General features: G+C 42.7%; 1 protein-coding gene and 1 non-coding gene across 5 annotated transcripts; both read right to left on the bottom strand.

Annotated features, from left to right (window-relative positions):
• Positions 1–73,145: 73,145 nt before the first annotated feature.
• Positions 73,146–234,768, bottom strand: LOC122550087 (cAMP-responsive element modulator-like). Of its 4 annotated transcripts, none has more exons than XM_087987531.1 (9): positions 234,616–234,768; positions 214,883–215,040; positions 211,059–211,185; positions 189,969–190,115; positions 149,773–149,873; positions 131,557–131,699; positions 128,427–128,615; positions 81,753–81,909; positions 73,146–74,021 (listed from the first exon to the last, which is right to left on the bottom strand). In XM_087987531.1, exons 3-9 carry the CDS (start codon positions 211,179–211,181, stop codon positions 73,877–73,879), a joined length of 1,005 nt encoding a protein of 334 aa, XP_087843657.1. In that variant the 5' UTR covers positions 211,182–211,185; positions 214,883–215,040; positions 234,616–234,768; the 3' UTR covers positions 73,146–73,876. The 4 variants fall into 4 exon arrangements, with proteins under 4 accessions (XP_087843657.1, XP_087843655.1, XP_087843656.1 ...); XM_087987529.1 differs by having other exon boundaries at positions 73,879–74,464; XM_087987530.1 differs by lacking the exon at positions 234,616–234,768 and adding an exon at positions 230,345–233,467 and having other exon boundaries at positions 73,879–74,464.
• Positions 234,769–244,849: 10,081 nt separating this feature from the next.
• trnai-aau (transfer RNA isoleucine (anticodon AAU)) lies at positions 244,850–244,923 on the bottom strand. The gene has a single exon. It is a non-coding gene; the product is annotated as a tRNA-Ile (tRNA).
• Positions 244,924–288,358: the final 43,435 nt, after the last annotated feature.

The following is a 288,358-nucleotide window of genomic DNA, read 5'->3' as shown; positions in this document are numbered from 1 at the left end:
GCAGTGTACATACGAACCTGTTAAAATGGCATGAATGGCTTTGAGATATAAACGTTAGTTAGGGCAGAGCTGTTTGGGTTGCTGAGTATAAGATCCTGATCTGAAGCAACTTTAACTAGCTTGCACTTTGGAAGAGTAAAAGAGAGTGAAAATTGATTGTTTCTCAAGTTATCAGGAAGGAATGCATGGATAGAGCACCACAATGGAACAGCGATGAGCACTGCAGACTCACAGCACCAGGAATCCAGGTCTGATTCCAGCCTCTGGTGGCTGTGTGTGTATTGTTTGCACGTTCTCCCCATGTCTCTGTGGATTTCCATCAGGTGCTCTGGTTTCCTCCCACAGTCCAAAGATGTGCAGGTTAGGGTGGATTGGCCATGTTAAATTGTCCTGTAGTGTCCAAGGATGTGCAGGCTAAGTGGATTAGCCATTGTAAATATGGGATTATGAGAAAGGGTAGGGGGCAGGTTCTGGTTGGAATGCCTTTCAGAGGGCTTGTGCAGACTCGATGGGCTGAAAGGCTCTTTCCACACTGTAGGGATTCTATGATAAGCAGTGTGTTGTTTTTCCTATCCTGGTAAATTTGTTGGATTTTCTTTCTGCTGATGTTGTGCAGTCACAAGGGGAAAGGGAGTTGGCAGCCATTGCTCGTGCTGTCAATTGAAATGAGTGATGCTCCTGATATTCCTGCTGCATGGATACCCAGGCCTTGGAGATAGGACAACAGTATCCTCCAGCGACACTGGAGATCTTCATTTGTCCCTGTGGAAATTCTCTGTTCTTCTATTTGACTGTCTTCTTTCTTGGTGTGTATTTCCCTGATGAGACTTACAATAAAGTTGCTTGTGAGTCCGGTGAGTAAGCCAAATGCCATTTCTTCCTTACCTGCTTGTTCCTCTTTTGATGCTGGAGATTGTAAGATGAATTCACACTTCAGTTTCGTGCTCCCCAGCAAATTACACTCATGTTAAATGGTTTAATATAGAAACACCGAGAATAGGTGCAGGAGTAGGCCATTTCTCTCTTTGAGCCTGCACACTATTCAACATGATCATGACTAACCATGCAATCTCAGTATCCCATTCCTGTCCTTTTCCCATATTCCTTGATCCCTTTAGCTGCGAGAGTCATGTCCAGCTCTCCCTTGAATATACTTAATGAATCAGCCTGAACAGCTTCCTGTGAGAGAGAATTCCATGGGTTCACAACTCTCTGAGTAAGGACATTCTTCCCCATCTCAGTCCTGAATGGCTCACCCCTTATTTTTAGACTGTTACCAAAGTCCTGGACTTCCCCAACATCAGGAACATTCTTCTCATGCCTAGCCCGTCCAGTCCCATAAGAATTTTATCTGTTTCTATGAGATCCCTCCTCATTCTTCTAAATTCCAACAAGTACAAGCCCAATCGATCCAGTCTTTCCTCATGTATCAGTCCCACCATCCTGGGAATCAGTCCGGTGATTCTTCGGTGGACTCCCTAAATAGCAAGAATATCCTTCCTCAGATTAGAAAACCAAAACTGTACACAATACAAAAGGTGTGGCCTCACCAGGGCCCTCTACAAGACATCCTTACTCCAATATTCAAATCCTCTCGCTATGACGGCCAGCATGCTGTTAGCTTTCCTCACTGCCTGCTGCACCTGCATGCCAATCTTCAGCGACTGTTCCACCATGACACCCAGGTCTCGTTGTACCTCACCTTTTCCTAAACTGGCACCATTCAGATAAAAATCAGCCTTCCTGTTTTTGTGACCAAAGTGGATAACCTCACATTTATCCACATTATATTGCATTTGCTAAGTATTTTCCCACTTCACCAGCCTGTTCAAGAAACCTTCCAGCCCCTTAGCATCCTCCTCACAGCATACATTGCCACCTAGGTTAGTGTCATCTGCAGATTCAGAGCTATTGCTTTCAATTCCTTCATCCAAATCATTAATGTATATAGTGAACAGATGGGGTCCTAGCACTGTACCCTGTGGCACCTCACGCATCGCAGCCTGCCACTCTGAAAAGGACTTATTTATTCCAATGCTCTACTTCCTGTCTGCTAACCAGTTCTCAATCCGTGTCAATACATTACCCCTGATACCATGAGCTTTAATTTTCTAATTAATTTCTTATGTGGAACCTTGTCAAAAGCCTTTTGAAATTCCAGATGCACAACATCACCATTGTCTATTATACTGGTCACATTCCCAAAATATTCCAGAAGATTTGTCAAGCTTGATTTCCCTTTAGTGAATCATGCTGACTTGAATCGATTCTGTCACCACATTCCAAATGCTCAGTTCTCATCCTTAATCATTACATCCAGCATTTTCCTCACCACTGATGTCGGGCTAACCAGCCTATAATTCCCCATTTTCTCTCTCCCAATTTTAAAGAGTGGCATTACATTAGCTACCCTCCAGTTCATTGGAACTCTTCCAGAGTCTACCAGAACTCTTCCAGAAAAATCACCAATGCATCTGCTATTTCTAATGCCACTTCCTGAAGTACTCTGGGATGCAGAGCACCAGGCCCTGGGGACTTATTGGGTTTTAATCCCATCAATTTCCCCAATATCATTTCCTGACTAATAAGGAGTTCCTTCTGTTCCTCCTTAATGCTTGACCCTATGTCCCCTAGCATAGGGAAGGGCTATTTGTGTCGTCCTTAGTAAAGACAAATCCAGATTATTTGTTCAGTTGGTCTGCTATCTCTTTGTTGTCCATTATGAATTCATCTGATTCTACCTGGTTACATAAAGGGCCTGTACGTTTATCTTCGTCAGTCTTTTTCTCTTCACGTATCAATAGAAGATTTGCGGTCAGTTTTTATGTTTTCCACAAGCTTGCTTTCATAATCTATTTTCCTTTTCTGAATTAAAATCTTTGTTCTTCTCTGCTAAATTTTATATTTCTCCCAGTCCTCAGGTTTGCTGCCTTTTCTGGCCAATTTATATGCCTCCTCTGTAGCTTTAAAACTAGCCCTGATTTCCCTTGTTAGCCATGGTTGTGCCACCTTCCCTGTTTTACACCAGGTAAGGCTGTACAATTATTGAAGTTCATCTTTGTCTACATTAATTACTATACAAATAAGTATGAAATAAGTACGAAAATAATTTGATCCAATAAATGTTTTTTGTTGGTCCCTTTCCATCAGTCAGCTGCCCAATAAACTTTTCATGAATATGTGAATAACTAAGTTGCTGCATATGCCTTCATTTGACTTTACCGAGCTACTCATGCTGTTAAAATGGGCAATTTAAAGACCATTCCTGTTACAGGAAATGGGTCTATACAGAGACTTGTCAGGAATTATGTCATTATAACAACATTATAGTGTAATTCATATGGGCTGGGGAAAGCTTCCATAGTGGTTTGAAATTGAATGTATTTAATGATTGTAACCATTTCATTATTCAGGTTATCTACTTGGATTTTCAGAATGCTACTCTGCTACTCAGTATCCTTTGGAGTTCTGAAGAAGAGTCAAACTAAACTAAATAGTTAAACTCTGAGTAAAGGTCACTCGACCTCAAACATCAACTCTGATTTCTCTCCACAAAAATGGGGCACGGATAGGGTAAATAGGCAAGGTCTTTTCCCTGGGGTGGGGGAGTCCAGAACTAGAGGGCATACATTTAAGGTGAGAAGGGAAAGATATAAAAGAGATCTAAGGGGCAACCTTTTCACGCAGAGGGTGGTACGTGTATGGAATAAGCTGCCAGAGGAAGTAGTGGAGGCTGGTACAATTGCAACATTTAAAAGGCATCTGGATGGGTATATGAATAGGAAGGGTTTTGAGGGATATGGGCCGGGTGCTGGCAGGTGGGACTAGATTGGGTTGGGATATCTGGTTGGCATGGATGAGTTGGACCGAAGGGTCTGTTTCTGTGCTGTACATCTCTATGACCCTAAATGCTACTAAATCTCTTGAGTTACTCCATCATTTCCTGTTTTTATGTCTTTTAGTCCATTCTGGCAAGTGTCTTTGTTCATGTAGTGAGGGTGGAAGCTTATAGTATTTACATAAAGCACTTAAAAATTGGGTGATCATTATGATACATTGAAATTTGGTTATTACAAGTCTTGTTTAAAAAAATGTACTGTTGCTAGTTCCTGGCTCATATTCCAACTATCAGCTTGGTTCAGGCAGAAGCATTTTCTAATTCAATAGTGGATTTCAGAGTATAATCTCGGTTCACAGTTCAGTGCAGTACTAAGAACATCAGGAAGAAGAACAGAGAGTTCTCTGGTGTTCCAGCTAACTACTGTCTCTGAACCAACATCACCAAAAATATATTATATAGTCACCCGCTTGCTTGTTTTGTGGGATTAAATTGGCTATTTGTTTTTGCTAATGTAGTGATTATGAGTGTAATATCCATCAGTTACAAAATGGTTTAAGATTGTCTTGATGGGATGAAAGTATGTATATAAATAACACTGCTTCTACTAGTGTGAACTGGATGCAAACTCAGGATCCAAAGGAAATAAATGTACCCACTTTTCTGTCATCATCTTGATGAAATATTAACATGATACCAACAAAATGTTTTGAGATAAACTGTTGTAATAAACTTTCCCAGTGCCACATTTTTCAACTCTGACCTCCAGCATCTGTAGTCCTCACTTCCTCCTGTTCTGATAAGCTGTTCACAGTTAAAAGACTTCCTTTCCTTTCCTTCTCTGTTGTTATAGTTTTATTGCAGATTTCGAAGAGATAGTAATTTTTGTACTCAGAGTTGAAATGACACTATCCTAATCTGTCACAGCATCCAACTATCTATGCTCAGTGGTGTGCATTCTTCACAGTCTCAATTCTGCTTCAATCAATTTTGACAGTAGTTCTGTTCTTTGTGCTTAATGCTCAGAAACTATTCTATTACAGGCAAATTCCTTTGGGACAGTATTTGAAATTTGTCCAGACTGAGTGAAGATCATGTTGCAAGTCATCATCAACCATTCACAAGTACACTCCTTTATGTTCTAACACAAATCAGATGTGAGTAAATGTGTGAGTGTCTCACATGATAGAATCCACAAGAGTACAACAGATGGCCTTCTATTTCTGTTGTGCTTAGTGATAATCTGATCCAGTTCTAGAACACGCTATTTGATCTGTGGCAAGTCCATTAGCTTTCCCTCAATACAGAAGTCGCAAAGTCAGTCCTGTCCCTCAAATCACTTGCAACACTTGTGAATTTTCACCTGTCTACAACTGATTATTTATTATTTTCCATCTGTATGACTGTCAACTGCTCCTGTTCATTTTGCTTCAATATCAAATTTACAGAATTGGTCAAAATTCGTTCCGTTTGCATTAATGACAAACCATTCTGCCTCATTCATTTTCTGAGCATTGTTTTAGTTTTTTCTAAAAATAGCACGTAAATTATTCCATTGAAAAAGGTTAGCAACTTTTATCAAAAAATTAATTTATGAATTTACATTTTAAAGAAAATATCATAGCTAGAAGTGTTTAAAAGTACACATATTGTACCTTGGCATGAGATAAATAAGAGATCTTAGAATCATCTATATTAACTGAGTCATTTAGACAAACAAATGATTCCATACATTTATGGGCAATTAACCTTTCCCACAGTTTGTGTCTGAGATTTATTTGGTTGGGTGTTTCCAGATGACTAATAAAAGTATAGCTATACTGACGATCACATGTGGTCTGAACAGATGTCAACAGATTTCCCAAGTGTCTGTAGTGCGTTCAAACATGTAGGGTGCACAGAAGAATGGCCAAGAAATTTGATTGTGCAATCTTATTTTACATGTGTAAAGTAAATAACTATGGGTCCAACATGAGGGCTGTTGTAAACATACTCATTTTGCACAGAGAGTTGATTACACCATATTGGATCGGTTGGAGCAGGTGTAAGAATAGATTAACTTTGAAGGGAGTTCCAAAGTTAGTTTATAAACATGTACATAGTAAAAGGGTGGTTAGGACTGACAAAGGAAATACTTATTAAATTGAACACATTGCATTTGGAGAATGCTAGTTAACTACTGTAAAGGACTGATATTAGATAAGGTAAAAATTGATAAAGAGGAGGTATTTGGCAGTCCTCAATGTACCAATGTCACTGAGTCTGAATGGAATGCCTTCTAGGTCCTTGGAGGAAGTAAGACTGCAACTTCCTGAGACTCTGCTTGGAACTTTTGTAAAATGTTATTCTCATCCATATTTTAAAAAGTGATTGATATGGCATTTCTTGGCCAATTAGAATAATGTCAGTGGTGGGGACACAATTAGAGATCTAGGCCAAAATTAGTTGGCATTTGGAAATGTATGAGCAAATAAACGAAATAAATAGAAGTCAACATTAATTTGTTGAAGGTAACTTTTGTTAGACTAACTTGATTGAGTTCCTTGATAAAGCAGAAACATTAGAACAGGGTGGTGCAGATAATGTTGTGTATATGGACCTTCAAAAGGTGTTTGACAAGTACAGCATATTCAGATTGTTAACGCAATTAAAGTCCATGTGATTAAAGGGAACAGGTAACATAAATTCAGTTTTGAGTAGAACATATAAAGCAGAGAGTATTGCTGAACAGCTATTTTCAGAAGGACGGAACATGGGATTTCTCTGAGATAAGTAGCAAGATAACTGCTTGTATTGATACAGATTAAAAATCTGCACTTGGTTAATTTTAAAGTTTACAGATGACACAAAACTTGGAAATATGTTAAACAATGAGGACAGTAGGACAGAATTCAAAAGCACGTAGTCGAGAGTATGGTGCTGGAAAAGCACAGCAGGTCAGGCAGCACCCAAGGAGCAGGAGAACTGACGTTTCAGGCAAGAGCCCTTCATCAGGAATGAGGCTGTGAGCCGAGGGGATAGGGAGATAAATGGGAGGGGGTGGGGCTAGAGGGGAAGGGAGATGAGAGTCTGCTAGGTGGATGGAGGTGGGGGTAATGGTGATACGTCAGAGAGGAGGGAGGAGAAGATAGGTGGGAAGGAAGATGGACAGGTCATGGGGGCAGTGCCGAGTTAGAAGGTTGGAACTGAGATAAAGTTGGGGGGAGGGGAAATGAGAAAACTGGTGAAATCCACATTGATGTTGTGCGATTCGAGGGTCCTAAAGTGGAAGATGAGGCATTCTTCCTCCAGGCGTCGGGTGGTTAGGGAGTGGCAATGGAGGAGGCCAGGACCTACATGTCCTTGGTGGAGTGGGAGGGGAAGTTGAAGCGTTCAGACACAGGGCAGTGGAGTTGGTTGGTGCAGGTGTCCCGGAGATGTTCTCTGAAGCGCTCTGCAAGTAGGCGTCCTGTCTCCCCAATATAGAGCAGACCACATCGGGAGCAAGAGATACAGTAAATGACGTGTGGAAGTGCAGGTAAAACTCTGATGGATGTGGAAGGCTCCTTTGGGGCCTTGAATGGAGGTGAGGGGGTAGGTGTGGGCATAAGTTTTGCAATTCCTGCAGTGGCTCAGTAAGGTGCTGGGAGGGGAGTGTGGGTTAGTTGGCCGGTGGGGGGAGGGGGGGGGGGGGGGGTGGACCTGACAAAGAAAGCATATAAGCTTATTGAATGGAGATAGAATTTGAGACCATGAAATTTATAATGTGTTAGCAAGAATGAAGAGAGACCTGTGAACCAAGTTGAAGTTATCATGAACAGAGAGACCTGGTGCATTGATACATTAGATCTTTCAAGGTGGCAGAACAAATTAATAAGCCAATTTAAAAAATAGTGCCTGGGAACCTTTCCTTTGGGGACAATAATGTACGACAGCAAGGCGGTTATGATCAATACTAAACAGACTCAGCTGGAGTTTTGTTCAATTTTGGGCACCACACTTTCAGATGGATGCAGAGCTGGAAAATGGTACAGAAGAAATTTGGTAAAATGTTACCCTGGTCAAAGGATTTTAATTGTGCAAAGAGACTGGAGAAGCTGGGATTGTTCTCCTTAGAGCAGAAAATATTAAGAGGAGATTTAATAGAGATTTTGAGCAAATAAGGATAAACAAGTTCTAGCATCAGAAGGGTCAGTAACCAAAGAAAATACATCCAACAGTGACACAACAACATATTTTTACATAATGAGCTGATTTTGGAAATCCATGCCTGAAAGTGTGGCAGGAACAAATTCACCTGTAGCTTTTAAAAGAGAATTGGTTAAATACTTGGATAGAAAAAATATTACACCGTGTATGGTCAACAGTGCAGTTGGGCAAATTGAATAATTCTACTAATGTACTGATATATGTAAGATGGACAGAATGGCTTTATCATTTCATGATTCTATAATTTAATCTTAACCATTGTTCCTTTTTTGTGTGTTGCATAAAACAATTATTCATGCATTAACCTTTGTGTCTAGAAAAGAAAAATAATGTGGAGCAAAGCCAGAAGTATTATGATTATATCTGATTGGGCAACAGGTCTATGTCAAATTAAAGATGGTATACACCCTCTACATTGGGGAGACAGGCCGCCTACTTATGGAACGTTTCAAGGAACACCTCTGGGACACCCACACCAACCAATCCAACAGCCCCATGGCTGAAACTTTAACTCCCCCTCCCACTCCGCCAAGGACATGCAGGTCCTTGGCCTCCTCCATCGCCAGACCCTGACCACACGACGCCTGGAGGAAGAGTGCCCCATCTTGCGCCTATGAACCCTCCAACCACACGGGATGAATGTAGATTTCTCCAGCTTCCTCATTTCCCCTCCCCCCCCACCTTATCTCAGTCCCAACCCTCGGATTCAGCACCGCCCTCTTGACCTGCAATCTTCTTCCCGACCTCTCCACCTCCCCCCCCTCCATCGGCCTATCACCCTCACCGTCACCTCCTTCCACCTATCGTACTCCCAGCGCCCCTCCCCCAAATTCCCTCCCCCCTACCTTTTATCTCAGCCCGCTTGGCACACCAGCCTCATCCCTGAAGAAGGGCTTATGCCCGAAACGTCGATTCTCCTGCTCCTCGGATGCTGCCTGGCCTGTTGTGTTTTTCCAGCAGCACACTTTTCAACACTACACAGGAGGCTAGTCTTGTTGCACAAATAAATGCCAGCTTCCAAATGGTGACACCATTTCACGATCCTAATTATTGAGTAAATGAGCATATGTTATGGCATTGGAAATGCTGGCCAATTATGTTTCATAATCAGGACAATTAAGTAGTCCTATTCCATATTGTAAATATAGTTTTTATACACAGACATTTTAAACTTGATGTTAAGATCTAAAGCATATACCACAAAAGAAGATTGACTGTAGACAAGCAAATAGCTATACTTTAACAGTATATACTATTTCTGCTGATCACCAGTATGAGGTGTGGTATCAAAGGGAGTATATCAATTGTAGCACTAGCTTATGAGTGTTTGTAACATTACCAGACACAGACCTTTCTTCAACAGTACTCTACTGATGTGGCTGTGGTTTGTTTACTTGTTAACTTGCCAGAGATTTCACCTGTGGTGTTGAGGTGCAACTGGACTCTCAGATTTCCACAAATGTTGATTCGGGTTTTTGAGTCCTCATGATTCCAACTTAGTGCCTTGCAGCTTTAGTTGTTGTGTTGTAGGATCTGCGATTCACTTCCTATTACACATGGAAGCATAGAAACAAAAAGCAGAAGTAGTCCATTCAGCCCTTTGAGCCTGCTCTGCCATCTATTTCAATACCATATTCCCACTTTCTCCCCATACCCACTGATGCCCTTAAAATTGAAGCATTTATCTATCTCTTCCTTGAATATTTTCAGAAAATTGGCCACCACAACCTTCTGCATTGGAGAATTGCACAGGTTCTTTGAGTGAAAAAAACTTTCTTCGTCACAGTCCTAAATGACCTCCATATCTTGAGACTGTGTCTCTGGTGGAGGCAAATGGGGTTAGTTTCAAATGGCATCATGGTCAGCACAGACATAATTGGCTGAAGGGCCTACTCCTGCGCTTTCCTGTTCTTTGTTCTATGTTTGAGACATCTGCATCGGGCTAGAGAGGAACTTGTAGTGGTGGGAGAGGGTCTACTGGTCATGGTCTCTCCAGGCACCAATTTGACAAGTAGAACAAGGAACGAGGTTCTGCTGAGAGAGTATGAGCAACTACAGACCAAATTAAAAAATAGAACCTCAAGGGTAATACTCTCTGCATTATTGCATGAGGGACAACCACATTAGTGAAGGTTTAATAAAACTTGAGTGATGCAAGTGTGCCATTTGGTGCGGGAGAAATGGGTTTAGGTTCCTGGAGTATTGACACCAGTGGCAAAGTGGGATCTGGACTGTTGGGATGACCTTCATCTGAAACATGTTGGAATCAGTGTCCTTGCGTGATTAGCTAAGGCAGTAGAGAGGCTCATACTGAATAACAGGGGCAGGGGATCAAATTTGGGAAGAAGTGGTCAGTCAAAGAGTAGAAACAAGACAAGAAAGAACGGTATTAATACCAGAATTCATAAACAAAGCAAGACAGGAAGGGATAGAAAATACAATCCTAAAAGTAATTTAACAGTAAAACTAAAGGCCACAAGAAAAAAAGTAGGACCAAACTGAAGTGTCTGTACCTGAAAGCACATGACTTTCTAAATAAAACACAAATAAATAAGCACGAGCTGTTACTCAATACAGAGACATGACTGCAGGGTAATCTGTCTACTTGTGACTTGCTTTTAAATACATTCTTTTTTCTGTACGTCCAGTAAAATTATGCAAGTGAAATGGAAAACAAAACCTCATTCTATGGAGAAGTGGGAATGATTCTGCCTTGAAATCTGCCCCAAATTGACTAGACTCCACCTGGTGGCCAAATAGGTATTGCTGCTTCTGGTTCAAGTCGGAGATACCTTTTGGTTTGTTTGGATAGTCAAACTCCAGTGTTTGTTTTTTCCTTGATGTGCTACTGTACAGAACCGAACTGTGACTATGTATATATGTTATAGATTTTTTATGAATAAAGTGCATTTTTGAAATTAAATAAAATAGACATCACGGCTTCAAATGTAAATACTCTATGCTGGCTGGGGTTTTGGTACTTAATTCCACAGAAGGCAACACATATACACACATTACCAAATGATTTTTACAACATATATGTACACACATCTGACTTACTGACAAGTTGTAACCTGTGTGTTTCTACGCAATAGGGAGATATTTGCGAATGACATAGAGCTGGGCATTGACAGTATGGAGCATCTACCAGAGAGAGTGATGTTAGGACTCCTTTAACATCAAGCTCATGACATAGAGAGGAGAGTCTGAGAGGTGTAAAGCCTAGAAAGTTCACAGGAATTGGATCTGCATGTTCAGGGCCTCACTAATTGAGTCGCACAGCATAGAAACAGGCCCTTCGGCCCACCTTGTCTATGTTGTCAAACAAACATCAAACTGGAGTAATCCCATCTACCTGCATTTACTCCATAACCTACTATGCCCTGTCATTTTAAGTGCTCACCCAGTTTCTTCTTAAATGCTGTCGGAGAATCAGCTTCCACCATCCTCTCAGGCACCACGTTCCATATTTTCTTTAAATACCCTCTGGATGAACAACATCCAGGGAGGGGGATGGGGAAGTATGGAGGGGAGAGGGGTGGGGGGAGAAAAAAATTGTGGGCAAGAGTCAGGATCGAGAGCATGGTGCTGGAAAAGCACAGCAGGTCAGGTAACATCCGAGGAGCAGGAAAATCAACGGCTCGGGCAAAAGCCCGTCATCAGGTATATTCCAGGATACAATTAGAGTCACAGAGATATATAGCATGGAAAGATTCCCTCCTCTGCATGAAAATGTTGTTGCCCCTTGGGTCCCTTTTAAATCTTTCCTCTCTCACCTTAAACCTTTGCCCTCTAATTCAGGACTCCTCCACCCCAGGGAAAAGACCTTGTCTATTTACAAAGTTAAAAATCTCACAACACCAGGTTATAGTCCAAACAGGGATTTATTTGGAAGCACTTGCTTTCGGAGCACTGTTCCTTCATCCACAACCACCTGATGAAGGAGCACCTGGTGTTGTGTGATTTTTAACTTTATACACCCCAACACTGGCACCTCCAAATCCTGTTTATTTACCCTATCCATTATGAGGGAGGCAGCTGTATTTGTCAGGGAGGGATATAGTACAGCACGGTTGAGAATAGTGTTATGTGGGCCTCAGGAGCACTTTGGCAGGGGACAGAGTATAACCACAACTGGTCACATCATATTCCTTGGCCTGGGGTTAAAGGAGGGTAGGCGCTGACTCATTTTGATGGTTTGAGTGGAGACAAAGCCTCGGAGATTCACAGGAATGGGATTTGCATGTTCAGGGCCTCACCAATGTAAATTCATACAGCAGAGAAACAGGCCCTTCAGCCTACCATCGCTATGCTCACCAACAAACAACAAACTATACAAATCCCATTTACCTGCATTTGGTCCGTTGTCTACTTCCCTGGAATTTTACGTGCTCATTCCAGAGGCTTCTTAAATGTTGTGAGAGTATCTGTCTCCACCACCCTGTCAGGCAGCACTGCCATATTTCTATCACTCTCTGGGAGGAAGCATTTTTCCTCAGATCTCCTCTAAACCATTTATCCTCACCTTAAACCTGCACCCTCTGGGCTTAAACACTCTGCCATAGGGAAGAGATTCTCATGATCTACTCTGTCCATGCCTCTCATAATTTGCACACCTCACTCAGAACACCCCTAAGCATCCTCTGCTCCAAGGAAAACAAACCCAGCCTATCCAGTCTCTCCTCACAACTGAGACTTGTCAATCCAGGCATCATCCCGGTGAATTTTCCCTGCACCCTCTCCAATGCGATCACGTCCTTCCAATAGTGTGGCAAATATGTAGAGGCAGAGGCTGGAAACCTCTGCCTGAAGTGAGCTCTCTGTCACTTTCCATCATGCTAGAAGTTGAAACAATGGAAGGAGAGTGATGATGACCACAGCCAGAGTGAGCAGTTGTAACCTGTGTGTTTCTACGCAACAGAGAGATATTTACTAATGACATAGAGCTGGGCATTGACAGTATGGAGCATCTACCAGAGAGAGTGACGCTAGGACTCCTTTAACATCAAGCTCATGATAGAGAGAGGAGAGCCTGAGAGGTGTAAAGCCTAGAAAGTTCACAGGAATGTGTCTCACCCTGTGAGGAAGGAGGCTGCAAGGCTCTTTAATGAGTAGTAAGAACATTACACACAGACATATGCACTGTACATGGCATAGTCCTGTGGGCTGTATAATTCCTGGTGATTCTGCCCCACACATTGCTGACCGCTACAGTTTTGCACAGATAGCCCATAGAGAGATGGCATTGTTTGACCAATGGTGCCAGCAGAACCCATTGTCCCATTTACATCTGGTTCATTTTGCTTCAGCAGTCTCTCAACTCTGACATCGATCCACGGTACATTTTGTGTGGATATGGCATTTGGCATGATGGTACAGTTACATTCAGGGCCAGACAGAGACGCAAACAAACAGATGTATTGTGAAACCATTCACTTTTATTAAAACATGAGCATTGATACTCAGTGCAATATTACCTGCATCACCAATATGCTCTCAGAGATTATTGTCTTTCTTCACCTATACATCTCAGTGTCATCCCAGATTCCACAGCTGGGTTGGGGGTCTGCTCAGCAGCAAACTGCCTAGACTTTGAAGGTTTGCATGGGTGCTCCCAGGGGCATTTTTATGTAGAACGCCCAGAGAATGATAGCAACTGCCCTTGGATGAGCTGTCAAATTGCTCACCATGTTTATAGCTGCATTTGCGAGATTTATCTTCAACAGACTGCCATTTGGGATCACATCAACTCCTGAAATTTTTCACAGCATCATCCAACATTTTAATACAAGCGAAGTATTGTGGATGCTGGAGATCTGTAATAAAAACTGAAAGTGTAACATGATTCTTCAGGGTCTGAAGAAGAGTCATACTAGACTTGAGAGATAAACTCTGTTTCTCTCTCCAAAGATGCTGCTCACCCGCTGAGTTTCGCCAACATGTTCTGTTTTTGTCCAACATTTACAATGTCTTCATGGAATGATATACCATATGGATGACATATTGATACACTGCGAATCAATGGAAGAGCCTGATCGGAAGGTGCATGCAATTTTAAAGCATTTACAAGAGCATTTGCAGCAGCACAGTGGCTCAATGGTTAGCACTGCTGCCTCACAGCACCAGGGTCCCAAGTTCGATTCCAGCCTTGGGTGACTGTCTGTGTGGAGTTTGCACATTCTCGCCATGTCTGTGCTCCGGTTTCCTCCCACAGTCCAAAGATGTGCAGGTCAGGTGAATTGGCCATGCTAAATTGCCCATAGTGTTAGCCGCATTAGCCAGAAGCAAATGGATCTGGGTGGGTTGCTTTTCGGAGGGTCAGTGTGGAATTGTTGGGCCGAAGGGCCTGTTTCCACGCTATAGGGAATCTAATCTAAGCTTACCCGTAACAATAATTGCAAATTTTTCAAGGAATCTGTTCACTTTTGGGGACTTTTGTCAGCAATCATGAGGTAATGCAGACCCATAGAAAAGGAAAGCCATTAACATAATTCTGTATTCAGGTCTCGACTTACAAAGATTTTTAGGGATTGTTAGCCAGTTGAAAAAATATTTGCATCACTTGAAGACTACAATAGGATCTTTGAGACAGCTTCTGAAGAAGATGCAAGGATGGTTGTAGAACCCACATGAAGAGAATGCTTTCTCAGAAGACCAAGGAAACATTGACCTCCCCAGATATCCTAACCCAAGAACCATAGCTGCTCAGGCCTTAGCTACAGCAGGTGCAACCAGCCCAATGTTGTCATAGAGATGATCAGACACAGAAACACACTACGCCATAATGGAGAAGGAAGCTCTCTTAGTTACATGCAATTGCAAGACATTTTCAGGATAGACACTTGACCTAAGTGTTGTCACACAGACAGACCACAAATCACTCCCTACCAGAACTAACAAGAATGCCACCAGAAATACAGAAATTTTGACTCTTTGATTTTGTCTAATAGTGTTCATCTATGGAACAGTATATCTGCAGGAAAAGCCATAGAGAATGATGGAAGATGTGACAGTTAACAGCTTGGACAGGGATGATATTATATTTGTTCAGGAAATAGTTACATACTCAGCACATTGGCCATCAAGCCATGATCAGCTCAACCAAACAGGACATGAGCAGATGAAAGGCTGGCACTCCCAGCTTTGCTTTGGAAGGATATCCTACACAAGATACACCAGGGTTACATGAGGATCATCACATTCATCACCAGACCAAAAGATTGTATGGCCACTGACCAGTTTGTATTTGATGGGATGTCTTATCTTTCTGCTATTGACTATTTCTCTCAATGAATAGGGGTGAGGAAGTTATGTGCTATGACTATGGATGTGATTGCCTGGGTATTGCAGAAATGCTTACTTTCATATAGCATTGCTAACTTTATCACCAACAGAGTTGCTGATTGGCAGAAAGCTGATGTCTCAGTTCCCTGTCCAACCAAAGATGCAGCTTATACCCTCAAGTCTATCAAGATGTATGAAGGAAGGAACAGTGCTACCACTGTGAAACTTGAAAGGGTTCACAAAAGATTTACAAGGATGTTGCCAGGGTTGGAGGATTTGAGCTACAGGGAGAGGCTGGACAGGCTGGGGCTGTTTTCCCTGGAGCGTCGGAGGCTGAGGGGTGACGTTATAGAGGTTTACAAAATTATGAGGGGCATGGATAGGATAAATAGACAAAGTATTTTCCTTGGGGACGGGAGAGTCCAGGACTAGAGGGCATATGTTTAGGGTGAGAGGGGAAAGATATAAAAGTGACCTAAGGGGCAACTTTTTCACACAGAGGGTGGTACGTGTATGGAATGAGCTGCCAGAGGAAGTGGTGGAGGCTGGTACAATTGCAACATTTAAGAGGCATTTGGATGGTATATGAATAGGAAGGGTTTGGAAGGATATGGCCAGGTGCTGGCAGGCGGGACTAGATTGGGTTGGGATATCTGGTCGGCATGGACAGGTTGGACCAAAGGGTCTGTTTCTATGCTGTACATCTCTATGACTCTATGACTCTATATGCAGGCCACTCCATATACAGTGATTGCCATTCAGCCAAAGGCAACATGAATGGACACAGGATTATAACAGGGAATGTATGGTCATTCAGGAAGCTGCAGACCACCAATGATCCTGTGTGGTTCAGCAGAATGAGTCACATAAAGGAATCCCAGGAACCTCATCCTATTATAGATCAGTTTCCATCACTGCTTTACTGAGATGAACCCAATGAGGAATGTTATAATGAAAGAGACTTTCAGACCTCATCCTGTTAAAAACAGAATTAAAGACGACAGTTTGATTTGAAGATTTATTGTCGTGTGTACTCAAGTACTGGAGTACAGTGAAAAGGGTACAATGCCACCACACACAACACCATCTAAGGTACAACGGTGTTTAGGTACAAAACTTAGGTACAGATAGTCACATCGAGAAACAAAGTAAAAAGTTAAGCATTACTGTTGTTAGTACAAGTAGAAAAATAAAGAAATAAAGTTAAAAGTTAGCATTATAATCCTTCTTAGGATTAAGTGGAAAAACACAAAAATAAAGGTAAAAGTTCAACAGTCTTTCTTAAGTGCACTCCTGTAAGGGCTCGATCTCCTCCGCTTTGGCCCACTCTCTGGGTATCCTGCTCTCGTTGGCACAGATGTCGTGGGCATCTTCCTCACTGACACTTCGGGCTTGGCCTAACCACATTGAGCTCAGGCCCACGGCTGCATCCCTGCACTGGACTCCAGCCGACACTGCTCCAGCCCACAGCTGCTTCCCTGCACTGGACTCCAGCCGACACTGCTCCAGCCCACAGCTGCTTCCCTGCACTGGACTCCAGCCGACACTGCTCCAGCCCACAGCTGCTTCCCTGCACTGGACTCCAGCCGACACTGCTCCAGGCCCACGGCTGCTTCCCTGCACTGGACTCCAGCCGACACTGCTCCAGCCCACGGCTGCTTCCCTGCACTGGACTCCAGCCGACACTGCTCCAGGCCCACGGCTGCTTCCCTGCACTGGACTCCAGCCGACAGTGCTGCAGGCCCACGGCTGCTTCCCTGCACTGGACTCCAGCCGACACTGCTCCAGGCCCACAGCTGCTTCCCTTCTCTGGACTCCAGCCGACACTGCTCCAGACCCACGGCTGCTTCCCTGCACTGGACTCCAGCCGACACTGCTCCAGGCCCACAGCTCCTTCCCTTCTCTGGACTCCAGCCGACACTGCTCCAGGCCCACGGCTGCTTCCCTGCACTGGACTCCAGCCGACACTGCTCCAGGCCCACGGCTGCTTCCCTGCACTGGACTCCAGCCGACACTGCTCCAGGCCCACGGCTGCTTCCCTGCACTGGACTCCAGCCGACACTGCTCCAGCCCACAGCTGCTTCCCTGCACTGGACTCCAGCCGACACTGCCTCAGCCCACAGCTGCTTCCCTGCACTGGACTCCAGCCGACACTGCCTCAGCCCACAGCTGCTTCCCTGCACTGGACTCCAGCCGACACTGCTCCAGCCCGCAGCTGCTTCCCTGCACTGGACCTCCAGCCGACACTGCTCCAGGCCCACGGCTGCTTCCCTGCACTGGACTCCAGCCGACACTGCTCCAGCCCACAGCTGCTTCCCTGCACTGGACTCCAGCCGACACTGCTCCAGCCCGCAGCTGCTTCCCTGCACTGGACCTCCAGCCGACACTGCTCCAGGCCCACGGCTGCTTCCCTGCACTGGACCTCCAGCCGACACTGCTCCAGCCCGCAGCTGCTTCCGTGCACTGGACTCCAGCCGACACTGCTCCAGCCCGCAGCTGGTTCCCTGCACTGGACTCCAGCCGACACTGCTCCAGGCCCACGGCTGCTTCCCTGCACTGGACTCCAGCCGACACTGCTCCAGGCCCACGGCTGCTTCCCTGCACTGGACCTCCAGCCGACACTGCTCCAGGCCCACGGCTGCTTCCCTGCACTGGACTCCAGCCGACACTGGTCCAGGCCCACGGCTGCTTCCCTGCACTGGACCTCCAGCCGACACTGCTCCAGGCCCACAGCTGCTTCCCTGCACTGGACTCCAGCCGACACTGCTGCAGGCCCACGGCTGCTTCCCTGCACTGGACCTCCAGCCGACACTGCTGCAGGCCAACGGCTGCTGCCACGCAACCGGCAATGCTATCACCGCTGCTGCACCTCTCTCCAGAATTCCCAGAAGATAAGTTAAAAATATGTGAGAAGGAGAGAGAAGAAGAAAAATAGTATGTGGCTGGCTTAGAGCAGATGGGCCTACTGTTCCGATGCTGCCATCTTGAATAGCTTCCTGGCTCTCTCCTCCATATTGCTGACCTGCTCTGTCCTGTTGCCACTGACTTGAAAAGAAAAGAGAAAGAACTAAGCAAACAAAAAGAAAAAAAGAAACAAAGAAAGCAGATGGAAGCGGACAACTGAGCCTTTCCGACTCAGTGATCTATTAATCTTCCAAGTATGAAGAGAACGCATTCTAGGAGATTAGTGAAACATCCAGACAGCCCGGATTTTGCGTATCCTTAGATACAGCCATTGTGCTGTAATGATACTATGTAGCTGTTATTTTAACCAGGGACCTGTATGGGAAGCTGATGTGGTCTTCCTGCCAGACAAACTTGCTGAGGAGAGGAGTCGGACTGAAAGAGAACCAGAAAGGTTAGGTCATTACATTTTTTTTATATAGCCCTAGGAGGAAGCAGGGGCCTCCTCTTTGCCTGCTGCCCTGGCATTGCCCTTCTGCCCATCAGACAGCTGCCTGTTTCTGTCTCCCAGATGTTACACTGCTGTGATGAAAATGTTTCACACCTGCCTCAGCCCATGCTCCAACAGATTCTGCCCTGAGTTAGAATGTGGATTTGTTCAAAAGAAAAGTGAGTTGTGCAGTATGAGTAGGAGCAATTTGTCATGTCTAACCTTGTGCGCTGAGTTCAGAGATTCTAATCCTAAATTCCAACCATGGTCTTAGTTTTATTAAGAAAGTGTGTAACAGGCAATGTCCTCTTGGAACATTGAAGAATCTCAGTTATCCGAACAACACGGGCAGGGTGTATTTTATCAGATAATCAAATGTTCGGATCATTGAATGCCGGATAACACAGTTTAGCCAAGCATGCGATCTTGCCGGATAATCCAAAATTCGGATAATCGAAAGCCAGATAATCAAGGTTCCTCTGTGCTTACTGTTTGGCTCCCCCTAAAGGTTGAATTGGTAAAGTCAGCCGGTGACTCGCCTGCAGCAATGAGCTCAGGTAAGTCACCAATGGATATAGGGCCGTGGTAATATTGGGTTTCCTAAGACTGAAGAAACTGCATTGTTCTCTGTATTCTCAGTTAATAGACCAGGCTCCAGCAAGTTATATTGATGAGTTGAGGAGTTACAAGACATGATAAAAGACAACATATGAGGCAATTTAGTGAATCTATTTGAACTGCAAGCTCAAGCATGCAGTTACCTGTAAATGGTGTGAATCATTGTGAAATACAAGTTTCATGACTCATGACACTATGTAATAAGTGTGAACTCTGTCTAAGGAATCAATGCTTTCCTTTCTTGTGAAAATTCATAACACTTTTTAATGTTATTTTCCAAATGATTTCACCTCATCTGAGAGTGATCAATCAGTGATGTACACTTCCAACAGTTAGAATCCAGGCATGTCACTTGTGCTGTATCTGAGGACACACTGAATACCTGACAGAGAACATAGAATATAGAACATAGAAAAGTACAGCACAGAGCAGGCCCTTTGGCCCACGATGTCGTGCCGAGGTTTAATCCTAACATGAAATATAGTAACTTAACCTATGCACCCCTCAACTCACTGCTATCCATGTGCATGTCCAGCAATCGCTTAAATGTCCCCAATGTCTCTGCTTCCACCACCACCGCTGGCAACGCATTCCATGCATTCACAACTCTCTGCGTAAAGAACCTACCTCTAATGTCTCTTTTATACTTTCCTCCTAAAATATTCAAACTGTGGCTTCTCGTACCAGTCAATCCTGCCCTGGAGAAAAGTCTCTTGCTATTGACTCTCTCATTATTTTGTACACCTTGAACAGAACATGTCTCCTTAATTCTGCACTGTTTAAGTTGCCCAGTAAAGTCTGCTGATCCTTCCATTCTGCTCTCCCCTATATCTATGTAGGGGCCTGTAGAGTTTCTGAGTAAACCCAAGAGTTGGAACATTAAGGCCTTTGTAAGCTTTTATGGATTTCCACATCCTGTCTTCACAGGTCAATGTGCATTTTGGGATTTGTCCCATAGCCTAAACAGTAGTCCTATTGGTATTCTTGGAAATAAGGTCCTAGCCATTTATTCACCCTGAAAGCTTGATACAGAAATGGGGCAGTAGTTATTCTGATCAGATCAATACTCACAGTGTATTGTGCAATCTCACAAAGGGGCCAAAGGTCATCTCACCTCAGCATTCTACCAGGATATACATAAGCATGGCAAAGTATCTCAACATTTGATCATCAGCTTAAACAAACTATTTCATGCTGCTATGTAAGTGGTATTTTCCACAAATGGGATGCTTCCATCAGCCACAAAGGTATTCTGCTTGCTACACAACTGACCAATGATATGCATGAATTCCAGGACCAGTGGGATGCTCGCTACGTAAGCCGAACGTCACAGTGATTCGTTAATGGAATCAAATACAATGCTCCTTCCATTGTTTGCAATAAGCAGAACACAGCTGAGACTGAACCTGCTCACTTTTGCATAACACAAAATTAAAAGCCTTCTACTGGACGTGCTTCAGTAATTGGGCAGCGCTGGCTAAACGATTCTGAGTGTACTGATAACTACACTAAAAATAAATTTAAGACAATCATTCAAGCTTCTAACATGGCTCAGTTCTGCTTGCTAAAAACAACATACATCCCCATGTATGGGACTCATTCTCTACAAACAAAAACAATATTTTCAAACCTCACAACTTAGTCACCTGGATGCTTGGAAAACCACTAATAGTTCCCTGTTACTCCATGGCAATGTTATGGTCAATTATTATCAGCCACCTTCCTCCTTCATTATGAATTTTTCAGATCTTTTGAAATTTGACATTGTTGCTTTTGTGCTGATAATGTAAAAGACAAAAATGTCTGGCAAGGTGTCCATCTTTCCAGTGATATTAATGTTAGTTATTACCATCGCCAGCTCTGAGATTGACTTCCCAATTAATCTGTTGACCATTAGAATGAAAGACAGGTTCAGGTTCTGTTTGTGAGTCATATTGACTAATGGATCATGGTCAGGCCTTAGTGGATGTTTGAGGTTTCAGGTCAGAAGCTTTCATCAGGACTGGGGGAGGGGAAAGGGGCCACAAAATAAATAGTGAGGAGGGTGGAGCTGGGAGAAAGGTTGGTGGGATGGTGATAGGTGGATGCAGGTCTGATTGGTCAGTGGGAAGGATAGAACATTAAGGTGGGAAGAAAGATGGATGAGTAGGGTCAGGTTAAGGGGTTGGGGGTGGAGAGGGAGGGCTGGGCCTGGAATGAGGTGGGGGCTGGGAACCTGAACCATCGATTCCCCTTCTCCTCTGACACTGCTTGATCTGCTGTGCTTTTTCCAGCTCCACTCTGACTCTCCAGCATCTGCAGTTCTCACTATCTCTGAGTGAATGTTTACAAAACCGTCAAATCAGTGTCAGATACCCAAGATTGAGTTTTACTACCAGTGCCTTAGTGCATCCATCTGGTTGAATTCCAGATTGGGAAAAGAGAGGAGCAGGACATTTAGGCATGTTGTAACTGATGAAGGGCTCCGGCCCGAAATGTCGATTTTCCTGGACTTTGGATGCTGCCTGACCTGCTGCGCTTTTCCAGCAACACACTCTCAACTCTGATCTCCAGCATCTGCAGACTTCACTGTCTCCACGTTGTAACTGGAGCCAGCTCATTGAGAATCTGTATCCAGGAACTCTGATAGGGAAGGGCTAGGCTGAGCAGACAAGAGCCAGGGTAATCAGTGAGCAGCCTAATGAAGACTGGTGTGCACTGCTCAGAGGAAGGAGAGAGTGCCACAAGATGGACTACAGCAGATCACCACGACCTCTCAAGGGCAAATAGACAGGGGTAGCAAGTGCTGCTCTTGCAGCACCTCCGTGTCCATTCAAACAATAAAATAAAAACAAACAGATGAATTCTAAAGCCCAGATCTAAATGGTGGATCTAGCTGCAGGGGAAATACCTCCCCTTGAGACAGTTTACCTGTGGATGTGCTTGATATTTGTTTCATGATGTTCTAGTCTCCCTCTGAGCTGTCACCTTCTGTGAGGATAGAAGCAGCAGGCACAGCAGGAACCTCAGCCAGGAAACTGTCACCACCCTGGGAAAATGCTGGTTGATTGGTGCAAAAATATCTTTAATTGACTTCCTGCAACTACTGCCGTAGGCTGCTGTCAGGCCAAGCAGCTCCCACCTTGCAAATGCTATCAAAGATACATTTTAGGGATCCGAATTAACACATGCTACAAAGTACTTCCTGGCTTCTCTCGCTGCAGACCTGCCTCCAATACCTTGGGAAATGACTCCCATCCCAGTATTCCAGAACAGATTCACTTGACTCCAATTTCCAATCCAGGCTTGTTCTCTTAAAGTTATTTTTCCTGTTTATCATTTGAACGGAGCGATTTGCAGAGACCGTTTTGAAAACTGGCTTGGAACCTGGAAATATCTCGTTTTCTTCCGCTTTAGCTACACGTCTCCATCTTCCTCTAAAACAATGGAGTGTTTTATTTATACCTAAAGAAAATACTGCAGATGCTGGAAATTTGAAAGTAAAATAGAAGGAGCTGGAGTCTGGCAGAATCCATGGCAAAAGAACCAGAGTTAATGTTTCAAATTCAAAGTGGTTTATTTGAATAAATTGAATTTTTAAATGAATATTTTTATTGAAGCTCTCAACTTATGCTGGAGCACAGTTCGACCAACACTTGGCATCCTCACATCCTTCTATCTAGATGACTACCCCTCCTGATGAAACTATGTTGTGGTTTGATCATTTGATTATATTGGGTGTCAAGTCAGATTTAATGCTGTCCACCCACTCACCCATGCCAATAATTCCTGAATAACTATCAGAAATGAAACCTTGGTTAATTGCTTCCTCAATAAAAATTGAAAGAACTGCGGATGCTGGAAATCAGAAATGAAAACAGAAGTTGCTGGAAAAGCTCAGCAGGTCTGGCAGCATCTGTAGAGAGAAATCAGAGTTCACGTTTCAGGTCTGGTGACCCTTCCTCAGAACTGATGGCATCTAGGAAATGGTGGGTTTTTTTTTATGCAGAAGATAGAGTGGAGGGAGGGAGTAAGGAGTAAATAATAGGTAGAGATTGATCCCAAATTGAGATAAGAACTGTTAGACAGACAAGGGGGTGGACAATGATCTGGCCAGGAGGGTGAACAACTATTAGGGCTGTTAGTGGCTAACCATAGGTTGTGTGTAATAGCAGACCATATGATAACAAGGTCTAGTGTGTGGAGTTCAGGGTAAGGACATGGGAGAGTTCAAGCTGGAAAAGTGCTGAACTCAATATTGAGTGCAGAAAGCTGTCAAGGCCCAAAGCAGAAAATGAGGTGTTTTTCTTCCAGCTTGCACTGAGCATCACTGGAGCACTGCAGCAAGCCTGAGACAGAGATTTTGGCCAGGGAACAGGGTGGTGTGTTGAAGTGGCACATGTTGAAGTGGGTTGAATTTCTTCCTTCCTGCTTGCCTGGGTGGATAATATTGAAATTATAGAGCATAGAACATAGAACATTACAGCGCAGTACAGGACCTTCGGCCCTCGATGTTGTGTGAATTGCACTTGTCTTTTGCTTTGCATTGGGTGACAGTAGCTCTCTCAAAATTGATCTCTGATTGAAAGTGATGCCTTAATCCTCAATGTCATTCAGTACCACATCAGGTGTCAATTGTTGAATGGAGTAATAATTTTGAAAGATGTAATGCTGAAGGTACATTGGTTCCACCCAACTTGATGATGTCACTGTCATTGGGCAGAAAAACAGCTGTTCTTGTATGAGATCCTGATGGAGACCAACATGACATACTGATATCTCTAATTATACTTAAATAGTTCATATGAATTGTACATATTGCTGTCATGTAATAAAGTGTGCCTTTTATGTAAGATACACGGGAGGGTGAGTGGTGTGCTGGTAATGTCACTGGCCTAGTAATCCAAGAACCCAAGGTTAATGCTCTCTAATCATTGTTTTGAATCCCACAATGGCAAATGGTTATAATTTGAATTCAATGGAAAAGTCTGGAATTAGAAGTGACCCAAATGGTGACCAAGTAACTATTGTTGTTTTAAAAACAAATCTGGTTCACTAATATGTTTTATGGCATTATTCCTGTTATCCTTTGACCTGCATGTGACTCCAGACACACAGCAATGTGATTGACTCTTAACTGCCCTCTGAAACGGTCCGAGCAAGCCATTCAGATGGAAGAGTAATTAGGGATGGGGAATAAATGCTGTCCCTGCCAGTGATTCCCATATCTAGTTAACACAATTTTTAAAAAGGCCTCTTCTTATTTAGACTCTACAGTCTGATAATTAAACAGGCTCAGTATAGATAGGAAGATCTGTGGCAGAAATCTACCCAATCCTCAAGCCATGGTGGTTGATAATCAGATGATATGACATGCTGGCAGCAGCAGCAGTATCTGAAAACACAAAACTAATAGATCCACATTGGAAGCTGCAATAAGACTAACAACTTATTGTGTAGCCTTCCCATATTGATTAGTTTGTAATCCTTAATCACTATCTTGTTATATACTAAAACGTCGTTACTCCAAACTCTTTGGAATTAATTGGTTCTTCTTAATTAATATTTTTTTTTCCTTAAGTGTCATTGCAATTATGATAGAATATGAAAAGATGTTTTATTATATAATTGAGATTCTACTTTGATGCATCCTGTCTGAAATTAAATCTGGTTTTATTTTAAAGGCTGAAATCATCAAAGTGTGTGACTGATAAAAAGTTAAGAGTCCCCATGAATATGTGTTTAAAAGCTGCAGAACAAATTGCATACCCTGCCACCAGGTGTCAGTGCAACACCACCACAAGGGCAGAGGCGTTTGTTTGATAAAGCATATATGTAGTTTTGTTCTGACAACCTGGTTAGTCAGGTCTGCTGGAGGCCCTGTGGTCACCTAAAAAAAACAACCACTGGATCTTGTGTGAATGGAGCAAGCAAATGGAAAATTCCATTCAGAGTGAGAACTGCTGTGTCTCTTACGGTCAATGTGTGTGGGTGGCAACATATCACAGGGAGACACAATTCTTCTGCCAAATGGTAAATGATTGTCGTGAGCTAACATGAATCAGTACTGCTTTTGTGGAAGTGTATTTGTGTGATGAGTATTTATTGTGTGAATCATGTTTTAGCAAAGTTCACAAGCTCTACAATAACAGACATAAGAGGAAGGAATCCTCCAGATTTAGCATTTTTTAAATGCTGTATTTGCAAAATGGCATTAACTGAGTAATGGTTCAGTCCTTTTTACAAATGAATTAAGGGAAAAAACGACATAAAGAACTGCCAATTGTGGTTGAATTGTGAAAAGTTTTCCACAAATCGTGACTCAGTTGGTAAGCATTGGGGCTGAAAATCTGAAAATACTCACTTTAAAAAAATAACAAAGTACATTTCTGATTACCACTTCCCCTTCACCATGGTAATGTTTCCATGTAATGAGCAACAATTGGATCTGTTCATGATCAGTAACCTTCATTTCTTAGATTACGTAATTTCTTTGCCTTTAGTTTCCATTGACATCAAGAGATTCTCAAAATTGGGCCTTTTTTGATAGTTTCTAGAATATTTTCTAGTTAGGGGAGAAAGTGAGGACTGCAGATGCTGGAGATCAGAGCTGAAAATGTGTTGCTGGAAAAGCGCAGCAGGTCAGGCAGCATCCAAGGAGCAGGAGAATCGACGTTTCGGGCATGAGCCCTTCTTCAGGAATGAGGAAAGTGTGTCCAGCAGGCTAAGATAAAAGGGAGGGAGGAGGGACTTGGGGGAGGGGCGTTGGAAATGCGATAGGTGGAAGGAGGTCAAGGTGAGGGTGATTGGCCGAAGTGGGGGTGGCGGCGGAGAGGTCAGGAAGAAGATTGCAGGTTAGGAAGGCGGTGCTGAGTTTGAGGGCTTTGACTGAGACAAGGTGGGGGGAGGGGAAATGAGGAAACTGGAGAAATCTGAGTTCATCCCTTGTGGTTGGAGGGTTCCTAGGCGGAAGATGAGGCGCTCTTCCTCCAACCGTCGTGTTGCTTTGGTCTGGCGATGGAGGAGTCCAAGGAACCTGCATGTCCTTGGTGGAGTGGGAGGGGGGGTTGAAGTGTTGAGCCACGGGTTGGTTGGGTTGGTTGGTCCGGGTGTCCCAGAGGTGTTCTCTGAAACGTTCTGCAAGTAGGTGGTCTGTCTCCCCAATATAGAGGAGGCCACATCGGGTGCAGCGGATGCAATAGATGATGTGTGTGGAGGTGCAGGTGAATTTGTGGTGGATATGGAAGGATCCCTTGGGGCCTTGGAGGGAAGTAAGGGGGGAGGTGTGGATGCAAGTTTTGCATTTCTTGCGGTTGCAGGGGAAGGTGCCGGGAGTGGAGGTTGGGTTGGTGGGGGGTGTGGACCTGACGAGGGAATCACGGAGGGAGTGGTCTTTTCGGAATGCTGATAGGGGAGGGGAGGGAAATATATCCCTGGTGGTGGGTGCGTTTGGAGGTGGCAGAAATGACAACGGATGATATGATGTATATGGAGGTTGGTGGGGTGGTAGGTGAGGACCAGTGGGGTTCTGTCCTGGTGGCGATTGAAAGGGCGGGGCTCAAGGGCGGAGGAGCGGGAAGTGGAGGAGATGCGGTGGAGGGCATCGTCGATCATGTCTGGGGGGAAATTGCAGTCTTTGGAGAAGGAGGCCATCTGGATTGTTCGGTATTGGAACTGGTCCTCCTGGGAGCAGATGTGGCGGAGACGAAGGAATTGGGAATATGGGATGGCGTTTTTACAGGGGGCAGGGTGGGAGGAGGTGTAGTCTAGGTAGCTGTGGGAGTCGGTTGGTTTATAGTAAATGTCCATGTTGATTCGGTCACCTGAGATACAAATGGGAAGGTCTAGGAAGGGGCGGGAGGAGTCTGAGACGGTCCAGGTGAATTTGAGATCGGGGTGGAAGGTGTTGGTAAAGTGGATGAACTGTTCAACCTCCTCGTGGGAGCACGAGGCGGCGTCGATACAGTCATCGATGTAGCGGAGGAAAATGTGGGTGGTGGTGCCAGTGTAGCTGTGGAAGATGGATTGTTCCACATATCCTACGAAGAGGCAGACATAGCTGGGGCCCATGCGGGTGCCCATGGCTACTCCTTTGGTTTGGAGGAAGTGGGAGGATTGGAAAGAGAAGTTGTTCAGGGTGAGGACCAGTTCAGTCAGTCGAAGGAGGGTGTCAGTGGAAGGGTACTGGTTGGTTTGGTGGGAAAGGAAGAAGCGGAGGGCTTTGAGTCCTTCGTGATGGGGGATGGAGGTGTACAGGGACTGGATGTCCATGGTGAAGATAAGGCGTTGGGGGCCGGGGAAGTGAAAATCATGGAGGAGGTGGAGGGCATGGGTGGTGTCCCGAACGTAGGTGGGGAGTTCTTGGACTAAGGGGAACAGAACAGTGTCGAGGTATGCAGAGATGAGTTCAGTGGGGCAGGAGCAGACTGAGATAATGGGTCGGCCGGGGCAGCCAGGTTTGTGGATTTTGGGTAGGTATTTTGGGCAGGAGGTGGCGGTGCGGGGTTGTGGGACTATGAGGTTGGAGGCGGTGGATGGGAGATCCCCTGAGGTGATGAGGTTATGGATGGTCTGGGAGATGATGGTTTGGTGGTGGGAGGTGGGGTCATGGTCAAGGGGACAGTAGGAGGAGGTATCTGCGAGCTGGCGTTTGGCCTCAGCGGTGTAAAGGTCAGTGCGCCAAACTACTACCACGCCTCCCTTGTCTGCCGGTTTGATAGCGAGGTTGGGGTTGGAACGGAGGGAGTGGAGGGCTGCACGTTCCGAGGGTGAGAGATTGGAGTGGATGAGGGGTGGAGAAGTTGAGGCGGTTAATGTCGCGGCGGCAGTTGGCTATGAAGTGTTCGAGGGCAGGTAAGAGGCCAGCACGGGGTGTCCAGGTGGATGGGGTGTGTTGGAGGCAGGAGAAAGGGTTGTCAGAGGGCGGGCGAGAATCCTGGTTGAAGAAGTGGGCACGGAGGCGAAGGCGATGTCACGCCACGTGTTGAACTCGTTAATTCGAGAGCGTAGGGGAATGAAGGTGAGGCCTCTGCTGAGGACTGATCTTTCATCCTCAGAGAGGGGTAGTTCTGGAGGGATGGTGAAAACACGGCAGGGCTGGGAGCTAGGACCTGGTGTAGGGCTGGAGCTGGGAGTGGGGGCGGGGTTGGGTGTGGGGGCGGGGACGGAGATCGGCGTGGAGGCGGTCTAGTTAGGGCATGGAGAGAGGCTAGATAGACTCCCAGGGCATCAATGTGGACTTCACCAGTTTCCTCATTTCCCCTGCCCCCACCTTACCCCAGTTCCAACCTTCCAACTCAGCACTGTCCCCATGACCTGTCCGACCTACCAATCTCCCTTCCCACCTTCCCACCTATCCACTCCACCCTCCCCCTGACCTATCACCTCCATCCCCACCCCCATTCACCTATTGTAATCTTTGCTACCTTCTCCCCAGCCCCATTCCTCCCCCCCACCACCATTTATCTCTCCACCCCGGAGGTTTCCTGCCTCTATTCCTGATGAAGGGCTTTTGCCCGAAATGTCGATTTTCCTGCTCCTTGGATGCTGCCTGACCTGCTGTGCTTTTCCAGCACCACTCTGATCTAAACTCTATTACAGGTGTGTATAAACATTAAATTAAAATTAAAATAAATGCTTTGCTGCCAGTTTTTGCTTGTATTAATGACACTAATACAATGATTCCAAATTCTACAGACGATGTAACAGGGTCTGCCGTTCAAACTAAATGTCGGATAAACATAGAATTTTCTGTTAATTTCCAAATTAATGGCTGAAGTATTAAGCTGCACAACACTCTTCATTAAGGCATGAACTGGCCTACCAAGTCTACAAAATATTAGAGAGGAAGCAGGTTTGTGTATTGCCTGCTGGAAAAACACCAGCACCATCAGTAAAGGAATGATAAAGGCATCCAGCATATACACTTGCAACATGCATTTGTTCCACTGTATATAAGAATCGACCACTTCAAGAATGGTCTTCCCCAATGCAGCTCATGATAGTAACACAAATGGAGAGTGCTGGAGAACTCATTAGTCTGGCAGCATCTGTGGAGAGAGAAACAGAGTTAATGTCTCGAGTCTGATGTGTCTTCAGAATAGCTGATGCCAGTGTTAACTGCACTCAGAAAGCAGGCCATGAAACTGACCACATACCTCAGTATGAGGTTTTAGGCTGCTGAATTGAAAATGAAGTTTGAAGGATCAGTTCTCCTCCGGATCCCACACATGATGGAATCTTAACAACCCTTTCAGTCATGTCGATCACAAACAATGTGGTTCTTGACTTGCCTTGTTTGCCACGAAACTGAAGCCTCACATTTCACCAGCTCATCCTACAATCCCAAACCCAGTTATCACATCTTGTCCCCATCTTTATCTTTCTATTGTCCTTCCATCTTAACTCTAACCCCAGCCCCAAACCCAATCCCATATTGGAGCCACAATATGGATTATTTAACAGAACCACAAGATAAACCTAATTAGAATGACAACATTTAACCTTGAAACAGTGTGTTAAGAAAATTTGTGATTTATTTAAATTATTTGTGAATCCATCATTTTTTCTAGGGATGAAAAGGGTTTTTAAGAGTCCATCAATTCTCAAAGGATTAATTATAATCCTTCGAATGATAAGGAGTATTGCTCCATGTGACTCAGTGATCCTTTGACCTGGAAGCCATAACAATATGAAGCAAGTTAACATGCAAAACCTGTGTGACTAGCAGACACAAAAGAGAGCTGAGAGAAAAAGGGAATTCCAGCATTGGAATGGACAGTGTCTTCACAATAAACGTTGTGCCTAATACAGTAAAACAGAACTGAAAGCTAACGACAGAAGATGGCAATAATTGTGACTTGGACAATTTTACTTCTTCAAGTTTTCCAGAGCTGACCAGAACTTATAGCAGAGTTTATTAAGGGGATTAGCTGAAATGATCTCTGCCATCAAGGCTGTTGTGAACCTAGCTAAGAAGGCTTGTAGAACTGTGGCATTTAGTTCATGGACCTTGAGTGGAGAACATCTGGCAGTGAACATCACTCAAGAGTGAACTCAATTGGTTTGAAAAGTGAGGGACCCTGTGTACCGGAGGCCATTTTAAAGAACCTTGAAACTGCTAATAGTGTCATGTGTCTAGGGCCAATGACATGGGTGACTATTGTGGTTGTGATGATCTTTGATCAAGAAGACCTAAGGGCATGGGAATGTGTAGTTTATTTAAAATTTGATTAATTGTAGCTTCCTCATCTAATACTAAGTACTACCCTGTATAACTTAACAACCTTTGACATGGAAGCAGTACCATCGGAAAGGAGCCTCAGCCTTTGCAGTTGTCCAACAGATTTGATGTTCTTACACATTGTGTGCATGGCAGTAAGGACTTAAGAGAGGATGAATGAACTGACATCAGTACCATTGTGCAGTGGCCATTCAAGTTTGGGAGCTAAAAGCAATATAATTGAGGAAGCAGACAATACAGTTAGGTAGATAGATAGTGCTTGCTATCATAGAGTCATAAAGCATAGAAACAGACCCTTTGGTCCAACTCATCCATGCCAACCAGATACCTCAGTGTGACCTAGCCCCATTTTCCATCATTTGGTCTGTGTCCCTCTAAACCCTTTCTCTGCATGTACCCATCCAGATGCCTTTTAAATGTTGTAATTGTACCAGCCTCCACCACTTCCTCTGGCAGCTTGTTCCATACACGCACCACCCTCTGTGTGAGAAAATTACCCCTCAAGTCCCTTTTAAATCTTACTCCTCTCATCTGAAACCTATGCCCTCTAATTTTGAACTTCCCCTGTCCCCTTGGACAAAGATCTTGCTTATTCAACCTATCCATGCCCCTCATAGTTTTATAAACCTCTATAAGATCTGACACTCCAGGGACACTCCAACCTCTTCAGCCTCTCCCTATATTTCAAATTCTCCAGTCACGGCAACATCATTGTAAATCTTTTCTGCACCCTCTGAAGTTTAACAACATCTTTGCTATTGAAGGGTGACCAGAATTGTACACAGTATTCTAAAAGTGGCCTCACCAATGTCCTGCAGAGGGCAACATGATATCTCACCTCCTAGATTTCGTGTTCTGACCAATGCAGGTAAGTGTTAGAATGCCTTCTTCACCACCCTGACTATGAGCGACTCCACTTTCAAGGAATTACCAGCCCACACACCTAGGTCTCTTTGTTTGGCAACATTCCCCAGGGCCCTACCATTAACTATATAGACCCTGCCCTAGTTAGCTTTACAAAAATGCAAAACCTCACATTTTTCTAACTTAAACTCCAACTGTCACTCCTTGACCCATTGGCCGATCGGATCCAGGTCCCATTGTACTCTTAGGTAACATTCTTCGCTGTCCGCTACACCGCCTATTTTGGTGTCAGCTGCAAACTTACTAACCATGCCTCCTATATTCACATCTAAATCATTTATATAAATGACAAAAAGCAGTGGACTCAGCACCCACCGTTGTGGCACGCCACTGGTCACATGCCTCCATTTCAAAGAGTAATCAGTTAAAGAGGCGGGGATTGCTTTCCCTGGAGTGTCAGAGGCTGAGGGGTGACCTTATAAAGGTTTATAAAATCATGAGGGGCATGGACAGGATAAATAGACAAAGTCTCTTCCCTCATGGGGGAGTCCAGAACTAGAGGCCATACATTTACGGTGAGAGGGGAAAGATATAAAAGAGACCTAAGGGAAAACTTTTTCACGCAGAGGATGATATGTGTCTGGAATGAGCTGCCAGAGGAAGTGCTGGAGGATGGTACAATTACAACATTTAAAAGGCATCTGGATGGGTACATGAATAGGAAGGTAAAAACAAGGACTGCAGATGCTGGAAACCAGAGTCTAGATTAGAGTGGTGCTGGAAAAGCACAGCAGCATCCAAGGAGCTGGAAAATCGACGTTTCGGGCAAAAGCCCTTCATCAGGAATAGAGGCAGAGTGCCTGCTGGGTGGAGATAAACGAGAGGGAAGTGGGGGTGTGGAGAAAGTAGCAGAGAGTACAATAGGTGAGTCGGGGAGGGGATGAAGATGATAGGTCAGAGGAGAGGGTGGGGTGGATAGGTGGAAAGGAAGATAGGCAGGTAGGACAGGTCATGAGGATGGTGCTGAGCTGAAAGGTTGGAGCTGGGGTGAGGTGGGAGAGGGGAAATGAGGAAACTGGTGAAATCCACATTGATGCCCTGGAGTTGAAGTGTTCCGAGGCGGAAGATGAGGCGTTCTTCCTCCAGGCGTCTGGTGGTGAGGGAGCGGCGGTGGAGGAGGCCCAGGACCTGCATGTCCTTGGCAGAGTGGGAGCAGGAGTTGAAATGTTGGACCACAGGGTGGTGGGGTTGATTGGTGCGGGTGTCCCAGATTGGTGCGGAGATGTTCCCTAAAGCGCTCTGCTAGGAGGCGCCCAGTCTCCCCAATGTAGACGAGACCGCATCGGGTGCAACGGATACAATAAATGATATTGGTGGATGTGCAGGTAAAACTTTGATGGATGTGGAAGGCTCCTTTAGGGCCTTGGATGGAGGTGAGGGAGGAGGTGCAGTTCCTGCGGTTGCAGGGGAAGGTGCCAGGATGGGAGGGTGGGTTGTTGGGGGGTGTGGACCTGACCAGGTAGTCACGGAGGGAACAGACTTTGCGGAAGGCAGAAAGGGGTGGGGAGGGAAATATATCCCTGGTGGTGGGGTCTGTCTGGAGGTGGCGGAAATGTCGGTGGATGATTTCGTTTATGCGAAGGTTGGTAGGGTGGAAGGTGAGCACCAGGGGTGTTCTGTCCTTGTTACGGTTGGAGGAGTGTAGTCTGAGGGCGGAGGTGCGGGATGTGGACGAGATGTGTTGGAGGGCATCTTTAACCATGTGGGAAGGGAAATTGCGGTCTCTAAAGAAGGAGGCCATCTGGTGTGTTCTGTGGTGGAACTGGTCCTCCTGAGAGCAGATACGGCAGAGACGGAGGAATTGGGAATACGGGATGGCATTTTTGCAGGAAGTAGGGTGGGAAGAGGTATAATCCACATAGCTGTGGGAGTCGGTGGGTTTGTAAAAAATGTCAGTGTCAAGGTGGTCGTCACTGATGGAGATGGAGAGGTCCAGGAAGGGGAGGGAGGCGTCAGAATGGTCCAGGTGAATTTAAGGTCGGGGTGGAATGTGTTGATGAAGTTGATGAATTGCTCAACCTCCTCGCGGGAGCACGAGGTGGCGCCAATACAGTCATCAATGTAGCGGAGAAAGAGGTGGGGAGTGGTGTTGGTGTAATTGCAGAAGATGGACTGTTCTACGTAGCCAACAAAGAGACAGGCATAGCTGGGGCCCATATGGGTGCCCATGGCTACCCCTTTGGTCTGGAGGAAGTGGGAGGATTCAAAGGAGAAATTGTTAGGGGTGAGGACCAGTTCAGTCAAACGAATGAGGGTGTCGGTGGAAGGGTACTGTTGGGGCGTCGGGAGAGGAAGAAACGGAGGGCTTGGAGGCCCTGGTCATGGTGGATGAAGGTGTAGAGGGATTGGATGTCCATGGTGAAGATGAGGTGTTGGGGGCTGGGGAAACGGACGTCTTGGAGGAGGTGGAGGGTGTGGGTGGTGTCTCGAACATATGTGGGGAGTTCCTGGAGTAGGGGGGATAGGACAGTGTCAAGATAGGTGGAGATGAGTTCGGTGGGGCAGGAGCAGGCTGAGACAATGGGTCGGCCAGGTTGGTCAGGCTTGTGGATCTTGGGACGGAGGTAGAACCGGGCAGTGCGGGGTTCCCAGACTATGAGGTTGGAAGCTGTGGGTGGGAGATCTCCTCAGGTGATGAGGTTCTGTATGGTCTGGGAGATGATGGTTTGGTGATGGGGGGTGGGGTCATGGTCGAGGGGGTGGTAGGAGGAGGTGTCTGCGAGTTGCCGTCTGGCTTCAGGAAGGGTTTGGAGGGATATGGATTGGGTGCTGGTAAGTGGCACTAGATTGTGTTGGGATATCTGGACGGCATGGACGAGTTGGACCGAAGGGTCTGTTTCCATGCTGTACATCTCTATGACTCTATGACTCTACAACCACCCTCTATCTCCTATCTTTCAGCCAATTTTGATGCTGAGGACATGAAAGTGAAAGGCTTTGTTGCCTGCCTGTAGCCACAGGTCGCATGGGGTGGGTGGAGGTGGGGAGGGGGGGTAGCTGGAGAGGAACTCAACACAACCACAGAATCACAGAAGTGTTGCAACACAGAAGGAGGCCATTTGGCCCATCATGTCAGCAGCAGCTCTCCAAATGAACGTCATGGCTTGGCGCCATCATCCTGCCTTTCTCCCAAATATTTGCAAATTGTTTCAGTTCAACAGTGGGATGGAACAAATTCTGTTGCTGTGAGCCATTTGGGCACCAATGACATAGTTAGGACCAGGCAAGGGATTCTTCTAAGGAAGTAAGCAGCTGGGAACTAAATTAAAGGGTAAAACAACAAGGTAACAATTTCTGGAATGCTACCTGAGTTGGGAAGAAAATTGGGATAGGATAAATAAAATCCAAAAACATTTTGTGGCTCAAAGATTAGAGTGAGAGAAATGGGTTTTGATTAATGATGCACTGACACCACTATCATAGAAAGGGGATGCTGAGCCACTAGGACAGTCTTCACCCGAACCACACTGAGGTCAGTACTTGGTAAATCTTAAAACTGAAGCTGCAGAGAGAACATTAAACTAAAAAATGTGGGTGAGAGTTCTCATGAAGGGAGACATTGAAAGTTAAATAAAAAGAGACAAGACAATAGTGTGAGGTTGCAATGCAGATGATAACTAGAAGGTACAGCACGTGCAATTTGAGTCAGAACAAGGAAAATGGTAAATGTAAAACCGAACTGAAAGCTGTTATTTTAATGCTCACAACTATTGTAACAATATGGTTAGTTTAATCACAAAAATATAAATAAATTAAAATGATATGATAGCCATTCTTAAGACCGAGTTATGAGGGTGAACAAGGCTGGGACTCAAACATTCAAGAGGATTGAGTAGTTTAGTAGGTCAGGAAGGGAGGAAATGGAGTGCATGTCCCTTTCTAATCCCACTTCTCCACGGCTCACAACATAAATTTACTTGTTTTATTCTGATGTGGCCAATTGTATGCTTTCTCTATATTAGACTTAAAATTTAAAAAAATTCTCAACTGGCTTTCTTTAATGAATGCAAAACCATTGATGCAAAAACATATACGCACATGCACACAGATAAAGGATGGAAAGATGTTTTTCACATTGTAGAGATTTGCTTTTGGAAAATAAACAATTTTCGACAGTGACTCTTAGTCCCTGAAGGCATAAAGGATAAGTTTTGAGATGTTAAGATGGCTGAGGGACTGGGTGACGGTCTAACTGGACATTTTAATTTAGTTTCTTTTTATTTTGTGTAGTAATTTGGTTTCTTATGAAAACCAACTCTACAGCCTTGTATGCTTATGTTTCAATGAAAGATCACCACATGAAATTTTGATCTATCATTCTGGGACTTGACTTGTCCTGTAGTAACAGCAGTTGGGATTATAACCATATGTATAAAACACATTAACTCATTATTGTTATTGGAACTGTCAAAGGCCTGCAAAAATTAACTTTCAAAACTGTGAAAAGCATCTATGAAAAGGACCTGGCAAAGGAAGCTTTCAGAGGATCTGCCAACTTTAAAGGCACCTATCCAAGAAAATTACTATTCTTTGAAGGAATTTAGGTATCCTCCCTTTTAAATCTTCGAAGACACACCTGAAGTTTAAAAAACAAGCTTGCACTTATAATGCTTGTTGAGTTAAACCTGAAGACTTCCACTGTTCAATTTGTGCAGCGTAACTGATTCCACTCCCATACATTGGCACAGAGGGAATCTTTTCATTGCACTCTTTGGTTGAGAGGCACAAGTGGTCATAGACTCTTTGAGGAGGACCTGTGGACCTGAATTCCAATGTTATAAGGAGTTGTACATTTTATTTAAATGTCTGTTGTTATGAGGCTTTAATTAACTGAAGGAACGGAAATGGATTTTTACAAATAAATGGATTTCTTTTCAATATCGTGAAGTCTGCAACAGACACAGAAATAACATTTCAAAACATGAAGTTCTATTTTAGGTGTGCCCTGAGTCAGCATTGCAATGATAATTGCCAAAGCAACCCAAGGTAAAGCGTTGAAGTGCACAAGTGTCTTGTAAGTGGATGTATCAACATTAGGGTTCTTAGAGGCTGACATACATCAGATGCAAATATCCATGGATGTGGATTGCATATGATTGGTGCTGATGGAGGGTGCCTGAGATGTTAGTGCCCAGTGTTCAACATAGAAGTTTTTTGCAACAAGCGGCAAGTTGAATCCACCCAGAACCCACTCTGGTTTCCATGTCACATTTGTATGTCAAGTTTGGTAACATTGCAACCCATGGCAAGAGGGGTTGTTAACAAGGTGTTTAACAAGTGGTAATGATTACTTTGCATCAGTGTTCACTGAGGAGAGGAACATGATGAATCTTGAGATTAGAGATAGAAGTTTGATTAGTCTGCATCACGTTGGCATAAGTAGGGAAGATGTGTTGGGTAGGCTAGAGGTTATTAAGGTGGACAAATCCCCAGGACTGAATGGGATCTATCCCAGGTTGCTGAGGGAGACGAGAGAGGAAATAGATAGCCCTGACAGATATCTTTGTGGCATCCTTAAATACAGGTGAGGTGCCGGAGGACTGGAAGGTTGCTCAGGTTGTCCCCCTGTACAAGAAGATTAGTAGGGATATTCTGGGTAACTACAGACCAGTGAGCCTGACGTCGGTGGTGGGAAGTTGCTGGAGAGGGTACTGAGGGACAGGATCTATTTATATTTAGAAAAGAATGGGCTTATCAGTGATAGGCAACATGGTTTTGTGCGGGGGAGATCATGCCTTACAAATTTAATAGAGTTTTTAGAGGAAGTGACCAACTTGATAGATGAAGGAAGGGCTGTTGATGTCATATACATGGACTTTAGTAAGGCGTTTGATAAGGTTCCCCATTGTAGACTAATGGAGAAAGTGAAGTCATATGGTGTGCAGGGTGTTCTAGCTAGGTGGATAAAGAACTGGTTGAGCAACAGGAAACAGAGAGTAGTAGTTGAAGGAAGTTTCTCAAAATGGAGAAAGGTGACCAGTGGTGCTCCACAGCGGGTCAGTATTGGGACCACTGTTGTTTGTGATATACATAAATGATCTGGAAGAGGGCACTGTTGGTATGATCAGCAAGTTTGCAGATGACACGAAGATTGGTGGAGTAGCAGAAAGAATAAGGGACTGTCAGAGAATACAGGAGGATATAGATAGACTGGAGAGTTGGGCAGAAAAGTGGCAGATGGGTTTCAGTCCAGACAAAGGTGAGGTGATGCACTTAGGCAAGTCTAATTCTAGAGCGAATTATACAATGAACAGAAGAGCCTTTGGAAAGGTTAATGGGCAGAGAGATCTGGGAGTGCAGGTCCATTGTACCCTGAAGGTTGCTGCACAGATGGATAGAGTGGTCAAGAAGGCATATAGTATGCTTGCCTTCATTGGACAGGGTATTGAGTATAAGAGCTGGCAAGTCATGTTAAAATTGTACAAGACATTGGTTTGACTACATTTAGAATACTGTGTACAGGTCTGGTCGCCACATTACCAAAAGGATGTGGACGCTTTGGAGAGGGTGCACAGAAGGTTTACGAGGACGTTGCCTGGTACGGAAGGTGCTAGCTATGAAGAGAGGTTGAGTAGGTTAGGTTTATTTTCATTAGAAAAAGGAGATGGGGGGGCGGGAACCTGATTGAGGTTTACAAAATCATGAAGGGTATAGACAGGGTGGATAGAGACAAGCATTTTCCCAGGGTGAAGGATTCAATAATGAGAGGTCACGCTTTCAAGGTGAGAGGTGGAAAGTTTAAGAGGGATACACTTTGTTCTTTTCTTTCTTTGTTCTTTGTTCTTTGAGTGTCAATTGGGAAGTTGCTGCTGTCGAGAAAGAATCTCACCAGGCTGCTTCAGTAATGGTGTGGGGAGATGATCTTGACATCAAGACGGATCTTGTCAAATATCTAATGTGATTCTGCCAAGCATCTCACTATATTTTTCAATTAGATGCCACCCATAAAAAACTAGAAAACAACAAGGGAAGGAAGAGGAAACAAGGACTCACAGCAAATCGGGCTGGGAGACAAGAATATGTAAAAATGTCAAAAAGACAAGTCTAAACCTACCATATCTGGGTTCATAGAGCATTCGCAATAAGATAGATGAATTAATGGCAACAAATAGTAGGACAGACACTGGGATGGCACTGTTAGTGAATGACGAAATCTGTACAGTCGTGAGAAAGGATGTTGATGCAGGAAATCCAGATGTGGAATCGGGTTTGGTGGAGTTCAGAAAAGAGAAAGGGTAGAAAACATCAGTGCAAGTCTTCTGTTGGCCTCCAAACAGTTAAGGAATGGTGATAAACAGGAAATTAGAGATGATGGAACAAGGATACTACTGTAATCATGGATTATTTTACTCTACATGGAGACTGGACAAACCAGATTTGCATGAGCACTGTGGTTGATGAATTGCTGGAGTATGTATAAGATAGATGCTTAATCCAGTCTGTTGAGGAACCAACTCGGCTGCAGTCTATATTAGATACAGTTATGTGCAATGAGAAGAGTTTAACCAATAATCTTGTTGTGAGAGGTCCTTCTGGAAGGAGTGACCATAACGTGATAGAATCCTTCATTGGGAACTGAATCTAAGCACAGAAAACTAAAAAGACAAGAGAAGTGCTTTGGTTGTGATGGACTGGATAACTTAATTAAATGGCCTGACAAGTGGATCAGCAACCAATAATATTTAAAGAAGTGCATTTATTGCAGCAGTTACACGTTCCCTTTGAGTGAAAGGGCACAACAGGAAATGTGGCCCACCCATAGTTAACAAAAAAATTAATGACAGTATTAGATCGAAAGAACAGCCAAATAAAGTTGCTCAAGAAATAGCAACCTTGACCATTGTAAGCAATTTAGAATTCGGCAGAGGAGGACTAAGAGTTCAATTAAGAGGAAAAAATACAGTATAAGAGTAAACTTCAAGAACGTGAAAATGTTGTGTAAGAGGATTAGTAATGGAGAACAAGGAACTGGCAGAGCAATTAAACAAGTGTTTGGTGGATTAAGGTGAAGATGCCCACTTTGATAGGAAAACCAGAATGACAGAATGTTGTTTAAACGGTGATAGATTGGGAAAGGTTAAAGTACAAAAGATAACTTTGTACATCAGTGACTGAAAGAGAGTGGGTATGCACAGGATGGGAGGCTTGTCGTATGCGGGTGATTGAGTCAATTGCACCTGTATTCATGAGAATTTAGAAAAATTAGAGGGGATCTCTTTGAAACGCATAAGATTCTCTCCGGCCTGGACAGAGTGGATGTTTCCCTTGACTGGGGGTATCCAGAATAAGGGGTCACATTCTCAAAAAACATGGTGGGCCATTTCATACTGAGAGGAGGAGAAATTTCTTTACGCTGTGGGTGGCAAGCATGTGGAATTCTCTACCACAGAAAGCTATGGAGGCAAAATCACAAAATATATTTCAGAAAGAAATAGATAGATTTCTAGAACTTAAACGTGTAAAAGGGTATGGAGAGAGCATGCGAGTATGACATTTAAGATGGGGAATCGCCCTTGATCATGCTGATTGTTAGATTGGACTTGATGGACCAAATGGCCTACATCTGTTCCTATTTTTATGTTTTCTATGTGCTCTATTTAAGACTGAGATAAAGCAGAATGTCCTCTCTTTGAGGATTGTGCATTTTTGGAATTTTCTTGCACAGAGAGCAATGATAAATGTCATTTATCTCAAGAGGGTTGGAATATAAAAGCACCGTTGTGCTACTGAGACTTTATAAAGCTCTGGTTATGCCCCATTTGGAGTACTGTGTCCAGTTTTGGTCCCCACACCTCAGGAAGGACATACTGGCACTGGAGCGTGTCCAGCGGAGATTCCCACGGATGATCCCTGGAATGGTAGGTCTAACATATGAGGAATGGCTGAGGATCCTGGGATTGTATTCATTGGAGTTTGGAAGATTAAGGGGAGATCTAATAGAAACTTACAAGATAATGCATGGCTTGGAAAAGGTGGATGCTAGGAAATTGTTTCCGTTAGGCGAGGAGACTAGGACCCGTGGACACAGCCTTAGAATTAGAGGGGGTAAATTCAGAACAGAAATGCGGAGACATTTCTTCAGCCAGAGAGTGGTGGGCCTGTGGAATTCATTGCCGCAGAGTGCAGTGGAGGCCGGGACGCTAAATGGCTTCAAGGCAGAGATTGATAAATTCTTGATGTCACAAGGAATTAAGGGCTATGGGGAGAATGCGAGTAAGTGGAGTTGAAATGCCCATCAGCCATGATTAAATGGCGGAGTGGGTCAAATGGCCTTACTTCCACTCCTATGTCTTATGGTCTTATGGTCTTATGGAAGTTGGGACACTTGAATATTTTCAAGGCTGGATTGATCAAAATGGGAATGGAGGCTGGGGGGAGTGAAAGGGGCTGTGATGGATAGACAAGATGGAGGGGTTAAGGCCAAAATCTGATCAACCATGAAGAGCAAAGCAAGTTCATTGGATTTATTTTCTAAAACCATTTTTGATTAGAATTTTCCAGAATATATGTCCAAACCTGCAAGAAAGGCATACATCTACGCTCCTAAACGCAGGATGTTAATGACAGGAAGTTCTGAGCAACAGTTGCATCTCTCTATTTCATTACACACATCTCCGTGGGTGTGGATAGATTGGAATGGAATGATCAGTTAGTCAAAGAACAGGATCTCACTATCGAGGTCTTCTTGTGAATGAAGTTTATGTGTAGGCCAGTCAGCCCCTCGGGCCTTTTCTCTCATTCAAAGCTGTTTTGTGTTTTAAGCCACCCACTTTTGCTTCATATCCCTTAATACATGTGGCGAGCAAACATCTATTAAGCTTGAATTTAACAAAGATTAATTGTGCTCACATTCATTACAATTCTGAGGACAGAGTTCCAACTTCAACTTGCTTGGAGTGAAGAACTGTTTCTGTGGCTTCTGTGATGCAGTGGTAGTGTCCTTGCCTTTGAGCCAGGAGACCTGAGTTCATGTCCCATCTGCTCCACACGTGTGTAACAACATCTCTGAATAGGTTGATTAGTAAATACAAGCAGACAATCTTTTATCTGAAACTCTTGGACCAGCTGTCTTTCAGATTTCGGAAATTTTCAGATAAAGGATTAAATTACATTTTCATAGTGAAATAAACAAAAAAATATTGAACAGCAGACCCACCTTTGATTTCCATGAGCACTGAGACAGAATTGATGTCTGTCCGTGCTGGGCTAAGCCACGATGTTACATCTGAGTGATGTGGGTCGAGTGGGTGTGGAGTTGAATTAATTGTTTGCACGTTGTGGAGCAGATAACAGAGGTCACTGACACTGATAGGAGATTCTGGAACCTATTTGTGGGGACTGGGGGCTGAAAACTGGGCGTAAAGGCAGGATACAATTTGGGTCGTAGAGATGTGCAGCACGGAAACAAACCCTTCGGTCCACTCATCCATGCCAACCAGATATCCGAACCTAATCTAGCCCCATTTGCCAGCACTTGGCCCATATCCCTCTAAACCCTTCCTATTCATCCAGATGCCTTTGAAATGCTACAATTGTACCAGCCTCTATCACTTCCTCTGGCAGTTCATTCCACGCAAGTACCACCATCTGCGTGAAAAAGTGCAGTACCCACAATACACACACAATTGGTCAAATCAGGGCTTTTTAATGATTTGTAACAAAACCTCCTCCTTTCATTGGATAACTCTCTGGTGAAAAAGGCTTTGATTACATTTGCCCTTTGATTATTTTTATACCTAGTGTTTTGCAATCTGTGTGCATGGATCTCTAAACCTTGTTTAGTTTCTACTGTGTCCACCTTTTCACAATTTAAAATATATATATTATATATATAGATATATGGATACATTCTTTTGATTGGTACAAAATATGTTCATGCCTATTTGTGCTGAAGTTTACCTGACACTATTTGCTTATTCACTGAAACTATCAATGTCTCTTTGTTATGCTCCCTTTTATAACGCTTACCACACCACCAATCTTTGAGTCAGATTTTTGTGACTGAGGTGGGAAGCTCGAAATTTTGAGACACAACAAATCTGCCTCGATTAGAAGACCCTTGTTTTACTCTTTGTGGGTGTGGCATCTTGCTGCGTGATGACATCAGGCCTGTGATCCTGGAGGTGGGCTCTGAAGACAAGAAAAGCAGACCACCCTTCAGGCCTGGTACAAAATGTGGCCCTGGACACTGTTTCTGCTCCAAGGAAGAATGGGTACATGGGAGGAGACACTGTCCATAGTAATGTATGATTTGTAGATGTTATCTATCAACTGGTTATAATAGAAGAGATGGCCCATCGTTGGGCAAAATAACCTGTCATTATCAGAGAGGATTTCAATAAAGGAACAGAACTTGCCTCTTTCCAATCTGTCAATCAGCCTCCTCAGATTAAGTGATAAGATTTCACATGAAAACTATACATTACTTCCCAGGTTCATGAGCAAACTTAATTCAAATACCAATACATTTTTCACACTTTGTTTAACCCATTTACACACACAAATCTCTCCTTTACCAACTTCCTCTTTCCTATTCAAACACTTGATTTTGCACAACCCAAGAAATAAAGCATATATGTTCTGCATCACAAAATGTCCATTTATTTTTTTCAATATAATACATTGGATTGGACTATGAGACTCTTCCACATCCTTGTTGCAAAGGTTAGGACATTGATTATGTTTGAATTTCATATTCTCTCTCTTTGGAAAATGCTGTGGATGTTGTTTCTGTCTTACATTTATATATGTGTGAAGGCTATGCAGAGATTGCCAAAGAGGTCAAAGAGAGTGATTCCAGGGATGAGGAATTTCAATTATAAAGAGAGCTTGGAAAAGTTGGGACTGTTTTTCTTGGAGAAAAAAATGTCAGAAAGGAGATTTGATTGAGGTATTCAAAATCATGAGAGGCCTGGACAGAGTAGATGGGAGAAATTGTTCCCACGAGAAAAGGATCAAGAAGGAGCGAGCACAGATTTGAAGTGATTAGTTAGGAAAACAAGAAGTGGCATCAGAAAAAACATTTTCTCACAGCATATGAATAAGGTCTGGAATGCACCGCCTGAGAGCGTAGAGGTTCAATTGAAAGTTTCAGAGGGGAATTAGGCAGTTATCTGAAAAAGGAAGAATGTGCAGGATTCTGAGGTGAAAATGGAAATGGAACTGATTGGATTGCTCACTGAGAGAGCTGGTGCAGCCAAGTGGGGTGAAGTGGCCTTCATCTGCACTGGAAGAATTCTTCATTCCATAAATCAAGAAAAAAGGCTCAGAAATAATTAGTAGCAATAGGAAAGACTAAAAGGTACTGTGAACTTATTTATTTTGTGAACAAATATCATTTTCACATTTGTTGATGAAGAACAATTTTTTAGAATTCTATCAAAATAAAGCAATGGTAACGCACGCCTATTTCTCTTTCTTGGTCTTTCTTTTCTGTCCAACTTAATGGCAAAAAATAATCAGTCGTTAAGTTGTGTACTGAGGAAACCCAAAACAATTCATTCAGTGTTCTCACATCAGCTGAAAAATACCGGGACTTCTTTTACATTATGACGGAAATGACTTCCGGATCCGGAGGGAATCCCAGTATTTGTTAGCACACAAGATTTTGTAGCATCTTTCAGTAGCTGAGGAAACGTTTTACAGAAAGTAGAGAGATTCTGTGTTTCCCGTGCTAAACTGGTCAACAGTAAGGAGGGCCCTTTAAAACGAGATGCGGCTAACAAAATAAGGAAGTGACAGACGTATGGCAGCTGCAGCAGTGGGGGTGAGGGCCCTTCAGAAACTACCACTTTTCTGATCAATGGCATCAGTTTGGGTCAGCATCTATTTCACTGTAGCATCCGTAAAAGTAAACTGTCAGCAACAATGCATCATAGTTCTGTTTCTGTGATGGGACATCAATCTCAATGAAATTTTATATCTCAATGAGATTAGCTCCTTAAGCTTGATCTGATCTGCTCAGGCTTTGTGCAGGAAGCTTTCACACATTTTGCAGATTGTGGCATTCTTGATGTCATTGCTTCAATTCCCCCATTGAATAATTACATTTTTCTTAAATATTTTAGTCAAAATAGCTTTTCTTAATTGAGTCGTTTGACCAAAACATACCCTTAAACCAAATATTACAATCAATACTTTGCATTGGAAGTTGAGAGTCTGATTTTATTTTGATATCTTTGTCAGTTACTAAATCATCATAAGCATCATAGGCAACAGTTGTAAAATAGTCATCGACTGGAGACAAAGGTGTTCAATGGATTAAGGATGGTACAGAATTATTATTAGCCAGGGTCAAGCTAAGCATCTGTTTCAATGCATTTGGTTGGCAGTTGACTGCAATGACACATCTAGGAGGCTCTACCTCCATCATAGGTTCCACAGTATACAAAGCCCTGCTGCGTCACACTCATCTGCAAGGATTATGTGCTGCTGGGAGGGTGATGCAGAAAGCACACTTAGGTGTCCACACCCTGATAGATGGGTGGTGTAAGAGTAAACAGAAGGCCAAAAGTTCCGCAAGTGGTGTCTAAAGGTTAGCTTCTGGAGCAGCATAATCATCTCAATTAATGCAAAGTACCAGGTTCTTGCTGAAGCTGGCAAGGCACAGCTATCTGCATAGCTTTGTTGGCATACGTTATTACATGTGCAGTCTTTCATTAAACAAGGTCAATAGTAGCATTTAAATCTATGGTTTCTTTTACGATTGGCCATCTCTTCTATTGTCACCCGTTGATGGGTAACAACTACAGTTCTTATGTTACTGCACTGACTGGCATTGCTGTCGCTGATGCTGTTTCACTCTCTCCCCTAGGTCTGGGTGGATCAGGTTTAACCTGGTGCCAAGTCTTTTCCCCATTAGCAACTCTGCTGTAGTTGCATGAGAGGTGGTCCAATAATCAAATAGGATCTGGGATAGTCTGCCATTGAATGAAGCTGTAGGCTATTTCTTTAAGCCTGCCTTGAAAATTTGGAATGCTCTTTCCCCACAACATTAGGATGATGGAGCTGTGCTCATATTCAGAATTCCATTTGACATTAGGAAATATGAGAATTCGCTGCTGTTAAAGGATGGCCTGCTATCTGAGATTAACACTTCCGGAAGCCATCACAGCTTTTCTATCATCGTCACTGTGTTGGATGAATGAACTCTCTGCATGTCCAACCACTTTGAGTGGGCGTCCATAATGAGTAAGAACTTTGAGCCCATGAAAGGGCTGGCAGAGTCAATGCGTAACTGAGTCCAGGGTTTACTCAGCCCTGAAAGTGGAGGAGCTGCTGGCAATAATTTTTGTCCTTGGTGGCACTCTGGGCACTGTCCCACCAATACAGCTATGTCTACATCCAATTCTGGCCAGCAGATATAACTTCTCACTAACATCCGGGTTTCCTCCGGGTGCTCCGGTTACCTCCCACAGTCCAAAAATGTGCATGTTAGGTGAATTGGCCATGCTAAATTGCCCGTAGTGTAAGGTGAAGGGGTAAATGTAGGGGAATGGGTCAGGGTGGGTTGCGCTTCGGCGGGTCGGTGTGGACTTGTTGGGCCGAAAGGCCTGTTTCCACACTGTTAGTAATCTAAAAGTAATCTAATCTTCATTTTGACACCCCTGGATGTCCCTACTGGAGTGTAGCCAGTAACTGGCAGTGACCTTTACTCGGGACAATCACTCTTGTTCCCCATACTAATATGCCGTTGTCTACAGTGATCTGGTCTCACCAGATCCAGAAAAGTTTCAGTCCTGGTTGCCATCACCCCCATCACCACCAGCTCTTTTAGTTTTGCCAGGACCACATCTTTTTGTGACCACAGTCTGATATTGTTGGCAGTGACCAGAAGGGTGTCCAGAACATACTCTTCCAGTGGCAACACCATCGGTCATGTATCTGTCAAAGGGAGGCAGCTCAAGCTATCCACATTTGCTACTTGGGCTCCCAAACGGTATTCCAACTTGTAATTGTACACACTTAGAATGCGAGCCCACTGCTGAATTTGACCTGAAGCTATAGGTGGCACAGCCTTGTCCTCTTTGAGCATCCCTAGCAAGGGTTTTTGGTCTGTTATTATTACAAATTTACATACGCATAGGTATTGATAGGACTTTCTCAAAACCAAGATGACTGCCAAACCTTCCTTCTCTATTCGTGTATATTTGCACTCTGGATCATCCAAAGTCTGTGAAGCATACACTATTTGATGTTCCTCTCCATTGGGCCATCTATGAGCCAATACTACCCACACCTCGCTTGGGATCATGGTCTGTCAACATATTAAACAATGATAGCTGCTTCTTCACTTCCCTAAAGGCTATATACGAGACCATTTCCAAAGCTGACACTTTTTCAGTAACAGATGTAAGAGTGCCAGAATAGAGGCCAGATTACATAGGAACTTTCCGTAATAATGACTCAATCCAAGCAAAGACCTCAGCTCCGGTACAAATGTGGCAGCTGGGGCATCTTTAATCGCTCTCATTTTATCTTCCAATAAGTGTAACCCAGTCTTGTCAACTCTGTAGCCCATGTAGGTGACTTGGGGGGCATGGAACACACATTTTTCCCTTCTCAGATGTACACCCACCTTGGAGAAATGTTTAAGGGCTATATCCAAATTCTCTAAGTACCCTTTATTAGTCTTACCTGTTATTAGCACATCATCTAGATGTATGGCAACCTGGCGGTAGACCTTATGGTTGTCCACTGAAAAATGGCACAGGTTGATGATAGCCCAAAAGGCAGTCTCATATATTGATACAAATCCTTATGGGTATGAATTATAGCAGACTTCTGGGAATGCTCATCTAACCACAATTGCAAATACACATGACTCATGTCCAGCTTCCTAAAGGATAGGTCCCCTGCCAGCTTTGCATACAAGTCCTCTATGCGAGGGATTGGGTACATATCCAGCTGTGAAAAGCAGTTTACCATTTGTTTAAAATCCCCACAAAGGTGAACTGATCCATCAGGGCTTCACAGTCGATATGACCGGTACTATCCATCCTGCAAACTGGACTGGTTTGATCTTTCCTTCACATTCCAGCCTCTTGATTTCTGCCTTCTGCTTCCTGGTCAACATGCAAAGTGGCCTTGGCTCCTTTTCATGGTCCCTATATCTTCCTGAAAACATCTGGGTATTTAATTAGGATTTCACTCAGGCAGCCATTTTCTTATTTAAAAATGTTGAGCCAATCAAGGTGAATCTTTCTCAACCAATTTTGTCCCATCAGGTTTGGGCTCAATCCTTTTACTACAATCACTGGTTACTGAAGCAGCTGCTTCTCAGACAAGACTGGGACCAAATTGAGACCCTCAATCTGTAAAAGTTCCCCTGTATAGCTGAGGTCTTGCGCAAACTTAAAGGTTGGAGTATTGGGCAAATTTTGTTAAAGACTGCCTCAGTAATAACTGACACATCTGTGCTGGTATCAACCTCCATTTGAACCAGGTGACCATTTAACCAGGCATTTATTTTGATTGGTTCTGATTTGGATGTTGCTAAGAAATTTTACTGCTCCAAGCCAGATCCAAGTGGGCTTTCCAGGTTATGCACTCTCCTGGATACCAGCTTATAGGTTCTCTTACTCAATTCAGGCTGAGTGGGACTCTTTTGCTGTCTCGAGTCCACATACTGGCAGCAGCTACACTGGCTTGCTAACCTGAATCCTGAAGGTAATGTTAACCGTTTGTCTGAGGCTTGGCTTTGTTTCACGGTTTTGCTGTGGGATGACCTGGAGTCCCTCTGTTCAGGATATCCCTTGAGTAAAGCTATGCAGTTGTCTGCACTCAAGTGGTGTCCCCCAAACTCAGTCGTCCTGGCCAGGAGTCCACTTCCATTGGAATACCCTGCAACTCATCTGCTGCACTCCACATTTTCTAATGGTAAAGCCAGTTGTAGTGTCCATTTGAAGTCCAGTTGAGCTTCAGCCAATAGGTGCTTTTGTATGGTTACATAATGAATCCCACACACCAAATGGTCTCTCAGCATTTCATTAAGAGTTAAACCAAAGTCACATGCCTCTGCCAGTCATTTTGATCTAGTCATAAATACGGACACAGATTCCTCTGGTTCTCGGATTGCCTCACCCGAAGTAAAAGACCTTGGCTATTCACCCGATCCATGTCCCTCAGCCTCTGACACTCTCGGGAGAAAAGCCACATCCTATTCATCCTCTTCCTATGACTCACACCTTCCAATCCTGGCAACACCATTATAAATCTGATCTGCGCTCTCTCAAGTTTAACAACATCCTTCCTATTGAAGGGTGACCAGAATTATACACAGTATTCTAAATGTGACCTCACCAATGTCCTACACAGCCAAAAATGATGTCCCAATTCATAGAGTCATAGAGATGTACAGCTCAGAAACAGAACCTTCAGTCCAACTCGTCCCATTTGCCAGCATTTGGCACATATCCCTCCAAAACTTTTCTATTCATATACCATCCAGATTCCTTTTAAATGTTGTAGCTGTACCTGCCTTCACCACTTCCTTCGGCAGCTCATTTCATACATGCACCATCCTCTGCATGAAAAGGTTGTCCCTTCAGACCTCTTCATATTTTTCCCTTCTCACCTTAAACCTATGCCGTCTAGTTTTTGACTACCCCATCCCGGAGAAAAGACCTTGTCTATTTACCTTATCCATGCCCTCATGATTTTATAAATCACTATAAGGTCACCCCGCAGCCTCCGATGCTCCAGAGGAAATAGTTCCAGCCTATTCAACCTCTGCCTATGGCTCAAACCTTCCGTCCCTGGCAACATTCTTGTAAATCTTTTCTGATCCCCTATACTGCATGTTCTGACCAATGAAGGTATGCTTGTCATACACCTTCTTTACCACCCTATCTACCTGCGACTTCATTTTCAAGAAACCATGAACCTGCACCACAAAGTCTCTTTGTTCAGCAACACTCCCCAGGGCCCTACCATTATAAGTCCGGCCTGGTTTGCATTCCCAAAATGCAACACCTCACATTTATCTGAATTAAACTCCATCCAGTTCTTTTGTTTCTTTTAAAACTGATGTGTTTGACTCTTTCCAAGTACACGATCAGTCAGGGTCTGTGAAATTTGTTGGCAAATAGATTAACAGTGAAGAAGTTACAAAAATAGATTTTCATTTTCATCGCTAAGGCAGCAATCTGGCGAAGCAGATTGTGTGCTCTTCATAGAACCCACATGATTTTCATTGCGTGAAAGTAGTGGAAAGAAAACTAGATTAGCTTTATAAAGGGGGGCTGTCATCCACTCCACAGTGGGGTTGTGGGCGGTCTCTGACCTAGCGGTGCTCTGCCCATCCTGAATGTTGGGAACATGCCAGTTTTGTTCAAGGGGAGAAACATTCCTCACATACGTTGTAGAAGCAGACAGACCAATCGTTCAGGATCCCTGCACTTCTTCAACAAATGTGAAATAGAACAGATTGATTGTGTCTGTCAACAAAAGCATTGCTGCTCCAACATGTGCAAGCTGCAGCAGCATTTCTTCCAGCTTTTCTGCCAGAATAATGGAGCAATGAAAGGAGATCAGATTACTGGTCATATAATTCCTTTCGTTTACTGCCAAAATGTGGGCTTACATGTTCCAGCAAGCACCACTGAGGTATCAGCGCAAATTCACCCAAAAACAATCCAACTTAAAGGTTTAATGTATGAGGGCGGGTTACAGAAATTCAGCTCATAGTTCATTAAGTTTAGAAAGTTGTGAGACAACTTAATTCAAATAAAATGGATTTAAAGGGTGATTCAGATTACTGTCTCCCTGACACAGGTATCCTCATTGAAAAGCCATAATCTTAATACTCTTCCCAATTTTTATCGACACACCTTAAAAAGCAACCTCCAGATGCATCACAGCTTGGTATGTCAACTGCTCTGCCCAAGAGCGCATGAAGTTAAAGAGTTGTGAATGTAGCCCAGTCCATCATTCAGCCTTCCATCCATTGACTTCATCTATGCTTCCCGTGGCTTCAGGAAAAACAAAGAAATATAGAAAATAAGTGGAGGTGTAGGCCATTCAGTCCTTCAAGCCTGCACCACTATGCAGTATGATCATGGCTGACCATGCAATCTCAGTATCCCATTTCTGCTTTCTCCCCATTCCCCATGATCCCTTCAACTGCAAGGGCCACATCCAGCTGCCTTTTGAATATATTTCATGAACTGACCCCAACGGCTACTTGTGGGAGAGAATTCCACAGGTTCACACTCTCTGAGTGAGGAAATTCTTCTTCATCTCAGTCCTGAATGGCTATCCCTTATTCTTAGACTGTAACCCTAAATTCTAGACTTCCCCAACATCGGGAATACTCTTCCCACATCTAGCCTGTCCAGTCCAATCAGAATTTTATATATTGCTATGAGATCCCTCCTCATTCTTCTAAATTCCAGTGAGTACAAGCCCAGTCGATCCAATCTTTCTTCATAAGTCAGTCCTGCCATCCCAGGAGTCAGTGTGGCGAACCTTTGCTGGACTCCCTCAATAGCAAGATTTTCCTTCCTCAGACTAGGAGACCAAACCAGATACCAGGAGACATGATACTCAAGGTGTGGCCTATAACTGCCACAACAAAGCAGCCAATATAATCCTTCCCACCTCGGTTCTACTCTCTTCCATCCTCAATCGGGCAGAAGATACAAAAATTTGAAAACACGTACCAACAGATTCAAGAACTGCTTCTTCCACCCTGTTATCAGACTTTTGACCGGACCTCTCATATATTAAAGTTGATCTTTTTCTGCACCTTCTCTGTAGCTGTGACACTGTATCCTGTATTCTGTTCCATTACACTGATGTACTTGTGTAAGGTATGATTTGTCTGGTTAGCACACAAAATGTTTCACTGTATCTCAGTACAGGGAACAATAATAAATCAAATAAACGAAAAACCTGTAGTGAAGTCAAGAAGTGTTTCTTTTCCAAACAAAGGATGATGGAAATCTGGAATTAAAATCACTCAAAAGGTTATTAATAAAGACATCATTGTAAGAACATAACAACAAGAGTAGATCCTGGGGTCCTGTGAATAATAAAGATAGTAAATGCAGGTCAGATTGCAGGCAGAAACTAGCTTCAGATTGATGACTCTTCAACAGAAGACTGGAAATCGGATGACTGAGCCAGCTCCACCATTCAAGATCATGTCTAATATGATCTCGGCCTCAACTCTAATCTCCTGCATGTTCCTTATGTCCTTTGAATTTCTCATCATTCAAGAATATATCAATCTCATCTCTAGATCTATTCAATTATTCAAAGCTCTCTGGGAGTCGGCAGTCTTCCCCATTTAAATAATCTTTCTGCCAAAATACACACTTGAAACTTTTTCAAATTATATGTCATCTCCCAAGATTTCACTCACGACCTCAATCTTTTTCTTATTCATTCATGGGATGTGAGTGTCGCTGGTTGGACCAGCATTTGTGCCCCATCCCTAATTGTTCTTGAACTGAATGGCCTGCTAGGCCATTTACAAGGTCTCTAACCTCTGCAGACTCCTTGTTTCATCCTCACCAGTTGCCTTCCCACTTAATTTTATGTCATTTACAAGAAGGTCATTGAAGGAACAGTGAAGATGGTGAGGGCCTAGGATGCATTCTCAAAGGAGCCATTTCACTTTTGTCAAATCTAAATGTTTCATGTGGGATTTGCAACAATGACAGAAACCCTTGATTACCAACAAACAGGGCACATGATAAAACTTGACATCCATGACTTTTCCTATTATTAAAGGGACCTGATCCATCTGCTGGCTTTAAGATACATATACAAACTTGGGGAATACTAACCTTGTGCCATTTGGACATACACAATGTCGGCCTGAATTCAGGACTAATTGCCAATCCTGAGCGAAGATAAGATTCGTCTTCTCAAAGATTTTGTGGTGGTCATTCATACCAATACTGTCATTGACAGATGCATGTGTGTCAGGCAGATTGATGAGGATAATTTTGTTTTTTTGTTGGGGTTCTCATCACATGCTGCAGACCAAATCTGGTCATTATATCCTGCAGGCCCCAGAGAGAGAGAGCAGTAGTGGTACTACCACGTCACCCTTGAGAAGGATATTGAAGTCCCACATCCAGAGTACATGTTGTACTCTAGATAGCTATAGTGCTTCTTGCCAACATTATTTAACAGTTGTGCTGATTTATTGGCTGAGGGAGAGTGGCTGGATTTGTTTCCTTTCCTGTATTTGACTATCTGCATGAGACCTCATGGGGTTAGAGTCAAATTTGAAGACTCCAGGCAATCTCTCCCAGTTGTTGTTGCATTTTTGTTGCCACTTCTGGTTTTATATGAGCCAAAACATACCAAATGTTAAAACCCACTGCAGTAGCATGCTGAAACCACTATTCCTGGAGAAAAAAATGTTAAGTTATTGGAGCCCTCACTGATTTTAACAATTATGGTTTGGTGCTTTGAAATTGACTAGGAGAGTTTGAAATGGCTTGTTGTAAGGGAAATAGACAGACCAAACAGACTTTGTTTACTTGTGAGACCAGGCCTGAAGGTTCATTGAAGACTGAGTCTCAATTAATTGGGTTCCTACAGACACAACGACCCGGAGAAGACCAATGTATTTAAACAGGTAGCAGAAGTAGGCTATTAATGAAGTCAGTGCCTGAGAATTGGTTCTGGCAAGTCTGGAAGAACCCCAGTATTCAAACAGATGGCAATTGAGGCCTCAGGAAAAGACAGTCGTTCTTTCAGGGTGAAACCAATTGTTGAAGATGATCTTTTTGAACTATGTTTTCTCGGGGAGATGGACTTGGCTGCTCGTGACAGCACATGAAGATTCAAAACTTACTTGACTAATCTCCCAATCAGCTTCCAAAAGCCCAAATAAAGCTGAGTCAGAAGTATTGTTGGAAGTATTGTTTTCTTTGGCTGGGTGAACTGAGAAAATGAACCTGATCAGCAGTTCCGGAAAAGGAACTGAGGAGTCCACACCTATGATTGAGAATTAACGCATTATGAAAAGCATTTAAATAGTCTGGCCAGTTTTGTTAGTCTCCTTTACTTATCCCATAGCAGTGTTTGTATGTCTGCCTGTCTTTTGTGTGGATAGGGGACTGAAAACAAATGTTTTGAGTTTAAAACATTTTAAACAGATTACCTTGTTTCATTGTTCTCCGCTAAAGTTATTGTGTATTTAGTAAATCATTAAGTGTTTTATTTAAGACATGAAACCGTTGGCTAGATTTAATTATTCATAAAATCAGGGATTGGTCATTCAAAAGTCTTGTGAGGAAAGATTGGAGTATTCATTGCGAACTTTGATGCTTTGATTTTACTGTGTTATGAATACTGAGGTAGAAAGACGGATTTAGTTCGGCTGTCTGTCTCCATGTTGTAAAATAATTCAGGGCTGAATCCCTCAGTCTTGAAACACAAACCATGTAGAGGTGGAATTTGATTTTGGTACTTAGAGTGGATATTCAAACACCAGGTTTGTACTTAGACTTAAAGTGACGATCGCAGATACCGGAGATCAGAGTCAAGACTGTGAGGCTAGAAAAGCACAGCAGGTCAGGCTGTATCCGAAGAGCAGGAGAATTGATGTTTCATGCTGTGCTTTTCCAGCACCACACTCTTCTACTTAGACTTAAGATGGCACTGGAAATTGTTAAAAAGTTTTTAAACCTGTTGGATGTTTGCAGGGTATAACTAAAGCTAAATTAACAGAGTTAGCCAGTGGTCTGCAAATAAAGTTGCCAGAGCAAGCTGAGAAAGCAGACATTATAGATTTAATAATGAAGCAGTTGGGTTTAGGTAGAAATAGAGAGATCAGGTGGTACAGGCAATACATCAGATTCAACTTTGAGTCGCAGTTCAGGTAAATAAAAATGAGAAAATTGGAACTGGTAATCCAGAGGGAGGATCAGAAAAAAAGAAATTCCAAAGGGAAGAAAGCAGGAAAGGGAGAAAAGAGTAAGAAATGGAAATTAAAAAACATTGCAACTTCGGCAATCTAAACTGGAGGTTCAGGAAATTCACACTTGCCTAAAACTCTAGTATAGCTCGCTGAAACTGCATTGTTTTACATTTTAATTTCTGTCTCTTTCCCATTTCTCCCTTTGGCCAAGGGAACACAAAAAGATAATACTACGATCAAGGGTATGGCTCTAACCATAACAAAAAGGTTGGACGTGATTTCTGTAAGTAGATGGGAGGCATGCAAGTTTTTTGTCAAAAAGAATAGTCACTCCTTTTTTTTTCCAAGAGGCTTGGATAAACCTATAACCATAGTAAGGGATGATGTGGAGGAGCCGGTGTTGGACTGGGATGAACAAAGTTAAAAATCACACAACGCCAGGTTATAGTCCACTAGCTATATGAAAAGCTTGTGCTTCCAAACAAACCTGTTGAACTATAACCTGGTATTGTGTGGTTTTTAACTTCATACTAAGGGATACAGGGGAAACAGAATCAATTCTACTGGAGAAAGAATTGATTTTCTCTCCAGAGAATTTGATGGGAGCCAATACATGGGATAAGAGTCACAGAGTCATAGAGATGTACAGCACGGAAACAGACCTTTCAGTCCAACCTGTCCATGCCGACCAGATATCCCAACCCAATCTAGTCCCACCTGCCAGCACCCGGTCCATATCCCTCCAAACCCTTCCTATTCATATACCCATCCCAATGCCTCTTAAATGTTGCAATTGTACCAGCGTCCACCACTTCCCCTGGCAGCTCATTCCATACACATACCACCCTCTGTGTGAAAAAGTTGCCCCGTAGGTCTCTTTAATATCTTTCCCCTCTCACCCTAAACCTATGCCCTCTAGTTCTGGACTCCCCAACCCCAGGGAAAAGACTTTGTTTATTTACCCTATCCATGCCCCTCATAATTTTGTAAACCTCTTTATAACACCACTGATTTATAATTCTAATCTTATAAACTCCCCTTTTCTCTCTCATACACACACCCACACACACAAATAAATGGGAAAAATTGATTACTAGCAGGGATAAACAAAAATGGAAAGCCAATTCAGTGGTCTTTGCTTCCCAATTCTGATATTGATCCTTCTTCAGCTAGCTAGGTCCTTGGTGTTTAGTTTCTTTCTCTGGAAGCTTCCACTAGTTTGTAAACAGTAGAGAACAACTGATTCACCTGGAAAATGTCTCTGATTTATCAATTAAACTATCAATGTTCCAGCAACTGATGGAGGAAAGGCACCTCATTTTCTTCAAGTTTAAACTGTTTTTTTTTAACGGCAGAGAACAGGCACCTTCTGCATGCCTTTCTGTTTCTTTCTCTCTCACTGTGTTTGTCCCTTTATAAATAGTTTCCAGTTCCATTTGCTCAGTTGGATGAGAACCAATCAGCTTCACTTGTGAACGATTCCTCAGCTCCTGATTGTCTGTAAATTGGAAGCGTCCCACTGCCACAAAAACAGTGTTCGCAATACGGATTAACTTGCTGGCTGTGAAGTTATGCAACCATCTTGGTAAATCCTCAATTTTAAAAACAGTTCTTTCTTGTGGAAGTCCACAGTTTTTCAAGATACAAAAATGAAAAGAAATGCTGTTTACTCTGTGTTGACTTAAATATTTCCTTACGGATTTCTTGCTCCATTTTTTTCAAACTCTTGATTGGAAAATTGCCAGTGATTCCAGTGCTGCATCCCCTTTGTAGTTTGAACCAAAATAGGACTTTCAGACCTTGTTTAGATGTCTGTTCTGATAACAATAGCAAAGACTGACTGCGGTAGATATCTGCAAAACTCATATTACTTACATGATAATGCAATTCACACTGCAAGGTAAGTGCATTACTTCACACTTTTCTGGGTCCCTCTGATCTTCACTACAAATGGTAGGACTTTCAGAAGTACTGAAGAACAGAGGGACCTAGGTGCACATAAACACAGATCCCTGAAGGTAGTGGGGTAAGTAGATAATGTGGTTAAGACAGAATATGTGATACTTGATTTTTATTAGTTGCAATATGGAATACAAGAGCTGGAAATGTAGAAGATGCTGATTGGGCCACAACAGGAATAAAGCCTGCAGTTCTGGTTACCACATGATAAAGATCAGATCATTTTATGTTCTATATTTTTGATTGTATTCTGAAATGGAAAGGGACTCTTTTAAAACCAAAGACTGCAGAAAGATGCACTTGTCAAAACAAGTGACTGAAATTTGTGTATGGTGTTTACACTGCTCTATGTTCAGGCAGTGGGGGGAATGATTTATAGACAGCACAACATCAGGGTATTTACATAGACTGAGATTTGGCTGGTAACAAGTAACTGATTGGTCTGTGCATTTGTGACGAGTAATGGATGCCAAAGATCATCCGCTTGACAACTCTTTGGTTCCTGGGCAGTTGAACAGCTTGTGGATGTGAACAATATTGCACAAAGCCTTCAGATCTCTTGAATGGCAGGTTGTATGTCTCCCACTCTGCAAAAAAGAAAAACAAAGTGTGAAGAAAGCCAGTTATTTTCTCCCACTGGTTGCTGTAAGTTTTTGTCTTTAACCAGTCCCCAAGAGATTTTGCAGTGTGTAAAATGTACCCTGTTCCTCCCATGAAGAAGTGAAGGAGCTGGAGAAATGAGAGACAGGACCAAAAGTCCTGGCAAGCTGAAAGGTTCATCTCAGCAAACCCTGTGGTCTGATGCTACCAATCTGTGGTTTTCAGGTCTTTTCCCCTCCACACATAAACCAGTGTTTTTATTTGTCTATATCCACCTGTACGTGTTTAGTGGTTTTAAAACAGGATTAAATTTTTATGTGTTTCTTTTGTGATAAAGAATTTACTTATTTTGTAATAAACAATAGTTCTTATTAAGTACAGGAAACTGGTCAGAGCTATTTAACTCCAACAGCCAGATAAATCAGGGATTTAACATGCTTTAATTAGATCATTAATAATCTTTGTGGTTATATGGGGAATAGTGGGGCTTGAGATGCAGCAAATGTTTCCAAATTAATTGTAGCAACATTTTAAGTAGGATATTGTGCACTAGTGAGGGTGCTGAGGAGATTTATATGAGGATGCCAAGAGCTGGAAAATGGGATTAGTGTAGTCAGATCTTTGTGGACTTCCATGGGCATAATGGGTCAAACAATGTCTTTGTGTTGGCTCATACCTGTACATGTCTTACCCGAGAATTCTTGACGGAAGCCATCTGCATGCAACGATTCAGATTGAAAGTTTCTTGCTTTAATGATTGAACTTTTTTTTCCCCTAGGGAAGCTTTTTCCAGTGAGGAATTATGTATACATATGTATGTGTATACTTGGACACAACTGGAACATCCAGTAAATGGAAACTCCAGAGTTCTGAAAGAAAACAGAAAATGCTGGAGAAGCTCAGCAGGAGTAGCAGCATCTGTGGAGAGAGACAGTTAACTTCTCAAGTACGACATAACACTTCTTTAGAACAGGCATTATGAAAGGTCTTGTATAATTTTTTTTGTTCATTCATGAGATACAAGTGTTGTTGGCTAAGCCAACATTTATCACCCAGACTTAACTGGCTAGACGGCAATTGAGGAACATTTGCCAAGCATCTGGAGTCACATGTAGGTCAAACCAGGTAATGCCAGTAGATTTCCTTCCTGAAAGGAATTGGTAAACCAGATGGATCTGTGACAATTGACAATTGTGACATGATCACCATTAGACAAGCTTTATAATCAAGATTTTAATGGATACAAATTTCAAGTGGGATTCAAAACCTTGTCCCCAGAAGTTTTGCATGGTGTTCTGGATGACTAACCCAGTAAGAAAGCACTATGCCATCATATTCCCCAGGCCTGTCAAGCATTTTGGGGGTAGTCCTGCAAGGAGTAGCAATACAAAGCAGAAACATTGCGGCTGGATGATATACGGAGTGATACTTTTTGAAGTTGTTGGGTCCCAGCATAGTACAGAATACAGAAATGGTACTCTTCCAACAAACCAACACTTGGAATTTGCATGCTGGAGACATCAATGAAGTCTTCGAGACTTTCTTGAAGGTAAGAGTACTCAGCTAGGTCTATACTGAACATTCCTCTGGTCGTTTGGTTGGTCTGAGTCCTCGGTGCTTCATTGACATTAGGCAGCATATTAGGGTTCAATGCTGTTTTGCACAAGCTGGATATGAGCAAGTGCTGGAGTTGCTTCAACCAATGCAAGAGTTTTCTGTGGAAAGAAACAGATGGCTGACAACTTGCATAAACATAAGAATTAGGAACAGAAGGTGATCATAGCTGAACCACTATCTCAACATCATATGCCTGCTTCCTCACCATATATCCTGATGCCACAGTATCTAAAAATGTATCAGTTTCTTTCTTGAACATATGGAATGACACAGCCTCCTGGCTTCTGTGGTAGCAAATTCAACAGTTTAACTAACCTCTGAGTTAAAAGTTTCCTCAACTCAGTCTTAAATAGTTCTGTCCCATATTCTGAGACTGTACAACCTGATAGTAGTCTCTCCAATTAGAAGAAACGTTCTCCCAGCACCAAGTCTATTGAGCCCAGTTAGAATTTAATACATCACAATCAGGTCCTCTCTCATTTTTCTAAACTCTGGTGAATGCAGGCCCAGTTGAACCAATCTCTCGTCCCCAGTATCAACCTATGCTTCAGTCCCTCTCTGGAAAGTATATCCTCTCTTAGATAGGGAGACAAACTGCACACAAATACTTCAGTCCAAGGCCCTGCCGTAAGACATTCTTACTTTTGAACTCAAAATCTCTTGCAATGAAGGCCATTTGCCTTTCTAATTGCTTGCTGCCCCTGCCTGTTGATTTTCATTGATAATGTACAAGAACACCCAGATTCCTTTGTACATCTATATTTTCCAACGCAAAACCATTTAAATCATACTCTACCTTGTTGCTTTACATATAATGTATAACTTCACATTTATCTACGCTAATATGCATTTGCCATTTGTTTGCTTGTACTTGTTTTGATCACCCTGAGGCCTCCTTGCGTCCTCCTCATAACTCTCAATCTCACCTAGATTTGTGACATCAACAAACTTTGAAATAATGCATTTGGTTCCATCATCTACATCTTTCATATATATTGTGATTAGCTGAGACCCATGCACTAATCCTTGTGGTATACCAACAATAGCCTACTATCCATTTATTCTCATTCTCAGTTTCTGGACTGTCAACTAATTCTCAGTCCATGGTAGCATATTACATCTAATCCTGCATACTTTAATAAGACCAGGAGTAGGGCATTTGACCTCTCAAGCCCTAGTGTCTTATGCAATGATCAGCCATGGTCATATTAAAAGGCGGAGCAGGCTTGGGAGGTCAGATGCCCTACTCCAGGTCTTATCTTCAACATTTCTATGTGGAACTTTATTAAAAGCCATCTTGAAATCCAAACATGCAATATCCACTGGTTTTCACTTAGCTATTCTACTAGTTAAATCCTCAAAAATCTCCAGCAGATTTAAGTATGATTTCCTTTTCATAAACTCATATAGACTTTGTCTAATCCTATTATTGCTTTTCAAGTGTTCTGTCATCACATCTTTGATATTTTTCTCGTATTCTCCTCTGACTGATTTCCTGTTTCTTCTCTCCCTCGCTTCTTTTTGCTAAATAATGGGGTTAAATTTCCAACCTTCCAATCTGAAGGAATCTATTCAATCTCCAGAGTCAAGAGTCTATTGGATTCTAAGGCAAAAGACACTAGTCAGCCTTTAATCTGTTAATTTCATGAGCACTTTTTTTATTACTAAGACTGATTTTCTTTAAATCCTCCTTTTCACAACCCTTGGTTCTCTAACATTTCTGAGAAATTGCTTATGTCTTTTTTGAAGACAGAACTAAAATATGTATTCAATTAGAGTCATAGAGATGTATAGCACAGAAACAGACCCTTCAGTCCAACTCGCCCATCTTATGCCATTTCTTTATTCCCCATTATAATTTCATCAATTCTGACTCTAAGGGACCTACATTTGTCATCACTAATACTTTTTCTTCCATATTTATAAAATCTTATTGTAAAAACTTGATTGTTCCTTGCAAGTTTACTCTGTTCCCCATCCTTGTTCAGACTTTTGCTGCATTTTAAATTGCCCCAGTCCTCAGGCTTGCTGCTTTTTCTGACAATATTTGCATGCCTTTGGCCCAAGCTGTCCATGCCGATCAAAATGTCCATCCATGCTAAGCCCATTTCCCTGCACTTGGCCCTTATCCTTCTAATCCTTTCCTATCCATGTATTTGTCCAAATGCCTTTTAAATGTTGTTAATATACTCACCTCAACCAGTTCCGCTAGCAGCTCATTCCATATGCATAACACCCTCTGTGTAAAGAAGGTTGCCCCTCAGGTTTCCTTTTATTCTTTCCCCTCTAACCTTAAACTGATGCCTCTAGTCCTCGATTCTTCAAATTTGGGAAAAAGACTGAGTGCATTCATCCTATCCATGCCTCTCATGATCTTATACGTTTCTGTAAGATTCCTGCTCAGTCTCTTACGCTCAAAGAAAAAAGTCCTTGCTTGTCCAACTTTTCCTTACAACTCAGACCATTGGGTCCTGGCAACATCCCTGTAAACTTCTTTTTAGATTAGATTAGATTACATTACAGCGTGGAAACAGGCCCTTCGGCCCAACAAGTTCACACCGCCCCGCCGAAGCGCAACCCACCCATGCCCCTACATTTACCCCTTACCTAACACTATGGGCAATTTAGCATGGCCAATTCACCTGACCTGCACATCTTTGAACTGTGGGAGGAAACCGGAGTACCCGGAGGAAACCCACGCAGACACGGGGAGAATGTGCAAACTCCACACAGTCAGTCACTCTTTGCAGTTTAATAATATCCTTCCAAAAGCAGGTGACCAAAACTGAACATAATACTCCAAGTGCGGTCTCACCAATGTCCTGTACAACTACAACATAACTTCCCAACGTCTATACTCAATGCCCTGACTGATGAAGGGCAGTGGGACAAAAGCCTTCTTCACTGCCCTGTCTTCCTGTGTCTCCACCTTCAGAGAACTGTGAACCTGAACAGTGTTGCACTACACTCCTTAAGGCCCTACCATTCATCATCAAACTCCTACCTTGATTTGACTTTCCAAAATGCAAGACTTCACACTTATCTATATTAAACACCAATTGCCATTTCTCGGCCCACTTCCCCAGCTGATCAAAGGCCTGCTGCAATTTCTGACAAGCTTCCTCACTGTCCACGATACTACCTATTTTAGTGTCATCAGCAAACTTACTAATCATGCCTTGTACATTCTCATCCAAATCACTGATATAGATAACAAACAGCAGTGGGGCCAGCACCCACCCGAGGTACACCATCAATCACAGGCCTCCAGTTCAACAAGCATCTTTCCACTATTACCCTCTACTTCATACCATCAAGCCAACTGTATATCAAATTCATCAGCTCCCCTGGATTCCAGAGTAGCCTACCATGCAGAACCTTATCAAAGGCCTTACTAAAATCCATATAGATTACATCTATTGCCCAGCCCTCATCAATTTTCCTGTACACTTCATCAAAGGAATTCTAATAAATTTGTGAGGCATGATCTCTCATGGACAAAGCCATGCTAACTACTCCTAATCAACCCTGTCTTTTCAAATGCATGTATATCTTATCCCTCAGAATCCTGAAGATTCCTGAAGAAGGGCTCATGCCCAAAACGTCGATTCTCCTGCTCCTTGGATGCTGCCTGACCTGCTGCGCTTTTCCAGCAACACATTTTCAGTTCCCTCAGATTCTTCTCAAGTAACTTACCTACCACAGATATTAAGCTAACTGGTCTATGGTTCACAGGGTTTTCTTTGCAGCCCTTCTTGAATAAGGGCACAATATTCGCATTGTCCAATCTTCTGGGCTCTCACCCATGGCTAGCGATGATGCAAAAATATCAGATGGGCCCTGCAGTTTCTTCTATAGCCTCTTGCAGGTTTATTGGATATATCTGGTCAGGACAAGGAGATTTATCCAACTTCATACATTCTAAAACGTCCAACACCTCCTTTACTGTGATATGGACTGTCCCCAAGACATCAACTTCCTCAAGTTCCCAAGTCTTCATGTCTTTCTTCATGGTAAAGACAGAGGAGAAATATTCATTGAGGACCTCGCCCATCTCCTGCATTCCACACATACATGTCCACTTTGGTCCTTCAGTTATTAGGAGCCTAACTTTCCCTGAGGCACCATATACTAAAACTTTTCCAAAGTTGATAGATTTAGTGAAGGAATATTACAACCCCAAATCTCCTCTCATTATGATCCTCTAACATCGCTTTTAAACGTGGCAATTCAAGAACAGGGGAATCTGTATCAGGACTTTTGACTAGGTTGAGACAACTGGCACTGGCATGTGACATTGGTTTAACCCATACTGAGTTGCTGAGAGACTGGTTGGTATGTGGGATTAATGGTGTGCAAAAGTGCCGACTAGATGAAGCCAACTAGACTTCGAACAGACAATACAACTGGCTTTCTCATTAGAAAATGTGGCAAGAGGAGCATTTGGTTGCAGGGTATTCTGATTGGAAGTGGACACCCTAACCAGCCTGATTGAGCTTGGGAAACAGCACCTTGAGTGAAGGCAATTGCATAGCCACACTCAGGATATATCCTGAACAGAGAGACTCTGGGTCAACCAATACCCCAAAACAAAGACAAGCCTCAGGCAAACCGTTAAAAATTTCTTCAGGAAATGGGCCTGCAAGCCAATGTAGTTGCTGCTGATATGTGGACTCGAGACAGTGAGGTGAGCCAGTAACCAGTAGAGTTCACACCCCAGAAAGTCTACCAATGCCTGGGTATGAACACTTAAATTGCTTAGTAACATCTAAATCAGAATCAATCAAAATAAACAATGGTCATCCGGTTCTAATGGAGGTCAATACCGGTGTGGCCATTTCAGTGATTGCAAATCCAGTCTTGAACAAAATTTGCTCTGGACTCCAACCCTTAAGTTTGATTTGAATTGAATTGAATTTATTGTCACGTGTACCGAGGCACAGTGAAAAGCCTTGTCGTGCAAGCAATACAGGCAGATCACAGAGTTAAATAGCATAGATAAGTAAATAATAGGTAAACAGCAGCAAACACAAAAACATAGGTACGGGCGAATGTTAAGAGTTTGAGAGTATATTCAGTGTTCTAACAACAGTAGGGTCGAAACTGTTTTGAAACCATTGGTGCGTGTGTTCAAGCAACTCCAGCTATATCGGAAAACCTTTACAGATTAAGGGTACAACGTTGGTTCCAGTCTCTTATGAGAAGTAGCCGGATCCCTTTTCAGGATCTTCAGGGGGAGGGGGAGCAGCCCCAAGTCGTGGTCCACATAGGCACTAAAGACATAGGTATGAAAAGAGATGGGGATTTAAGGCAGAATTTCAGGGAGCTAGGTTGGAAGCTGAGAGCTAGAACAAACAGATTTGTTATCTCTGGTTTGTTACACACGCCACGTGTTAGTGAGATGAGGAATATGGAGAGAGAGGAGTTGTACGTGTGGCTACAGGAATGGGGCAGGAAGGAGGATACCTGGATAATTGGGGCTCATTCTGGAGTAGGTGGGACCTCTACAAACAGGATGTTCTTTACCTGAACCAGAGGGGTGCCAATATCGTGGGGGGGGGGGGGGGACATTTGCTAATGCTCTTTGGAAGGGTTTAAACTAATTCAGCAGGGGGATGGGAACCCAAATTGAAGCTCCAGTGTCATAGAGTCATACAGATGTACAGCACGGAAACAGACCTTTCAGTCCAACCTGTCCATGCCGACCAAATATCCCAACCCAATCTAGTCCCACCTGCTAGCACCCGGCCCATACCTCTCCAAACCCTTCCTATTCATATACCCATTCAAATACCTTTTAAATGTTGCAATTGTACCAGCATCCACCACTTCCCCTAGCAGCTCATTCCATACATGTACCATCCTCTGTGTGAAACAGTTGCCCCTTAGGTCTCTTTTATATCTTTCCCCTCTCACCCTAAACCTATGCCCTCTAGTTCTGGACTCCCCGACCCCAGGGAAAAAAACTTTGTCTATTTATCCTATCCATGCCCCTCATGATTTTGTAAACCTCTATAAGGTCACCCCACAACCTCCGACACTCCATGGAAAACAGCCCCAGCCTGTTCAGCCTCTCCCTATAACTCAAAATCCTCCAACCCTGGCAACATCCTTGTAAATCTTTTCTGAACCCTTTCAAGTTTCACAACATCTTTTCAATAGGAAGGAGACCAGAACTGCACGCAATATTCCAACAGTGGCCTAACCAATGTCCTGTACAGCCGCAACATGACCTCCCAACTCCTGTACTCAATACTCTGACCAATAATGAAAGCATACCAAACGCCTTCTTCACTATCCTATCTACCTGGGACTCCACTTTCAAGGGGCTATGAACTGCACTCCAAGGTCTCTTTGTTCAGCAATACTCCCTAGGACCTTACCATTTGAGTGTATATGTCCTGCTAAGATTTGCTTTCCCAAAATGCAGCACCTCGCATTTATCTGAATTAAACTCCATCTACCACTTCTCAGCCCATTGGCCCAGCTGGTCAAGATCCTGTTGTAATCTGAGGTAACCTTCTTCGCTGTCCACTACACCTCCAATTTTAGGTGGCCAGAAGGTTGAGAAATAAGGTTTCAAGGTCGCAAGAGTGCACCGGCAAGCAGGAAGATGATTTGAAGTGTATCTACTTCAATGCCAGGAGCATCCGGAATAAGGTGGGTGAACTTGCAGCATGGGTTGGTAGCTGGGACTTCAATATTGTTGCCATTTTGCAGACATGGATTGAGAAAGGACAGGAATGGTTGTTATAGGTTCAGGGGTTTAGATGTTACAGTTAGATCAAGGAATTTGGTAAAAGAGGGGGTGGTGTGGCATTGTTGGTCAAGGACAGGAGTACAGTGGCAGAAGGGATGTTTGAGGACTCGTCTACTGAAGTAGCATGGGCTGAGGTTAGAAAGAGGAAAGGAGAGGTCACCCTGTTAGAAGTTTTCTATAGGCCTCCAAGTAGTTCCAGAGATGTAGAGGGAAGGATAGCAAAGATGATTCTGGATAGGAGCGAGAGTAACACGGTAGTTGTTATGGAAGCCTTAACTTTCCAAATATTGAATGGAAATACTATAGTTTGAGTACTTTAGATGGGTCAGTTTTTGTCCAATGTGTGCAGGAGGATTTCCTGACACAGTATGTTGGCAGGCCAACAAGGGACGAGGCTACATTAGATTTGGTACTGAGCAATGAACCCGGCCAGTAGTTAGATTTGGAGGCAGGTGAGCACTTTGGTGATAATGACCACAATCTGGTTATGTTTACTTTAGTGATGGAAAGGAATAGATATATACTGCAGGGCAAAGACTGTAGCTGGGGTAAATTCAATCATGATGCAAACAGGCAAGATTTAGGATGCACAGGGGATGGGCACAATTGAAATGTGGAGCTGTATCAAAGAACAGCTACTGCGTGTCCTTGATAAGTATGTACCTGTCAGGCAGGGAGGTAGTGGTTGAGCGAGGGAGCCGCGGTTTACTAAAGAAGTTGAATCTCGTTAAGAGGAAGAAGAAGGCTTATGCTAGGATGAGATGTGAAGGCTCAGTTAGGGCGTTTGAGAATTACTAGTTTGTCAGGAAAAACCTAAAGAGAAAGCTAAGAAGAGATAGGAGAGGACATGAGAAGTTGTTGGCAGATAGGATCAAGGAAAACCCTAAAGCTTTCTATAGGTATATCAGGAATAAAAGAATAACTACAGGTTATGGCCAATCAAGGACAGTAGTGGGAAGTTGTGCACGGAGTCCTAGGAGATAGAGGAAGCGCTAAATGAATATTTTTCGTCAGTATTCACACTGGAAAAAGACTATTCTGTTGAGGAGAATACTGAGATACAGGCTTCTAGACTAGAAGGGATTGAAGTTCACAAGTAGGAGGTGTTAGCAATTCTGGAAAATGTGAAAATAGTTAAGACCCCTGGGCCAGATGGGATTTATGCTATGATTCTCTGGGAAACCAGGGAGGAGAGTGCAAAGCCTTTGACTTTTATCTTTATGTCATCATTGTCTACAGGAATAGTGCCAGAGGACTGGAGGATACCAAATGTCCCCTTGTTCAAGAAGGGGAGTAGAGATAACCTTGGTAATTATAGATCAGTGAGCCTTATTTCGGTTGTGGGTAAAGTGTTGGAAAAGAGATAGGATTTATAATCATCTAGATACGTTGATTAGAGATAGTCAACATAGTTTTGTGAAGGGTAGGTCATACCTCATAAACCTTATTGAGTTTTTTGAGATGGTGACCAAACAGGTGGATGAGGGTTAAGCGGTTGATGTGGTGTACATGGATTTGAGTAAGGCACTTTTTAAGGTTCCCCACTGTAGGCTATTGCTGAAAATACGGAGGCATTTGGATTTGCCATTTGGATCAGAAATTGGCTACCTGAAAGAAGACAAAGGGTGGTGGTTCATGGGAAATGTTCATCCTGGCGTTCAGTTACTAGTAGTGTACCACAAGGATCTGTTTTGTGGGCCACTGCTGTTTGTCATTTTTATAAATGGCCTGAGGAGGGCACAGAAGAATGGGTTAGTAAATTTGCTGATGACACTAAGGTCAGTGGAGTTATGGAAGTGCCGAAGGATGTTGCAGGTTACAGAGGGACATAGATAAGCTGCAGAGCTGGGCTGAGAGGTAGCAGATGGAGTTTAATGCAGAAGAGTGTGAGGTGATTCACTTTGGAATGAGCAACAGAAGTGCAGAGTACTGGGGTAATGGTAAGTTTCTTGGTAGTGTAGATGAGCAGAGATATCGGTGTCCATGTACATAGATCTCTCATAGTTGCCACCCAGTTTGATAGGCGTACAGTGTGTTAGCTTTTATTAGTAAAGGGATTGAGTTTCAGAGCCATGAGGTCATGTTGCAGCTGTACAAAACTCTGGTGCAACTGCACTTGGAGTATTGTGTATAGTTCTGGTCACCGCATTAAAGGAATGATGTGGAAGCTTTGGAAGGTGTTCAGGGGAGATTTACTAGGATGTTGCCTGGTATGCAGGGAAGGTCTTATAAGGAAAGGCTGAGGGACTTGAGGCTGTTTTCATTAGAGAGAAGAAAATTGAGAGGTGAGTTAATTGAGACATATAAGATAATCAGAGGGTTAGATCGGGTGGACAGTGAGTCTTTTATCCTTGGATAGTGATGGCTAGCATGAGGTGATATAGATTTAAATTGAGGGGTGATAAATATAGGACAGATGTCAGAGGTAGTTTCTTTACGCAGAGAGTAGTAGGGGCATGGAACGCACTGCCTGCAACAGTAATAGACTCACCAATTTTAAGGGCATTTAAATGGTCATTGGATAGGCATATGGATGAAAATAGAATAGTGTAGATTAGGTGGGCTTCAGATTGGTTTCACACATTAGTGCAACATCAAGGGCTGAAGGGCCTGTACTGAGCTGTAATGTTCTATGTTTCAGTTACCAGTGATTGTAGTAAATGGCTCGGACCCAAGCTTGATGGAGTGAAATTGATTGAGAGAGAATCATCTGGATTGGCTTTACACTTTTTGATAGAAGATTAGAGTGGTGCTGAAAAAGCACAGCAGGTCAGGCAGCATCCGAGAAGCAGGAAAATTGATGTTTCGGGCAGGAGCCCATCATCAGGAATGAGGCTGTGAGCTGAGGGGGCGGTGAGATAAAACATCCTAGTGAGTGTCTGACTGAAGTCCTAATTAAATACCCACAAGTCTTTCGTGAAGGTCTAGAAACTATCAAAGGAGACAAGGTCATCTTGCATGCTGACCAGGAAGCAATTCCAGGATTCTGCAAGGTCTGCCCATTACTTTACAATCAGAAGTAGAGGCAGAAATCAGAAGGCTGGAAAGTGAAGGAATCATCAAACCAGAATAATTTACAAAATAGGTAGCACTGGTCTTAACAAATTTGAAGCCTCACGGTCAGTTTGCCTTTGTGGGATTTTAAACAAACAGTGAACAACTTATCACAGCTGGATAAATTCCCAATCCCTCACTTGGATGATTTATAAGCAAAACTGGCAGGGGGCTGTCCTTCATGAAGCTGGACATGTGCCATGTGTACCTGCAGTTACAGTTAGATGAAGATTCAAAAGTATGCTACAATTAATACCCAAAAGGATTTGTACCAATATACAAGTCTGCCATTTGGGGTATCGACATCCTATACAATTTTTCAGCAGACAATGGAGAACATTTTACAAGGTCTACCCCAGGTCACCATTTATTTAGATGACATGCTAATAACAAAGAAGGAGGACTAAAGAGACCCAGGCAGGCATATGCCTAAGTGGGAAAAATGTGTCACTTACTTGGGCTACAGGGTCGACAATACCGGGTTACACACATTGTAAGATAAAGTGAGGGTGGTCAAAGGTGCCCAAGGTCTCACATCTGTACCGGAGTTTAGGTATTTCCTAGGGTTGGTAAATTATTACAGAAAGTCCATACATAATCTGATCTGCATCCTGGCACCTTTGCATCAACTCATAAAAAACAGTCAGCCTTGGAAATGGTTGTGTAGCCAAGCCAAAGCTTTCAGGGAAGTGAAGAAACAGCTATCATCCTCTAAGGTGTTGCTTAAGCACCACACTATGATGACAAATGAGGTCTGATATTGGCATGTGATGCTGCCCCATAAGGCATCAGGGTAGTATTAGTTCTTAAGTGCCCCAATAGAGAGGAATGCCCAACAACATATAATTCCAGGACTTTGGCTAATGCAGAGAGTAAATGCATGCAGATCGAGAAGGGACCTTTGGTGGTTATATTTGGAGTCGCAAAGTTCCACCAATACTTTTATGAACATAAATTTGTCATAATAATGGACAACAAACCCCTACTAGGTCTCCTTAAAGAGGACAAGGCAGTGCCGCCCATAGCTTCAGGCCAAATTCAGCAGCAGTCTCTAATACTAAGTGCATATAATTACACTCTGAAACACTTGGCCTCCAGGAGGCCAAGTAGCTAATGCAGATACACTGAGCTGCCTCCACTGGCAGATACACCACTGGTGGTACCGCCACTGGAAGAGTCTGTCATGGTGTTACATTTTCTGGACAAACTTCCAGTCACAGCTGACAATATCAGAGTTTGGGCGCAGAAAAACCCAGTCCTGGCAAAACAGAAACATCTGGTGATGGTGGCGGGGGGGGGGGGGAATCAAAGGGCCATTACAACCAGGTCTGAAACCCCATTGGACCCAGACAGACTAGATCAGAGAAGGGAGCAGCATATTATTATGGGGAACAAGAGTAATTGTACCAAGCAGTAGTTTCCATAAAAAATCCACCAGGATCATTCTAGGGTCTCCAAAATGAAGATGTTGGTTATGTCTGGTGGCCAGAAATGGATGTAGACATAGGCACGTTGGTGGGGCAGTGCCCAGACTGCCAAAAAGAAAGAAATTACTATCACCCACATCTCCCCCACATTAATGGGAATGGTCAGGTAAACCATGGACTTGGTAACACGTTGACTGGGCACATCCTTTCACAGGCTCAATGTTCTTTGTCACTGTAGACACCCATTCAGTAATAGGACGTGCATAGGGTTCATTGTCAAACACAGGAAGGATGATAGAAAAACTAAACACATCCTTTGCAATACCCGGACTTCAAGTGTTGGTCACATTAAAGTGGCCATTTTTTTTTTACCAGCAGTGAATTTGAGTATTTCCTAAAGTTGAATGGGATTCAATCAATCAGGACAATTCCATGCCATTCATCATCTAATGGTCTGGAAGAAAGAGCAATCCAAAATTTGAAGGCAGCCTTGAAGAAACAGCCTGCAGCCTCGCTAGATAGCAAACTGTCCCAGTTCCTATTTGATTATAGGTCCACCCCAACAACCTCCACATACAAATCATCATCCTCTGCCACTTCTGACACCTCCAAACAGACTCCACCACCAGAGATATATTCCCCTCCCCACCCCTATCAAAATTTCAAAAAGACCATTCCCTCCACAACTCCCTTGTCAGGTCCACACACCCCACCCCTGGCACCTTAAGAAATGCAAAACCTGTGCCCACACCACTCCCCTCACCTTCATACAAGGCCGCAAGGTATCCTTCCACATCCATCAGAAATTAACCTGTACCTCTACCAATGTCATCTATTGCATCCGGTGTGGTCTCCTCTACATTGGGGAGGCAGGACATCTACTTGCTGATCATTTCTTAGAACATCCCTGGGACACCTGCACCCACCAACCCCACTGCCTGAACTGGCTGATCAGTTCAACTCCCCCTCCCACTCCATCAAGGACATGCAGGTCCTGGGCCTCCTCTACTGCCAAACTGTTACCACCCAATACCTGGAGGAGGAATGGCTCATATTCTGCCTTGGGAACCTACAACTACACGGGATAAATGTGGATTTCAACATCTACCTCATTTCCCTTCCCCCCACATTATCCCAGTTCCAAGCCTCTAACTTGGTACCACCCTCTGGATCCACCCATCACTGTTCCCTCTGACCAATCACCTTCTCCCTCACCTTCATCCATCTATCACTTTCCCAGCTACCTCCCCCCAACCCCACCCCCACCCCACCTCACCTCCTAATTATCCCTCAGCCCTGACCCACAAGCCTCATTCCCGAAGAAGGGCTTATGCCCGAAACATCGATTCTCCTCCTCCTCGGATGCTGCCTGACCTGCTGAATTTTCTAGCACCACACTCTCGACTCTGATCTCCAGCATCTGCAGTCCTCACTTTCTCCAAGGTTCCACATGGTAGACTAACTAGTAAGGTCAGGTGAAATGGGTTTCAGGGTGAGCTTACTAATTGGCTACATATTTGGCTTAACAGCAGGAGACAAAATGGTGGCAGAAGGTTGCTTTTTGAATTGGAGACCTGTCACCATGGTATTCCACAGGAATCGGTTCAGGGTACTCTTTGGTTTGTCATTTATACAAATGACTTGGATGTGAATACAGAAGGCATGATTAGTAAGTTTGCAGACAACACCAAAATTGGTGGCATAATAGACAGTGAAGAAGGTTTTTTAAGATTACAAGGTATCTTGATCAAATGGGTCAATGGGCTGCAAAACGGCAGATGGTGTTCAATCTGGATAAATGCAAGGTATTGCATTTTGGACCAACAAACAGAGGTAGGACTTATACAATTAATGGTTGGGCCTTGGGTAGTGTTGTAGTACAGATAATCCTAGGGGTTCAGGTACATAATTCTTTGAAGTTTGCATCACATATGGACAGGATGGTTAAAAAGACATTTGGCACACTTGCCTTCATTACCCAGTCATTTGAGTATAGGAGTTGGGAAGTCATGTTGAGGTTGTGCAGGACATTGGTAAGACTTCTCCTGGAGTACAGCATCCAGTTCCAGTTGGCCTGTTATAGGAAGGATATTATTAAGCTAGATAGGGTTCAGAAGAGCTGTACCAGGATGTTGCGACATATGGAAGGTTTGAGGTATTAAACAAAAGGATGGATAGGCAAGACTTTTTTCACTGGAGCATAGGAGATTGAGAGGTGACCTTCTAGACGTTTATCCAATCATGTGGGGTATAGATAATGGTGATAATAAGAGTCTTTTACCGAGAATAGAGGATTTCAAGACTCGAGGGGCATATTTTAAGGTGAGAAGAAAGAGATTTTAAAAACATGAGAGGCAATTTTTTTAATACAGAGGGTGGTTTGCATACATAATGAGGAAGAGGGCACAGTTACAACGTTTAAAAAACATTCAGATAAGTACATGAATAAGAAAGGTTTGGAGGGACATGGGCCAGGAGCAGCAGGTGGGACTAGTTTAATTTAGGATTATGTTCAGCATGTGCTAGTTAACCTGAAGGGTCTGTTTCTGTGCTGTATGACTATGACTATTGAAATGTAGGATTTTGAGGGGCTTGAGAGGATGGATGCTGAATGTTTACTCTCATGAGGGAATCTGGAAATACAATGACACATTCAAAAATAAGGCAGTTCCTATTTAAGGCAGAAGTCAGGAAGAAGTTCTTCTCTCAGAGAATTGTTAATCTTTGGATCAGTAGTTGATAGATCATTGAAATTAATCCAGGCTGAGCAGGAGAAATTTTTAAATTGACAAGGAAGTCAAGGATTATTGAGGTTACAATCAGATCATCTGTGAACTTATTGAATGGTGAAACAGGTATAAGGCTATGATTCTTATGATCTTAAGAATGTAACTGGATTTCAATTGAAATAAAATTTAAAGACACATTGTTAAGTCTCTTTTCCACAATGCAAAACACATTATTGTGAGGAATTTGCACGAAGAATTCACAAATAATTTTCTCCATGTAAGACAATTTTTTAAAAAAATATGAACATGGCTTTTTTGATCACGTAGGAAATTTGTGCTCAAAGCTCTGGAAATTTACTTTGAAATTTTTAAGCTTGCATCAAACAATACTGAAGGGTCCAGGCTCTAAAAACAAGTCAAGTAAAAGTCTGTAATAAATATCACATGTTTTGAAATTATTGCCACATTATCCAAAAGCAGAATCAGGAAAAAGCAGAAATAATAGTGAAGTGAAAATAATTAATTTTCTTTCTTGGTGACTGACCATTATGATTAACACTGTTTCCCCACAAGATAATAATTGATGAATCAAAGGAACAAAATTTGTACATAATGTGTGCATATTTTAACTCAAACAACAAACCAAAAAGTGTTTTGTAACCAATGTGGTTCTATTAAAACCTATTTCCAATCCTTGAACTACATAAGCATGGACTGAGAGCAGTACAGCTACATTTTACAAAATAACATATATAAATGAAAGTCAGAAATTAACTAGAAATTCCAATTTGCAAGCTACTGAATATAACACTCTCTTTACATATAATTAGCCAATGACACATTTTTTTCTTTTCTAATCCCCCCTACCACTCCTTTTTAAAGGTAGCTTTTTCTTATATAGGGCAAATTTCTTCTGAATTATTTTATTCAATTACCCTGCATAGCTTTTTAAATTTGTATTTATATAATAGGGCACTAAAAGAACAATAAACACCTATAAAAATATTACATTGTATTCTTCGGGACAGCATATAATGCACAACACATAAATCTTAAATGCAAATGTTTAACAAATAGAACAACTTCAGCAAGTACTGCAGTACATTGTAACAGGCACATTATATGTATATACACATTTAACTAATTGTTTTTACAAAAGTTTTTTTTGTTCATTTTTTCACAATTTTCGTTATACAACAAACACTTAACAAAATATATTACTGTGAATAACTTCTGAGAAATGTTACAGGTTAAAGTTTCTGATGTTGTCTACGTAGTTTTGCAAAGCAAAAAAATAAAAAGCAGTCTGAAGCTGCAGAAGCTTCATCTTCAAAGAAAGATGCTGTAGACATCAAATTGGTCAGAACTCAGATCACAAATACTACTCTGATTTATCACAATAAAGTTCTTTCAAAGTTTTGAGTTCCTCGATTAGCTGCTTGTTTTGGGTTTCCAGCACTGCAACACGACTTTCCAGACACTTTACATATTCCTTTTTTCGACGTCGACATTCTTTGGCAGCCTCCCTGCAAACAGCAGAAGCAAAAATGGAACGAGAAATACTTGATATGCTATGCAACATCAGGGCTTCTGGAACAATTCCAGTATTATAGGTCAACATGATTCAGCAACACAACCCCCCAACCCTCCCCAAGCTCCCAAACTTGCAAGTGAATTCATAGGCTAGATTAAAATACAAAGCAAAATGGAGTACATCATGCTCAAAAGTGTCCCTGTTCCAACTCCACCTGGTAGTCCATGGAACTGCAACATCTCATGCCTGGGTCAGAGTTCAAAAAGTATGAAAGTGGCAGTTTGAAGCTGTTAATCTGTTTTATGGCAGTACAAGTCTTTTAGGGCCTTGAGCTCCTCGATAAGAGTCTTGTTTTGATTTTCAAGCACAGCGACTCGATTTTCAAGACACTTGACATACTCCTTCTTCTTTTTGCGACATTCACGAGCAGCCTCCCTGGAATTAACAGAAGGCACATCATAGCGACAGCCGAAAAAGGGAAGAAACCGACTAATCTGTATACTTTGTCTTTGTAATGCCATCCTTAGAGCGCCACTTGAGGATCCCCAGTCCTTGAGCTACGACCTGTACCAACCAAAATCAGAAGCTGCTGGCTTTGCAACTTCCCTCGCAACACTCCAAAATCTAAATCCTATTTATGGAATTACTTGCAGCCAACCAGTATGAATGCCAGGACTGGGATGCAGTTGACTCATCCCCATCGAACGACTTTTGACAGGTGACACACCACATCAAATTGAAGTACTGTATTCAGATGTAAGGTTCTGTCTGGGTTGAAGTATATAGCCATAGCAATGAAACAAGTAATTTGATCACTTTCCAGGGATCACGTTTTTTGGTTTGCAAAACACAAGTCTGTGCAAAATTATTAAACAGAATAAAAATATTACCATTGTCTATTTTCATCAGTCTAAACATATTAACTAAGACCTTTGAAAAGCAACAAGAAATGCTCATCCTTCCAGTTATTTCTGAGGACACAATCAAATAGTGTCAAAAAATTCTATTGATCATAATACTAAAGGAATTATTAGCTCATTGTTCATTATTAGTTAGATTTTTCCTGAGTCATCCTTTTGCAAAGACATTTTAAAATTACATAAAATGTTAAAATACTGAAGTGAGCTGGGGCAGCACAGTGGCTCAGTGGTTAGCACTGCTGCCTCAAAGCACCAGTGTCCCAGGTTCAATTCCAGCCTTGGGCGACTGTTTGTATGGAGTTTGCACATTCTCCCTGTGTCTGCGTGGATTTCCTCCGAGTGCCCCAGTTTCCTCCCACAGTCCAAAGATGTGCAGGTCAGGTGAATTGGCCATGCTAAATTGCCCATAGTGTTAGGTACATTAGTCAGAGGGAAATGGATCTGAGTGGGTTGCTCTTCGGGGGTCAGTGTGGAGTTGTTGGGCCGAAGAGTCTGTTTCCACACTGTAGGAAATCTAATCAAAATAGCAAAATTAAGCATATTTGGATTTTCTTTGGTTTGCCAATTTCACCAAATAAAAATCACTGTCCCCAACCCTCTTAGGTAGTCCATGCAACAAAAATGTCTTATACCTTGGTCAGAGTTTAAAAAACCATTATTTGAAGCTACTTATGCATTTTTCTAAAATCTTGACAGAGATGTAAAATGCTCATGTAAACAATTTCTCCAAAATTAGCAAGAGGAAATTATAGAGCCCAATTAGCTACTGAAGCCTAAGTCCAAATGTTTACAAAATGTTTGTAAACTACCAGAACAATTACAAAACAATAAATTCAATGACTAAATTAAATTATAATGTAATTCTTAACAAGATAAGCATGTTATGTTTTATCTTGGGCTGCATGATATCACTTTCAACATCCATAATACATATATGCAACATACAGAGTTAAAGCTTAAGACTGTCATTTTATCAACAAAACACAGCATTATGGCAGACCTCCTAGTACAGTTAGTAAGTTGACAGCCAACAACATATAATTTTATGGAAAATATTGAAATTTAAAAAAAGAATTCTTTAATTTGTGAACTGTAATTTTTCCTTGCTGCTGAAAACATAATACTACCTTTAAATGCTTTTTTGAATGCCACATTCCTTAACTTAATACATGTGGAAATACTTCTGTAGTATTTCAGACTGGTGATAGTTATTTGTTGCAAATCTTTCAACAATGTATAAAAATTGGAACTTTCAATAAATTTTCATTCAAGCACTGCTTTTTTTTTTAAATTGTCAATTCTTGCTTACATGCTGCAATGGCAAGCCTGACTTTCTCAGCTTCCCTTTGTAATAGGCTTGCATGATGGAGCATCAGTGAAGAGTGTTCAAACAGCAACGTTAAAGTCAGGACTGAATGCAGCTGCACAGAATTTCCTTTGAAGAGAAGCTCAAGATTTGTTTGTTGTAAACTGAGTCAAAAGCTATGACTTAAGGACTTCAAAATATCTCTGTCAAAATAGAAACCCTAATATTACCACAACAAAAAAATCATGCAGGAGGATCGCAAGAGGAATAACCATTGGCAGGCCGTAGGATAATCTACTAATGCATGAGGATAAAGCAAAACCAGGGACATACCAGGAAGAGGGCATGCTATTAACCCACAGCTAGTTAGATTGCACATAGTTGGTGTATGGCATTACTAGGTCAATCAGACCTTGCTACATTACAATCAGAGACTACCAATCTCTGCACGTAAAACTCCCATTGATGTAACTCAACTTGCGTAAATTATTTTTCGAGAAGACACTGCATGCAAATAATACTGGTGGTTGTTGCAAAATATGCTTATAATAACAACAAATTATCAAAAGAAAGCAAAGATGCAAAATATCTTTATTTCATGAAATTAAGCACATTTGAATTTTCATCATAACATTGAAATAGTACACAAAGACAACCTTCAATTTATTGATGCCTAAAAGGAAAATAAACCCATATGCACTTCCCTATGTAGTTATAATATGACACATACACAGAATATACCACCCAGCAATGTCCTTTTTAAAAATGTTAGTATTTTCAAAATGCAGTCATAACTTTCAATAAGGATCACCATTACGATAAACCAGATTAGAATACAGAGTGAGGAGCCACATTTCTAAATTGTCACATTAGAAGGCTGGTTCAAATGGTGACCAAAGGATTGACACAATTTGAGAACTTTTATAAAAATATTTAAGTCATTCACAATTTATTTAAGATACAACACTTCGATTAGTGAATTAGAATGTTAGACTTTAAAGTAGGTCCCCAAGCCTGCTAAGTTACCAAGTATTTCCAATGGTGTTATTGGAAGTGTCAAAAAAAGGATACACATTTCTTTTTAAGAGGCATTGAAAAGTGTAGACCAGCATCATGTCATAAATAGCAAGTGCACAATGGAGAAATTAAAGAAACCTGTTTTGGCCTGGTTTCTTGGACTATGACAGTAATATTGTGAAACAAAGAATCTAGATCAAATGGAGTTGCAGTTTAAATGTCAAAATTTTAAAAATCAATTTTTTTTCAATGATATGACTTTGGATTATTTCAACACTTCCCTGCATCAATGGGCATGGATAAAACTGTTATTGCACTATTACTGGCAGTAATGCTGATGTAATGTTTCACAAAGCTTTAGGGTCTTAAGTAGAAATAGCAATTTTCTTGAGGGCAAATGACTATTGCCACCATTGAAGACACAGGCCTTTGAAGAAGATTTAAAATAAGCTAAGTTGTACCAAGATAAAGCCTCTTGACAGCCAGCTGGCCATTGGCTCTTCCTGCAATTGTAGATGTGTGCTGAGATGAGAGGGAGCAGAGCAGGCAAAATGCAGAAGACTAGCAATGCAAGAGTACAGAGTTTGAGCATCCCACTTTTTACTTTTATGTAAATTTCAGGCAAAAGTTTGAGGTAGCAAGGTAGAAATGAAAATGAAGGGAATGAGCAGAAATTTCACCTGTGTTCAGAGGCACATTTTAAAGCATGTATGGTCACACATCATAGTGTGCAAAACACAGCCACCCCTGCTGAAGTCGGGTTCCAAATTTAAATGGGGGCTGAAAATTGGATTTCCTTCTGCACACCAATTTCATCTGCTTGTTCAGGGTTTGGAAGCCTATTAACAGCATGCAAAGTCAGAGTTTGTAAAGAAAATGGAAAACCTTCTGAGAAGTCTGGAACATTCTGAAAGTTAACCGTAAGGTGTTTTCAAGATGGCTATGTGGCCTGTCATGCCCATATTGGCTCTCAGAAGGAAGAATTTACTGAGACAGAATCACAGATAGTTACCGAAGCTCCTGTGTTGTAATGTAGATGCACTTTCAATACATCCATTTGTTATAGGGATAAGTCCTTTAAAAATAAATTCACCCTTACAGTGACCAGTCCTAATGCATTTGTTTACATGCATTACAGTGATTTTTCATTGCAGAAAGCAACGTACTGGAATAATATTGTTACAAAATATTTTGCCTGTTTGTATTGTCCACTATAATTCAAGTAGTTCTGGCTGATAAAAATACATAGTATTGATAGATGAATAAAGGCTAGCTGTCTACTCCTCTACATTGATTGACAGGCACTCTGCTTTGAAATTAAAAATTAGTATCAGTTGTTCTGTTCTTCTCAGATAGCAGTCTATCTTTTGCATAGTTGTGGCCATTCAGAATACTGACCGTGTTTCACATGCTAATGCATCTTGGCACAAACAGTGTTACATTAATTTCAGAAATGAATGACAGTTTCAAAAAGTTGTAATAACAGAGTGGTTTGATGTGGTTACTGGTTTGCTGAGGCAAGCTAATATAAATATTACAAGGATTTTTCACATTGCAGAATACATCTTTTCTCAGACTCAATGAGATAGACACTTATTAGATGGCAAAATGTTCATTTTTCCATTGATGTTGCAGGCAAACTACAATAAGTAGACATGGAGGTTAGATAGGGACAGAGAGGTGGCATAAGTGATCTGAAGGGGCTTGGAGGATAGATGGGGTCATAGAATTAGCTCATGGTAATCTAAAGGGAATTAGAAGACACCTAGGTGCAAAAAGGTAGCAACAAGTGATCTGAGGGCATTGAGAACACTTGGGCTGGCATGGACATTGGATGCAGGGAGTAAAAGCTGAGGTTTAGGGGACATTTGTATGCTGTTGGGAACTAGGATGCTATGTTGGAGAACTAAGGTAAGCCTTTGAATTGGCCTGTCTCATACCTGCATTCCTCATATATTCCAGTGCAACATGGAAACTGCACTGCAAACTTGAAAATACAAATAGGAAAAAGTCGCATGTGGGCTGGGTTTGCAGTTTGCAAGACACAAAACCACACAGTTCAGGTTTTCCTGAGTCCATAAAAAGATTCAGTTCCAGGATGTTATGGTTGATGCACAGGGAATTCAATGCAGATTTTCATAAATTCACTGATGATACCCAACACTACTTCATCTCCACTTCCGTTGTCCATTCCAGCATCAGTAAATTGTGAGGTGGCCTATCTGACTTCAGGTGGGCAAGAAACTTTGTCCAACTAACTACTCAAAGACAGACGTTATTGCCTTTGGCCCTGTCATAAACTTTGTTTCCTTGCAATTAAATCCCCTCTCTCCAGACATTTGCAACCGTAGTGTTATACTTGACATTCAGGTTAACATCTTATCACACACCCACAGCATCTCGAAGACTCCCTAATTCCTTTTTCATTACATCACCAGACTCAACCTTTGCTGCTGAAATAAACACCCGTGACTTCATTATCTCCAGGTTGACTATTCTAATGCAGTTTTGAATAGCCTTCAAAAAATTTTAAGTCATTCAAAACTCACTTGTCCATGCCCTAACTTGCACCAACTTCCACACACTAATCTGCATTGACTGGAGGCTAAGAAATATCTTGATTTTAAGATTCCCCTCATGTTGAAATTCCTTCATTGTTTCAATGCTTGCATCTCCATGCCTTTAGTTGTCTAGATCCCAAGGTCTGGAATTCTATCCCTATATCTCACTGCCTCCCCATCTCCCTTTCTCCATTCAAGATTTTCCTTAAAATCATTCTCTTTGACCTAGGTTTTGATCATGTCACCAAACACCTCCTTATGTGGCTCAGCATCGCATTTGGTTCAATGACAGGCCTGTAAATTGCACTGGAACATTTTCTTACATTAAAGGTGCTATTCAACCCAAGCTGTTGTTGGAACAAAATGCCAAGGAGAGTCAGCAGGAACTGGAAAGTCAGCCAGGTAAGATTTTATACAGAAAGCATTGAAAATTTAACCTGAATTAACCAGTGCAAACTGAAACAATGGGATACGACAATAGTATCAATGAATGGCTAATAACAATATGCACTGGCTTTACGCTCTATTGGGAACTTGATACCCAATAGCAAATAAGCATGTAGGTCCAACAGGTGAAGAAGTAGGCAAATGTTATGCTGGTATTCATCGTAAAAAAATTTGAGTTCAGGAATGGGGTTGTCTTTCGGCAATTGTACAGTGCCTTGTTGAGACCATACCTGAAGCACGGTGTGCAATTTTGGTCACCTTAAGAGGAAGGATGTTCTACCTATGGAAGGTTTACCAGATTGAGTTACAGAGAAAAGTGGCATTGATTAATAGTATATTCATTGGAGGTTTGAAGAATAAGTGGGGTTGGGGTTGGGGTGGGGGGTGTGGCGGGGAGTGGGGGTTGTTGGATCTCACAGAAACCCATAAAATTCTAAAAGGACTAGACAGGATACATGTTTCCAATGACTGGAAAGTCCAGAACAAAGGATCATAACTTAAGGATAAGGGGTAGGCTATTTAGGACTGAGATGAGGATAAATTTCTTCACCCCGAGTGTGGTGAGCCTGCAAATTCTCTGCCTAGAAAGGGAAAAACATTGACTATTTTCAAGAAGGAAATATATATAGCTCATAGTGTTCAAAGCGTAATGGGAGAAGCCAGAACAGGGTACTGACTTAAATGATCAGCCAAGACCATATTGTCTCAAATGCCAAATGGCTTACTCCTGCTCTCATTTTGTATGTTTGTAAGTTACTGGCTATTTCTTGTACACAATCTGCACCAATTCATGGTAAAACGGATGTTTCACTGTCTGCAAAGTTTTCTCTTCAGCAATACAAGCATCATACACAGATTGAAAGAAATTGCTTGTCCCTCAAAACAGTCCCTCAGGTATGACTGTCTCTTTTCCTAACGGAGGGGCTGAAGCAGGAATGACTAAACTGGATTTAAAAGCCTTCCTCTCTCACGGCAACCGCTATTTCTAAATCACTTCACCTTGGACCTAACCAACAACTGGGAGTTGCTTTAGCAATACAATGCTGATCGGAGTCCATTCCAATGAAAATAAACTAAAAACCAAGAAAGAACTGTGGATGCTGTAATTCTGAAACAAAAACAGAAATTATAGTTATAATTAAATTATAATTATAATTTCTGTTTTTGATCCATTCCAATGATTTTGGAAATCTCCAAATTCTAGTGTTCAGGTCTGAACAGGTGTGATTTACAGAAATCATCACTGAAAAAAAATATAGGAAATGAAATCTAAGATAGTGGTTGGCTCTGAACAAACCTAAAACAGTGCACATTTATACCAATAACAAAGCTCCAAAATCAAGAATCAGCAAAACTGTTTAATTATTTTTGTGAATAAGATACCCATTTCTTCATTGCAGTACATTCTTTTCATTACAGATTCTTTTTTTAAGTGTGCAATACAGCGGATTACCTATTTTCTGATATCTTACCTGTTTTTCATTAGCCTGAGCTCCCGTTTACGTGTAGCTTCTTCTGCCAACTGTTGTGGACTATGCAATGTCCCTGGTGAGGTTGCCATTACCACTCCTTGAGGTAAAGTGGTAGTTGGGGTTCGGATTTGGTAAGTTGGCATATCTCCAGTGGCAGCTGCAAGACAGGAGTTTTATTATTAGTGAGATGTAAATCAGTGGCCACCTTAAAACTTTACTCTACACCTTTTTAGTTACACTTCTTTTAAAAGTAAATTGCTATATAAAGTTTCTTACCCAAATTTTTCTTCTCCCCACTATTTCAGAAACAACCGGTAATTCTATACATGTTTACTGAGATTAAACATCTGAGATTTTACAGAGAAGAAAATTTGAAAAGGTGAAGGCACAGTTGACAATTCGAAACATTTCAAAGACAAAAATGGAAGTAGCATGCCAAAGAGATTTAGAGGATGGACAGTTGGTGAGGTAGCTAAAAGTCACTGAAATGCAGGGAAGGCTACAGTCAAAGGACACATAACTTCACTGAGGTTATAAATGTTGAAAGGTTGAGAAATACTGATTTCTCTCCACAGATGCTGCCAGACTTGCTGAGATTGAAAACAACTAATTGGTGACAAGAATTTGGTATAGGTTACAAAATTATGAATTATAGTTTATATAGGATGACAAACTTTGAAGAAGGCAAGCACTGTGGAATAAAACAGTGGATAATGATTTTAGTAATAATGATGAACTAGGAGAAGATTTCTGGACAGGAAATCAATCTTAGTGATAGACAGGATATAATGTTTTCTACTCAGATGAAGATCAAATCTGATTATGTGGGATATACATCATCTGATTCTGTCTGGGGAGCTATTAAAATGGAAAATAGAGTTGAGATAATAATAAGAGTTCATAGTAAAGAAACTGTATTCTTTTGCTATGTGAAGAAAGTGCAGAATAAGGTGCAATCAACCTACATTCAGAAACTGAATACATGTACAGATGCACAATTAGTATTACTAAGAGTCAGTATGTCTATTGGAAAAAATATGGGAGCCAAAGATGAAGCCTTCAGATATTTTAGAGAGGTATAACACTGGCAAGGTAGTGATAAAATCAACTTTTTAATGTAGACATAAAGAATTATAACCAAATGAAAACAATTTATTGGAAGTGGCCATGGAAGATAGAGTGGCAGATTATATCTGCAAAGGGTTGGAGGAAGATGGAAAAGCTCACATTACCACACAGTTGTATTATAAAGAATGTAACTGACGATTGACTCAGATGATCCTGAAGTGTATAGAACAAAGGTGGCTCACAAATTCAAAAATTGAAATTACAGGTGCAGTAAGCAGAGCTTGACATTAACAATGAATGGAACTTGAAGAGGAAAAGCTTAGATGTGGAATTCTGATTCATTACTACCTGCTTAGAAATGTGAGTAGCTCAATATGGGTTGTATGACTAATAATAAATACCTTCACTATCTGTGGGAAAAAGCTTGGTTCTTTCTCAGTGTTACCAATACTAGAAAGTCAGTAAGGAAACGAAACTTGCATTACACCAGCATCTCAAGGCTTGCATCAATATTAACACATTGTGACAGTTGCATTGCTTATGAACGTCAGGATTAATAATTTCATTAATATAAAATAATCATGGTCAAATTCTCAATTAGTTTTTAAAATTTCAGTTTATCTTTGTTTTAATCACATTTAATTTATGGGACTGTTGAAAGGGTCTGATTTTATTGTCATAAACAATTAGAGCTGAAAATAACAATAATAAAAGGATAAAATACTGTTGACAGTAGTTGTATCTCAGAACTCTCAAAGCAAGCACCAAGCCCATTGCTTCGATCTATGGTGCACAGTAATTGATGTTACAAGGACCTCTTCACTTTCATATAAATTGCAAAGCTAAATAGCACTTTTTTAATACACATACATTCACTTGTGGGACATGGGCATTGCTGGTTGGGCCAACATTCATTGCCCTTCCTTAGTTGCCTTTGAGAAGGTAGTGCTGAGCTGCTGTCTTGAACCACTGCATGTGCTGTAGGTAGGCCCACAGTGCATTAGAGAGGGAATTCCAGGATTTTGAATCAGTGACACTGAAGAAATGGTGACATATTTCTAAATCAGAATAGCAAATGTCTTGGAAAACCCTTCATTTAATAACATGTAGAACATGCAGACAGTAGTGTTACAATGAATCTGCTTTCCTTGTCCTTCTGGGCAGTGGTCATGGATTTGGAAGATGTTTTTGGAGGACCAATCTCCTACTCTGTTCCTTTTTCTTATATTTTGTGTAGTACTCCACGTTGAGATGCCATCCTTATCTCTGACCTGCATCAGCAGTGCTCACTTCCCTTGCGAGGCTGGCATGGTTTCAGTGCAATCAGTTGAAAACTATTCTCTATCATGAGGTCAGGCAAAAGTCTATTTTAAGTACAAGCTCGCTGCCATTTCACTGCTATCTAATTATATATCCATGAATATGTTAGGACATCAATTGATACCAGTTAATTATTGGAAACATATAAAACATTAATTTTCAAAAATAAAAATGTAATAATCACAGGATAATTACAATAATTGACAGTCCTGCTCCAAATGTGAGTACTGTGCACTTGGTTTCTGAATCTAGATATTTAGTGTAAATTAGCATCAGTAATGGTCCTATTACAGAATCTGCAGCATTTAACTATATTTCTGAACTCAGCACAAATCCTGAGTGGTAGCTATATTCTACCCTTCAGTTGGTTTCTCATCTGTTTATGCTAAATTCCCAGTTTTCAATTTAAGTTACTCTAGAGTCTTGGTCTCACTAAATAATATTATTTTGATTTTAAATGTTATCATTGATGTACTTTATTCCATATATTACATTTATATAATATTTATATTAGCTTAATATGTGGGAAGGTAATGGCCTAGTGGTATTATCTCTGGACTGTTAATCCAGAGACCAAGGTCGTGTTCTGGGGATCCAGGTTCGAATCCTGCCACAGTAGATAGTGGAATTTGAATTCAACAAAAATCTGGAATTAAGAGTCTAATGATGACCATGAATCCATTGTTGATTGTTGGAAAAAAACCATCTGGTTCTCTGATGTCCTTTAGGGAAGGAAACTGCCATCTTTACCTCTTCTGGCCTACATGTGACTCCAGACCCACAGCAATGTGGTTGATGCTTAACTAGCCCCTGGGCAATTAGGGATGGGTAGTACATGCTGGTCTAGCCAGTGACATTATTATCCCATGAATGAATTTTTAAAAAGTTGTCTACTCCCATTTAAAGCAACATACATTGAAAAATTCTTAGCTTCTAATCTTGTTACTTTAAGTATGTAACAAAATACTGTCAATATTTTCCAGATGCATCCTTTTGAAAACACTTAAAATGAACTGATTTATAAACCCTACCATGGGTGCAGGTTAATATACAACAGAAGGTAATTTTTAATCTTGGAAATCAAAATTCTTTATTTTATCTCAAGATGTTCTAATTCGGGATCCTGATGCATTGTATTACTGAAGTTGATAATAGTACCTTTTTCTTCTAACTTTACCTCTTTATCCACAGTTTAAGTGCCCTGAAATTGCTTTCACCACACATTTCATGAGATCATTATGGTTGGAATAAAGTTTTTTCCAGTTTTACAATGCCAGTAAAATTTGCCTGTGAAGTTTGCTCTCCCTATCCACTGTCCCCTTTCTTAACTGTTAGAACAGGGCACTTGGAAAAGTGTTGCTCAGTGGCATAGTGTATATTTTTCCAAGACAAAAAAAGGGATGCAAGGGCAACCCACACCTGAAGGTCATCTTTAAAAAAAAAGCAACATGTATAGTAATGAATACAGTTCTGTCCAAACGCTGTGCAAGGTTTCACAAGTTATTACAATTTAAGCAGGCTTTGAGTTAACAAAACTGTGTGCTTAATTACTAAATGTAAGAAGATAATAATACAATACACAAATTAAAAACAAGTCCAAAAAAAGGGCAAATGTTGGAAGATATACTGGTCATTAGATAACAGATTCTTGATAGTTAAGTAGGCAATTTTGTGATTCTTGGCTTTGAGTGAATTTTTTTTGTCCTGACTACTTTCAACTGTGATTGGCCATACTCATGGGGAGGAGATTTTACTTCGCTGATTTCCTTTTGACTGGCTTGCTAGCAAGCTGGCTTTCGGTACTCAAAGTAAGGGACTCTTCTACTTCCAATGCAAAGGTGATTAGTGGGTGGTTTGTCAACTGTGACCTTTGAAGCACATTAGCACTTAAACCTAGGTTCAGGGACATAGATAACCGCAGACCATTGGCATATACAAGCACCGATATAATCCACCTTCCCCTACTAGCATTAACAGACCAAGATTGAGTCATGGAGGTATACAGCACAGAAACAAGCCCTTCAGCCCAACTCATCCATGCCAACCAGGTTTCCTGAACTAAGCTAGTCCTAGTTTCCTGCATTTTGACACAAATCCCTCTAAATCTTTCTTATTCATGTACCTGACAAAATGTCTTTTAAATGTTGTAATTGTACCCACCTCCACCACTTCCTCTGGCAGCTCGTTCCATCTATGCACCACCCTGTGTGAAAAAGTTGATCTTCAGGTCCCTTTTAAATCTTTCCCCTGTCACCTTAAACTCATGCCCCCTAGCTTTGGGTTCTGGGGAAAAGGCCTTAAATTTAACTCCTGTTCTTCTGTATTCTTGAAAAGGAAGACGAAAATTATATCTTTCGCCTCAACAGCTGTCTTTTCTTCTATCACAGTCAGAGACAACTCACAGGAGATAACATTTCAGTTTGTAGTGCATTTTTCTCTTTTAACTCCATCCCTTCCACACTTCATTGCCACTTCGTGTGTGACATCTGTGACACTTTAAGAAGTGTACCTCATCCTGGTTTCTTTTAAGATAGAGTTTGAACAAGAGGTGAACAGCAGTCTGTGGTAATGTAAAGAGCTTGAGGCGCCTTGGATATTTTAAATAAAAATTGGAATAATAGAAGCAGCCTAGATGGGTGTGGCCAGCTGTCACAGACCAGCATTTCTAGTTTTTAGCTTTTACGTTCATCAGTTGCTACTGGAGTCTCAACAAGGTTGGAAGCTGCAGTAAATGTCTTCTGTCTGCTACTCTCTGTGAACTTTCTCGATGTTTTTCTCCGAGGAGTCACCTGTGAGACAAATCTATTTTCTGAATTTTGCCAAGGGGTATGTTTCTAACAGATGCTACTATATTGGAACAGTTAATTAGTAATAGTTACTGTATGTATTATTCTGTTAAGTTTTCCAATAGTTAAATTAATCTTACTTCTTCTTTCTTTTGTTGTCTTTTAACCATAGTGTTTGTATTTTGCTTAATGTCGAGCAGTTTGACAAGTCAAATTATATCTGGAACACAGCACGTTACATTTGCCTTTAAAATAAGAAAACGTTAGGATCTAGGCTACCTCCTTAAAATATTTCGAGTGGGTTTGGCCAAGTCCATAACACATTCTAGTATCTTTCTCTCTCTCCTGACAGCCACTGAATTTACATCTGTAGTCATGCTTTTTGGCTGTAGCAGTTCCTTTTTAATGTTGGAATGTGAAGTTTGATATATCCGTACATGATGCAGTGTGGTCATCTGTGGTCATGACAATTTGACCTTGTCCTCCAAAATGCATCTATTGCAGAAGTGACTGCTTGCAGGAATGGCAATGACACAGTGGCGATCAAGTCCTGTCTTCACATTAAGGACACCCTAGAAAGTGTTGCGCATTTGCTAAATGAGACAGACTTTGAACATTTCTCACAACCCAATATTGGACAACCATGAGGGGCTGTGGGCAATCAGCAGCAGGAGAATTATATCCAACTACAATCTGTAACTTCATGATCCAGCAGAGCCTTCACTCCACAGTGATCATTTGCAGCAAGAGAGAATTTAACCATTGTCTCTTGACTTTCAGTTGTGTTACTATCCCTCAAATTAACATCCTGGGGTTTACCATAGACCAAAAACTGAATTGGACCAACGTTATAAAAACCGTGGCTAAAATAGGAGGCACGTGACTCCTAATTCTGTGGCAATTTACCTCCTGTGTCCTTATTTTCTGTTTACCATCCACAAAGCACAAAACAGGAGCATGATAGAATTTGCCTGGATCAGTTCAGCTCCAATAAGTCAAGAAGCATGTCACCTTCCAGGATAAACCAGCCTACAAATCCGTCCATCCCCTTGAATGTTCTTTTTAACTCCACACAAAGCAGCAGCAATGTGTACCACCACAAGTTCGCTGCATTTATTCATCAAGGCTCCTTCAAAAGCATTTTCCAAACTCACACCTCCACCACCTAGAAGGACAAGGGGAACATCTGCACCTTCTCCTCCTTAACTGGGACCTATATCTCAATCCTCTCCTGTTGTGGAGTCAAAATTCTGGAACTTCTGTCCTAACAGTGAGATTCCCAATACTCCAAATCCAATACAAGAAGACAGCTCATCAACCCTACCTCTTCCAGAATAGTTAGGGATAAGCAATAAATGTTGATCTTGCCAGCAACACCCTCAACTCATGAATTCTTAAAATGAAGCAAAAGTCTTATTGAAATGCTTTGTTATAACTGAGATAAGTCCAGTGCCAACTATATATTGTGAAAACATCAAAAAGTCAGGGCTGTCTATTGATTAGCTAATGCTCACAATTAACATGCTTTTAAAACTTAATCTCCAAAAAATGTCAATTGCAGCTAAATATTGTCTAAGGGCTCAAAGTCAGTTGTGACATATACTTCCACACACTACTATAAAGCATTTGATAATTGTTAGCCAATGATACCATATCTCAAACAGAAATAGCCAAAAGCTGCATATCCTACTAAAAAATGTTGGTTTGGCAATCCACTCAGAAGATATTTTGAAGGATTAAATTATAAATTTATAACCAAAACTGATCAGTTATTTTTTGTCAATGATTCTGACACAGAGGGCAAAATACAAAATTCAGGACAGAGCAGAAGAGAGCGAAGTGGTGCAACTCAGAAAATTGCTTCTTTACATAATTGGTATGAACATGATGATACTTAATAAGTAGTCAGTCAACCACAGGAAATGAAGTCTCTAGGAACAGATTTAACTACCATCAATATAGAACATAGAACATTACAGCTCAGCACAGGCCCTTTGGCTCTTGACGTTGCGCTGAGTTGTGAAACCAATCCGAAGCCCAACTAACCTACACTATTGCATTTTCGTACATATGTCTATCCAATGACCATTTGAATGCTCTCAAATTTGGCGAGTCTACTACTATTGCAGGCAGTGCGTTCCACGCCTCTACTACCCTCTAAGTAAAGAAACTACCTCTGACATCTGTTCTATATCTATCACCCCTCAATTTAAAGCTACGTCCCTTCATGCTAGCCGTCACCATCCGAGGAAAAACGGCTCTCACTGTCCACCTTATCTAATCCTTTGATTATCTTATATGTCTCAGTTAAGTCACCTCTCAACCTTCTTCTCTCTAACAAACATGACTGTAACTTAGCACATATGAAGAAATAAAATCATAGAATTCCCTTAGTACAGGAAGAGGCCACTCAGTCAATTGAGTCCATAACAACCTTCAGAAGAGCATCCCACTCAAACTCAGTCATCCATACTATCCCTGTAACTCTGCATTTACCATGGCAATTGCATTTAGCCTGCATAGCCCTGGACACTACAGGGCAATTTCGGGATGGCCAATCCAATTAACCTGCACATCTTTGGACTGTGGGAGGAAAAGGGAACATCCGGTGGAAACCCACACAGATATGGAGAGAAAGTGTCAATCCCACACAGACAAAAATAATTACACTGTGCGATAACTGATATTTTTGATCATTATATTCTTCAATCACAAAATGTTTCTTATTTCTTCCAGTAACAGTCATTGTCTAGTACTTCTCTGACTTCATTTTACATGTCTTACACCCTGTGATCTTTGTTATATAATTTAGTCCTGGCTTGTCTGTATTTCTTCCTTGGCACAGGATCAGCATAGTCATCCTTTGTTTTCTCTCCTCTTCAAGGGCTTGCCTCATCTTTGGAATGGGAGGAGTACTAGAAGTAGGTGGCTAACATCGTCTCTGGTTTGGATCTGGGAATGTCTTTCAGAAAATGTATTTACACACTGGCTAAACTGCTACTCATTAGTGCACGACAACAAATGTGCACTTCAAGCTGTTTATAAGCTGAGCTGAGGTTACAAGCCAATTTCATTTCCTTGAATCCTGATCAACATGCCAAAGAAAAGCAAGATTGACAAATCACACATTCATAGAAATTACTTTGCTAAAATTATAATGAGTTACACAAATTACTATAAATGAAATTGCAATACGAAATAAATGTTGTTTGCATGGACTATGAGGAGTTCAACAATGGAGTAGATTCCAATTACAGTATGATTACAAAAATCTACTACATTACCAAGATGATTGTATTTTGCCATGTAGTTGGACATTGCTCTACAAAAAAATTGCTATAATTTTTAAAAAATGTTTTGTTATTATTAAGAGTCAGCAGATGAAAGTCATCAGTCATTATTAAGGATGCCATGTCGGATTGTAAAAAGATGCATGCTAAGTTAATTATTTTCATAGACAATGCACATTTCAAGTCTTCTCAAATCTTCTCAAAACTCGCACACATCAAGTTTGGAGCTTATATATTTCTAGCTCGAGGCTGCAAAATAACAGCATAAAAATCATGGCCAGCTTTTCTCTTCCTACTTACCCTCTGCCAAGTGATTGCATATAGTTTGGCAATGTTCACTGCAAGAGAGTGGCCTCAACACAAGATTTGCACACAAATAAAAGACTGGCAGAATGTTCAGGGGTTTGCTCACAGTACCCACTTCAGTGCATACATGGATTAATGTTTAATCAATAAAAGACAAGCATAATTTCAGTGGAAGGATTTGGACAAACATGTAAAAGTCATCCTTCCAGAAATGACAGAATATCTTATCCTTCACTCCTGGAAAATAAACAAACTGATTTCCTCATAATATAAGCAAAATTGTGTTGATACTGGAAATTTGAAAATATACATGGAATGTGCTGAAAAACCTTAACTGATCTGACAGCATCTATGGAGAGAAATACAGAATTAACATTTCAAGTCCTCCCAAATGGCCAATCAAGCTTTGACAGTTCTGCCGACCATATCCACCCTTCAAGAACATTTACAATCTCTCTAAGCTTCTGTAGCACCCATATTCTTTGCTCTATCAGAAATCAGCATCAGTTCAAATGGTCCTCTGAACCTTGGGTTTCCCATATGTGGGATTCACATGTTCTCCAATATGCTAGCAAAAATAGGATTGTTGGGAATAAAATAAGACTTCTGGATCTGAGACGCAACTACCACTTTTGAAGGACCCTGGAGTCTTCACTACTTTGTGAAAATCTGGTCAATGTTTCAAAGTCTATAACATTCATCAGGACTGGGAAAAAGTAGAAATATGATACATTTTAAGCAAGTGAAGGATGGGGATGGAATGAGTTAATGGCAGCAAGATTGGAAAACAAAAAGGGAGGGTTGCTATAGAGTGAAAAGCAGAAGAGATTAAATAATGAATGTCTTTTTGTTCGCATTTTTGTAGAACTTATTAAAAAATAATCAGACCTGATGCATGGAGATATGAGATTTCTGGGAAATATTTAATAAGATCATAAGAAGTAAAAGTAGCTATTTAGCCCATTGAGTCATTCAAAATAATCATTACTGATCTGATTGTGAGCTTAACTGTACTTTTCTGCCTGCTCCCCATAACCTTGAAACACACTTATTAATCAAAAATCTATCCCAGCTTTTAATACGTTAAATGATCCAGCCTCCATTGCAGTCTATGGAGAAGAATTCTAAACAACTATTTTGTATCAGGAGAAACATCCTTTTAGAATCCATTCCATTAAGCTTATTCAAAATCTTATGGTGGCTTAGTGTTTAGCACTGCTGCCTCACAGCACCAGGGTCCCAGGTTCGATTCCAGTCTCGGGTGACTGTCTGTGTGGAGTTTGCACATTCTTGCCGTGCCTGCATGGGTTTCCTCTGGGTGCTCCGGTTTCCTCCCACAATCCAAAAATGTGCAGGTTAGGTGAATTGACCATGCTAAATTTCCCATTGTGTTAAATGTCTTAATCAGAAGGAAATGAGTCTGGGTGGGTTACTCTTCGGAGGGTCGGTGTGGACTGGTTGGGCCGAAAGGCCTGTTTCCGCACTGTAGTGAATCTAATCTAATGAATCCAATCTAAGTTCACCTCTCATATTATATAGACTTAACACCTTGACTTATAAGAAACCCCATCATCCCAGGAATCAGTCCACTGAACTGCTTCCAATCCAAGTATATCCTTCCTTAAACAAGGAGTTCAGAATTGTACACGATTCTTGACATAAAGTGTTAACAATGCCCTGTATAGGTCTAATAAGACTTGACACTTTTATACTTCCCCATAAGAAAGGACAACATTCAATTTGCCTTTCCAATTATTCATGTATCAGCATGTTAAATTTGAGTGTGGCATAAAAGGACACCAAGGCTGCAACATTTTGCAGTGTCTCTTCATTTAAATAGAGTCATAAGGCTGAAGCATTCAATTTTTTGGCAAAGTTTAAAGTGTTTTTATTTGGAGGGTTTCTCACTATGAAGTACAGTGAGGTTTCTTGCCATATCACTCACAAACTGCCTCATTAATGACTGATTGCATCACTATGGTGTCTCTCATGTCTAATTTCCAGAGCATCTTACCACGTACCATTCCCAGAACTCAGATGATATCTACCAAAACTCCAGCATCCCTTGCTGTAATCTTTGAAAGCCCATGGGCACCCACAGAGGCACAGGTAGTATGGAACTACCATGCGTGGTTCCTGACTTTTGCCCTGGTCTCCTCATGGCAGATAGGGTGAAATCTGTGCCCAATATTGCATTCAGAGTCCTGGATATCCTGTTAGACAGGGTGCTGCTGATGTGGGACTTTCTCGTCCCTCAGGACTTGAAGTACAAGCCATGACACCAGACCATTCCAGTTTGGTTCAAAATTGCTATTCAGGTTAAAGCAGTCTGGACAAATGGTTGATACGCATAGAAAGATCAATGTTGTCCACTCTGACAGCTAAGTGCCACTGTCTTCTCTCTGATACCACACACACTTTCTATGCCTGCAACTTTAACCCAAACTCATACTCTACTAGTCTTGCCACAGCATGCAATATTTTCCATTACTCTCTTTCACCACAACCTGCAACACCACTAACCCTGATACTCTTTCTGTAATAAGTGTTATGCTTGCGGTTTTAAAATCCTTTTCAGAAATTAGGGAAATTGGGAAGATATTAGCTAGCATATCTATCTCTGCAGTCTAGATTAGAGTGGTGCTGGAAAAGCACAGCAGGTCAGGCAGCATCCAAGGAGCAGGAAAATCAACATTTCGGGCAAAAGTCCTTCATCAGGACTATCTCTGCAGCCACTTCTTTTTTCAAAAAAAACCCTTGGATGGAGATCATTTCATCTTGGAAAATGATCAGCCTGTCGTCCCATTAATTTTCATTGTATGTTTGACTGATTGATCACTAACATGGGTAGTGACTGTTTAATTTCCTTCCTCTTGCTTTCCTTTGATCTTTGGATGTGTCTTCCATTGTGAAAACTACTTGTTCAAAGTCTCTGCTGTATCTTTGTTTCCTTAATTCCCCATTTCTTTAATTCCGCATTAATTATTAATTCCCCAGTTTTGTTCTTCAAGGTGTTATTCCTGCTTCAGCTATTCTTTATATATCATTGAAGCTACAGCTAACAGTTTCATTTGCCTTGTCATATCTCTCAAACTCAAATCACTCCTTGCTTAATATTCTTTTCGTCATCATTTGCTGGTTTCTAAATGTGAACAATGCACGGACTACTATTAATCTTTGCAGCATTATTTATATGTCTTTCCTTTCAATTTAATACATCCCCAACTTCCATAATTAGCCATGGATTGTGTATCCCTCTTCTAATTATGTGTGTTTTACTGTTATTGATGATCCGCAAAAGTGCTTAAATATGAGAAACTCCCACCTTTCGTAATTGTTTGTGGAATGAATTACTCAGACATCTTGATCTGGACCAGTAATGTTTGAGTAAAATCAATATACATCTGAACTTTATATGTTCAGATTAATTTTTTACAGATAAATTTATAAAATCACAATTTTTCATGAATTGAAATAAATTCATCCATTTTGAACAGTAGCATAGATTAAAAAATGGGAGAGCAGGATTTGAATTTCAAAACTTTAGTTATATTTTTAAGCATTACAAACACAAACAGTGTAAACCTTCAGACACATGGGAAGAACTGTGACCTGCTACCTTCCAGTGACTCAATGGAATTGTAGCTCAGTTTCTTGAATGTTTACTTCATATAATAGCCTAGAAATAGATCCAGCAAACAGTATTTTCTAGCATCCCACTATTATGATCTCAGGTGATGGTAATACTGGATGAGTCAGATCCCAGAATTAAACCTTTACTTGATAAATTATGTTTTTTTCAGTTGGTTAGGGTGGTAAGTCACTTAAACATATTTTAATCAGTAACCTTGTTATTGGTGTCCACCTGTCCATGGTGCCTTCAATATGCACAATCTACAGGAAGCACGAAAGCATCCCTTACAATATAAATTAAACAGCACTTCCTTCCCTGCAATCTCTGTCATTAAGAAGCAGGAGAACAGCTATGCAATAGAAAACCATTACCTCCAAGCATCAAGCATTCCAACATAGACATACATCACGGTTATATCATTTTCACTGGTATCCTGGAATCTATGGCATTGTGCAAGATTGCAATCCATTCCCACCTAACATTTGAGTAACTGAGGTAATAAACGTGGCCTTGCAAGTGTCACTCATCTCCAGAAAACAAATTTTAAAAATTCACCACAATAAAGTAGGAGCACCACATGGAAGATGTGGTTGGAAACAGAAACAAGTATCATGATTCCATAATAAATAACAATGGCACATCATAATATGCAGAGTGGAGCCTATAAGATCCTAATTATTGTGCATCTAGTGATGGTTAAATGCAAAATACTGCAGATTCTGCAAATCAATCACAAACTCAAAGTATTCAGAGAAACTCAGCAGGTCTGGCAGCTCCTATAGTGAGAGAAACAGAATTAATGTTTCAAGTCTGTAAGACCTGTCTCCAGAACCGAGGAGTAATTCCTGTTGGCAGACTAGAGCTCTCATCTTAACAGCCTTCTATCTATTCCAGAGGTATGTAATAATGTATTTGAACAGGTTGACTGGAAAATGGCTTTAAGAATTCTTATGGGCTGCTCGAAAATGCTCAAGTCTAGCCATGAAATCAGTAGCCCAGTACAAAGGAATGTAGAAGGTTGGTCAATGCTTTGAATGAAAAGCACTCAGCTCCAAAAATTACGTAAGAATATCAGCCCTGCAGGCAAAGAATAAAAATATCAGGCATCCAGCATGATATATCTCACTGGCCTGACAAATGTCAGTTGCACAGTGATTTGATCTGCTTCAATTAGGACCTGCAAACCTGCAAAAAAGTGAGGTGAATGTCAGGTCTACAGTCAAGAATACAAACTCCTGTTAAATTTTAATTCGACACTAACAAATTTGTTGAATATCTGTTGATAGTTTAGGCGTCATATTGTAAATTGATATTGCAGACTGCAATTTGAAGCATTAAAAGACAATAAATGATTTCACATTTACACTGAATACATGAAATAATGGTAAGGTCAATTTTGACAAATAAACTGCAAGAGATCATACTAATAATCTTAAACTTTGACATTTGCACAAATAGAAAGATAATTTATTTTCCTTACCCAGTGCACAAAGTCATCATACAATTCATAGTGCACTTGTAATTCACCCCGAGAAAACAAAGTGTCTCAGGCTACCATACTTTAAAAAAATTGAAGAACTCCCATGCAACTTACACAAACTTATACTCACAGACAGGGAATGGCTGAGGTATTGTTCTGACAATTGTTCTCTCTCACTCATGAGAGCAGTTGTTAAGAGACTGTTGTGTTACATTGACTCCCTCAGGTATAATTCAAAAAACAAAACCAAAACTATCAAAGTTCTAGAACCAGACATACTTGACAATCACAACAGCCTTTATTTTCAAACCTCCTGCCATTCCAAACTGAGATTTTATTGTTTCTGTATAACATCTTCTTTGTTACCACGTAGGATTTAACTTTTTGAATTGCATGTCTGGCACGCAGGCCTGATATTTACAGTGAAGGATATAGGAACTGGGGTGCTTGTTTGAGAAAGGGAAAACAGAGATCCTGCTGAGTTTAAACAGCAGAATTTCTTGATCATTAATTTTATTGTTTCCTCCTAAACAGTTAGTAGTTGAAAGCCCGGTCACATGCCAGCTAGAAATCCAGAGGCAAAAACCACAGATGGAACCTTCATTCAGAAAATATTTGGACCTACCGAGGTGGGTGCAGAATGCTTTGGCAAAGGAGAGAGAAAAAGATTGGTAAAAGTGATGGCAATCAGCAGATTTTGGGGAGGCCGTTTGAAGAAAGAGAGGCTATTCATAAGAATTGGGGTCAATAGTTCTTGCTGTAAGGTATGCATCAGGGATGAGGATAAATATTAACGCAACTCTGGGGCCATAAACAATTCCCTACACATAATTTATTATTTGCTCCATCTCCAGAACTCAGTGAAACCCAACCCTCAGTGGATACATTCAACAACTCCCAAAATCTAAAAACAGAGAATTCAATGGCCCAAAACTTCGGATGGCATGGTGGCACGGTGAAAAGCACTGCTGCCAGGGACCTGGGTTCAATTACAGCTTTGGGTGAGAGCATTGTGGAGTTTGCAGGTTCTCTCCTTGTCTGTGTGGATTTCCTCCAGGTTCCTCCCAAGTTCAAAGAAGTGCAGGTTAGGTGGTTTGGCTATGGTTAATGTAGGGTTACAGTGATACAGGGTGGAGGAGTAGATCTAGGTGGGATGCTCTCCGGAGGGTCAGTACAGACTCAATGGGCCAAATGACCTCTATCTGCAGTGTAAAGATTCTAAAAATCCAAGGGCAGAGCCCCACTGATGTAAAATGTTTATAGAATGCCTGCTGGAGAACAGATTACTCAGTTACCCACAGAACCTTTGCAGTCACTTTGAAAGTTGGCAGATTTGGAGCAGGTTGGAGTCGGTTTTCATATATTAATTTACTTAACAACCTAACATTCACCATTGATCCTCTATTATATGTGAGAAGAGTGGGTTAGAATATCCCCACCCAGTGTTGTAGGATGCCTACTAGCAGATTGAAAGAAAAATGGCAGAAAAACATAGTATCTTTGCATAGCACCTTTCATGACCTCTAATCATCCCTTAGTTTACTGCTTTACAACCAATGACTATCCTTCTGAAATACAGTTTACAGACAAAGGAAATATGACACCTAACTTGCAAGTTGCTGATCAACAAAATTAATTCACAGGAAATAATTTCTTGTTATTAATTGATTTTTAAATGCAGCAAGACATGTGTGATATTCAATTTTGGGCTGAAAAGTGGCAAGTAACACTCATGCCACACAAGTGCCAGGTATTAACTCAAAGGAAATTATGATGAATTTGTGTAAAACACTGCCTGACCCACTGACATACTGTGCCCAAAGATTCAGTGCTGAGGAAAATAAAGGATCAATACGCTAATTGACAGAGTCACAGAGTTAAACAGCATAGAAACAGACGCTTTGGTGCAACTCGTCTGCAGCAACCAGACATCTCAAGCTCATTTGGCCATAATCCTCTAAACCTTTCCTATTCATATACCCAACCAGATGCCTTTTAAATGTCGTAATTGTACCAGCCTCCATCACTTCCTGACAGATCATTCCATACACACACCACCCTCTGCATTAAAAAGTTACCAGTCAGTTTCCTTTTAAATCTTTCCTCTCTCACCTTAAACCTAGTCCCTTTAGTTTATACTCTGGGTGCCCTCATCATCAGTTCCCTTCACTCTCACTTGTCCCCTCTGTCTACAGTATAAAAACTAACATGTTCCAGCTCCTTTCGTTTCTGAATAACAGTTAAATCAGACTCTCGACATTAATTGTTTCTCTCTCCACACAACTTTCTTGAGTTTTTCAAAATATTTAGGAGATCTAGTCAAAGTAGATAGGGAGAACCAGGAAAAAGGCAAGGGAATGAGACTAGGTGAGTTTTCTTTCATAGACCCAGAATGGACTGAAAGGCTCCATTTTGCGCTATATATTTATTCAATGATCTCTCATCTCTTATTAGAGAAAACCTAAACAACTCCTCTTGACATTCAATAGAATTACCATCACTGAATCCCTCACCATTAATATCCTATGGCACAACTGACCAGAAACTTATCTGGATGAGTTATATAAATATGACAAAACAAAATCAGATTACAGATACCCAGGATTCTGTGTTAAGTATTTTATGTCTTCACTATTCAAAGCTCATCTTCCCTCTATGAAACACAAGTCAGAAGTGCACTGGAATACTGTCCACTTGCTGGGTGAGTTCAGCCTGAAGAATTCTTAAGTGCATCAGCCAAGCCAAAACCAGAGAACACTCATTTAAGATGACTCACAAGACATGAGAGAAAGTTTTGTTTCCACCATATATGCAAAACAGCAGCAGTGTATCTGTATCTTGGTGAATTGCTGCAGTGGATCTTATAAAATTTGCATCTATATAGTGCTTTTTGAGATGTCTCAAAAGTAATTTACATCAAATTGCCAAAAAAAACCACTTCATATTTAATATTTCTTTCAGGACTTAAGTTTTGATGGACAGAGGAAAAATTGAGTTATTTCAAGTTTTGTGAAATCTCCTGGAGTGATTTTGTTGAAAGTGCTTGGAAGGTCACTATGGAGGTTGGAATTTTTTTAAAAACAGGGTTTCTTAGAATTCACATGATTGGTGACACCTTCTGAGCTCTTTTGAACAGTGGCTAATGTAGAGTTCTTTTGTATTTACAATTAACTTTTGGACAAAAAGCCAATGGGAAAGTGATGCCGAGCTGATCTCCCTATTTTCAAAAAGAAAACCCTCGTGTTGAGTTTAGCATGAAACTTATTCGTTCTTCTGAAAGAGCGATTGGAAGAACTTCTCAATGTTCTATTACAGTATACAGTATGGTACAACCCTTGGAAGTAATGATAGGAATATTACATGCAATCCTGGTCTCCTTCCTATCAGAAGGATATTGTGAAACTTGAAAGGGTTCAGAAATGATTTACAAGGATGTTGCCAGGGTTGAAGGATGTACACAGGGAGAGGCTGAATAGGCTGGGGTTGTTTTCCCTGGAGCATCAGAAGCGGAGGGGTCACCTTATAGACGTTTATAAAATCATGAGGGGCATGGATAGGATAAATAAACAAGGTTTATCCCCTGGGGTGGGGGAGTCCAGAAGTAGAGGGTGAGAGGGGAAAGATATAAAAGGGACCTAATACACTTTTTCACACAGAGGATGGTGCATATATGGAATGAGCAGCCAGAGGAAGTAGTGGAGGCTGGTACAATTGCAGCATTTAAAAGGCATCTGGATGGGTATATGAATAGGAAGGGTTTAGAGGGATATGGGCCAAGTGCTGGCAAATGGGACTAGATTGGGTTGGGATAGCTGATCGGCATGGACTAGTTGGACCGAAGGGTCTATTTCCATGCTGTACATCTCTATGACTATACAGTCAGAACTTAGGGTGCACATCATAATTTCCTGAAAGTAGCAACACAAATGAATAAGGTGGTAAAGAAGGTGTACAGAATGCGTGCCTTCAATGGTTGGGCATTGCATAAAGAAGTTGGCAAGTCAAATTGTAGATGTACACAACTTTAGTTCGATCACATTTGGAGTAGTGTTGTAGTTCCAGTTGCCACACTATAGAAAGGATGTGGAAGTTTTGGAGAGGGTGCAAAAGAGATTTACCAGGATGCTGCCTGGATTGGAGTGTATTAGCAACAAAAAGAGGTTGGACAAGCTTAGATTTTTTTCATGAGCATGTCAGAGGCTAAGTGACATCCTGATAGAAGTACAACAAACTTTTTATTAACCAGCACCGATGGGACCAGAAATGTGCTGGTTGATCAAATTTTCTAGATAATCAAGAGATCCACATAATCAATGTAAAAACACACAGTCAGTAATAGAAACATAATGCAGGGTATATACACATCACTGTTACACTTCATTTACAGCATAAATCACTTAAGTAATAATACAACTTTGTCTTGAATGAAATTTAACAGCAGAGAGCTTTCTCACTGACACTTTCAATTGACTACTCATACTTTGTGGTAGATTGCGATATTTGAGGAAAAATTGACTCAAAATTGAATCAACTGTTGACATTTCATGTGGCTACTTGATTGAACAACAAGTATATGTACATTGAGGTAAATACATTTAAAAACTACAATAACTGGACAGAATAATACCTTAAACTTTGCAGTATTTAAGGTATATAATTTTTGCCCGTTTATCAAGAGTGGTGGTTCATAAAGGTGCCAATTAAAACAAAGTTTGAGCGATATGGATTGGGCAGATTGTTGGAGCCTTTTTCCCAAGGTGGAAATGTCATATATCAGGGAGCTTAGGTTTAAGGTAAGTTTAAAGGAGATGCATTGGATACCCCAGTGCATGCCCCTAGTCAGTCATCCCTTCTAACAGTAAACCGTTTTGGATACTGTTAGGGGGGAGCAACTTACCAGGGGCACGCACTAGGGTGCAGGTCTCTGGCACAGAATCTGTCCCTGTTGCACAGAAGGGGAGGGGGTAAAGGAGGAGAGTGTTAGTTACTGGGGACTCAATACTTAGAGAGGCAGATAGAAGGTTTGTTGGGAACGAAAGAGATTCACAGTTGATGTATTGCCTCCCAGGTGCCAGGGTCCATGACGTCTTGGATCGTGTCTTTGGGGTCCTGAAGGGAGAGGTGACCAGCCCCAAGTCGTGCTCCACATAGGTACCAACGACATAGGCATAAATAGGGATAGGGATGTAAGGCAGGATTTCAGGGAGCTCGGGTGGAAGTTGAGAGTGAGAACAAACAGAATTGTTATCTCTGGTTTGTTACCTGTGCCACGTGACAGTGGGACAAGGAATAGGGAGAGATATCAGCTGAACCTGTGGCTGCAGGGATGGTGAAGGAGGGAGGGTTTCAGGTTTATGGATAATTGGGATCATTCTTGGAAAGGACCTCTACAAACAGGACCGTCTTCACTCAAACCAGAGGGGTACTAATATCCTAGGTGGGAAATTTGCTCGCGCTATTCGGGTGGGTTTTAACTAGCTCAGCAGGGGGATGGGAAACTGTTATAGTTCCAGTACACAGGAGGATGAGAGTAGGGAGGACAGGGACGGGATTTCACGGTCACAGGTGTGTTTTGGCAGACAGGAAGCTGGTTTGAAGTGTGTCTACTTCAACACCAGGAGCATCTGGAATAAGATACGTGAGCTTGCAACATGGATAAGTACCAGGGACTTTGATGTTGTGGACATTTCTGATACATGGATAGAGTAAAGTCAAGAGTGGATGTTGCCGATTCCAGAATTTAGATCTTTTTGTTAAGCGGAAGAGGGAAGCTTATGTGACATTGAGGCAAGATGGTTCAGATGAGGCAATAGAGAGTTACAGAGTAGCTAGGAAGGATTTAAAGAAAGAGTTAAGAAGAGCAAGGAGGGGACACTAGCAGTCTTTCACAGGTAGAATAATGGAGAGCCCTAAAGCTTTCTATAGGTATGTGAGGAATAAAAAGGATGACTGGGTTAGAATGGGGCCTGTCAAAGAGAAAAGTGTGAAATTGTTTTGGACTCTGTTGAAATTAGAAAGGTGCTAAACGAATATTTCTCATCTGTTTTCACTTAGGAAAAGGAGAAAATTGTAGAGGAGATGACTGAGATACGGGCTATGAGACTTGAAAGGATTGGGACAAGTAAGGAGGAGGTGTTATCAATTCTAGAAGATGTGAAAGTAGATAAGTCCCCTGGGCCGGATGGGATTTTTTCCAAGAATTCTCTGGGAAGCTAGGGAGGAGATGGCTGAACCTTTGGCCTCGATATTTGAGCTATCATTGTCGACAGGTTTAGTACTAGAGGACTGGAGGATTGCAAATGTTGTGCCCTTGTTCAAGGGCAGTAGGAATGACCCAGGTACTTACAGACCAGTGAGCGTTATGCCTGTTGTAGGAAAAGTTTTGGAAAGGATTATAAGAGATAGGATTTATAATCATCGAGTAAGCAACAATTTGATTGGAAATACTCAACATGGATTCGTCAAGGGCAGGCTGTCTCTCACAATTCTCATTGAGTGTTTTGAGATGGATGAGGGTAGGGCAGTTGACGTGGTGCACATGAACTTCAGTAAAGCCTTCTATAAGGTTCCACATGGTAGGCTATTGGAGAAATGCAGAGGCATGGGATTGAAGGTGATTTGGCAGTTTGGATTAGGAACTGGCTTTCTGTAAGAAGGCAACAAGTGGTGGTTGGTGGAAAATATTCAGCCAGGAGTCCGGTTACTAGTGGTGTGCCACAAGGATCTGTTTTGCAATCATTCCTGTTTGTCATTTTTATAAATGACTTAGACGCAGGCAAAGGAGGATGCGTTAGTAAGTTTGTAGATGATACTAAAGTCGGTGGAGTGGTGGAGGAATATTGCAGGAAGACTTGGATAAACTGCAGAATTGGGCTGAAAGGTGGCAAATGGAGTTCAATACAGATAAATGTGAGGTGATTCACTTTGGGAAGAATAACAGGAATTGCAGAATACTAGGTCAATGGAAAGATTCTTGGTCGTGTGGATATGCAGAGGGACCTTGGTGTCCATGCACGTAGATCCCTGAAAGTTGCCATCAGGTTGATTGTGCTGTTAAGAAGGCATACGTTGTGTCAGATCTTATTGGTAGAGGGATTGAGTTCCAGAGCCGTGATGTCATGCTGCAACTAAACAAAATGCTAATGTGGCCTCACTTGGAATATTGTGTACAGTTCTGGTCACTCCATTACAGGAAGGATGTGGAAGCATTGGAAAAGCAGAGGAGATTTACCAGGATGTTATCTATTATAGAGCATTGGTCTTATGAGGAAAGGCTGAGGGACTTGGGTCTGTTCTCATTGGAGAGAAGAAGGCTAAGAGGGGATTTAAAGAGACATACAAGGTGATCAGAGGACTAGATAGAGTGGACAGTGAGAGTCTTTTTCCTAAGATGAGGACATCTGCTTACATGAGGGGGCATAGCTGCAAATTGAAGGGTGATAGATTAAGACAGATGTCAGAGGCAGGCTCTTTTCTCAGAGAGTAGTAAGGGCGTGGAATGCCATGCCTGCTAATGTAGTGAATTCAGTCACATTAGGGGCATTTAAATAGTCCTTGGATAAGCATATGGATGATGATGGGATAGTGTAGGGTGATGGGCTTAGATTGTTACAGGTCAACGTAACATTGAGGGCTGAAGGGCCTGTTCTACACTGTACTGTTCTATGTGCAAGAAACCTTTTTTTTAAATTGCAGAGGATGGTAGATGCCTGGAACATGCTGCTAGGGGAAGTGGTAGAAGCAGCTATGATAGCAAACTTTAAGAGGTATTTCAACAGATACATGAACAGGCACAGAATAAAGGGATATAGACCAAGTGCAAGCAGATGGGATTAGTTTAGAATGGCGTCATGGTCAGCACTGACATAGTGAGCTGAAGAAGAGGAAGGCCCATTTCTGCATCAGCCGTGCAGCAGAACCTCCACATTCCTGCTCACAATGTTAGGTGCCAATTTAGGCATTTCACATGTGTGGCAAATATCACGAACCATGCTGGCAACTTCAGACAGTGCATCCAAACAGTGATTATCTGGATACACAATGGAATTTTTAAGATGGTGCTGGCGTAAGAGATGGATATTCGGTGGATATTCTCAAAATGGTGCATGATAAGATGGGGCTAGAATTGGACATGAGAACTCCATAGGGGTCAGGTAGGCAACTAATGCAAACTTAGTAAAATATGGTGAGACATTTCACTGGACTTCATAGCAAGAATCCATTCAAGAACGTCAGTGCAACTTGCACTTAATCAGAAGAAAGCAAGATTATACAGTCATAGAGATCTATAGCATAGAAAAAGACCTTGGGCTGAGACAGTCAAAAACAACCATCTCACTATTCTAATCCCATTTTCCAGCATTTGGCCCATTGCTTTGTATGCCTTTGGACTGCAAGTGCACATCTAAATATATGCTAAATGTTAGGAGAGTTCCTGCCTCTACAAACCTTACAAGCAACGAGTTCCAGTTTCCCATCCCGCTCTCCAATACCTCACACAATTATGCTTCCTCTGGTTTTCCTCACATCTCCTCTGAACCTTCTGCATCTTACCTTAAAATCATTGACCCTGCTCATTGATCCCTCCACCAAGGGGAAAAGAACAACCTGTGGTCTTTAGAGTATAAGTCTTGTTTTAATAATAAATCAATAATTGTGTTTATTAAGAAAAATGATTGGTGAACCTCTTGTTATTTAAAACTTGATGTGCTAAGGTACTTAAATGGTAATTTTGGTAACCAGGAAAAATATTTTTATTTTATATTGTGATTCATGGAATGGTGGGACAAGAGCAACAGTGCATTCCTCTTGTCTCAGTCATGAAGTACTTCTTGAACTGTATACACCCGTGTACATGGCGAACCCCATATCCTCAGAATAGTTTTCCACAGTTTCAGATACCCGCAGTTTATCACAGCCTGAACACATTATAGGGAACCTTCCAGAATCAGCCATAGGGTTGCCAGGAAGCTAAATTTCCCATTTAACTGAATGGGTTCACTCCAATCTGTGGTTTCAGGCTTCTGTGGTAGGTCTTGGAATGTATCCCCCACAGTTACGGGGACATCACAGTAATGTCAGAAATGTAGTAGCCAATATACGCTCAGAAAGCCTCCGGAAACAACTATGTCATACTGACCACTTAAATCTGTTTCTGTAATGTTCGCTGAGTGGTAAATAATGGCCAGCACACAAGAAAATATTCCCTTATCTTCTTCACAATAGTGTCATGAAATCTTTTGCATTCACCCGAGCAGGCAGATGAGGCCCTGACTAATGTCATCTCATCTGAAAGACAGCACCTCCAACAGTGCAGTTATCCCCCTTCAACTTTTCTATTCAAGCCTTGGATCAGGTATTTAACCTGAAAATGTGCAATTCAGTCGGAAGCATGTGACCATGACTGACACTACAGGGCACAAAATGAACCCTTATTTTAAGTAAATAACATTCAGTATATTATTTGGCCTTTCAATCTGACCTAATGATGACTTGTACAAGGCTTTTTTTTAAAAAACATCGCTTGTTTTAACAGACATAGCTACAATACAGAAATATTCATTAAAATACACCTGAGAAAGGCACTTCTCCAAATTGATGGTCAGCTTTCAAAACCCAGGCTCTTACCATAGTTGAGGCTGCCAAGAGTGGTTACATTAAGGGATGGTTTACATCAGAGGATGATTTAGGAGGGTCATAATAAGTGAGAGTTTAGTTTAAATGAGGACTTTCTTCTATGCTAAATCATTTTGAACAAATGTGTGGTTGTTAAACATGAGCCAAGGACTTTTGCTCGAAAGAGAGCCACAAACTCTTCTGTGGGCGGCACGGTGGCACAGCGGTTAGCACTGCTGCCTCACAGCGCCAGAGACCCGGGTTCAATTCCCGACTCAGGCGACTGACTGTGTGGAGTTTGCACGTTCTCCCTGTGTCTGCGTGGGTTTCCTCTGGGTGCTCCGGTTTCCTCCCACAGTCACAAAGATGTGCAGGTTAGGTGAATTGGCCATGCTAAATTGCCCATAGTGTTACGTTAAAAGGGGTAAATGTAGGGGTATGGGTGGGTTGCGCTTCGGCGGGTCGGTGTGGACTTGTGGGCCGAAGGGTCTGTTTCCACACTGTAAGTAATCTAATCTAATCTAATCTAATCTAATCTAAAAAAAAAACTAAAAACAGTGTAATTAATATGCCAGATTTTACTCACAAAGTAAAAAGAAGTAAAGGAGAAAAGCTGCAGTGAAAACCCTGAGGAACTGAGTGAAGGCATCTACATGTAGATTTCTCATTAAATCTACATACAGTAACAATTGGATGCTAACAAGCTATGTTCTGTATGATTTTTTTTTAAGAGAATTTGGGATTAATGCTTTGTCAATTAGGATGCTTTGGATGAAGTGTCAGCCATGGCTTAGTTGGTAGCACTTCACCTCTTGAATCACAAAGCTATGTGGGTACAGGTACCTCTTCAGGACTTGAGTACAAAAAATCTAGGTTGTCACTGCACTCTAACTCGGAAAATGGTGCACTGATCAAGATCTCTATCTTTTAGGTGAGATAGTAAATCAAGTCTCACTTGCTTTCCCAACTGGATGTAAATGATCCCATAGCACCATTTACAAATTTAGCACTGAAGTTAGCCTCAGTGTTTCAACTGAAATGTGTCATCTGATGACTCCACATTCTCACCTCTATCTGATAACGTCAGCACCCTACCTTCTCAAGAATCTATCCAGCTTTGTTTTAAAAATATTCAAGGAGCCTGATTCCACTGCTTTTTGAAGAAGGAAGTTCCAAAGATTCACGACTTCCTTGAGAAATAATTTCTTGTCTCAATCTTAAAAGGGCAACCTCTTACTTTGGATCAGGGAACCCTAGCTCTGGGTTTCCCTTCACGAGGAACCATTTCCACAAATACCCTTTCATGACCTTTGAAATCTTATATACTTCAATCAAATTGCCTCTTATAAACTCCAATGGATACAAGGCTAAACTATCCAACCTTTTGTCATAAGACAAGACACCTAGTCCATGTATTGGTTAGATAAACCTTCTACGAACTGCTTCCAACACAACCACACCCTTCCTTAAATAAGAAGAGTTGGTTTAGTGCTAACAGCAAATTTAGCAATCATACCTTTGGTTGCTTCACCCAAGTCATTTATCTACATCTACATTATCTACATTTCAGTGGCCCCACCACTGAAAACACATTTGGGGGCTCAGTTCTGTAGTGTAATGAAATACTGACAAATCTGCCTTTCCAAATATAGTTCCAACAACACTCAAGAAGGTTAATAGTATCAATAGAAGCATATGTAAAGTTTAAGAAGCTAAAATTGGACAGGACCCATAAGGAATATAAAGAAAGCAGGTGAGAATTTTAGGAGAGCAAGAAGGGGCAATGAAATTACCTTAGCAAGTAGGGTTAAAGAGAATCCTATGGTGTTCTATACACATATTCAAAAGGAGACCATACTGAGGGAGAAGGAAGGACCACTCAAGGACAAAGGAGGGAACTTGTGTTTGTAGGCAGAGGATGTAGGCAAGATCCTAAATGAGTACTTTGCGTCAGTATTCACCCAGGAGAAGGATATGGAGGGTAGTGAGATTTATGTGGAGCATGCTAATATGCTTCAGCATTTTGGAGACCAAGAAAGTGGTGGCGTTTGATCTCTTGAAGAGCATTAAGATGGATAAGTTCCCAAGGTCCGATTGTATCTACCCCAGGTTATTGAGAGAGGCATGAGAGTAAATTGCTGGGGCCTTGACCATGATCTTTGTATCCTTGATAGCCACTGGAGAGTAGCTAATACTGTTCCTTTGCTCGAGAAAGGAAATAGGGACAATGCAGGAAACTATAGATTGGCGAGTCTCAAATCAGTGGTTGGAAAGCTGTTGCAGAAAATGCTTAGGGATAGGATTTACATGCATTTGGAAAAGCATGGCCTAATTAGGGTCAGTCAGCACAGTTTTGTGCAGGGCAGGTCATGTCTTACTAATTTGATTGAATTTTTTGAGGAAGTGACAAAGTTGATTGATGAGGGTAGAGCAATGGCTGTTGTCTACATGGATTTTAGCAAGGCTTCTGACAAGGTTCTTCATGGGAGGCTCATTCAGAAGATTAAAATGCATGGGATCCACGGTGTCTTTGCAGCATGGATTCAGAATTGGCTTGCCCATAGAAGGCAAAGGGTAATGGTAGAAGGATGTTTTCCTGGATGGAGGTTTGCGATTAGTGGTGTTCCACAAAAACTGGGTAATCCAAGATGGAAGATGGGAAACATTTCTGGCTGTAAGAGCTGTTCCTTTTTTTGAGGTATTTTAGGTGTTGGAGGTGATTTCCTCGAATTCCAGGAGCAGCAATTACTGTTTAATATGCTGTTGCACTGTTTTGGAACTTTGGGGGAAAAAAAAGTCAAAACAGCAGCAGTTTAAAAGGGAGAAGAGCAGACAAAGGAAGCACATGGTGAGGACAGTGCAGGAGAGAGAGAGAACCTGTACAGTTACCGACTTTGCTGTTTGAATTTGTGTATCGCTGGACATCAGAGTGCATCTGGGAAAATTAACATACAGTGAAATTCACAACTAATCTTGGAGGATCTGTTGGGTGAAGTATGGAATGAGCTGCCAGAGAATATGGTGGAGGCTGGTACAATTGCAACATTTAAGAGGCATTTGGATGGGTATACGAATAGGAAGGGTCTGGAGGGATATGGGCCAGGTGCTGGCAGGTGGGACTAGATTGGGTTGGGATATCTGGTCGGCATGGACGGGTTGGACCGAAGGGTCTGTTTCCATGCTGTACATCTCTATGACTCTATGACCTGGGACCTCTGCTGTTTATGATGTACAAATGGCTTGGATGAAAACGTAGATGGATGGGTTACTAAGTTTGCAGATGATTCAAAGATCTGTAGAGTTGTAGGTAGTGTAGAAAGTTATCAAAGGATACAACAGGCTATAGATCAGTTGCAGATATAGGATGAGAAATGGCAGATGGAGGTTAATCCAGTTAAGTGTGAGGTGCTGCACTTTGGGAGATCAAACATTAAGGAAAAGTATGCAATTAATAACAGGACCCTAAACAGCACTTGATGCATGTTGGGGTTCAAGTCCATAGCTCCCTGCAAGTGGATAGGGTGGTACAGAAGTAGTATTGCATGTTTGCCTTTATTGGTCAGGGAATTGAGTACAAGAGTTAGGATGTCATGTTACAGCTTTACAAGACTTTGGCTAGGCCACACTTAGATTACTGCATTCAATTCTGATTGCCACATTACAGGAAGGATGTGGAGGCTTTGGAGAGGCTGCAGAAGAGGTTTGTCACAATGCTGCCTGGATTAGAGAGTATGAGCTACAGGGAGAAGCTAAACACTTAAGTTGTTTTCTCTGGAGTGGTGGAGGCTGAGGGCAGACTTGATGGAAGTCTATAAAATTATGAGATTTATAGATAGGGTTGACGGTCAGAATCCTTTTTTCCCCAGAGTTGAAATGCCGAATATTCAGGGGCATGCATTTAATGTGAGAGGGGAAATTCAAAGGAGATTTGAGGGGCAAGTCTTTTACACAGAGAGTGGTAGGAGTCTGGAACGTGCTGTCAGGAGTAGTGGTGGAGGCACTTACAATAGAGGCATTTAAGGGACTTTTAGATATGCACATGAATATGCAAGGAATAGAGGCATATGGACCAAGGGCAGTAGAAGGGATTGGTTGAATTTGGCATCATGTTCAGCACATTATGAGCCTAAGAGTCAATTCCTGTGCTGTATAACTGAACGTTCTATGTAAGGAGAAAGCAGAATGCTTCATCCACATTCCATCCACCCCTTTAAACATTCACTGCTTGCATCATCTGTGCATGATTCATTGCATTTACTTGCTAAGTATCCTTCAACAGCACCTTCCAAATCACTAAAACCTGAAAAGGATAAGGGTAGCAAATGCATGGAAAAGGCACCATCTGCAACCTACCCTTGAAATTTCCCACCACCCTGACCTAAGAATACATTGCTGATCCTTTTCTGCCCTGGGCCAAAAACCTGAATCTCCTTTTCAAAAAGGACTATAGGTACATCTACACATCAGAGACTGCAGCAGTTCAAGATGATAGCTACCATCACCTTCTCAAGGCAATTAGGGATGGGTCATAAATGGCAGCCTTGCAGTCACTTTGCCATCCCACAAACAAATATGAAAAAACCTCCACTAAACTTACTTAGTCACAGACCAACTTGATGTGTAAACAATTGTCGTTGAATTTCCTTTCCAAACACCTTAAGGAAATCCTATTACCACAACAGTGAAGTACAGAGGAACTTCGATTATCTGAATACCAATTATCCAAAAACCGGATTATCCGAAGGGGATCTCAAGGTCCCAACCGAAACAGTACATCAAAGATGTGTGTCCAACACTGATCGCGTCTTTTGTTTACAGTGATTAAAAGTGCTGCCGAGAACAGTCCTGGACTGATGGGAGTGTAGACACCGTCTCTCTCTCTCTCTCCCCACACTTTTCCTGGAGCTCTACACAAGGGTGAACCCTAACCCCCCCCTTCCCCAGATAATCTCTCCAACGTTGTCCTGTACAGGGCAAAGGTGCAATCTGTCAAAAAGTTTGTGTGTGTGTGAGCGCGTGCGTCCATGCACAAGCTATTTGGAGACTCACCCGCCCCAAAAGGCAGTAGCAGCAGCAGTCTTGTTGTGGGTGTCCAGTTCGGCTGCCCCAGAGAGGGGCCGAGGGGAGGATGGGGTGGCAGTGTTGGACGGGATTGGGGTGCGGGCAGAGTGGGTGGGGGTAGGGGAGCGGTGTTGGGCAGGGTTTGGGGGAGCGGTTGGAGGGGCGGTGTTGGAGGGCGAGCAGGGGGGTGATGCTGGATGGGGTTGGGGGTGGGTGGGGCCTCGTGCGCGTGCTGTGCTGCTGCCTAGTCCGAACAGGGAACAGACTTAATAGAAAACTCCGAGCCCCAGAGGAAAGGCATTGAATTGATTAACCGAATAATCAATTATCCAAACGAAATAGTGCCGCTCATCTTGTTCGGATAATCGAGGTTCCCCTGTATTTCAAAGAAAAGGCCCCAATACCACCTTAAACTCAGGATTATTACTAGAACAATCAGGAAAAAGAATCACACACATGTTTTTAAACACTGATTGCTTTAACACAAGTGCAAATTGTGGAAGAGAAAACAGAAAATCTTAAAGTAGAATTGGTAAAGTTTACATAAATATGAAAATATATATCAATCTGCAGAAATACTTAATTTTCAGTTTAGTAACAGTGGAACAAACACTGAGCCAAAACATCATCTTTGTGGTTTTAACATTTTTGGCAAAACACTAGAGCAACACGTAACATAGGTTTGTGTTCTATTCAGACGTCAATAAGTGCCTCCTTTTCTTTTGAATATTTACATTTCCCTGTTGACACTAAATTCCAGGAACTCTAATGACGTCAGCAAGCTAAACTCAATAGGGTGTAAATCTACCATCTAAAATACAGAGAAAGGAGGGAAAGTGCATCAACAAATTCTTCATTTAAGCAACTGCTTCGGGATTTACTGCATATCTGACATTTAATTAACTCACAGCACAGGCACATCATGCTTCTTTAAATTAATTTACACCATACACACACACATATATATATACAAAATTTAATAAGGTAACTTCCTGTTTCAGAATGTGTCATTCGTTCAACATTTAAATTGAAATGTTCGAGGGGACAAATAATAAAAAGAGCTTGATACAAAATCAGGGACATTATCTTACATTTGTACCCAATCAGAAGGTTTCCTGTGAAATGGGAAAATATACTACAAAACAGGACAAATTATATTTTCACTCATTAATACTAATCTGCAACACAACAAAACACATTTCAGTGCACTAAATGAGAAACAATTTCAGCTAAATGCTAATTTATCAAAATGCAAGTATGCAGTGCCAGTACTGAAAACTGAATATGCAAGTTTATCTATTTACTGAAATATAAAGAAAAGGAACTTATCAGTTTTAAATATGTACAAAATGTTTTGTATCTGTTGCTGTTACTTTACCTGTTTCTGTATCATCCTGTGTCACAGCCATGTCTAACCCTTTGCAGATTGCTTATCTCTCTCCACTCACTCTATGTGAAAGGCTCTTAGGCAACATGCTTTTATAGGATTACAATAAGACACAATGACATCAGAGTGACATCAATGTCTTTCTACAACAGCTTTCGAACTGGATACTTTCTACACTGCAAATGTCAAAACTAATAATTTATAAACATTGGATTTAATAACTTTCATTATGCTTTGATTATTTAATAGCTCTTTCTTAGAAGGCAAAGCATGCCTACAAACTCAAAATTTAGTTTAAACACAATAAATATTAAAGAGACTTTTACTCAGATATAATTGCAGCTTTCTGTACAAAGAAAATGCTTTGAAGAAATCTTGTTGCTAATTTCCATTTTTTAGGATTTAACAGTTTTCAAAATTTTCCACAGATAAGAAAATGTTTGCCATATTGCCTCAACGTGACAGAAAAATGTTTGTTCATTTTTAAGAAAAATCTGATATTTCTACCAAGCATAAAATCTATCCGTTTGAGTTTCCTTCCTTTCAGAACAGCTTCCATGATGCTAACTGCAAATTCATTCCTTTTTTTAAGTTCTGACTGACAACCACTTTAGAAGTCAATCAAGACTTAAGGAAAATACATACTAGAATTATAAAGCACAGAAGCAAACCCTTCAATCCAAATTATCTGTGCTCACCAGCTATCTTAAACTAATCTAATCCCATTTGCCAGCAATCAGCCCATATCCCTCTAAACCCTTCCTAGTCATGTACCCATCCAGGTGCCTTCTATATGTTGTAATTGTACCAGCCTCTACCACCTCCTCTGGCAGCTTGTTTTAGACATGCACCACCTTCTGCATTAAACAGTTGTCCCTTCGATCCCCTTAAAATCCTTCCCCACTCACCTTAGACCCAGTGCTCTCTAGTTTTGGACTCCCTTACCCTGAGAAAAAGACCTTGGTAATTTACTCACGTTGAATAAGAATCTTGTGCTCCAAGAACTAGTTGCACCACTAACTAAATTGTTCCAGTCCAGCTAGAACACTGGCATCTACATGGCTTTGTAAAAATGCCTAGGTATGTTCTGCCTACCAAAAGCAGAACATACTCGATTCAACCAATTACTGCCCTGTCAGTCATTTTTCAATCTTCACAGTGATGGAAGAAGTCCTCTACAATGACTCTACTATCAAGTAGCTAACTACTACCCTCTAAGTGACCAGAAGACATAGGAAATAGGCCAGTTGGCCCTTTGAGTCTGCTCCATCATTTAATGAGATAATGTCTGATCTCTGATAATCCTCAACTCCTTTCCTGCCTTTTCCTAATAATTCTAAATTCCCATAATGATTAAAAATCCGTTTCTCTCAGCTTTGATTATGCTTAATGGTCCAGCCACGACAGCCCTCTATCGTAAAGAATACTATAGATTCATTCATCACAGATGCTGTTTACTGGATTACTGAGTGCCAGGTGTGGCTTTTCATCATGTATGTGTCAAAGCGAGGAGTGTTGGTATATCTACTCATGGTGAGAAGTGCGGTCAAGTTTGATTCTGCCCTCGCCTAATTTTCCAGCAGTTACCAAAATCTAAAAAAGCCTTGGTACTGTATTGTGTCTCTAATGACCATAGACATTCGCAACCAATCTGCATATGCCAAATTCCCACAAGCAACAACATAGGAATAACCAATCCATTTTTTTTTAGTTAATGAGATTGTTTGAAGGATACTAATTGGCCCCAGACACAATGGAAACTCCCCTGTATTTCCCCTGTCTAAGCAACAGTTATAGTTAAAATCAGAGTGAGCAAATTTGAAAGGATCTTGACAATCTTGATCACTGAGTGAAGACATGGCAAATGTTTTACAGGGAAATGTACAGTTGAGATTTGGCACAGAATGTCTGTACAGTGTACTGAACTCACACTTACGCACAATTTAGAAATCTGAAGAGAACGTTTTAAAAATAGGACCTTATAAGGCAAGTTTGCTTTTTATTATGTCATTTGATCATTTATGATTAGATTAGATTCCCTGCAGTGTGGAAACAGGCCCTTCGGCCCAACAAGCCCACACCAACCCTCCGAAGAGCAACCCACCCAGACCCATTCCCCAATGTTTACCCCTGACTAATGAACCCAACACTATGGACAATCCAGCATGTCCAATTCACCTAACCTGCACATCTTTGGACTGTGGGAGGAAACCAGAGGAAACCCACGCAGACACGGGGAGAATGTGCAAACTCCACACAGGTAGTTGTCCGAGGCAGGAATTGAACCCGAGTCCCTGGCGCTGTGAAGCAGCAGTGTTAACCACTGAGCCACCATGCTGCCCAGCACTTATCTCCAAGTGAAGATTATGATCAGATCTTTAACTGTGACCTTCTAGGTGTCCAAGTTGGAAATGGGGAAAATATGAAGTTTAAGCAAAAAGAAAGGATTTTGATCGCTATTAGAACATTTAGACACACCCATGCTATGTATAAATAAATAGAAGAGACTTGAAGTGCTATTGGGGGCGTCACAGTGGCTCAGTGGTTAGCACTGCTGCCTCACAGTGCCAGGGACCCAGGTTCGATTCCAGCCTTGGGCAACTGCCTGTGTAGAGTTTGCACATTCTCTGTGGTTTTCTCTCACAGGTGAGGTGAATCGGCCATGTCAAACTGCCTATAGTGTTCAGGGATGTATAGGTTAATTACAATAGTCAGGGGAACTGTTCGAATAAGAGGGGTAGGGGAATGGGTCTGGGTGGGATATGCTTCGGAGGGTCAGTGTGGACTTGTTAGGCCAAATGGCTGGTTTCTGTAGGGAGTCTATGAAGAAATTTGGTTTGAGTAGTATAGCACTAGGAAATTATAGTATAGTGGTAATGCCACTTGACTAGTTACCTTATGGTGGCTTGGATGTAAAGAATTTGTTTTGAAGTATTTATTGTGCACTTCGAACTGCGTTTGCAAAATCCGTAATTAGCATAGTTGTTTCCAGAAGCCAGAAAACTGGGTGAGGCATGGCACTTTGATGCCAATCAGAAATTAAAATTGTGATTGTCTCATCGCAAATTGAGTAGATGCCATAGTTTTATATCATTGCAAGTCCATTTCCTTTTTTTATTTGCCAAGCCCTTTGAGGTGTGACATAGCATGTTTCCTTTACTATTCATATTCCTGCACTGAGTTTTGTTGTAATTTTTTCCAAGGCGGCATGCTGGCTCAGTAGTTTCAGCACTGCTACCTCACAGCGCCAGGGACCTGGGTCCGATTCCAGCCTGGGACGACTGCCTGCGTGGGTTTCCTCCGGGTGCTCCGGTTTCCTCCCACAATCCAAAGATGTGCATGTCAGGTGAATTGGCCATGCTAAATCACCCATAGTGTTAGGTGCATAATGAGAACAGACCCAAGTCTCTCAGCCTTTCCTCATAAGATCTTCCCTCCATACCAGGCAACATTCTAGTAAATCTCCTCTGAACCCTTTCTAAAGCTTCCACATCCTTTTGATAATGCCGTGACCAGAACTATACGCAATACTCCAAGTGAGGCCGCACCAGAGTTTTGTATGCCTTCTTAACAACCCACTCTCTCTCCCCGATTCCCCACCACCACTCTCTCTCCCCCCGATGCCCCCCCAACTCTCTCCCCCCCCACTCCCCCGATTCCCCCCCACACTCTCCTGATTTCCCCACCCACTCTCTCCCCCGATTCCCCCCGAACTCTCTCCCCCGATTCCCAAAGCAGGTGGCAACTTTCAAGGATCTATGTACCAGGACACAGAGATCTTTCTGCTTGTCTACACTACCAAGAATCTTACCATTAGCCCAGTACTTTGCATTCCTGTTACTTCTTCCAAAGTGAATCACCTCACATCTTTCTGCATTAAACTCCATTTGCCACCTCTCAGCCTGGCTCTGCAGCTTATCTATGTCCCTGTGGAACCTGCAACATCCTTCGTCACTATCCACACCTCTACTGACCATAGTGCCATCAGCAACTTTACTAACCCTTCCTTATATGCTCTCATCCAGGTCATTTACAAAAATGACAAACAACAGAAGACCCAAAACTGATTCTTGCAGTACACCACTAGTAACTGAATTCCAGGATGAATATTTCCATCAACCACCGCTCTCTGTCTTCTTTCAGCTAGCCAATTTCTTATCCAAATCACAAAATCACCCTCAATCTCATGCCTCCATATTTTATGCAATAGCCTACTGTGGGGAACCTTATCAAATGCCTTACTGAAATCCATATACACCACATCAAACGCTTTAATCTCATCCACCTATTTGATCACCTTCTCAAAGAACTTAATAAGGTTTGTAAGGCACGACCTACTCTTCATAAAATTGTGTTGACTCTCCCTAATCAAATTCCTTTCTAGATGATTATAAATTTTATCTCTTATAACCCTTTCCAACACTTTACCCACAACCGAAGTAAGACTCACTGATCTATAATTGGCAGGAGTAACTATGACGTTTTGATGCATTTTTGGCACATGGTTTGTGTCGTGCCCCCTCGTTGTCCCCACTGGTAAGCTCATCAGCCTTGGCTGCTGAGTGACAGAATGACTGAGAAAAAGTACGAGACAGCCGTGGTCCACACAGACCGATCTCAAAAAAAAAGAATGAGTTTTCCATGTCCAATGAAGCAGTCTGGCTGGGAAACATACTGGATAAACAATCGTTCTGCAGCCTCATCCACAATTGTGAGTTGTTTTAAGTTGTTAAGTTGTAAATGTGCCTGCACAACACAACTGCCAACAATATCAGTCTCGAGTCAAATCGAGACAGTGATCTTGGGACGATACCTACCGCCCTACTTGGAGCTGAGGCCGGCTATTCCTACAAGGGAGCGGCTCGTCCGGTAGTGGATGACACAGATAACGTTGTAGAAGGAGCCATGTGGGCAGCCCACCCACCGGATGGGATAAGCATAACTACCCAAACCTTCTATACCAAGGATTATCAAACTTCGAAACGGGGCACAGAGAATGAGACTGAAACAGAGACTGATGGTATAACAAACAATGCAACTGCCTTCATGGATGGAGTTGTGATCGAACCAGTCCATGACAGAACATCTGACCGGGAGGTAATAATCGATGAGTTGTTTTGCACGGACTGCAACACCCTGTTCCCCATAGTGAGCCTGTTCAAGATCCACATGATCAAGGTGAACCAAATTAAGAACATCTGAACAAAATTCAACCTGCAACAAAGCAGGAGAGTAACATGCAATCTACTGCCATTACACCAAATGCAAAGGTAAGAAACCCCCTCCAGTGGGGGACTTTGCATGCAGCGTGTGCGACCAGAGGTTTACAACCCAGGGTGGACTTGGTCAACACGAGAGGCATCAACATCCCATTCTATGAAATGAAAAGTGCCTCAAAACAGCACTCAAGGTTAAAGGCAAACCAGGGAGAAGTGATCGCATATGGTCACAGGAGGAGGGAATTAAAAATGAGATTTACAGGATGCAAATTCATTAATAAATCAATCACCAGCATCCTTAAAACAAAAATACTCAAGCAAATCTCAGACAAATGCAGGAACCTTGCAAACACCCTAACGGAGGTCCAAATCCCAAATGATGCGAGCATAACTAATGACTTGCACGAATCGGAGGCAGAGTGTGTCCAGGATAATCCCGATGATGCAAACCCGCGTCAAAGGGCCAATTGCAGAACACCAGCCTCAATCCCTAAGCAAAGGGACACAGATGACCAGCTAACACAAGCTGAGGAGCTCTTGAGCGCAAGGAAAAACCCAGACACTGTAGCTCTCGGGGTTGGTCCATTGGAGAGTATTACCGACCTACTAATGAACAGTAGGAAGAGACAGAATAAATTAAACAAGCCTTAAGAAGGCCAAACCAAAAACGACAAGATAATAAGTGCAAAGAAAAGATGGGCAACACGTAGAGTGCTGTTCAAAGCAAAATTGCAGCTCTACAAAATCAACCAGCGCCTGCTAGCTCATGAGATCATGGAGGCGCTGACCTCATCCACTTGTCCTCTCCCAAAAGAGAAACTGGAGGCATGTTTCTGAGAGAAACTGTTGACACCAAATCAAATATCAGCAAATACACCCCATATACAGAGAATGTAGATGATAGATCCTTGATGAAACCCATAGAGGTAGAAGAGGTCGAAGCAGCCATCAAGGGGATAGACGACCACAGTGTCGCTGGACCAGATGGCCTGAAACTGAGTGATATAAGATCCATTCACGAGGAGGAGGAAACCCGTCCACCCTGACTCTTCTCCCTATGGCGAAAATTGAGCAGGTTCCAGAATTGCTAAAAAAAAGCTGAACGGTCTTGATTTCTAAGTGCAAGGATGTAGACTGCCTGAAAAACGTCGACAACTGGCGGCCAATAACCATTGGTTGATGCTGCTACGACTTTTCACAAAAATAATGGCAAAACCCCTCAGTGAAATTGTCAAAATTAACAATAGACAAAAAGGGTTTCTAGCAGCCACTCCCGGGTGCAATGAAAACATTGTTAACCTTGAGAATATAGTTAAGGGAGCAAAGCATAACTGCAAGGACCTCACAGTAGTCTTTGTTGAGCTGGCGAAAGCATACGACTTGGTTGGGCACAAACTACTACTGAAAACATTGCAAACAGCACATCTTCCTAAAGCCTTTGTAGGCCTGATCAAGGATCTCTACACAGGCAATACAACCATGGTAGAAGGGAACGGTACTTGTACCACTCCAATAAACATTGAGAGGGGTGTGAAGCAGGGCGACCCACTCTCACCAATATTATTTAACATTGCTCTAGATCCTCTGACATGCTCTCTAGAGAAGGCCAACTCAGGGGTCACCATGCCCTGGGTGGCAGAAGAGTCAACTGCTCAACTTTGGCCTTCGCAGATGACATAGCCCTTCTGAGTGACTTTCACACCAGTATGGCGAGGAATCTAAAGCTGCTCCAGTCATATTGTGACCATAAGGGCCTCAATATTAACATCACAAAGATGAAGGGCTTCCACTTCACTTTAAAGAGGAAGACCTTCCGATATAATCAGTTTGTTAACTGGAAGCTGCGTAATGAACTTATAGCTTATATACCCTCAGGTGATACTGACAAATACCTGGGTGCCTGTATCAATCTGTGGGCAGGTGTGTCAGAAGAAGAATGGGAGGAGAGGCTTTAGACATCAGTGAAAGGAATACAGGCAGCATCACTCCGACCAAGGCAACGTCTGGAGATCCTAAAAACGCATGTCATCCTCAGATTGTATTTTAATTTGATCCTGTCCAAAGCATCTCAATGCATACTCTTAAAGCTGGACCATATCATACGAAACGCCATGAAAGAATTCCTCCAACTTCCACCTCATACCGCTGACAGAATCCTGTATGCCATCAATAGGAACGGCGGTCTAGGCATGCCGAAACTGGAAGTGCAAATTCCATCCATGATTGTCCGCAAACGCAAGGCACTAGAAATGTCCAAGGATGTGATAAAATGGGCCTCCATTCAGTATAAAGAAGAATGCAACAGAAACACCGTTGCAGGACTCCCGAGAACTCAAAGACTCAACATCGGCGCCCAATCAGTTTTTTAAAGTTCTTGCCTAATACCGTCAAAATTGGCCTTCCTCCAATTTAGAACTTCAACTTTTAGATCCTTTTCCATCACTATTTTAAAACTAATAGAACCATGGTTGCTGGCCCCAAAGTGCTCCCCCACTGGCACCTCAGTCACCTGCCCTGCCTTATTTCCTAAGATTAGGTCAGGGGTTTTGCACCTTCTCTAGAAGGTACATCCACATACTGAATAAGAAGATTTTCTTGTACACAATTAACAAATTCCTCTCTTTTTAAACCGTTAACACTATGGCAGTCCCAGTCTATGTTTGGAAAGTTAAAAACCCCTACCATAACTACCCTTGCCACTTGGATACAGAACTGGCTCAAAGATAGAAGACAGAGGGTGGTGGTGGAGGTTGCTTTTCAGACTGGAGGCCTATGACCAGTGGAGTGCCACAAGGATCAGTGCTGGGTCCACTACTTTTCATCATTTATATAAATGATTTGGATGTGAGCATCAGAGGTATAGTTAGTAAGTTTGCTGATGATACCAAAATTGGAGGTGTAGTGGATAACGAAGAGGGTTACCTCAGATTACAACGGGATCTTGGTCGGATGGGCCAATGAGCTGAGAAGTGACAGATGGAGTTTAATTCAGATAAATGTGATGTGCTACATTTTGGGAAAGCAAATCTTAGCAGGACTTATACACTTAATGGTAAGGTCCTAGGGAGTGTTGCTGAACAAAGAGACCTTGGAGTGCACGTTCATAGCTCCTTGAAAGTGGAGTCACAGGTAGATAGGATAGTGAAGAAGGTGTTTGGTAATGCTTTCCTTTATTGGTCAGAGTATTGAGTACAGGAATTGGGAGGTCATGTTACGGTTGTACAGGACATTGGTTAGGCCATTGTTGGAATATTGGTGCAATTCTGGTCTTCTTCCTATTGGAAAGATGTTGTGAAACTTGAAAGGGTTCAGAAAAGATTTACAAGGATGTTGCCAGGGTTGGAGGAGTTGAGCTATAGGGAGTGGTTGAGTAGGCAGGGGCTGTTTTCCCTGGAGTGTCGGAGGCTGAGGGGTGACCTTATAGAGGTTCACAAAATTATGAGGGGCATGGATCAGATAAATAGATAAAGTCTTTTCCATGGGGTGGGGGAGTCCAGAACGAGAGGGCATAGATTTAGAGTGAGAGGAGAAAAATATAAAAGAGACCTAAGGGCCAACTTTTTCACTCAGATGGTGGTATGTGTGTGGAATGAGCTGACAGAGGATGTGTTGGAGGCTAGTACAATTGCAACATTTAAAAGGCATCTGGATGGCTAAATTAATAGGAAGGGTTTAGAGGGATATGGACCAGGAGCTGGCAGGTGGGACTAGATTGGGTTGGGATATCTGGTTGGCATGAACGAGTTGGACCGAAGGGTCTGTTTCCATGCTGTACATCTCTATGAGTCTATGACTCTATGGCAAGAGATTCAATTTTTTTAGTAACCACTGCTCCCGTGCTCGACAACTCCCTCCATGCCTGACCGGTACATACTTATTCAAGGAACAGCTACTGCAGGCCCTTGATAAGCTCCACATTTCAATTGTGCCCATCCCCTGCAGTTTCCTTCCCCATCCTATGCATCCTAAATCTTGCCTAATTGCATCGTAATTGCCTTTCCCCTAGCTATAACTCTTGCCCTGCAGTATATACCTATCCCTTCCCATTGCTAAAGTAAACATAACTGAATTGTGGTCACTATCACAAAAGTGTTCACCTACCTCCAAATTTAACACGTGACTGGTTCATTACATAGTACCAAATCTAATGTGGCCTCTCCCCTTGTTGGCCTGTTTGCATTACTGTGTCAGGAAACCCTCCTGCACACATTAGACAAAAACTGACCCATCTAAAGTATTTGAACTATAGTATTCCCAGTCAATATTTGGAAAGTTAAAGTCCCCCATAACAACTACCCTGTCACTCTCACTCCTATCGGTAATCATCTTTGTTATCCTATCCTCGACATCTCTGGAACTACTCAGAGGCCTACAGAAAACTCCCAAGAGGGTGACCTCTCCTTTCCTGTTTCTAATCTCAGCCTGTACTACCTCAGTAGATGAGTCCTCAAATGTTCTTTCTGCAACCGCAATACTGTCCTTGACTAACAATGCCCCCCTCCCACCCCCACTTTTGTTTTACCATTTTCCCTGTTCTTACTGAAACATCCAAATCCTGGAATCTGCATTAACCATTCCTGTCCCTGCTCTACCCACGTTTCTGAAATGAGCACAATATCGAAATCCCAGGCTGCAAGTTCACCCACTTTATTCCAGATGCTCGTGGCGTTGAAGTAGACACACATCCTGCTTGTCAGTGCCTTCTTGCAGCCTTGAAACCTTAGTTCTGACCTCACTCCTCTCAACCTCCTGTGTACTCGGATGACAATTCTGGTTCCCAAACTCCTGCTGAATTAGTTTAAACCCACTCGAAGAGCATTAGCAAATTTCCCTCCCAGGATATTGGTACCCCCTTGGTTCAGATGAAGATCGTCCTGTTTGTAGAGGTACATCAATATTAAGGAGCTGGTGTTGAAAACATTTTAAGGTAGTTAACTCCCAGGGACTGATGGGATCTATCCTAAGATAGTGAAAGCAGGCAAGGGAGGAGATTGCTGAGGCCTTAACACAGCTCTTTTTTTTCTATTTAGCCAGAAGGTCCCAGAAGACTGAAGACTAATTAAGAGAAATAGTTAAGTCTGTTCTTTTGATCAAGATAACAGGGACAATGCAGTAAGCCTTACATCAGTGGTAAGGCAACTATGGGAGAAGATTCTAAGAGACAGGTCTTACTTGCATTTGGAAAACACAATTGACTTATTGGATATAATCAGCATGGCTTTATGCAGGGAAGTTCTTGTCTTTCAAACTTGGTTGAGTTTTTTGAGGAAGTAGCAGGGTAAGACAGCAGATATGGTCCACATACGACTTTATTAAAGCATTTGACGAGATTGGTCGGTAGGCTGGTCCAGAAGAGCAAATTGGATGGAATCTATGGTGAGTTGTCAAGTTGGATACAAAAATGGCTTGACCATAGAAGATAGAGTAGCAGTGGAAGAGTGTTTTTCTGACTGAAGGTCTGTGACTAGTGGTGCTCCACCAAGATCAGTGCTGGGGCCACTGTTGAATGTAAATATGTAAATGATTTGGATGAAAATGTCAGTGGTCTGATTAGCAAGTTTGCAGATGACACCAAAAAAATACAAGTTGTGGATAGTGAGGTGGGATATTAAAGGATGTAGCAGGATATAGATGAGCTGGAAAGTTGGGCCGAGAAATGGCTGATTAATCCAGACAAGTGTCAGGAGATGCACTTTGGGAGGTCAAATGCAAGAGGAAAGTATATCGTACAGGGGCCAGACTATTAGGAGCATTAATATACAGAGGGATCTTGGGATCTAAGTTAATAGCTCCCTGAAAGTCGCAACACAGCAGATAATGTGGTAAAAAGGCATATGGCACGCTTGCCCTCTTCAGTTGTGGCAACGAATCTAAAAGTTGGCAAGTCATGCTGCAACTGTAGGAGGAAGTGCTGCAACAAGTATGAGACTTTGGTCAGGCCACGTTTGGAATACTGTTCACTTGGATTTTTATTTTCCTATAGAGCATTTGAGGCTGAGGGGCAACCCGATAGAAATATAAAATTGAGGGGCGCGGATAGGGTGGACAGTTGGAATTTCTTTCTCAAGATGGAAATGTCAAATGCTAAGGGGCCTGGTTTAAGGTGAGGGGGGAAAAGTTTATGAGAGATGTGCAAGGGCAGGTTTTATTGTACACTGAGGTCAGTAAGTGCCTGGAATACGTTGCCGGGGAGGTGGTAGAAGAAGATCCATTAACAAAGTTTAAGAGACATTTAGACTGACAAATGAACAGGCAGAAAATAGATGGGGAGGGACCATTTACAGGCAGATAGGATTAGTTTAGAACAGCATTATGGTTAGCACAGACATGATGGGCCAAAGAGCCTGTTCCTATGCTGTACTGTTCTCTGTTCTATGCTTGGGGTCATGCTGAGCACAAAGATTGTTATTGGAGATCAATTATGACAGTTCCAAGACATCAATGTAGGAGCTTCTCAAGATAGTGCCCAAGGATCAATCATCTTCAGCAGCTTTATCAATTACCTTCCCCGATTGTACAATTATCAGAAACCTGTGATCTTATAATGTTCAGCACCATTTGAGACTCCACAAATACTGAAGACTCCATGTGTAGCAAGGAATGACAACATTCAGAGATGGGCTGATAAGTAGCAGGGTACATTCAAGCTACAGAACTGCTAAACATTTCCAACAAGAGAGAATTGAATTAGTTATCAATAGCGGGAGTACTTTGATCAGCTTTGGGGCCCTTATCTAAGGAAAGATCATCTTCTTTGGTTGTACATTAAAGTTGAGGATGATGTACATCCACTCCAGGCAGACGGGTGACAAGTGACTCTTACATTTCAGTGGGTATGTTGCATTTATTTAGGAAGGCTTTCTGGGTTTGTTGTATTGTTTCTTCTGCCCTCCAAATGATTGCTTCCCAGTCTGGAGTTCAGAGTAGACCACTTGTTTAGGGACAAGATTAGAGTGGTGCTGGAAATGCGCAGGTCAGGCAGCATCTGAGGAGCAGGAAAATTGACGTTTCGGGCAGGAGCCCTTCATCAGGAATGAAGCTGGAAGGCTCGGGGGTGGAGAGATAAATGGGAGGGGGTGGGGCTGGGGAGAATGTAGCTGGGAGTGCAATAGGTGGATGAAGGAAGGGGTAAAGTTGATAGGTCGGAGAGGAAGGTGGAGCGGATAGGTGAGAAGAAAGACTGACAGGCGGGAAGAAAGATTGACAGGCGGGACAGGTCATGAAGATGGTGCTAAGCTGGAAGTTTGGAACTGGGGTAAGGTGGGAGGAGGGGAAATGAGAAAACTGGTGAAGTCCACATTGATGCCCTGGGGTTGAAGGGATCTGAAGCAGAAGATGAGACGTTCTTCCTCCAGTCGTCCTGGGGTTGTTTAGGAAGTCTTATGTCTGGCATGTGGACAATATGGCCCACCCATGGCAGTTGGTCATGCAAGACCAGTGCCTCAATTCAGGGATATAGGCCTGGGAGATGACACTCATGTTGGTATGCCTATTCTGGAAGTGGATTTGCAAGATTTTGTAAAGGCAGCTTGATGATAACTCTCCAAGGTTTGAGGTGTCCGTGGTATCTGCTCCATGTTTCTGATGCAAATGCAGGAGGGTGGGGACCATAGTGGCTCTGTAGACCATGAGCTTGGTGCTATGTTTGAGATCCCAGATTTGGAATACTCTATTACTCAGACATCAAACAGCTTCAGTGCCACACTAAAATGAATTTTGGATTTCATCTCCAATGGCGGCCACGGTATGGAAAATGATCCAAGTTGACCAGGGACTTACGTGGATTTTGATGATCATGGGACACGATTGTGTAGTAGGAGCAGTCTAGTAGAGAACCTTTCTTTTTCCAGATACTTAGGCTGATGTCCATTCTCTTTCACGCTATAATGAATGAATGGTCTGTAGCTCGGCCTTGGAATGTGTGCACACGTCGGTATCTTCTGCAAACTGCAGCTCGTTGACAGAGCTGGGGTGGTCTTGCTTCTGGCTTGGAAGCATTGAAGGTTAAACACTTTGCTGTTCATTTCTGTAGGTTAGTTCTGCTCTAGCGGTGAGCTTCATGGAGATGGGGGAATGTTGCAGCAAGGAAGATGGACAAGAGGGTTGGTGCCATGACACAGTCTTGCATGACCCTATTTTGCACTCATATTTAGTCTAGAAAGATATATTGGCATTGGAGGCGGTCTTAAGTAGGTTCACAAGGTTCCAGACATCTGAGGACTAGGGGAGACTGGACTTGCACTCATTGAATACACAAAAATGAGAGGTGACCTTATTGAAACATACATTCTTCTAAAGCGTCAATGGAGTCAAAATGTTAACTCTGCTTTACCTCCAAATATCTTCCAAACCTATTGAGTTTTCCAGCCATTTCTGCTATTGTTTCTGATTTTTAGCATTTGCAGTTCTTTGGTTTTTTTTCTTAGAGGACTTGACAAGGTTGATGAAAAAACGTTATTGCCCCTTGTAGAAGAGCCTAGAGAATGAGGCCATAATCTCAGATTAAGGGGTTACACACTTAAAACAGAGATGGAAGAAGAATTTCTTCTCAGGGTACTGTGGGATTCTTTACCCGATGAGGCTGGGCCATTATGTATATTCAAGGCTGAGTTAGATTTTTAAATCAATAAGGATCAAGGGGGGAAAGACAGGAAAGTGAAGTTGAGGATTATTTAGATCAGTCATGATTCTCATTTTGAGTCGATAAGCTAAATGGTCTACTTCTGTTCCTACGTCTTATAGTCTTAAACCATTTCCATTTTGACATTAAACGGCCAGTACCATCACTGCATTCTGCACTATCAACATATGGGGGATTACCACTGACCAGAAACTAATATGGACCATACATATTGTGATGACAACAGCAAGTTTGAAGCTGGAAATTCTGTGGCAAGTAACTCAACTCCTAACGCCCCAATGTAGGGTTGAATTAGTTTTCAATAACTGAATTTTGCCTTGATTAAGCAAGTGAGAAATTAAATCATATATTTTGTTTAATTATGGTTAGTTTTGGTGTTTTCTGGGGAGAAGATAGCCGCATAGTGCAGGTTGATAGCAATGTTGATGGGCTGTTTGCTGTTTTATGATTCAGTCTCTGCAAATGTAGGCTAGAATATATGAAAATGCTTTGAGTTTAAAAGGTTCTTACTGAAAGACACAGCTATGGGTTGAAATGGTTTAGTTTTGTAACAGACCTATGAATATGTATATATATGTGAAATATGTATCTGTAACTTTGGAATTCAGTTCTGTAATGTGTTTTGTAGCCTTGTAGTTTTGATCTTTTTAAGATGTACCATTTGAGACATTTGGGATGATTAATCACAAAGAGCTGACACTACATACTCTAAACAAATTGCTTGCTCGTGTCATCTTCTCTTAAAGATCTATGAAGTTGGTAAACTAACAGGGATAAGTTTCTACAAAACAGATGATCTTACGAAAGTAACTGACATGTGAAATAATGAAACAGACACTAAGGTATCCATTATTTTAAAAGAAACCAATCAGGTTTTGGGCATGCACTACTTAATCAATTCTAGATTGAGCAGTACACAAGATGTTCATGCATGAACTCCTCATGTACTGCTCATTTACCAATAAACAAACCAGAGATCAGGATGTCTTTGATCATCACATAAGTAATTGCGAGCAAGGGTTAATAAGGCCCGGGCTTTAGTCATTCAATGTACAAGAAAGATAATTGAAGACAAAAGGAGAACTCCAAGCAACTGAATGGAACAAGAAAGTTGTGCCCTGCCAACCAGTATCTCAAACTGGTGTCCTAAAGCAGAAGGACTGAAAACCACTCCTTTTTATTAAGGATGAATTATTTTGTGCTTGTTATGATACACATATTAACTTCCATAAAGCTTATGAAAATATTTATACCCGGAAAGGCTCACATAACTACTAAAGCTTTACATTTGCACTAACTCAGTCTATGATTATAATTAACTGTAATCTTACAATTAAAGTTAAAACAAACCCCAAAGCATTGCATTAAAGGCTCTCTGCTATCTATACAAGGCAAAAAAGCAGGAGCATGACCTCTACTTGCCTGAAGAGTGCAAATCCAACAATACTTGAGCTCAATTTCATTCGGGATAAAGCAGCCTGCTTGATTGGCATCCTGTTCAGCACTTTCAACATTCAATTCCTCCACTACCACTGCACAGTGGCAACAATGTCTACAAAAATCATTGTAACTCACCAATATCCCTTTGGCAGCATTCTCCAAACCTAGAGGACAAAGGCAGCAGATGCATGGAAACACCAACTCCAGTTTCCTCCAAGCCATACATAAGACCATAAGACATAGGAGTGGATGTAAGGCCATTCGGCCCATCGAGTCCACTCCGCCATTCAATCATGGCTGATGCGCATTTCAGCTCCACTTACCAGCGTTCTCCCCATAGCCCTTAATTCCTCTAGACAACAAGAATCTATCAATCTCGGCCTTGAAGACATTTAGCGTCCCGGCTTCCACTGCACTCCGTGGCAATGAATTCCACAGGCCCACCACTCTCTGGCTGAAGAAATGTCTCCGCATTTCTGTTCTGAAATGACCCCCTCTAATTCTACGGCTGTGTCCACATTATCCTGACTTGTAACTAAAAACTTGTACATCTACTATCACTATTTCAAAATCCTCAAACTCCCTTCTCAAAAGCACTGTGGGTTTACCGAGACTACATAGTCTGCAATGGTTCACGGCAGCAGCTTACTACCACCTTTTCAAGATGAATTAGCAATGAGGAAATGTTGCCCTAGTCACTGATACCCATATAGTTCGCTCCCTCTCTTTCTCTCTCTCTCTTTTAATCCCATGTACCTCTCTCTGTTTCTCTGAACATTACATATCTCTCCCCATCTCTGCTAACTTAATAAATACCTTGGTAAATAATGAACTTTATTGCCAATGAAGATGTGAAAATCATAAAGCAGTAGAAAAAATATGCTGAGCATTACCCTTCAGAAATTTTTGATAATTTGATAATAATGATATTGTTTATATGATTGAAGCCAATGTTGATTCTGTTAGCAAATACTGAGCATATAAGTCCATATTGAGCATTTGAGACTTTAAATATGCAATTTTACAAAGTTATCTTCATTTTCTTCAAATCAGTCATAAAAGTATGCATGGCAAACTCAGATAGAACTCCTTTAGATTCGTTTCCAGTCATCCCAGTGAGATGAATAAACTTGCTGAAACTTATCCTGCACGCAGAATTCAAGGAATTTAAATTTTGGTCTTTTACTACCATGTTTTACTGAAGTTTTACCATTACATTGGCTTTAAAACTACATGGACATAAAATCAAATTAATAATTTGTCACGTTCTATTTTTCTAAGTTACAACAATATTGAATGCTTGCAGTTTTTCTGAAAAAAAACTATTCTTATCCTTTGAAGTTTCAGTTCTGAACAAAATCCTTTATTACTTTTCTTCTAAAACACTGCTGCAACATCATTGTGTCAAGTAAATCTACTTTTTCTACCTTGAACGACGACTTGACTGCCTGGAACAAAAAACTGTTGTGTCCCATCACTTGACTGTGCAGCATATTGGACAATGGTTGCCCCGGGCTGAGGCGTTCCAGCATTTGTCATTGTAAGTGTCTGCAGTCCCTGTACACCATCAGCTCCTGGATTTGCAATCTGGATAGTTCCACCTTGAGCAATAGCAACTAAGAAGAATAGATAAAGGTAAGTGAAGATGCCAGATAAATATTAGAACTCACTTTAAAATTAAATTTTGATCGTTTTGAATGGCAGCTTTTCATTTCAGCAATGCAAAGTTAATGTCAGCCTGTCACTGTTCCTCTACTACGTTTTTCGAATTTAGAAGTGAAACTAAAATATTTATAAAATAAAGATTTAACATTTAAATGGATGTAAAAGTCTGGAAAGTGCATAGTTACACATGTCAAAAGTCACCATTAAGACCGTGATAGTCTTTTGGAGACGTTTTCTTTGTTTTGAGATACCAGGTCATGTTAAATCAATTTAAAATTATTTTTAAAGGAAGATGATGCAGGCATGAAGGACCAGATACGACCAGTCATATGTCTATGAAACAAGCCACTGATTAGAAAGCCAACCAAAGTGTGAGGCTAATAGGCGCAGGACTAACTCTTTGAGTATTAAAAAGATCTGATAGTTGAACTTTACAGATTTTATTTTGGAGAACATTAAAAACATACTTTCTAGTAATAGTACATTTCTGAATTTCATATCACATTCTCCAGCTGGTTTCTTTTAAAGTTTTACCCCCAGCTTTATTGCTCTCCAGACTTTTGCACTATGGAATACTGGCATTTACAATTCCTCCAAAATCCATCCAATTGCTTGAGAGAACAGAATAGAACTTTGAGTATTGTTGAAAAAATACTTTTTGGTCAAAAAGCTTCAAGTAAATGTTGGCAGAATCTTATAAGCACCTGAATGACATGGGCTATAGTTTGAAATAAGCTGAATTGCATGAGAAGTCCATCAAGGCCTAACTTGTCATTGCGATCAAATCACTGCATTTTTAATTAAGTTGCAGGCATCAAGGCAAGATTTTTAATAAAAACTGTATATCAATTCAAGAACTGAAATTGTTAGAAAAGCTCAGTAGTTCTGGCAGTATCTGTGGAGAGAAATCAGAGTTAACGTATCATGTTGAGTGACCCTTCTTCAGAACTCATTCAGTCAAGGTGATTTGCCTATTAAAGGGGATTATTGCTTGTAAATGATCTTTATAATTGCAGACCATACCTCATCAATGTACAGCTCTCTATTGTAGAGCCCACCCCGTGAGGATACTGGCTACTGAGAATTCTCAACATGTAAGTCAGAGTGGCTCTGGTGAATTCAGCTCATCAAGGACCTGCATGTTGGACATCAAGCACTATGACAGTGCATGCTGTATGGACACAAGCCACATACAGCCCACACCCATGGACAGTGGCATTCAACAGGTACCACTATCATTCAAATGCTGCAGCAAGAATTCTTTGCACTCAGGGACACAGACCTAGCTCATTAACGGGACATCACTTCACCTTCAACCAGTACATAGGCTCTATTATTACTGACTCACTTTGACCCTAACTGGAAGCCCAAAGCATTCCTACCTTGCCTTTTTGTGCCTTTGCACCTCAGCCAGAGATACCCAGTTCACAGTATTGCTTGTAGTGCGATGCCATTTTACACAGACCTAAACCCAGGGAGCTTGTCAGGATTCTCATATGTCTCAGACATGTCAAGGTAAACAGCCTTTGCTCAGGGGAATCCTGGCACAGCAAGTCATGTGCAACCTCTGATATCCATCCAAGAACTTGGATATGGATAGTCAGGATTCTCTCCTCATTTATGAGTGAGGATTCAGATGTCAGACAGTGCATCATTCATTTCTTTTTCCCTGCTGTGGAGTATTTTCCTCCTGGAATGGGAGAGAGCCAGATATTAAGCAGGATGACCCCAACTGATTACTTTTGATTCAGGTGGGAAGGTATCCTAAGTATGTGAGAAAGTAGTGTTCAGGGCATGCAGGGTTAGTGATGTCTGAGATTGGGTTGCGTGATCATTTCTGAGTGAAGATGTTGCAAGCAACAGCAAGAATGGTGCAGCATGAGCCAGGGCAGGTGATAGCAGATGTGAGAGTGTGAGATATCAGACAGAATATGGTGCTACTTACATTGGTGGAGTTAGCAAGGTCACTGACCTTCTTATATTACTGTACCTTTCTCCAGATGACTAAGATTGATTTGTGTGGTTTTCACTGAAGGAAAAGAACGCCAAGCCTGTGCATCACCTTGTCTAGCAGGATCTCAAGGTCTCTGTGCGCAAAGCAGGGTGCCAATTTTCCCTTGTCAGCCATACCCGAGCAGCAAATGACAGGAACCATGCAGGCAGCTCGAGATTAACAGTGCCCATCTGGCTGCACAATGGTCATTTCAAAATGATGCCAGGGCTGAGAGTTTATCCCAGTACATCTTGACAGTGGCAAGTTGTTCAGGGTATGGCAAGTGGTAGAATGAGGCTAGAATCAGACAAGGGCACCATAAGGGTGGGATAGGTAGTTAATAAGGTGAGTTTGATAAGATACCGTGAGAAACCTTGTTAGGCTTTGCGGTGGGAAATTCTCCGTGAAACTTGACATAACTGATAGCCAAGGAAAGTAAATTTCCACTTTTTTTTAAGCAATACAACTGAAACCAGACAGCAAAAATCGGTAGATCTTGGTTAAGAAAAGCATTAGGATGCTTGTATAGTCTCAGTTGATAGATATATACAAACACAAACTCTCTGTAAGATATTTAACAGTAATCTGATTTTAGCCCTCAACTGGTCAGGGCCATTGAAGACATTGCAATTAAGTTCTACTCACTATGCATAGAGCAAGAGATGAATGAAAGAACCCGATATCCTGTATGGCTTATTATTCAGTAATTCAAGGAAGTTGTTCTTAATTACTCTCACTAGACCTGCAAAATTTTAATTAACCAATAGACCTTGGTAATGCTGCTGAAAAGTTTTAGAGCATCACAGTAAAATACTTAATATATAGTTGAAGTAAATATTTAAGGTCACTGATGTCAGATTTGATAAATAATAAACATAATTTAAAATGATATTACATACTGTATTGGCCAGTGCTCGTCTGATAGATAGACGTTGGTACTGCCATTGTAGTGATAGCAGCTGTCGCTCCCTCTTCCTCTGATTTTTCTTCATCAATCTTTGGAACACCAGGTGCATCAGAAGATAATTCATTTAGGATTTTTCTGAAATGACATAACCTAAGTTTAGCTAACTGTGATATAAGAAAGACAGTTGCTAATGCAATTTTCCTAATTTTTATCATTTTGGGACTTGGTTCATTTACAATATTTTCAAAATGCAATTTTACACAATAAACTAAAATTAATAACTACATACACAATGCAAGTGAGTATGGTTAACTCATGAGCCCCAATATTTCATTCAGTGATCAACAATGAATCATGTATTGAAAAATGAATTTCAAAGTTGCTTGCTATCATCTGTTAGGAGGTAACAATAATATAATGTACAAACAGAGTCCTTTCAGAAAACAAGTGCAAGTTTCCTTAAATGTGATGATTCTTACAACTGCATTTTGACCAGCAGCTGTTAAAAAAAATTTTCATTAACAACTTTGAAAATGCGTTGACCCTGAAGCAAATGAATTAGACCCCCAGCATTTACATGGCAGGGAATTGCAGAAGAGCGCCACATGTGATTTTTCACAGGCTCTTGTAGCTGATAAGATTTTAAGTATTATCACCTGCAAGTAAGTCCAGCATAATTGAGAATAGGAATGCTCATGGAGTCTCTTTTATCCTTAGTTGCCTCAAGTAGATGTGTAATAATTACTAAGTTCCAGCAGGAAAGATAACTTGCAAAAAAAAACATGGTTTCCACTACCCATCCAATTTCATCTTTTCAATTAATTTGCAAAACATCATAAATTTGATTTTGACAATTGGCGTGTAAGGCATCTGCAGACATACCATTTATTTAATATTAACAGATAAAATTCTTTCAGATAATGAATAACAATTACAGATCTAACTCACTCTTAAGTATTGCTTTATTCATGCGCTTCCCTCCATTACAGTCAGAATGAGTTGTTCATTCATGCTTACACAGTACTTGCATGCTTTTGCAAATCTTTGACTAACCAAGTAATCCATGCCTGGCTTGGAATGTATTTATTTATTTTGTGGGATGTGGCCATTGTTGGCTAGCCAGCATTTATTGCCCATCCAGAGTTGACCTTGAGAAAGTAATAGTGAGCTGCCTTCTTGAGCCACTGCAGTCCACCTGTTGTGGGTTGACTCTCAATGCCATTAGGCAGGGAATTCCAGAATTTTGACCCCATGACAATGAAGGAACAGTGATATATTTCCAAGTCGGGATGGTGAGTGGCTTGGACGGTAACTTGAAGGTGGTTGTGTTCCCATATATCTGTTATCCTTGTCCTTCAAGATGGAAGTGGTCATGGGTTTGGAAGGTGCTATCTGAGATTCTTTGGTGAATTTCTGCAGTACAATTTTCAGATAGTATACACTGCTGCTACTGAACGTCAGCGATGAAGGGAGTGGATGCTTGTGGATGCAGTGTCAATCAAGAGGACTGCTTCATCCTTGATGGTGTTAAGCTTCTTGAGTGATGTTAGGGCTGTACTCATCCAGACCTGTGGGGGGGTATTTCATCACACTCCTGACTTGTGCCTTATAGATGGTGGACAAACTTTGGGAAGTCAGGAGGTGTGTTGCTTGCTGCATTATTCCTAGCCGCTGCATTTATGTGGTGAGTCCTGTTGAGTTTCTGATCAATAATAACTCCCAGAGTACTGATATGCCAAGAGGCAATGGTTAGATAGTCTCTTGTTGGTGATGATTATACCTTGGCATTTGTGGCGGTGATAATAACAAGTTGCTTTTATATGGGGTCTTTATAGTAAACATAATAAAGCATCCCAAAGATGTTTACAGGACAAACAAAATTTAACACAGAGCTATAAAGGAAGACAGTTAAGAGGTTCGTCAAAATTAAACATTTTATGGAGATGATTAAATGAAAACAGGGAAGAAAGGCACAACCAACAATGGTAGAGTTTTTTTCAAATTGGAATGTGAATTGTATGAGTGAAGCAGTCTTTGAGGGTAATAGAGCTGGAAAAGCTCGTAAAGATAAGGAAGGGCATGGGGTGTTTTTAAAATAAGAATATTAAAATCAAGCTATTGCTGAACTGAAAACCATGCAAGACCCACTGCACAGGGATGAAGCATTAAGGGAACAGTGCGAAAATTAAAATAAAAGCACTGGAGATCTAAGAGTTCAAATTTATGAAGGGTGCAAAATGGGAGGCAGGTGAGGAGGACTTTGGAATAGCATTTATTTGTACAGTACCTCATCCATGAATCTAAACTAGTTCACAAGTGTCTCATAACTGCAATGTGTACAATAGAGGATGCACAACACAATTTGTCAAGGCTTCCTCAGTGGCATTCCCAAAACTTCTATTATCTTGATAGACAATGGATCAGGTGTAATGGAAATATAATCGTCTCATAGACAAAGTCCAAATCATATGCTATTCTAACAGGCACACAAGGCTGCTTTCTCTTCAGTTTGCTTTCTCTTCTTTCAGCTGGGTCAAAATTCTGATTTTTGTTTTGTGCAACAGCTATGGAGTTTCAACTCATTAACCGCAACATTTCAACTTGCTGATCAGCACCTTACCAAAGGCAACTAGGAAAGAAAATCAATGTTGGGCTTGGCAGTATTGCCCACATGCAAAAGATTTTGTCTGTAAGCAACTAGAAATAAACAACTCTGTAAAAATAAGGTGCACTATAACCTCAACATCAAAATATAATTTATAAGATAATCCTCTTAACTTGTTTGAATAATCAATCTGCAAAAATAGCCTGTGGATTATCATTTACTGTTCACATGCAACCTTCCAGTATTGCTCGAATACTTCCAAATGACGTTCACAGGCAATGTACAGTGATAATTTTCGCATTCCCACAAAACAAAGATACATTATTTCCCTATTCCAAAATTCACTCAGAAAATATTACATCAGTTGTAGTTTTACACTTCAGGTAACGTCGACAAATTTGCTCTAATCCAAGCCGACTGCTGAAGCACAGCACAAACTGTTGAGAATCCCCAATGTAATTTCAATGACCAATTGTTGAGCAATACCATTATACACTGGAAAGTATTGTGAGGTCACACAGAATATTTAGAACTCTCACATAACATTGCATTACACTGTTTTACTGAAGGATTTATCCATTTTTCTCTATTTTAACCCTATTACAAGATTACATGAAGATCTCAGAAAATGCCAGATATGTCAGGTAGTGGGGAAACCTCAACCACAATTTAATTCCAACACCAACTTTCAAAGAACCATTTAGAAGGGTTTTAACAGTAGACCTACCTAAAACCAAAAGTGGGAATCAAATGATTTTTAAAAATCATAAATGTTTCAACAAGGTTTCCTGAAGCAGTGCATTTGAGAAAAAAATATGGCAAAAGTGATAGAGGAGAGGTTAGCACAACGTTTTTTTAAGATATGGATTTCACAAAGAAATACAATCAGATCAGGGTTAAATTTGTTGCAAATATTCAAATAAATAATGAACAGTTTGGAAAAAGAACATATATTTTCAGTTTATCATCCATAATCTCAAGGAGCAGTAGAAAGATGGCACCAAACATGAAATTCTATGATTACAGCGTGTCTAATCATTCCATGTCAAGAATATCATACGATTATAATTAAGGAATTCCATTTTCACTGTTTGCCATTAGGGATATTCCTAATGAGTTCTTAGGATTTTGTACTTTTGAACTGATATATGGGCATGAGGTGAATAGCATCCTTACATTTGTTAAGTAATTATTTATAAACCAAAACTAAACTTCTTATATATATGTCGAGTTTCAGAGGAAATCTAACAAAATCATGCAGGTTTGTCAGAAATGTTTGAAGAGTGCTCAAAAAAACAATAAAAACTGAAGCAGATAAAAGCTCAGATTTTTGTTCCTGGAATCAAGGTGTTTGTACTGGTGTTTGTCTCTGGGGATGCATTAAAAGAAAAGTTTATTACACTTAACAAATTACAGAGAACATCAATGGGGTAAATTTACGAGTACTTCAGACAGGAGAAAAATTCAGAAAGTGAATTATATAAATGACAGGAAAGTCAGAAGAGAAATAAATTTACATAGACTGCTGATTAAAATGCAAAATCCAGATTCCTTTTGAGTCTTAGTCCCTAGATAATTAAACGTCTAATCAATGTACAAGAGATGATATCTCAGGTTAGACAATGCACTTTTGGTGTGAGGTCATGTTTCAAATTGATGTTTTGACAGAAAAGAATCTTGAATGAAATAATTCCCACCCTATGTGTATGTATGTGACACCCCTACTCACGCACACTCACTCAGGCACTCCTATACACACACATACACACGGACACACATATACATAGACATGCACACAGACACTCACACACACCCTTATAGACACCCACACTCACACAAGCATCCTCTCAGAGACTTAGACCACTCTACACTTATAGAACATAGAACATAGAAGAATACAGCGCAGTACAGGCCCTTTGGCCCTCGATGTTGCGCCGATCCAAGCCCACCTAACCTACACTAGCCCACTATCCTCCATATGCCTATCCAAATACGCATATACATTCTCTCTCATAGACACTCACAACCCCCCACCCCAGACATGCACACACACTCCCACACTCACACATGCACCCCTTCACGGACTTAAGACACTACACTCACTACACACACATATACACTCTCTCTCACACTCACAACCCCCAACCCAGACAGACAGACACACACAGACAGACAAAGACCCAAATGCACACATATTTTGTAGGGTGAATTTGTACTTGCAGAGTTACATTGTACTTTGCTCAAAAACTGCATGAATTCATGTAAAACTCTGTTATCTCACTTTTTAGATTAGAATCAATCTAAGCATCATGGCACAGACAGAGAACACAGGGGGCTAACTCCTTCAACATATTGTCTAGCTAACACCCAGTGTTACAGCTAACCTGAGAATGCAACTTAAAAAAAAGGTTTTGTGATTCACACATGAAAGAAGTGAAACTATCATGGTATTCGAACAGATGAAAGACTCAACAGACAATCAAGGTATTTTTCAATGTATAATTTCAGTTACATCACACTAAATTTTTGCTATAAATTCTGTGCCTTAGAATTGTGTCCTCCACTATCACCTGATGAAGGAGCTTTGCTCCGAAAGCTAGTTGCTTCGAATTAAACCTGTTGGACTATAACCTGGTGTTGTGTGATTTTTAACTTTGTACACTCCAGTCCAACATCGACATCTCCAAATTAAGTGTGCGCGCTTGGGTGAGAAAGAGTGAGAGTGTGTGTGTGTATGTGACAGAGAGAGAGAGAGAGAGAGAGAGAGAGAGAGTGAAAAAAAAAGAGACAGAGTCAGAATCATTGAGATGTACAGCATGGAAACAGACGCTTCGGTCCAACCTGTCCATGCCGACCAGATATCCCAACCCAATCTAGTCCCACCTGCCAGCACCCAGCCCATATCCCTCCAAACCCTTCCTATTCATATACTCGTCCAAATGCCTCTTAAATGTTGCAATTGTACCAGCCTCCACCACATCCTCTGGCAGCTCATTCCATACACATACCACCCTCTGTGTGAAAAAGTTGCCCCTTAGGTCTCTTTTATATCTTTCCCCTCTCATCTTAAACCTATACCCTCTAGTTCTGGACTCCCCGATCCCAGGGAAAAGACTTTGCCTAGTTACCCTAACCATGCCCCTCAATTTTGTAAACCTCTATAAGGTCATCCCTCATCCCCTGACACTCCAGGGAAAAAAAACCCAGCCTGTTCAGCCTCTCCCTATAGCTCAAATCCTCCAACCCTGGCAACATCCTTGTAAATCTTTTCTGAACCCTTTCAAGTTTCACAACATCTTTCCAATAGGAAGGAGACCAGAATTACATGCAATATTCCAAGAGTGGCCTAACCAATGTCCTGAACAGCCGCAACATGACCTCCCAACTCCTGTACTCAATACTCTGACCAATAAAGGAAAGCATACCAAACGCCTTCTTCACTATCCTATCTACCTGCGACTCCACTTTCAAGGAGCTATGAACCTGCACTCCAAGGTCTCTTTGTTCAGCAACACTCCCTAGGACCTTACTATTAAGTGTATAAGTCCTGCCAAGATTTGCTTTACCAAAATGCAGCACCTCGCATTTATCTGAATTAAACTCAATTCTGCCACTTCTCAGCCCACTGGCCCATCTGGTCAAGATCCTGTTGTAATTTGAGGTGACCCTCGTCGTTGTCCACTACACCTCCAATTTTGGTGTCATCTGCAAACTTACTAACTGTACCTCCTATGCTCGCATCCAAATAATTTATGTAAATGACAAAAAGTAGAGGACCCAGCACCGATCCTTGTGGCATTCCACTGGTCACAGACCTCGAGAGAGCGAGAGTGAGAGAGACAGAGACAGAGAGAACGGGACAGCGTGTGTGTGTACGTACATGTGTCAATGTTTGTGTGGGAGAGAGGGGCCGTGTAAGTGTGTGTGTGTTAGTCTGTATGTGGGAGTATAGTGTGGTGAGGTTACCTATAGTGGGACATGACCCAAGATCATTACTCTTCAGTGCCATCTTGCCTCTACCAATTCCCTCGCCTCTATATGTCCTCAATGGACCTTGCCAATGCAGACGGGCACAGATGCCAGCTGGTACTACACCGGCCCAAATGCAATTCCGTCACCATTATGAGTCCGCTTTCGCACCCACCTCCCCGGTGTAATCGCAGCTGCTGATGAGGGGATCTCATACTGGGGCCAAATATCTCCACCTCCAGCCACATGAATCAGTGCTGGATGCAGACTCCACCAGGAACCAAAACTCACCTCCGCTGCAGCAGCCATGAGTAGGTGTTAGTACTGCCTCGTCAATGCAGAAACCACTGGGAACCCAAACCCACCTCTGACACCACTGCCACGAATCTGCACTGGGCCCTCACGCCGCCACTGACACCATCACCAAGACTAGGCTCTTCCAGAAGAGATAAGTAAAATAAAAGAGGAACAGAGAGAGAATAGGGAAGAAAAGAAACAAAGAGGACAGAGTGGACAAGCCCCAAGCTCAGAATGCCCACTCCACCACCACCTTACCGGAAGCTCCAGATAATCAATCGTCAATCAAGAAACCAAACTGGTTGCAACAGAAGGACAAGATGGAAATCAAACAAAATGTTAGCAATTATCTAGAAAATTAGATTTCTGCTGAAAAATATTAAATGACGCAGGAAATTTACAGATCCAACAACTTGGCAGCAACTGTTATTTATACTTACATAATCCTCTCACTTTTCTGGATCTATTGTACAACAAGAATTTGTGATTCTACTATTGGAATTTAATGCTACAATCATATAATTGAAAATCATTCTGACAAAAAGAGACACATTAATTCTTGAACCAACACCTTGCTAAGAGTAAATATATTTGAAAGCAAATATCATGAGCAAATTGGACTTTTTATGTACCATGATTATTATGAGAACCCTTGTGTATTTAATGTTAATGTGCAACTACTGCAAACATGAAATATAGATATTGATGAGGAAATTTTGATGGAAACTGAAAATGCTTTTTGAAGATACATCCCTCAAAAAAGAAAAGTATGATGAAGGTTTGTAATAGATTATTAATATTATTTAGGAACTTGGGTTTTAAAGTAGAGATATATGGGTTTTTGGTTTTCATATTTGTCAGAAGCTGGTGTAGGAGGGAGGACTTCAGATACATAGATAATTGGGATGCCTTCTGGGGAAGGTGGGACCTGTACAAGAAGGACGGGTTGCATCTAAACTGGAAGGGGACCAATGTCCTGGGTGAAAGGTTTGCTTGAGTAGTTCGAGAGGGTTTAAACTAGTATGGCAGGGGGGTGGGAACCTGAGCTGTATACCAGAGGTGAGAGTTGATGCAGATGAGGCAATAGCAAGAGGTAGACCAGCTAGTGGGAAGGATTTTCCTGGGAAGGAACCAAGGGATCAGTTAAAGTGTGTTTGCTTTAACGCAAGGAGTATCAGGAATAAAAGTGATTAACTTAGAGCATGGATCAGTACCTGGTGCTATGATGTTGTGGCCATAACAGAGACATGGGTTTCTCAGGGGCAGGAATGGTTGCTGGATGTTCCAGGGTTTAGAGCATTTAAAAAGAATAGGGAGGGGGGAAAAAAAGAGGAGGGGGTGTAGCACTACTAATGAGAGAGGGTATCACAGCTACAGAAGCTTCCATTGTCGAGAAGATCTGCCTACCGAGTCAGTATGCGTGGAAATTAGGAACAGCAAGGGAGCAGTCACCTCGTTAGGGGTTTACTACAGGCCCCCCAATAGCAGCAGGGAGATTGAAGAAAGCATAGCTCGGCAGATTTTGGAAAGTGTGGACGTAGTAGGGTTGTTGTTATGGGGGTCTTTAACTTTCCCAATATTGATGGGAACCTCCTTCGAGCAGAAGATTTGAATGGAGCTGTTTTTGTAAGGTGTGTTCAGGAGGGTTTCCTAACTCAGTACGTTGACAGGCCGACGAGGGGAGAGGCCATTCTAGACTTGGTGCTCGGAAACGAGCCGGGGCAGGTATCAGATCTTGTGGTGGGAGAGCATTTTGGTGATAGTGACCACAACTGCCTCACATTCTACATAGCTATGGAGAAGGAGAGGACGAGGCAAAATAGGAGGATATTTAATTGGGGAAGAGGAAACTATGATGCGATTAGACAGAAGTTAGGAAGCATGGACTGGGAGCAATTGTTCCATGGTAAAGGCATTATAGACATGTGGAGACTGTTTAAGGAACAGTTGTTGCAAGTGATGAATAAATATGTGCCTCTGAGACAGGCAAGAAGGGGTAAGATAAAGGAACCTTGGATGACGAGAGCGGTGGAGCTTCTCGTCAAAAGGAAGAAGGTAGCTTACATAATGTGGAGGAAGCTAGGGTCAAGCTCAGCTCTAGAGGATTACAGGCAGGCGAGGAAGGAGCTCAAAAATGGTCTGAGGAGAGCCAGGAGGGGGCACGAGAAAGGCTTGGCAGAACAGATTAGGGAAAACACAAAGGCCTTTTACATTTATATGAGGAATAAGAGAATAATCAAAGAAAGAGTAGGGCCGATCAGGGGTAGCAAAGGGAACTTGTGTGTGGAGTCTGAGGAGGTAGGGGAAGCCCTAAATGAGTTTTTTCCTTCTGCCTTTACGAAAGAAACGAACTTTGTAGTGAATGAAACCTTTGAAGAGCATGCTGGAATGGATAGAGATAGAGGAAGCTGATGTGCTGAAAATTTTGTCAAACATTAAGATTGACAAGTCGCCAGGCCCGGACCAGATTTGTCCTCGGCAGCTGTGGGAAACAAAGAATGCAATTGCTTCGCCACTTGCAAAGATCTTTGCATCCTCACTCTCCAGTGGCGTTGTACCTGAGGACTGGAGAGAGGCAAATGTAATTCCTCTCTTCAAGAAAGGAAATAGGGAAATCCCCAGCAATTACAGACCAGTAAGTCTCACGTCTGTCATCTGCAAGGTGTTAGAAAGGATTCTGAGGGATGGTTATAAATCCTATCTGGAAGAGCATGGCTTGATTAAATACAGTCAACGCGGCTTTGTGAGGGGCTCGTCATGCCTCACAAACCTTATCGAGTTCTTTGAGGATGTGACTAGAAAAGTTGATGAGGGTCGAGCTGTGGATGTGGTGTATATGGACTTCAGCAAGGCATTTAAAAGGTTCCCCATGGTAGGCTCATTCAGAAGGTCAGGAGGAATGGAATACAGGGGAACTTAGCTGTCTGGATACAGAATTGGCTGGCCAACAGAAGACAGCGAGTGGTAGTGGAAGGAAAATATTCTGCCTGGAAGTCAGTGGTGAGTGGTGTTCCACAGAACTCTGTCCTTGGACCTCTATTGTTTGTAATTTTTATTAATGACTTGGATGAGGGAATTGAAGGATGGGTCAGCAAGTTTGCAGATGACACAAAGGTTGGAGGTGTCGTTGATAGTATAGAGGGCTGTTGTAGGCTGCAGCGGGACATTAACAGGATGCAGAGATGGGCTGAGAGGTGGCAGATGGAGTTCAACCTGGATAAATGCGAAGTGATGCATTTTGGAAGGTCGAATTTGAAAGCTGAGTACAGGATTAAGGATAGGATTCTTGGCAGTGTGAGGAACAGAGGGATCTTGGTGTGCAGGTACATAGATCCCTTAAAATGGCCACCCAAGCGGACAGAGTTGTTAAGAAAGCATATGGTGTTTTGGCTTTCATTAACAGGGGGATTGAATTTAAGAGTCATGAGATCTTGTTGCAGCTCTATAAAACTTTGGTTAGGCCGCACTTGGAATACTGCGTCCAGTTCTGGTCGCCCTATTATAGGAAAGATGTGGATGCTTTGGAGAGGGTTCACAGGAGGTTTACCAGGTTGCTGCCTGGACTGGAGGGCTTATCTTATGAAGAGAGGTTGACTGAGCTCGGACTTCTTTCATTGGAGAAAAGGAGGAGGAGAGGGGACCTAATTGAGGTATACAGGATAATGAGGCATAGATAGAGTCGATAGCCAGAGAATATTTCCCAGGGCAGAAATGGCTAACATGAGGGGTCATAGTTTTAAGCTGGTTGGAGGAAAGTATAGAGGGGATGTCAGAGGCAGGTTCTTTACACAGAGAGTTGTGAGAGCATGGAATGCGTTGCCAGCAGCAGTTGTGGAAGCAAGGTCATTGGGGACATTTAAGAGACTGCTGGGCATGCATATGGTCACAGAAATTTGAGGGTGCATACATGAGAATTAATGGTTGGCACAACATCGTGGCTGAAGGACCTGTTCTGTGCTGTACTGTTCTATGTTCTACGTTCTAAGCTCTTTTTCTAAGCATTAGATCTGAGCACTTCCAAAAACATCAGTGACTTAAACTAAATAGCCAAGCAAGCCAACTGGTAGAATAGGGCGGCACAGTGGTTAGCACTGCTGCCTCACAGCGCCAGGTTCAATTCCCGCCTTGGGCAACTGTCTGTGTGGAGTTTGCACATTCTTCCCGTGTCTGCGTGGGTTTCCTCCGGGTGCTCGGGTTTCCTCCCACAGTCCAAAGGTGTGCAGGTTAGGTGAATTGGCCATGCTAAATTGCCTGTAGTGTTAGGTGCATTAGTCAGGGGTGAATGTAGGGGAATGGGTCTGGGTGGGTTTCTCTTCAGAGGGTCGGTGTGGATTTGTTGGGCCAAAGGGCCTGTTTTCACACTGTCGGGAATCTAATCTAATATTTGCTGAAATGTTTACTTCAAGATTCACGATCCAGCCTGGGAAGATGGAAAGGGAGCAGAAGCAGGTCCTGTTCAGACCAACAGAAGGACAGTTTAATTTTGAGTCTCCAGGCCATCAGAGCTAGAAAAAGCCTTAAGATGTTTTAGCAGTCCAAGCACACGGGGTTGGGAAAAGCCCTGAGTTTTTAATTTAAAGATACAATGAGTTCGCTTGTATCCCTGGGAGAAATGGAGGGAATCACATCTATTGAATGTACACATATTTGTTGAAACAAGAAACCTAAAGTATTCGATATGATTTGATTTATTGTAGTCACATGTACCTAAATAAAGCGAAAAGTTTCATTTGTGAGCAGTACACGCAGATCATAGTAAGCAAGGACATACAGATCATCCTATGATCTCTCGACAGAGTGAAGTATACAGGTTATACTGAAGAGGTGCACGGAGCAAGGGCAATATTAATAAGATCAACATTATTTGAAGTTGGAGATTCCATTCAACAGTCTAATAGCAGAAGGGAAGAAGCTGTTCTTGAACCTATTGGTGCATATGTTCAAGCTTCTGTATTTTCTGCCTGGTGGAAGAGGTTGCAGGAGAGCATTACTGGGGTGGGAGGGATCTTTGATGGTGTTGGCAGCCCTTCCGCAGCAACAAGTGTAAATGGAGTCCATGGATGGGAGATTGGCTTCTGTGATTATCTGGACTGTGCACGGAGCCTTCTGTAGTGTTTTAAGATCCTGGTTAGATCGGTTGTCTTTTCAGATGATTATGCACCCAAATAGTGTGCTTTCTATGCTGCATCTGTAAAGGTTGGGAGAGTGCTTATGGACATGCTGAATTTCCAAGGCCACCTGAGGAAGGAGAGGCATTGTTGTGTCTTCTTGACCATCACATCTACTTGGGAGTCCAGGACAAGTGGTCAGTTATCATCACTCCCCTGAACATGACGATCTCAACCCTTTCAACCACTGCTCCATGAATGTTGATCAAGCATGCTCACCACCTTTCTTTCTGAAGTCAATAATCAGTTCTTCTATTTTACCAACATTGAGAGAGAGGCTATTATCACCATGACACCAAGCCATTATAGAGGTTTATAAAATCATGAGGGGCATGGATATGGTAAATGGACAGGTCTTTTCCTCAGGGTGGAGGAGTCCTGAACTCAAGGACAAAGATTTAGGGTGAGAAGGGCAAGATTTAAAAGGGAACTAAGGGGCAACTTTTTCACCAAAGCGTGGTGTGTGTATATAGAATGAGAGGCCACAGGAAGTGGTGGAGGTTGGTACAATTACAACATTTAAAAGGCATCTGAATGAATAGGAAGGGTTTAGAGGGTTATGGACCTTGTGCTTGCAAATAGCACTAGGTTAATTGAGGGTATCTGGTCGGCATGGACAAGTTAGACTGACGGATCTGTTTCCATGCTGTACATCTCTATGACTCTATGATTATGACTCCATCTCCCTTCTGTATTCTGACTCATTGCAGTTTGATATTCATCTTACTACAGTGGTGTCATCAGCAAACTTGTAGATGGCTACACAAGTTATGGGTATAAATGGAGTACAGTATGGGGCAGAAATTGCATCTTGGGTGAGTGGGTGGGGGGAGCCTTCAGTTTTGGAGGATATCGTTGAAGAGGTGCAGTCATCTATCTTCACTGAGAGGTGGGTTAGTAAATTTGCAGATGACACAAGGTTGGAGGTGTCATCAATAGTATAGAGGGCTACTGCAGGCTGCAGCATGACAGACAGGATGCAGAGCTGGGCTGAGAAATGGCGGATGGAGTTCAACCTGGATAAATGCGAAGTGATGCATTTTGGAAGGTCGAACTCAAATGTTGAATATAGGATTAAAGACAGGATTCTTGGCAGTGTGGAGGAACAGAGGGATCTGGGTGTACAAGTACATAGATCCCTCAAAGTTGCCACCCAAGTGGATAGGGTTGTTAAGAAAGCATATGGTGTTTTGGTTTTCATTAGCAGGGGGATCAGGTTTAAGAGCTGCTAGGTTTTGCTACAGCTCTACAAATCACTGGTGAGACCACACTTGGAATATTGTGTCCAGTTCTGGTCGCCCTGCTATAGGAAAAATACAAAAGCTTTGGAGAGGGTGCAAAGAAGGTTTACCAGAATGCTGCCTGGACTGGCGAGCTTGCCTTATGAAGAAAGGTTGAATAAGCTCAGACTTTTCTCTCTGGAGAGGAGGAGGAAGAGAGGAGACCTGATCAGGTATACAAGATAATGAGCGGAATGGATAGAGTCAATAGCCAGAGACATTTCCCCAGGGCAGGATTGACTGGTACGAGGGGTCATAGTTTGAATATATTAGGAGGAAGATATAAAGGAGATGTCAGAGGTAGGTTCTTTACTCAGAAAGTTGTGAATGCATGGAATGCGTTGCCAGCGGTGGTGGTGGAAGCAGAGTCATTAGGGACATTTAAGGGACTGCTGGACATGCACATGGATAGCAGTGAGTTGAGGGGTGCGTCGGTTAAGTTATTATATTTTAGATTAGGATTAAACCTCAGCACAACATCGTGGGCCAAAGGGCCTGTTCTGTGGTGTACGTTTCTATGTTCTATGTTCTAGATTGTTAATGTATAAAGTGAAAAGTTGTGGTCCCAACATTGAGACTTGCGGAATACCTCTTGTCACTGGCTGCCATCCTGAGAAGGTCTCTCTTATCCCCACTCTCTGCTTTCTACCAGACAGCCAGGCTTCTCTCCATGCTAGCACCTTGCCTCTGACACCATGGGCCTTTATCTTACTCAGTATCCTCCTGTGTGGCACATTGTCAAAGGCCTTCTTGAGGTCCAGGTAGATAACATCCATTAGCTCTCCTTGAGCTAACCTGCTTGCTACTGAGTCACAGATGTCCAACTCGTCCATGTCGACCAGCTATCCTAACCTAATCTAGTTCCATTTGCCAGCACTTGGCCCATAACCCTCTAAACCCTTCCTATTCATATACCCGTCCAGATGCCTTTTCAATGTTATAATTGTACCAGCCTCCACTACTTCCTCTGGTTGCTCATTCTGTACAATCACCACGCTCTGTATGAAAAAGTTGCCCCTTAGGTCCCTTTTATATCTTTCCCCTACCCCTTTCCATTGCTAAACTGAACATAACCAAATTATGGTCACTCTCTCCAAAGTACTCACCTATCACTAAATTAAACACCTGGCCTGGTTCATTATCAAGCACCAGATCCAATGTGGCCTCTTCTCCTGTCAGGCCTTTGACATACTGTGTCAGGAACCCCTCCTGCACACATTGGACAAAAACTGATCATCTGACATACCAGACTTCTAGCATTTCCAGTCAATGTTGGGGAAGTTAAAGTCCCCCATAATGATCACCCTGTTCCTTTCACTCCTACTCAGAATCGTTTTGCTAATCCTCTCCTCCACATCCCTGGAACTCTGCGGAGGCCGATAAAAAAACTCCCAGCCATGTGAACTCTCCTCTCCTGTTTCCAACCTCAACCCATACTACCTCAATGGACGCGTCCTCATCAAAAGTTCTTTCAGCCATCGTTATACTGTCCTTGACTAACAAGGCCACACCTCTCCCTCTTTTACCGCCTTCCCTGATCTTGATGAAAGATCTAAAAGCTGGAACCTGCAACATCCATTCCTGACCCTGCTCTATCCATGTCTCTGAAATGGCCACAAATCTAAATCCAAGGTACCCATCCATGCTGCAAGCTCACCTACCTTATTTTAGATACTCCTGGTGTTGAAGTAGGCACACTTCAACCAGCTTGCTATCTGCCAGCATATTCCTGTGACCAGGAAATCCTGTCCATGCCCTCCCTACTTTCATTTTTTTTCCAATCACAAGAACTTTCATTCCAGTAGATTGGTTTAAATATATATACTGAGCTCCAAAAATGAAAGGACAGGACCTAATCCATTGTGTAAACGAATTCTCTTTTTGCAATAGTTTTAGCATCAAATCAAATCTAACACAGATATCATTATCCTGGACTTAGACTCACGCAGAAATTGCACAAGTCCCCCATGGGTCAGAGGCCCAACCATCTTCAGATGCTTCAACTATGATCTTCCTTCCATCATTAGATCAGAGTGGGAATGTTTGCTAATGTTTGCACTATGTTCAGCTCTATTCATAACTCCTCAGATGTTAAAGCAGTCCATGCCTGAATGCACTAAGACGAGACAATATCCAGGCGTCAACTGACAAGTAGCAAGTAAATTTTGTGCCACACAAATGCTAAGCAATGACCATCTCCAACAAGACAGAATCTACCTATTACCCTTTGATGTACAAAGATATTGCTATTGCTGAGTACACTACTACCAACATCCTAGAGGTTGTCACTGATTAGAAACTGAACTGGACTAGCCATTTATATACTGTGCCTATAAGAGCAGGTCAGAGGCTGGAAATACTGCAGCCAGTAACTCAAGTCTTGACTTCCAACTATCTGTCCACCATTCAAAATGTACATAAATCAGGAATACGATGGAATACACCCCAGTTATCCATTCGGGTGTGCTTCACCAAAACTCCAGAAGCTCAAAACCATCCAAGAACAAAGAAACCTACTTGGTTGGTACCTCACCAACCACCATCTTCAATTTTCATTACCTTCACAATGATTGTACCAACCACAAGATGCATTAAACAACTCACCATGGCTCCTTTGACAGCTCTTTTCAAAACTGTGCCTTGACCACCCTGAAGGACATAGAAACATATAGAAGATAGGTGCAGGAGTGAGTCATTCGACCACTCGAACCTGCACCATTACTCAATATGATCATGGTTGATCATGAAATTTCAGTATCCAGCTCCCTCTTGAATATATCTAATGAACTGGTCCCAACAGCTTTCTGTGCGAGAGAATTCCACAAGTTCACAGCTCTCTGAATGAAGAAATTCTTCCTCATCTCAGTTCTAAATGGCTTACCTATTATTCTTAAACTGTTATCCCTGGTTCTGGGTTTCACCAACATCAAGAACATTCTTCACTGTCCAGTCCCATTAGCATTCTATAGATTCCTATGATATTTCCCCCCCCCCACCATTCTTCTGAATTTCAGTGAGTACAAGTCCAGTTAATCAAGTCTTTTTTATGCTTTAAATATTCATTTAGTATCTCACCCATCTCCTGTGGTTCCACACACAGATGACCACGTTGATCATTCAGGGGCACTATTCTCTCCCAAGTTACTCTTTTGCCCTTAACGTACTTAAACAATCACTTTGGATTCTCCTTAACTCTGTGTGCCATAGCCAACTCATGTCCCATTTTCCCCTCCTAGTTTCACTCCTAAGTATACTCCTACTGCCCTTATACTCTCTAGGGATTCACTCAATCCCTGCTGTCTATACCTGACATTTCCACTTTTTTTTTGACCAGAGCCTCATTTTCTCTAGTCATTCAATATTCCCTAAATCTACTAGCCTTTCCCTTCATGCTAACAGGAATGTACTGTCTCTGATGGACAAGGGCTGCAGATTCATTCGAACACCACCAAATTCCCCTCCACATACTATTCCGGCTTGGAACTATATTGCTGTTCCAAAATCCTAGAACTCCCTTCTTAAAAGGAGTGGAGAGTACCTGCACCTCAAACATTACAGCAGTTCAAGAAGGCATATCACAATTCCACTTTCTGAAGGGCAATCAGAGATGAGCAATAGGTGCTACCCTGGTCAGGAACACCCACATCACATGAAAAAGAACCTCTTCTTTCATGTATATGCAGTATATGTAACTATTTGCATTAGAAAGCAGTCCAAAGATGTACGTCCCAAGCTATTAGATAACATGAATGCATAGAGAAACAAGAAGAATAATATAACAATAAGAAACTGAAATAATAAAGCATGAAATACCAGTGTAGACGATGGGATTATAACACCTTCTTCAAAATGCCGATCCCACCTTTTGTGCCAAAATGATTTATTACAACATAAATGTCAACTGTATGATTTGAAAATTCCATTCAACCACCAGTTATCATCTACGTTGGCTTCGGCTTCTGCACTGTTAATTCTGAAGAACCCAAAGGATCTGTACTTGGCCCCCTCTCATGTTTCACTTGCATCAATCTAAGCCAATATAGTCCTCAATAACCACCTATCATTGGCCTATATTGCTGTCAATCAACTTCAAAACTCTCATCCTTATTTTCAAATCTCTTCATTAGTTTGTCCTTTTCCAATCTTATGACTTACTCCAACCCAAAAATCCTCAGTGATCCTTTCAATCCTCTGGCTTTTTCTCCATTTTAATTTTAAGTTGCTCCACCAATTGACAGCTATCCCTTCAACTGCCTGGAGTTCCAGATTTTTCTCCCTGAACTTCTATCTCAAGCTTTGCGCTTCTTCCTTCAAGGAGCTCCTTAAAATTTATCTCTTTGACCAATATTTTTGCCACCTATCCTAATATGTTATCTGATTTGGTGTCAAACCTTATTCAAAAGTTCTGTGAAATGCCTAGGAATGGTTTACAAAGCTATTGTATAAATACAAGTTGTTGACATTCAAGTTAGCATTGCAGTATTAAGGATAATCTATAACTATTCTTCAATTGATATATATAAGCTGACTATACACGTTTATAGTATTGCATTGCTTCTATTTTTATATTTCAGTTTCTTCAGAAATTAGGAGATGAAAAAATTGGCATGCAACAAAACTGCCATGCACCAAAGCTCCAGACTGCACAGCGAAAGACTTAATTCTTTGATCTGGAAAACATTTGTTTGGTGTATAAATACACTTCCTCTAAAATTAAGAGAATTTTGAGATCAGTGAGAGAAAAAAATGAAATTGTTTGTTTTCATTCAACGTTTGTATAAAATGCTATATTTACATTCTACAGCTTATGATACTCAGGAAAATCTGATCCAATCAGATGCCATCATTAACTACAGGGAGAAGTAAAATATGCACAATGTAGTAGAAACCTGTAGGAAGGTCGCCTGGATAGAATTTCTCTCCGTTTTTGAGAGTCAGTCACAACCTCGGCAGAATCACCAGACTCATCTGTTTCTGCGATAGTAGCTACCTATAAATAGAAACATACAATATAACATTAAAATTAACTAGTAAAATGAATTTTTGAATGGTTTTTAGAAACACAATATAACCATATCATTTTAATTCCAGCTAACTGAAAAAAACATTCACGTTGTACCCAGTTCAAAGCAGCAGTTAAATTCTGCTCAGAAGAGAGACCAAACTTGTTTAAAATTATGCCCTTTGGACAAAATGTTTATCTTAAATGTTTTATATTAATCATAAATAACAAAGTTAAACTATGAAGCTGACATTATCATAACATACACATAAAGAATATACATTTTTGTCTAACCATATCGGGATATGCTACATGACAAACACAATGTACATAGGGAAATCCTGTTCCTTGTTTAACAGTTCCTGTCTAAGCCAGAAATAAAATTGTCGATTAGTGAGCTCGGGCAGAAGGTAGGAGTGCAGCCGACTTGAACTCCGTATCATTCGTGATGAGGAAATATGAAATAGATACTGTTGAAGTGTTTCTTTAAACATTAAATAATTACTATAAAGGTTATCGATGAGGGATGATGGTGGTTGTCGACATTAAGGTTCAGGGTTTGATAGGTTGGATATAGAGATTTGTTCTCTATAGGGAAACTAAAACATAACATAAAGATCCAAGAACTGGAGTAGGCAATTTAGCCCCTTGAGTCTGCTCTGCATCAATACAATCATGACTGATCTCATCTCAGCCTTCTTGTGTGCTCTCCATAACCCTTCAACTCATTACTAATTTAAAAATTGTCACTCTCCTCCTTAAATTAATCAGTCATACCACTCACTGCACTTCAGTGCGGAGAATTCCACAGATTCATAACTGTTTGAGAGAATGATTTCTCCTTACCTCTGTTTTAAATCTGCTATCCCTTATTCTAGAGCTACAACTTCTTGTTCCGGGTTGCCCTACAAGGACAAAAGTACATACTACAAACGATAGTTATCAGTAAATGTGATGTGGAGTTTGGGCAAAGTTTCATAACAAGCAAAAGAATGGTAAAAATGCAGAACTTGGCCACCATAGGAGAAGGTGAGATGAGTAACTGCAGACGTGGTTAAGGGAAAGCTAAATAAAGTCAGGAGAGAAAAGATACAGATGGATATGCCGATAGAGCTAATCTGAAAGGGGTCTGGAGGGTCTGTGCAGGGCAAAAACATGTGTCAATGACTGGCCTGTTCTGGATTGTGAGTTCCATAGAACTCCAATCACTTGTATGTATACTAAGTGGAAGTCCAATGTAACATGTTTCAAAATAGCACAAATCTGTTTATGTCATAGTGGTCTCATGACTCACAGTCCGTTATTAGCCTGATCCAACCAAACCAACTTCTGTCTCCTCCACCAGCGCCACCACCACCCAATCTCCTTGCCTCAACTCTTCCCTCGCTTCACTTTTCTCATTTTTGCTTCTTCATGATGTCAGTCTATAAGCCAATCATCCCAAGTGTCTTCACAGAGACACAATCAGCAACAAATGTGACAATAAGCTTGGTCAAACAGATGGGTTTTAAGTAAGGTCTAAAACAAGAGATGGGACTAATGAAGCAGAAGGTTCAAGGCAGGAATTCCAAAACATTGTGCCTGGGCAACTAAAGACATAGATATCATTGGTAAAGGGAAAGAAAACTTCACAAGCAGGCCTGAGGAACTGAAAGGGTTGAAGACCAGACTAAAGACAAGGGGAGATGAAGTCATTAAGTGGTATACACGCAAGATGAGAATTCTGAAGTTTAAGCATCAAGGAACTTGAAGCCAATGTAATTTTGGATAAACTAAACTTGAGACACCATGGGTTTAGGAGACTGTTTAAGATAGTAAAATGTCAGAATTGACATACAAATGTCTAAAATAAAGACAAGCAGAAAACAATCCATTCAATACGACATGTCTAATTTGGTTGTGGCCTCAATTCTACATTCCTGCTTACCTCTGATACCCTTTGATTCCCTTAATGGTCAGAAATCTATCTAACTCATCCATACAAATATTCAATGGCCCCACCTCTCTGCAGCAGAGAGGTCCACAGAAGAATATACAATGTTAAATATGCCACATACATAATAAATCATTCCAAAAAGAGCTTGTCCAATAAGACAAGTGTGATCAAATTATACCAGTGCACAAGTTTTATTCTTAATTTTTACAAAAGGCAGAACATTACATTCATATAATACTTTCCCAACTTGAAGGTTTTCCAAAATACTTTATGGCCAATGAAGTGTAGTCACTGTTGTAGTGTTGGAAACAGAACACACAATTTCCATACAAGAAGGTTCCATCAACTCAGATGAAATGGGTTAAAGACCAGATACTCTGTTCTCATAGAGGTGTTCAGAAATAAATATTGACCAAAACACTAGGGCAAATCACCTCCTTTTCTTTCTTAGCATCTCTTTCATCCAGTTAAGGATAAGTATGTTTTAAAAAGTAGGATTTTTCTTCCGGCATGCTATTCAGCAAATGCAGAGAATGATAGTTGCTTTATGCACAACACACAACTAATGATAAGGTGACCTGTACTTTGAGCAGTTTATAGTATGTTCATGTATCGTGTCATTAAAGTCTGGAAATTGCAAATATAGATATCCCTGATAAAATACCTACAACGCAAGAAGATTTCCAGATTATTTGCACAGTTTGAAAAAGGAAAGAGAGAGTGGAGAACAACAGATATGTTGACATCAGAGTAGAAAATATTAAATCTACTATAAAGGTTATAATTGTGATAAGGGAAACAAGCCAACAGGCAACAAGTCCAATAACAATTCTAAATTTAAGCCTTTGGAAATATAACCAGCAGGTGATGTAGCAGTGGGAGACCATTTGAGATGGTGATCACAAGACAGTTAGATTTAGCATCCTTTTGGAAATGGGCAAAGAGAACAGTAGTAAAAGTTCCAAACTGAAGGAAGAAAGTGAACTGGATAGATACTTGTAGGAAACTTAGTGGCAAAGTGGGAGGCACTCAAAATGTGAAATTCTATGGCACTGATCTTCAAGCCTTTTAAGCATAGGATTACTTTTTGACTTTAAGTGCAATCCAGGATCTACCCTGAAGAAAATGTAGAATAAAGTTTATTTTTCAGTCCAGTATAAATTTAAGACCAAGTATAGATAATTATTAATTTTGTCCTCTATACACCTTATAGTCATAGAGATATTCAGCATGGAAACAGACCCTTCAGTCCAACTCGTCCATGCCAATCAGATATCCTACTGCCATTTACCAGCACTTGGCACATATTCCTCTTAAACTTTCCTATTCATATACCCATCCAGATATCTTTTAAATGTTATAATTGTGCCAGCCTCTAACACTTCCTATGGCAGCTCATTCTATACATGACCACCCTCTGGATGAAAAAACTGCCCCTTAGGTCCCTTTTGTATCTTTCCCCTCTCAGCTTAAATGTATTTCTTCTAGTTTTGAACTTCTCTACGCTGGGAAAAAAACCCTTGTCTACTTACCCTATCCATACCCCTCATGATTTTAGAAACCTCTATAACGTAACCCCCTCAGCCTCTGACGCTCCAGGGAAAACAGCCCCAGCCAATTCAGCCTCTTCCTATAGCTCAAACCCTCCAATCCTGGCAACATCCTTGTACCAAATCTCAGTATGACACGTGTACAGTAACTGTACATTATCTGCCAGTGCCTTGATGTCTGGGTTGGAGCTTGAAATATGAGTCGTACACACCCTATCAAATGGTTATCTATGAGGCAGGTGTGGTACTTCAACTTGATTATCTTCATTTGAGAGCACTACCTCCTAAATCAAAGGAAGTGTTCACTTTGAAGCGCAGGATGGTAGACATGGATATTTGTCTCTGTTGACAAGTCCACAAAAAATGCTGTCCTTCAATCTGACTTTCAACTCATTCTTTGCATAGAAATTATCTCTGCATTAATTCCACGGCTTTGAAAAATCAAATCACATAGAATTTAGTTGCCAACCTACCACTGTCTACTGGAGGGAATGGATTTGAGTTTGAGACAAATATTGGCAGTACATTAGCTCAATGGTTAGGACTGCTGCCTTACGGCACTAGGGATTTGGGATCGATTCCAGCTTTGGCTGACTCTGTGGAGTTCGGTCGTTCTCCCAACGTTTGCATGTATTTCCGCCGGGTACTCCGGTTTCCTCTCTCAATCCCAAAATGTGCAGGTTGGTAGACTGGCCATGCTAAATTGATGAAGGGCTTTTACCCGAAACGTCAAACTTCCTGCTCCTCAAATGCTGCCTGACCTGCTGTGCTTTTCCAGCAGCACACTCCTGATTCTAATCTCCAGCATTTGCAGTCCTCACTTTTGCCTAAATTGCCCGTAGCGTCCAGGGATCTGCAGGCTAGGTGCATTAACCATGGGATATGCAGGGTTTCAAGAACATGGCAGAATGTCTTTGAAGGGTCAGTATGGACTCAGTGGGCTGAATTTCCTGCTCCCATATTGTAGGAATTCTATGAAATTTGTTCCATCATAGCTAATTACCTGTTTAATTCCACTAACTTCCTCAGCATAACCACAGACTATGCTAACTTTTCCTTACAGTTCACAATTCAGCTCATTCAGTTTTGATGATGCGTTTGCAAGGAGCCTTAAGTCAAGCAACCTCGCACTGTCTGACTGCTCACAGTGCGCTTTGTTCCTTGATTCGAGAAAAGAAATGATTCAGGTATCAAGTGTAAAAATCTTTGGAGGGCTTTCCCTCAACTTAGGAGAAAGTGAGGACTGCGGATGCTGGACATCAGAGTCGAGAGTGTGGTGCTGAAAAAGTGCAGCAGGTCAGGCAGCATTGAGGAGCTGGAGAATCAACATTTCAGGCAGAAGCCCTTCATCAGGAATCCCTCAGCTCAGTGATTCACATTTGCATCGAGAATTAGTTCACCATAGTCAGCACTGAGTTCATCGAAAGATGACTTAAATAAGGAGTGTTGCTATTGCTCTAATCCATTTTATAACCTTAACAACTTTCATTTCATAAGAAAGGCCCATAACTTTACTCACTTGCTGGTGGATTATATAGTGGTAATTCACAAAGAAAGGGGAAAATCAGGATCATTCCTGCAAAATGCAGAAAATATCAAATTTCCAACATTGACTCGGACTCCCATAGTGCCAAGAGCTTAGAAGGAGCAGAAATTGTTAGGTGCGTCCATGAGCGTTTCTTGAAACTGTATGTACATAACCCAACTAGGGAAGGAGCATACGAGACCTGGTACTGGGGATTGAGTCTGGCCAGATGATTGAAGTTTCAGTAGGGGACCATTTGGGTAACGGTGATCATAATTTGATAGAAGTTATGCGTATGGATAAGGCTGGTAGTCGGGCACAAGTGGGAAAGCGGGGGAGCGGGGGCTAATTCTAACAGTATTAGGCAGGAACTGGAGAAAGTAAACTGGGAATGGCTGACTCGTCTGACGTGAGAGTCTTTTAAAGGCCAGCTGATCAGAGTTCAGTACATACGCGTACCTGTGAGAACGAAAGATAAGGATCACAAGATTTGGGAACCCTGGATAATAAGAGAGTTTAGTAAAAACAGAAAAGGAAAGAACTTAAACAAGGAATTAAGAGGGCTAAAAGGGCAATAAAATGTTCTTGACAAGTAGGATTAGGAATCCCAAAGCATTTCATATGTGTGTTAGGAGGATAGCTAGAGAAAAGGTTGGTTCACTCGAGAGCAAAGGAGAGAATTTATGTGCGGAACCAGAGGAATTGGGTGAGGTATTTACAGAGTTCTTTGTATTGGCATTCACCAAAGAGGAGGACATGAATGATGGTAAGATTAGGGAGGGGTATGTTGATATTCTCGGGCATGTCGATATTAAGGGGGTAATGGTGTTGAGGGCCAGATTGGAATCTATGACAGAATATTGTGGGAGGCAAGGAGGAGATTGCTGGAGCCTTGACAGAGATATCTGTATTATCTTTAGCCACACATGAGGCTCCAAAAGAGTGAAGAATAGCCAAGGTAGGGCAAAAGGAATAATTCAAGATATAATGGCCAGTGAGCACTGGTTGAGAAGTTATTGGAGAAAATGTTAAGGGAAAGTAATTACTCGAATTCGGAAAGTAATGGACTTACTAGGGAGGTGATGGTATTATCACTAGACCATTAATCCAGAGACCCTGCTAAAGTTCTGGGGATCCAGGTCAAATCCTGCCCAGGCAGATGGTAGAACTTGAATTCAATAAAAAAATCTGAAATTCAGAGTCAATTGATGACCATGAAACCACTGTCAATTGTCAAAAAAAAATCTGATTCGCCAATATCCTTCAGGAAAGGGAACTGTTGTCCTTATCTGGGCTGGCCTATACGTGATTCCAGATCCACAGCAAGGTGGTTGACTCTCAACTGCCCTCTGAACATTAGGGACGGGTAGTAAAGGCTGGCCTATCCTGTGACGCCCGCATCCTGTGAATGAATAATTTTAAAAATTAGGGATAGAAAGCATGACTTTATAGGGAGGTGGTTTTGTCTCACAAATCTGATTGAATTTTCTTTTGAGGAAGTGACAAAGATAATCAATGGGGGTAGGGCAGTGGGTGTTGTCTACATCAACTTCACTAAAGCATTTGACAAGGTCTCTCATGGTGGGCTGGTCCAGAAGATTAAGTCACATGGGATCCACAGTGAGATGCTAAATTGGATACAATATTGGCCTGGTCATAGAAGAGAGCAGGTAGTTGTGGACAGACATTCTTCTGACTAGAGATCAGTAACTAGTGGTGTTCTGTAAGGATCAGTGCTGGAACCTCTGTTGTTTGTAACATACATTAAATAATTTGGATGAAATGTAGGAGACCTGATTAAAAGGTTTTTACAGGACAAGAAAACTAGTGGAGTCAAAAAGACTGGTGCTGAGAAAGCACAGCCAGTCAGGCAGTATCCAAGTAGCAGGAGAGTCGACTGAGCATAAACTCCTCATCAGAAATGTGGGGGTAAAGGGAGCTGAGAGATAAATGAGGGGGGGGGGGGGGGGGGGCAGGTGGTGGGAAGGTAACTGGGAAAGTCTTAGGTAGATGAAGGTGGGGGGGTGATGGTGATTGCTTGGATAAGATAGATGGGAAGGAAGATGGACAGGTAGGTCAGTTTGAGAGTGGGGTTCCGAGTTAGAGGGTTGGATCGGGGATAAGGTGGGGGGAGGGAAGAACAGGAAACTGGTGAAATCAACATTGATTTAATGTGGTTGGAGGGTCCCAAGACGGAAGATAAGGTGTTCTTTCTCCAGTCGTCAGGTAGCTAGGATTTGGCCGTGGAGGTGATCAAGGACTTGCATGTCCTTGGCGGAGTAGGAGGGGGAGTTGATGTGTTCAGGGTTGTTTGGTGCATGTGTCCTGGAGGTGTCTACTGAAATGTTCTGCGAGTTGGCATCCTGTCTCCCCAATGTAAAGGAAACCACATCGAGAGCAACAGACACAGCAGGTGAGGTGTTTGGAGGTGCAGGAAAATCTCTGCTGGATGTGGAAGGATCCTTCGGGGAGTTAGATGGAGGTGAGGAGGGGGGGGGGAAGAGGTGTGGGTGCAAGGTTTACACTTCTTGCGATGGCAAGGGAAAGTGCCGGAAGTGGGGTTGATGGGGGGAGCGTGGATCTAATGAGGGAGTCGTGGAGAAAATGATCTCTGTGAAATACTGAAAGGAGTGGAGAGGGAAATATATCTCTGGTGGCGTGGTCTGACTGTAGCTGGCAGGAATGGCGGAGGATGATGCATTGTATCTGGAGGTTGGTGGTGTGGAAGGTGAGAACCAGGGGGGTTCAGTCCTTGTAATGGTTGGAGGGGTGGGGTTTAAGGTCGGACATGTGGGAAGTCGAGGAGATACACTGGAGGGCATTTTTGACCACGTGGGAGGCTATCTGGTCATCCTGGGAGTAAGAGATAGCATTTTATTGGGGGGGCAGTGTGGAGGTAGAGGTTGTAGAATAATATTGCCAGGGTGGGATGGATCTTTCAGAATTTCTGTATTTCACAGATCATTCCCTCCGCAACTCCCTCATTAGGTCCACACTCCCCCCACCAACTCCACTTCTGGCACCTCCCCTTGCAACCTCAAGAAGTGTACACCCTGTGCCCACACCTCCCCTCTCACCTCCATCCAAGACCCCAAAGGATCCTTCCACATCCAGCAGAGATTTTCCTGCACCTCCAATCACCTCAACTACTGTGTCTGTTGTTCTTGATGTGATCCAGGTAGCTGTGGGAATCGGTGGGTTTGAAGTAGATGTCCATGTTGAGTTGGTCACTAGAAATGGAGATGGGGAGGTCCAGGAAGGGGAGGGAGATGTCCAAGATGTTCCAGGTGAACTTGAGGTCAGGGTGGAAGGTGTTCATGAAGTTGACGAACAATTCAACCTCCTCATGGGAGCACGAGATGGCTCCGATACAGTCATCGATGTAACGGAGGAAAAGGACCACAATTTCCCCTCCCACGTGGTCAACAATGCCTTTCAGTGTATCTCCTTCACTTCCCATATCTCCGCCCTTGAAACCCACTCCTCCAATTGCAGAACCCCACTGGACCACACCTTCCACACTGCCAACCTCCAGCTACAATGCATCATCCTCTGCCACTTCTGCCAGCGACAGTCAGACTCCACCACCAGAGATATATTTCCCTCCCTGCATTCCGCAGAGACCATTCCCTCTGCAACTCCCTCGTCAGGTCCACGGTCCCCATCATGCCACACAATACACTCTTGGTACCTTCCCTTGCAAGAGGTATAAAACCTATGCCCGCAACTTGCCCCTCACCTCTATCCAGGCCCCAAAGGTTCCTTCCACATCCAGAGAAATTTTCCTGCACCTCCAATCACCTCAACTACTTAAATGAATTGAATTTATTGTCACGTGTATCGAGGCACAGAGAAAAGCTTTGTCTCAAGAGCAATACGGGTAGATCACACAGTTAAATAGCATGGATAAGTATATAATAGATAAACAGTGGCAAAAACCAAAACACAAGTACAGGCGAATGCTAAGAGTTTGAGAGTCCATTCAGTATTCGAACAACAATAGGGTAGAAACTATTTCAAAACCATCTGGTGCATGTGTTCAGGCTTCTGCACCTTCTCCCCGATGGTAGAGGTTGTAGAAAAACATTGCCAGGGTGGGATGGATCTTTGAAAATGCTGGCGGCCTTTCCTTGACAGCAGGCCTGGTAGATGCATTCTATAGATGGGAGGTTGGCCTTTGTGATTAGGTAAAAACAAGGACTGCAGATGTTGGAAACCAGAGTCTAGATTAGAGTGATGCTGGAAAAGCACAGCAGGTCAGGCAGCATCTGAGGAGCAGGAAAATCAACGTTTCGGGCAAAAGCCCTTCATCAGGAATAGAGGCAGGATGCGCTGCAGAGTGGAGAGATAAATGAGAGGGGGGTGGGGATGGGGAGAAAGTAGCAGAGAGTACAATAGGTGAATGGGGGTGGGGATGGAGGTGATAGGTCAGAGAGGAGGGTGGAGTGGATGGGTGGGAAGGAAGATAGGCAGGTAGGACAGGTCATGAGGGCGGTGTTGAGCTGGAAGGCTGGAGCTGGGGTGAGGTGGGGGAAGGGGAAATGAGGAAACTGGTGAAATCCACATTGATGCCCTGGGGTTGAAGTGTTCCGAGGCAGAAGATGAGACTTTCTTCCTCCAGGCGTCGGGTGGTGAGGGAACGGCCTGGACGAGACCCAGGACCTGAATGTCCTTGACAGAGTGGGAGGTGGAGTTGAAATGTTGGGCCACAGGACGGTGGGGTTGATTGGTGCGGGTGTCCCAGAGACGTTCCCTAAAGCGCTCTGCTAGGAGGCGTCCAGTCTCCCCAATGTAGAGGAGACCGCATCGGGAGCAACAGATACAATAAATGATATTGGTGGATGTGCAGGTAAAACATCGATGGATGTAGAAGGCTCCTTTGGGTCCTTGGATGGAGGTGAGGGAGATGATGTGGGCGCAGATTTTGCAATTTCTGCGGTGGCAGGGGAGGATGACAGGGAGGGAGGGTGGGTTGTTGTTTGGGGGGGGGGGCGCGGATCTGACCAGGTAGTCACGGAGGGAACAGTCTTTGCGGAAAGCAGAAATGTGTGTGGAGGGAAACATATCCCTGGTGGTGGGGTCCGTTTGAAGGTGACAGAAATGTCGTCGGTTGATGTGGTTTATGCGAAGGTTGGTAGAGTGGAAGGTGAGCACTGGGGGGGGGGGGGGGGGGGGGCTTCTGTCCTTGTTATGGTTGGAGTGGTGGGGTTTGAGGGTGGAGGGGCAGGATGTGGATGAGATGCGTTGGAGGGCAACTTTAACCACGTGGGAAGGAGGCCATTTGGTGTGTTCTGAGGTGGAACTGGTCCTCCTGGGAGCAGATACGGCGGAGGCGGAGGAATTGGGAATACGGAATGGCATTTTTGCAGGAGGTAGGGTGGGAAGAGGTATAATCCAGGTCGCTGTGGGAGTCGGTGGGTTTGTGATTGTCTGGGCCAAGTTCATCACTCTCTGTAACCGTCTCTGATCTTGAATGGCACAGTTACCATACCAGGTAGTGATACATCTGGACAGATTGCCCTCGATGGCGCACCTAAAAAAGTTGGCAAGGGTATTTGCCATCATGCCAAATTTCCTCAGCTGCCTGAGGAAGAAGAGACATTGTTGGGCCTTTGTAACCAGTGCGTCCAATGAAGAGTCCAAGAAAACCTGTTGTTGATGACCACTCCCAGGAGCTTGACACTCTCCACTCTTTCCACCTCGGTGCTGTCAATGTGTAGGGGGGCTTGAGGAACATTCCATCGAAAGTCAATAATGAGTTCAATGGTTTTGCCAGCATTGAGAGCCAGGTTGTTTTCAGTGTACCATTTTTCCAGGTCTTCCACCTCCCGTCTGTCTGTTTCATGCCATCTGAGATTCGACCAACTATGATGGTGTCGTCAGCGAGCATGTAAATGGCATTAGTCTGGTATTTGGCAACACAGTCATGGGTATACAGTGAGTATGGTAGGGGGCTGAGTATGCACCCCTGGGGGGCTCCGGTATTGAGTTGCTCATAGTGTTGAGCAACTGTGTCCGTTGCTCTTGATGTAGTCTCCTCTACATTGGGGAGACAGGACGCCAACTCATGGAACGTTTCAAAGAACATCTCTGGATACACGCACCAAACACCCCCATCACCCCGTGGCCAAACACTTCAACTCCCCATCCCACTCCAATAAGGAAATGCAAGTCCTGGGTCGCCTCCACCACCAAATTATAGCCACCCAACGGCTGGAGGAAGAACAACTCATCTTCCGCCTTGGGACCCTCCAACCACACGGAATCAATGTCAATTTCACCAGTTTTTTGATCTCCACCTCCCACCTTACCCCAGATCCAACCCTCCAACTTGGCACCACCCTCTTGAACTGTCCTACCTGTCCATCTTCCTTCTCACCTATCTGCTCCACCCTCCACTTCGACCTATCACCATCACCCCCCACCTTCATCTACCTATTGCATTCTGAGCTACCTTACCCCATCACCAACCCCGTACCATTTATCTCTCAGCCTGGAACACATTGCATGGGGAGGTGGTGGAAGCAGATATGATAGCAACATTTAAAAGATATTTAGACAACATGTGAACAGGCTGGGAAGAGGGAGATATGGTCCATGTGCTGGCAGACGGGATTAGTTTAGAATAGCATCATGATTGGCTGCAGGGACTGTTCTGTGTTGTTCTGTTCTATGTTTTTAGTGCACCAGCCATGTTTGGTGGAAATGTGGGCTTTATCAGTTCTGATGGAAATCAATTTCTTAACCGGAATGTTTCTTTGAAACACATACCTTTTGAATGGTGTAGTACAGATCATGTGGTGGCTGTACAGGACATTGGTTCGGCCACTTTTGGAATACTGTGTTCAATTTTAATCTCCTTGCGATAGGAAGGATGTTGTGAAACTTGAAAGAGTTCAGAAAAGATTTATGAGAATGTTGCTACATTGGAGGGTTTGAGCTATAGGGACAGGCTGAATAGGTTGGGGCTATTATCCCTGGAGTGTCAGAAGCTTTGTGTTGATCTTAAAAAGTTTATAAAATCATGAAGGGCATGGATAGAGTGGATAGTCAAGGTCTTTTCCACAGGATAAACGAGAGAGAATAGGTTTAAGGTGAGACAGGAAAGATATAAAAGGGACCCAAGGGGCAACTTTTTCACGCAGAGGGTGGTGTATGTATGGAAAGAGCTGCCAGTGGAAGTGATGGAGGCTGGTACAATTACAACATTAAAAGACATCTGGATGGGTATATGAACAGGAAGGGGTTAGAGAGATATGGGGCAAATGCTGACAAAAGGGACTACATTAATTTAGCATATCTGGTGGCCAAAGACAATTGCAACAAAGGGTCTGTTCCCATGCTGTACATCTCTGATTCTATATCCTCATGCCTTGTTCTCTCTCTTTCAGGAGCGAAAGGGTGCCAAGATCCTCTCCAGTTATTATGTCCTTAAAAACCATGTGCCTAAAAACAAATCAGCTGGACTGTGTCAATCATGCCTATGGATTCATTGGACTACAGTAAGAAGCATTCACAGTCCTTCAGATTCTGCTGCAGTTGCTGAAAGACATCTTCAGACAAAGATTCCATTTATCTCATTGCTGTAAGCATCAAATGACATGCTCTGGGATGCCATTATTATTTCTTCTTTGTTTTTAAAGAGAGTCAGCAGACACATTCATTGCTTGTTTAATTACTTTACTAAGAAATGTGAAATAATGCTTCAGTGCAACACTTAGCTTTTGTTGCTAGTTTAGAAAAAATCTTTCAAAATGGTTTTCAGCTCAATTTTTTGTTTCAAGTACACTGCACAAGGGAAAATTATTCCTGAATTTACTGTGCATCATCACGTGAAGTCGTTCCAAATTCCCCTTTTACTCATCAAAACACTTTAGTGATATGTCATAAACTCTTACCTATTACAGTTGTGAACAGAAATTAATTTTCCCATTGCACATGGAAGTTGTCCCTTTTTGATTTCTTTTTAGATAGTGCAATTTCATTATTCATTGATATTGCTTCATGTTGTTTGTGACATACTTTGCTGGTGGTCACACTGCTGGTAAGGCTCTAGATTTTAACATTCAGAAAGTTGCTGGTCACTTTCAACTGGGAAGGCACAGGATGTCACTTCTGCGGTCACTTTGTTTTTGAGGCCCGGTCAACTTCCATTGTTCAAATATTGAATGTGGGTCACAGCAGTGTTCCTCGTAATTTTTCTTTGTCCTACATTGACCTATTAGATCAGGAGATGAAGAAAAAAAGCTCTATACAGAATAGAAGTAGAAGGAGAACTAGCTAAACTGCTCTTGCAAAGTCTGTAATGACTTGCAATGACGGAACAAATAACAGCCTATGTTTCTAGTAGTGTGATATAGAGGCTTCACACATAGTTCCTAATATAGTTCTTTTCCCATTTGTTTGCTTTGCCACTGCAAAACTTACTTTACTCTGCAATGATATTCCATCGGGACCAAGTTGAAACGAGCTGGCAACGCCTGTTAAAAGCATCCACTTTTCTCTAGCCCCGCGACTTCATAACATGGAAATCATGATAGATGTGCACATGGCAAGTGAATGCAGTTAGGCGGTGAGATCATCTGACAGAGACACACAAAGCAAAGGAATGTGGGCTGGCAGTAAAATCAACTGTCAGGGATATTGTGAATGCCCAGTCAGCTGGGATCTATGGCCATAATGTCAACATGCCTCCACAAAGAGTCGTACTGCCAAATCTAGAGCAACCTGTTATCCTAATGCAAGATAATACAGAAATAGAAAGCTTATTTAATACTTTAGGAAGCTTGAAGTACAGAATGTACATGGGAGAAGTAAAATAGAATTAGGAATGCAAAGAAAGGATGTTAGAAAGGTGGACTGTGAAAATGAAAGAAAATCCAAAGATGTTTTTTCAGTACATTAGGAACAAGACAATGACTAAGGAAAAGATCGGGCTTTCCAGAGTAACTAAAAAAAAAGGAGAATAAAATTTGTGCATGGATGCAGAGGATCAGCAGGGTTTTTAAATCAGTGCTTTACCTCTGTCTACATAAGGAGAGGGATGATACAGATATTTCAGTTAAAGAAGAGTGTGAAATATTAGATAAAATAAGCACTGTTGAGAGTTGAAATACTGGACTGATCAAACTTTTGATGGTGGATAAATAGCCAAGCCAGATTAATTGCATCCTGGGTTCCTAAAGTGAGCAAGGAAATAGCAAAATTTCTGAGGACCAGTTCCTAATCTTCACTACATACAGACAAGGTACCAGAGGCCTGCAAATATGTGGAATTATTCAAAAGGTTGGCAAAGGATAGACCAAATAGTTATAGCCCAGTCAGTCTGAACTTACTGGGGGGCAAACGACTACAATCAGTACTGAGAAATAGGACAAACCATGATGTAGAAAAGCAGGATGATTTTGTTAAGGGAAGGGCTTATCTTGCTGAATTTAGGAAAGGTAATGAACTTGTAGTATTGTTGCTAGACTAGTAAAGCAGAAAAACAGGTAATGTATTGGAGACAGAAGCTGGAATTTGAATTTAATAATAATTTGGAATTAAAAGTCTAACAATGACTGTGAAATCAGTGTCAACTGTCACAAGAAATCATTGGGTTTAAGGATATCAGGTAAAAAAAGAAAGTGCCACCCTACCTGGTCTGGACTACACATGACACCAGACCAACCAGACCATTTCTGAAATGGCTTATCAAGCCATTTAGTTGTATCAAAATCTAGAAAGGAAAATGGAACAAAACTGGATGGATCAGCTGGCATTGGAAAGACCAACAGCAAACACAGTCCTGTTGAATCTGTAAAATTCATCTAACATTTGGGTGCAAGTGCCAAACCAAGACAGCTGTCTCAAGACTATTCAAGCTAGAGCCTGATGCAGTCATGCTCACGGAATCATATCTAATGCACATTTCAAACAACATCATTATTCCTGGGTATGTCCTGGATACAACCAGCAGAGATAGCAGTGAAGTGACATACAGTTGGGAGGGAGTTGAGGACAAACATTGGTAAGCTGATTATCAAGTCCCCTCTATCTCTCTTCTTCCTTCCTCCCAATGCGACATGAAGAAAGCCTTGAGAGTGGGAAGGAAGAATGTACACTGGGTGGGGTGGTTCAATGTCCACCGTCAAGAGTGGCTTGGCAGCACCACTATTGAACAACTTGGTCAAGTTCTAAAGGATATAGTCACTAGAGCTCTGCAATAGATGGTGAGGGATCTAATGAAGAGACAAACATACTTGACATCATCAACATCAATCCTCTGCAATAAACTTACTGATAATATCATGGATAGATTAAAGTCACCACCATTAAAGTCATTGAGGAGACAAAGACCCATCTTCACTTTGAAAATGTCTCTATTGTGATGTGTGGAACTATCACTGTGCTAAATAAACTTCAAACATATCAAGACCGGGCAACTACGAGGCACTGTGGGCCATCAGCAGCAGCCAAATTACACTTTAGCGCAATCAGCAACCTCATGACCGGGCATATCCCCTAGTCTACCATTTCCAATAAACCCAGGGATTAACCCTGGTTCAATGAAGAATGCAGGAGGACATACTAGGAACAGCACCAGGCATACCTAAAAACTTTAAGTCAATTGTGTGAAGCTACAAAACACGACTACTTGCATGTTAAACAGCATACAGGTGGTTCTTCTATAACACAATGGTTGCACTGTTGTGCAACCCCACATTAGAGAAAAAACAGATTTTAGAAACAACGCTTAAAGTGTTGGCAAGGTAATTGCATTACAGCCAACATAGGTTTTAAAAGTTTGCACTTCAGAAAGTATCCCCAATTTGCCAATCACGTTACAGCAAATTCACGTTAACAAAATGTGCGCTATAGTAGAACAACCTGTAGCCACAAGTGATAGGGTAAAGCAATTTCAGCTTACAGTCCAGCCACAGCTAATCGTGAATAGTGGTGAACAATTGAGCAACTCCTTGAAGGAAGCGGCTCCACAAACATCTCTCAAATGATGGGAGAGCACAGTACAAGAGTGCAAACGGTCAGGCTAATACAATCAAGACAGCCTTTAGCTGCAAGTGGCGAGTGGATGATCCAGCTCAACCTCCTTACAGGTGCCAATCTTCAGCCAATTTGATTCCAATTTGATTCACTCCACATGATTTCAAGAAACAGCGAGGCACTGGATACTGCAAAGTCTATGGCCCCTGACAACATTCCAACATAGTACTGAAAACATGCTCCAGAACTTGCCACACTCCAAGACAAACTGCTCCAAGCCATATCTGGCACAAAGGAAGATGCTTATGGTGGTTAAGAGGTCAGTCATCTCAGCTCCAGGACATCTTTGGCAGGAGTTCCTTAGGGTTGTGGAGAAAGTGTCTGCAGATGCTGGAGATCAGAGCTGAAAATGTGTTGCTGGAAAAGCGCAGGTCAGGCACCATCCAGGGAACAGGAGAATCGACGTTTCGGGCATAAGCCCTTCTTCAGGAATGAGGAATGTTTGTCCAGCAGACTAAGATAAAAGGTAGGGAGGAGGGACTTGGGGGAGGGGCGTCGGAAATGTGATAGGTGGAAAGAGGTCAAGGTGAGGGTGATAGGTCAGACTGGGGTGGGGGCGGAGAGGTCAGGAAGAAGATTGCAGGTTAGGAAGGCGGTGCTGAATTCGATGGATTTGACTGAGACAAGGTGGGGGGAGGGGAAATGAGGAAACTGGTGAAATCCGAGTTCATCCCTTGTGGTTGGAGGGTTCCTAGGCGGAAGATGAGGCGCTATTCCTCCAACTGTCGTGTTGTTGTGGTCTGGCGATGGAGGAGTCCAAAGACCTGCATATCCTTGGTGGAGTAGGAGGGGGAGTTGAAGTGTTGAGCCACAGGGTGGTTGGGTTGGTTGGTCCGGGTGTCCCAGAGGTGTTCTCTGAAACGCTCCGCAAGTAGGCGGCCTGTCTCCCCAATATAGAGGAGGCCACATCGGGTGCAGAGGATGCAATAGATGATGTGTGTGGAGGTGCAGGTGAATCTGTGGCGGATATGGAAGTTTCCTTTGGGGCCTTGGAGGGAGGTGAGGGGGAGGTGTGGGCGAAAGTCTTGCACCTCCTGTGGTTGCAGGGGAAGGTGCCGGGAGTGGAGGTTGGGTTGGTGGGGGGTGTGGATCTGACGAGGGAGTCACAGAGGGAGTGGTCTTTACGGAATGCTGATAGGGGAGGGGAGGGGAGGGAAATATATCCTTGGTGGTGGGGTCCATTTGGAGGTGGCGGAAATGACGGCGGATGATGCGCTGTACATGGAGATTGGTGGGGTGGTAGGTGAGGATCAGTGGGGTTCTGTCCTGGTGGCGGTTGGAGGGGCGGGGCTCAAGGGCGGAGGAGCGGGAAGTGGAAGAGATGCGGTGGAGGGCATCGTCGACTACGTCGGGGGGGAAATTGCGGTCCTTGAAGAAGGAGGCCATCTGGGTTGTACGTTTTTGGAACTGGTCCTCCTGGGAGCAGATGCGGCGGAGACGAAGGAATTGGGAGAATGGGATGGCGTTTTTACAGGGGGCAGGGTGGGAGGAGGTGTAGTCCAGGTAGCTGTGGGAGTCGGTCGGTTTGTAGTAGATGTCCGTGTTGATTCGGTCGCCTGAGATAGAAATAGAAAGGTCGAGGTATGGGAGGGAGGAATCTGAGACTGTCCAGGTGAATTTGAGGTCGGGGTGGAAGGTGTTGGTGAAGTGGATGAACTGTTCAACCTCCTCGTGGGAGCACGAGGCGGCGCCGATACAGTAATCGATGTAGCGGAGGAAAAGGTGGAGGGTGGGGCCAGTGTAGTTGCGGAAGATGGACTGTTCCACATATCCTACGAAGAGGCAGGCATAGCTGGGGCCCATGCGGGTGCCCATGGCTACTCCTTTCATTTGGAGGAAGTGGGAGGATTGGAAAGAGAAGTTGTTCAGGGTGAGGACCAGTTCAGTCAGTCGAAGGAGGGTTATGTCCTTGGCCTAGCCACCTTCAACTGCATCATCAATGACTTTCCCTCCACATATGGCCAGAAGGGGGGGATGTTCACAGATGGCTGCACCATGTTCAGCACTATTTGCAACCCTTCAGATATTGAAGCAGTTCTTGTCCAAATACAACAAGACCTGAACAACATTCAGGCCTGGCCTGCCAAATGGCAAGTAACATTCATGCCATACAAGTGTCAGGCAATGACCATCTTTAACAACAGAGAAATGTAACCATTAACCCTTGACAATCAATCGTACCACCATAACAGAATCTCTTGGACTACCAAGATCCTGGGGACTACATTGATCAGAAACAGACTGTAGCTACAAGAGCAGATCTGAGATTCGATATCCTGCAGCATGTGACATGTCTTCTGACCCTCCAAAGACTATCCACCATCTTCAAGGCACAAGTCAGAGTGTGTTGGAATACTCACCACTTGCCTGATGAGTCCAGCTCCAACAACACTCAAGCAGCTTGACACCATTCTGGACCAAGTAGCCGACTTGATTGACACCACATCCATAAACATTCACTCACTCCACTATGGACTCTCTGTAGCAACAGTGTTATCTGCAAGTTCCATTACAGAAATTCACCAACTTTCCTCAGACAGCACTTTGCAAACACTTTGACCACCACCATCCAGTAGGAAAAGGACAGTAGATACATGGGAACACCACCACATCTAAAATCCCTCCAAATCACTTACAATCCAGGCTTGAAAATATATTGCTATTCCTCAGTGTCACTGGATCAAAATTCTGAAACTCCCTCCTTAATGGTATTGTGGTTTTACCTACAACAAGTGGCCTGCAGCAGTTCAAAGAGACAATTCACCACCACCTTCTCAAAGGTATTTAGGGAATGGTAATAAATAATGGTGCAGTCAGTGACACCAACATTCTGTGAATAAAAAAAAGTTTGAGTTAATAACAAGACGAATAGATTAGGGATATGAAGTAGGTGTTATCTACATGAATTTTATTAAGACATCTGAGAAGGTTCCACATGGCTTACTGGAAAGAAATCCATAGGGTATAGGAGAACGTGACAACTGAGAAGGTGATGAGAAAGGAGGTTGCTAAGCCACTGGTGAAGATCTTTGCTTCCTCACTCTCCACCGGAGTCGTGGAGGGAGGCAAACGCTGGTCCTCTTTTAAGGGGAATAGGGAAATCCTATTACAGACAAGTCAGTCAGTCTTATGCCAGTGGTCAGCAAGGTTTTGGAAAGAATTCTGAAGGATTCGATTTATAACTATTTGGAAAAGCATAGTGTGATTAAAGGCAGTCAACATGCTTTGTGAGGGGCAGGTAATGCCTCAAATCCTACTGAGTTCTTTGCGGAGGTGACTAGATGCGTTGACAAAGGTTGAGCAGTGGATGTGGCGTACATGGACTTCAGCAAGGCATTTGATAAGGTTCCCACGGTAGGCTCAATCAAAAAGTCAGGAGATATGGCATACAGAGAGATTTGGCTGTCTGGATTCAGAATTGGTTGGAGAGTGGTTGTAGATGGAAAGTATTCTGCCTGGAGGTCAGTGGTGAGTGGAGTCCCGCAGGGCTCTGTTCTTGGGCTTCTGCTCTTTGTAGTTTTTATAAATGACTTGGATGAGGAGGTTGAGGGGTGGGTTAGTAAGTTTGCCGATGACACAAAGGTTGGAGGTGCAGTTGATAGTATCGAGGGCGACTACAGGTTGTAGCGCGATATTGACAAAATGCAGAGCTGGGCTGAGAAATAGCAGATGGAGTTCAACCTGGATAAGTGTGAAGTGATCAAGTTTGGAAGGTCAAACTTGAATGCTGAATAGGATTAAAGACAGGATTCTTTGCAGTGTGATGGAACAAAGGGATCTTGGTGTTCAAGTGAACAGATCCCTCAAAGTTGCCACCCAAGTGGATAGGGTTGTTCAGAAAGCATATGGTGTTTTGGCTTTCATTGACAGGGGGATCGAGTTTAAGAACCACGAGGTTCTGCTGCAGCTCTACAGAACAGTGGAGACACCAGACTTGGAATATTGTGTCCAGTTCTGGTCATCCAATTATATGAAAAATGCAGAGGCTTTGAAGAGGGTGCAGAGGTGGTTTACCAGGATGCTGCTTGGACTGGAGGGCTTGTCTTACGAGGAGAGGTTGACTGAGCATGGACTTGTCTCTCCAGAGAGAAGGAGGAAGAGAGGTGACCTGATCAAGTGGTACAAGGTAATGAGAGGCATGAATAGAGTCGATAGAGACTTTCCCCAGGGCAGGATTGACCGCCATGAGGGGTCATAGTTTTAAGGTGTTAGGAGGAAGGTACAGAGGAGATGTCAGAGGTACGTTCTTTACGCAGACAGTTGAGAGTGCTTGGAATGCGTTGCCAGCGGTGGTGGTGGAAGCAGAGCCATTAGAGACCTTTAGGCGATTGCTGGACATCGCACATGGACAGCAGTGAATTGAGGGAAGCGTAGGTTCGGTTATTTATTTTAGATTAGGATTAACATTGTGGGCCGAAGGGCCTGTACTGTGTTGTACTTTTCTAAGTTAGATCCAAGATTGTTTCAGAGGCAGAAAACAGAAAACAAAATGTAACGAACACTGGATACTTTTACGAGCGGTGTTCCACAAGGATTCCTTGTCATTTGTGATATATGTAGTGATTCAGACTTAAATTTTTGAGGCCTGATCGAGAAATTTGCAGACAACGCAAAAATTAGCTAGGTAGTTGATAGAGATGAAGATTTCAACACTTAATGGTAAGGTCCTAGGGAGTGATGCTGAACAAAGAGACCTTGGAGTGCAGGCTCATAGCTCCTTGAAAGTAGAGTCGCAGATAGATAGAATAGTGAAGAAGGTGTTTGGTATGCTTTCCTTTATTGGCCAGAATATTAAGTACAGGAGTTGGGAGATCATGTTGTGGCTGTACAGGACATTGGTTCGGCCATTGTTGAAATATTGCATGCAATTCTGGTCTCCTTCCTATTGGAAAGATGTTGTGAAACCTGAAAGGGTTCAGAAAGGATTTACAAGGATGCTGCAAGGATTGGGGGATTTGAGCTATAGGGAGAGCTAATTGCAGCATCAGAGGCTGAGGAGTGACCTTAGAGTCATAGTCTTAGAGATGTACAGCATGGAAATAGACCCTTCGGTCCAACCTGTCCATGCCGACCAGATATCCCAACCCACCTGACAGTCTCACCTGACAGCACCCGGCCCATATCCCTCCAAACCCTTCCTATTCATATACCCATCCAGATGCCTTTTAAATGTTGCAATTGTACCAGCCTCCATCACTTCCTCTGGCAGCTCATTCCATACACGTACCACCCTCTGCGTGAAAAAGTTGCCCCTTAGGTCTCTTTTATATCTTTCCCCTCTCACCCTAAACCTATGCCGTCTAGTTCTGGACTTCCCGACCCCAGAGAAAAGACTTTGTCTATTTACTCTATCCATACCCCTCATAATTTTGTAAACCTCTATAAGGTCACCCCTCAGCTTCCGATGCTCCAGGGAAAACAGCCCCAGCCTGTTCAACTTCTCCCTATAGCTCAAATACTCCAACCCTGGCAATATCCTTGTAAATAGTTTCTGAACCCTTTCAAGTTTCACAACATCTTTCAGATAGAAAGGAGATTTGGAGTTTTGAGTATAGCTCTCGTCACGACATAAGATCTACAGACACATTTTTATCACTCTCTTGATACTACTAAGACTTTATAAAGCTCTGGTTAGGCCCCATTTGGAGTACTGTGTCCAGTTTTGGTCCCCACACCTCAGGAAGGACACACTGGCACTGGAACGTGTCCAGCGGAGATTCACACGGATGATCCCTGGAATGACAGGTCTAACATATGAGGAACGGCTGAGGATACTGGGATTGTATTCGTTGGAGTTTAGAAGATTAAGGAGAGACTTAATAGAGACGTACAAAATAATACATAGCTTGGAAAAGGTGGATGCTAGGAAATTGTTTCCGTTAGACGAGGAGACTAGGACCCGTGGACACAGCCTTAGAATTAGAGGGGGTCATTTTAGAACAGAAATGCGGAGACATTTCTTCAGCCAGAGAGTGGTGGGCCTGTGGAATTCATTGCCACGGAGTGCAGTGGAAGCCGGGACGCTAAATGTCTTCAAGGCCGAGATTGATAGATTCTTGTTGTCTAGAGGAATTAAGGGCTACGGGGAGAACGCTGGTAAGTGGAGCTGAAATGCTCATCAGCCATGATTGAATGGCGGAGTGGACTCGATGGGCCGAATGGCCTTACTTCCACTCCTATGTCTTATGGTCTTATGGAACTTTAGTTAGGCCACATTTGGAAAATTGTGTACAGTTCTGGTATACACACTATCAGAATGATGTGAAGGCTTTGGAGAGGGTTCAGAAATGGTTCACTGATGTATTATCTCACTACTCCCTCGGCTCACAGCCTCATTCCTGATGAGGGGCTTTTGCCCGAAACGTCGATTCTCCTGCTCCTTGGATGCTGCCTGACCTGTTGTGTTTTCCCAGCACCACACTCTCGATTCATGAGGATGCTGCCTAGCTTGAAGACTATTAACTAAGAGGAGAGATTGGACAAATGTGGCTTGTTTTTACTTTAACATTGAAACTTTATTGCTGGAACAGCACAGCAGGTCAGGCAGCATCCAGGGAACAGGAGATTCGACGTTTCGGGCACAGGCCCTTCTTCAGCAATAAAGTTTCAACTTTGATCTCCAGCATCTGCAGACCTCACTTTCTCCTTTACTTTAACATTGGAAGCTAAGAGGTGACCTTACAGAAATTGACAAAATTATGAGAGGCATGAATAGAATGGATGGTCAGAGTCTTTTTCCAAAGGTAGATAAATCAATTGCTAGGAGACATAGGTTTAAGGTAAAAGAATTTAAGTATAAAAGGAGATGTGAGAGGCAGGTTTTTTGTTAAAACACCAGGAGTGCGATGTGCCTGGAATGCACTGCCAGTGGAGGTCATGAAGGCAGATATAACAATTGGATTTAAGAGACATCTTGACAAATATCTGAATAGGCAAGGAATAGAGGGTTTTAGACAGCGTGGAGGAAAAGGCATTGTGTGTCAGCGAAGTCTTGGTGGGCCAAAGGGCCTGTCCATGTCCTGCACTGTTTTTTGTTATTTTAAGTGTCTTGGATTTACAAGGTCAGCTATAATTTAACTGAATATTTGAGCAAATTAAATGTACTGAATGGCCCACTCCTTTTCCTATGCAGATACACACCATCTATACAAGGCAGAAATCCAATAGATCCTCTTCTTTTCTATCTTCGAGCCAATGCTTGTATTGCTTTTATAGGTGCCCCAAAGTTCTCATTTCCTTCACTGTACAACTGCTTTACTGTAAAAGAAACTGAATCCGTTTCTTGAATTTTCATTCCACCTGCTACTTTAGCTTATTTCTTTCTGGATTTTTCGTTGTGTGCTGCATAATGACAACACCCATTCAGCTGCAAGCTTTGCAGAGAAGTTTTCAGGTTTTGGATAACTGATAGTATCTTGTGTGTTCAAGTGGAATCAGGTCTTAAATAATCACTCATAGGTCTTACTATGGTACCTTAATATGTTTCAAAGTACCTGAATGTTAAGAGAATAATCTATGAATGAAGCCATCATTTAATTAAATAGCTAGTACATTGGGACAGCTGTCTCAGACAAGTCAAGCAATAGCCTGACGTAAGTCGGTCATTCTTACAGAATCATACCTTACAGAAAACAGCCCAGACACCACCATTTCCATCCCTGGATATGTCCTGTCCCACTGACAGGACAGATCTAGCAAAACTGGTGGAATAGTGGTATACAGTCAGGAGTGAGTTTCCCTGGGAGTGCTTGACATTGACTCTGAACCCCATGAAGTCTCATGGCTTCAGGTTAAACAGGGGCAAGGAAACCTCTTACTGGTTACCATGTAGCGTCCTCTTTCGGCTGATGAATATCCGTACTCCTCCATGTTGAGCAACACTTGGAGAAAGCACTGAGGGTGGCAAGGGCACAAAATGTACTCTGGGTGGGGGATTTCATAGTCCACCAGCAAAAGTGGCTTGGCAGCAGCACTACTGATTGTGCTGGTCACGTCCTAAAGGATGTAACTGCTAAACTGGGTCTGCAGCAGGTGGTGAAGGAACCAAGAGGATAAAAATCATACTTTACCTCATCCTTACTAATCTGCTGGCTGCAGAAGCATCTGTTCATGACAGTATAGGTAAAAGTGACCACCGCACTGCCCTAGTGGAGACGAAGGCCCACCTTCACATTGAGAACAACCTCCATTGTGTTCTGTGGCACTACGACTGTGCTAAATGGAACAGACTTTGAACCGATCTAGCAGCTCAAGATTGGGCATCCATGAGGCACTGTGGGCCAACAGCAGCAGAACTCTACTCCAGCACAATCTGCAACCTCATGGCTGGCATATCCTCCACTCAACCATTAACATCAATCAAGCCAGGGGATCAACCCTGATTCAATGCAGGGTGTAGGAGGAGCATCAGGCATACTGAAAAATGAGGTGTCAACCTGGTGAAACTACCAAACAGGGCTACTTGCATGCTAAACAGCACAAACAGCAAGTGATAGACAGAGCTATGCGATCCCACAACCAACAGATCAGATCTAAGCTCTGCAGTCCTTCCACATCCAGTCATGAATGGTGAAGGACAATTAAACAACTCACCGGAGGAGGTGGCTCCACAAATATCCCCATCCTCAATGATGGAGGAGCCCAGCACAGAGCAAAAGATAAGGCTGATGCACTCGCAACTATCTTCAGTCAGAAGTGCCAAGTGGATGATACATTGCGGGCTCCTCCAGTGGTTCTCAGCATCACAGATACAAGTCTCCAGCCAATTTGATTCATTCCACTTGATATCAAGAAACGGCGGGAGGCACTAGATACTGCAAAAAGCAATGGGCCCTGATAACATTCTGACAATAGTGTTGAAGACGCGTGCTCCAGAACTTGCCGCTCCCCTAGCCAAACTCTTCCAGTACAGTTACAAAACTGGGCATCTACCCGACAAGAGGGAAAACTGCCCAGATATGTCCTGCTTTTTATGTTCAGGATAAATGCAACCTGGTCAATTTCTGTTCAATCAATCAGTCTACTCTCCATCATCAGTAAAGTACTGGAAGGGGTCATAAACAGTGTTATCAAGCAGAACCTGCTGAGCAACAACCTGCTCAATGATGCCCAGTTTGGGTTTTGCTCCTGATCTCATTACAGCCTTGGTTCAAACATAGACAAAAGAGATGAATTCCAGAAGTGAGGGAGAGCGACAGGCATTGACATCAAGGCTGCATTTGACCGAGTATGGCATCAAGGAGCCCTGGCAAAACTGAAATCAATGGGTATCAGGGGGAAAATACTCTACTGGTTAGAGTCATATCTGGCACAAAGAAAAATGGTTGTGTTTGTGGAGGGTCAGTCATCTCAGCAGGAGTCCCTCAGGGTAGGATCCTAGGCCCAACAATCTTCAGCTGCTTCATCAATGGCCTTCCCTTTGTCATAACGCCAGAAGTGGGGATGTTCACCGAAGATTGCACAGTGTTCAGCATAATTTGCGACTCCTCAGATACTGAAGCATTCCGTGCTCAAATGCAATAAGATCTGGACAATATCCAGGCTTGGCCAACAAGGGGCAAGTAACATTCATGTCTCACAAATAAGACACTCTAACCACCGTTCCTTGACATTCAATAGTATTACGATCACTGAATCCCCCACTATCAACATCCTTGGGGTTACCGTTGACCAGACACTCAATGGGACTCACCACATAAATGAAGCAGCTACAAGAGCAGGTCAGAAATGAGTGATACTGCAGCAAGTAACTCACCTTCTGACACTCCAAAGTCTATCCACCATCTACAAGGCACAAGTCAGGAGTCTGATGGAATACTCCACACCTGCCAGGATGGGTGCAGCTCCAACAACACTCAAGAAGCTTGACATCATCCAGGACAAAACAACTTGCTGGATTGGCACCACATCTGCAAACATTCCCTCCACCATCAGTGCTCAGTAGGAGCAGTGTGTACTATCTACAGGATGCACTGCAGACATTCACCAAAGATCCTTTGACAGCATTTTCCAAACCCACGACCACTTCCATCTAGAAGGACAAGGGCAGCAGGTACTTGGGAACACCACCACCTGCAACTTCCCCTCCAAGCCACTCACCACCCTAACTTGGACATATACCGCCGTCCCTTCAGTCGTTGGGTCAAAATCCTAGAACTCCCGACAGCACAGTGGGTCAACCAACAGCAAACGGATTGTAGCGATTCAAGAAGGCAGCTCACCATCACCTTCTCAAGGGCAAATAGGGATGGGCTATCAATGCTGGCCAGCCAGCAATGCCCAAGTCCCAGAAATGAATCAAGAAAACAACCAGATAATTTTAAGACAGGAGAGTTCTTAGTAGCTGTAAAGATAATTTTTACACATCCAGGTGAGCAATATCAGAACCTTTCTGATAAAACCTGCAGTGCACAATTGCAATGTCAGCCACAAAAGCCTTATTTACTGTAGATAAACAATTTATTTACTTCCTTAAGAGTGTAGCAACTTGTAACAGCCTTGCATCTCTCTCATTGGGCTGCATTCAAAAGTGCACAGTGAAAGTACATATAGCATATGAGCCCCGATTACTAATCTGTTCAATTTCATTAACAGGCAACGATTACAGTCCACAAATATACATCTAATCTGTGACTTCAAATATAAAGTCTTAAAATTAATAAACCATAGCAACAGTTATACCAATCATGCATGTCACCAATATCTCAAGGGCTTAAAAACTGGCTGGATTTCTTCTAACAGACAAAAGGTAATCCAGTGCATGACAGCTGCCTCAACAAGGCAACCAAGGATAAGTTTTGAAAAGCAGCAAAAAAACTCCATCAAATTTACTATAGTAGTGTCTGAAATTACAGTGACATGCTCTGCTTTACATAAATTCACAGACCCATAAAGTGTCACGACATGTTGCAGGCAGGTAGCACCTTGACGCAAAAAGATAAGCAAATCAAAATAGGTAATTTGTCTGTTTAATATACCAGTTACCGACATCCATGATTTGTATTGCACACCCCAACAGACACATTAGAGTTAAGTGTTAACATTAAATCAACATTTTGTTTTCTAAACAAAAAAACACAATATTAATCTTCAAAGTTTGTGCGAAGATTTGTAGCTCGGGTGCTCGTTGTTGTGGTTCTGTTCGCCGAGCTGGAAGTTTTTGTTGCAAACGTTTCGTCCCCTGGCTAGGCGACATTATCAGTGCTTGGGAGCCTCCTGCGAAGCGCTTCTTTGATGTTTCCTCCGGTGTTTATAGTGGTCTGTCCCTGCCGCTTCCGGTTGTCAGTTTCAGCTGTCCGCTGTAGTGGTTGGTATATTGGGTGCAGGTCGACGTGTTTGTTGATGGAGTTTGTGGATGAATGCCATGCCTCTAGGAATTCCCTGGCTGTTCTCTGTCTGGCTTGCCCTATGATAGTAGTGTTGTCCCAGTCGAATTCATGTTGCTTGTTGTCTGCGTGTGTGGCTACTAAGGATAGCTGGTCGTGTCGTTTCGTGACTAGTTGATGTTCATGTATGCGGATTGTTAGCTTATAGGACAAACAGGAAGATAGCTAACAATCCGCATACATGAACATCAACTAGTCACGAAACGACACGACCAGCTATCCTTAGTAGCCACACACGCAGACAACAAGCAACATGAATTCGACTGGGACAACACTACTATCATAGGGCAAGCCAGACAGAGAACAGCCAGGGAATTCCTAGAGGCATGGCATTCATCCACAAACTCCATCAACAAACACATCGACCTGGACCCAATATACCAACCACTACAGCAGACAGCTGAAACTGACAACCGGAAGCGGCAGGGACAGACCACTATAAACACCGGAGGAAACATCAAAGAAGCGCTTCGCAGGAGGCTCCCAAGCACTGATGATGTCGCCTAGCCAGGGGACGAAACGTTTGCAACAAAAACTTCCAGCTCGGCGAACAGAACCACAACAACAATATTAATCTCTACGTCTGCCCATAACACCATTCAGCCTCGGAACTACAGGTGGAACATTGTTTTTTCATTCAACTAAATGGCAGCAACAGTGTTTTGAGGGCTTCTCACTACAAAACAATTTTGCATTATTAACTAGCTTTCCTACCCAATGGCATCCCCCTCATCTAATTCTAGTCCCATTTTACCATGCCCTATTCCCAGATCTTGATTAGCTCGGCCAAATGGCCGAGAAGTACAACTGGCTATTACCAGGATATGCTGTGGTGACCAAGACTGTTAACATCAGTGCCATCTTCAAAAAGCCACTGAGCATCTGGACAAGAATAGTCGGTTTGGAGCTCACCTTGTAGTTTGACATTTGCCCCAGACATTTCAGACAAAGGAAATTTCACTTGGAGGATGAGGTGTACAAGTACGATGTCTCCTTCCCTCAGTACCAGCAAAGGAGGCCACAACATCAGCCTGGTTCAAGGTTGCTACCCAATCACTTACGTCTCAGCCATCCACAGGAATGCCTAGCAATGTAGGAAGCTCCATTCCACCACATAATGACCACACTCTTCTCTCTGCACCTCAAATTCATTCTATCCCTAGCTCACACTTGGGTCTTCTCCTACGGCTGCATCCACCTCCCATCAAGATTCGTGCTCTACCATTTGCATCTGCTTATGCACACCTTCCAACCTGAACCAACAGGAACAGCTGTGATACTCCATTTTACCACTGTGATATCTGCCCTTTCCCATTTCAGGAGGAAAACAGCTCTCAATAGCAGAAAGAGTCACAAGAGACGTGGTTGGCTCTCCAGCATTTTCAATTTTCCACCCTTTATGTGGCAAGCATCCTGACTTGGACTGCCCCGAGCAGATGACTGATGGTGCTCAAGCACCTAATTTGGTACTGGAGGCTGCCAGAAATCCTGTTCTGGGATCACCTAATGAAAGGTTATCTCCCTTGATTTGAATGAGGATTGCTGAAAACAATGACAAGCTTTCTGGCCTTGTGTTTGCATTAAATGGCAAGACAAAATATCAGTGCTGCGAGCAGAGTATCTCTGGCTCAGGATGCAAGCAAGGTTCCTAACAGCATCAAGATAATAACAGTACATTATGCTGTCAAGCAAACAAGCCAGACATGCATTCTGGTCCAGTCTGAGCTGGATGTGTGTCCTGCAACACTGCAATGACAGTTGCCAGTGCAGTATTAAAATGCAGAAGTGTCCTCTAAGTGGATCAGAGATGTGCCATGACAGTTTTTAAAGGTTGGCACACGTCAGATGCCAATTTCCATAGATGTGGGTTGTACATAGGTGTGTTTGTACCCATGCAGCCTTACTGTATCCAATGTGGAGGTCCTTTGCAGCAAGCAGTAAGTTGAAGTTAGCAGACTTTCAGGTCAAGTATTCTCAAAATCCAGTGCATATCACAAGATAATGCAGTGAGTTCTGGCATTAATAAGCTATAAATTCCCTTAATTGGCAATTGTCTACTGCCTCAAGAGAAAAATGTCTCACTGTTCAGTAGATGCTTAACAGAAGAAGCAAGTTGCTCCGAACATCAACATAGGAACGTAGGAATTAGGAGCAGGAGCAGGACTTTCAGCCGTTTGAAACTGCTCCGCCATTTAACATGATAATGGCTGATTTTATCCTAGTCTCAACTTCGCTTTCTTGCCTGATCCCCACAGTCCATTATCCTGCTTTTCATCAGAAACATATCTATTTCATTCTTGAATCTGTTGATTGATTTTGCCTCCACTACACTCTGGGGCAGCGAGTTCCTCAGATTCACAAACCTGAGAGAAGTAGTTTCTCCTCATCTGAGTTTTTAACCTACTCCTCTCACTCTAGATGTATGACCACTTGTTTGAACAAATGCTCCCCCTGTGGGATAGTCTCAAAGTCCACCATATTAATCCTGTTTAACATTTTATATATCTCAATCAGATTCCCCCTCATTCTTCTGAACTCCAGAACAGAACGAGCCAAAGCTATCCAACTGCTCTTTGTAAGTCAGTCCTTTCATCCTGGGAATAAATCTGGTGAACCTCCTCTGAACTGTCTCCAGTGCCGCTACATCCTTAGGTAAAGAGAGCCAAACTGGACACAATATTCCAGGTGCAGTCCCACCAATATAATTGTATACCGTATATAGTTACATAATCGTAACAATATTTCTTTACTTTTATAATTCAGTTCTTTTGCAATAAATGCCAGAATTCTATTTGCCTTTCTTATTATATGCTTCACCTACATACCCACTTTCTTCAATTTATGTACACAAATGTCCAGAACCCTCTGCACTGACGCACTTTGAATCTGCTTCCCGTTTAACTAATAATTAGCTCTTATTTTCCCAGTCAACATGGACAATCTCACATTCATCCAGATTAAACTCCATCTGCCAGATTCTGGCCCATTCTTCAAGACTATCAATATCCATCTGTAAACTCTATCTCCTCATCACAGCCTGCTTTCCCAACTATTTTGGTATCATTCACAAATTCAGCTATGTTAAACTCTGTCCCTGTTTGCAGATCATTTATATTGATTACAAACAGTTGACGTCCAAGATCCGAACCCTGCGGCACCCCACGGGTTATAGCTCACCATCCAGAGCAGGACCCCATTTATCACTACCCTCTGGTTTCTGTCAATCAGCCAATCCTCAATCGAAGCCAATATTCTAGCCTTAACCTCTTGGGATCTAACCTTTTGGATCACATTCTGGGTCCTTATGTAGCATCTTGTCAAATGCTTCTGGAAATCTAGATATATCACATCCACTGGATCTCAATTATCCACCTTACTGGTTACATCCTCAAAGAACTCCAGCAAGTTTGTTAAGCATGACATGCTCTTCATGAAACTGTGCTGACACTGGTGAATTGAGCTTTGTTTTTCCAAGTGTTCAGCTATCTCCTCTTTTATGATTGACTGAAGCAATTTCTCCACTACAGGCAAAGTAACAAGTTGATAGTTTCCCAATTTTTTTCCGCCGCCTTTTTTGAATAAAGGTGTGACATTAGCATATTTCTAATCCACTGGTTTAGAATCTAGAATCAAGAGAATTTATGAATATGATAACTAATACCTCCACTATCTACGCTGCCATCTCCTTTGATAGCACAGGGTGCACCTTCAACGAGCCACCACACATTGCAGCACAGAGGAACTACGCAGAACACAGGAAAATCACCTATACAGTGTATTCAAAAAAAAAAGGGTACCCAATGAACGCAGTCTGCCAATTTCTCAGCAACAATCCCAAACAAGCAGACAATACACGTCCAGAAGCCCTAGCCACTCTCCCCAACATCAAAGACATCTTGGAAATGATTGCCAGACTACTCAGACCCCTTGGCATCATGGTAGCCCACAAACGCACCAACACACTAAAACAGCAAATAATGACTCTGAAATGCCCTACGCATACAACGAGCAAAGCTAATGTCATTTACAAAATACCTTGCAACCTGTAACAAACACTACAGTGGACAAACAGGCAGAAAACTAGGCCACCAGGATACGTGAACATCAACTAGCCACAAAAAGACATCACCCACTCTCATACAGATGAGGAAGGACACCACTTCGACTGGGACAACATATCCATCCTAGGACAAGCCGAACAAAGACACAGAATTCCAAGAAGCATGGCATTCCAACCAGAACACTATCAAGAAACACATTGACTTGGATCCCATTTACCACCCTCTGAGAAAAAGAACAGGAAATGACATTGTCACAGGGAATGATGTCACCAACCCAAGGAAACCCAAACATAGATACAAAATGGGCTACACCGCCAGTGCTTCATCCGGAAGCTCACTGAAGAGGTTACCTAGTATGGTGACGAAATGTCTGAAAATGAACGTCCCAGATGTAGGTTTGCTCACTGAGCCGGAAGGTTCATTTTCAGACATTGCATCAACATACCAGGTAACATCTTCAGTGAGCGTCCGGATGAAGCACTGCTGGTATTTCCTGTTTTCTATTTATATGTTGGAGTTTCCTTGGGTTGGTGATATCACTTCATGTGGTGACATCATTTCCTGCGGTGACATCATTTCCTGTTCTTTTTCTCGGGGGGGGGGGGGGGGAATCAACCCAAGGAAACCCCAACATATAAACAGAAAGCAGGAAACACCAGCAGCACTTCATCCGGAGGCCCACTGAAGACGTTACCTAGTAGGGTGACGAAACATCTGGAAATGAACCTTCTAGCTCAGCGAGCAAACCTACATCCAGAACTTCAACCTGAGCTATAAATCTTCTCAAAACTCACTAATGAACCTTCCATCTCACCGAGCAAACCTACATACAGAACCGTAGAGTGCAGGCCATTGGGTCCCAGGGATCTATCTGCTTTTATCCCATCAGTTTACTTAATACCTTCTCCCTAGTTGTAGTAATTTCACGACATTCTTCTGTAGTAATTGCAATTTAGAAATTATCTTCCACTGTGAAAGCAGAGACAAAATATTGATTTATTTCTGAGTATTCCATTATTACCTTATCACTTTCGTCCTCTAAAAGGCCAACATTTACTTTTACTATTATATTTCTTTTTATTCTCTAAGAGACTTTTGATATCAATGTTAACATTTAAGTCGTACAGTCATACAGCATGGAAAGATCCCTCGGTCCAACTAGTCCATGTCAACCATGATCCCAAACTAAACTAGTCCCACCTGTCTGCACTTGGCCAATATTTCTCCATACATTTCTTAGTCATGAACTTCTCTAAATGTCTTATAAACCTTGTAACTTCAACCGCATCCACCACTTTCTCTCGAAGTTGACTCCACATATGAATTATTCTGTGTGAAATAGTTACCCCCATGTCATTTTAAAATCTTTCTTCTCTCACCTTAAAAATATGCTCCCTCGTCTTGAAATCGCCCATCCTAAGGAAAAGACACCAGCTATTCACCTTATCTATACCCCTCATGATTTTATTAACCTCTATAAAGCTCACACCTCAACCACCTTTGCTCCAGTTAAAACAAAAAGTCCCAGCCATCCAACCTGTCCTTACAACTTAAACCCTTCATTCTGGGCAACACCCTGGTACCTCTTTTCTGAACTCTCTCCAGCTTAATAATATCCTTCCTATAACTGGGGAACCAGAACTAGACACAGTACTCCAGAAGAGGCCTCACCAATGTCCTGTATAATCTCAACATGATTTCCCAACTCCGATATGCAAAGGTCTGAGTAATGAAGGCAAGTATACTGAACACCTTTTTAGCCACTCTTTCTGCATGGGACACAAAATCCAAAGAATTATGTACTTGAATCCAGAGGTCTCTCTTTCTACAACCCTACCCAAGACCTCATTTTTACTTGTATAAGTTCTGCCTTGTTTGTTTCACCAAAATTCAATACTTTGCACTAATCCAAAATTAAAGTTGATCTCAGCCCATTGATCCTTTTTTATATAAAGAATCCTTACAGTATTGAAACAGGCCTTTAAGCCCAACAAATCCACACTGACCCTCTAAAGAGTAACCCACCCAGACCCATTCTCCTACCCTATATTTACCCCTGACTAATGCACCTAACCTACACACCCCTGAACACAATGAGCAATTGCGCATGGCCAATTCACCTAACCTATAAATCTTTGGATTGAAAGAGGAAACCGGAGCACCCGGAGGAAACCCACACAGACACGGGGAGAATATGCAAAATCCACACAGACAGTTGCCTGAAGTTGGAATCAGACCTGGGTCCCTAGCACTGTGAGGGAGCAGTGCTAACCACTGAGCAACCGTGCTTAATCAAGGTCATTTCATAATCTTAGATAATCTTGTTCACTGTCCTCTATACCACCAATTTTGGTGTCACCCACAAACTTACGAGCCATGCCTTCTATATTCTCATCCAAATCATTTATATAAATGACAAGCAAAAGTGGACACAGTACCGATCCCTGTGGAACATTGCTGGTAATAGGCTTCCAGTGCAAAGAAAAACCCTCCACCACCACTCTGACTCCTGCTGTTAAGTCAATTTCGTATCTAATTTGCAAGCTTATCCTGAATCCCGTGTGATCTACCTGGCAGAACCTTGTCAAAGGCTTTAGTAAAGTCCAAGTAAATATCTAACACTCTGTGCTCAATCTTCTTGGTTACTTCCTCAAAAAACTCAATCAAGTTTGAGAGACATTTTCCTCGCACAAAACCATGCTGACTATCACTAATCATTCCTTGCCTCTCCAAATGCATGCAAATCCTATCTTTCAGAATCATCTCGAATTGAAGTCAACCTCACAGGTCAGACTCTACAGTTCCCAGCTTCTCCTTATACTTCTTAAACAAGGGCACAACATTCACCATTCTCCAGTATTCTGGCACATCACCTGTACTCACAGATGATACAAATGTTTCTGTAAGGGGCCCGGCAATTACCTCCGTAACCCTTTAGGATACATGTGATCAGATCCCAGAGATTTATCCACCTTCATATTTTCTAAGACTCCAGCACTTTGTCTTCTGTAATGTGCTGTTTTCAAAACACCAGTATTCATTTGCCTGCATTGTCTAGCCTCCATTTCTTTCTCCACAGTAAAAACTGATACAAAATATTCATGTAATAACTTTCCCATCTCCTGAGATTCAACATAAAGATGACCTCTTTCATCTTTAAGGGGCCCCTACTCTCTCTCTAGTTGTTCTCTCACTTTTAATGTACTTGTAGAATCTCTTTGGATTATCCTTAACCTTATCTGCCATGGCTCTCTCATATTCCCACTTAGTTTTCTCTCTTCAGAATGTCCTATAGTCTTTATACTGTTCAAAGATTCATTTGAACCCAGTTGTCTATATCTAATACATAATTCTTTCTTTATTCTTGACTAGAATTTCAATAACTTTATTCATCCATTGTTTCCTCATCCGACCAGTCTTACTTTTCGCTCTAACAGGAACAAAATGACTCTGAACTCGCATTATCACATATTTGAAAGTCTCCCACTTATCATCATTTGCCTGTGAACAGTCTACTCCAAACAACTATTCAAAGTTCTTGTCTCATACCATTAACGCTTGCCTTATTCCAATTAAAATTATTAACTTTTATGGAAGGCTTACCCTTTTCCATAATTCTATTAGTTTTGGAATAGTTATGATCACTAAACCCAAAGTGTTCCCCTACTATCACTTCAATCGCTTTCCCATGCTTTATTTCCCAAAAGAAGATCAAGCTTTGCTCCTTCTCTAGTAAAAACATTTTTCTGCTAGTTTCTTTTTGTAGTTAATCTTAAGTAATTTGATTTTGTTTTAGTAACCCTATGCTGACTTTTAAAGTTCTCCCAATCCTTCGGAGTGCCACTAACTTCTCCAGTATGATATGCCCAAGTTTTTGCCCTCATGTTATCTGTGACTTCCTTGTTCATGACCATTTTTCACCTTTTTACAATTCTTCTTCCTCTCTGGAATATACTTTAATTGAGAGGTATTTAGTATCTCCCTAAGTATTTGCTACTGTTCTTCAACTGTCTTGCCCTTTAATATTTTTGCCCAGTCCACCCGGGTGAACTCCTTCCTCAAGCCTGCATAATTACCATCACCCAACACTCAAACTCTCATTGTGATTCTGTCTTCACTCTTTCAGTCTGAATTTGAAACTCTGGCATGTTGTGGTCATTACTTCCAAGGGGAGCCTCAACTATAAGACCATTTATCAATCCTTGTTCGTTACAAATCTAAAATAGCCAGCTCTCTGGTTGGCTCCACAATATGTTGCTCTAAGAAACAAATCCCCATACACTCTTTGAAGCTACCCTTGCCAAGTTGACTAATCCAATCACTGTGCATGTTCAAATCACCCATAGCTCCCTTCTCACTTGCCCTTATTATTTCCAGGTTTAAAATACGCCATAGTTGGCAAGTACTGTTTGGGGGCCAGTTAATTACTCATACCATAGGGTTTCTTCCCTTGTTTTTTACTTACACCACCCAGACTGATTCAAAATGTTGGTCCTTAGTGGCAAAATAATCTCTTAACATAGCCCTGATGTCATCCTTAACCAATAAGGTAACTCCTCCTCCTGCTTCTTCTTGTCTATCCGTTCCAAATATTGAGTACACTTGGACATTTAACTCCCAGTCCTGATCTTCCTGTAACCTTTTTTCAGTAATCCCCACCAGGTCATTCCCATTTGTCTCCATCTGTGCCATGTGCCATTATCTCCAATCAACTTTATTCTGAATGCTGCGTGTACTTAGGTACAAGATAAGCCTCACCGGACGTCTTGAATGATTCTGCCATAAATATTGCCACAGCCCATGTTATTCATGTCCCTTTAAGCTTCCTCCCTATATATCTGTTCCTTCACTGTCACTGGATCAAAATCTTGGAATTCCTTTCTTGACAAGTGTATATATCTAACCCTAATGAACTGCAGACATCAAGGAAGCAGCTCATCACCTTCTCAAGAGTAATTTACTTTAGCCTAGCCAGTTATACCCACATCCTGTAATTAAAAATTTCTTGAGCAAATAAAACAGCACAGTCATTAGCCCCACATGTAAAAGATTCATGTATATCATTACAATTTTCTAAAAATACTTTTTTGTTGTGACCAAGATTAACTTCAGGTCATGTTAAAATGCAATAGTAATTTTATACTTTTAATTGCATGCTGCTTCAAACTGGTCCCACAGAGTGGTAAGAAATTGAGATAGATAGCTGTCAACTCACGTACATAAGGAATAGGCCATTCAATCCTTCAAGTGGAGTCAGCCATTTAACAATGTCATACAAGATCTGCACCTTAAATTCATGTCTCATTGCTCCAAATTAATGACTAAGACCTAAAGCTTTGAGACATATATGTCTGCCTTGGGAAATTGGCTTCGCACCTGCTGTGCATGATCAGATGGCAGCCCTTACATGCAAATAACATGGATAGTGACACCACCTGCAGAATTGTCTGCCACAGAAAACAGTTGAAGCTAAAACATTGAATGTTGACAAGGTGTTAGATATAATTCTTCGGGTTAAAGGGATCAAAGGGTATGGGGAGAAAGTGAGAACAGGCTACTGTTGGAGGTGCAGTGGACAGCAAAGAGGGTTACTTCAGATTACAACAGGATCTTGACCAGCTGGGCCAATGTGCTGAGAAGTGGCAGATGGAGTTTAATTCAGATCAATGCAAGGTGCTGCATTTTGAGAAAGCAAATCTTAGTGGGACTTATACACTTAATGGTAAGGTCCTAAGGAGTGTTGCTAAACAAAGAGACCTTGGAGTGCAGGTTCATTGCTCCTTGAAAGTGGAGTCGCAGGTAGATAGGATAGTGAAGAAGGCATTTGGTATGCTTATTTTATTGGTCAGAGTATTGAGTACAGGAGTTGGGAGGTCATGTTGCGGCTGTACAGGACATTGGTTAGGCCACTGTTGGAATATTGCATGCAATTAATTCTGGTCTCCTTCCTATCGGAAAGATATTGTGAAACTTGAAAGGGTTTAGAAAAGATTTATGAGGATGTTGCCAGGATTGGAGGGTTTGAGCTATAGGGAGAGGCTGAACAGGCTCAGGCTGTTTTCCCCGGCGCAGAGGTTGAGGGGTGACCTTGTAGAGGTTTACAAAATTATAATGGGCGTGGATAGGGTAAATAGGCAAAGTCTTTTCCCTGGAGTTGGGGAGTCCAGAACTAGAGGGCATAGGTTTAGGGTGAGAGGGGAAAGATATAAAAGAGACCTACGGGGCAACTTTTTCATACAGTGGGTGGTACGTGTATGGAATGAGCTGCCAGAGGAAATGGTGGAGGCTGGTACAATTACAATATTTAAGGAGGCATTTGGATGAGTATATGAATAGGAATGATTTGGAGGGATATGGGCCGGGTGCTGGCAGGTGAGACTAGATTGGGTTGGGATATCTGGTCGGCATGGACGGGTTGGACCAAAGGGTCTGTTTTCATGCTGTACATCTCTATATTGAATGGCAGAACATGGTTGAAGGGGCCAAAAACCTACACCTGCTCTTATTTTCTATCAAAGGTTCTATGATATACCTGCCTTGATTTAAGGGCTGCAAAAACATTTGAATGGAGCAGGTAGGTGCTATGAACATGAAATCACCCTGAAAGAAATTTTCATCACCTGTGCCAATTCCTGGTTCCTCGGAGTGACGATCGCCAATCTGTCCTGGTCCAACCACCTGCTCCAATGGTCAAGAAAACACAGCAATGCCTTTACTTCCTCAGAAGGTTAAGGAAATTTGGCATGTCCATGAAGATTCCTATCAATTTTTACAGATGCATCGGAGAAAGCATTCTATCCGGATGCATCACAGCTTGGTATGGCAACTGCTCTAACCAGGACCATAACAATCAACAGAGTTATGAACACAGCACAGTCCATCATGCAAGCCAACCTTTCATCCATTGACTCCATCTACACTACTCACTGCCTCAGAAAGGCAGCCATCATGAACGATCCCTTCATCCTGGTCATAAACTCTTCCAACCTTTTCCGTCAGGCAGAAGCTTGAACACACAGACCAACAGATTCAAGAAGTGCTTCTTTGCAGCTGTTATTAGACTTCTGAATGAACCCCTCAAATTTCAAGTTTAATGTTGATCTAGCTCCCTGTACAGCTTCCTTGCAGCTGTAACATTGTATTCCTCGCTCTGTTGTACTGCCCTTATGTACTTTGTAAGGTATGATCTGCCTGTACTGTATGCAAAACATTTTTCACTATACCTAGGTTTTTGTGACAATAATCAATCAAACCAAATCAATTCTTCACTTAAAGAGTGTAAGGAGGAAAAGTTGCATCAAAATCCATTTTATTTCAAATTCCATTTTGGAATCAAGAGTTTCAAATAATCTATGGAAATCAGAAACATATGGAAAAATATCCTCCTTTAACAGCAAAAGATTCACCATGGTTGTAATTGTTAATAGGCGAAATATCCACATGCACTTATATCCTTCTAATTGATACTTTGTTCTATTTGAGGAATATGGGAGTAATTATAGCCACACAAGAAATTGTGTTAAGGTTGGATGGAATTTAAAAATCAAACTGCCACGTGTGGTTTTAAGAGATTCAGAACAGAATAGATGATGAACCTACTTGACACAGCAATATGGTCATTTATGATTAGGTTACATATTTCAAAATAGATCACCATTTTCAATTTAACCCTGGCCAGATTTGTCAAGTCTTGGGGAAGCAGGCAGCTAACAGGAGGTAAAGACTGCTAGATTCTGTTTCAGGTCCTTTCCATCTACCTGTTGGATCAGTATTAATGGCAAATCCTGAAATTATAAAGCCATTCATCCCCAAATACAGCAATTCCAGGGCAACAAACAGCTTGAACTGATAAGCGGCAAGGACTATTCACCCCACAAAAAGTAGAAAGCATTGTTGAAGACTGTTGAACCAGCTTCCCTTGACATTACCAGAATACCTAACCATCAATGTCCCTAGGATATCATCACTGATCAGAAACTTATCTGGACCAGCAATATACCTATTTTGACTTTGCGATATAGACTCCTTCTCCTCAAACTCTGCCCAGAGTTACAAGTTGCAAGGCATAAGTCAAGTCAGAAGTCATTGCTCTGGCAATAAATTAAGTTCAACGCCATCCAGGACAAAGTAGCCCATTTGATTGGCACCTCAGAACATGGTGGCTGCAGTTTGTACAACATGATCTCTCAAAGGCTTCTTCACAGCACATGACAAACCTGTGACTGCTACCCTCGAGAAGGGCAAGAACAGAATGGAAATGAAAACACCACCTCCAAGATTTCCATCTTGACCAGGTGCTATTATTTGTCAATCACAAATTTCTGATCCGGCAGCACTTTGGAAATGACTTCACCATACAGACTGCAGTGATACAAAGCAGCAGTTCATCACCAACCATCAAAACCAACATGTGGAGAACAGCAATAAATGATGTCCTTATTCGTGACATCAACACCCATGAGAAAATAAAAACACATCTTAAAATGTATCCGTCTTGGATATTTTATGCAGCAATGGTGGTTTTACATTTACATAGCATTCATGTTTCCGGAGAAAGGTTTATTGTTTTAACACCATAGCTAACCTGTACAGTCTGTATCTGTGGTGATTGTATGACAGAGGGTTGTGCGGTTTGGATTACTCCCTGGACCTGCACAGTCTGACCAGAAGGCAATTGTACAACAGTAACAGCTGGAGACCCTGAAGCAACTTGAGTACCAGCTACAGATACCTGAAAAGAAACAACAATATGCAAATGCAATAATTATTAACTTAAATCTATTTTTAATGAGAAATAAATCTTAAAACAATATACATTTTTCATTAGTCTTCAAAATTCATGATAAACATTTATCACCTTACAGCAAAAAATGTTATTTTACTAATAATATTAATCCAGATCTCCCGCACCCTCTGATTTACACTGATTCCCAGGTAAACAACACTTCTATTTTAAAATTCTCATCCTTGTTTTTAAATCATTAGCCTCCAATCCTAAAGCCCTCACAGATATCTGGTCTCCTCAAATTCTTACTTTTTAAGTATTCTTGCTAAATTCACATAAACATAATTAACCAATGCAGTTATTGCAAGCTAACATAGTCAAGATGACTTTCTGGCAGGAATACTTCAAGAATAATTCTCTTCAACCTTTTCTCAGAAATAATAAAACAACATTAAAACTCTGAATTTTACGTTAATGTCAATCACAAAACCACTACAGATCTCAGAATTCAAAACAGCTAATCGGCACCAGTCTCTGTATGCATTGTATCTGGTATATTTCCAAGGTTGGAGATTCTTGAACGAAGGGTCATAATCAATAGACAATAGACAACAATAGGTGCAGGAGTAGGCCATTCAGCCCTTCGAGCCTGCACCGCCATTCAATATGATCATGGCTGATCATTCTTCATCAGTATCCTCTTCCTGCCTTATCTCCATAACCCTTGATTCCACTATCTTTGAGAGCTCTATCCAACTCTTTCTGAAATGAATCCAGAGACTGGGCCTCCACTGCCCTCTGGGGCAGAGCATTCCACACAGCCACCACTCTCTGGGTGAAGAAGTTTCTCCTCATCTCTGTCCTAAATGGTCTACCCCGTATTTTTAAGCTGTGTCCTCTGGTTCGGCACTCACCCATCAGCGGAAACATGTTTCCTGCTGCCAGAGTGTCCAATCCTTTCATAATCTTATATGTCTCAATCAGATCCCCTCTCAGTCTTCTAAACTCAAGGGTATACAAGCCCAGTCGCTTCAGTTTTTCAATGTCAGGTAATCCCGCCATTCCAGGAATTGACCTCGTGAACCTACGCTGCACTCCCTCAATAGCCAGAATGTCTTTCCTCAAATTTGGAGACCAGAATTGCACACAATACTCCAGGTGTGGTCTCACCATGGCCCTGTACAGTTGCAGAAGCACCTCTTTGCTTCTATACTCAATTCCTCTTGTTATGAAGGCCTGCACGCTATTAGCCTTATTCACTACCTGCTGTACCTGCATGCTTGCCTTCATTGACTGGTGTATAAGAACACCCAGATCTCTCTGTACTGCCCCTTTACCTAAATTGATTCCATTGAGGTAGTAATCTGCCTTCCTGTCCTTGCCACCAAAGTGGATAACCATACATTTATCCACATTAAACTGCATCTGCCATGCATCTGCCCACTCACCTAACTTGTCCAGGTCACCCTGTAATCTCCTAACATCCTCATCACATTTCACCCTGCCACCCAGCTTTGTATCATCAGCAAATTTGCTAATGTTATTGCTGATACCATCTTCTATATCATTAACATATATTGTAAAAAGCTGCGGTCCCAGCACTGATCCCTGCGGTACCCCACTGGTCACTGCCTACCATTCCGAAATGGAGCCGTTTATCACTACCCTTTGTTTCCTATCAGCCAACCAATTTTCAATCCCATCTAGTACTTTGCCCCAATACCATGTGCCCTAATTTTACTCACTAACCTCCTGTGTGGGACTTTATCAAAAGCTTTCTGAAAGTCCAGGTACACTACATCTACTGGACCTCCCTTGTCCATCTTCAGAGTTACATCCTCAAAAAATTCCAGAAGATTAGTCAAGCATGAATTCCCCTTCAGAAATCCATGCTGACTCTGTCCTATCCTGTTACTACAATCCAGATGTGCCGTAATTTCATCCTTTATAATAGACTCCAGCATCTTTCCCACCACTGAGGTCAGACTAACTGGTCTATAATTTCCTGCTTTCTCTCTCCCATCTTTCTTAAAAAGTGGTATAACATTAGCCACCCTCCAATCCTCAGGAACCGACCCCGAATCTATAGTCTAAATGTTAGAGCCTGACCATACAGGAGAGATGTTTGGATGCACTTTTACACACAAAAGTGGTAGAGGTTTGGAAGTCTCTTCCACAACGGAAGCTAATACTAGACCAGTTGATAATTAACAAATCAACCCCACCACCTTGTGGCCCAACATTTCAACTCCCCCCTCCTGAGGGCGTGCAGGTCCTGTGCCTCCTCCACCACCGCTCCCTCACCACCCAACTCCTGGAAGAAAAACGCCTCATCTTCCGCCTCGGAACACTTCAACCCCAGGGCATCAATGTGGACTTCATCAGTTTCCTCATTTCCCCTCCCCCCACCTTACCACAGTTCCAACCTTCCAGCTCAGCACTGTCCTCATGACCTGTCCTACCTACCAATCTACCTTCCCACCTATCCACTCCACCCTCCCCTCTGACCTATCACCTCCATCCCAACCCCCCATTCACCTATTGTACTCTTTGCTACTTTCCTGATGAAGGGCTTTTGCCCGAAACATCGATTTTCCTGCTCCTCAGATGCTGCCCGACCTGCTGTGCTTTTCCAGCACCACTCTGATCTAAACAGTTGATAATTAAGTCCGAGATTGATAAAATTTTGGTCAGCAAAGAAATATGGGCCAAAAGTAAGAATATGGAATTAGGCCATAGATCAGCCCTGATCTCATTAAATGGCAGAACAGGCTCAAGTGGCTAAATGGCACACAGCTATTCCTATGTTCCTCTTGGACCAAATGTGTCCAGTCATAAATCTGACAGAAAAAAGCTGATGGATTATTGAAGCAAATTTTGAACAAGAGACTTAGACTTTGGCAACCAATTTCTGCACCAAGCTCTACCAAATCCTGTGATATGAAAATATAGACTCATTGACAACTCTAGCCAAAGTTTGGGACATTGGACTCTCAAGATGAATCAGCTCTGCATTAGAACATTATCAGCTTATTGTCAGTTTATGTTTCAAGCTCAAATCTAGGGCTCAAGTGTATCCCCAAAATTTCACTTAAGTTCAGTAAGGAGAGGGTTTAAACTGTTTAGGACCAGGTTTCAGATGAGATGTTAAACTAAGGCCCTAACTGCAATCCCAAGGCACCATTCAGAGAAATGTTGTGGTTTTCCCAAGTCCTAAATCAATTCCCTCAACCAACTAATAATTCACAAGACCGTAAGACATACGAGCAAAGCTAGGCCATTCAACCCATTGAGTCTGTTCCACCATTTGATCATGGCTGATATTTTTCTCAACTCCATTCTCCAGCCTTCTCCCATAACCCTTGATCCCCTTACAAATCAAGAACATATCCATATCTGTCTGAAATATGCTCAATGACTTGGTCTCCACAGCCTTCTGTGGCAACAAGCTCCACAGATTGACCACTGTGACTGAAAAAAATTCTTCCTCATTTCATTCACTTTACTCAGATGCCATATCCTCGAATCCTAGTCTCTCCTACTAGTGGAGGCATTTTCTCAATGTCTACTCTATCCAGACCTTTCAGTGTTCTTTAAGTTTCAATCAGATCCCCTGTTATCCTTCTAATCTCTATGGAGTATAGAACCAGAATCCTCAACCGCAGGCAAGACCTTCATTTTTGGGATTATCCTTGTGAACCTCCTCTGGACCGTCTTCCAAGGCCAGCACATCCTTCTATACTTACAGGGCCCAAAGCTGTCCACAATATTCCAAATACAGTCTGACCAGAGCCTTATACATCTTTACTCTTGTATTCTAACTCTCCTGAAATGAATGCGAACATTGCATTTGTTTTCCTAACTGCTAAAATGAATCTAGAAGTTAACCTGAAGAGAAATCTAAATTAGGACTACCACGTCCCTTTGCGCTTCAGATTTTCCCTTTCCAAAACATATTCCCCATCAGAAAATAATCTGCGCTTCTATTCTTCTTACCAAAGTGCATAATCTCACACTTTCCCATACTGTATTCCATCCGCCACTTCCTTGTCCACTCTCCGAGCCAAGCCAGGATCCTTCTGCAGCTTCCCTTCTTCCTTGACACTACCTGTCTCTGCACCTATCCAGTGTCATTTGCAAACTTTGCAACAATGCTCTCATTTCCTCCATCCAGATTGTTAATGCATGCAGTGAACAGTTGTGGTCCCAACGCAGACGCCTGCAGAACTCCACTGGTCATCGGTTGCCATCTTGAAAAAGACCCTTTTATCCCTACTGTCTGCCTTTTTGCTACCTTCCTCCACCCTCCTCTCTGACCTATCACCTCCATCCCCACCCCATTCACCTATTGTACTTTGCTACCTTCTCCCCAGCCCCCCACCACCTCTCTCCACCCTGAAGGCTCCCTGCCTCCATTCCTGATGAGAGGCTTTTGCCCAAAATGCCGATTTTCCTGCTCCTCGGATGCTGCCTGACCTGCTGTGCTTTTCCAGCACTACTCTAATTTAAACACTGCCTTTTTGCCAGTCAGCTAATCCTCTATCCATGCCAGTACTTTGCTCCTAACACCATGGTCTGTTACTTTATTTAGCAGCCTCGAGCAGGGCACCTTGTCAAAGGCTTTCTGGAAATCAAATTAGATCACATCCACTGGCTCTCCTTTGCCTAACATAAGAAAGTTGCAGATAGATATAAACTTAGCTGAGTGAGTGGATAAAAATCTAGCAAATGGAGCATTATGTGGGAAAACGTGAAGTTGCTTATTCTGGCAAGAATGAAAAAGCAGTGTATTACTTAAATGGCAAATAACTGTGGAATTCTAATATGCAGAGGGGCTTAGTTGCTCCAGTGCACAAGTTACAAAAGATTAGTATGCAGGTATCCAAGAATCCTACCCTGTATTACAAGAGGAATTGGGCATATAAATACGGGTGTTGTGCTTCAGTAAATCAGGGCAATGGTGAGACAACATTATGGGTACTCTGTGCAGTTCTGGTCTCCTTATTTCAGGAAGGATGCAAATGCATTGGTGGTGGTTAAGACTAGATTCATACATGGAAATAAGAGTCTCGACTTAATAGAGAAGGTTGAATAGAATGCACTTGTTTCTATTGGGACTTCTACGACTAAGGGGTGACTTGATTGAGAGATTCTGCATGATCTTGGTGAGGTTGACATGGACAGAACCAGGACAGAACCCCACTGGTCCTCACCTACCACCCCACCAATCTCCATGTACAGCGCATCATCCGCCGTCACTTCCGCCACCTCCAAACAGACCCCAGCACCAAGGATATATTTCCCTCCCCTCCCCTATCAGCTTTCCGTAGAGACCACTCCCTCCGCGACTCCCTTGTCAGATCCACACCCCCCACCGACCCAACCTCCACTCCCGGCACCTTCCCTTGCAACCGCAGGAGGTGCAACACTTGCGCCCACACCTCCCCCCTCACTTCTCTCAAAGGCCCCAAAGGAAACTTCCATATCCGCCACAGATTCACCTGCACCTCCACCCACATCATCTACTGCATCCGCTGCAGCCGGTGTGGCCTCCTCTATATTGGGGAGACAGGCAGCTTACTTGCGGAGCGATTCAGAGAGCACCTCTGGGCCACCCGGATGAACCAACCCAACCACCCTGTAGCACAGCATTTCAACTCCCCCTCCCACTCCACCGAGGATATGCAGGTCATTGGACTCATCCACCGCCAAACCACAACAACCCGACGGTCGGAGGAGGAGCGTCTTATCTTCCGACTGGGAACCCTCCAACCACAGGGGATGAACTTGGACTTCACCAGTTTCTTCATCCCCCCTCCCCCCACCTTGTCTCAGCCGAATCCCTCCAGCCCGGCACCGCCTTCCTGACCTGCAGTCTTCTTCTTGACCTCTCCGCCTCCATCCTACTCCGACCTATCACCCTCACCTTGACCTCTTTCCACCTATCACATTTCCAACGCCCCTCCTCCAAGTCCCTCCTCCCTACCTTTTATCTTCTCCTGCTGAACATTCTCTGCTCATTCCTGAAGAAGGGCCTGTGCCCGAAACGTCGAATCTCCTGTACCCTGGATGCTGCCTGACCTGCTGTGCTGTTCCAGCAATAAAGTTTCAACATGGACAAAACATTTCCCCTTGTGGGTCTGATCAGAATGTGGGAATACAGTTTTAAATTCAGGGGTCACCCTCGCATGACAAAGACAAAAATGAAGTTTTCTCTCAGAGCGTTCTGCAACTTTGGAAACCCCTGCCTCAGAAGGTGGTGGAGGTGGGGTCATTGAATATTCTGAAGACAGAAGTAGATATATTCTCATCAAGCAGGAGCTTTATTGGGGTAGATGGGGAATGTGGATTTCAAAACACAATCAGTTATGACCCTGTTGAATGGTAGAGCAGTCTCAAGGGGCTGAAAAGCCTAATTCTGCCCTATTACTTATCTTGTCAGTTGCAATAGATCACACAGTACTCAAACTGAGGAGCGGCTTGGAAATTAAATGAACCTGTTGATATTTCTGCACTGATTGGAATGAGATCAGCCAGGTAGACCTCATAGAACATGAATTCCCTGATTGGAGCTGTTAACCTGATCCAACCAGGGAGCCCTGGCTGACAGAAATAAACAGGAGCATCAAAGGTTATGCTCACTCTAGGAGTTAGCTCTGTGCTCGCTAGACCAGTGTCAAGAACTATGGAGATGTAAATAAAGGGCGACTTGATGGAGTTATTTCAATTTCCTTTTCTATTAAAGTGCATGGGCAATATATTTAATCGCATGAACCATTTAAACATTTTTTTCACAACCACACACAGCACATAGCCTCATTTAAAGAGACAATGCTTGGCAGCGTGTTTGCAAACTTTGCCACTTCATGGCTTACTTGAGCACTGCTCTTCATTACCTCGTGCCTTTTATTTTCTTTACCTCTTCCTGCTGAAAGTAAAACTCAGTTCTTTTGCAACTTTATCAACCTTAAGTAATGTTGTGAACCAATACCCAGTTCCACTCAAGTAACAACTGATGTTTTTAAACAACTTACATGAAATTTCAACACAAAATCTTCCCTATTAATAGCCAGTTCTCTGCATTGACTTCTAGTCCAGAATTATAATTCTCAACCTTCTGTCAAAATCCTTCCAGTACCTCAGCTCTCTCTTGATCTACAATCTGTCCACTCCTGAACCACTCCTAGGTCTTTGCAGTGCTCCAATTGTGGCCTCCCACACATCTGATTTGCATATCCCCACCATTGTCAGCCATTATTTCAGCAGAAGTCTAGAATTTCCTTTTCTAACCTCTTCACATTTCTCCTCTCTTTCAACACGTTCCTCAAACCTGCTTCATCAACAAGCATTTTGGCCATCTATTGCATCATACATTGTAATGCTAAATTGTTGAAAAATGTGAAATGCTTTAGTGTATTTTGCATTAAAACATCATGTCTCAGTGCAATTATTGCTGTCAATATCCCTTTGCACTTCAACTTAGTCTTCAAAAGAATCATTCATGACCTCTACAATTTTTATATTGCTCCTGCTAGGTCTAGACCCAAACCAGCAATCATTCCTGCATAGTTTACTGACACAGATTAAAAATTAGAAGGTTCTGATTTGCGGTTGAAGTCTCAAAGCGTCCACTATCACTTTAACCGTAAGTCTCCTCCAGTAATCTCATGATACCTTGTCAGAGGCTATCCTAATGTCCATGTACAATACAGTCACTGTGTTAAAAACAATGATTGCAGATGCTGGAAACCAGATTCTGGACCAGTGGTGCTGGAAGAGCACAGCAATTCAGGCAGCATCCGAAGACAGGCAAAATCGACGTTTCGGGCAAAAGCCCTTCATCAGGAATAAAGGCAGAGAGCCTGAAGCGTGGAGAGATAAGCTAGAGGAGGGTGGGGGTGGGGAGAGAGTGGCATAGAGTACAATAGGTCAGTGGGGAAGGAGATGAAGGTGATAGGTCAGGGAGGAGAGGGTGGAGTGGATAGGTGGAAAAGGAGCTGGGCAGGTCGGACAAGTCCGGACAGGTCAGGGGATCGAGTTGCTGGAGGTTAGAAGCTAGGATGAGGTGGGGGAAGGGGAAATGAGGAAACTGTTGAAATCCACATTAATGCCCTGGGGTTGAAGTGTTCCGAGGCGGAAGATGAGGCGTTCTTCCTCCAGGCGTCTGGTGGTGAGGGAGCGGCGGTGGAGGAGGCCCAGCACCTCCATATCCTCGGCAGAGTGGGAGGGGGAGTTGAAATGTTGAGCCACGGGGCGGTTTGGTTGATTGGTGCGGGTGTCTCGGAGATGTTCCCTAAAGCGCTCTGCTAGGAGGCGCCCAGTCTCCCCAATGTAGAGGAGACCGCATCGGGAGCAAGTGATACAATAGATGATATTAGTGGATGTGCAGGTAAAACTTTGATGGATGTGGAAAGCTCCTTTGGGGCCTTGGATAGAGGTGAGGGAGGAGGTGTGGGCGCAGGTTTTACAGTTCCTGCGGTGGCAGGGGAAAGTGCCAGGATGGGAGGGTGGGTCGTAGGGGGGCGTGGACCTGACCAGGTAGTCACGGAGGGAACGGTCTTTGCGGAAGGCGGAGAGGGGTGGTGAGGGAAATATATCCCTGGTGGTGGGGTCGGTTTGGAGGTGGCGGAAATGTCGGCGGATGATTTGGTTTATGCGAAGGTTGGTAGGGTGGAAGGTGAGCACCAGGGGCGTTCTGTCCTTGTTGCGGTTGGAGGGGTTGGGTCTGAGGGCGGAGGTGCGGGATGTGGATGAGATGCGTTGGAAGGCATCTTTAACCACGTGGGAAGGGAAATTGCGGTCTCTAAAGAAGGAGGCCATCTGGTGTGTTCTATGGTGGAACCGCTCCTCCTGGGAGCAGATACGGCGGAGGCGGAGGAATTGGGAATACGGGTATTCCCAATTCCTCCGCCTCCGCCGTATCTGCTCCCAGGTCCATCCCGTATTCCCAATTCCTCCGCCTCCGCCGTATCTGCTCCCAGGAGGAGCGGTTCCACCATAGAACACACCAGATGGCCTCCTTCTTTAGAGACCGCAATTTCCCTTCCCACGTGGTTAAAGTTGCCCTCCAACGCATCTCATCCACATCCCGCACCTCCGCCCTCAGACCCAACCCCTCCAACTGCAACAAGGACAGAACGCCCCTGGTGCTCACCTTCCACCCTACCAACCTTCGCATAAACCAAATCATCCGCCGACATTTCCACCACCTCCAAACCGACCCTACCACCAGGGATATATTTCCCTCCCCACCCCTCTCCGCCTTCCGCAAAGACCGTTCCCTCCGTGACTACCTGGTCAGGTCCACGCCCCCCTACGACCCACCCTCCCATCCTGGCACTTTCCCCTGCCACCGCAGGAACTGTAAAACCTGCGCCCACACCTCCTCCCTCACCTCTATCCAAGGCCCCAAAGGAGCTTTCCACATCCATCAAAGTTTTACCTGCACATCCACTAATATCATCTATTGTATCCGTTGCTCCCGATGCAGTCTCCTCTACATTGGGGAGACTGGGCGCCTCCTAGCAGAGCGCTTTAGGGAACATCTCCGAGACACCCGCACCAATCAACCAAATCGCCCAGTGGCTCAACATTTCAACTCCCCCTCCCACTCTGCCGAGGATATGGAGGTGCTGGGCCTCCTCCACTGCCGCTCCCTCACCACCAGACACCTGGAGGAAGAACGCCTCATCTTCCGCCTCGGAACACTTCAACCCCAGGGCATCAATGTGGATTTCAACAGTTTCCTCATTTCCCCTTCCCCCACCTCATCCTAGCTTCTAACCTCCAGCAACTCGATCCCCTGACCTGTCCGGACTTGTCCGACCTGCCCAGCTCCTTTTCCACCTATCCACTCCACCCTCTCCTCCCTGACCTATCACCTTCATCTCCTTCCCCACTGACCTATTGTACTCTATGCCACTCTCTCCCCACCCCCACCCTCCTCTAGCTTATCTCTCCACGCTTCAGGCTCTCTGCCTTTATTCCTGATGAAGGGCTTTTGCCCGAAACGTCGATTTTGCCTGTCTTCGGATGCTGCCTGAATTGCTGTGCTCTTCCAGCACCACTGATCCAGTCACTGTGTTAAGCCCATCCATTGTGATTGTTATTTCTGCAGACCACTTAATATTTTTTCTAACTATAGAAAGAAACTAATTGGTCAGATTCTTCATTGTTCACTTTTAAGACTGTATCACATTAATCATACTCTACCCAACTACACAAATCCTTACCACAATTGAGACCTAAAACACCATTTCTAAAGCTACTATAAAATCTATCTTCTTCAGAATCATTGAATATATTAGAGGGAATATATTAGAGGGAATAAGTGTGGGTTTTGAGAAGAGGGGAAATGTCGACTTACAAAGCAAATGGCAGCATAATAGGCAGCTATTTCGATACTGATTCTCAGAGTGGGTTAGGACCAAATGCACAAACATAGAAAAACAGTAAAATGATAAAAAGCAAAATAAATGGCTCTTTACTTCATAACAAAACAAATGAATGAACTGCATAATTATAGGTTAGTTCATGTGATTTGATAGCCATTATAAAGGCATAGTTACAAGGAGATAAAAGCTGGAAGCCAAATATTCAGGGATATGTGACTTTTTGAAAGGACAGATAGAAAGAATGTAAGGGTAGCATTATTAGCATAAAATGGAATAAAAATGATAGGAAGAAATAATCTTGGGTTGGAAGATGTAAAATATATATGGGTGAAGGTAAGAAATAACAAGTAGAAGACAACACTGGTGAGAAAGAGTCTGTAGGCCCCCACAGTATGCGATAAACCAATCATGGTTAATCAGGGAAATGAAGACAAGGTGCTAAAAATTAGTGGTAAACGAGAGGATTAGGTTACGTGACAAAGCTGTTCCTTTAGCAAGGTTATGCTATCATACAGTCATAGAGATGTACAGCATGGAAACAGATCCTTTGGTCCAACCCGTCCATGCCAACAATATATCCCAACCCAATCTAGTCCCACATGCCAGCACCCAGCCCATATCCCTCCAAACCCTTCCTATTCATATATCCATCCAAATGCCTCTTAAATGTTGCAATTGTACCAGCCTCCACCACTTCCTCTGGCAACTCATTCCATACACGTACCACCCTCTGTGAAAAAGTTGCCCCTTAGGTCTCTTTTATATCTTTCCCCTCTCACCCTAAACCTATGCCCTTCTGGACTCCCCAACTCCAGGGAAAAGACTTTGTCTATTTACCCTATCTATGCCCCTCATAATTTTGTAAACCTCTATAAGGTCACCCCTCAGCCTTCCACACTCCAGGGAAAACAGCCCAGCCTGTTCAGCCTCTCCCTATAGCTCAAACCCTCCAACCCTAGCAACGTCCTTGTAAATCTTTTCTGAACCTTTTCAAGTTTCACAACATCTTTCCGATAGGAAGGAGACCGGAATTGCATGCAATATTCCAACAGTGGCCTAACCAATGTCCTGTACAGCCGCAACATGACCTCCCAACTCCTGTACTCAATATCTGTCTTCTACCTTTGAGCCAGTTATGTATCCAAATGGCTACTTCTCCCTGTGTTCCATGAGATCTAACCTTGCTAATCAGTCTCCCATGGGGAACCTTGTCCATATAGATCATATCTACCGCTCTCTATGTTTTTTTTTCCCCCAGAAAGGTCAGAAACGACACAAACTCTGAAAAGACTGGAAGTGAAGGGTTTTAGGGCCAAGTTGATAATAGCTAACAGAGACTGCCTCAGGCAGGTTTTCAAGTTTAAAAAAACACTTGTACAATGAAAGGGGTGTGGCCAGTTATCCAAGCTCAGCTTTTCTCTGGTTTGGTTTTTCTTTAGTCATGGAAAAGCTGCTGGACCCAGAAATAGGTTCAGGATCGTACTCTCTCTCCGACTTCTATCCTGAAAGAACTTGTGTTTGATTTTACCGTCTCTGCCAAGGGATATTTATGGGAATTGTTGCAAGTATTTGGAACAGCATTATTAAGTTGAGGTGAAATGTTGGGTTTTCAGAGTGGTTTAAGTTATTCTGTATTTTGTTCTCTGTTGTTCGTGTTCCCTTCAGTAATCTTGTAAATAAATTTGGTTTTGTTTAAAACTATGTGGTTTGACCAGATGATTCTCTCCTGGAATATCCACTTTACATCCGCTTAAAGCAACTAGCAAAGTTAGGGTCTGGGTTACCCTCTTGAAGTGTTTGAGGGGATCTGGCCTGGTCCATAACATTTGTTTTTGGGTAGTTTGAAAAAAAAAACTACAAAAAAAAAGTAAAAATAAGCTATGAGGGTTGATTTGCAAATAGTGTCAAGACAGGCAGTAGCAACTTCTTTACAGATACGAAAGTGAAGAGAGTGGCCAAAGTGTGCGTGGGAACATTCCAGAATGAGGAAGTGGCCGGGGAGTTGAATAAATACTTTGCCTCATTCCAAAAATAAATCAATAATCAAGTGGTAAAAAGGGGAAAGGAAATAAATACAGTTAGCATCACTGGAGGGAAAAGTTTTATGGAAACTAATGAGGCTAAAGACTTGCACCTGTTGAGATGCATCATAAAAAGTAGTTACAGAGACAGTAGATGCACTGATAATAACTTTACAAGAATCTTAGATTTAGGATAAGTGCCAGAGTATTGGAAAACTACCAATTTGCATTATCATTACCATTATCCAAAAAGGGAATTTTTTTAAAAAGTCAGTTCGCTTAACATCTGTCCATGGGAAGATGCTGGTATCTAGTTAAAATGATATAATAACCAGGCATTTATAAATACATAATTAATCAAATATAGCCAGCATGGCTTCATGAAGGAAAGATCATTCCTGACAAATTTACTTGAATTCTTTGAGGAACTAACAAGCAGAACAGATAAAGAGGTACTCAACATAAGTACGACCATTTCCCAGCTGCATTCCATTCTCACAAAGGGTCACCACACTCAAAATGGCTGTTTTATCCAACATCTGCATCACTGTTGCATATTTAATAAAGGGGAAACAGTGGGTGTTACATATTTCATTTTCCAGAAGTCATTTGATAATGTACTACACAAGGCTACTAAGTAAGAGTAGTGCTGGGGTAGTATACTAGCACGCGTGAGGATTGGCTAATAGTCAGCATGGTTTTATTAAGAGGTGGTTATGTCTGACCAACCCGATTTAATTTTTTGAAGATGTAACCAGTTGTGTAAATAAGGATGATGCATTCAATGCAGTCTATTTAGAGTTTAGCAAGACTTTTGATAAGTTCCCGTATGGGAGACTGATGGAAAGAGAAGAGCCCATGAGATCCAAGGAAACTTGTTGAAATAGATCAACATTTGACTGAGTTGCAAGATGCATAGGATGATCTTTGAGGAATGTTTGTGTGACTGCAAACCTGCATCCACCAGGATTCCACATGTACCAGTGTTTGGGCCCTTGCTGTCTGTGGTATATAGAAAAAAATTAGCCTTGAACATAGTAGGATTGATCATTAAGTGGGATGATAAATAACGGGGAGGATAGCCTTAGGTTACAGTAGGTTATAGACAGGTTGGTCAGATTGGCTGAGTGGTTAATAGAGCCTATGGGATTCATACCTTTATTAGCCGAGGCACAGGTTTTAGGGGCAGGGATCCGTGCCAGAATTGTATAAAAAGTTCATTAAACCACAGCGAGAGTACTGTGAGCTGTTCCAGAATCAATATTATAAGACAGATGTGACTGCACTGGAGAGAATGCAGAGAAGATTTACCAAGATACCCAGGCAGAAGAGATTTAGTTGTGAACAGAGACTGGATAGGCTAGGATTGTTTTCCTCAGAGTTACAGGAGACCTACAGGGACATGATTGAGATGTATAAAGTTATGAGGGGGACAGGATTAAACTTTTCCAGTTGGTGGAGGGCTCAGTGACTAGGGAACATAGATTTAGGGTCAGAGGGGATGTAACAAAAAATGTTTTCACCCAGAGGGTGGTGGGAATCTGGAACTCACCGTCTTTAAGGGTGGTAGAGGCAGAAACCCTTAAAGCATTTAAGAAGCATTTAGATGTGCACTTGTGATACCAAAGCATAGAAAGCTATGAGCCAAGTGCTGGATATTGGAATTAGAATAGGTAGATGGCTGGTTTTGACCAGTGCAGACTATATGGGCCTGGGTGCCTTTTTCTGTGCTGTAGACCCCTATGACTATATAAGGGGAGAAAATTTGGGAATAAGGGGGAGTTTTCAGGAAAGCTAGTGGAGTGCTGCACGGATCAGTGCCAAGGCTATAACTTATTTACAATATAAAGTATTGACTTGAATGCGGAAAGTGAAGGCACTATACCCAAGATTGGTGATGTCACAAACATAGACGGGAATGCAAATTTGAAGATGACAAAGAGTTTGCAGAGGGATATAGACAGGTTAAGTATCAGAGTTATACAGCACAGAAAAGGCTATTCGGTCCAACTTGTCCACGCCAACCAGGTTTCCTAAACTAAACTAGTCCCATTTGTCCGTGTATGGCCCATATCTCTCTGAACCTTTCTATTTATGTACCATCCAGATGCCTTTCAAATGTTGTAATTTTACCAGCTTCACCACCTCTTCTGGTAGTTCTTTTCAGACACGCACCAACCTCTGCGTAAACAGCTGCTCATCAGGTCCCTTTTGAATCGTTCCCCTCTCACCTTAAACCTATGCACTCTAGTTTTGGACTCCTCTACCCTGGAAAAAAGATCTTGGCTATCCACCTTATCTAAACCCCTTTAAGGTCACCTGTCAGCCATTAACACTCCAGAGAAAAATGCCCCAGTCTCTTCAGCCTCTCCCTTTAGCTCAAACCCTGCAATGCCGGCAACAACCTTGTAAATCTTTTCTCCACCCTCTCAAGTTTAACAATACCTTTCCAATAGCAGGGCAACCAGATTCATACATAGTATTCTAAAAGTGGCCTCACCAATGTCCTGTACAGCCACAACATGACAGCCTAACTCCTACATTCAATATTCTGACCAATGAAGGCAAGCTTCAAACTTACTAACCATACCTACAATATTCACATCCAAATAATTTATATAATGACAAAAAGCAGTGGACCCAGCACCGATCTTTCTGGCACACTACCGGTTACAAGCCTCCAGTCCGAAAAACAACCCTCAACCAGCATGCTCTGTCTCCTACCTTCAAGCCAGTTTGTATCCAATTGGCTAGCTCCCCCAGCTTCCATGCGATCTAACCTTGCTAATCAGTCTACCATACCAAACCTTATCAAACATTTTGCTGAAGTCCATATGGATCACATCCACTGCTCTGCCTTCATTAATCTTCTTTGTCACCTCTTCAAAATACTCAATCAAGTTAGTGAGACACAATTTCCCCACACACAAAGTAACGTTGCCTATCCCAAATCAATCCTTGCCATTCAAAATTCACGTAAATCCTGTCTCTCCGAATCTCCTCCAACACCTTACCCACCAGTGACATCAGGCTCACTGGTCAGTAGTTCCCTGGATTTTCCTTACTACCTTTCTTACCTAACATCCAGTCTTTCGGCATTTCATCCGTGGCTGTCAATGATACAAGTATTTCAGCAAGGGGAAGAAAGTGAGGACTGTAGATGCTAGAGATCAGAGTTAGAAAGTGTGGCAGTGGAAAAGCACAGCAGGTCAGGCAGCATCTGAGGAACAGGAGAGTCGGCATTTCAAACATAAGCTTTTCCAGGCCACACCTTTTGACTCACTATCTCAGCAAGGGGTCCAGCAATCTCTTCTCTAGCTTCCCTCAAAGGTCTGGGATACGCCTGATCAGGTCCCACGAATTTATCTACTTTTATGCGTTTTGACTCCAACAACTCCTCTTCTGAAATATGGACACTTTTCAAGACATCACTATTTATTTCTCCAAATTCCATAGCTTCCACGTCCTTCTCCACAGTAAATACTGATGCAAATATCTCACGCATATGTGGTTCCACAGATACAGGACCCCTATTCTCTCCCTAGTTACTCTTTTGCCTTTAATGTACTTACAAAATCTATTTGGATTCTCCTTAACCCTACTTGCCAAGGCTCTCTCATGTCCCCTTTTTGCCCTCCAGATTTCCCTCTTAAGTATATACCTACTTCCCTTATACTCCTCGCCGGATTCACTCAATTTTAGCTGTCTATACCTGACATATGCCTCCTTCGTTTTCTTGACCAGAGCCACAGTTTTTCTACTCATCCAGCATTCCTGACATCTAACAACCATTCCCTTTGCAATAACAGGAACATACTGTCTCTGAACTCTCAGTATCTCATTTTTGAAGGCGTCCCAATTTTCAACCTTCCCCCTACCTGCGAACAGCCTCCCACAATCATCTTTTGAAAGTTCCTGCCTTATACGGTCAAAATTGGCCTTGATCCAAATTAGAACTTTAACTTTTAGACAGGAACATCCTTCTCTATAATGGTTTTAAAACGAATAGAATTATGATCACTTGCCTCCAAAGTGCTCCCCCATTGCCACCTCAGTCACTTGCCCTATCGTATTTTACAAGAGAAGGTCAAGTTTTGCTCTCTCTAGGAAGTACATCCACATACTGATTAAGAACATTTTCTTACATAGTCTTAAATTCATCTTCATCCAAGCCCTTAAGAGTATGGCAGCTCCAGTCTACAGTTAGAAAGTTAAAATCCCCTACATTATAACCCTTTCATTCCTACATATGTGAGATCTCCTTGTATATACCTTCTTATATACAAGTAATTGGGTAAAAGGTTGGATGGAATCTAAATATGGGAAAATGTAGGTTATGCACTTTGCCAAGAAGACTGGAAGAGCTGAATATTAGGGGGAAAAAAACTGTAGAAAGTTGCTGCTGGTGCATTTGGGGGTCGTCCTAGTGCATGAACCACAAAAAAAGCACATACGTTCAACAGGTAATACAGAAGGCAAACAGGATGTTGGCCTTTATTCCAAAGAGAATAGAGTACAAAGTGGGCTATGGTCTAGCTGAAACTTAATAAGGCACTAGTCAGACAGCACTTGGATTATGTGAAATTTTGGGCCCCTTATCTAGGGCATTGGTAACTGTTCAGAGAAGGTTCAGTAGGGTGATCCCAGATATGGATGGGTTGTATTAAGAGGAGAAGTTCAGTAGATTGAGCCTGAATTCACTGGAGTTTAGAGGAATTAAGCAATTTACTGATACAGATTCTTAAGAATCTTGACAGGGTATATGCTGAGAAATTACTTCCCTTGGGGGGGGGGGGAGGAAGAGTTGAGGTTGAGCAGGCAAAATCTCAGTGTAGGTGGTTGACTGGCTAGGACAGAGACGAAGAGTAATTTCTTCTCTCAGGGCAGTGAATCTGTGGAATTCTTTACTGCAGAGGGCTGTAGAGGCTGGCTTCTTAAGTTTATTGAAGGATGCAATAAACAGATTTTTAATTAGTAAGGGAATCAAAGGTTATAGGGAAAAGGCAGGAAAATGGAATAGATTATCAGATCAGGCACATTCTCATTGAATGGTGGAGCAGATTCAATGGGATGAATGTCCTATTTTTGAAACGACATTTATGATGTCTTATTACTTTGAGACACTTGACACTTTGTCTTCCTTCAATCTAAGTCACTCACCTAAATTTTGTTTTAGCAATCCTGGTATCACTTATTTCATTTTCAATCACTTGAATATTAATACAAATTTTGAAAAATCTATCAAACTCTAGACCAGAATCAGGGAATTATATTTTAAATCAGCTGTGCCCCTCATTTTATTTCTGTTGGAGCTATTTGAAAGTTAAATATTGCTGGTATAGCACAGATAATGTTGTTTTGTCCAAAGCTATTACATTAATTGATGTGAATTGGCAGGTTCAAAGTAGCTTAGGGCTTTGTAATGACAAATGCACATTGTTCCTATTAAATAGACAATATTCAAGTCCCTGAAGGCACTAACTTAGCTTTTAATGAAACTAACTTTGTCATTCATTGCAACCTCCCATTAAGACAGACTCGACGCACAATATCAGAGTATTACATAACAAAGTTGAAACTTTATTGCTGGAACAGCACAGCAGGTCAGGCAGCATCCAGGGAACAGGAGATTCGACGTTTCGGGCACAGGCCCTTCTTCAGGAAGATTCGGCCTGTGCCCGAAACGTCGAATCTCCTGTTCCCTGGATGCTGCCTGACCTGCTGTGCTGTTCCAGCAATAAAGTTTCAACTTTGATCTCCAGCATCTGCAGACCTCACTTTCTCCTATTACATAACAAAAGATAACATGCATGACTTAAAAATGGAGACAGAATTACATCTGTACATCCTGTTCTAAATATTCTCTCTCACTTCAAGATAGTGGGCTGAATATTCCCTTAAAGTGACACTTTGAAGACTTTCATGATTTCCCTTTGTGATCCTGAACAATGTTTCTCACATAATCTTGTGCTCAACAGCCAAAGAAGAACTCACCAGTTCCAGGACTTTACGGCATTCACAACTGGAGTACCATTCTTAAACCCCCATCAGCCAGAGTTTCAAATAATGCCAGCCCAGTCTTAAGCATTGTTATGGACCAGACCAAACCACTTCAAAATATGTGAGGAGGATAGCCTAGACCCTAACCTTTTCTTAGTTTAAAGACAAGTGCCAGGTGTTATATTCCAGATACAATTCAAATCGGTCAAACTATCAGTCTTGCAGCAAAACACACTTCATACATAGGTTATAATTAAAAAAACAACAAAAGAAAGAATTGGAGTAACTTTACTCTATTGGACAAATTAATGGAAAAACGGATTAGTTAACTACTGAAGAAGGGCCTGTGCCCGAAACGTCGAATCTCCTGTTCCCTGGATGCTGCCTGACCTGCTGTGCTGTTCCAGCAATAAAGTTTCAACTTTGATCTCCAGCATCTGCAGACCTCACTTTCTCCCCAAACAGTAACTGCACCCTTGGCAAAGGCAAATTCAGTAAAATCGAATGTTTCACATGCAATTCCAGCAGCAGAACTCCCAGTAACAGAGAATGAATAAATAACTTCCACATCCAGCTTTAAAACCCCTGCAGCAACTGCTACTGAAGGCTAAAACTAAAAAAAACCTGGTTCTATAGGAGCTTAATCCTACCCATTCAGGCTATTTCTTTTATACCAACTTTAAAAATCCCAAAGCCTCACAAGCTGTTTTGGGAGCAGACTGCTCATCACCTCTGATCCAACCTTTCTTCTACCATCCTCAATACAGCATGCAGCATCTCCCCTTAGTGGCTCACACATCCCCAAACTACTCACCTTCCTGGGCTCTGCATCTCCTACTCATTCATTTGGGATACTTCATCTTCTTGACCAAACATGGACCAGTCCCCTGACTGAATGAAGGACTCATCACTTTAGACAATCACATGCAGCCATTTGATTCAAACACATATAGTATGCTTGCTGTGTAAGCTGCTGACACATGCTCTGGTTTTGACCATGAACGTAGCACTTATCCATACTTTGTCCACACTTTGACTGTTCATTGCTGGCAAACATAACAAGCTTCCTAGCTTTCTGTTTGCGCTAAATAGCGAGATGCTGTAATCATCCAGGCTAGTGCAAAGTGAGTGGGTACTAACAAAGCAACCTAAGAGACCAAAGATACACCCTGTTCTGATGCATTAGATGTGTAGGTGTCCCTGCATTTGAAAATCATACAAACAAAAGTATTGTAATGTAAGGTGACAGTGAGTTCCAAAGTATGACATTTAAGGGCTGAACTGTATTATATGATCATGGTACCACACAGATGAACATATGGTGAGAAGTTTGTTGATACCAATCTCAGTGGACAGAAGGTGTAGACAAATACTGTCAATGAAAAAGGGCTGAGACATTGGGGAATGCTGGCCAAAATGGAAGCCTACAGGAGACACGAGCAAGCTGCAGCCATCAGGTTACCACTCTGACTTTCGAGTCTGGAATTGTCACAGTCTATTTTCTAGGAGAAAGGGAGGACTTCAGATGCTGAAGCTCAGAGTCGAGGGTGTAGTGCTGGAAAAGCTCAGCAAGTTAGGCAGCATCTGAGGGGCAGGAGAATCGACAGTTCAGGCATAAGCCCTTCATCAGGAATCTGACCGGCTGTGTTTTTCCAGCACTACACTCTCGACAGTCTATTTTTTCTCTGGTATCTGGAAAAATAGCATACCTGCAAGTAAGTGAGGTGAGATTAGGTAATAAAAAAGATGCCATGAACAGTCCCCTCACTGCTCAGTGCTGAGCCTCTCTTCTAATTGTTAAAACCTTAAATGGGAAGAAAACTGGGCTTGTCTTTCTGAATAACAACAATGTCGTTTTTTCACTCTTGCTGTATTTTCCCAACATGCCCACGATTTCCCTTGTCATTCAAAGACTGAGAAAATTCAGCCCTGTATTTGTCCTGAAGGGAAAACAACAGGGAAAAGGGCAAGGAGAGAACAAAAATTAACTGCCATCATAGCAAGGTAGAAAAAGCCAGACTTCAAAAATCTGTGTACCTTTGTTCAAGTGTTTCTAAGTACTTACCCACCCGCCCAGAGATCGAGCAAAAATAGCCACTTATTTATCACAAATGTCTTCAGCCCTCCCAAACTGGATCCTAGCTGGTCAACTTACTTCTCCACCTGTCTACCTAGTGTTCTTCCCATCGTACCTGCTCAACTTACTAGTCGTAGGTCTTCCTAGATAGCCAAGATACAACCAAAAATGTTTAGTGCAGAGTGAAAGAAAGGGAGAACTGAACTACAAGAGAGGGTTTTCAAAAGGTTTGGTACAGGAAATCAAAAGTACCAGAAATAAAATAAGGGAAAGAGTCAAAACTAAACTCTCAGATTCTACTATGATAGTCCTTGCAAATTTACATTCTTTCTCACAACCTGGACAACTTGCATATTTACTGCCTAACTTGCATTACCAGATAGCAAATGTCATGTAACACCTAAACGATGATACAATTTAATCTTCTCTTCAAGTACTGCAATTATTGCTGCATTACCTGCGCAATGGTAGGGATTTGAGTCTGGGAATTCTGAGCTTGTAATTGGATAGATTCACTATCTGTGGCGGAATCTGTTACACTGCCATCTTGGTGAGATTCAACTACTGATTCCATGGTCATTTGTCTAAAAAGAAAAATAAATCGTAAGTGACACACAATTCAAAAGTATTTCACATCACGTACACAGAACACAGTGATGGTTTATTAGAATCATTGTATCATAGAAGATCTACAGTGTGGAAGCAAGTCATTTGGCCCATCAACTACATATAGACTCTCCTAAGAGCAAACCCATACAGACATGGAGAGAACATACAAACTTCACGCAGAAAGTTCCCCAGGGATGGAATCAAACCCAGGTCCCTAGCGCTGTGAGGCAGCAGTGCTAATCACTGAGCCCACCATGCCATCTGCATTTAATCATCATTTAGTTTTCTTTTTCAAACCTGTTAGATATATTCTATTTGGTAGTAGAGTGTGAGATGGAGGGGTGAGGATGTGAATGGAATTCTGGAAGGTCCAGTTTAGTTTATATTGTGCCTATCTTCTGTACTCCCAATTTTATTAACAATTTATCATAATTTCTGTATGATATTCTGTGTTTCCAATACAGAATATCATACATAAATTTACAACAAATTGTTAACAACAAAGAATGGTTGGAATTTACTCTCCAGATGAGCAATAGCCATCATTCCATATGCTTATCCTGCTCCAATACCTCTACTTGCTTTTCATTGAATTAATTATCTAATCCAGCCCGTGTGGCAACTGTACTCCTATAAGTGCTATTTAGGTAGGGAGTTCCAGGATTTTGACCCAGAGTCCATGAAGAAATAATTCCATGTCAGCATGCAATCTTATGTAACAGGGAATTTGAACGTGGCAGTGTACCCAGCTGCTGCCTATGCTCTAAATGGTGGAGATTATTGATTTGGAAGATGCTGATAGAGATATAGTTTTCACAGCAGGGAAGGAGACCTTAGGCTCACCGAGTCTATGCCGGTCATCAAATATTCACCTATACTTGCATATGGCCCATAACCTTGTATGGCTACAGCATTTCAAGTCCTCATCTAAGTTACCCTTATCTGTCTTGAGGGTTCCTGCCTCTACCACACATTCAGTGTGATTTGTACAAATTGAATGAGTGGGCAAATACATGGCAACTGAAGTACGATGTGGATAAATGAGGTTGTTCACTTTGGAAGTGAAAACAGGAAGTCGGATTGTTACCTGAAGGGTGATAGATTGGAATAGGGGGAGGTGCAACAAGACCTGGACATCTTTCTGTATCAGTCAACAAAAGTGAGCATTGCAGGTGAAACAGCCAGCGAAGGCGGCAAAAAGTATGTTGGCCTTTATAGCAAGAGGATTTAAGTACAGGAGCAGGATGTCTTGCTGCATTGTACAGGATCTTGCTGTGACCACATCTGGAATGTTATGTCCAATTGAGGTTTCCTTACCTAAGAAAGGATGTTCTAGCTATGGAGGGAATGCAATTAAGGTTCACTAGAGTGACTGCTGGGATGGCAGGACTTAAGAATAAGGAAAAACTGGATCAGTTAAGATTATATTCACTAGAGTTTATAAGAATAAGAGGGGATATCATAGAAGCCTATAAATTCCAACATGACTGGACAGGATCTTTGCAAAAAGGATGCTTCCGGTGCTTGGGGAGTCATAGGCCATTGAGGACTGAGAAGGAGTTTATAAAATCATAAGGGGCTTGGATAGGGTAAATAGACAAGGTCTTTTCCCTGGGTTGGAGGAGTCCAGAACTGAAGGATATAGGTTTAGGGTGAGAGGGGAAGTTTTAAAAAGGGACCTAAGGGGCAACTTTTTCATGCAAAGGCTGGTGCACATATGAAATGAGCTGCCACAGAAGTGGTGGAGGCTGGTACAATTACAACATTAAAAAAGGTGCCTGAATGGGTATATGAATCGGAAAAGTTTAGAGGGATATGGCCAAGTGCTGGCAAATTTGACTAGATTAATTCTGGATATCTGGTCGGCATGGACAAATTGGACCGAAGGATCTGTTTCCATGCTGTTAATCACTGTGACTCTATGATTCTATGACTCAAATACTGGCAGTTCGAAAACCCCTGTGTGGGTGGCACGGTGGCACAGCAGTTAGCACTGCTGCCTCACAGTGCCGGAGACCCGGGTTCAATTCCCGCCTCAGGCGACTGTGTGGAGTTTGCACGTTGTCCCCGTGTCTGCGTGGGTTTCCTCTGGGTGCTCCGGTTTCCTCCCACAGTCCAAAGACCTGCAGGTCAGGTGAATTGGCCATGCTAAATTGCCCATAGTGTTAGTTAAGGGGTAAATGTAGGAGTATGGGTGGGTTGCGCTTCGGCGGGTCGGTGTGGACTTGTTGGGCCAAAGGGCCTATTTCCACACTGTAATGTAATCTAATCTAATCTAATCTAAAAAGTCTCTTTCTGTCTGTCCTAAGACTTCAACCGTATATTTTTAGCCCTTATTCTCGAACAATCACAGGAAATGGGCTGTTTTAAATTACTTTGGCTTAAAGATCTCTGTTGTTAATTAAAACAATCACAATTTCCCCAAGTCTTTCTTGAAATTCCCCCACCCCACCCCACAATCAGGCAGTGGCCTCGTGAATACATATTGTGCACACAGCATGGCAACTGTGATTTTGCTGGTAGAATAGAATTTTATATTCTCTAACCCTCAATGTAAACTTTAATTTTCCATAGCTTTCTTTTGATACTATCTACTTGATGTGCAATTTTAATGTCTTATGAAGTTAAATATTCAAAACCCTCTGCTCTTTCATGTTATCCACTTTTACCCCCATCAGGTTAACTAACTAGCTATTTATAACCTTATTTTTCCGAGGACCTTTCAAATCTAGCGGCGGCACAGCAGTGTAATGGTTACATTGCTGCCACACAGCGCCAGGGACCTTGGTTCAATTCCAGCCTCAGGTGGCTGTCTGTGTGAAGTTCGCACATTCTCCCACTGTCTGCGTTGGCTTCCTCCCACAGTCTAAAGATGTGCAGGTTAGGTGGATTGGTAATGCTAAATTTCCCCATAGTGTCCAGAGATATGCAGGCTGGGTGGATAAGCCATGGGAAATGTGGGGTCAGAGAGAGATGGAGTTGGGTCTGGGTGGGATGCTCTTCAGAGGGTCAGTGTGGATCCGAAGGTCCGTATCACCCCATTCCACTGTAGGGGTCTGTCTACCTTCAGTATGAAAAGATTCTACCAACTTAGCCATCCAACAAACTTTGGAATTGTTTCTCTGGGAAGGGCAATCCCAAAACCTAGAAATAAACTTCATTACACAGCCTCTTAAAAAAAAAATTTAAATAGTATGCACATATTAAAGAATACTTCTGATTTATCAGTGGACAAATATAGCATATTAGTGAAGCACATAGACCAGAAAGGTGCAAGGTTAAATCCTTGGATTATATTGCAAGTGATGTTAATCAATATGGATGCCACAACAGAAACTGATGTCGTCAGGTCAAGGAGAACACACACATGGATACTGTTAAACCATTTGGTGAGCAACCTTGATTGAACCTAATATGCTGTGAACTGAAGAATAGTTACTTGAGCAAGACATAACTGACTGAAGTTACCCAGAAATTAATACAAAATCACTATTGAACTGAAATAGGATGTTTTAAGAATAGTTGATATTAAAGAATTCATGTTTTAAAATTATGACCCTAAACTATCAAAATCATTAGCAATCTTGAATGCCCAATTTATCTTCTTTGAAGCTACTGCATTTAAAAGTTTGCATATATATAAAAGACAATCAAACTCCAAAAGATACTCACCCTGAGTTTCCAAGGTTGCTGTGTTTGTATGCAGTCACTTATCTATTTAGCAAAAATAGATTTCTCTTTTGACGTGCTTCAGAAATATTTTTGTATCAATTATGAAGATATCAGCGACATTCTGCCATCTTAGTATTTCAAGTTCATTCAGTTGCTTCCTTTATGAAAGAAAAATGCAGGGCATAAACTTAGAGAAACAGTTGCAGATAAGCAATGATGGATTGGGAATAAAATTAACCTTTAAATCGATTTTGTAAACAGATCTGAGGTGTTTACTAAAATATTATTACCTAGTTCTTATAGCAAATCTGCATTTTTTAAAAATTCTTTTCCATTTATTCTTGAGTTACATACATTCCTTTTTATTCTTTGAATAATGTCCTGGATCCAAATTAAGCACAAGAGGCTAGTGAGATTCCTAATCAACTTGAATACTTTAAAAGGGATTCCATTGGCTCCCAAAGACATACCCACAGTCGGTTTATAGCATTGATGACTTCAGCTTGAAATACATGTTTGACAAGTTGGTTCAGAATGCGATGCTTTGGCAGTCATTCAATCATATGTGTGAATTCATGATTCAGGATATGGTTAAAATGGTCTGCCCATTGAGAGAGTCTCATGTCTGTTTATTAGGAGATAGTGATCAGTTCCTATGAGATAGGTTTGTACTATCATTTTTGGAGAGCCTCCAGGTTGAAAGGCAGGTCATAAAGCTCTGTAGCCTTATTCTCTCAACAATGCACCTTCACCTCGCTTTGTTTGACCTGTGGTATGTATTTTGTTTGATGGTGGCTGGACTTTCTTGCTGGTGACGTTTTTTGTCAGGAAATGTTGGATCTATACATGTTGTGGATATTCAAAGTCTCAGCTATATCATGGTCATTCTTGTCAAATCAACTTTCATGAATATTTTGGCACACAATAAGCAAGATTCCTCTAATCCTTCCTTAAATGCTTTGATTGTATTGGTTTCAAAAATCACTTGTGGTTCTGCATCCATATTTTACTCATCTTTTGAATCAATTTTTTTTCCTCCAAGTTTCCTCTAGTACTATATTCAAATTTTCTCCTCTTCCACTCCTAGTAAAAATAACCTTTACTATTAATTAACTTCAATATTTGAATATTTCTGTAGGAATCTACATTGTATTGACATTATCTACTGCAATCAATGTCTAGTTCACATATTTCATTATGACTGTTCTCATCACTGATATTATCTCAGCAAATTTAGGCTGTCCATATCTTCTAAAATGGGGTGATTAAAAATGTACACAATATTTCCCTGTGGTACAAATATCATCTTGTGTTCACTAACCCCCTGCTTTTATATTAAATGATTAAATATAAAACATACCTTCATTCTAATTTTCAACATTTTACAGCTGTTATTTAAGATTTGTGTCTGAGTTAGGGAGATTAAGAATCTACCAGAATTTCATGTCTAGTTGCTATTTTTTGATCCTGAAAATGCAACAGCTCCATTCAAGAAAGGAGGCAGAGCGTGCCAAATGACAGACCAGTTAGTCAACATCTGTCACTGGAAAAGTATGAGAGGCCAGTATAAACCAGGTAGTACCAGGAGACTTCAAAAATCATAACAATCAGTAACAGTCAAGCATGGCCCTGGAAAAGGGAAAAATGTGTTTGATAAATTCATTACAATTCCAAAAGGATGTACCAAATAGGGTGGAAAAAGTAAATGTAATGAATTTAGATTTACAAATTTATGCCACATAAAACATTCATAGAATCATGCAGCACAGAAGATACCCTTCAGCCCATCAAGTCTGCACTGACAAAAAAAAACTATTGTAAATCCACACTAGTAGCATTTTCCAGCACTTGTCCCATAGCATTGAATGTTTTGACATGTCATGGGCTCATCCAAATATCTTTTAAAGTTTCCTGCCTCAACTAGTCTCGAGGACAGTGCATTACAGATGCCCACCATCCTCTGGGCAAAACATTTCCTCAAATTCCCCCCTAAATATCCTGCCTTTTATCTTAAAATTATGCCTCTCTTATTATTGACCCTTCAACTATGGGGGAGGCAGTTACTTCCTATTACCTTATCGAAGCCCCTTAATCTTATACACCATATTCAGTCCCCTGTCAGCCTTCTCTCCTACAAAGAAAAACCCCAAATAAATGCAGCCTTTCTTCATGAGTAAGTGAGTGAGTTATTTATTATCACATACCTAAATAAAAAAAGTGTTTTGTTGCTACAATCCAACATCATTTTGAGTTACAAAAAGAAGTTACATAAATAGGGTTCATCTTCGATAGAAGGGGTCCTCAAGACCTCAAGGTCTTTACAAGATATCCTGGGCCTCAAAGAGTCGTCGCTCCAGGTACAGAAATGACTGGCCTGCCAAGAGTCCCTATTCTAGGCATACCACAGTCAGGAGGCCCCAGTCCAGGCACTGTGTCTACCACAGCCACCGTGAGTGCCTGCTCCAGGCACTGACACTGCCGACAACCAGTTGTCACCAAGAGTCCACATTTTGGGCCAACCGCAGACAGGAATCTCTGCTCTCACACTACCTCCACTACAGTCAACCACCCGCCAAGTACCGCCACAAACAACGACTCGCCAAGTACACACATCAGGAGTCCCACTGCAGCTGACGCCCCAATAGCACTCTGGCTTCCCCACCACACGAAAAGAAGAAGAAAATAAAAGATCAAGATGAAAAGAAGAGAGAGAGATGATGCAGCAGGCCTGGAGCGGGTGGGCTACGAAGCCCAAACACTACCAATGCCAGTTCCATCCTTGGCAATCTTGTAGCTGACAAAGAATTGAAACTAATCAGTTTGAGCTGCATAGTTGGATCTGATATGTTTAATAACTGCAGCCATAATCAAATGTGCTGTTCTTTCACTGCAGTTAGTCATGTAGACTTGTTGACTTCCCTGAAAGGAGCTCCAAGACTTTGACCCACTGTGAAGGAATGGCTTATTGTTCCCAGTCAGAATGCTGTGCGACTCAGAGGGAGACTTGCCTGTGATGGTGTTCCCATGCATCATCTAATAATGCCCTTGTTCTTCTAGGTGGTTTTGAATTTGAGTACTTGGAAGTTGCTATCAAAGGAGTTGCAATATATCTTATTGTGCTCCCAATGTGTTCTAATTATGGAGCATGCATATATTTAAGTTGGAAGATAAGAGTGCAGAGTAGATAAAGTTGGCACTGGAAAAGGCACAGCAGGTCAGGAAGTGTCTGAGGAGTCAGAGTCAATGTTTTGGGCATAACCCTCAGAGTCATAGAGATGTACAGCATGGAAACAGACTCTTCGGTTCAACCCGTCCATGCCGACCAGATATCCAACCCAATCTAGTCCCACCTGCCAGCACCCGGCCTATATCCCTCCAAATCCTCCCTATTCATATACCCATCCAAATGCCTCTTAAATGTTGCAATTGTACCAGCCTCCACCACATCCTCTGGCAGCTCATTCCATACACGTACCACCCTCTGCGTGAAAAAGTTGCTCTTTTATATCTTTCCCCTCCCACCCTAAACCTATGCCCTCTAGTTCTGGACTCCCCCATCCCAGGGAAAATACTTTGTCTCTTTATCCTATCAATGCCCCTCATAATTTTGTAAACCTCTATAAGGTCACACCTCAGCCTCCAACGCTCAAGGGAAAACAGCCCCAGCCTGTTCAGCCTCTCCCTGTAGCTCAAATCCTCCAACCCTAGCAACATCCTTGTAAATCTTTTCTGAACCCTTTCAAGTTTCACAACATCTTTCCAATAGGAAGGAGACCGGAATTGCATGCAATATTCCAACAGTGTCCTGACCAATGTCCTGTACAGTTGCAACATGACCTCCCAACTCCTATACTCAATACTCTGACCAATAAAGGAAAGCATACCAAACGCCTTCTTCACTATCCTATCTACCTGCGACTCCAAGGACTCTTTGTTCAGCAATACTCCCTAGGACATCACCATTAAGTGTATAAGTCCTGCCAAGATTCGCTTTACCAAAATGCAACACCTCGCATTTATCTGAATTAAACTCCATCTGCCACTTCTCAGCCCATTGGCCCATCTGGTCCAGATCCTGTTGTAATTTGAGATAACCCTCTTTACTGTCCACTACACCTCCAATTTTGGTGTCATCTGCAAACTTGCTAACTGTACCTCTTATGCTTGCATCCAAATCATTTACGTAAGTGACAAAAAGTAGAGGGCCCAGCACCAAACCTTGTGGCACTCCAGGCCTGTGACCAGTGATAAACAACCCTCCACCACCACCCTCTGTCTTCTACCTTTGAGCCAGTTGTGTATCCAATGGCTAGTTCTCCCTGTATTCCATGAGATCTAACCTTGCTAATCAGTCTCCCATGGGGAACCTTGTCGAACACCTTACTGAAGTCCCTTTAGATCACATCTACTGCTCTGCCCTCATCAATCCTCTTTGTTACTTCTTCAAAAAACTCAATCAAGTTTGTGAGACATGATTTCCCACGCACAAAGCCATGTTGAGTATCCTGAATCAGTCCTTTCCTTTCCAAATACATGTATATCCTGTCCCTCAGGATTCCCTCCAACAACTTGCCCACCACCGAGGTCAGGCTCACCAGTCTATAGTTTCCTGGCTTGTCTTTACCGCCCTTCTTAAACTGTGGCACCATATTTGCCAACCTCCAGTCTTCCGGCACCTCACCTGTGACTATCGATGATACAAATATCTCAGCAAGAGGCCCAGCAATCACTTCTCTAGCTTCCCACAGAGTTCTCGGGTACACCTGATCAGGTCCTGGGGATTTACCAACTTTTAACAGTTTTAAGACATCCAGCACTACCTCCTCTGTAATCTGGACATTTTGCAAGATGTCACCATCTATTTCCCTCCAGCCTATATCTTCCATATCCTTTCCCACAGTAAATACTGATGCAAAATATTCATTTAGAGTATCTCCACCATTTTCTGTGGCTCCACACAAAGGCCGCCCTGCTGATCTTTGAGGGACCCTATTTTCTCCCTAGTTACCCTTTTGTCCTTAACATATTTGTAAAAACCCTTTGGATTCTCCTTAATTCTATTTGCCAAAGCTATCTTCACAGGCCTCATCAACTCTCTTGCTTATCAGATGTTGCTTGACCTGCTGTGCCTTTTCCAGCGCCACATTTTATCGACTCTGACTCTCCAGCATCTGCAGTCCTCACTATCTCTGAGATAGAGTGGAGATCAAGCAGGTTGCATTGTCTTGGATGAAGTTATGCTTTTTTGAAATGTTGCAGTTGCCTCATTCAGGCAAGTGAACAGTTTTCAATCAGACATCTTAATGTGCCTTTTGAGACTACAAGTCCATAAGATATAGGTGCAGAACTAATTCATTCAGTCCAGCAAATCAGCTCCGTCATTCAATGAGATCATGGCTGATCTGATAATCCTTGATTTTGCTTTATTATATATACGTATAACCCTTGATTCCCTCACTGATTTAACATCTGCCTCTCTCAGCCGAGAATTTCCCTAATAAGCTAAACTCTACAGCCCTCTGCAGCAAAGCATTCCACAGATTTACCATCCTCTGACACAGAATTTCACCTCATTTCAATCTAAAATGGGCAATAGCTTCTTCTAACATTATGGAGTCTACTCGCAGTCTCTCAAACATCAGGAAACAACTCTTCTGTCTCTACTGTTATGTTTGAGCCTGAGTTGCACAGTATTCTGACTGGGAACAATAAGCCATTTCTTCACAGTCACTGGGTCAAAGTCTTGGAGCTCCTTTCAGGGAGTCAACAAGTCTACACTACTAACCACAGTAGTGGTTTGAAGGACAGCAAGTTTGAATCATGCATGTTTCAAAAAATATTTCCTCTCATTCTTCCAAACTCAATAAGTACAAACAAAATCTTTTATACCTAATCAACCTAGTGAACATTCTGTGGACTGCTTCCAGTGAGCACATATCTTAGGTAAGGTGCTAAAAACTGTTTACAGTATGCATGGTTTAACTAGTGCCTTGTGTAGTATTAGGAAGACCTACATATTTTTACACTCCATTCCTTTTAAAGTAAAAGCCAACAGCTCATTTGCCTTCCCAATTACCTGATTAATGAACAAGGACCAACCAAATCTCCTTGGGCTGCTGCTTTCTGGAGTCTTCCCTTCACCCCCTGCCCATTTAAATCATATTCAGCTCTTCAGTTTTCCTTCAAACTGCAGAACGTCATTTTTCCCCATATCATATCCCATTTACCTAGTTTCTGCTCATTCACTTAAACTATCCATATCCCTCTGTGGATTCCTTATGTCACCCTCTTACTTGCTTTCCCTACCTGCAAACTTTGCATGGTGCATACATTTCCATCAAACATACAATTTACATTGTAAATAATTGTGCCCACAGAACCAATTCCTGTGGCACTCCATTGGGTACAGGTTGCCATTCTGAAAATGACCCCTCTATCTCAATTACATCTTGTTTCAGTTAGTCAATCCACTATCCATTTTAACATACTTCCTCCAACACCATGGCCCATCATCTTAATAAGTAGCAACACATGTGGTATCTAATTGAAAGCCTTTTTGGAAATCCAAATGTACTGTCTGGTCCCCTTTAGCCATCCTGCTTGTTAGGCCCTCAAAGTACTTTTAATTAGTTTATCAGGTATGAAATCCCCCTCAAAAAGTCTGGCTGATTTTGCTTAATTTTATTATTTTTTTTAATGATTTTCTATTACATTATTTATGAATTTTCTCATTGACAAATGTTATACTAACTTTTTTAATTACCTATTTTTTAGTCACCTCCCTTTTGGAATATATTGACAATTATCCAATCTTCTGGCATTTTCCCCAAATTTAAGGATTCTTCCATTTGTTACCTTGTACTTCTTCATCTAGTAATAGAGATCGTGTTTAGTTCCACCTCAACTTGGGCCACTTGATTATTTAGTAGTTTGGATTGCTAATACGATCATCTAACAAAGATTGATGCAAAATACTTAAGTAACTGCTCTGCTATTTCCTCGATATCCATTTTAATTCTCCAGTCTCATCCTCTAAGGGATCAAGATTCAACTTGGCTTTTGTTATGGACCAGACCAAACCCCATCAAAATATATTAAGAGGATAGCCTTGAAACTCATATTGGGTTATGAGTCTTGGAAAGTTAAGTCCTCAAAATTCAGTGGAAGCAGTGTCTTGAATAGTTTTAATGGGGGAGGTAAATCAAACATTTTATTTATATTGTAAATAATTGACAAGCAAGAAAGTGAAAGATTATCAGGGTAGGCAAGAATATGGAAAAATCATATGAGCCATGATCTTATTTGAATGGTGGAGCTCAAGGGACAAGTGGCCTACTTCTGCTCCAAATGTATATGTTTGTATAACAGGATATGTACAGGCAAGTGAGTTATTCAATTTTCACCTGTCATAGTATTAATATAGCTGGTCCAGTTCAGTTTCTGATCAACTGTATCCATGGTACGCTAATGGTGTGAGGTCCAGCATTGTAATGCCATTGAATGTCAATGAGAGATTAGATTTTCTTATTAGACATGATCAATGCATGGTATTAGTGTGACCTATTACTTTCTGTTTAGCAGCCCCCTATCTGAATGTTATCCAAGTGTATTTGTGTATGTGCACTGATCAGTAAACATTCCCAGGTCTGATCTTATGATAGATGGAATGAGAATATAGCAACAAGAGCAGGCTACTCACCCCTTCAAGCCCGCTTTGCCATGCAATAAGATCACGGCTGAACTGACTTTAATTCTAATTCTACATTCTTGCAGCCCCCTGGTAATCTTTCATCCCCTTGGTAATCAGTAAATTGAAAGTGCTCTTGTGGCACAGTGGTAGTGTCCTACTTGCATGTGCAATAATGTCCTGGGGCTGTGGTGATTGGTCTCATAGTTAAGTCAGAGTTATTCAGCATGGAAATAGACCATGCCAACCACAATGCCAAACTGAACTAGCCCCACCTGCCTGCAGTTGGCCCACATACCTCCAAACATTTTTTTAAAATGTACTTATCCAAGTGTCTTTTAAACTTTCCCATTGTTCCGGCATCCACCATTTCCTCTAAAAGTGTACTTAACACGAGCCACTCTGTAAAACAACTGTCCCTCTTTTTTAAAAAAATCTTTCTCCTCTCACCTTAAAAATATGCGTCCTCGTCTTTCAATTCCCCCACCATAGGGGAAAGACACCTCCAAAACACCTTATCTATAACCCTCACAGTATTTTAAACCTCTAAGGACAAGCCTCAACCCTCCAACGCTCCAGTGAGAAAAGTCACAAACTATGCAGCCTCTCCTTATAACTCAAATCCTCCATTCCCAGCAAAATCATGGTAAATACAAATCAGAAGAACTGCAGATGCTGTAAATCAGAAAGATAAACAGAAATTTCTGGAAGAGCTCAGCAGGTCTGGCAGCATCTGTGGAGAGAGTTAATGTTTTGGGTAAAGTGACCCTTCCTCAAAACATCTTGGTAAATCTTTTCTGAACGTTCTCCAGCTTAATAATATCCTTCCTATAACAGGACCACAACTGCACACAGTACTCCAGAAAAGGCCTTACCAATGTTCTGTACAACCTCAATATGACATCCCAAAACGTCTGAGCAATGAAGGCAAGTGTGCTAAACACCTTCTTAACCATTTTATCTACATGAGATGAAAAGTTGAAATTATTTACCTGAACCTCTAGGTCTCTCTGTTCTACAGCATTACTCAAGGCCCGAGTGTTAATTGTACAAGTCTTACCTTGTTTGTTTCACCAAATGCAATACCTCACATCTATCCAAATTAAACTCCATCTGTCACTCCTCAGCCCATTGACCCAATTGATCAAGATCTCTTTGTAATCTTAGATAGCCTTCTTCATTATCCACTATACCACTAACTTTGGTGTCATCTGCAAACTTACTAATGTTCTCTTCTTATATTCTCATCAAAATCATTCATATAAATGACAAACAAAAGTGGATCCAGCACAGATCCCTGTGGAACATCACTAGCCTCCAGTCCAAACAACAACCCTCCACCAATACAGACTCCTGCCGTTAAGCCAATTTTGTATCCATTTGGCAAGCTGAGTCTGAATATCAAGTGATTTAACTTTACTGATTAGTCTACCATGCAGAACCTTAAAGGCTTCACTAAAGTTCAAGTGAACAAGGTGTACCACTCTACCCTCGATCTTCTTGGTTACTTCCTCAAAAACCTCAATCAAGTTTGTGACCTACGATTTCCCTCACACAAAATCATGCTATCTCAAATCATTCCATGCCTCTCCAAATGAATATAAATCCTATCTTTTGGATCACCTCCCACCACCGAAGTCAGACTCTCAGGTTCATAATCCCCAAGCTTCTCCTTACATCCCTTCTTAAACAAGGCACATTAGCCACTTTTCCAGTCATCCGACATCTCACCCATAGTTATAGATGATACAAATATTTCTGCAAGGGGCCTCAATTTCCAAACCTCCCACAACAGTTGAAAAATGTGGTGCTGAAAAAACATAGCAGGCCAGGCAGCATCCAAGGAGCAGGAGAATCAACGTTTCGGGCATAAGCCCTTCTTCAGGAATGAGAGGCCTCTCATTCCTGAAGAAGGGCTTATGCCCGAAACGTCGATTCTCCTGCTCCTCGAATGCTGCCTGGCCTGCTATGGTTTTCCAGCACCACATTTTTCAACTCTGGTCTCCAGCATCTGCAGTCCTCACTTTCTCCTAGTTGATCTAAACCTCCCACAACACCCTGGTATACACTAGATTAGGTTTCTGAGATTTATCCTTTATATTTTTAAGACTCCCAGCATTTCCTCAATTGTAATGTGAATGGTTTTAAAAACAATATTTATTTTATGAGTTCTCTATCTTCCATTTTTTTCTCTGCAATAAAAATTGATGCAAAATATTCATTTACTGTCTCTCCCACCTCCTGAGGTGGAAAGATGACCTCTTTGATCTTTAAGGGTTATTACGTACATCTTCCAGTATGCAAGATGTGACTTCAGTAAGTGGAACTTGACCAAGTTTTCATTGAAGTCAATTTTATTCAAGTCATTTTGTTTCATAGTCTTGATGTTGTAGATAAATCAGGAATATAGCTCTTTCATGCATGCTTAAACTAAGGCTACAATGAGATCTGGAGCTGAGTGGACCTAGTAATACGCAAGGTGAGCATAGACGATTGTTGTATACATGATGTGTGATTCAAATGTCAGTAATACATTCCATATTTTGCTAATTATTGACTGGGCCATTGAGGAGATAATTAGATGGACTGCATTTGTCCTTTTTTGTGGACAGGATATACCAAGACAATTTTCCACATTGGCAAGTTGTCCCCGTTGTAGCTGTACTGGTCACAGCTTGGCCAAGAGGGTGGTTAGCTTCAAGCATATGCCTCCAGTACTACATCCAAGATATACTTCCCGTTGTTGTAGATATTTTAAATCAACCTCTTCAGACATGTTATGACATATGTCTGAAGCAAATGGGAGTGCATTAAGCTATTTCTTGATATCATGAAATGCAAGAGGCACTGCAGCCAAATTGGTGCACCATGAACTTTCACAAAAGGTAATCTGATAATGAAGAAATAACTGCTTTTGTTGATTGATGAATAAATATTGTCCAGAATGCTAGGAATAACTCTAATAGTGCTGAGGGACCATTTACATCTGTCAGAGCAGGTGGATGGATCTTCAGTTTAAGCTCTCATCTGAAAGACCTGTACTCAAAATAAACAGGGTTGGGAGGTGAATTCACACCTAAAACGCCTGCTAAAATTAATTTGAGGGGTGGCCAATCAAAGAGAGGCTGCAAGAGGGAAGGGTCTAACTTGATTAGGAGCATGAATGAGACTACAAAGAAGATCTGGAACAGAGGCAGGCTGTGTGGAGGAGGGTTGCCTCAAGGGGAAGGTGGGGGGGGGGGGGACGAGACAGGGTGCAAAGGAGAGGCATGATGAGATTAGATTAGATTCACTACAGTGTGGAAACAGGCCTTTCGGCCCAACAAGTCACACCAACCCTCGAAGAGCAACCCACCCATACCCATTCCCCTACATTCACCCCTGACTAATGCACCTAACACTATGGGCAATTCACCGGAAACCAGAGCCCCCAGAGGAAACCTACGCATACACGGGGAGAATGTGCAAACTCCACACAGACAGTTGCCCGACCCGAGGCGGGAATTGAACCCGGGTCCCTGGCGCTGTGAGGCAGCAGTGCTAACCACTGAGCCACCGTGCCACCCCACGTGACAGTTAAAATCAGTTAACAATTAAGAGCAAGAAAGTCTTAAAATCGCTATGGTAATCAACACACCACAGCTGAAGCTTAAGGCTACATTTATTCAAGTGCTGCGACATGAGGAAGAACTGAATTTTTGAATTCATATCAGAAATACAGACACAGTGAGGGGGGCATTAACTGCCTGAACTATTCCAAGAGATTAACTGGTGATCTCACCAGCCTCTGTCAGCTATTTTCAAAATATTTTTATTGCTAACTTATGTCTGCTGTCTTGTCCTAATTGAAATTTGCAATGTTGAAGAAGTTTATGTTTGCTTATGTATTGTGGCCTTTAATAGATATTTGATAGTTGAGGATATTGAAGAATTGTTCTAATCCCACTTCTGTGGAGTCCAAAAAATGCCATGACAACACAAATATAGAACGTATTGTATTTACATAACTAAATCAAGTTAGTCAGCATGAAAAAAATAGCCTTCAAGTAAAACCTCAAGACGTCTCAAAAATAAAATGTGTTTGTACCGTGCAAAATTAGGTACCTCCAACAAAGTTAGGTACACGAACAGTAACCTGGTATCACGTAACTCAGATAGAAGCGCTACTAATTCAGCCACAGACTGACACTACAGTTCAAATTTGAATATGTTAGGGGATGGGTTCACTAATTTAATAAAAAATTCTAAATGCCATTAACTTGTATATTAAAGTTGTTAACATGAGAATTCAAAGAAAAAGGCTGTCTTTTCATTCCTAGACTGTGATGGCAGTTAGAATCATAGAATGAAAGAACACAGAAGAAAGACAGTTGGATCTACATGCCTTGCTAGTTCTTTGGTAGAGCTATGCAACTTGTTCTAATCATTTTTACTCTTTCGCCATAGCTCTTAAGAAATTTATAGTACAGAAAACTGGATGTGTGAAATAGCCTTTCAAAACGAGGGAATAAAACCAATGAGCTAAGGGCAAGATAGACAAATGGCAGCATCATATTAAAATGGAAACCCGGCTAAAAGAAGGGCAAGACTGGCTGCTCAGCATCCCTGATTAAGCAGTCTTCAAGCAGGTTGGAGAAGGGGATGAATAAATGAATTACAGTTATGAGGAGGGTTATTGTAATATAAAATTAATGAAGCATCAAATGAGGCCAAATAAAAACAGAATACAACAATGCTACAAATCTGAAATTGAAACAAATGCTTGAGAAACGCAGCATCTGTAGAGAAAGAAAAAGAAAACATTTTCAATCCGAAGACTCTTCAGAATTTGTTTCTCTACATATGCTGCCAGACCTACTGAGTTTATACAGTATTTTCTATTTACGTAACAAATGAGACCACTAGGGTTGAGATGTACATGGTAACTTATACATGGATGCAGAAGATGTGAGCAGGGTTCTTACGGAGTACTATGTTTGCACAAAAGAGTGGGATGATGCAGATATTCTAGTTAGAGAAAGTTTGTGAATTCTTAGATAACAGTAAGCCAAATGAGAACCGAAATACTGAGGAACTGAAGGCGATTAAATCACATGGGCTAAATGAGTTCTTAGACTGTTAAAGGAAGCCAGGAAGGAAATCCTCTGGGAACATTTTCGAATCCTCACTAGATGAGATATCAAAAGTTTGGTATTCACAAAGGACAAAATGTATGCTAAGTAACTTTAGGTCAGTCAGAGGACTTTTGTAACAATGGTTGTGCCCCTACTTCTCAGCCAGCAAGTCCAAGTCTCATCCACCCTGGACACGTCATAAATATCTGAATAAAGTTGAATAAAATATGATTAGGCCTGTCAGTCCAACTTACTGGAGGCAGTATGAAGAATAGAATTAAATGTCACTTAGAGGCATAGATTTATCAAAGATCATCAGCATGGTTTGTTAAGTAATGTCGTGTCTAACTAACTGCATTCTTTGAGGCAGGAGCAAGAAGAATTGATAAGGATAGCGCATTGGATGATATCTACATTAAATTTAGTAAGGTAGTTGACAAGGTCTCATATGGTAGACTGCCCAGGAAAGTAAATGCCCATGGGACACATGGAAATGTGACAAGTTGGTTCCAAAATTGCTCAGTGACAGAAAACAAAAGCTAATAGTGGCTGAATGTTTTCTGTGATTGGAAATCTGTTTCCAGTGGTGTTCCATAAAGTTGTGTGGGTTCCTTGCTGTTAGTGGTATACGTTAAATCTGGGAGGTATGATTGGTTAATTTGCAGATGACACAAACTTGGCTTGGTAGATAGATAAAAGGATGACTATCAACTATAAGATTGAGTGGGTAGAAAAGCAGCAAATGGAATTCAACCCAGAAAAAAAATTATATTTTTAGGGAGGCAAACAAAGCAAATCGAACGCACAAGATACTTAGAGGGTACAGGAGAGATCTTGGAGCACATGCCCACAGATTTTGAATTTGGAAGAACAGGTAATTAAGATGTTTCAAAGAAGGTAACTGTGATGCTTTCCTTCCTGTTGTGAGGTGCTGAATACAACAGCAGGAATGTAATACTGGAACTATATAATGACACTTGTTAGGCCACAGCTGAGGTTGTGTGTAAAGGAAAGATTTAGGTTGATTAGTACAAAGGTTAGCAAGGACCTAAGGAAAAGCCTTTTCACCCAGATGGTGGTAGGTGTCAGATGTGGAGGATATTAATCCTCCATGATCCTGTACATGATCCTCAAACCCAGAAGCCTCAAATGCTACAAACTATTGCAGCTTTGGGCAGGTGTAACTAACCATGGCAACAAAGGATACCAAGAATTCATGACACTAATGTTTAATTTAGGTACATTCGTAGTTTTTCTTATAATTTATATAGATAGATCTGTTTTAAAAAAGACATTTCTTCTACGGCAAAAGGGCTTAAAGAAATCAAGATTGAATAGCTACACAAGCAGACAAACATTACTAACATATGACCAGGTTCTGTGATCAAGAGAGGGCAAGCAGCAAACTTCTGGTCCAGATTTCAATGGCGGCAAAGTTTCCAAGAACAGAGGATCCAGGAAAAATGAATAGCACCTCAGCATCTCACAGAGAGATTCATCACTCTGACACAAGACAGTTCATTTTCCTGGAGAAAAGTTATGTTATCAAACCACTTCATTTCCACTCTCATTGGGCAGTCCTGAAAATCCTGGAAAACTGCTAATAGTATTAACTTATGTATTGTTAATCAAAGAAGGCCAAAAAAATGCTCATCAGTATAAATACCGACATCAGGGTGGCACAGTTGTTAGCACTTCTGCCTCATAGGGCCAGAGACCTGGGTTCAATTCCACCCTTGGGCATCTATATTTGTGGGTTTCCTCCTGGTGCTCTAGCTTCCTCCCACAGTCCAAAAATTTGCAAGTTTGATGGATTGGCCATTCTAAATTGGCAAGTAATGTGTAGGCTAGGCGGATTAGCCAGGTAAATGCAAGGTGATGTGTCTGGGTGGGATGCTCTTTGGACAGTCAGTGAGGACTTGATGGACCAAATGCCTGCTCCCCCACTACAGGGATTCAAAGATTTCTAAGTACATAGATCAATTGAACTGAATCATCCATTTCTGTGCTGTAAATTTCGAATCTTATTCTGACATTAACTTTGTTCCTTGAATGAAGTGTATGCATCACTCACTCTTTGGTATAAACTGGATAGTAAAGCACTGATGGCCCCTTGGCAAGGAATTAAAATGAAGGGTTAAGAAATCATCGTCTACCCTTGATAACATTGCCTGAAAATAAACTGTGAAAAATCACACAACATCATGTCATACTCCAACAGGTGGCTCCTGATGAAGGGGCAGTACTCATAAGCTAGTGCTTCCAAATAAACCTGTTGGGTGATTATAACCTTTGCACACCCCAGTCCAACACCGGCATCTCCAAATCATGAAAAAAAACCTGAAAATTCACTGCTATTCAAAGCTAGGGGTTGGCATAATTGGAATTCTTAGAAGTAATGTAAAACTACAGAACAACCTCGGTTATCCGAATGTCAATTAGTCGAATTTTGGATTTCCCAAATAAGATCTTAAAGTCCCGTAAAAAGTTATCCAAAATCAGTTATCTGAACAAAATACTCTCCGCCCATCTCGTTCGGATAATCGAGGTTGCTCTGTATATGTAGTAATCTGTTTGTATCACTACCCTGAGATATCATTGTATCATTTTTAAAATTTTCATGACAGCATTAGTTTATTGGAAAAGACTACACCAACTCACATTATAATCATGTAATTAACTTGCACTTGCGGCATTTACAATTTATTGTTTTTTAAGAAAAACAAAAGCACTGTTTCCATACATTTGTTAGGAATCCATTTCCCCTATAACTTTTAGAAAAATTGAGATGGTTACAATTGAATAGAGTTTGTATTTTACAATATTTTTCATGACTTTCAAACATTTCATAGCCACTGATGTTGTCATTTTGTTATATCAAAAACAGCAAACATATTGCACAGTTAGCATTGAAAACCAGCGAATGAGCTACATATCAGTTTTTGATAGCGTTGGTTCGTTCAAATAATGTTTATTTCTGACCATACAAACAAGAATGGGGCTTCACTTTAACATCTCTGAAAGATGAGACCCAAAAATACCATTCCATTTGTACTACCTTTCAGCATCAGTCTGGATTACGTGCTCATGTTCACTGTGGTTGGCAAGTTGATCATTAAGATAATCAAATTAAGTACAAAAGAATCTTTAAACAGTGGTAATCAAAGCCAATTAAACATAAAGGAAGAAAAGTACCTTGAATTCTGAAGGATAATTCTGAAAGTAACAAAGCAATTTCAAAAGAATGGAATTTTGTTCTTAGGCTGTGTATGCTTTTAAGTTGTGATTTTGATTATGAAAACAAACATATATCCCATACACTGTTTTTAATATACATCTTAACGGAATACAGAAAAGTACTTTCAATAATTATATACACATATTTCAGCAAAGATCAGAACTGTTCTATGCCAACAAACATGAGTCATAAGTTGAGATTTGTACACCGCTTTGCAGACGACGCTAAAAATTTGGAATTATTTTGAAGTTGAGCATCAAAATTTCTCCCACAATCCCCAAATAATTTTACCATTCATTACAAAAGTATCCAATTATCAAGTATTTTTGAGCCAACTGCTACAACATTTCTCCTTCCGATCAGCAGCAAATTAAGGTCAGAATGGTCTGGCTGTCATTAGGTATTTTTATTTGCTTAACTGTCAATAGTTCCAGTGTTCTTTAGATAAAATTATGAACATGTCCTTCCTAAAATACTATCTAGATTTGAGATCATAAGCATTGGAGTTAATCCTTCAACAGTAATACAGTGCCCAATAAAATTTGTATTTCACACTACATAAACTGTTTTGTAAAGATTGACATCAATGCTCCAATATTGCAGGAATACTATGCAAGAAACAATCCTATAAAATTCAATAATACCAAATTAAGAACATTCTCTGGAATAAACCACTTACAAATGTTTTGAATTTGTGGAATCAATCATAGGAGTTAATTAAATTTATCATGCCTCTTTGAAAGAGCTAGCCAATAGGTTCCACTCCCCAACTATCCTTACAATTTTCCTTCAGAGGTAAAATTACTAGTAAAACTGTATCAGTTCTTTCAGATAGTGCAATTCAAGATCTTAACTGCCAGTAACAACATAATCTATATTCCTTTATGTTAATCTTAAATCTACTTTATTTAATGTAGCCTCCCTGAGGGGAAGGTTTACTCCAATACTTCTCAATTTTTAACGTTTCAAAGTATCTCCCGTTCACCTTTTCTGCTCGGAGAACACTCCTTGCATGCGGATATGTTTGGTACAAAGCACAAATGCGATAATACAGTTGAATGGTAAGACTATTCCAGTACGGTACTGCTTTGGAAAACAACGTGATCACGAGTATGTATTCCAAACCAAAAGAATTGAAAAAAAAATCGTTTGGTGGGTGGGTGGGCGGAATTTGTGCGCGTAAGCCACCATCATATTCATCTGTAACATAATTTCCTAACATATAATAATCAGCATTAGGCAACTTGATTTTTGTGGCATAATCGGAATGGGGTTTGGCTGTTTGAAGAAGTGGATGAATATGCAGATCCTACAAAACTCAGTTCTGCCTTAAGAACTCAGCAGATTTCTACAGTGCAGTACAAGAGGTTGGGGGACAAACGGTCACTACGCCATTTCTGAAACCTTCCCCTTCAAACCCAACGCCGCCATTTTATCACAGCCTGCTGCCAGAACTAGATTTTATTTCAAACACTTTTTCAATCAAACTACACTTTTAAAAAGCGACATTCACGCACCAAGATATTAACATGCCCGAAAAACGAAGAAATTCAATTTCAAACAGGAAAAAGCTAAGGCTCAACCTCGTTGTTTGGACGTTGCAGTTGGGTATTCGAAAATTTAAAAAAGGCTCCTCACAAACCGCAGCCTCGCGTTTATTATTAACCGGGTGGCGATCAATTTTACTCCAATATTAACTGATTCACACATGAATAGCTCCCCCCAACCAATTTGGGGTTGACGGATAGCACCCCTTTTTTTAAAAAAATAGATTCAATGAGTTAAAACATTTTGGTCATACGGATCTGAAATTGAAGGGAGGTTAAGAAAATAGGTTCTGACCACAACTTCACAATCCAGCAACTTTAAAACAAAACCTATCGCAAAGTCAACCGATCGACCCCCACCCCACCCCACCCCGCCTCGCCTTTTGAACAGGCATCGGGACTTGTCCAAGAGACAAAAAAAAATACGATTTGCGTTGATTATTTTGACCGTCTTCTCCGCCAGAAATGAAAATAAAACTCATAGACATTCGGCGCAAAATACTGAAACATAAATTCAAGACCATCCGAGCTGCGAATATTTTGTCGCTTGAAAAAGGAAGCGAGAGAGAGAGGGGAAAAAATGTCGAAATGAATAAGTTGCATCCAAGTGTCGAGTACTGTGTCCTGTTCTCCCTTTCTCCGACATGTCTGCTTTCGCCACGATGGGATCAACGCCCGAGTCTCCTCGGTGCCAACGCAGGACTGACAGCGGCGATGAGACCTCGCTCTCTCGCCTTCAAATCTCCCTCTAAGTAAATTTCCCCGTGTCTTTCTCCTCACTCACTCACTCAACACACACGCACACACATCGACAGTCTCGGTCGTATTTTCTGTGACAAAGTCTAACCGAGGATAACGTCATGTTGTTACACTGTAGCTGATCATGTTGTCGCAAGTGGACAAACGTCAGGAGCTTACATACAAAAAAATGGGCGGCTAAAGTAACAGGAGACACGGCGAGCACTGCTCCTGTCATCTCAATAGGAGGAGGGGAGAAAAGGGGGGTAAATACAAACCCAAACACGCTCACATACACATATAGACAGGTATTCAACAGAAATAAGGGGGGGGGGGGGGGAACCTACTGTCGCTGTAAAAACCAATTCCACACTTCCCGTCCTCTTCAAAACCAACAAGGGAAAGGGATAAAAAATCCCTCCTCCCAGCTGTTCAAAAATCCCAGTGAAGCTGAAACACCAGACACTATGGGAAATTTTAAATTTTCTTTATCAAACACGATGGATTCGAACTTTAAAAACAAAACACTGCAGGGTATTTTCTCTGCAAAAAAAAACTGTGATCAGTAGCGCCTTTGCCCGATCCTTGTCGTTATCTACTGCTACTGGAGGAATTTTAAAAACGCCAGTCTGCAACTAGCAATTGTTTCGCTTGCAATCTGCAGTTTAAAATCGATTTCTAGTGAAAACGAAGGCAATGAACCGGCAATGTTCATTTGAAGCTACTACTGTAAAATCAATTTACTCCGGCGACTAGAATTTATTTATTATTCTTAGTTCCATATATATGTGCAAAGAAAGAAAGTGGGAAGGGGTGGAAACAAGTCACCCTAAAAATTTAAATAATATAATCACTCAACAGAACCTCAAATAATCGCACGTCTCAAACAAAACCATCGTTTTTATTATTTTAAACACCCTCGATTCAAATATCCTGACGTCCCCCGATTTAACAGAAATCGGAAACGTTTTAAAGTCTGAAAATCAAGGACGGGAAACTACTGCTGCGGATGGTAGTGGTAGGCAGATTCCCAAATCCCCTCCGAAGAGAGGGAGACCCAAAAAGCCCTGAATCGAAGACATCGATCTGCAGACGGGCTGGACGGCGAGCTCTGATCTGACCTCGTCAGCCAGCAGTCGCCTGTCTCTTGCCCTCCCCAAAGGGTAAAGTAAGGGGAAGAAAAGGAGGAAGCAAACAGAGAGAGAGAAAGAAAAAGAGGGAGCCGACGGGTTGCCACCTTCCTCTCTCACAGATACACACACAATGACCCCAGCCAATGGTTTCCTTATATATTTTGTTTCTCTCTCTCTTCCCCCACTTTTGCATTAATGCTACGTGCATGATGTGCGTGTGAAGTGTTGGTGCCACCGTCTCTCAATTGACTCCTTTCCCTCCGTCTCCTTACTTACCCCTTACGTAGTTTTACTCGTCACTGATTACGGTGCGCCAGGAGTGGATGGCTGTGCTGATACGTAGCCGCCACGTCAAAAAAATACACTGAGAGCGTCACCTCCAGTCCCCTCAAACCAGGCGAGGCCGCAGCACCCGGCTCGCGCGCACAGCCCGGATTGCTGCGCCGCCGCCGCCACAACTCGACGCCCCATTGGCCCGCACTCCCAACGGACTGGCCTTCTAAACCTCGCGAGAGGCCCGAGCCTCGCCGCCATTGGTCGGCCCGGTCTTCTTCGCGCGCTGCGGGGAGGGGGTCGGGGGCGGAGAGGATGAAGAGTATTCTCCGCCGAACCCGGATCTCATTTTTTTTTCCTCGGCTGTTTGGTTGATATCGCTCTCCTGTTGTAAAGTGGAAGAGGGGGGAGGAGGAAAGCAAAGAGATTAAAGAAAATCACCAGAATAAGGAACCTGTTGCTTTTGTTTTTTTTCATGTAAAATTCTCGCTGCCAGGTTTTGTTTTAGAAGCTGAAATGGCTGTCTCTGTGTGGTGATAAATGTGGCCGTAAATAAACGGCGTTTTAATGAAACATTCAAGGGCTACTTTATAGAAAAAAAAACAAAGCTAAATTGATTTTTCCCACCTCTCCTCCCCCAGGCTGGTCCCAGAATCGCCAACGTCCATGATTATTATCGGAACCTTTTCGGGTGTTCGAGTATGCTAATTCGGTTAATTTGGAGCGTGGTTCTTCTTCAACCGATTTCAGTGTGATTTTGGAGTTTTCCCCGTTACTCGAGCTTATTTTAAAATGTTTAAGCCGGGAGCAGTTGACGCATTGCGGAGTGTGGTCGCCTCCATGTGGTGATCGTCTGTTACTGTGGAGACTGCGATTCCAGAACTTCCTTCAAAGGACAACACTCTTTTCTCGCTCAGCCCCATTTTCTCTGAACCGAAGAAACTCTTTTTTTAAAAAAAATTAGATCTCTACGTTTCTTGTCATTAATTTCAAAATAAAAACTGTAGAACCCATCTAAAAACACGGATTCTTATTCACTCTCTAAGTGTTAAGTCAGTTTGAGAGAACTTGTCTCACATCGACTAGTTCTTAAATTATTGTTTAACATCAAACCGAAAATGCCGAACATAGGTTCAACCTGACCTACTGTCTGACTTGTTAAAGAAGGAAAACGAGTATTTCGGATCGATGAGTAACCTTCCTTTGAATTTGGACATTAGTTATGCTTTTGTACTGTTCTAACCTCTTCATCTGCCCAATAGTCTTCACTCTACAAAGATAGTTGAAGAGAGGGCATTTGAGAATCTTGCAACGAAATTTGCTCTCATGAAATTATTTGTACTTACAATGGAGTTTGTGGAATGATGCACAAGTACCAGATTGATACAAAAGTATAATAGTGTGGGTGCTTGAAACTTCAAAATATTGGAAACATTGAGCAGTTTAATTAAGATCTCAGGTTGACAAACTTTCCTCGTCTTACTTGATACTTTGTTCTATCATCCAAAGATATGTTGCTAAACTGATCAACTCGCCTTAAATACAATGTACTAATTTTCTGTCATTATATTACAAAAATTATTGCCAGGTGAAAGAACATTTTATTGGCAGTATCCCTACGTTTGGTGTCAAATAGTTTTAGTTCAGGCACAGCAACATCAGTGTGGTGCTGCAAAAGCACAGCAGATCAGGCAGCATCCAAGGAGCAGGAGAATCAGTGTTTTGGGCGTAAGCTCTTCATCAGGAACTTTCCTGATGAAGAGTTTATGCCCGAAACGTCAATTCTCCTGCTGCTCCGCTGTTGCTGTGCTTTTCCAGCATCACACTCTCGACTCTGATCTCCAGCATCGACAGTCCTCACTTTCTCCAGAGCAGCTCAGTAAGGTTCACTTCGAATGGAAAACTTAAGTCTGAGTTTTCCTGTGCAATGACACCCACAGGATGTCCCAAAAATGTTTCCAGCCAAAAAACTACTTTTGAAATAAAAACAAAGCACTGAAGGGACTCAATGTCTGTGGAAAGAGAAACAAAGTTATTGTTTCAAGTCCAATATGATTCTTATTTGGAACTACTTATCTGAAGAATAATCACTGTTGTAGAAAATGCAACAGCCAGATTGTGCAGAACAAACTTTCACAAAAAAAAAAGCACTGAAGGTACTCAATGTCTGTGGAGAGAGAAACCTTACACAGAGGGTGGTAGGTGTCCGGAATGTTTTGTCAGCAGAGGCAGGCATGGTAGATTCTTTTAAGGTGCATTTGGACAGATGCATGAGTAGGTGGCGAGCAGAGGGATACAGACCCTTAGGAACTAGGCGATAGGTTTAGACAGTGGATTTGGATCAGCTCAGAGTTGGAGGGCCAAAGGGCCTGTTCCCGGGCTGTAAATTTTCTTTTGTTCTTCAAACACCAATAAGAATGTCAATAATAGGAACAGTGTGCATCATTCAGCTTTTTGAGCCTGTTACACCAGTCAATAAGATCATGACTAATCTGATGTGGCTTTCATTTCACATTCTTGCCTGTTTCCTCCATAATACCTGAATCCCTATGGATCAAACTCCACCGAGCTCAACTTTGAATAAATTCAATGACAGAACCTCCGTTAGTTGAAGCGTTTTTAAAAATAAAACAAGGAACAGCAGATGGTCTGGCAAAACTCAGTAGGTGTGGCAGTGTCTGGGAAGATATCAGAGTTAACATTTCGAGTCCAGTGACTCTTCAACAGACTGTTAATAGCTGTGAAAATCTGGTATATATGCTAGCTGAAGTTAGCGGGTGGAGGACATGAATGGATAGGTGGAGATAGAGCCCAGAGAGAGATGAAAGGGGTAGGTAAACAAGTAGTAATGGATCAGAGGTCATAACAGAAGAAACGCTGAATAAGACATAATAAGAGTTAAAAGTGAGAAAATGGGTTGACTGTGCTGACTACGACCCATATAATGTGATAATTGGCCTGGGAGTACCTGGGAATGGGTGGCTGCTAAAATGAATCATTTCATAATAAAACTAGAGATGGGGTGGATAAAAATATTGGAAGGATGGAATCAGGCTCTAAAGTTATTGAAATGGATGTTGAGTCCTAGAGGCCACAGGGTCCTCAAGTGGAAAATGAGATGTTTTTCTTCAAGCTTGTGCTGAGGCTCACTGGAGCACTGCAGAAGGTTTAATACCTGCTCATTTACCTCCTCCGTCCTCACTATCCAAGGCTCCAGACATACCAAGCAGCGATTCACCTGTACTTCACTCCATCTAGTCTACTGTATTCGCTGTTCATAATGTGGTCTCCTCTACACTGGGGAAACGAGTAACCGCTTTGCTGAACATCTACACTCTGTCCGCAAACATGATCCCAAGTTTCCATTTGCCTGCCACTTCAACACACCACTGTGTTCCTTGGCCAACATTCCTGTCGTAAACATGCTGCAGTGTTCCAGCAAGCATCAATGAAAGCTCAAAGAACGACAACTCAGTTTGTTTTTGGACACTTTGCAGCCTCTAGGACTCAATATGGAGTTCATAACTTTAGAGCCTGATTCTATTCTTTCATTTTTTTTTACCCTGTTATGACGTGGTTGCTTTAGCACAGTCACCCATTCCCATGAACTCCAAGCTTCTTTTATCAATTAGGGGTTGCATTCAGCTAGATCTTTTTCTCACTCATAGCTCTTGTTATCTTTATTAAGCTTTCCTTCTGTCCTGGCCCACTATCCAATATCTCCTTGTTTATGTACCCCTTTTATTCTCTCTCTGTATCTGTCGCTGGGTTCCATCTCCACCTATTCACGCCCTCAACCCCACCACTACCACTTTGCCAAGCATAAACACCCGTTTTTCCTAGCTAATAGGACTGAAGAGTCTGACGAACTCTGATGAAGAGTCAATGGACTTAAAACAGTAACTCCAAATGTTTGAATTTTCACCCTTGTTCCTTTATTTTCTACTTAAAACTAAGGAAGTCTGCATTGTGTAACTTTTAACCTTATTTTGTATGTTTAATGCTCTACTATTATTACTGCAATGTTTAACTTTTAACTTTGTTCTTTCTTTCTACCTTGTTTTTAAGATTCTGTACCTTGGTACTTGTACCTAAGATGGCATCTTGTGTCGCGATATTATACACTTCTCCCTGTACTCCCGTGCTTTTGTACTTGAGTATACATCAAATCAAATAAAATCAATCAACTTTCTTCCCTCATGTGCTGCCTGATCTGCTGAGTTTCTCCAGCAATTTCTGTTTTTGTGAGAGAATGTCAAACGTTAATGATCTGAGAGAAGGACGTCCTCCTCATCCACATCCTAAATGAGAGACCTGCTATTTTTAAATAGTGTTACCTAGTTGTAGATTACCAATGAGGGGAAAAAAAAACTCAGCATTTATCCTGTCAAGCTCCCTTAGAATTTTACATCTCTCAAGATTGCCTCTCATTCTTCTCAATTCAAAAGCTGAATCTGCTCAACATTTCCTTGTATAGCAATAGAAGAAACTACGAACTCTGTGGTAAGAAACCCACTACCTACATCCAGCGTCTAGCTATGAGGCATAAGTCAGGCGTGGGATTAAACGTTCTCCAATTACCTGGATCAATGCACCTCAAGTTGTTAAAAAGTGTGGTGCTGGAAAAGCTCAGCAGGCCAGGCAGCATCTGAGGAGCTTATGCCCGAAATGTCAATTCTCCTGCTCCTCGGATGCTGCCTGGCCTGCTGAGCTTTTCCAGCACTACACTTTTCAACTCTGGCCTCCAGCATCTGCAGTCCTCACTTTCTCCTCAATGCACCTCCAGCAACATTCAAGAAACTTGACACCATCCAGCACAAATAGGCTGCTTAGTTGGCACTCCATGTTCCACATGAAGCATTCCCTTCACCATGATGTATATTCGCAGTATTTTGTATTATCTACAAGATACCTTGCAGTGACTCATCAAGGCTCCACTGACAGTATCTTCCAAATCTGTGACCTTTACCACCTTGAACAACAGCAGCAGATGCATGGGAACACCACAACCTGCAAGTTCCTGTCCAAGTCACATACCATCCCAACTTGAACTGCAACACTATTCCTTTATTGTCAAAATACCAAAATCCTAGAATTCCTGAACAGACCGTGGATCTTCCTACACCCCCAAGGGCTGCAGCAGTTCAAGAAAGTTTCTCACCATCTTCTCCAGGGCAACTCAGGGTGAGCAATAAATGCTAAACTAGCCAGTGATGCTCACATTCACTTGAAACATTTTTTTAAAAAACCCTCCACACCTGGAATCAGCCTAATGAACCTACTCTGAACTCCATTCTTAAGTGAACAAAACTAGATGCAGTACTATAATGTGGTCTCACCAATGCCCTGTACAGTTGTAGCAAGACTTCCCTACAATTATACTCCATCTCTGCTTGCAATAATGACCAATACTCCATTTACTTTATAACTACTTACTGTGTCTGCATGCTGGTGTTTTGTGATTCGTGTGCAAGAGCACCTAGATCCCACTAAACTGTAGAAATCTGCAGTGTTTTTCCATTTAGACAATGTCCTATTTTTATTTTCTTCCTGTCAAAGTGAAAAACCTCATATTTTCATATCCTTCATTTGCCAAATGATTGTCCACTCATAACCTATACATAAGCATTTCAGACACTTGTATCCTTCTCACAAAACTATGTTTGTATTGTCCCCAAATATGGCCATAATACCATCAGTTCCTTCATCAAGTCATTACTATTGATTGTAAATAATTAAGAGCTGAAAATGTGTTGCTGGAACAGCGCAGCAGGTCAGGCAGCATCCAGGGAACAGGAGAATCAACGTTTCGGGCATAAGCCCTTCTTGGGGCTTATGCCCGAAACGTCGATTCTCCTGTTCCCTGGATGCTGCCTGACCTGCTGCGCTGTTCCAGCAACACATTTTCAGCTCTGATCTCCAGCATCTGCAGACCTCACTTTCTCCTGTAAATAATTAAGCCCTGATCCCTGCAGCACTTCACTAATTACAGTTTTCTAATCTAAAATTGAAAACTATTTACCCTGATTTTATTTTCTGTCAGTTAACCAATTCCTTATCCTTGCTGATATGTCCCCCAATATCAAATGTGCTTATCTCGCATAATGAACTAATATGACAATGATCAGAAAATCTGTTTTTTTTATGTTGATTGATTGATAAATGTTCACTGATAAATATTGTTGGTGGCACCAGAAATAATCACTTATTCTTAAAAATAGTGGCTTGAGATCTTCTAAATGTACCTGAGGCAGAGGGTTCTCTGTTTAAATCTCATTGGACTCCAACAGTGCAGCACCATCTCAGTTTGAATCTTTAAGACAGGATTGATTTTTGTACTCAAATTCTAGAGTGAAACCATGAAGCTACAATTTGCTGAGAGGTGAAACTGCGACTAACTGAACCACAATTGACATTCATCAGAGTATAAATTATTCTCATCTGAATATATGTAAGTGGTTTCATGCTATGAATCAGAGATGAATGGGAATTATTTGATTCCATCAGACTTTCTATGATACTAATTCTACATGGAAACCTTTTGGAACATGTACTGTATAGGCAGATTATATTTCCTGAGTTATAAAGGAAAACAAAATAAAGTTGGTGTTTGTTCAATGCAGAATATACTGTCTGCTTCAGTAAGGGCTTTTCTGAAATGATTTCAGCTTATGAAGGAAATAACTTGCAATAATATAGCATTTTTATGTTCATAACATGCACCAATGTACTTGGCAACCAATAAGTTGTACAAAGAACAGTTGTTACAATGTTGGCAACTGTTAGACTAGTCCTCTCCCCAGTAACAAAATTACCTTTTCAGCTGGTGTGAAAGAATTTAAATACTGTACACAAAATGAAGTTGCTCTGTATTATATGTTGTCATGAGACAGTTGAAACTCAAGCATGATGCATTGGTATTTCTACTTAGAGACAAAAAAACTGCAGATGCTGGAATCCAAAGTAGACAAGCAGGAAGCTGGAAGAACATAGCAAGCCAGGCAGCATCAGAAGGTGGAGAAGTCAACGTTTCAGTATAACCCTTCTTCAGGAATGCAGAATGAAGAAGGGTTATACTGTACCTGAAATGTCAACTTCTCCACCTCCTGATGCTGCCTGGCTTGCTGTGTTCTTCCAGCCTCCTGCTTATCTACTGTGGTATTTTTACTGACAGCTTTTGGTTTTTTAAAGACCTTATTGTATCTTGTATAAGATCAAGACAAAGTAAAAAAAAGTAATTAAAAAAAAGAGAACTCCAAAGATTGGAAGTAGAAGCTTTTAAGTCAATCCAGTGCCTTATTCTTTTCAGAGTATCTATTGTCCAGGACACAAATCTGAATGAGGGTCAGCATGATTAGATATTTAATTATTTCTTCAAGAGAGGTAACCAGATCTGAATTGAGTTGCCAAGTCCACTCAGCAAAATTTAATAATGCAGTGATATTAAATCAAAATATTGTCTCTATTGCAAGTAATAGTTACCCATTCAGAAAGGTGACTTGTAAGATAGGATGCTGCAACATAGTTTATTTCTGCAGTATATCCAGAGTCCAGGATTTTAGCGTGTGCTAATTAGACCCTCTCAGTGCCTCAAATGTATATAAATAGCATCTTGTATAAGTAAGGAATGCCTTGGGTTTGGTCTGTAGGATAACATTAAACTCCAGTGTTTGTTTGTTTCTGTATCTGCAAAGGCTGTACAGAACCAAACTGCTCTATTGACTCTGAGTAGAGAGTGTGTTGCTGGGAAAGCACAGCAGGTCAGGCAGCATTCGAGGAACAGGAAAATCGACATTTCAGGCATAAGCCCTTCATCAAGAAAGGCCTGATGAAGGGCTTAAGCCCGAAATGTGAATTCTCCTGCTCCTGATATGCTGCCTCTCCTGCTGTGCTTTCCCAGCAACACACTCTCAACTCTGATCTCCAGCATCTGCAGTCCTTACTTTCTCCTGCTCTAGTGACTCTGTATGTATATCAAGATTTTTTTGTGAATAAGGTATATTTTTGAAATTAAAAAAGTTAGTTTGTTATACTTAACAATTCTCAGGAGTATTCTGAGTAGGACAGGTGGTAAGGATAGACACCCTGTGAACATTCCATTCTGCAGAACTTTGCGCAATTTTTATAGTTCAGGTTTCAGGCATTCCTTTACTGTCACTTGGTTAAAAACCTGGAACTCCCAATACCTGCCTTGACATCAAAGCAATAGTTGATCAAGTCTGGACCATTACCCCTGACAAAAACTGGCCAATGGGAAAATAAAAAGGGGCTTCTTTGTTTGATTTTTGTTTGGATGATAATGACCCAATTCTTAAGAATATTAATTAAAAGAAAACAAACTACATCAATGAAAATATCAATGAAGATTCATTGGATGCTGGTCATCATAATATAATATATCACTGTTGGAGTTCCTCTGGATAACATCTTCAGCTTGACCATTATTTGGATCTCAATAATCTTTCTTCATCATAATAACCTCAAATCTGGTTCATTAATTGCTCCACAGTGTCTATCTCCTGATAATGAAGCTTAATTCAGAGTCACAGCTACATAAAAATAATGTCATTTATTGTATCTGTTGCTTTCGATGCGGTCTCCTTTACATTGGGGAGACTGGAGGCCTTCTCGCAGAGCACTTTAAGGAACATCTCCGGGACACCCGCACCAATCAACCTCACCGACCCGTGGCAGAACATTTCAACTCTCTCTCCCACTCTGCCAAGGACATGCAGGTCCTGGGCTTCCTCCATTGCCACTCCCTCACCATCCGATGCCTGGAGGAAGAACACCTCATCTTCCGCCTTGGAACACTTCAATCCCAGGGCATCAATGTGAACTTCACCAGTTTCCTCATTTCCCCTCCCTTCACCTTACCCCAAATCCAAACCCAGCTCCATCCTTATGACCTGTTCTACCTACCAATCTTCCTTCCCCCCTATCCACTCCACCCTCCTCTCCGACCTATCATCTTTATCCCCACTTCCATCTACCTATTGCACTCTTAGCTAACTTCTCCCCAGCAGCACTCCCCCATTTATCTCTATTCCTGGGGCTCCAAGCCTCATTCCTGTGGAAGGGCTCCAGCCAGAAACATCGATTTTCCTGCTCCTTGGATGCTGCCTAACCTGCTGTGCTTTTCCAGCACCACTCTAATCTTGACTACATAAAAATATCCCTACCCTCTATTCTAAATTTCTTATATTTAATCTTGTTTCTATGAGCCTTACCCCGGCCCATTAACTAATGGAACATAATTTCTTTTATCTGTCTCATCCTTTCAGAATTTTAGAATCTTCTACCGGAGTATCATCAAAGGATGTGTGCACATGGAGAAATTTATTGCATGCAGTTGTGATAGGTAGCCAGTTTTATTGTTTAGTGCTTTTAAAGTTCTGAACTTTTAAAATTTGCGTCATTTTGATTTTAAGTGCGGGTGTTGAATAAAGAAGAAATTTGGTGAATATTTGGTCTGCATTGTGGCACTGGCTGATTTGTAAGTTATAGTTTGGAAAAGATGTAAAGCACCCTTTTTAAAGTTTCTGCTCGTAATTAGTTCCTCATACTCCATCAATCAGGTTATTCAATTTGATTCTATCACAATCCTTTTGTCCTGTCTACTCACAACAGGCGACAACTGTGACAAATCTAAGGCCATATTTTCCAAGTTTGAAAGGTGCATGCGAGACCTGGACTGTGATTATATAAAAAATGCTGCGTGATAAGAAGGGAGAGAATGGTAAACTATGCAATATGAAACTCTTCATTAATTCCCATTTTACAGAGGAGAATTCTAGTTATGTAGTCCTATCGTGATCAATTTGGCAACGCGTGCTGTAGAATATATCAATCTAGCAGGAGGTGAGATATGTTAAATTTCTCCACTCATTCGCGTTTAGGAAAAGCCTTCCCCATTACATACACTGCATTTGGCAATATTGGTTGATCAGAGTGAATACAGCTAAAATATCATGATTTCACAAAAGCTGGAAATTTCTGAAACTTCAGCATCAAAGGCCTTTTACCCTTTCGTTGTCTGTTCTTTGTCATCCCCAAAATTCTTCAATATCTCTCTCAGGGAATGACTCACATCAAGCAGTTCTAAATGTATTCTGTATCAATGTGTGTTTCATGTCACGCATTCGTCTTGACTTTATATAATTGCGTAATTCATTTTATACATGCGTATACATTAGCTTATTTTCTGCAAAATAAATCATGGAGAGAGAAAACAAATTGGCCCGTACGGGGATCGAACCCGCGACCTTGGCGTTATTAGCACCACGCTCTAACCAACTGAGCTAACCGGCCAGCTACATACAGGCAGCACATCTGATGGCCTTTAAAGGTGGTTTACGTTTTTTAAGGTCTCAGTACCTTGGAAATTACTCAACTAAAGAGCCATTGGAATTTCGAAATAAAATATTAATCCGTTTTTTAAATGAAAATGTATAGACTTACTCCATCTGCTGGTAATTGTGTGCATTTTTATGCAGCATTCAACAGATATTTTCCCAGGATTTGCACACTCCACTCTTTAACAGGTTTGTTTTGGAAAGTGCAAATTCTGCTGAACATTACTATTCTATAATTGTTTAAAACCTGTTTAATATTTTCACTGTTTGCGATTTCAGTACAGTTCATGGAACCCATTTACATTTTTGTTACTTTAATACAGAATTCTAAACTTCCCTGAGATGGCTTTAAACTCCCAGTATTTAGCAGGGGCCCAGGCCTTCTCTGTTGGAGTGCAGTTGGGGAGATGGAGAGACCCTGGATAGGGACAATGGAGAAATGATGATGGAATGTGCGAGCTTGTGGAATGAATGCACTGGAGTGTGCACTATGAGAACCTGTTATTATTTTAGCAAGTTTGAAGGATAGTTAATACTGTTAAGTGCGATGGACACACACCTTTTAAAATTTTGGTAAAGTAGCTTGATTTCAAGCAAAGATTTTAGAAATACTCTCCAATGTGCTCACTAAACGTTAACAACCTCAGTAAAATTTGAACACCATTTTAGTAAAAGTGCAGCAAGCTCTTCTGCAAACTTAAACAGCAAACCCACTGTCATAGAATCGTATAAAATCCTGATGGGTCTAGACAGACTATATACCGAGAGAAACTGAGCACTGCAGATGCTGGACATTAGAGCCGAGAGTGTGGTGCTGGAAAAGCACAGCAGGTCAGGCAGCATCCGAGGAGCAGAAGAGTCGATGTTTCGAACATAATCTCTTCATCAGGAATGAGGGGTTGGCCCAAAGGAACTGAGAGATAAATGGGAGGGGGATAGGGCTGGGGGAAGGTAGCTGGGAATGTGATAGACAAAGTTGGGGGTGAAGGTGATAGGTCGGAGAGGAGGGTGGAGTGGATAGGTGGGAAGAAAGATGGACAGCTAGAACATGTCAAGAGGATGCTACGTTGCTACGTTGGAAGTTTCGATCTGGGATAAGGTGGGGGAGGGGAAGTGAGGAAACTGGTGAAATCCACATTGATCCTGTGTGGTTGGAGGGTCCCAAGGCGGAAGATGAGGCGTTCTTGCTCCAGGCATCGGGTGGTAAGGATTTGGCAGTGGAGGAGGCCCAGGAACTGCATGTCCTTGGGCGGAGTGAGAGGGAGAGGTAAAGTGTCCCTTAGGTTGGGGAAGTCCAGTCACAGTCTAATAACGGGTGAGCCATTCATGACTGAGGTGAGGACATATGGAATTCTCTCCCATAAAAAGCTGTTGGGACCAGTTCATTAGATATGTCTTCTGGGCAACTAGGGATGGGTAATAAATGCTGGCCCAGCCGGTGATGCCCACATCCAATGAAAGAATTTAAAAATAAGATATATTCAAGAGGGAACTGGATGTTACTCTTGCAGCTAAAGGAGTCTTGTTAAATGGGGGGAAAGTGGGACTGAAATTGCATGATCAGCCATGATCATATTGAATGGAGGTGCAGGCTCGAAGGGCCGAATGGCCTACTACTGCATCTATTTTCTATGATTTTACATCAGGTAAACCAAGAGACAATCTCTTAAAAATCAGCAGATTTGATATTAGAATTATGAATTTCCAAACAGATGGCAATATAAATTGATAATTGATTTATAAACTTCATTATATCTATATACGTCTTTAACATAAGAAAATATTCCAAGGCACTTTAGAGGAGAATAAAAGATAAAGTAAAACATAGATTCAACTCAAAAGATAATTAGGGCAGATGGCTAAATGTTTGGCCACAGAATTTTAATTGCTCAGTTCATGTCCAACAGATCAGAGCTGTATAATACGATATTATCATATCTGAAAATGCTTTACAAAAATACCTTTTTAAAATCTATCTGTTATCGCTACGCATGTAAAAGATATGTCCACTGACCTATCTCTCAGTACAGTCACTAATTGGCTGACAAGACGAAGAGAGAAAAGCCTCTAGACAGTCACTTAAGGTTACTACTTGGTGAAGCTGGAAGTGTGAGTGTGTGATGTGTGACATGAATTAAAGAGAAGTGTTCCTTTCAGTAATTTAATATATATAGTCTACAGAAACAATGTTCAGTTTTCATTCACTTGTTACAACAATGATCTTAAATCATAAAATGTGAAATCTTGTGCAATCCTTTTCAGCTAATACCTGAACACAGTTACTGACTGAACAATCCAAATTTATTTTTAAAATATTATTGGTCTCCACAGACATCGTAAACATTCTCTCTGATTTGGCTAGAGACTCATTAATATTGGTTTAAAAGTATAATCCTCAAAATTCCATCTGTTTTAAATTTGCTTGAATTTAGTCTTTGTGTTCCATCAGAAATTTTTCTTCTTTCTCTTTGGCAGTCTCTCACGGTCAATGAAGAATTGATTCCACTCTGAGTGGGATAGGTTCTGTTGTTATGGCTGAATAGTCCAATCCAGGAGCTGCAGACTCTTCCATATGCTGTTCCTGCCAGAGAGTTTGCAAGATTTTTCAAAGACAGCACTGATGATAACTCTCCAAGGATTTGAGGTATTTGCTGTAAATGGCCCATGTTCCAGATGAGTACGGCAGCTCTTCACACCATGAGCTTGGTGTTGGGTTTGAGGATTCGGATTTCAAACACCCTGCTCCTCAGGCATCCAAAGGCTGCACCGGCACACTGATGTCGAGGTTGGATTTTATCAGCAATGCCTGCTCACACCAAGTGGAAGCTACCAAGAAATGATCCCCGTTATCCAGCAGGTAAAAACAATGACTGCAGATGCTGGAAACCAGGTTCTGGATTAGTGGCGCTGGAAGAACACAGCAGTTCAGGCAGCATCCGAGGAGCAGTAAAATCGATGTTTTGGGCAAAAGCCCTTCATCAGGACTACAGGCAGAGAGCCTGAAAGGTGGATAGATAAGTGAGAGGAGGGTGGGGGTGGGGAGAAAGTAGCATACAGTACAATAGGTGAGTGGGGGAGGGGATGAAGGTGTGGGGGAGGGTGGAGTGGATAGGTGGAAAAGAAGATAGGCAGGTAGGACAAGTCATGGGGACAGTGCTGAGCTGGAAGTTGGGAACTGCGGTGAGGTGGGGGAAGGGGAAATGAGGAAACTGTTGAAGTCCACATTGATGCCCTGGGGTTGAAGTGTTCCGAGGTGGAAGATGAGGCGTTCTTCCTCCCACGTGGTTAAGGATGCCCTCAACGCATCTCGTCCACATCCCGCACCTCCGCCCTCAGACCCCGCCCCTCCAACCGTAATAAGGACAGAACGCCCCTGGTGCTCACCTTCCACCCTCCCAACCTTCGCATAAACCAAATCATCCGCCGACATTTCTGCCACCTCCAAACAGACCCCACCACCAGGGATATATTTCCCTCCCCACCTCTTTCCAACCTTCCACAAAGACCGTTCCCTCCGTGACTACCTGGTCAGGTCCACGCCCCCCTTCAACCCACCCTCCCACCCTGGCACCTTCACCTGCCACCGCAGGAATTGCAAAACCTGCACCCACACCTCCTCCCTCACCTCCATCCAAGGCCCTAAAGGAGCCTTCCACATCCACCAAAGTTTTACCTGCACATCCACTAATATCATTTATTGTATCCGTTGCTCCCGATGCGGTCTCCTCGACATTGGGGAGATTGGACGCCTCGTAGCAGAGCGCTTTAGGGAACGTCTCTGGGGACACCCGCACCAATCAACCCCACCGCCCTGTGGCCTAACATTTCAACTCCCCCTCCCACTCTGCCGAAGACATGGAGGTCCTGGGCCTCCTTCACCGCCGCTCCCTCACCACCAGACGCCTGGAGGAAGAACGCCTCATCAATGTTTCAATGATGATTTGTAGTTCAGCCTCTGAGTGTGTGCATACACAAGCATTGGCTGTGTACTGTAGCTTGATGACAGAAAGTTTGATCTCGGTTCTGGCTTCTGCAGATGTTAAACTTTGAACAGTTTCCTGCTCATCCTATACGTTAGTACCACTCTGGCAGGGAACTTCATGGAGATGGTGTGAAGTTTGGCAGTGAGAAAGATAGCGAAGAGTGTTGGTGTAGTGAAGCATCCCTGCTTGACTCTAGTTTGCACTCATATTGGGTCTGCGGTAGTTTGGTTTGTGAGGATCACAGCTTACGTGTCTTAGTGAAGCAGCAGAGAATTGTGATGAATTTCTGTGAGCAGCTGAATCTGAGGAGGATATTCCACAATCCCTCCCAAATATTTACCTGATGTTGACAACTTTGCAGACAGAGTACAGTATTGGCTTTGTCTGCCTCTCACCTTTAACTATAAGCAGTCTTGAGGCCAGACAATTAACTTTGGACAGAAAAGCAGATAATCCAGAGGCATCAGGGGAATTTATTAAGCAGCAGAAGTTATATATAACAAAAGAAGGCAGTCAATATCCCAGTGTTTAAATGGATTTTGCTTCCTATTGCTCTTGCGGCCTGAATGGCTCATGCCCCTTTTCTCTCCCTATCTTCTTGAAATCTGTGTGCTGAGACAGAACCCCTCTGGTCCTCCCTTCCACCCCACCAACCTCTGTACGCATCGCATCATCCTCTGCCATTTCCGCTTCCGACAAACAAACCCCACCACCAGAGGTATATTTCCCTCCCCACCGCTATCCACTTTCTGTAAGACCATTCCCTTCACGACTCCCTTGTCAGGTCCATGCCCCACCACCGCCCCCCCCCCCCCCCCACCTTTCCCTGCCACCGCAGGAATTGCAAAACCTGCAGGTCCTGGACCCCCTCCATCACCACACCCTAACCACCCGACGCCAGAAGGAAGAACGCCTCATCTTCTGCCTTGGGACCCTCCAACCACAAGGCACTTCAGCAATTTCCTCAATTCCCCTCCCCCCACTTTATCCGAGTTTCAACCTTCCAACTCGGCACCACCCTCATGACCTGCCCCACCTGTCCATCTTCCTTCCTACCTATACGCTCCATCCTCCTCTCTGACCTATCACCATTATCCCCACCTCCATCCACCTATTGCATTCTCAGCTAACTTCCTACCCGACCAACTCCCCTCCCATTTATCTCTCAGTCCCTTCGTCTCACAAGCCTCATTCCTGATGAAGGGCTCTTACCTGAAATGTCGATTCTCCTGCTCCTTGGCTGCTGCCTGACCTGTTGTGCTTTTCCAATACCACACTCTCAATTCTGATCTCCAGCATCTGCAGTCCTCACTTTCACCTAATATCATTAACCTTTTCCTGTGTAACCATTTGTCAAACATAATAATCCTTACGCTCGTTTTGCTATAGTTCCAAAGTCCATTTAGTTAAACATTTCAAAGCAAATCCTTTGATCACAAACACTAATAGTTTGGACATTTGTCCTTTCATGTTTCTTGCTATTTAGAATTCCGATTGCAGTGTATCTTCTATTTGGCATAAGTCATAGAGGGCAAATGTCCGAAGCACCCCTTTATAATTCACTCTTCATCTGCCAGGAATACACACAAAATACACTAAATATGAAAAGTACAGAAAGTGTAAAGACATTCACTCTCCTACATGAACAGAAGCATAAGTCAACCGACTTTGTAAATAATGAAACAGTTGAGATTGTGAATTCTATTGTAGATAATGAATCTCTTCGCCCCCATAATATCTGTGCACCATCTGCAGGTGTTAGAATACCTTCCAATTGCCTGATTGAGCATTGCTCCAACAACATTTAAGAAATCTGATGCCATGTAATTTAAGATAGTATTTATTTAATATGTTTGTAGAGTCATAGAGTCATAGAGATGTACAGCATGGAAACAGACCTTCAGTCCAACCCGTCCATGCCGACCAGATATCCCAACCCAATCTAGTCCCACCTGCCAGCACCCGGCCCATATCCCTCCAAACCCTTCCTATTCATGTATCTATCCAAATGCCTCTTAAATGTTGCAATTGTACCAGCCTCCACCACTTCCTCGGCAGCTCATTCCATACACGTACCATCCTCTGTGTGAAAAAGTTGCCCCTTAGGTCTCTTTTATATCTTTCCCCTCTCACCCTAAACCTATGCCCTCTAGTTCTGGACTCCCCCATTCTAGGGAAAATACTTTGTCTATTTATCCTATCCATACCCCTCATAATTTTGTAAACCTCTATAAGGTCACCCCTCAGCCTCTGACACTCCAGGGAAAACAGCCCCAGCCTGTTCAGCCTCTCCCTGCAGCTCAGATCCTGCAACCCTGGTAACATCCTTGTAAATCTTTTATGAACCCTTTCAAGTTTCACAACATCTTTCCGATAGGAAGGAGACCAGAATTGCACGCAATATTCCAACAGTGGCCTAACTCCGTAGGACCTTACCATTAAGTGTATAAGTCCTGCTAAGATTTGCTTTCCCAAAATGCAGCACTTCACATTTATCTGAATTAAATTCCATCTGCTACTTTTCAGCCCATTCGCCCATCTGGCCCATCTGGTCCAGATCCTGTTGTAATCTGATGTGACCCTCTTCGCTGTCCACTACACCTCCAATTTTGGTGTCATCTACAAACTTACTAACTGTACCTCTTATGCTCGCATCCAAACCATTTATGTAAATGACAAAAAATAGAGGGCCCAGCACCGATCCATGTGGCACTCCACTGGTCACAGGCCTCCAATCTGAAAAACAACCCTCCACCACCATCCTCTGTCTTCTACCTTTGAGCCAGTTCTGTATCCAAATGACTAGTTCTCCCTGTATTCCATGAGATCTAACCTTGCTAATCTCCCATGGGGAACCTTATCGAACGCCTTACTGAAGTCCATATAGATCACATCTACTGTTTGTAGTTTAGTTTTAGTTAGGTAGATAGGTTTGTTTTGGTAGAATAGTGGGTTGTTTAGTAACAATGGTGTCACGTTATGGCCTTGTTCTTTGTACTTGTTTTCTGCTTTGATGGATCTTTTTATACATAAATCTTTTGTAAAAGATTTTTAAAAAGCTTTTCAGTTAAATTTTAAATAAAGAAATCTGATGCCATTCAAGTCAAAAGGTCCTGCATGATCCCCATATACCCCCTTCTTTCACAACAGGCGCACGGTAGCAACATGGTGTACCACCTCTCGGGTACATGATAGCAAACTCCCACAACTCTGTTAACTCTACGTGTCAAACATCTGACCTCTACCGCCAAGGGACAAGGGCAACAGATGCATGGAGATACCATCATTGGTAGCTGCCTTCACTGGAACCCCACTCACCCAATACCCCATCACCAATTTACTGTGGCAGCAATGTACACATTTCCAAGATGAACTGCAGTGGCTCAAGAAGGTGGCTCCCTATCACCCTCTCGGGTGCAGTTAGAGATTTGCTATGATACCCCCATATCCCATAAATGAACAAAAATGGGGCAAATATATGCATGAAAAAAGTCATGACATCACTGAATGCCAGTCATGTGAGAGCAAACCCTTATGTAATTTTTAAAGAAAAATAAAGGTAACAAAACTACTTCTTTAATTCTTTCTTGGCATATGGAGTCAATGGCTAGTCCAGTATTTACTCCCCAACTATAATTATCCTTGCAGTGAACACTGTCTACATAGAGTAGGGACACACTTTTTCTTTTTGTTATTTTGCAGGATTTTGATCCAGTAACAGTGAACACACAGCAATATATAATCATAGAGACATACAGCATTGAAACAGAGCCTTCAGTTCAACTCGTCCAGGCCAACCAGATATCCTAAATTATTCTAGTCCAATTTGCCAGCATTTGGCCTCTCTCCCTGTAAACTCTTCCTATTCATATACCCATCCAGGTGCCTTTTAAATGTTGTAATTGTACCAGCCTCCACCACTTCCTCTGGCAGCTCATTCATTACAGTCACCCACCTTCTGTGTTAAAACGTTGCTTCTTAGGTCCTTTTTAAATCCTTCCCCTCTCACCTTAGACCTATGTCCTCTCGTCTTGGACTCCCCTACCCTGGGAAAAAGATCTTGGCTATTCACCCTATCCATGCCAGACATAATTTTATAAACATCTATAAGGTCACCCCTCAGCTTCTGATGCTCCAGGTAAAACAGCCCCAGCCTATTCAGCCTCTCTCTGTAGCTCAAATTCTCCCATCCCAGCAACATCCTTGTAAATCTTTTCTGAAGCCTTTCAACCTCCTTCCTGTAGCAGAGAGACCAGAACCGAATGCAGTATTCCAACAATGGCCTAACCAATGTCCTGTACAGCCGCAGGATAACATTCCAACTGCTATAGTCAATGCACTGACCAATAAAGGCATGTGCACCAAACACCTTCTTCATGCTGTCTACCTGTTCTACATGCGACACCGCCTTCAAGGAATTATGCACCTTCACTCAAAGGTAGCATTACAGGGCAACACTCCTCATGGCCCTCCCATTAACTATATAGGTTCTGCCCTGGTTTGCCTTACTGAAATGCAGCACCTCACATTTATCAGAATTAAACTCCATCTGCATTCCTGAGCCCAACCACTCATCTGATCAAGGTCTTGTTCTACTCTGAGATAACCTTCTTCGCAGTCCACCATACCATCAATTTTGGTGTCATCTGCAAACTTAGTAACCATACCTCCCATAATCACATCCAAATCATTTATATAAATGACAAAAAGCAGTGAATCCAGCACCAATCCTTGTGGCACTCCTCAGGTCACAGGCCTCCAGTCTGAAAAACAACCCTCAAGCACCACCTTCTGTCTCCTAACTTCAGCCCAACTTTGTATCCAAACAGTTAGCTCTCCTTGAATTCAATGTGATCTAACCTTGCTAACCAGTTTGCCATGCAGAACCTTTTCGAACATCTTACTGAAGTCCAGATAGACAAAATCCACTGCTCAACCTTTGCCAATCTTCTTTGTCATTTTTAAAAAAAACTAAATCATGCTAGCGAGACATGATTTCCCAAGCACAAAACCCTGTTGACTATCCCTGATCAGTCCTTGTCTTTACAAATGCATGTAAATCCTGTCCCTCAGAATCCCCTCCAACAACTTACCCACCACTGATGTCAGGCTCACCTGTCTATAGTTCCCTGCCTTTTCCTTACCACCTTTCTTAAATAATGGCATCACACTAGCCAATCTCCACTCTTCCAGTGTCTCACACATTGCTATTAGTTCCAAGTCAGATTGATGTGCGGCTTGAAGTGGAACAGGCAGTTATGGTGTCCCTTTGCAACTGTTGCGCCTGTCCTTTGAGATCATGTATATCATGGATTTAGAAGGTGCTGTCAAAGGAAGAGTTGCTGTTTTGCATCTTATAGATAGTATATATGGATGACATACTGCATCGGTGCTGGAGGAAATGAATTTTGATGATGATGACAATGTTTCCAGGAGTGGGTGAGTCTTGAACTGGGTGACGTAGTTATAGATTTAAGGGGACACTCATTTAAAACTGAAATGTAAGGGTTGTAATTTTTCTCCTTGAGGATTGTGAATGTCTGGAATTCCCTATCCCAGACAGATAAGAAGATCACTAAAACTAGACAGATAGAAGGTAGATTTTTTTTTAATTTTGAGGACTGTGATGAACTGGTACAAGTAACAAGTTGAGGCATGGGGAAGATCTGCCATGATTGTACTGGGTAAAAACAATGACTGCAGATGCTGGAAACCAGATTCTGGATTAGAGTGATGCTGGAAGAGCACAGCAGTTCAGGCAGCATCCAAGGTGCAGTAAAATCAACGTTTCGGGCAAAAGCCCTTCATCAGGAATAAAGGCAGAGAGCCTGAAGCGTGGAGAGATAAGCTAGGGGAGGGTGGGGGTGGGGAGAAAGTAACATAGAGTAAAATAGGTGAGTGGAGGAGGGGATGAAGGTGATAGGTCAGGGAGAAGTGTGGAGTGGATAGATGGCACAGCAGAGAAAACTTGAGGGGCTGAATAGCTTACTCCTGCTCCTATTTATGGAGTCATAGAGATGTACAGCACAGAAACAGACCCTTCGGTCCAACGCGTCCACGTTAACCAGATATCCTAAACTAATCCAATTCCATTTGCCAGCACTTGGCCCATATCTCTCTAAAGGAGAAAGTGAGGACTGCAGATACTGGAGATCAGAGCTGAAAATGTGTTGCTGGAAAAGCGCAGCAGGTCAGGCAGCATCCAAGGAGCAGGAGAATCAACGTTTTGGGCATGAGCCCTTCTTCAGGAATCCTGAAGAAGGGCTCATGCCCGAAATGTCGATTCTCCTGCTCCTTGGATGCTGACTGACCTGCTGCGCTTTTCCAGCAACACATTTTCAGCCCATATCTCTCTAAACCCTTCCTATTCATATACCCACCCTTTTAAATGTTGAAATTGTACCAGCCTCCACCACTTCCCATGGCAACTCATTCCATACATGCACCACCGTCTGAGTGAAAAAGTTGCCCCTTAGGTGCCTTAGATCCCTCTCACCCTAAAGCTATCCCCTCTAGTTTTGGACTCCCATACCATTGGGAAAAGGTTTTATCTATTTATCCTATCCATGCCGCTCATGATTTTAAAAACCTCTATTGGGTTCCTGACATTCCAGCCTCCGACGTCCAGGGAAAACAGCCCCAGCCTATTCAACCCCTTCCATAGCTCAAACCCTCCAACTCTGACAACATCCTTGTAAATCTTTTCTGAACCCTTTCAAGTTTCACAACATCCTTCCTATAAGAGGGAGACCAGAATTGCACACAATATTCCAAAAGTGGCCTAACCAATGTCTTGAACTGCCAACTCCTATACTCAATGCTCTGAACAATAAAGGAAAGCAGGTTCTTATGTACTTAATTGCTGAAACACTGTTAATGGTTACCTGTGAGCCTGGGGACCTCAGGAGGAGGCCGAGATAGATCATCCACTCTTCACTTAAGCCTTTAAATAGTTATAAATGCTTCAACCTTTTGTAATTATGTGCGATGTTTGAGGGTCAGTTACACATGCAGCTGGACAGTTCCATTTGTAATGTAGAGTGACAGTCTGGAGAAAGTGAAGACTGCAGATGTGGAGATCAGAGTCAAATGTGTAGTGTTGGAAAAGTATAGCAGCTCAGGCAGCATCTGAGGAGTAGGAGAATTGATGTTTCAGGCATAAGCCCTTCATCAAGAGTGAGGCTTGTGGGTCGGGGCTGAAAGATAAATGGGGTGGGGTTGGGGGAAGGTAGCTGGGAAAACGATAGGTGGATGAAGGTGAGGGAGAAGGTGATAGGTCAGAGGGGGGAGTGATGGACAGGTCAAGAGGGCGGTGCCATGTTGGAAGCTTGGGACTGGGATAATGTGGGTGGAGAGGAAATGAGGAAGCTGTTGAAAGCCACATTTATCCCGTGTGCTTGCAGTGTCCCAAGGTGGAATATGAGGCATTCCTCCTACAGGTGTCGGTGGTAATGACACACAGTCAGCCTCTCAGAGCAGTCAGAGTCAGGATGCTCTTCAAACAAGGGATGAGGAGTTAAATGTCTGTCAGTCCACCATCCATCTTGAGTCTATCTGTTCTAATGTGAGCTGTTTTATGCTGGAATCAGATTGAAGCAGGTATTACAGTGGGTGGCATAGCTGTTACCTTCGGTGGGGAGTTGTCCTGAGTGAGTGAGGAGGCAGAAAAGAGGGCATACAGGGTTAGTGGTGTCAAAGATTGGGGTGGATGACAGAAATTGAGAGAAGACGTTGCAGGAATTATTGAGAGTGATAGAGCAAAAGCCCTGTTGGGAGGTGGGTACAGTAGCAGAGATAGAGTGAGTGTGAGCTATTGGAGAAAACATGGTGGCATTTATGTTGACAGAATGGAGAAAATCATTGACTTTCTTCCTGCATCACTGGGCATTCCTCAGACAGTTGAGACTGCTTTAGCTGGGTGTTATTGTTGGATCAGACTGGCATGGTTTGCTGTTATGGCCTCCATTGCTGGCCCTGGGGAAAGAGGAAGTCCCACTTCTGCAACACCCCTCCAAGCAGGACTTCCAGACCCCATGTCCAAAAAGCAGGGCGCGAATTCCCACCTGTCTGCTATGTCTGGGGCAAATATCAGGAGCTGTGCAGGTCAGCACTATATTGACAGTGTTTGCCTGGGTGCACAATGGGTTTTAAAGATGGAGCAGGTGCAAGAAATGCTGGTGAATTCCAAAATAGCCTTTGAGTGGAGAGTTGTTCTGGAAACAGCACATGGAAAGTAAGAATGGAGTCAAATTTGATAGGCATCATGGGCATGAAAGGTTGAATTAGTTAGATTTGGTGAGAATATGGTGAGAAATTTTATCAGTCACGATTGAACGGTAGAGCAGACTCAATGGGCCGAATGGCCTAATTTCTGCTCCTATGTCTTATGATCTTAAAACCAACTATGTCTTGCATCGGAAATCCCTCCAAACAATGCAACTCAGACTGAACCAAAAATGTAAGATTGAGGGCCATACTTTCTCGTTGAAGCCATATTTTCTATTTTTAATATATTAATAAAGACGCAATATATTTTACTGTTTGACATACCACTTTTCTGCTGTTTTAAAAGGAGTGTACCAGCAAGTGAATCGATGTCCATGAAAAGGAGATTTTTGAACTCATTTGAATTAAAAAAAACTCAGGTCAAAACTCGAGTGCAATAATGCCTCAAATGTACGATATTGGCAATACTTCTTATAGTTTGAGTGAAGTTTAGAGTGTAGAATTATTTATGCCTTTACAGGAATACAGTGGATTTTGGCTAGGTAGTGCCACCTAGTGGTGAGAATATCCTACTACAATGCTTCAAGCCACGAAACGTTTGCACTTCTATCATTCATTGTCAGAGCCTTCCATTAGAAGGATGCTGTGTAAGAATCGCTTCTGCTCAATCCATACATTGCCAATTTGAAAGCAAGCAACCCTCAGTGCTGGGACCAAAATTATTTACAATATATATTATTGAGTTGGATACTGGAATTGACTGGACTATAGACAAATATTCAGGGGACACAAAAATGGATGGGAAGGCAAGTGGTCAGGATGATACAAGGAGTCGACTGAGGAGCATAGACAGGTTAAGTGAGCAGGCAAAAACTTAGCAGTTTGAATCTAAGATGGGATATTAAGAGGCTTTGCATTTGACAGGAAAATTAGAAGATGTGATATCATTTTAATGGGGAAATTCTGCAGAAAGCTGCAGCATCGAGGACTTTGGTGTTCCTGGTGCATGAGTTACCAAAAGCTATCATCCAAGTTCAGCTGGTAATAGGGAATGTCTGCCTTTGTTTCAAAGGGAATGGAGTATAAAAATCTGGAGGTCTTCCTAAAATTACACAAAGCATTTGTAATACCACATCAGGCACACTGAACAGTTTTGGTCCTGCTCGTTGAAAGAAAGACATACCAACAATGGAGGTAGGTCTGGCTTGTCTAGATCGATACTTGCCACAGAGGAATGTTATAACGAGAAAGAATTTGGAAGGCTGAGTTTGCACTCATTGAAGTGTCAAAGAATGAGAAGAGACCTTATTGAACCATGTATGATTCTTAGAGGGCTTGACAGGGTAAATGCAGAGATGTTACTTCTCCTTGTGGGAGAGTCTCAGACCAGAGGGCATAATCCACAAAGTGAGGAGTTGCTCTTTTAATACAGAAATTAGGAGGATTCTTTTTTTGTCTGTGTGTCATTCTTTACTGCAGAAGGCTGTTAAAGGCCAGTACATTAATATATTCAAGGCTGATGTAGACAATTTATATTCAACAAGGGAATTAAAGGTTCAAAGAAAAAAAGGAGCAAAGTGCAGTTGAGGATTATCTGATCAGTCATGACCTCACTGAATGGGCTGGCAGATTTGATGCGCCAGGTGACCTGTTTATGCTCCTGTGTCTTCTGGTCTCACCCAGGTTGCTCATAAATATGAAAGTCCTGGCTTTTGAAGAGGTTAGAAAATAAGTTCTGCAGACAGAGAGGAAAGGATGAATTTTGGGAAGACCTCGATCCTCTGGATTGCTATCCCATTTGCACTCCATCGTAAATTCCAACAGATGTGATAATAGGCTGAAGAAACACCCATCACAAAGGCAGAGCCAGGCAAACAATGGATCCCAACGCTTCAACTAATTCAATCGGCCTCTTGCAGTGTATGCCTGTCGAAAGCAGATGTGGTTCCTTGCTGGTGAACTGCTACAGATTTGATCAGACTGACAGCTTTGAGAAAATGTTTGCATTTCCTGTAGTGATTTCAAAATAATTCTCTTTTCGATCTGAAGCCATCGTAGCAGTTTTGCTTCTGCATGCAGAAAAGTGCCTTCTCCCCAGGAGGCAACAAGTTACTCTCTAACACAGATTTCTCATCTGTTTGTGTACATATTAGAGAGGATGAAGCAGAATCAAAGGGACAGTGCCAGAGGAGATTAAACATTCCAATTGTGTACTGCCAAGAGGATATCTCAACTGCAGCCACTTGTTCTGAACTTTCTTTCATGATTGATAGAAACATAGAAGATAGGAGCAGGAGGAGGCCATTCAGCCCTTCAGACCTGCTCTGCCAATCATCACAATCATGGTTGTTCGTTCAACTCAGTAGCCTATTCCTGATTTCTCCCAATAACATTTGGTCCCATTTGCCCCAAGTGCTGTATCTAGTTGCCACTTGAATATATTCAATGTTTTGGCATCAACTACTTCCTGTAGCAATAATTCCACAGACTCAACACTCTTTGGGTGAAGAATTGTCTCTCACCTCCGTCCTAAATGGTTCCGCCTCAAATCCTCAGATTGTGGCACCTAGTTCTGGATGCACCCACCATTGGAAGATCCTCCCTGTATATACCCAGTCTAGTCCTGTTAGACTTTTATAATTCTCTATGAGACCCCCCCCCCCCCCCGCCCCCCCCCCACCCTCACAAGTCTGAGCTCCAGCAAAAACAATTGCAACCTAGTCAATCTCTCCTCAGGTTAGTCCCGCCATCCCCTGGAATCAGCCTGGTAACCCTTTTCTGCTGCACTCCCTCAAGAGCAAGAGCATCCTTCCTCAGAAAAGGAGACTGAAACTGCACACAATAGTCGAGGTGCGGCCTCACCGAGGCCCTGTATAACTGTAATAACACATCTCTGCTCCTGTACTCAAAATGATGTCTTGGAAAGCTGTGAATCAACGATGACGCTTGGGAGCATCCACTGGTTTGTTTCTGTACAAAGATCTTCAGACAAAATTAGCAGCAAGGACAAGTCTCAGAGTAGTGGAAAAGACTGCAGTCGCACTCAACATTAATGCTATGCTCATCCCACTTAGTGACTGTAATCTTCAGTTCAAAATTAGCCAATTCATCATGTGCATTTGCATCAAACAAATCACAAAAATCACAACAACATAGTTTATGCAGTTCAACAATGGTCCCATGGAGATGACCGAAAGTTGGGAGATTTCCCAGGGTTAAGGAGCCATCAAATACATCTGTGTGTCAATCTAAACAAATAACAACTCACAGAACTACACGAGTTGAAAGTTTATATTCACCAATACACAATTACTGTTCAAGTGTAAATATAAATTCTCCCATGTTAAAGATAATTATGCTAAGAGCTGTCACGATATTTTACATTTTGACAATCTAATGTCCCTATTGTACTTCAAAAACAGCAAATTATAGGATGGCTGCAAAGCGAAACAAGCTACCCACTCTTTATGTGGGTGGCATGTTTGTTCAGTGGTTAGCACTGCTGCCTCACAGCGCCAGGGATCCAAATTCGATTCCAGCCTTGGGCGACTGTCTGTGTGGAGTTTGCACATTCTCCTTGTGTCTGCGTGGTTTTCCTCCAGATGCCCTGGTTTCCTCCCACAGTCCAAAGATGTGCAGGTCAGGTGAATTGGCCATGCTAAACTGCTCATAGTGTTAGTCAGGGGTAAATATAGGTTGGGGGAAATGGGTCTGGGTGGGTTACTCTTTGGAGGGTCTGTGTGGACTTGTTGGGCTGAAGGGCCTGTTTCTATACTGTAGGGAATCTAATCTAATCTATACACATTATGACACCACTTCATAGAGCCTGCTGTGCTAGAGCAAAACAAACCTGTGTAAAGAGCAGACCTTGCTCTGAGCGTACTGTTGTGATATGGAAAAGCAAGTTCTGGAAGTGGAGTAGATTAGAAGATGCCTTCCAATGAGCAGCAAGGGCATCATTTAGCTTAGTTGGAGAGATGACTGAATGGTGCAGTATAAGTCCTATAGTACGGCTTTGACATCATCTTGAATTTTTAGAGTCTGCCTTCTCCTTGATAGGTTTGCGCTTATAAAAGACTCCTTGATAGAAATGCCAGAGAATGATAAGAAAGGTCAATGTTGAAAGTATTGCAGCTGAAGACCAGAATCAGAAAAAAAAATCAGTAGACCCGCGATCACAGCAGCTGAAAAATGAGTTCCAGCCTGGTTTGGGTAGTCTGATGCCTAATGAAGCGTTTGTCTACAATGTTCTCCCATCACATCAATATCTCACTACATTTTGACAAATTGAAACCATCCCATCCTCATATCTAACTGCTGTATTAAAAATTATTCTGAAAATATGAACCTACACGAACAATGACACCTTCTTCTTCAATATAACCAATTAGAAACTAGTCCTTTCACTGCTTAATGTATTCATTTATTACAAATATTCATACTTTTTTTGGTGAAATGTGAGTATTACTGAATGTTTTGGAAGGTTTCTCACCATGATGCCTTGTGAGAAGTCTTGCCGTTCCTTACCAAACTTGCCTTATTAATGACTTTCCCGACCCCTGTGGTGTTCTTCACTGTCCACTTCACCTCCAGTTTTGGTGTCATCTGCAAAACTTAGTAACCGTACCTCCTACGTTCACATCCAAGTAATTTATATAAATGTCAAAAAGTAGCACCGACCCTTGTGACACACCGCTCTTCACAGGCCTCCAGTCTGAAAAGCAACTCTCCAATACCACCATCTGCCTTCTACCTTTGGGCCAGTTCTGTATCCAAATGGCCAGTTCTCCCTGTACTCCATGTGATGTAACCTTACTAACCAGACTACCATGAGGAACTTTGTCGAATGAAGGCCATATAGAATTAAAAATCACACAACACAGCAAGGCAGCCTTTGTGTGGAGCCACAGAAAATGGGGGAGATACTAAATGAATATTTTACATCAGTATTTACTGTGGAAAAGGATATGGAAGATATAGACTGTAGGGAAATAGATGGTGACATCTTGCAAAATGTCCAGATTACAGAGGAGGAAGTGCTGGATGTCTTGAAACGGTTAAAAGTGGATAAATCCCCAGGACCTGATCAGGTGTACCCGAGAACTCTGTGGGAAGCTAGAGAAGTGATTGCTGGGCCTCTTGCTGAGATATTTGTATCATCGATAGTCACAGATGAGGTGCCGGAAGACTGGAGGTTGGCAAACGTGGTGCCACTGTTTAGGAAGGGTGGTAAAGTCAAGCCAGGGAACTATAGACTGGTGAGCCTGACCTCGGTGGTGGGCAAGTTGTTGGAGGGAATCCTGAGGGACAGGATGTACATGTATTTGGAAAGGCAAGGACTGATTCGGGATAGTCAACATGGTTTTGTGTGTGGGAAATCATGTCTCACAAACTTGATTGAGTTTTTTGAAGAAGTAACAAAGAGGATTGATGAGGGCGGAGCAGTAGATGTGATCTATATGGACTTCAGTAAGGCGTTCGACAAGGTTCCCCATGGGAGATTAGCAAGGTTAGATCTCATGGAATACAGGGAGAACGAGCCATTTGGATACAGAACTGGCTCAAAGGTAGAAGACAGAGGGTGGTGGTGGAGGGTTCTTTTTCAGACTGGAGGCCTGTGACCAGTGGAGTGCCACAAGAATTGGTGCTGGGCTCTCTACTTTTTGTCATTTACATAAATGATTTGGATGCGAGCATAAGAGGTACAGTTAGTAAGTTTGCAGATGACATCAAAATTGGAGGTGTAGCGAAGAGGGTTACCTCAGATTACAACAGGATCTGAACCAGATCAGCCAATGGGCTGAGAAGTGGCAGATGGAGTTCAATTCAGATAAATGCGAGGTGCTGCATTTTGGTAAAGCAAATCTTAGTAGGACTTATACACTTAATGGTAGGGTCTGGAACAGTGGTGCTGGAAGAGCACAGCAATTCAGGCAGCATCCGACGAGCAGCAAAATCAACGTTTCGGGCAAAAGCCCTTCATGAGGAATAAAGGCAGAGAGCCTGAAGCGTGGAGAGATAAGTTAGAGGAGGGTGGGGGTGGGGAGAGAATAGCATATAGTACAATAGGTGAGTGGGGGAGGAGATGAAGGTGATAGGTCAGGGAGGAGAGGGTGGAGTGGATAGGTGAAAAAGGAGCTAGGCAGTTCGGACAAGTCCAGACAGGTCAAGAGGACAGTGCGGGCTGGAAGTTTGAAACAATAGGTGAGTGGGGGAGGAGATGAAGGTGATAGGTCAGGGAGGAGAGGGTGGAGTGGATAGGTGAAAAAGGAGCTAGGCAGTTCGGACAAGTCCAGACAGGTCAAGAGGACAGTGCGGGCTGGAAGTTTGAAACTAGGATGAGGTGGGGGAAGGGGAAATGAGGAAGCTGTTGAAGTCCACATTGATGCCCTGGGGTTGAAGTGTTCCGAGGTGGAAGATGAGGTGTTCTTCCTCCAGGCGTCTGGTGGTGAGGGAGCGGCGGTGAAGGAGGCCCAGGACCTCCATGTCCTCGGCAGAGTGGGAGGGTGAGTTGAAATGTTGGGCCACGGGGCAGTTTGGTTGATTGGTGCGGGTGTCTCAGAGATGTCCCTAAAGCGCTCTGCTAGGAGGCGCCCAGTCTCCCCAATGTAGAGGAGACCGCATCGGGAGCAATGGATACAATAAATGATATTAGTGGATGTGCAGGTAAAACTTTGATGGATGTGGAAGGCTCCTTTGGGGCCTTGGATAGAGGTGAGGGAGGAGGTGTGGGCACAGGTTTTACAGTTCCTGCGGTGGCAGGGGAAAGTGCCAGGATGGGAGGGTGGGTTGTAGGGGGGCGTGGACCTGACCAGGTAGTCACGGAGGGAACGGTCTTTGCGGAAGGCGGAAAGGGGTGGGGAGGGAAATATATCCCTGGTGGTGGGGTCTTTTTGGAGGTGGCGGAAATGTCGGTGGATGATTTGGTTTATGCAGAGGTTTGTAGGGTGGAAGGTGAGCACCAGGGGCGTTCTGTCCTTCTTACGGTTGGAGGGGTGGGGTCTGAGGGCGGAGGTGCGGGATGTGGACGAGATGCGTTGGAGGGCATCTTTAACCACGTGGGAAGGGAAATTGTGGTCTCTAAAGATGGAGGCCATCTGGTGTGTTCTATGGTGGAACTGGTCCTCCTGGGAGCAGATACGGTGGAGGCGGAGGAATTGGGAATACGGAATGGCATTTTTGCAAGAGATAGGGTGGGAAGAGGTGTAATCCACGTAGCTGTGGGAGTCGGTGGGTTTGTAAAAAATGTCAGTGTCAAGTCGGTCGTCACTGATGGAGATGGAGAGGTCCAGGAAGGGGAGGGAGGTGTCAGAGATGGTCCAGGTAAATTTAAGGTCAGGGTGGAATGTGTTGGTGAAGTTGATGAATTGCTCAACCTCCTCGCGGGAGCACGAGGTGGCGCCAATGCAGTCATCAATGTAGCGGAGGAAGAGGTGGGGAGTGGTGCCGGTGTAATTACGGAAGAACAACTGTTCTACGTAGCCAACAAAGAGACAGGCATAGCTGGGGCCCATACGTGTGCCCATGGTTACCCCTTTGGTCTGGAGGAAGTGGGAGGATTCAAAGGAGAAATTGTTAAGGATGAGGACCAGTTCGGCCAAACGAATGAGAGTGTCGGTGGAAGAGTACTGTTGGGGACGTCTGGAGAGGAAAAAACGGAGGGCTTGGAGGCCCTAGTCATGGCGGATGGAGGTGTAGAGGGATTGGATATCCATGGTGAAGATGAGGCGTTGGGGACCGGGGAAACGGAAGTCTTGGAGGAGGTGGAGGGCGTGGGTGGTGACTCGAACGTATGTGGGGAGTTCCTGGACTCGGGGGGATAGGACAGTGTTGAGGTAGGTAGAGATGAGTTCAGTGGGGCAGGAGCATGCTGAGACAATGGGTCGGCCAGGGTGGTCAGGCTTGTGGATCTTGGGAAGGAGGTAGAACCGGGCAGTGCAGGGTTCCCGGACTATGAGGTTGGAAGCTGTGGGTGGGAGATCTCCTGAGGTGATGAGGTTCTGTATGGTCTGGGAGATGATGGTTTGGTGATGGGGGGGTGGGGTCATGGTCGAGGGGGCAGTAGGAAGAGGTGTCCTCGAGTTGGCGTTTGGCTTCAGCGGTGTAGAGGTCAGTGCGCCAGACTACCACTGCGCCCCCTTTATCCGCTGGCTTAATGGTGAGGTTGGGATTAGAGCAGAGGGATTGGATGGCTGTGCGTTGTGAGGGTGAGAGGTTGGAGTGGGGGAGGGGGGTCGACAGGTTGAGGCGATTAATGTCCCGGCGGCAGTTGGAAATGAAGAGGTCGAGGGCAGCGCGGGGTGTCCAGGTGGATGCAGTGTGTTGGAGGTGGGCGAAGGGGTCCTTGGAAAGTGGGCGGGAATCCTGATTGTGAAAGTAAGCTCGGAGGCGGAGGCGACGGAAGAAGTGTTCGATGTCACGGCATGTATTAAATTCATTGATGCATGGACGGAGGGGGATGAAGGTGAGTCCTTTGCTGAGGACTGATCGTTTGTCCTCAGTGAATGGGAGGTCTGGAGGGATGGTGAAAACTCGGCAGGGCTGGGAGCTGGGATCTGGTGTGGGTGTGGAGCTGGGAGTGGGGTCAGAGCCAGTACCTGGAGTGGATATGATGGTGGGGGAAATGGGGGTGGAGGCATGAGCAGGGGTAGTGTTCCCCTCGGGGTTCTGGGGGGTTGGGATAGTGACAGTGGGGTCTGTGGGGGGCATGTCAGCAGAATGCAGGTGAGTGGCGTTGGTGGGGTCGGAAGTGGTGGCAGATACGGCAGTAGGGGTGGCGGAAGTCACTGAGCGTGTGGCATCGGTGATGATGTGAGGGCCGGATGATGTGGCTGTGGGTGTGGCCATCATGGGGTCAGACGTGACATCATCAATCAGCGTGGGGGTGGTAGCTGCATCAGCCGCATGAATAATGGCGTTTCCGAGGCCAGGGGAATCTTCTGGAATGTTTGAGGAGCGCTGGTTATGGAGGTGGGTGGTTAAAAGTTTGTTGTACTTACAGTTTTTGATGTTTGAGATGGAATTGAAATACTGTTTGTTGAGAGTATGAATTCTCCTGAGGATGTAGTACAGAGTGGGTCCTTTGCAATTCTGAGAGAGTGTGGCCCTCAGCTGAGGCAGGGCTGACTGTAGAGAGGTTAGGTGCTGGCGCATTGCTGCGTGCGTGGAGCGGAGGATCTTGAAGGAGAACCGTTGCTGGTGTTTTTGAATCTGTAGTCTGTACTGTTTGTCCTGTTCGGGTCCGAACTCTGCTGGTTTAAAGGTGGTCCGGAGTCCGTGTGGGATGAGTTGGTTACACAGGCAGGCACTGAGGAAGCAAATGTGGCAGTGGTACCGAGTTTGTTTCATGACATGGTTGAAGAGCTTCAGGGCAGAAGAAATGACCTGGGAGTTGCAGTGGGAGAGGGACTCCCTGAGATTCTTGTAGAGAGAGGAGGAAAACTTCTTCAATGGTATGGTCCTAGGGAGTGTTGCTGAACAAAGAGACCTTGGAGTGCAGGTTTATAGCTCCTTGAAAGTGGAGTTGCAGGTAGATAGGATAGTGAAGAAGGTGTTTGGTATGCTTTCCTTTATTGGTCAGAGTAATGAGTACAGGAGTTGGGAGGTCATGTTGCAGCTGTACAGGACATTGGTTCGGCCACTATTGGAATATTGCGTGCAATTCTGGTCTCCTTTCTAACAGAAAGATGTTGTGAAACTTGAAAGGGTTCAGAAAAGATTTACACGGATGTTGCCAGGTTTGAAGGATCTGAGCTATAGGGAGAGGCTGAACAAGCTGGGGCTATTTTCCCTGGAGCATCGGAGGCTGAGGGGTGACCTTATAGAGGTTTACAAAATTATGAGGGGTATGGATAGGATAAATAGACAAAGTATTTTCCCTGGGGTTGGGGAGTCCAGAACTAGAGGGCATAGGTTTAGGGTGAGAGGGGAAAGATATAAAAGAGACCTAAGGGGCAACTTTTTCACGCAGAGGGTGGTACGTGTATGGAATGAGCTGCCAGAGGATGTGGTGGAGGCTGGTACAATTGCAACATTTAAGAGACATTTGGATGGGTATATGAATAGGAAGGGTTTGGAAGGATGTGGGTGCTGGTAGGTGGGACTAGATTGGGTTGGGATATCTGGTCGGCATGGACAGGTTGGACTGAAGGGTCTGCTTCCATGCTGTACATCTCTATGACTCTATGACCAGGTTATAGTCTAACAGATTTAATTGGAAGCACACTAGCTTTCGGAGCGACGCACCTTCATCAGGTGATAGTGGAGGACTCACCTTACGAACAGTCAGCTTCCTATCTTTGTGCCTAATTTCAGTGTAGCCACTGAAAGCTAGTGCTTCCAATTAAACCTGTTGGACTATAACCTGGTGTTGTGTGATTTTTAACTTTGTACACGCCAATCCAACACCGGCATCTCCAAATCATGAAGGCCATATAGTTCATGTCCACTTCTCTGCCCTCATCAATCCTCTTTGATACTTCTTCAAAAAAATCAATTAAATTAGTGAGACACAATTTATCACACACAAAGCCACATTGACTGTCCCGAATCAGGCCTTGCCTTTTCAAATGCATGTAAATTCTGTCCCTGAGTTCCCTCCAACAACTTACTCACTGTTAATATCAGGCTCACCAGTCTATAGTTCCCTGTCTTTTTCTTACCACCTTTCTTAAATATCCCAGAATTGCCGCACCAAGCCTCCAGGACCAACTACACTGCTGGACAGGCTCCTACCACACCAGCTGAAGAACAGGTGACTATACTGAAACTAGGCACGAAGATAGGAAGCTGACTGTTAGTAAGGTGAGTTGTGGTATTAATCAGGTGTTTTAACAAGCTATAATTTCCTTTAACTGACAACTCACGACGGCCTAGAGATAAACTCGCTTCACCACTTGGCAAATGCATAAAAGATGTGACAAAAAAGATGCTCCCAAAATCAAGATAGGCTTCACTCACTGGACATCTTGTACAATTCATAAGCACCTGTAAGATTCTGCCCAATATTTTATATTTTCATTCCATATTCATGGCTGAGTGGTTAGCACTGCTGCCTCACACCACCAGGGACCCAGGTTTGATTCCAGCCTCAGGTGACTGTCTATATCAAGTTTGCAAATTCTATGTCTGTGTGGGTTTCCTCCGGGTGCTCTGGTTTCCACCCATAGTCCAAAGATGTGCAGGTTTGGTCGATTTGCCATGCTAAATTATCCATAGTATCCAGGGATGTGCAAGCTAGGTGGATTAGCCATGGGAAACACAGGGTTATAGGTTAGGGTAGGGGGCTGGATCTGGGTGGGATGCTCTTCAGAAGGTCATTGTGCACTCGATGGGCTGAAAGGCCTGTTTCCACACTGAAGGGAGTCTGTGATTCTATGATTTCTCTGGTCACCCAGGCCCTATCTTCAATGGCCAATTCTAATCCAGATGTTGTTCAACAGCATCTAAATGGATGAAGATCTGAATGGAGATCTAAATTCTAAGGGCTGCCAAATTCTGAGAAGAATTCATAACAGGCTGCTTCTTTGGTGTATTGTAAAAAATGGGAACTTTGCAACAATGGATTGGGATTTTTCAGAGAAGAGTCATGTTATAACAATACAGACATTCTGCAGATAGTGCAGACTGCAGCCATCGTACACAGAGGCTGGAGAAACTGGCTACTTAATACAATGGATGACATGCTGATCAAGTGGACTGCCTGCTCCTGCTTCGTACAGATCTTTTCTGACTAATGTTGGAGCAGCACTCAATAAGGGGAGTGAACAGTATTCCAGTGCATTTCTGACTCTTCCATTGTTAATTAGTTGAGAAGTTGTGCAATGTCAGGAGATGAGACAATCCTGTCACAATATTCAGCCTCTGACCAGTGGATAGTCCAGTTCATCTTCTGATCAATGGTGACCATCAGGATATGAATAATGGAAAACCCAATGATAGTATTACCTTGGGAAGCTTTGTTGATTATTGTATAAAGTTGATTTTCCAGTAAAAGAAAATAAGGTGATGAGAAACTGAAAAGGATTTGTGTGACAATGATAACTCTTAAAAGCTCTGTAGGAGTCTGTTCTGTGTCCATATTCTGTTGGCCGCTCCGACAGAACAATATTGCAGGAGTTCCTCAGGTTACAGTCCTAGATCCAACCATTTTGAGCAGTTTTATCACTGACCTTCCCCCCATCAGAAAGCTAAAAGTGGGATGGTCACAGTTGTGATGTTCAGAATCATTTGCTACTCCTCCGATACTGAAGAGGTTTGGGCTCACCTATAGCAACACTTGAACAATACAAAGGCTCAGGCAAATAAATGACATTTGTGACATAGAAGTTTGAAACTGTGACCATCTCTCTTGACAATCAACCAACATACCATTGCTGAACGCTCTCCTTGGAACTACCATTGACTAGAATTTGCAGTGGAGCAGCCATATACATACTGTGGCATTAACAGCATTCAGAGGCTAGGAATTCTGAAATGAGTAACACACCAACTAACTCCTCAAAGCCTGTTTACCGTCTCTTAGACATAAGGCAGGAACATGATGGAGCACAATTCAGTAGCCTCGATGAATGCAGCTCCAACAACACACAAGAGGTTCAACACCAACCAATCCAAGATATATCCACCAAGCTCGAGTAGCACCTCCATAACACTTTCAACATTTACTCCCTCCCCCCACCCCCCAAATGGCGTATAATGGCAGCATTATACACCAGACTCAAGATACACAAAAACAAGTGCCAAAGTGTTTTGGGTAACACCTCCCAAATCCACAAACTCCAATCTCTAAAATCAAAAGCAATACACACAGAGGAATGCCACCACCAAGAAGTTCCACACCAAGTCCCACTCCATCCTAAATTGGAACTTTGTCACCATTCACACATTTGTCCCTGAGGTAAAAACCTGGAACTCCTTTTTTAACAGCGCTGTGGGTGTACCTACATATATTGTCATGGTTCAAGGGCAAATGGGGATGAGCTGTCAATGTTGTCCTTACCCATAAACCATTGTAATGCATTACTCCTGATCTACATTACTTCATCAACTTAATCAACATGAGCTTATGATCTGCATTTACTGGGAATTTCTCATTCATAGGAAATAATTGCGATCCCTGTCATGAATGGGGTTCAACAGATTTAACCACACCTGGTGGCACAGGGCAGACATACTCTGATCCATTCAGTGCAGTGTGCATGCAGTGACAGTAGCTGAGATCGTTGCTATAATTGTGAGATCAAATAATCTCCACTTCACATTCATGGCATAAGTGTTCATAAGTTTTGTTTGTGCTGAGGCTTTCCAACTAACATCATTTCTGTACCTACAAAGGGGGTAGGTGAGGAAGAAATAGGGTATAGTTCTATGGTCACAGCATCTTCAGCTTATACTTGATGCTGTGTACAGGATGAGGGTTAGAAGGGAATTGAAAAGGGTCAGAAGATGTTCTTGATTTTCTTGACGACATCCATGACTCCATATCTGTTGTGCCCATGCCCATGCTGCCATCTTTTCCAGACAGAATCAGAAAATCTTGTCATGAAACTCTTTCTCTGGTCACCTGTCTCTGTCTCCATTACAGACTCATAGATGTTGGAAAGAAGCCCCATCATGTCTGCAGTAGCCAACAATGATCTGACTTCACAAATCACATTTTCCACCTCTTGGCTCACAGTCTGGAGGCTATGGCAACACACATGAAGATCTAAAAGCTGCTTAAATATGATGAAAAAGTTTCTGAATCAATTGCTCTCTCAGACAGTGATTTCAAGACTCCTACCATTCTCTGAGTGAAAAATAATCTCAAATCTCCAACGAGCCTTCTAGCTTGTATCTTAAATCTATGCTCCTTGGTTATTGACCCCTGCACAAAGTAAAAAAGTATCTTCCCTTCCATTGTATTTATGCTCATCATAATCTTATATACCTTTATTCCCTCTCAGTTTTCACTGCTCCAGTATTGAGTACGGGAGTTGAGAGGTCATGTTGCGGCTGTACAGGACAATAGTTAGGCCACTGTTGGAATATTGCGTGCAATTCTGGTCTCCTTCCTATCGGAAAAATGTTGTGAAACTTGAAAGGGTTCAGAAAAGATTTACAAGGATGTTGCCAGGGTTGGAGGATTTGAGCTATAGGGAGAGGCTGAACAGGCTGGGGCTGTTTTCCCTGGAATGTCGGAGGCTGAGGGGTGACCTTATAGAGGTTTACAAAATTATGAGGGGCATGGATAGGGTAAATAGGCAAAGTCTCTTCCGTGGGGTCAGGGAGTGCAGAACTAGAGGGCATAGGTTTAGGGTGAGAGGGGAAAGATATAAAAGAGATCTTAGGGGCAACGTTTTCACGCAGAGGGTGGTACGTGTATGGAATGAGCTGCCAGAGGAAGTGGTGGAGGCTGGTACAATTGCAACATTTAAGAGGCATTTGGATGGGTATATGAATAGGAGGAGTTTGGAGGGATATGTGCCAGGTGCTGGCAGGTGGGACTAGATTGGTCGGCACGGACGGGTTGGACCGAAGGGTCTGTTTTCATGCTGTACACCTCTATGACTCTATGACTCTAAGCGGTCTCAACCTGGAAACACTTCAGCAGTCAGGGGAATTGGGCCTCAGATCTTTGGGTGACCATCCTCCAAGGCGGACTTTGGGATACGCAACAATGCAAAGTGGCCAAGCAGAAGCTGAGAGCCAAGCTCGGAACCCATGAGTATGGCGTCAACCGGGACCTTGGGTTCATGTCACTCTACACTCTACACTCTCTCTCATACACACAGAAACAAGTACACGCACAAACACACTCTTACATACTCACTCACTCATGCAGACGCTCTCTCATCCACATGCTGTCTCTCATACACAGACACATACACCCCCCGCATTCACATCCACGCACATACCCTCTCACAGACTTATACTCCATCACATTCACACACACACTTTACCAAGCATGCACACACGCCAACACACACTGTCTCACACTCACACACTCACATGCACACACTCAGTCTCTCTTTCTTTCATGCATGTGCAAATACATGTAAGTCTATGGGGTGAATTTGCATTTGCAGAGTTATTTTTGCAGATACATTCTATTTTGGTCCAAAAACACATAATCTGCAGGCAGTCAATACAGGCAGTCAATCCATATAACATCTTCTATATTCCTACTTTGGAAATAGAATTAGTCTGACTCAAGATTGGGATACAGACAGACTCTACCGTCACACCTTTAATGCATTGTCTGAGCTGAGATGTCACTTTTTATAAAACATTAAGTTATCTCGAGAATGTGACTTAAAATGAAGTTCTGGGATTTACGTATTACTGAACCAAAACCTGCTACTCGTTCGAAAAGTTGAAAGACTTAACAGCAATCTAGGTTTGTTCAATGTAATTTCAATTGCATGACACTGTAATCTTTTGCTATAAATTCTGTGCTTTATGATCCCGTTCCCCAGCTACCTGATGAAAGCTAGTGCTTCCAAATACACTTGTTGGACTATAACCTGATGTTGTCTGATTTTTAATGTTTCATCTTCGAGCCAGTTCTGTATCCAAACGGCTAGTTCCATCATAACCTCCTTGCTCTTATATTCTCTACCTTGGCTAATAAGAGCAGATATCCCACATGCCTTCGTAACCATCTTATCTAACTGCCCTGCTACATTTAGGCAAAAGGTCACTTCGATCTTCGTTGCTTTCCAAGGTTCTACCATTCATTGTGTAATCCTTCACCTTGTTAGTCCTCCCCAACTGCATTCCCCCTATATTTTCTGGAACAAATTCCATTTGTCACTGCTCTCTGTCAGCTAACCAGTCCATTGAGATCATCCTGCAATTGACAGCTATTCCCTTTGCTATTTACTATCCTGCCAGTTGTATGTAATCTGTTAACTTCTTGGTCATTCCTCTTATATTTATGTCCAAGTCATTAATGTACATTGCAAAAAGCAAGGATCCTGCAGAACCCCACTGGAACCCAAATGGCCTGAGCTTCAAACCTCGCAACTCACCAGGCAGGGGGAGAATTACCTGGATGCTGTGTTTCAGGAGACAGTCACACCTCTTAGACTAACTAACTAGCCTTCAGTCAGTGGTCAGGGACAGGAGGGTGTGGCTGTGGGTGAGGCAGTAGAGAGATCCAGGAGGTAGAGTTGCAGGAGCCTCAGACCCTATCCTTGTCCAATAGATTCAAGAGTTTTGAATGGGGATCGAAGGGAGGATGAGCTGACTGACTGCAGCACTGTGGTGCAGGGAGCCATTCAAGTTGTGGGGGGGGCGGGGGTGGAAAGCAAGAAGAGAAATGTTGTTGTAATTGGGGATAGTATGTTAAGGGCATAGACTCTGTTCCCTGTGACCAGGATCGAGAGTCCCGAAGGGTGTGTTGCCTGCCTGGTGTTCGGGTTCAGGATATCTTATCTGGGCTGCAGAGGAATTTGGAGTGGGAGGGTAAAGGTCCGGTGGCAGGTACCAATGATATAGATAAAATGAGGGCAGAGGTTCTACTAAGGGAGTATGAACAGCTAGGAGCTAAATTACAAAGCCGAACCAAAAAGGTAATAATCTCTGATTACTACCTCAGCCAAGAGCTAATTGGCATAGGGTCAATAAGGTTAAGCAGGTAAATGTGTGGCTCAAAGGTTGGTGTAGGAGAAATGAGTTTGAATCTATGGGCCACTGGGGAAGAACTGGGGCAGAAAGGACATGTTCCGATGGGACGGTCTTCATCTGAATTGTGCTGGGACCGGAGTCCTAGCAAATCGCATAATTAGGGCTGGATTCAGGGCTTTAAACAAAATGGGGGGAGGATTCAGTTATCGGGGTAAGTAGAAAACCAGAAGTAAAGGGGGAGGTAAGAGTGCAGAACTCAGGAGAGGTTATTAAAATCTCCAGCACAGACACAAATAGGACGGAGTGTATGGAAAGGGTTAGCAATCAAACTTCAAGCACACTGGACAAACGAATGACAATGAGAAAAGGGCTGGCCTACACAGGACTGAAGGTGTTACATCTGAATGCACGCAGTATAAGGAATACGGTAAATGAGCTTGTGGCGCAGATCGAAATTGGCAGGTAAGACATGGTGGGGCATCACAGAGACACGGCTGCAAGGGAATCAGGATTGGGAGCTGAATTTTCAATCGAAAAGATATGCAGGTGGGCAGAGAGGGTGGGGTTGCCTTATTCGTAAGAAATAAAATTAAATCAATAGTAAGAAACTAAGTCAGGTCAGATGGTGTAGAATCTGTGTGGGTAGAATTGAGGAACCACAAAGGTAAAAAAAACATACTTGGATTTAGGTACAGGCCTCCAAACAGTAGTCAGGAGTTGGGGCACAAGATACACCAGGAGATGGAAAAGATGTGTAGGAAAGGTAAAGTTACAGTGATCATGGAGGATTTCAATATGCAGGTGGACTGGGAAAATCAGGTTGGTAATGGATCGCAAGAAAAGGAATTTGTGGAATGTCTATGAGATGGCTTTTTGGAGCAGCTTGTGGTGGGGCCCATGAGGGAACAGGCAACACTGGATTTAGTGTTGTGCAATGACGCAGACTTGATAACAGAGCTTAAGGTGAAGAAACATTTTAGGAGGTAGTGAGCATAATATGATTGAATTTACGGTGCAATAGAATCAGAGGTAACAGTATTACAGCTGAATAAAGGCAAACACAGAGGCATGAGGGAGGAGCTGAGTAGAATTGACTGGGAGAGGAGCCGAGCAGGAAAGACAGTGGAATACCAATGGCAGGAGTTTCTAAGAGTAATTCAGGAGTCACATGTGATTCATCCCGAGGGAAAAAAAGCATGGTACAGGGAGGATGAGGCAACATGACTAACTCGGGAAGTCAGGGATAGCATAAAACCAAAAGAGAAAGAGTATAATGTGACCAAGGGCAGTGGGAAACCAGAGGATTGGGAAGTTTACAAAGATCAACAGAGGGTAACAAAAAAACAAATAAGGTGGGAGAAGATTAAATAGGAGGGTAAGCTAGCCAGTAATATCAAGGAAAACTGTGAGTCTTTTTTTCATTATATAAAGGGCAAAAGAGAGGCAAAAGTGGACATTGGGCTGCTGGAAAATCACACTGGAGATATAGTATTGGGGAACAAGGAAATGGCTGAGGAACAGAATAATTATTTTGCGTCAGTCTTCACAGTGGAAGACATGAGTAATATCCCAAACGTTCAAGAGACTGAGGAAACAGAGCTGAGTATGGTGGCCATTACCAAGGAGAAGGTGTTAGAAAAAGTGAAAGGTCTGAAGATAGATAAATCACCTGGAACCAGGGTTCTTAGGGAGATAGCTGAAGAGATAGTGGAGGTGTTAGTGGTGGTCTTGCAGGAATCACTAGAATCAAGGAGGGTCCAAGAGGACTGGAAAATTGTTAACATGACAGCACTGTTTAAAAAGGGAGTAAGGCAAAAGCATAAAATTACAAACTGATTAGCCTAAACTTGGTTTTGGGTAAGATCCTGGAATTCAACGTGATGGATGAGATTCCTGAATACTCGGAAGTGTACGGTAAAATAGAGCAAAGTCAGCATGGTTTCATCAAGGGGAGGTCATGCCTGACAAATCTGCTAGAATTGTTTGAGGAAGTAATGAGCAGGTTAGATCAAGGAGAGCCAAGGGATGTTATCTGCTTGGACTTCAAGAAGGCCTTTGACAAGGTGCTGCACAGGAGGCTACTGAGTAAGATAAGGGCCCATGGTGTCAGAGGCAAGATGCTAGCATGGATCGAAGCCTGGCTGTCTGGCAGAAAGCAGAGAGTGGGGATAAAGGGCCCTTCTCAGGATGGCAGCTGGTGACAAGTGGTGTTCCGCAAGTGTTGGGACCACAACTTTTCACTTCATACATTAACAATTGAGATGAAGGAACTGAGGGTGTTCTGGCTAGGTTTGCAGGTGATACAAAGATGGGTAGAGGGACAGATAGCATTGAGGAGGTGGAGAGGCTGCAGAAGGATTTGGACAGGTTTGGAGAGTGGACAAAGAAGTGGAAGATGGATTAAAACATGGGAAAGTGTGAGGTCATGCACTTTGGTTGGAAGAATAGAGACATAGATTATTTTCTAAATGAGGAGAAAATTCAGAAGTCTTAAGTGCAAGAAGACTTGGAAGTTCTTGTCCAGGATTCTGTCAGGGTAAACTTGCAGGTTGAGTCAGTAGTTAGAGCTGAAAATTTCCAGCTCTGATCTCCAGCATCTGCAGTCTTCACTTTCTCCTCTGAGTCAGTAGTTAGGAAGGCAAATGCAATGATGGCATTTATTTTGAGAGAACTTGAATATAAAAGCAGGGATAAACTTATGAGACTTATACACCTCCATCCCCCATCACGAAGGCCTCAAAGCCCTCTGCTTCTTCCTTTCCCGCCGACCCAACCAGTACCCTTCCACTGACACCCTCCTTCAACTGACTGAACTGGTCCTCACCCTGAACAACTTCTCTTTCCAATCCTCCCACTTCCTCCAAACCAAAGGAGTAGCCATGGGCACCCGCATGGGCCCCAGCTATGTCGGATATGTGGAACAGTCCATCTCCGCAGCTACACTGGCACCACACCCCCACCTTTTCCTCCTCTACATCAATGACTGTATCGGCGCTACCTCGTACTCCCACGAGGAGGTTGAACAGTTCATCCACTTTACCAACACCTTCCACCCCGACCTCAAATTTACCTGGACCATCGCAGACTCCTCCCTCCCCTTCCTAGACCTCTCCATTTCTATCTTGGGCGACCGGCTCAACACGGACATTTACTATAAACCGACCGACTCCCACAGCTAACTAGACTACACCTCCTCCCACCCTGCCCCCTGTAAAAATGCCATCCCATATTCCCAGTTCCTTCGCCTCTGCCGCATCTGCTCCCAGGAGGACCAATTCCAATACCGAACAACCCAGATGGCCTCCTTCTTCAAAGACCGCAATTTCCCCTCAGGCGTGGTTGACGATGCTCTCCACCGTATCTCCTCCACTTCCCGCTCCTCCACCCTTGAACTCCGCCCCTCCAATCCCCATCAGGACAGAACCCCACTGGTCCTCACCTACCACCCCACCAATCTCCAGATACATCGTATCATCCTTTGTCATTTCCGCCACCTCCAAACAGACCCCACCACCAGAGATATATTTCCCTCCCCTCCCCTATCAGCGTTCCGGAAAGACCACTCCCTCCACGACTCCCTCATCAGATCCCCATCCCCCACCAACCCAAACCTCCACTCCCGGCACCTTCCCCTGCAACCGCAAGAAATACAAAACTTGTGCCCACACCTCCCCCCTCACTTCCCTCCAAGGCCCCAAGGGATCCTTCCATATCCGTCACAAATTCACCTGCACCTCCACACACATCATTTACTGTATCTGCTGCACCCGATGTGGCCTCCTATACATTGGGGAAACAGGCTGCCTACTTGCGGAACGTTTCAGAGAACACCTCTGGGACACTCGCACCAACCAACCCAACCGTCCCGTGGCTGAGCGCTTTAACTCCCCCTCCCACTCTGCCAAGGACAAGCAGGTCCTTGGCCGCCTCCATTGCCAGACCATGGCAACATGATGCCTGGGGGAAGAGAGCCTCATCTTCTGCCTAGGAACCCTCCAACCACAAGGGATGAATGCAGATTTCTCCAGCTTCCTCATTTCCCCTCCCCTCACCTTATCTCAGTCCCAACCCTTGGACTCAGCACCGCCTTCTTGACCTGCAATCTTCTTCCTGACCTCTCCGCCCCCACCCTCTCTCTGGCCTATCACCCTCACCTTAACCTCTTTCCACCTATCGCATTCCCAATGCCCCTCCCCCAAGTCCCTCCTCCCTACCTTCTATCTTAGCCTGCTTGGCACACCTTCCTCATTCCCGAAGAAGAGCTTATGCCCGAAACGTCGATTGTCCTGACCTGCTGCGCTTTTCCAGCAACACATTTTCAGCTCTGATCTCCAGCATCTGCAGTCCTCACTTTCTCCTAATACACTTATGAGACTCTATCAGGCTCTGGTCAGGCCGCACTTGGAGTATCGTGCGCAGCTTTGGGTCCCATATCTCAGGAAAGATGTAACGGCCCTGGAATATGTTCAGAGGAGGTTCATGAGATTGGTGCCAGGAAAGAAAAGCTTAACATACAGTCAGGCGACTGACTGTATGGAGTTTGCACGTTCTCCCCGTGTCTGCGTGGGTTTCCTCCGGGTGCTCCGGTTTCCTCCGACATTCCAAAGATGTGCAGGTCAGGTGAATTGGCCATGCTAAATTGCCCATAGTGTTAGGTAAGGGGTAAATGTAGGGGGATGGGTGGGTTGCGCTTCGGCGGGTCGGTGTGGACTTGTTGGGCCGAAGGGCCTGTTTCCACGCTGTAATGTAATCTAAACATTTGAGGATGCTGGGTTTATACTGGATGGAACTTAGAAGGATATGGGGTATCGAATTGAAACTTACAGAATACTGAATGGCCTGGACAGAGTAGATGTTGAGAAGATGTTTCCATTAGTAGGAGAAACTAGGACCTGAGGGCACAGCCTGAGAGTAAAGGGAAGACCTTTTAGACAGAGATAAGGAGAAACGTCTTCAGGCAGAGAGTGGGGAATCTATGGAATTCATTGCCACAGAAGGCAGTGGGAGGCCAGGTCATGGAGTATATTTACGACTGAGATAGATAGGTTCTTGATTGTAAAGGGGATGAAGGATTACGGCGAGAAAGCGGGAGAATGGGGTTGAAAAGCGTATCAGCCGTGATCAAATAACAGAGTAGACTCGATGGGCTGAATGGCCTAATGTCTGCTCCTATGTCTTATGGTCTTATGGAAACTGACTTCCAGTCACAGAGTTATGCTTTGACTACCACCCTCTGCATCCTGCCTCTTCGCCTATTTTGGATCCAATGTGTCACTTTGCTTTGGATCCCATGGGCTCTCACTTCATCAGTCTGCCATGAGGGACCTTATCGAAAGCCTTTCTGAAGTCCAGGTGGACTACATCAAATACATTACAATTATCAACACTCTTGGTTACTTCCTCAATACAATTGATTAAATTTTACATGACCTGCCCCTAACACGGCACAGTGGCTCAGTGGTTAGCATTGCTGCCTCACAACACCAGGGACCTGGGTTCGATTCCAGCCTCAGGCGACTGTCTATGTAGAGTTTGCACGTTCTCCCCATGTCTGTGTGTGTTTTCTCCGGGTGCTCCGGTTTCCTCCCACAGTCCAAAGATGTGCTGGCCAGGTGAATTGGCCATGCTAAATTGCCCATTGTGCTAGGTGCATTAGTCAGAGGGAAATGGGTCTGGGTGGGTTAATCTTCGGAGGGTCAGTGTGGACTTGTTGGGCCAAAGGGCCTGTTTCCACGCTGTAGAGAATCTAATCTAATCAACAAATCCATGCTGACAATCCCTGATCAGTCCACATCTCTCCAAAGCCAAGATATTGTCTGTCCATCAGTATTCTGTATAAAAACATCCCAATTGCCAACTTTTTACTGAGTTACCTTAATTTCCTGGGCTTTCCTTTCTGCTGTGTTTTTTAAATAATAGGATACTGTTAATGGTCTTTCAAGTCTCAGACATCTCACCAGTGACCAGAGTATTTGAAAATTACTGTGAGGGTCCTGATATCTTCTCCTTTACCCCTCTCAACAGCCTGAGATACATCTCATCCAGGACTGTGGATTTATTCATTTGTGGGGATTCTCAACCCGCTAATCCCTCCTCTCTCCGAATTAATTTCTTCTGATATTTCTCAGTCCTCCATCCCTGTGCCATTATTTTCCATTGTGAAGACCAATGCAAGGTATTCATTGGGAACCATGACTACATCTCCCAGGTCCAGGTGCACATTACCTATATGGTCTATAATGAACTGCATTCTTTCCATACTTGTTCTCTTACTCTTTTATGTTTAAAACCATGTTTCAATTTTCCTTTATTCTACCCACCAATATTTTCTCATGCACTCTCCTAGATTTCCTAACTTTCTTCAGACGTTTGTGCTGGCACTTATTATAGACCTCGACAGACCCTGCTGTTTTGAAACTTCAGTACCTGCCATACACTTCCTTTTATGCCTTAACCCCACCTTGAATGCCACCAACTGCTCTGACACAATTCTACTCGCATGGAGCTACTCCCAGTGAGTGTGCGATCCAGATTGAGAGACAGAATGTGATCTGGATTAGTGGTGCTGGAAGAGCACAGCAGTTCAGGCAGCATCCGAGGAGCAGTAAAATCGACGTTTCGGGCAAAAGCCCTTCATCAGGAATACAGGCACAGAGCCTGTAGCGTGGAGAGATAAGTGAGAGGAGGGTAGGGGTGGGGAGAAAGTAGCATAGAGTCAGGGCAGAGGAAATGACCTGGGAGTTGCAGTGGGAGAGGGACTCCCTGAGATTCTTGTAGAGAGAGGAGGAAAACTTCTTTTTACCTCGAACGTGATCTGGATTGAGAAAGAGAATATGTGTGATCTCTGAGAGAGTATGTGTAGTACAGATTAAGTGACAGTGTGTGAGATCCAGATTTAAAGAGACTGTGTGATATAGATTGAGAGAGTACATGTGATCCGGATGGAAAAAGTGAGTGTGTGTGATCCAGATTGACAGAATGAGTGTGTGTGAACTGGACTGAGAGTGAGTGTGTGCGCAATCCAGGTTGAGAGATGATGTGACAGTGACCAGGATTGAGAGAATGAATGAGTGTGATCCGAATTGAGAGTGTGATTGTGTGTGAACAAGATTGAGAGAGTGAGTGTGTGATCTGGGTTGAAAGTGCATGAGATCCGGTTTGAGAGCGAATGTGTGTGTGATCCAGATTGAGAGAGTGCGTATGTATGATCCAGCTTGAGAGAGTGCACGTTTGTGTGATTTGGACTGAGAGTATGTATGATTCAGATTGTGAGAATGAGTGTGTGTGTGATCTGGATTGAGAGAGTGATCTAGATGGAGAGGTGTGTGCACGTGTGTGATCTGAACTGAGAATGAATGTGTTGATCCAGTTTGAGAAAGTGGTTGTGTGTGATCCAGTTTGAGAGAGTGAGTGAGATTGTGTGATCCAGATTGAGAGAGTAGGTGTGTGTGATGCGGATTAAGTGTGTGAGTGAGTGTGATCTGGATTGAGTGAATGAGTGTTTATGATGCGGATTGAGAGAGTATGTGTGTGATCCAGATTGAGGGAGTAAGTGTGTGTGATCTGGATTCAGAGAGTGTGTGAGAGTGTGGATCTGGATTGAGGGAGTGAGTCCATGTGATTCAGATTGAGAGAATGAGTGTGTGTGTGTAATCTGGATCGAAAGAATGAGTGAGTGTGTATTTGATCCGGACTGAGAGAGTGTGTGTGATCAGGATTGAGAGAGTGAGCATGCGTGTGTCATTCAGATTGAGAGAGAATGTGTGTGTGTGCTCCGATGAGAGAGCAAGTGTGTGTGTGAGAGAGAGAGAGAGAGAGATTCGGATTGAGAGAGTGAATGAATGTGTGTGACCTGGATTGAGAGAGGGAGTGTGTATGTGATTCGGATTAAGAGAGTGAATGAGAGCGTATGATCCAGATTGAGAGAGTGAGGGTGTGTATGATTCGGATTAAGAGACTGAGTGTGTGTGTGTGAATCGGACTGAGAGAGTGAGTGTATGTGTGAGCCGGATTGAGAGAGTGAGAGTATGTGATCTGGATTGAGTGAGTGTGTGAGATCCGGAGTGAGAGAGTGAGTGTGTGTGTAATACAGACTGAGGAAGTGAGTATGTGTATGTGATCCAGATTGAGAGAATGAGTGAATATGTGTGATCCAGATTGAGAGAGTGAGTGTATGTGTGTGATCCGGATTGAGAGTGTGTGTGTGTGTGATCCGGATTGAGAGAGTGTGTGTGTGTATGTGTGATCTGGATTGAGAGAGAGTGTGTGTGTGTGTGATCTGGATTGAAAGAGTGTGTGTGTGTATGTGTGCATATGTCTGAGATCTGGATTGAGAGAGTGAGAGTGTGTGATCAGGATCGAGCGAGTGATAATATGTGCATGATCCGATTAAGAAAGTGAGTGTGTGTGATGTGGATTGAAAGGGTGTGTGTGGGTGTGATCAGGATTAAGAGAGATAGTGTGTGTGAGCTGGACTGAGAGAGTGAGTGTATGTGATCTGGATTGAGTGAGTGTGTGTGATCGGATTGAGAGAGTGAGTGTGTGTGACACAGACTGAGAAAGTGAGTGTGTGTGTCTGTGATCCAGATTGAGAGAATGACTGAGTATGTGTGATCTGAATTGAGAGAGTGAATGAGTGTGAGTGGTCTGGATTGAGGGAGTGAGTCCGTGTGTGATCCGGATTGAGAGAGAGAGAGAGAGTGTATGTTTGTGTGTGTGTGATCCAGATTGAGAGAGTGAGAGTGTGTGGTCCAGATAAAGAGAATGAATATGTGCATGTGTGTGTGAGATCCTGTTTGAGGGAGTGAGTGAATCGGACTGAGAGAGAGTGAGTTTATGTGATCCGGATTGAGAGCGCGAGTGTGGGTGTGATCTGGATTGAGAGAATGAGTGAGTGTGTGTGATCCGGATTGAGAAAGTGAGAGTTTGTGACCCGGATTGAGAGAGTGAGTGTGTGTGTGTGTGTGTATGATCCTGTTTGAGGGAGTGAGTGTGTGTGTGATCCGGATTCAGAGAGTGAGTGAGTGTGTGATCAGGATTGAGAAAGTGAGAGTTTGTGACCCGGATTGAGAGAGAGTGTTTGAGATCTGAATTGAGAGAGTGAGTGTGTGTGCGTGAGATCCGGATTGTGTGCGTGGGTGTGAGAGAGACATCCGGACTGAGAGAGTAAGAGTGAGTGATCCGGATTGAGCAAGTGACAGTGTGTGTGTGATCCAATTGAGAGAGTGAGTGTGTGATTCAATTGAGAGAGTGAGTGTGTGCGATGCAGACTGAGAGAATGGGTGTGTGCGACGCGGATTGAGCGAGTGAGTGTATGCAATGCGGATTGAGCGAGTGAGTGTGTGCGATGCGAATTGAGAGAGTGAGTGTGTGCGATGCAGATTGAGAGAGTGAGTGTGTGCGATGCAGATTGAGCGAGTGTGTGTGTGCGACGCGGATTGAGCGAGTGAGTGTGTGCGATGCGAATTGAGAGAGTGGGTGTGTGCGATGAAGATTGAGAGAGTGTGTGTGTGCGATGCGGATTGAGAGAGAGTGTGTGCGATGCAGTTTGAGAGGGTGTGTGTGTGAATCGGACTGAGAGAGAGTGAGTTTATGTGATCCGGATTGAGAGCGCGAGTGTGGGTGTGATCTGGATTGAGAGTGTGAGTGTGTGTGTATGTGAGCCGGATTGAGAGAGTTAGTGTATGTGATATCGATTGAGTGAGTGTGTATGATCCAGATTGAGAGCGCAAGTGCGTAATACAGACCGAGGAGGTGAGTGTGTGTGCGTGAGATCCGGATTGTGAGCGTGTGTGTGAGAGAGGTATCCGGACTGAGAGAGTAAGAGTGTGTGATCCGGATTGAGCAAGTGACGGTGTGTGTGTGATCCAATTGAGAGAGTGAGTGTGTGTGCGATGCGGATTGAGAGAGTGTGTGTTTGCGATCCGGATTGAGAGAGTGTGTGCGCGATGCGGATTGGGAGATTGTGTGTGTGATGCGGATTGAGACAGTGTGTGCGCGATGCCGATTGAGAGAGTGTGTGCGCGATGCGGCTTGAGAGATTGTGTGGTTTGGATTGAGAGAGTGTATGCGTGATGCGGATTGAGAGAGCGTGTGTGCGATGAGGATTGAGAAATTGAGTACGCGATGCGGACTGAGAGTGTGTGTGTGCGTGCGATGTGAAATATGAGTGTGTGTGCGAAGCAGAATGTGAGTGTGTGTGTGCGATGCGGATTGAGAGACTGTTTGTGCGATGCGGATTGAGAGAGTGTGTGTGCGATGCGGATTGAGAGAGTGTGTGTGTGCGACGCGGATTGAGCGAGTGAGTGTGTGCGATGCGAATTGAGAGAGTGAGTGTGTGCGATGCAGATTGAGAGAGTGAGTGTGTGCGATGTGGATTGAGCGAGTGAGTGTGTGCAACATAGATTCAGCGAGTGAGTGTGTGCGATGCGAATTGAGAGAGTGAGTGTGTGCAATGCAGATTGAGAGAGTGAGTGTGTGCGATGCAGATTGAGATGGTGTGTGTGTGAATCGGACTGAGAGAGAGTGAGTTTATGTGATCCGGATTGAGAGCGCGAGTGTGGGTGTGATCTGGATTGAGAGTGTGAGTGTGTGTATATGTGAGCCGGATTGAGAGAGTTAGTGTATGTGATATCGATTGAGTGAGTGTGCATGATCCAGATTGAGAGCACAAGTGCGTAATACAGACCGAGGAGGTGAGTGTGTGTGCGTAAGATCCGGATTGTGAGCGTGTGTATGAGAGAGGTATCCGGACTGAGAGAGTAAGAGTGTGTGATCCGGATTGAGCAAGTGACGGTGTGTGTGTGATCCAATTGAGAGAGTGAGTGTGTGTGCGATGCGGATTGAGAGAGTTTGTGTGTGCGATGCGGATTGAGAGAGTGTGAGAGTGCGATGCGGATTGGGAGAGTTTGTGTGTGCGATGCGGATTGAGAGAGTTTGTGTTTGCGATGCGGATTGAGAGAGTGTGTGCGCGATGCGGATTGAGAGAGTGTGTGTGCGATGTGGATTGAGAGAGTGTGTACGCGATGCAGATTGAGAGAGGGTCTGCCTGATGCGGATTGAGAGAGAGTGTGTGCGCGATGCGGATTGAGAGAGAGTGTGTGCGCGATGCGGATTGAGAGAGAGTGTGTGTGCGATGCGGATTGAGAGAGTGTGTGTATGCGATGCGGTTTGAGAGAGTGTGTGTGTGCGATGCAGATTGAGAGAGTGTGTGTGTGCGATGCGGATTGAGAGAGTGTGTGTGTGCGATACAGATTGAGAGAGTGTGTGCGCGCGATGCGGATTGAGAGATTGTGGGTGCGCGATGCCGATTGAGAGATTATGTGTGCGCAATGCGGTTTGAGAGTGTGTGTATGCGCGATGCAGATTGAGATAGTGTGTGTGCGCAATGCAGATTGAGAGATTGTATGCGTGCGATGCGGTTTGAGAGATTGTGTGTGCGATGTGAATTGGGAGTGGGTGTGTGTGCGATGCGGATTGAGAGATTGTGTGTGCACGATGCGGATTGAGAGTGTGTGCGCGATGCGGATTGAGAGTGTGTGTGTGTACGATGCGGATTGAGAGAGTGTGTGTGCGCAATGCAGATTGAGCAAGTGTGTGTGCGATGCGGATTGAGAGTGTGTGTATGCGCGATACGGATTGAGAGAGTGTGTGCGCGCGATGCCGATTGAGAGATTATGTGTGCGATACGGATTGAGAGATTGTGAGTGTGTGCGATGCGGATTGAGAGAGTGTGTGTGTGAGCGATGCGGATTTAGAGAGAGTGTGTGCGCTCGATGCGGATTGAGAGAGTGTGTGTGTGCGATGCGGATTGAGAGATTGTGTGTGCGATGTGGATTGGGAGTGTGTGTGTGTGCGATGCGGATTGAGAGATTGTGTGTGCGCGATGCGGATTGAGAGAGTGTGTGTGTGCGATGCGGATTGAGAGAGTGTGTGTGCGATACGGATTGAGAGAGTGTGTGCGCGCGATGCGGATTGAGAGATTGTGGGTGCGCGATGCCGATTGAGAGATTGTGTGTGCGATGTGGATTGGGAGTGGGTGTGTGTGCGATGCGGATTGAGAGAGTGTGTGTGTGCGATACGGATTGAGAGAGTGTGTGCGCGCGATGCGGATTGAGAGATTGTGGGTGCGCAATGCCGATTGAGAGATTATGTGTGCGCGATGCGGTTTGAGCGTGTGTGTATGCGCGATGCAGATTGAGATAGTGTGTGTGCGCAATGCAGATTGAGAGATTGTGTGCGTGCGATGCGGTTTGAGAGATTGTGTGCGCGATGTGGATTGGGAGTGGGTGTGTGTGCGATGCGGATTGAGAGATTGTGTGTGCGCGATGCGGATTGAGAGTGTGTGCGCGATGCGGATTGAGAGTGTGTGTGTGTACGATGCGGATTGAGAGAGTATGTGTGCGCAATGCAGATTGAGAAAGTGTGTGTGCGATGCGGATTGAGGGTGTGTGTGTGCGCGATGCGGATTGAGAGATTATGTGTGCGATACGGATTGAGAGATTGTGAGTGTATGCGATGCGGATTTAGAGAGAGTGTGTGCGCTCGATGCGGATTGAGAGAGTGTGTGTGTGCGATGCGGATTGAGAGATTGTGTGTGCGATGTGGATTGGGAGTGGGTGTGTGTGCGATGCGGATTGAGAGATTGTGTGTGCGCGATGCGGATTGAGAGTGTGTGCGCGATGCGGATTGAGAGTGTGTGTGTGTACGATGCGGATTGAGAGAGTGTGTGTGCGCAATGCAGATTGAGAAAGTGTGTGTGCGATGCGGATTGAGAGTGAGTGTATGCGCGATACGGATTGAGAGAGTGTGTGTGCGCGATGCGGATAGAGAGATTATGTGTGCGATACGGATTGAGAGATTGTGAGTGTGTGCGATGCGGATTGAGAGAGTGTGTGTGTTATCCGGGTTGAGAGAGAGTGTGTGTGCGATGCGGCTTGAGAGATTGTGTGTGTGCGTGATGCGGTTTGAGAGAGTGTGTGTGCGCGATGCGGATTGAGAGAGTGTGTGTGTGCAATACTGATTGAGAGAGTGTGTGTATGCGATGCGGTTTGAGAGAGTGTGTGTGTGCGATGCGGATTGAGAGAGTGTGTGTGTGCGATGCGGATTGAGAGAGTGTGTGTGTGCGATACGGATTGAGAGAGTGTGTGCGCGCGATGCGGATTGAGAGATTGTGGATGCGCGATGCCGATTGAGAGATTATGTGTGTGCAATGCGGTTTGAGAGTGTGTGTATGCGCGATGCAGATTGAGATAATGTGTGTGCGCAATGCAGATTGAGAGATTGTATGCGTGCGATGCGGTTTGAGAGATTGTGTGTGCGATGTGGATTGGGAGTGGGTGTGTGTGCGATGCGGATTGAGAGATTGTGTGTGCGCGATGCGGATTGAGAATGTGTGCGCGATGCGGATTGAGAGTGTGTGTGTGTACGATGCGGATTGAGAGAGTGTGTGTGCGCAATGCAGATTGAGAAAGTGTGTGTGCGATGCGGATTGAGAGTGTGTGTATGCGCGATAAGGATTGAGAGAGTGTGTGTGCGCGATGCGGATTGAGAGATTATGTGTGCGATACGGATTGAGAGATTGTGAGTGTGTGCGATGCGGATTGAGAGAGTGTGTGTGTGAGCGATGCGGATTTAGAGAGAGTGTGTGCGCTCGATGCGGATTGAGAGAGTGTGTGTGTGCGATGCGGATTGAGAGATTGTGTGTGCGATGTGGATTGGGAGTGTGTGTGTGTGCGATGCGGATTGAGAGATTGTGTGTGCGCGGTGCGGATTGAGAGAGTGTGTGTGCGATGCGGATTGAGAGAGTGTGTGTGCGATACGGATTGAGAGAGTGTGCGCGCGCGATGCGGATTGAGAGATTGTGGGTGCGCGATGCCGATTGAGAGATTATGTATGCGCGATGCCGTTTGAGAGTGTGTGTATGCGCGATGCAGATTGAGATAGTGTGTGTCTGCAATGCAGATTGAGAGATTGTATGCGTGCGATGCGGTTTGAGAGATTGTGTGTGCGATGTGGATTGGGAGTGGGTGTGTGTGCGATGCGGATTGAGAGATTGTGTGTGCGCGATGCGGATTGAGAGTGTGTGCGCGATGCGGATTGAGAGTGTGTGTGTGTACGATGCGGATTGAGAGAGTGTGTGTGCGCAATGCAGATTGAGAAAGTGTGTGTGCGATGCGGATTGAGGGTGTGTGTATGCGCGATACGGATTGAGAGAGTGTGTGTGCGCGATGCGGATTGAGAGATTATGTGTACGATACGGATTGAGAGATTGTGAGTGTGTGCGATGCGGATTGAGAGAGTGTGTGTGTGAGCGATGCGGATTTAGAGAGAGTGTGTGCGCTCGATGCGGATTGAGAGAGTGTGTGTGTGCGATGCGGATTGAGAGATTGTGTGTGCGATGTGGATTGGGAGTGTGTGTGTGTGCGATGCGGATTGAGAGATTGTGTGTGCGCGATGCGGATTGAGAGAGTGTGTGTGTGCGATGCGGATTGAGAGAGTGTGTGTGTGCGATGCGGATTGAGAGAGTGTGTGTGCGATACGGATTGAGAGAGTGTGTGCGCGCGATGCGGA

Source organism: Chiloscyllium plagiosum, unplaced genomic scaffold (assembly GCF_037043375.1).
Source record: "Chiloscyllium plagiosum isolate Xiang-an unplaced genomic scaffold, Cpla_swu_hap1 HiC_scaffold_5, whole genome shotgun sequence".
Taxonomy (NCBI): Eukaryota; Metazoa; Chordata; class Chondrichthyes; order Orectolobiformes; family Hemiscylliidae; genus Chiloscyllium; species Chiloscyllium plagiosum.
This window is presented reverse-complemented; position numbering and strand designations above follow the sequence as displayed.

Coding starts and splice junctions, on each gene's coding strand:
- LOC122550087 (XM_087987531.1), bottom strand. CDS start 211,181: ATGACCATGGAATCAGTAGTTGAATCTCACCAAGATGGCAGTGTAACA. Junction 149,874..189,968: donor CACAGATACAGACTGTACAG/GTTAGCTATGGT, acceptor TTCTATTTATAG/GTAGCTACTATCGCAGAAAC. Junction 74,022..81,752: donor CTCAGGCTAATGAAAAACAG/GTAAGATATCAG, acceptor TGCTGTTTGCAG/GGAGGCTGCCAAAGAATGTC.